We start from the raw sequence: 288,358 nt of genomic DNA on the forward strand, positions 1-288,358 counted from the left end.
GGGCCTTCCAATTGGAAACCGATCTAATGGCTTCTGCTACTTCTTCCTCAATTATTTCACCGGATGGCATTTGGGGTGTGTTCTCATTTTGAAGCCGTTCGCTCACTAGCCAGGATGGTGACTGCTCATGGTTTTCCGACTTCTCCCAGATGTCTTTCCAGAACGATGTTGCTTCCGCAGCATTGGGCAAATGATCAATTGTTTCATCTGTGTTTTGTCGGACTGCGTTTCTATAGAACATCCTTTCATCATTAGTAAAACTTCGGTTCTGTTGTTTACGTTCTCGGCATTTTTTGTACCTGGCAAGTCTTTTGGCTGTGACTGCTAGTTGTTGAGTTTTTTTATCCTTGATCCTAATAATTTCTCCAGTTGTTAGTGGAGAAAATTGCGTATTGGGACAAATCACACCAATTTGTTTCAGGACCTTCTTCGTTCTGCGTCCATTCAAAAAAGCAGTCAGTCTGCCTAGTTCAGCTCTAAGTTTTGAAATTTTCTTTTGTAAACACCTTTCCCAAAATGGTTCTTTTAGAATTCTTGGCATAGCTTCTTGGTCGTTACGATGCACCTTCTTTCCCATGGTTTTTGTAACAGCAACCGCCGATGCGTAGAGAAGAAGGTGAAGTTGGGTGATACGTACTGGGGTAGAATATAGTTATTAAGCATACCAGTAAGTCTTGAGATCTGCAAGTAATCCTTGAGTTTTGGAATCCTCCCTCTCTCTAAAGGGTTACTATTTTGGTGTTCCCACAGGGCCTCTCTAAAATGTTCTTTGAGGGTGTTCTGAATTGATGAATTGTTCAGGAAATCGTTGGTTTCTTCAGTTGAAATCAGGGTGGCGTTATCGGTTTCTCTGTTGGTATTCAAAGCAGTTGATGATTCTTGAGGTTGATGATGATTTTGATTTTCTCCATTTACAGAATGTGCCCCCGATGGAATCCCCACAGAAGTCCTGAAAGCGACCGCCAATGCATGTCCCCAATTACTGTTGAACATGTTTAACAGCTTCCTAATAGAAGGCGTCTTCCCTAAGAGCTGGAAGAAACAACGGCTGGTGCTCATCAACAAAGGCAAAGGAGACCAGGATTCCCCATCGGCATACAGACCTCTGTGCATGCTAGACACTGCGGGGAAACTCTTTGAAAAGCTTTTGAAACCACGGCTTTCAGCAGCAGTACAAGCGTCGGGCGATCTATCGGAGAGACAGTACGGTTTCCGGAGAGGCCGCTCTACTATCGGAGCAATACAAGAAGTAGTGCACGCAGCCCAAATTGCCCAACAAAGAAACCACTACTCGAAGGAGATCGTCTTGCTGGCAACGCTGGATGTTCGAAACGCCTTTAACTCGGCCAGGTGGAGCGATATACTACATGCGCTAGAATGGAGATTCCACGTTCCTGCCTATCTGCTACGGATGGTAAAGAACTATCTCAGGGATCGAGAGCTGATCTACGAGACCGCAGAAGGCCAGCGAAGGAAGGAAGTCACATCTGGGGCAGCGCAGGGGTCAATCTTAGGACCAGACCTGTGGAACATCTCCTATGATGATATCCTTCGCATGGAGATGCCTGACGATGCCTTCCTGGTTGGCTATGCTGACGACATCGCCGCGGTGATTACGGCACGAGACACCGATAGCGCGCAAAGAAAGCTGAACCAGGTCATGCGACGGACAAATTCATGGATGGAAGAGCATGGACTCAGCCTAGCCACGGAAAAAACAGAGATAGTTCTTCTGACGAAGAAGAGGATTCCTACACAAATGGACTTCCAAATTGGGGACGAAGTAATAAGAAGCAGCGCGGCAGTGAAGTACTTGGGACTGAGGCTCGACACAAAGCTAACCTACTGGCAACAAATAAAGGCAGCAATGGAAAGAGCATCAAAAACTACCACATCACTGAGCAGACTGATGGCGAACGTGGGGGGACCAACGGGCAGTAAGCGGAAGCTACTGATGGCGACAACGCATTCCATCCTTCTGTATGGCAGCGAAATATGGGCGGACGCACTTAAGCAAGAGAAGTACCGAAAGCAGATGGCAGCAGTTCAAAGATGCGGAGCTCTACGCGTGGCAAGCTCTTACCGAACGGTGTCGGAATCAGCTGTCCTTGTAATCGCTGGAGTGACCCCTATCGATCTCCTAGCGACAGAAAGGAAGTACGTCTACGACAAGAAGGCGGAAATGGGAGTGGAAGCGGCAGCAGAAGAGGCGAAACAGCTGACCATACAGAAGTGGCAAGAGCGTTGGTGTGCAGAAAGCAGAGGACGATGGACGGCGAGGCTGATCAAAAATGTGGCTGAGTGGAAAGACCGGAAACACGGTGAGGTTAATCTATGTACTTTTTCATCAATCTAGAAAATAATAACTGTTGTTCTGAATCTATGCCTCAGAAAGATTTTTTTTCAGGATTTAATTTAAAATCTGATATTCAAAGTGGACGGTCGTTGCCAAAACAAGTTATAAAAGTTTGTGAATAAAAGACAATATTTATTATAAACAGTGTTAAACATTTCAACCACGTAGACAATTTTGAAGAGTATAAGTACATTTAACAGTGTAAAATATTGCCTCTTTCCCATATACTCAGATAAGTATAAAAACATAGAATGTTAAAAATTGCTTCCTTTTATATATTAAACATATTTTGATTTTTTTTTTGTTATAGGTGCATATTTTAAAATTAAAAATCGTTATTTGATATTTTTGTGAAATAAGGAGCCACATACGTAATCTTCAACTTTGGACCGGCACACACTGGTCGATTCAGTACATCGTAGCTGGTCAAAAGTCGAAAAAAAAGTTGTTGTCAACATAAAAAATACCGTTAGGCCGAAAGTAAATATTCTTAAACAACAAAAATAATTCCGTTATTTTATTCATGGGAAGCATCTCAATGTTATCACTTTCTCACTCACTCTCTATTTTAACGTCCGCGAGTTAACAAGTGTTTACAAAGTGATAGTTTATGATAAAAGTGAGTAATTGAGTTGAACAAAAAAATGTCAGAAAATGCTAGTAGTATGTTTTTTTAAATTCAATTTGTTTTTTGTAAAAAAAAAGTCGGATTCTATTTCTATTAACTGAATGTTGTAAGTCATTTTTTTGATAGTTTTCAGATGTTTGTTTTTTACTTTTTGGACGATTAAAAAAAAGTGCCGAAGAGTGCCATCGTGATTTTTTTATATTTTGTAGTTTGAATCATTACCTTTCATTCGATGCTAAAATTAAGTGCCGTAAACCGCCGCAAACTATTTTTTTCGGTTCTTTCAGGTACCAATCCGCTCTTTTTAAGGTGACCAATTTTTTTACGGAAGGACATTGTTCAAGATTGTCTAGCTTGTAGAGAATGCTCTATGTAAAAAGATATTAAGTGTCAAAAAAAAGACCATCTTTTAACCGTTATCTCAAAAATGTGATTATGAAAATGATTGAAATTTTGCACAAATATAGTCCTGGCTTTTATTAATAGATTCCTGTTAATTTGATTAAAATATATATCAAAACGAAAAAGATATAAATAAAAAACGGTCAAAAGGGCTCGAAAACGGTCAAAAATTTGGGAAAAAGAAATATTTTTTCCCATTAAAGATATCTCGGGCAATAAAAAAGACATCAGAAAGATTTAAACAGGCATTGAAAGATGGAAACAGTTCTTATAGAAACCGTTACTAAATATGTTCAAACAATTTTCCTTATATTAAAGAATAAGGTCCGAAGTACCCAAAAAAAACGTTTTTTTGCATCTTCTAACTGTAATATTTCAAAAACGGGAGCTGATTAATTTTTTATCTTCGGATTCGAGTTCAGGACACCGAAAACCTTCAGAAAAGTATATTTTTGTTTCGGCAGTAAAACTCTTGTAAACCAGTGTAACAGCTGTACATTAAAAATGAATATAGCAGCTAAGGTGAAAAAACTGCTAACAGGAACGGGAAGAACGGGAGACCAGGGTTCATCGATTTGTAAGACGTTATCACATTAAAAATAATATTCAAAGCCAGTAAGACATACAAAAGAATTAAGTCCACCTAGTGACTCAAAATCGACCACTGTGCGGCAAAGCGAAAAAAATCAACACAAAATAAAAACCATATTAAAGGCGATTCTCAACTAATCCTGTACACTTGAAATTGTCATTGCAGACTAAAGCAAAAAATAGAATTTAGTAGGTAAGTGTTGAATTTTATTTTATTTCTCTTAATATTTAAATTTTGTTTTAACTTAATACTATCAACATTTCTCAAATTATTCTATATGATGTAGATACCTACCTAAATTCTTTATATTTTTATTTTTCCCCAACTTATTCAATTTTGTATTGTTTTTTTTTTTTTTTCAGCTCCAGAGTCTAATGCTGCCGATTACAATAAGGTAAAAGATAATTTAACCTTCTAGCTATTTCAATTTTTTATACCAAATAGTACAAATTCATTTTACCTATACAAACTTTTTTCTATCTTTCCAGATGATGCATCCATTAAAAAAGTAAAATTAATTAAAAATTAACTTTATAGTGAAATTTATAGTGATAAAATAATAAATTCATTAATTTTATGTACCTTTTTGGTTCAGTGTATAGGTTTTTTTGGGTGCTGAGCTCAAATCCGAAGTCAGAACAATTCTATCACATCATGTTTTTGAGATAATCCCGTTAGAAAATCGAAAATGCCGCTTTTTATCAATTTCGAGATTATTTCTTAGCTTTTGGTTACTTGTTTTAAATAAATTTGTAACGGTTTCTAAAAGAACTAAATCTTGTCTTTCTAAATCCGTTTAAATCTCTTAAATATCTCTTTTCTTCTTCGAGAAATTTTAAGTTGAAATCAACGTGTTTGGTATATCTCATGTTTATTTGCTTGTAATAGCAAATCTCGAAAAGTTCTTTGCCAATCGCTTTCAACGTTTCATTTACATTCCTGTAAGTTCTTGTATTGTTTTTAACAAGAAAAAAGTTATATTTTTTTCACTAATAATTATTTAATATAACTATCTGACACGGTCACGCTTTGATGTATCTCACCGCGATTCACCACCTTCGCAAATATAAAAACTTACGAGATTCTAAATGGAACGTTGTGTCAAAATTTGAAAGCGATTGGCAAAGAACTTTTCAAGCAAATAAACATGAGATATACCAAACACGTTGATTTCAACTTAAGATTTCTCAAAGAAGAAAAGAGATATTAAAAAGATTTAAACGGGCTTAGAAAGACAAGATTTAGTTCTTTTAGAAACCGTTACAAATTTATCTATAACAAATAACCAAACGCTAAGAAATAACCTCGAAAACTGACAAAAAGCGGCATTTTCGATTTTCTAACGGGATTATCTCAAAAACGTGATGTGATAGAATTTTTTTGACTTTGGATTCGAGCTCAGCACATAAAAATCCTATAGGAAAGTATATCTTAGTTTCTGTAACAAAAAAAAAGTTTAATTTTGTTGACCAGTGTAATCTACTGCGAGTTTTTTTAATCTACTGCATTTTTTTTTTCTGGATCTACTTCCCCAATTTTTTTTTGGAAGTGACAACACTGCCTTAAAACCTCAACAAATCGAAAAACAAAGATTTATTTTTTTTTAACAACACGTCCACATTTACTCCACTTTGTTGACCAAGCGTGTTGATCAACATAATGTGGACGCAGCTTTAGAATACCAAATACATTCAATATTAGTTTTGAGTGCCATTCCGGAGTGAAAACGTATTTCCTGCTGTTTTCAGTTTCATGAGAAAAATGTTAGAAAAAATTTGCGGCAAGCTATTGAATGAAAAGCATGGAAAAAGAAAGTCCTTGGATTCTAGGCGTGAATTTTAGCCTCTGCCACAAACGAATTAAATAAAAAGTACTTACTTATTTAATTTTATGTCTAGAATCCAAGGACTTTCTTTTTCCATGCTCTTCACTCTATTCCTCCTAGACAGTAGTTAAAAGCTAACCACTAATAAAAATATGTTCTTTCATTTTTGTGATAAAACTGATTATGACGATTTAAAAAAAAGGTGGCTCTTAGGTCTTAGGAAAAAAGCGTGTTTACATTTTTATAGATAATTACATGATTTACAATGTATGCCTTTTTTTGTTGATAAAACTTACCGAACATTGTATAAAAAAACCCCGTTTTTGTGATCTTTTACCCCAATTAAAATATTTTGCAGGAGACGGATCGACGATTGCTTTTTCTATTTCTTTTATGATGGTGTCTTTAACAACTGTACCAATTTTCAGCTAGCTGCGATTTTTTCACATTCGAATGTCGAAATTGACTGGACTAAAATATATTTTTTTCTATTTCAAGTGTATATTTCGACTGGACTTGATTGAATGTTCGACATTCGCATTGAATAAGTTGAACGCCAAATGGATACCCAGCTTCTTAGAAAAAAATATCTATGTACATGCATGGCATCATTTTGCAGACTGCAAGTCTGGGTCAATGTACATAATGTATACGTAAGAAAACTGGAACGTGCTTGTTCTGTGGGTTCACTTCAAGAACAAATGTGTATTACTATACATATATATGTATATGCCAAAATCCACTCATACAGCTTTATAGCCAATAAATTGCATGGCTCTGGCTCCTGCAGGACGGCAGAAACATTCATTTGGTGAATTAAAGTTCAAGGACAAATGGAAGGATACTCAAGCATGATATTTTTTCTTATTGAAAACAGAAAGAAAACTTAAACTGTTGTCTGGAACGTAGTCAAAAAATACAATGATGTTTTAGTTTTCATTCTGAATGCAAAATTAATAATATCGTCGGTGACGCGCCCAAAGTGTGTAACTCAATTTAACCAAATTTTACAGGAGAGCTTAAAATAAACTTCCAATTTTCAGTATAAGCCGTACATTTTAATCATGAATAATTTCATTTACATATAAGTAAAGTGGGAACTCCTGGTTTGAGGAGTTGTAAGCCTATTCATTTATATCTAACAAAAAAAAAAAAAAAATAATAATAAGTTAAGTACCTACCTGTACACCTTGGCGCCACCGACCCACCGTCGATATTTCGAATTTAGTTTTCCATTAAAAGTTTGATTTAAAATTTCTTTTATGAAAACTGTATAATATTTTCTCAAAATTTACATAAACAAATGCAACTCATCCTTGTAAATAAGTTTATACTGTTACAAAAAATATTTTTCACATCTACGGCCTCGGTTTATGAATGACGAACTTTTTCAAACTATGTAACAGAAAGAGAATGACATTGGACTATCAAAAAGAAAGCAGAGGAAAAAAGATTAAAAAACGTGGTGGCGAAAAGTGCGGTTAATTTAAAAGACTTGAATTAAATAAAGAATTTCATTAATTGCTAATAATTTCACATTGATGTTGGATTTGCCATGAAACCCAAACGAACGAAATAGAGCCATTATTAAAGTTTTTGCGGTTATTATTAACAGAGTTATTAACCAAAACATGAGTGAAAGTACTTAAAAGTACGCTTTTTTCATAACTAATTAAGCCTTTTGCGGGCTTATAGCTAGATTGAGATTTTAAAAAAGCTTTTTTCTTACTATTTAGACCCCCAGGAACATTCCTGCATCAAAAAATCTGGAGTGCAAGACACTTCGAGTAGTGTCGCGGTCAAACGACCCGTGATGTGTATACCATTGTCTATTTTGCTTATTTAGAAAATCTAAATTTCGAGGTTTGACCTTGGAAATCGCGACTTACGAACATGAGATTTTTCAAAACTTTTGAGGTAAGTTTTATATAGATTGCCGAGGTTAAACCCTTATTTGACTGGGCTATTTATCGCTATTATCATTTACATACTTAGGGATAATGGCACTTATTCATAATCAGCCAAAGTTGCGAAAATTTGATTGAGCATTGAGACCAAAAATTTCATTTTGGTTCCGACTCCTCTAACAAACTGGTGCAATTTCTTGAGTGGTGAATCTCGATCTTTGTAATGATGGAGTAAAAAGTGAAACTCTCCGCATCTGACAAATGGCGAATTTAAATGCTGAAACAAACATGAAACTATATCATTACCACCAATATTCGCATCAGTTTCATGCCATGCTGAGCTTATCAAAGTGGTCATTTCATATGTAACATTTGATGTAATTTATCTTCACTTATTAACAAACAAAACAATCTTATTTTAAATTTCAAGTTTTCTAAATTAATAGATCTTCCTCAAACATAAAGGATAAAGATGCAAACATATGTTCATATATCGTAAAGTGTAATGCATTCACTCTGCGAGTAGTATTTTTTCAAGGGTATGTACCTACAATTATTTACTTAAACTATTGTTACATAAATATGTATGTAAGTATAGGTAGGTATTATTCAGAAAAATCTTCGAAGTGCTAAATTTTACGAGTTGAAAGTTAAACAAAACTCTCTGATTTATTATTATCAATGTCTGTTATTAAGTTGCAAGTCACGTTTCTAACAGAACTTACCTAGTATTTTTTTTTAACTTATATTTTCTATTAAATCGTAATAGTTTTTCCTGGTGTATGAAGGTGATGTTTTTTCCTGGAATAGGTTTGTTGAAGTCAATCGCTGTTATAAGTCTGAGTCAATTCAATTGCACACCACGTTGTCTGATGTCACTTTAAATTGTGTAATGTGTATACGTAAAACCATAGTGATGATTCGAGCTTTTGGCTCAGTTCGAATTTAAATTCATTGAACGTTAATATTATATCAGGCGATTAACATCTGTGAATGGATATACCAGAGATACCCAAAGGAGATGGGAAACTTTCGTACGTTTTACCGGCTCAAAACCCATTTGTTTATTTCGTGTTGTTGTAATCTCTTTTGTATTCGTGAATAAATGTGAAAAACACACATAGTGTAGCCACGGTGTTTTTACGCACACCTAAGCAAAAATGTACGATTTTTCAGGCATACTTAGCCAAAAATGTAAAAACAGCAAATTTTGTTTTTTTTCTTAGAAAATTTTCAAATTTTTAATCAGAATTGAATACGTTATATTAAATTTTTAGCTGTTTTGAAAGAAATTTTGATAACAATATACTATAAATCATTGAAAAAAAATGTTGTTTACTTTAGTCTTTAGTGAATGGTAGATAGCGACCCCTACATTTTAACATTAAAATCGGAAAAAAATATACCATATACTATGCTTACATGGTAGAACATAATGCAGGGGTGTCCCATTAAAAATCGAAAACAAATTTTTTTTCGACCATATAGGTAAGAAGCACCCTAATATACATAATATTATTGTTATCCAATAAAATGAAATGAATTCGAAATCATTATTTCTTTCCTTACTTACCTTGTGTTAAAATATATGAAAACACTAGTGACTAGTCAAACCGTGTTTTTACTTGGGAATTGGGATATGGTCCATGTTCATTGTATCTTTAAAAGAGAACATGTTCTGTATTTTGGTTGCGTGCGATATATTTTACACTTTCTTTTTTCTCACGGATCTTTTTTTGTACTCTTTTTCCTTAATCTAGATTTTCGTGTATTTCAATTAATTTATCTACTTGTCAACAATTTAAGCAAAGGGTGACCCAAACAATTGCGACAATTATAGAGGTTTGATTTGGAGTAGAAAACGGTTGACTTGACGAAAAGGATATACTTTGTGAGTATCAATCTGGCTTTCAGGCTGGTTACCCCACAATCGATAGCATTTTTAATTTAGCCTATCACCGTGCACTTAAACCGGAATAAAAAGAAAAATACCTTCGCATTTCTTGTTGATTTTCCTGTCTTCTTTGGGGTTGTTAACTAAGATTAAAGATTTATTTATCATACAGTGCCTTCATAAGAATACAACTTTTCAGGTATGTAATAGAAATTCTCTCTCGGATTCGTTTGAAGTTAATATTGGAGTAAAACAAGGCCAATACGAAAATTAAATAATAAAACATGTTTACAAAAAGAAATCAATTATTTCATTATCGCGGGTGCAACATTTATACGCATTCGAAGCTTATTTACAAACAAATACAAAGATATTTTAATTAAACTATAACTTGAAAGGGTACATTTAAAGCTGTTCATTTTTGATTTAGCTATAAAATTTTAATTAAATAAGTAAATCGTCGCTGGGAAGGGTTCAAAGAGCTTTCGCGGTTGCAACAAAATCGGCCCTTCCTTTTTAGACCTAAGTGCAAAAACATAAAAGTTTGTTAAGTTTCAGACACTTTTGATTTTCTACTTACATATATCGAATGACGTTAAATCAATAATCTTAAAACATAAAAAATAAATAAGAAAAAGAACACAATCAAAAAATACAAAGAGGAATTTAAATTAGAAACTATCGCGGGTGCAACATCGCGGGTGCAACACGTTTACAAAGCAACCGAAAATGAATATCTTACATGTGTCACCACATGTCTAACAAGTTAGTTTAACCAGAAGCTGTCGGTAATGGAAATTTTGAGCCTGTATCAGCTGCCATGATATTAGTAGTTTTTAACGACTCTTTTGCATTATCCCTTCCCAAGCGCAAAGAAACAAATTTTTCTGTTTAATTTGGACTCATTTTTGCTTGTTTTTATTAAATATAATTATTATTATTATTATTACTTGTAATTATTACAAAAAAATAACAAATATTGAAATTTAGAAATTTTGCCGAAGATCGTCTCTAGCGGAATGGCCCCATACCAAAATTCGAACACATACAAAAATTAAATCTTAATCAATAGCCGCTATTAAAACACAAAAACTATCACAATTCACAAATAATTCGAATACTCCAATGTAAATATAAACAAAAGATTATACAAACTCCATATACAAATTTACAATACTTTCACTTTTCACTACAAATCCTATAGAAAAAAGTTGTATGGCAAAGTTGTAGGTAATAAAAAGATTTACAACTTTTGTATCAACAATTTTTTCACATAACCTCAAAATTTATGTGAAAAATTAAAAAAACCGAGTTTTTGGTTTTTTATTTTTATCTTTTTCAAAAACAAAAATTTTTCTACGAAATTCGGTGAAAACTTACCTTATTATGTCCCAAATACACTGTAATTTACTTGATTTAAAATATTAATTTGTTCACCTTATTTTGACTTAATACCAAAAAAACACCCTAATGTTCAATCGAAAATTCACGTGTCAAAATATCAGCTTTTTTCAAAAAGTCGGTGGGCATTTCGTTCGTTAAAATGTCTTTTTTCTGATGGTGTAAAAAAAATTTTACATTAGTATACTATAGAACATGTTCTAGTAAAATTCAAAAAATGAAAAAAGCTTGAATTCGAAAAAAAATTTTTATCATTGTTTACAATTTTGGCCTATTTATTCAAATTTACACTTTAATTACTCAAAAAACGTAAGATTTCATGTAACATTGATTAATCTTACGTTTTTTGAGTAATTTAAGTGTAAATTTGAATAAATAGGCCAAAATTGTAAACAATGATACCTAACAAATTTATTTCGAATTCAAGCTTTTTTCATTTTTAGAATTTTACTAGAACATGTTCTATAGTATACTAATGTAAAATTTTTTTTACACCATCAGAAAATAGACATTTTAACAAACGAAATGCCCACCGACTTTTTGAAAAAAGCTGATATTTTGACACGTGAATTTTCGATTGAAAATTAGGGTGTTTTTTTGGTATTAAGTCAAAATAAGGTGAACAAATTAATATTTTAAATTAAACAAATTACAGTGTATTTGGGACATAATAAGGTAAGTTTTCACCGAATTTCGTAGAAAAATTTTTGTTTTTGAAAAAGATAAAAATAAAAAACCAAAAACTCGGTTTTTTGAATTTTTCACATAAATTTTGAGGTTATGTGAAAAAATTGTTGATACAAAAGTTGTAAATCTTTTTATTACCTACAACTTTGCCATACAACTTTTTTCTATAGGATTTGTAGTTTTGCTGGAAATCGAGATATACCATTTTTTACCATTAAAAACTCAACCCACCCACTTCCCGAACTCGGCTCGCCCGTAATTTATTTTTCCTTTAATTTTCATCATATTCCCTTCCTTTTCCAATGGGTTTCATCCTACTATGATTTTTTTGTACTTTTTAATGTTTTTGAAGGCATCGGCACTGGTCTATATTAGAAAAGCTTAAGTCCTGGTTTTCGGGACGCCACACAGTGGAACGTCTAGTACAAAATTCCGGACATTGGGTGAAATTTTTTTTTCATTCTTGTACATATTTTTTGTTTGTTAATCATAGAAAATTGTCCCTTCTTTCATAATCCACAAGTTATTTTTATCAAAATGTTTTGGTTTCCAAGATACAGAGTCTCAAGTGGGGACTATTTCACAAGAAAAAAAAATGATGTTTTTCTTAGAAATTTTCATACTCTTATATCTGGCTCATTTTTTAAGATATCTTCTTGAAATAAATTTTGTTGATATCTAATATATATTTAAGAAAAAAATCCTAAAATTTTATTTCTAAATAATTCTAAAACACGTTTTTCTATAACCCTTTTTGAAAATTTCTCTTCAACTTTGAAAAGGCTTTTAAAAAAATGCTCACATATGCCCGCTCTCTTAGTAGTCTAGAATGAAAGCTTAATAGTTCGTGTATAATATTTTAAAAAATTTGGATCCGACCGAATCCGACCCCGTTTTTTAGAGCACCATCTTTATAAATTTAACCCTTTAGGTAGTATTTTTTTAATTATTTTTTTTATTTTTTCCTATCTGTAAAGGGGAGGGTTGGTGTTATTTGGCTAGCTTAAAGTGACATGGGGTAGTTTAAACCAAGAATTTAACTACTGAATACATAACGTAAGGCAGATTGACCAAAAAAATAAAGAAAGAGTGAGTAAAAACAATTAATTTTTAAGGTTTTTTTAAGAGTAAAGCACTGTCAGAGTGATCAACGAATGAACGAACTGTAATTTTTTATGCTTATGTATTTTCTAACAAAATCTGGATAATAAAGTAGCAATCTAACTAAAGTTTAAATTTAAAAAAAATATATATATATATATATTTCAATTTCTAAAGCCCAGTATCCTGCTGAAGCGAAACGGAAATTTGTATAAAAAAACAGCACAACGAAAAATTTTGTTATGCTTTTCGTTTCACAGCACACGAGATTGACAAACGATATTATTAGGTACCTGTACTTAAATACTTGGAAAGTTTTCAATAATGTTTTTTCAGGTAAAATTCCTTGGTCCAAAAGAATTTTGCACTTTGTGAATTTTAATTTCTTCAAAATTATTTTCAAGTTTTAATTTATTGACATTATTTAATTTTGACTTTCGTTGCTGACTTTGGAGGCTTAGAAACATTTTCGTTTCGCTTCAGCAGCGTACTAGGTTAGCTTAAAATAACGTTATGGCTTCGAAATAAAATTTGTCTTACAAAACAATTTGTTCTCTGAATTGTTTCTTATTTAAGAAAATAAAATGTATTTTTTTTTTTGGTTTTTTGAAAAATTTAAACTCCAGTTTTTTGTTAAGAAATTTGTTCTAAAAATATGTACAATTTCATTTGTTCGTTCATTTGATCATTCGTTGGTCGCTCTTATGTACATTGTACGTTTTAATTTGCAATTTAAGCTACTTGTCTTTCATATTTAGCTGTACATAGCTTTATGATTTTTGATAAATAATTTTAGTGTATAAGTAGGTATATCGTATTTTGTTTGCTTTTTTGTTGTTTTTTTTTAATGAATCCATCATTATCTTTTAAATTAATTTCATTATTAAGTTGACAATATCTATATTTTATCATATTTTTTATGTTTATGTTGGTATTTTCATAATAATACCAATTCATTTTTAAATAACACATATTTACATAAGATAATCCTTTTTAAGCTATTTTTTATTCATAATAATTTTTTTGCAAATAATCGGTATTTTAAAAGACTGTTAACAAAATATGTAAACGCTTTTTTTTACTTAACAAATAAGACAATAACGTAAAGTATTAATTTTATGTGTAGTAAAATAAGGATTTGGTAGTTTTTGTATGTTAACAGCTATTTTAAGTAAACAAAATTAAAGAACTAAACATTTTTTGTGATTTTTTATTGGATTCAATTGTGCGATTTTCAAGAAGCAATATAGCGAAAACCGTTTTAGGATCCGTTCATTAGATCAGAAGTTACAGTCCCATGACCACTTTTTCATAGTTTCGATCCACTGTGCGCCAACCCCCTGGCGAAATCCGCCATTTTGAAAAACGCGAATCTCTCTATATCTCCAAAACTATTAGTCCTAGAGAAATGGTTATCAGACAAAAGTTCTTGGAAATTTAATTATCTTTTTCTTGTGATACATTATTATTCTAAGCGGGCAATAGTTTTGAGGTTATGTTGTTTTAGTTTTTTTTTCGTTTTTTTTTTAAGTTTTTATCATTCCCGGTAATAGTTACATAATTTTTTAAACCGTAAACGTTACAGACCATCACATTTCCAATAATTTGGTATATTTTTGAAAGTCATGCGATGTATGAGTCGAAAGTTATTGATCTTAAAACTATAGTTTTAGTACGGGAAAGTTAGTAAAAAAAACAGGCATTTTGTGGAACGAAATATAGGAAGGCTGATTTTTTCAAATCTGAAAGAAGGGTATTAGAAAAGCTTAAGTCCTGGTTTTCGGGACACCAACCCCCTGGCGAAATCCGCCATTTTGAAAAACGTGAATTGGTCTATATCTACGAAACTATTGGCTTGACCGAATAAGTTACTCAACCAAAGTTGTAGGTAATATAAATATATTTTCTTGTGCAACTCACTGTTTTTCTGCGATGACAACAATTTTGAGGTTATGTCGTTTTATTTTTTGAATATTCGGTTTTTTTAATTTTTCTCAGTCTCTATGATAGTTACATAATTTTTAAGCATCATAAAAGTTTGATGTTTGACTTATAACAAAATATTTATACCACAATATTTTAAGTTTTACCATTATTTTTTATTTTGTTTAATATTAAATTAATATATAGAGGAAATTGCCCTACCCACCTTATTAATGGGAAACACACTCCCACCCATATCATATTTTTCATGTTTTTACATAACGTACACGATTAAGCCTTCTTTTTATACCTTATTCAAAAACATACTAGTATATTGTTTGAAGATATTGAGAAGGATTACTCTTTAAAGTTCGGTATCTTTGGTTTGAAAAGTCATATAATCTCCAGAAGTATACCAAATTAATGGAAATTTGATGCTCTACAACTTTTACGATGATAAAAAATTATGTAACTGAGAAAAATTGAAAAAACCGAAAAAAATAAAAAATAAAACGACATAACCTCAAAAGTGTTGTCCTCGCAGGAAAATTGTGAATGCACAAGAAAAGATATTTATATTACCTACAACTTTGGTTAAGTAACTTATTCGGTCAAGCCAATAGTTTGGTAGATATAGACCAATTCGTGTTTTTCAAAATGGCGGACTTAGTGTGACTCAGAATCAACCCCAAGAACGTAGTGGTATTTTGGTTCCTTTTTTGAGGTCTTTTGTTCGTTTTTTGTGTTTTTTAATGTTTTATTTTACCATTTTGTATTTTTTTTTTTAATTTTTTAAAGTTATTTGTATTACGTTCTGAATATTTCAAGACTATTTTTGCACATTACATAGATTTCAGGACAGCGAAGGTCCTCAGGGACCACAAAACTCGATTTTCATCGTGAGAGCCATTTATCATGAATCCATGTTTACTTTTCGCGTTGATTTAAAAAAAAGAAGACGTCCTGATCAGCAGCGTGTTACAATGACCTTTTTTCCATTTGATTTGAGGCAAATTTTTTTTTTATTTGAAAAAAAATTTTAAAAAAGCTAAAAAAAAAATTTGGAGAAAAGATACATTTTTCCTTAAATCTCCAATTTGGTACTAAGGGCTGAAACTTTGACAGTATTTTTTTTTCGTCATTTCCAACAATATTTTCGGTAATGCTTTGAACAAAAAAAAAGTTTTTTTGAATCAGTCTAATGGACACCCTAGCTTTTGACATTTTACCTTAATCGACATTTAAATGCTCTGTACCAATTTTCAGCTCTTCGAATTATTTCTGGGTTGGCCCTTTTTTATGTTTATTTTGTCTGGACTATAAGTATGTCTAATTGTTAAAAAATAATGAAAACATCATATCAAAACAAAAGCTAAACATTTGATCTTGTCAGAATGCAACAGAATTGCTTCATCATTTAAACTCTTTCGATTAATCAATCGAATCATGAGATCACCAGTACTCCATTAGGTTACACAAAGTTCAGTTGTAAAAAGATAAGAAACTAACTATATTTGTATAAGTTTAAGTTTCTGAGCTGCGGAACTTTAATCTTATTTTTACGAGTGGCCATTTTAAAAAGTTGCTTTCAAGCGAGGTTGGACCGTAGTTGTTATTTACTGTTCTTCAATACTTTTTTGTGTGCCATTTGAATACTGGAGCATGTGATTTGGCACACAAAAATAAATTTAATTTGTCTATCGCGTTGGGCAAATAAATATATAATTTTTATAGAGATGATTTCATGTTAAATGTTTCAGATACATACTTAATAGATTGTTTACGCATAAAGCTGCGTCTTATCATCAACAAACTATACCAAGACTGGAAACTTTCGTACGTCTTACCCCCCAAAACCCTTTTGTTAACATTGCTGTCTGTGAATATATGTGAAAGCACCACGTTGGTTAATGACGTTAACACACACACATTTATATATTCACGACATTCACCACACCTCGCAGCTTGCAGGCAAACGTCATTTGACCGCTCAGATTCCAGTCTTGGTACGTTAATGGTCCTTGTTATGTCGATGAACAATAATTTTTTAAATTGTTGACCATGGTATGCTACTCTTCCCCCCTTCAAGCAAGAAAACGGAGCTCAGAAAATACACTCCGACCTCAAAACGCGAAAAACGAGGTTGCACTCACACACTTGCAACTTTTTATGTATGAACACAAATTCGAATGAGAAGTCGTGGTGAACGGGGCAGAGGACCCAAAAAGTAAAGTTTAAATGCTGAGAACCCGCGAAGAGGGCCAGGCAAGGTACTGTTTAACTAAGAAACTGTTGACATTGGCGCCTGCCAGACGACTTTACATACCCAAATCGGAGCACCGAAGTTGCGTGAGCGGGACAGAGGACCCAAAAAGTAAATTTTAAATCTTGAAAACCCGCGAAGCGAGCCAGGCAGGTTACTGTTTACCTAAAAAACTGTTGGCATTGGCGCCTGCCAGATGGCTTTACATACCCTCAGCGGATAGCAACGAAGTTGCGTGAGCGGGACAGATGACCCAAAAAGTAAAGATTAAATCCTGAAAACCCGCGAAGTGGGCCAGGCAAGGTTCTGTTTACCTAAAAAACTGTTGACATTGGCGCCTGCCAGACGACTTTATATACCCTAAGCGCAGCTACGAAGTTGCGTGAGCGGGAAAGAGGACCCAAAAAGCAAACTTTAAATCCTGAGAACCCGCGAAGCTGGCCAGGCAAAGTACTTTTTAGATAATAAAAGCTATTGACCTCGGCGCCTGTCTGGCAATGTATCTACATTAGATACCTTCCTGGAGGTACACAAAGCTATCAACTTAGGGTAAGTCGAGCGAATATGCCAGTTTGGGTAATATGCCACATTTCAATATTTTACACTACAAAGTTCATATTGGCAATTCTGACAATGCAGTTCGCTCAGTATTACTTAGTTCACCTGACACACGGACGCTCAAGTTATTTCTTTATTTATTTTTGAAAATATTCGGGAAAATATAAATCCAATTGTCTTTTTATTAAACTTAGTTCCCTTAAAAACGTTATTTTTTTGGATTTTTCAATAATTAAATATATGAAAGTTACTTTAAAAAAAGTAAGATTCGATATGTTAACCTAACGTGAGAGGCGTACGTTGAGTTGCCGGGGCCCCGGGCTGGGCAAGACAAAATTTTGGGACAACTTAGATTTTTTGGGACACTTTGATATAGAAAATAAGAAAAAAAATGTGTATACGCCATACTTTTTTTTTTGGTGGCCTGATGTATTGTTTGTTGGTCGCAAAGATTATTCAAGTTAAATTTTTTGGGGCCTTAAGGTAGGTAGATGACGGATATAAGAAAGTCCAAAAAAACCAGAGAATTCCTTTCTTATATCCGTGTTTTCATATAGAAAAAAAGTGTATATAAGAAACAAAATTTCTTATATAAATAAAATGTATATAAGAAAGAAAATTTCTTATATAAATACAATTGCATATAAGAAATTAGATTTCTATTAAAGTCATACCATATTTGTTTTGTTTTTAAAGAAAATGTATTTCTTTTCTTAGATGACATTTTTAAACCACAACAAACGAACTCTAAACAATGTGTGGGTTGTTTTCTTCTCTCTTGCTCATCTTCAGTTTGACAATTTTTTCGCAGCTCTTGCGGAAGTTACACTTTACATCATTTGCATGTTCATGGAGACTTTCTTATAGACGTTTTATTTTCTATGTAGTGAATGAGATTATAATATCAGAACAAGTTTCTAAACAAATTCAGATAGGAATTATTAGAACAAGTTTCTTATATCAGTGGTTTTCTTATAAGAGGTAAATTTAACACACAATTTTATAAGAATGTGCATGGTGTTTTGAAATGTCTGTCTTATATGCTTGTTTTTCTTATATGAGACTTTCTTATATCCGTCATCTACTGTAACACTTTTTATTGATTGTCTCCATGTTCTAGCTTTGTATATATATTCCCGGTGCCGAACCTGGGACTTTTGCCGCCCCAGGCAAATTCAATTTTGGTGCCCCAAACTTAAAAAAAAAGAAAATCGTACAAATTAATATTAATATCTTTTTCTTCATGACGATACAGAATGTCTAATATGTAAATATGATTTTATTATTTTAAGTTTTGGAAAACAAGCTTCCCCTGTTAGTCCGGTCAAATTAGACTAAAATAAGGGGGTGAGGTTACATTAATTCCCAGCAAGCTGAAAATTGGTAGGATTGTTGGAAACACCATCATAAATTAAATCTAAAAAGTCCTCATCGATCCGAGGCCTGGAAAAAAATTTACGGGGGGACAAAGGTCACAAAAACTGGTTTTTCACGATTTTCAGCAAAACGGTAAGTCTTATCAAAACATTTTCAATGCAAGAACTGTAGACCAGATTATTATAAATAAAAAGTGTCATGACACTTTTTTTCCTAAGACCCACCGTTTCTTAGGTATAACGATTCAAAAAGTTGAAGTTGAGTTGTAATCGTCATAATCAGGCCTATTCTGAAAAAAAACTCCTAACTGAAAAGTTCCTGAAATTTTATTATTTTTTTAGCTTGAATTTCGTTCTTCAATGGTTAAGAATATGGGAAAGCAAAAAAAAAAATGGAAATTTTCGCCATTTTTCCGATTGGGGCCCTTCTCCCGAAACCATTTCCCTGGGAATTTTTGTTTAGAATATGTCTGAATATAAACAGGGTGTGCAATAGAGAATGGACAACCCCAAAACGGCTGATAGCTACACTCTTATGATTGTTCTAAAAACAGATAAAAAAAAGTTTTATCGCAACTAGTTCATAAAATATTGTTTTTTTTCGTTCAGTGTATTTTAAATTTTATCATCTTATGTTTTCGTTCACTACAACCACGAATGAATGAATTTTATTTATTTCTTTTTTTATCATTTTCTACCATAATTGAATGAGTAGGGGAGAGGTGCGGACAGTGAGACACTATTTTTTTAAATTGGTATATCTTAGAATATTTTCAAGATAGCTTAACGAAACTTTGAAGTCAGTTTAAGACATATTTTATCTTAATGTTGCAAAAAACCTTGTAGTTAAAGAATGAATGAGAGCATCACATTGGACTAAAATGTAGAAAAAGTCAAAACGTCTCACTGTTTGCCAGGGGTGCGATCAGTGAGACATTCTTAGGTGAAAAAAAAATTAACGAAAACGTTAAATAATTAGGTAATTGACAAGTATATAATTATTTAATTTATGTTACTTTAACCCATTTTTTTTCAAAAAAAAAATAACAAAAAGGCAAAAAAAACGAAAGAAAAAACACTACGAAATCATACTGAAGTCATGCTAAAATAATAGATTTTTTTTAAATCTTATGTCTCACTGTTTGCTTTTAAAAAACCTATGTCTCACTGTTTGCTTTTTAATAACGTCTCACTGTTTACTTTTTGTCATTTTTCGGAATAATATAAGTTTACAAAAAACGAAAAGGATTTCTAATTACATGATATTTTTTTATGAAAGAACATAATAAATATAATACATACAGTCTAATAAGAATAATTTCTTACGGTTAAACTTTATATAGGTAAAGTTAGTGGTTATTTATTAAGTATGTTATGGTGAATCTCATGGTGGTCAAAGTAAGTCATATGAGTGAAATTTGGCTTTCAGGCAGCTTTTTTTGTATTAGAAGTGCTATTTTTTGAGCGGCATTAGTATTTTGACCAGCATTCTTTTTCAATTTTGGTAAGGTAAAGTAATACCTTTTGCTTATTTTAAGCATGTATCAAGCTGTTGAACTTGTTAAGGCTCAGATTCATAAAAAAAAAAAATTGGAAACATTTCGCGAATAAATATTGAAATTAGGGCATTTATTGTTACAAGTTAAAATTCCCGTTACCTGTTAAACAAATCAATGGAGAACTGATTTGTTTGCGTCAAATTATGTCTTATCTAATAAAGAAACACAAGAGTACGAGTACTGAGTAGAAGAATCAGCCATGAATCTGTACAAAACAAAAAAATACACAAAAAAAAGACTATTTTTTTTTGCGTAGTTCACTTGGAATCCTAGATTGAACCCTTATATCATGGAGCTGGAAATCTTCCCTAGGGATTTCCCTAGGGAAGAATTCCTCCTCTGAAAGCAAAGATTCTTAGGAAAAACAATTTTGGGCCTTATTCATCAAGAAAAGCACTAGTTAACCTCTTGAAAGCATGTTGAAAACTATGAAATTCGCAAAAAAACACGTTTTCCAGGCCTCGGATCGATGAGGACTTTTTAGATTTAATTTATGATGGTGTTTTCAACAATCCTACCAATTTTTAGCTTGCTAGGAATTAATGTAACCTCGGATGTCTAAATTGACCGGAGTATGTAGCAACACTTACGGGAAACGTTAAGAGAATTTTTAACGCAGTTGTTAAATTTGGGTACAATTCAAGCAAATGGTTTGAAGATAAATAATTTAAAATTGATAGCGGTTTGAGATCAGTATGATTCGACGCGACGTTTGATTGAATACAACAATTTGACTAAAGATATCCCTAGCTTTAATACATCCTTTTGAACTTCGTCGTCAATTCTTGCTGTTAAAATTGCTTTAAGTTTCTCACAATCCTTAAAGTCAACATCCTTTAAAATATCGCAGAGAAAACCGAAGTTTTCCTTCAGATGTTGATACTGTCCACAACACTCATCGAAAGAAGATAACGTCACATCGAGTACTTGGTAGAAGATATCAACTACAAATTAAAATTTTGGATCAATTGATTGAGATTGTTTAGACTGATAACGGCGACTGCGTAAGCTCTTCGAATCGGACACAATTAAATATACATACATAATTGTATCAATACCTATAGCGTTTTTATATAATGGTTCAAATAAAGATTCCTCAAAACGGTTTGCCTGAAAGTACTGCGGCAGTTTATCTAAATGTTCTAAGCATGTTTAAAAGTCCATGGATTTTGACTGAAGCATGAACAAAATACAGTGCAGAACAGGGGTGTACACATCATTGTGGCAAGCGGGGTGGTGCCCTGGGGTCCCCGAAACGCCAGAGCACTAACTGGAGACAATGCAGAGAAGGCAACTAATTATATAAAAGTAACGAAGCAAAAAGATAAAATATTTAACATGAATCACTTTGGACACAAGAGAGCCAAATTATATTCTTCAGTGTAATGCAAAACAAATCGGTTTTTTTTAAGAAAAATTATATAATATCTTGAGACCTAATTTAATAATCTAAGCGACCAACAAATAACACATAAGGGGCTCCCAAAAATAAGTAGGGCTTATATACTCTTTTATTTGTTCTTATTTTCTCTATCAAAGGGGCCCCCAATATAAAAGGCGTCACATAATTTAGTCTTGCCCCGGGGCCCCAGCAACTCAACGTACCTACTCCAGTAGTATATTGACATTGCTTAAGATTCAAGGAGACGCATTTGTGTTACTCTTCACTGTTGTTGAATTGAATTGTAAAAATCTGTAATTCTTCTAAAATCCACAGGAGCCAAAAACTAAGTCAAATCAAAAATTTGGCAGATACGTATCAAGTTATTTTATTTTTGCTCTCTAATAAAATAATCATTATTTCAAATACCTTTCATGCTGATTTTTGGCGAATTATTTCTCAAACATCGAATTTCATGGTTTTGACTTTTAAACATCCATATCTCGAGTAGCAGATTTTTTACATTTTTTGTTTGTATGTGTAACGTATATAATTTAACAATATCTATCGATATCAGTATCCATCTTTTTTCTACCAGCTTTTTGACCTTTTTCTAAATTTACCTCAGTTTCCCCTTCTAAAATGTCAAATTTCTAAAAATCCTGAATATTAAAATTTTTAAATTTAATTTTCTCTGACATAATTTTTTTTTACACCTCTAACACTTACCGTTGTCGAAAAAACTCAAAATATGAACTTTAAAGCGTGGCAACACTATGCCTTGACAGGATGTTGCCAGGCAACCCATGTGCAAACTGTTTCTTTAGAGACTACCCTTAGGAAAATATAGCTTTCATATGGTATAACGGGGTAGATAGGTCGTCCTATGACGGGATTTTTTCCTTTAATACATTGAAATACGAAAATAAGGACTCTTTCAAAAAATCCCTCCTCGAAAACGGTAAGTTATATCAAAAATTTGACAGATACGTGTCAAGTTATTTTATTTGTTATTGTTTTAACTTATCAAATAAAATTTATTAAAAAAAAAATGTCATTCTGATTTTTGGTGAATTATTTCGCAAATATCGAGTTGGAGTGTCATGACTTTAAAAAAACTATACATATCTCGAGTTGTAGATTTCTTACATTTTTTATTTGTACTTGTGGCTTTCATATTTTTATAATATCTATCTATTCCAATTTTAATTGTATTTCTATCACGTTTTGTTTAGAAAATAGATTTTTGCCCATTTTTTTAATTCACCTTTGTTTACCCTACTCAAACTTCAAGTTTTAAAATTTTCAAATTAAATTTCCTATGACATCATATTTTTTTTATAACTCTTTGGCTTGCCATATAAGCAGGGTTGCGTATTCAAAATTACGAAAAAATAAACTCTAAGGCCTGGCAACCCTATGCCTTGACAGGATATCGCTAGGCAACCCATGTGCAATTGATTTCCTTAGACACTACCTTTCAGAAAATATAACTCTAAACTGGTATAACTACCCGACAAACAATTTTGGTTCTATAAAGCTTTACAGATGCAACTATTGCTTCTGTAAGGCATTATAGACGCGAAATGGCTAGTAGGGTATGAGGGTAGGTTGTTATATGGCGGGATCTTAGACTATTACTGGTTTAATCGCTTGAAAACTCACGATGCACAATAAGCGAATCAGTCTGCCATATTTTTTTCCAGTTTATGAATTATTACCTACAGGTACCTAAAAGAAAAATGACATAACTATGTATGTACCTATCGATTGGTAATGGCACAGACAAGAGAAATATTTCTCTTGGATTGGAAAAATATTTCTCTTATCTGTGGTAATGACAAGCAAGTCAAATATTCAAAACGCTTTCCTAAAGAGCTGTTAAAACTGACTTGTGTGGTTTTCCGTGTTGCCATATCCATAGGTATACCTTCATGCTCAGGGAAAATAACAGAGCATCATATTTTATATTCAAAATAAAAATTAAATTCAATATACCCTGCATAGTAAAACTATTTCTTAAAACTACATCTTTTCATTTGATACCAATTTCATTTGACGTCAAAAATGCCCACTCTTCTCTATAAGCATATGCATACCAATCTAATTTTTTGTAGGTACAAATATGTTTCTGTTGATTCTACAAAATATAAAAAAGAAACTTTTCTTATAGTCATTTATTTGATCCATGATTTGTTTATTAAGTAGGTTATATAATCGTAATTCAATTAACAATCATAAAAGTAATCATTAATCAGGAAAATCCGGATTCCTGATTACATTTTATAATCTGATTTTTTTCGCCAACACTAGGTACCCTACCTATGCAAAAAATATCTATCGTCAACTCTACTCCACCATCTCTCGGACTATGAAAATCAAAGAAACAAGATAACAACACACACAATGGTGTTCATACCGAGAAATAAATATTATTGGCCTATATATGTATGTATACCTACATGTTCATGTTCTATGTTCCTACAGTTCATATTTTGTCTTTGATATCAAAATGTTGCATGCCGAGAAGTATATTCACCACATACCTACTCTCCCGGTTTCCAACTTGTTCTCTAAATGTATCGAAACAGTTTTCCTATCAATCGACGTCAGCATTCAGCTAAATGAAAATAAAGTTGAGAATTTCACCACACGTCTGAAATGTTGCTATCACGCTTGCACTTTGAAAAGCAAAAGTTGTACAACTCTATGTGTTTCTTAAGTTCATTACATTTTCAGTAAACCTTAGTCCGGCATTGGCTTGGTGTCACGAGTGCTTTTTCACAATGAATATCCCTCTTCTCATAAAAAAAATAAACCATTCCATTTAGAAAAGAAAAGAAAAATTCGTTTTCTCAAATCGAAGATTCTTCTTGTTCTACCTGTTCTTTATGATAGAGAAAGGTGCTCAATCCATCTGCTTCTCAATTTATTAATGAATCTTTTGTTTCTCGTACCTATCTTTTTTGACCGCACACCGGCGAGAGGCGGTTTTTGGTAAAAATTAAGTGCAAAGGTTTTTAGGGTCTGTTCAATCTTTGAGTGCATTTTTTACATTTGTGTTGGTGAAGTATAATTAAGTGATTCAAGTGATCAAAGGTGTTAAAGAAGTTAAGCTCAATAGAAGCAACAAAAGATTTTCTTTCGAAAAGGTGAAAACTACATGTATTAATTGTTACGGTACGGATTACGTTTTTCAGAGTTACTCACCCATGTCATCTTTTATATAGAAATGTTGTTCCTATTATTTGTGTTTTGTTGAAGTTCGTGATACACCGTGGATCTTGCTCCTTTCCCTGCGCACCACTCAAATTAAAAGGGAGTCGTTTGTTTATAATTAAAACCAGAGCAAGCATTTTGGAGTAGCTTCGCTTTTGTTTGTGTTTGTATGCTCAGAAAATTGAAGTGCATTCCAATTGAATGAATTAATTAAAATCGATTTATACAACCCACAATTGAGTTTATTTTCATTCCGATATAAACTTCCTCTCGAATCATCTTTGGTATCGGGTGAAACGTCGAAACTTTCAACGTCAATATGGAGTACTTAAAACTGGCCATCATTTTTGCTACGTTCTTGATATTTGGATGTATTAACTCAGGTAAGCGTCCAGGTGATCAACAGTACATAGTTATGTCACTTAAGGAATGACTTCTTATATCTCAGAAAATCGAAAAAAAACTTAAGGAATGACTTCTTATATCTCAGAAAATCGAAAAAAAACTAAATGCAAAATTGTGATGATACGGTTTTTACCGGTTTTCAGAAGCAGATTTGTAGTACAAATAGGTATGTTGGTTTAATTAAGCGTTGTAATGTAGAGAACAGAACTGCATAGGTATTTAGTTTGAAGAAAAGTGATTTTGTTTCGATTCGAAATGTTACTTCTTTTATTTAATAAAATCCAATGAATTACTAGGGTGTTACATCATCATCGGAGGGTCGCATTGACCTTTCTTGAAATCATCATCAGAAACTGAAAAAAAAAAAATATGAAGTGAGATAGTATAATTGAGTAGGTAAGGTATCTACCTACTTTTGTACCTAAATATCATGACTCAGTTTAAAAATATTTTACAAAACGGGTGACCTTTACACAAAAATTATTAATTTATTAAACTAAAAACCAGGTATGTAGTTGTTTTTACATACATATATGCCTTTGAAAAAGGAGAAAAATACCCATTATCTACAAGAAAAAGAAAAAAATAACTATTAGATAATCATCTATAAAATTACCACTACCAGAAACAGAAATTAGATCTATCAACATAAGATAAATCTTACACACATATCTATGAAATTTTGTGAGTCATGGACCCAAATAATATGAATATCTATTGATGTAAAGCTACGAGAGCAGATGTTAATGCATACACGGAGAAAAAGATTCTGAGTTAGATTAAGCGGATTTCTGCGTTGTTTTTTTGGCAAGGAGACTTCCGTCTTAAATTGACCGAACAAATTTTCTTAACTTCTAAAAAAAAATGAACTTACCTAAATAATTTTATAATAAAATCTTCTTATTTTTATGTGAATTCTTAATAGGATTTTTTTACTTTTAAAAATTTTAATGCTGGATTTCTAAGAAAAATAAGAAGCACTTAATAAATATAATAATTTAGGTGGAGTACGCTTTCACAAAAGATTCTCTTTTTGATAAGACAGACTTAAATGTAAATTGAATATAAAAGAATATTTTGTGAAAAATCGTTAAGCGAATTAAAAAAATAACCATACGCACAAAGAGCGCCAACGAGTTGGAGCGACTTACACTCAGAAAAAATTAGATAGGTACGCACTTGTTTGTGGGATTTCTAATTTGACAACTCTGGCTCTAATTATGTACATATACAAGCACACGTTTTGTGTTGTGTATACATTAGGGCGTTCATTATTTTTGAATCAAAATCCTCTAATTTTTTCAGATTTTTATTTTGCCACTAGATGGCGCCCCAAGAGGGTTGAAGTTTTTTATCATTTAAATAGGTATGTGTTTACTTATGAGGCCATTTTTTTTAGTTCTTGTCTACATTAAACAACGTTTTCAAAAAGGTTTTTTAGGTTTTTCTATGTCCAGGGGCTTAGGCAGACCATAGCTACATGTTTTTTTTGTTGTATTTTATTTTTCATGCATTTGATGCTTGTTTTAATAAAACATGCTTGCTTTAATAAACCTAAAAAATCATGCATGTCCTGATCCTGTACTTCTTAATCTAAGGTTTAACGATTTAACGATATTTTTATTGAACAGTAATTATATATACATATATAATTTGCTTAAAGCTTGTTATCTAAAAATTTACATTGATTATATTAGTATTATGTTGGCACAAAAGGGGCCTAACGTTTTACATTGTTTTTTTTTATAAGCTAAATTTACAGTTAATTGTAATTGTGTTTGTTTTAAATATTGATTCTGCTGGCAGCTTCTTAACTCAGGTTGTTCAAGTCCGGTTGTCATTGTGAAGGTTGGATTAGGGAGGATCAGCCACGATAGTGAGCTGATCCAGGATCAGCGTAGAAGGGGATGTTCTCTTCCTCGTTGTTTGAAAGTGAAGTGAAATAAGGCCCTACGAAATAAGGCCGCATCGGCCCTTATTTCCATTTGTAATGGAAATAAGGCCCTGACAATGCTTGCGGCCTTATTTCCATTTCAACAACGAAATTAGGCCCGTCGGGCCTCATTTCGTTTATTCTACTTGGAAGTAGAAAACAAGAACATCTGAACCTCCAAACTTCATTCTTTAAAAACAATTTAAATGTTATTTGAAGTTCGGAGCGTATAAACGTCAGATGAATAAGCGGGGATGCAGCCCCCTACAACGCCTTTCCCCCTTCCTAGGGCATATTATAGGATTTGGGGTGGAGGCAAGGCTGAGTGAATTCAATATTTCTTTTAGTTTCCTAGAAACTTTAAAATTTTGAAGAAAATATGCTCACACCCACCTTGAATGGGTGCAGGGAACTTACTTAAAAATTTCATCTATTGTGCGTAGTAATACTACTTTTCCGTTGCATTCCATCATTTATGGTGGGAAATAAGTTTATCCAAATGTGTGTCAAAATATTTCTCCCTTCAACTTGAAGAACAAAAATACATTTAAGAAATTCAAAATAAATAAATTTGAGTTATATACTTACTCGTAGTAACATAAGTAGATTCAATTTAATTCCAATGTTCAAATGCGAAGCGGAAAAAATTTTTTTCCGCTTCGCATTAAAATTCGGATTAGAAAAATTTTTTTCCGCTTTTCGTTTTTTCTACTTGGAAGTAGAAAACAAGAACATCTGAACCTCCAAACTTCATTCTTTAAAAACAATTTAAATGTTATTTGAAGTTCGGAGCGTATAAACGTCAGATGAATAAGCGGGGATGCAGCCCCCTACAACGCCTTTCCCCCTTCCTAGGGCATATTATAGGATTTGGGGTGGAGGCAAGGCTGAGTGAATTCAATATTTCTTTTAGTTTCCTAGAAACTTTAAAATTTTGAAGAAAATATGCTCACACCCACCTTGAATGGGTGCAGGGAACTTACTTAAAAATTTCATCTATTGTGCGTAGTAATACTACTTTTCCGTTGCATTCCATCATTTATGGTGGGAAATAAGTTTATCCAAATGTGTGTCAAAATATTTCTCCCTTCAACTTGAAGAACAAAAATACATTTAAGAAATTCAAAATAAATAAATTTGAGTTATATACTTACTCGTAGTAACATAAGTAGATTCAATTTAATTCCAATGTTCAAATGCGAAGCGGAAAAAATTTTTTTCCGCTTCGCATTAAAATTCGGATTAGAAAAATTTTTTTCCGCTTCGCATTTGAACATTGGAATTAAATTGAATCTACTTATGTTACTACGAGTAAGTATATAACTCAATTTTATTTATTTTGAATTTCCTAAATGTATTCTTGATTTTACTTATTTCTTAAAAGTTTGTACTAGAAAAAAAGAGTGCAAAAGCTTTTTGAAGACTCGCGATTTCCCATTTTCATTTTTCAGTGCAGACTTTTGTAAAAAAAAAAAATCTAATAAGATACAGTATTAAAAAGAAAAATTATATTCCACCTCCCACTTCACCCAAAAATGAATTTCGTTCCAAAAAAAAAAAATTGTTGTTCTCACATTCAGCGAGAACTAACTTTCCAAAAAAAGTGAAATTATTTCCTAATCTTAGTGAAGTAATGTCCCCTCCCATATTCTTCTCACTTCTTATTACTTATAGGTACTATGAACACGAAGCAAGATTTCGCTTCCTCCAGAAATGCGGCCTTATTTTTATCTCGAATGGGGTCTTATTTCTAAAGTGCAACTGAAATAAGGCCCGTCGGGCCTTAAGATCTTCCTCTCCATGATTGCTAACTTGTTTAGGTGGGATTTTGCCACCGTGAACCAGATAGGAAAACAGTAGGTGATGATATTCCTGATGAGCTGCTTGTACAGGAGAAGACAAAGCTTTTGGCTGAGTCCGTTTCTTTTCCTCATAAGTGGATGATCGCATGCGAAGTTGGCTTTTTTCAAAACGGCTGCTGCTTGAGGGTTAAATGGGTTCTTCTCATCGAATTGTATTCCCAGATATTTGACGTTATTTTTTGCTGAAATTTGTGTTCCATCGGGAAGACTTATCTTGATGTTCTTGCAGTTCCTGGCTGAGCGTATTCTAGGATTTCCTGGGGTGGATGGTCGTCTAAAGCATATCAAATTAGATTTGGCTGTGTTGATTTTGAAGCCCCCACGCTTATAAAACTCGTAAAGTCGTCTTATTTGGGCTTCCACTTTCCTTGCGGCTAATATGGGTGATTTAGACTTCGCTTACGTGAGAGAGTCGTCTGCAAACAAGAGATTCTGAGCTAATTCTGGGTGTGGCTGATCGGATGTGTAAATATTGAAGAGGAATGGTCCTAGCTTCGATCCTTGAGCAACTCCGGCATTAATTGTCCTCATTGTTGATTGGCTGTTTCCTTATTGTACAAAGAACGACCTAGAATGAAGAAAGCTGTAAATAATTTTGATTAGTGAAATTGGAAATCTCAGCTGGAAGAGTTTCGAGAAAACATCCGACGGTGATTTGGTTTTCGTTAAGGGAGGCGACAACATCGTGTTGGAGTTTTAGGAGTGGATGGAGTGTAGAGTGTTTTTCCCGGAATCCGAACTGCATATCAGGCACTATGCAGTTGTCGCTGCAAAATGATTTCAGGCTCCTAAGTATAAGCTCCTCGAGTATCTTGCTCATATTGCTTAGAAGTGAAATGGGCCTATATCCAGAGACATCTTTGTTGTTTTCCTTCTTTGGTATGGCCACGACCTTAGCTTTTTTCCATTTGCTATGAAAGTAGCAATTGGCAACGCAGTTGTTTAAGATAATTGCCAAGAAAATTATCGCTGAATGTGGCATTCTTTTCAGAATAAAATTAGAGACGGTCCTGTTAACTTCTTTTGATGGCTCCTTTGTAGAATTTCCTTTATTTCATCTGGGTTGGTAAGCTCGGAGTTGTCTGTGGGGTCGCTGGCAAGATTGTTGTCGCTGAATTGCCTGGTCTCAGTGATTGTTTGGGTGCGTTGCACTGAAGTGTTGACTTCTTCCAAAAACTTAGGGTCCAGAGGCGGGTTCGGCTTGAAGTGATTTTTAAAGTAATCGGCAAAACCCTTTTGCTTTATCTTCGCTAGTTGTAACTTCGCCACTAGGTGTTGTGATGATGACTGGCATAGGAGGCTTTTTTCCGATTTTGAAAGTATCCGGACCTGGCTTGATTGCTTGGAGTCTCTTCTGAAGCTGGATATCATTGAAGTGCTGTACTGGACTGTACTTAATCTAAGGTGGATTTACATACATAAATTCTTCAAAGCGTGAGTTCAACAAGCAAAATCAAACAAAATTCCTATTCTTGCTAAATTCTTTTCAAAGAAAACCTTTTTTTTTTCATTTAGTTTGGGATTTTGTTTTGCCGGATAGGGCTGCCAGATAAATTTTTGTTAATGATAACAGGTCTCAAAAGATGGGACAAATCGGGACAGAAAAAAAAATACATGAAATCGAAAATAAGAAAATAGTAAAATACAAACTTTTCCATGCATAGGACTTAGGCTACAGCCTGAGTGGCTGAGCGTCTGAGCGGCTGAGCGTCAATCCTGAGTGACGAGGTGGCCGCGTCCTGAGCGGCAATTTCAAAACCCTACAAAAGCAAAATATTCGATGAGTATTCGGCTTACACGCGGGTCCCAGGTTCGATTCCTAGAAGTGCCTATTTTTTTTAAATTTATAATTCTAAGGGCCAATTTTTCAATAGTAAGTTAAACACTCAGTGAGTACTTATTCCCCAAATAGAGTAAAAATCAATTTTTCAAATAGAAGAATAAAACTATCTGATTCTTTCAGAGACGAATAAAAATTATTCTAAAGAATAATTTTAACAAAAATATTGTGTCAAGCTGTTTTGAAGAAAATATTGAAAAAATTGATTTCTTTGAGATTATAAATTATAAAGATGCTATTTTTTCAAAAATTTAAGGACCAATGCGTTTAAACACAAGGGAACACAACAAAACCAAAACAATTATAAATAAAAATGACGTTTAGTTTTAATATTTTTGCATTTGACATTTTTCTTTGTTATCCTGTAGAATAGAGTTTTCTTGATTGAAAAATTCAATGTTGTTATCTGATTGTTTATGAGATTAATAACTTTATTCGTCGAACAGTTAACTGACTGCTTATTAGAAGATTGAAAAATCGGCTCTAAATAAAATAAAGTTGGTATGCCATATTGTAGTAAATATAGATCAACACCTAAAACCAAAATTTCAAAAGAATCCAAAAAAAAAAAAATCAACTTCTTCTTCCTTTTTTCTCGGCGCTGTTATGATCTCGATGTCGAGGGGATCATAACTATCCCACGTATCTGCTTCACACTAGTGATCCGCCTGTGGGGTTCGCCGGGTTGACCTCAGAAATCGGCGGCAAGCCTCCCGGTTTTGTATAGTTCCATTTCTAAGGCCAACTGAATGCTGGTGTTTTTGCATTTGCTTGTACCATTAGTTTTTAGGCCTACTTTTCTTTTTATTTCGTGTTGGAACGTTGTTTGATATTGCTTTTTTGACGGGGTTCTCAGGATCTTTCCTTTGAACATGGCAATACCAACTGAAGGCTTCCTCGGATCTTCGTACTTCTAATTTTATCCAGCTTTGTTACTCCTGCTGTCATACGAAGCATCTTCATCTCAGCTGCCGTTAACTTAGTCTCATACTTTTTGTACATTGTCCAACATTGTGAACCGTATGTGAGTGCTGGACGCACAACTGCGGTGTAGAGTCTTCCTTTCAGCTTAGGGGGCATTTTTCGATCACAGAAGATAGCAGAATTTTCCCGCCACTTCATCCACCCTACGCTTACGCGATATCGTCATCACAAGTACCTTCGTTATTTATCATAGACCCCAGATATTTAAACTTTTCACACTTGGGAAGCACTACACCATTCAAATAAATGTCAGGAATAGGCCTGTGTGGATCAGAAAAAAAAATCAACATTTTTTCAAAAATCCAAAAATGCATTTCTTTCAAATTTTATGTTTGATTTATACTAAGACTATATTAATGCTTTTGTATAAAAAATTTTGATAAAATTTAAAAGTCGTTTAAGAGAAATTCAAAGTTTAAAAAACGGTTCTATGACAGGTGCCGTTAATAATGACTTTCGAAAAAATCTTTTTTTGTTAAAAGATAGATCTTGCCCAAAAACCCACACTTAATTTTTTTTATTTTTATCGTTAAAAGAGTTTTTTTAGAAAATTATACTATTCTAGTATTGGTGCATCACAGGTGTCGTTAGTTCTAAAAAAATTAATTGCATAGAATCATCTGCAAAATCCCCAAAAACTGCTACATACCAAGTTTGAAGAGAATTGATCCATCCGTTTAGGCTGTACCTTCTTAAACAGATAAAGATTCGAGTTCCAGGTTCGATTCCTGTCGGGGCCTAGTTATTTTTTTGTATTTTAACGAAAAAAATTAATATTTTTCTTCAAAAGAAACCATAATTTTCACCAGTTGCTACCACTGTTCGTGGTAATTTAGAATAAAATGTAGTTCGCCGCTCAGGATTTCCAAAAAAATAGAACAGAGCTGAGCGGCTGAGCGACGTCGCTCAGACGCTCAGGAAGGATTGACGCTCAGCCGCTCAGGATTGCCACTCAGCCGCTCAGGGTGTATGTGGCCACCCCCATAGATTTTCATACGTTCTAATTTAGTTTTGACGCTCAGGGTTGACGCCCAGCCGCTCAGCCGCTCAGGACGTGGCCGTGCCCTTACTCTTAAAGTTTTGTGGGCAAAAAATGTCTTAAAACATGTTTCTTATGAATGTCAGGACGTTTAAAATTCCTGAAAAAATTTTCAAAAACGTAAGAATAGATTATAATTGTAAATGTTCCACATCTCACTTAAATAAGTAACTATTAAATTCTCTTATTTGAGTTTAAACAGAAAATCAAAAAATCATTTTCATCCAAAATATCTTAACCCCCTGGGATGGCGGAAATAAAAAAAAACTGTTACCCACAATCAGTGATTCATTAAGGAGTCACATTTTTTTTCTCCCTAAATGTTTCGAACGAAGACTGATAAAGAAACGGAAAATCGGGATAAAATCGGGACAATTTGTAAATTGGGACGTCTGGCAGCCCAATGCTGGAAAAGAGTTAATGTTAGGTATTGTTGCAATTTTGTATTGCCTCCAATATTTTCCGAAAAAAAAATTGTTTTTTTTTTGCGATCAATATATTTCGGCACCAATATCCATCATCAGGAGTGGAATCGGCTATTGTGATTTGTGATCGGTGATAGTCACAGAAGACCAATTTGCTCTGAGAAATATGATTTCCGCAATACAAATTTGGTTCTTGTGACTAACACCGATCACAAATCACAATAACCGATTCCAGCCCAGGATTTATTAAAACAATAAAGTTATACATAATAATTACAATAGGTAAATAAAAAACTATGTTTTCTTTGATAAGAATTTAGCAAGAATAAGAATAAAATTAAAAATTGAACGACATAAATATCAATTAATTAAAAGTTCTATATCTATCAAAAATAAGTTCAATCCAAAGACATTTTTATACAACATTTAAAGTTATTTAGTGCATTGCTCTATTGCCGAACACCTCCGTGGCTCACGCCACTGCACATATATTCACCATAATATACTTATTAAATAACCGTCAACTTCCTTATTTTATCTTTAACCGTTACAGATTACTCTCATCAGATAGAAAAATGTTCATTTTGTCAAAATACTTATTCCGACCATTGTATATTATTTTAAATCATAAGAAAGCTTATTATTTCAATCATATTTCTACGATGCCTACATAAAAAGTTTGAATTTTTTAAAGCCGACCATATCGATAATTCAGTTGGTAGAGATAATTTGGACTTTAGAATTAACCCATTTACCTTTTGATTTCTTTCCCTCTGTTATTATTTTAAATGAAAAAAATATGTTTTCTTTAATAAGAATTTAGCAAGAATAAGAATAAAATTAAAAATTGAACGACATTATGTAAATATCAATTAATTTAAAGTTCTGCATCTATAAAAAATATTACTAGTAATTTAAATCCTGACGCCACTGCATAGTATCGTTATTTTTGTTCCAAAAAAAGTAATTCCAAAATCCGCACCAAAAACACAGACAGACACAGAAAGACACAGACAGACACAGACAGACACAGACAGACACAGACAGACACAGACAGACACACACAGACACAGACAAACACAGACAGACACAGACAGACACAGACAGACACAGACAGACACAGACACAGACAGACACAGACAGACACAGACACAGACAGACACAGACAGACACAGACAGACACAGACAGACACAGACAGACACAGACAGACACAGACAGACACAGACAGACACAGACAGACACAGACAGACACAGACAGACACAGACAGACACAGACAGACACAGACAGACACAGACAGACACAGACAGACACAGACAGACACAGACAGACACAGACAGACACAGACAGACACAGACAGACACAGACAGACACAGACAGACACAGACAGACACAGACAGACACAGACAGACACAGACAGACACAGACAGACACAGACAGACACAGACAGACACAGACAGACACAGATAGACACAGTCAGACACAGACAGACACAGACAGACACAGACAGACACAGACAGACACAGATAGACACAGACAGACACAGACAGACACAGACAGACACAGACAGACACAGACAGACACAGACAGACACAGACAGACACAGACAGACACAGACAGACACAGATAGACACAGATAGACACAGACAGACACAGACAGACACAGACAGACACAGACAGACACAGACAGACACAGACAGACACACACAGACACAGACAGACACAGACAGACACAGACAGACACAGACAGACACAGACAGACACAGACAGACACAGACAGACACACACAGACACAGACAAACACAGACAGACACAGACAGACACAGACAGACACAGACAGACACAGACAGACACAGACAGACACAGACAGACACAGACAGACACAGACAGACACAAACAGACACAGACAGACACAGACAGACACAAAAAGACACAGGCAGACACAGACACAGACAGACACAGACAGACACAGACAGACACAGACAGACACAGACAGACACAGACAGACACAGACAGACACAGACAGACACAGACAGACACAGACAGACACAGACAGACACAGACAGACACAGACAGACACAGACAGACACAGACAGACACAGACAGACACAGACAGACACAGACAGACACAGACAGACACAGACAGACACAGACAGACACAGACAGACACAGACAGACACAGACAGACACAGACAGACACAGACAGACACAGACAGACACAGACAGACACAGACAGACACAGACAGACACAGACAGACACAGACAGACACAGACAGACACAGACAGACACAGGCAGACACAGACAGACACAGACAGACACAGACAGACACAGACAGACACAGACAGACACAAGATAGACACAGACAGACACAGACAGACACAGACAGACACAGACAGACAGACACAGACAGACACAGACAGACACAGATAGACACAGACAGACACAGACAGACACAGACAGACACAGACAGACACAGACAGACACAGACAGACACAGACAGACACAGACAGACACAGACAGACACAGACAGACACAGACAGACACACACAGACACAGACAGACACAGACAGACACAGACAGACACAGACAGACACAGACAGACACAGACAGACACAGACAGACACAGACAGACACACACAGACACAGACAAACACAGACAGACACAGACAGACACAGACAGACACAGACAGACACAGACAGACACAGACAGACACACACAGACACAGACAAACAGACACACAAACCGACGAACAAACAGACAGACAAACAGACAGACAAACAGGCAGACAAACAGACAGACAAACAGACATACAAACACACAGACAAACAGAAAGACAAACAGACATACAAACAGACATACAAACAGACAGACAAACAATCAGACAGACAAACTGTCATCATTCATCAAGAACAAGAAAAAAATTAAGGGACGTAAAAATAACCACAAATGACCTTAATGAGATTGCTACAAGTTACTTTAGTATGTTTCGTTATTTTCGTAAGTTAGGTTAGGTAAATATAGTAATGCACAGCTTAAAAGCTTCTTCAAAAGAAACCATAATTTTCACCAGTTGCTACCACTGTTCGTGGTAATTTAGAATAAAATGTAGTTCGCCGCTCAGGATTTCCAAAAAAATAGAACAGAGCTGAGCGGCTGAGCGACGTCGCTCAGACGCTCAGGAAGGATTGACGCTCAGCCGCTCAGGATTGCCACTCAGCCGCTCAGGGTGTATGTGGCCACCCCCATAGATTTTCATACGTTCTAATTTAGTTTTGACGCTCAGGGTTGACGCCCAGCCGCTCAGCCGCTCAGGACGTGGCCGTGCCCTTACTCTTAAAGTTTTGTGGGCAAAAAATGTCTTAAAACATGTTTCTTATGAATGTCAGGACGTTTAAAATTCCTGAAAAAATTTTCAAAAACGTAAGAATAGATTATAATTGTAAATGTTCCACATCTCACTTAAATAAGTAACTATTAAATTCTCTTATTTGAGTTTAAACAGAAAATCAAAAAATCATTTTCATCCAAAATATCTTAACCCCCTGGGATGGCGGAAATAAAAAAAAACTGTTACCCACAATCAGTGATTCATTAAGGAGTCACATTTTTTTTCTCCCTAAATGTTTCGAACGAAGACTGATAAAGAAACGGAAAATCGGGATAAAATCGGGACAATTTGTAAATTGGGACGTCTGGCAGCCCAATGCTGGAAAAGAGTTAATGTTAGGTATTGTTGCAATTTTGTATTGCCTCCAATATTTTCCGAAAAAAAAATTGTTTTTTTTTTGCGATCAATATATTTCGGCACCAATATCCATCATCAGGAGTGGAATCGGCTATTGTGATTTGTGATCGGTGATAGTCACAGAAGACCAATTTGCTCTGAGAAATATGATTTCCGCAATACAAATTTGGTTCTTGTGACTAACACCGATCACAAATCACAATAACCGATTCCAGCCCAGGATTTATTAAAACAATAAAGTTATACATAATAATTACAATAGGTAAATAAAAAACTATGTTTTCTTTGATAAGAATTTAGCAAGAATAAGAATAAAATTAAAAATTGAACGACATAAATATCAATTAATTAAAAGTTCTATATCTATCAAAAATAAGTTCAATCCAAAGACATTTTTATACAACATTTAAAGTTATTTAGTGCATTGCTCTATTGCCGAACACCTCCGTGGCTCACGCCACTGCACATATATTCACCATAATATACTTATTAAATAACCGTCAACTTCCTTATTTTATCTTTAACCGTTACAGATTACTCTCATCAGATAGAAAAATGTTCATTTTGTCAAAATACTTATTCCGACCATTGTATATTATTTTAAATCATAAGAAAGCTTATTATTTCAATCATATTTCTACGATGCCTACATAAAAAGTTTGAATTTTTTAAAGCCGACCATATCGATAATTCAGTTGGTAGAGATAATTTGGACTTTAGAATTAACCCATTTACCTTTTGATTTCTTTCCCTCTGTTATTATTTTAAATGAAAAAAATATGTTTTCTTTAATAAGAATTTAGCAAGAATAAGAATAAAATTAAAAATTGAACGACATTATGTAAATATCAATTAATTTAAAGTTCTGCATCTATAAAAAATATTACTAGTAATTTAAATCCTGACGCCACTGCATAGTATCGTTATTTTTGTTCCAAAAAAAGTAATTCCAAAATCCGCACCAAAAACACAGACAGACACAGAAAGACACAGACAGACACAGACAGACACAGACAGACACAGACAGACACAGACAGACACAGACAGACACAGACAGACACAGACAGACACAGACAGACACAGGCAGACACAGACAGACACAGACAGACACAGACAGACACAGACAGACACAGACAGACACAAGATAGACACAGACAGACACAGACAGACACAGACAGACACAGACAGACACAGACAGACACAGACAGACACAGATAGACACAGACAGACACAGACAGACACAGACAGACACAGACAGACACAGACAGACACAGACAGACACAGACAGACACAGACAGACACAGACAGACACACACAGACACAGACAGACACAGACAGACACAGACAGACACAGACAGACACAGACAGACACAGACAGACACAGACAGACACAGACAGACACACACAGACACAGACAAACACAGACAGACACAGACAGACACAGACAGACACAGACAGACACACACAGACACAGACAAACAGACACACAAACCGACGAACAAACAGACAGACAAACAGACAGACAAACAGGCAGACAAACAGACATACAAACACACAGACAAACAGAAAGACAAACAGACATACAAACAGACATACAAACAGACAGACAAACAATCAGACAGACAAACTGTCATCATTCATCAAGAACAAGAAAAAAATTAAGGGACGTAAAAATAACCACAAATGACCTTAATGAGATTGCTACAAGTTACTTTAGTATGTTTCGTTATTTTCGTAAGTTAGGTTAGGTAAATATAGTAATGCACAGCTTAAAAGCTTATGCGTACATGGGTTTAAGGTTGTGCTGTTTTTTTCGTTTTTTTTTTTTTTAATTTGTTATCATTCATTTTTTACTTGCGATATAGGTACTATAGGGCAAGTTTAGGATTCGTAAAAAAAAATCGAACTAGAGATAACAATTTTACATGACATTACGATGATGGAATGCCAAAAAAGTGGGTCTGTCTGTCTGTCTGTCTGTCTGTATACAGGGTGTCCCAAAAGTCAACGTCGAAACGAAAACGGTAGATATAGTACCTAGGTGGTGACAGTTATCAGAAAAATAATTAAAAAAATCGCAGCCATATGTATATTTTGTGAGTTATGGGCATTCGAAAAAAAATCGAAAAAATGGTAATGAACTATTCGAGATTTGCTTTTAAAAGTAAATCGATACCTTCCCGTAAGAATGTATTAAGCGACATTTCTAAAATTGCTCAGCAAACGCAAAAAACTAATTTTTTTTGTGAGGAAATGTATGGATTGCACAGTTTTATTTTCTCTCTAGTTTCATTTGTATACATGATAGAACAACCAAAATGGTACCAAAACGTGGCGCTCAACTCATAGTATATTTCCACATCAAAAAGTCACTTTCGAAAAAAATGTCGCTTTATACATTCTTACGGGAAGGTATCGAAATGAACGTGAGATATACCAAACACGTTGATTTCAACTTAAGATTTCTCGAGGAAGAAAAGAGATATTAAAGATTCAAATTTTAGAAACAGTTACAAATTTAATTTAAATAAATAACCAAATTCTTAGAATAACCTCAAAAACTAGTAAAAAGCTCAGAGCACAAAAAACCTATAGAAAAGTATATATTTTGGTTTCTGTAACAAAAAAAAGTTTAATTTTGCTGACCTCTATGGTCAAAACTCAAAACTAAGAACTTTAAGTGAATCAAAAGAAAAAAATAAGACTGAATTTTGAGCAAAATACAAATGCTTCCTCAAATAATATAGTTTTCCGCGATGTGAAAAAAATTTAAAACAAATACAGAAATCAATTACTCTCACTATGTTGATGTTCCCTTACTGCAGAAAAAAGAGTAAAAATTCACTGTACTCCCCAAATAGAGTAAAGTTAGAACTATAATTGACGAACTACATATAATCGGACGAAACGGAGGGGAATAGCGCTCGCAACCGCACTCGACGGATGAAAACTTATCAAAACGTCAAAGGAAACAAAAACAAAATCGTCAATTTGATATTAGCTTCCGAGTGCTTCCACCAATATAGTTCTGGCTTAAAGGGGAATATAATTTTCCCAATATCTGTAACCACTATGGCATTATACCTACTTATTTTTGTTTACTACATGACCTCAGAAAATTTCCGCTGCTTAGTATGAACAGTTTCTCAGATACATGGCTTCAAATAACCCAAAAACAGTAACTGGCTGTAATCTATAAATATTTCATTTCTTATCTGATTTGAAACGTATATGGTACATAAAAGCACTTATTAAATTATGTTATTTATTCGTATCAAAAGATAAGAGAGTTTTCGTTAAATAATAAAAGCTTGATATAAAAAACAATTTCTAAGAACTTGTTGTGATGTTAGGCTCACGATGCATGGGCGGCGGCGCGCGTAGGCCATGACATCTTATGAAAGATAGACAAAATTTTGTAAATTTATGGCCAATTTTTCAATAGTCAGTTAAACAGTCAGTTAGTACTTATTCCCCTGGTAGAGAAAAAATCATTTTTTCAATAGGCAGATATAGCTTATTCCTAGAAATAAAACTATCTGCTTCTTTCAGAGACGAATAAAAATTATTCTGAGGAATACCTAATTTAAATAAAGATATTGGGCAGGTTCAGAAACGTTAGGGACTAAATATTTAGGTAATTTCTCGGTCTCTGATTGGTCAGCTGTCAAAAAAAATCCTTCCAATTTAGGTAATTTTGTTGGAAAGCTGACTGGAAAGTTAGGCAAGAAAATTTTACCTAAATATTTAGGAAAGTTTTATTTGTCAACATGACAGTCGATTATTTTTAATTATAGAATTAAGGTATCAGAATTAAATCTATTTGTGTGAAAAACGAGTGAAAAGTGCATTATCGGTTGTAACTAATATTAAAGTGAATTGAAATTTGGTGTCTGCCCCATGCGCTCTATAAAATTTTCAAGTAAATTTCGAAATTTGACAATAATGGCGTATCCAAACTAATTTAGTCAATTTGCTCAAATTTCCGTTCGGAAAATGACGTTGCCTAAATATATCCTGAACGTGCCCATTTTGTAAATTGCTGCTTTGAAAGAATTTTGGAAAAAAATACAGAGGAACACAAGAAAACAAAAACAATTATGAATAAAAATGACGTTTAATTTTGAATATTTTCGAATTTGACAGATTTTTTTTTCTGTTATTCTGTAGAATAAATTTTATTCTTGATTGAAAAATTCAATGTTGTTATCTGATTGTTTATGAGCCAAATAACTTTATTCGTCGAACAGTTAGCTGACTGTTTATTAGAAGACTGAAAAATTGGCTCTTAATGAAATAAAAATCATTTAAAATCAAGTTCTTATGTGTACTAAAAATTCATCAACAACAAAATCTGGAACATAATATGTATAGAAAATATAAGGTAAAATTATAAATAGCGTTCCATATCTTATCAAATAGATATACAACACAAAGTTTCACTTATAGATAAGCACAAAAAATACCTATGTTCTTTGATCTAGAAAGAGGTAGTATTTAAAGTTGCATTTTCGATTTCATAATTTTTGTTCAAACGTTTAGGTACCTACTAGTCACGTCAGGCAGGAAAAAGTCTTTACAATTGAATCGAATTCGATACAAATGAGTTTGCTCTAGTACAAAAATACAATTTGTCTAAATTCGATATATTTTAATATTTCTTAAAAATTCTTTTGCAATCTAAGACTTCAAAAAAAAAAAGCAAATCGAAAGTGTTAACAAAGGACAGATGGCAGATCTATTTGTTTAAGTTTTATTTTACTTTCACATTTTTTTGGACCAAAACAAGTGTTACAATTTGAGTGTGGTGACTTGTTTATTGAAAATATTTATAAATCTGATCAAACTTTATTTTTTTCGACATTCATCGCAAATATTGTAAATGCTGTTCGAATCAGAGACTTACCTACACATAAAGTCGAAATGCCAAAACTGACTTCACTCTGTTATAAATTCAGAAAAAAAAATGAAAACAATTTTCAAAGTATAGCATTAAGACCGAAGAGCTGCAGACTTTATGGAATATGCATTTTAGCGTAGATTTACATAATATTTCATGAAGTTTAAAGAAAACACGCAGGTTTTTGTGTTAGCACTATATCTTTTTATAGAATTGTGGTAATTATCTAATATTCAAGTTTCTGAAACTAAATTTAAGTTCAAAACTGAGCCATTATCTAAAAACCAAAGTTTCACTTTTATTTTATTTTTGGGTCCCCAAGATTTTTGCATTTTTTTTTTCAATTTTATTTTAATGTAGGTAGTCTTCTGATATGAATGTACTTTTTCCCATATTTATTTTAAACCGAAATTAAATAATCATTTTTATCAAAAACCAAAACCGAGTTCCATGGATTAAAACTGGGTTTTATGGTTTTTCTAATAGTTTCTTTCTATGGCCATAACAGAACGAAATTGATGAGGTAACAAACATACAAAAAAAAAAAAAAAAACACAGACGAATTGAATACCTCCTCTTTTTTGGAATTCGGTAATAAAAATGTATCTTTTATGCAGATAATAATGAAATGTATATGGAAAATTTAAGAGTTTTTGCAAATAAAACATTTTGATTATAATACAGTAAAATAAGGAGAAAAAAGGGGTAAATCTCGGAATGAATGTTAGTAGAAATTTTTTTTGCTCAATATCTTCCTTTTGCCATTCTATAATATATCTCAAAAGTCTAGAAAAATCTCATGTCCGCTTGTCGCGATTTCAAGGTCAAATCGCGAAATGGGGATTTTCAAAATTAGCAAAAATAGGCTATGGTATTTATACACATATGATACATGATTTCAAGGTATTTTTTAATGCTTATTCCAAAAAATCTAAAATCAAGACAATCTGACGTCTCTGGAAAAAGTTATACCTGTTTTTCATCTGTCAACTCATATTATTAAAACAGTTGCAAACTTACTCCCGAAAAACCCTTAAAAGTTATGGTAGATGAACCAAATTTTGCATGAAGATTTTAGAATCCATCATTATAAAAATCAAAACAATCCATTACAAAAAATATCTATACCTACGAAATAATGGTATTTTTTGATGGAGGGGCAAATTTTAGGATATGCACTAAAGAAGATTCTTGTTCATCTTAGGAGTAAGTGCAAATAGGCTAATTTTTTCATTTTAATCTTTGTTTGGATATTCTTTAACTACCCTCAAAAATCTAAAAAAATCTCATGTCCGCAAGTCCTAATTTTCTTGGTTTGAAAATAAGGTGCAAATTTTAAAAAAATAATAAGAAAAGTTTAAATTTGTATATGTTGTATACGAACATAAGCGGCATGATTTAAAGGTATTTTTTAACACTTATTCCATCAAAACTCACAAACAAGTCAACCTGACCATCCCTGAAAAGTAATGCACCTTATTCATGTTGATTTGACACAAATATCTGAAGTGTAGTTTTTCAATTTTTTTAAATCTGCACCTTATCTTCAAACCAAGAAAATTAGGACTTGCGGACATGAGATTTTTTAGATTTTTGAGGGTAGTTAAAGAATATCCAAACAAAGATTAAAATAAAAAAATTAGCCTATTTGCACTTATTCCTAAGATGAACAAGAATCTTCTTTAGTGCATATCCTAAAATTTGCCCCTCCATCAAAAAATACCATTATTTCGTAGGTATAGATATTTTTTGTAATGGATTGTTTTGATTTTTAATAATGATGGATTCTAAAATCTTCATGCAAAATTTGGTTCATCTACCATAACTTTTAAGGGTTTTTCGGCAGTAAGTTTGCAACAACTGTTATAATAATATGAGTTGACAGATGAAATACAGGTATAACTTTTTCCAGAGACGTCAGATTGATTTTAGATTTTTTGGAATCAGTATTAAAAAATACCTTGAAATCATGTATCATAGCCTATTTTTGCTAATTTTGAAAATCTCCATTTCGCGACCTTGAAATCGCGACAAGCGGACATGAGATTTTTCTAGACTTATGAGATATGTTATAGAATGGCAAAAGGAAGATATTGAGCAAAAAAAATTTCTACTAACATTCATTCCGAGGTTAAACCCTTATTTGACTGGATTATTAGATTTTATATTAACACCTCGTGTGAAAAATATATTTTAATACAATTGTACCCATTTTAATACAAATTATTTTTATCTTCAATACAATAAATTAAATCAGTACAATTAAAATAATATGTCATTTTCCATCCCTGAGTCACGTTTAATTCTTCAGATGATTCAGGCTTTTAGAATGATGCAATTCAGATAATAAATTATACATAGAAAGGGTTTGAACACTTTGAAGCTGTTCATCACATTGTTTCTAACCATTTTTGTGCATTTGGCATTTTTCTCGCATTTGAATGCTTTCTGTATATTTTTTTTTGCTTATGGAATGTAAAGCTAATATTCATTAATCAGGGTTGCTAGATATATTTTGATGAAACTAGTAGTCCGGATACAATATCCCGGACTTTCTCGGACAAAAAACGACCTAAAAAATGAATCTTCTCATTAAAAAAATTTTCACATATTCTATAGGTTGCAGAACCATACGCCTCGCTTCAAATGGGTTGAAAAGAGTACAATTAATAGAAACTATCCGGGAACTCCCCCACAGTCAAAAAGAGTCAGAAAAGAGGACGTATGGCAATGGCAACCCTACATAAATTACATGTGAAAAATAATTATTGATCTTTGTTAAACAACCAGTATTTCATACAAAGTTCTTGGAAATTTAATTATCTTTTTCATTGTAATATATTATTTTCGGAGCGGAAATAGTTTTAAGGTTGTGCTGTTTTTTTTCGTTTTTTTCGTAGATTTTATCATTCCATTCAGTAATTAAATGATAAATTTCCAATCATTTGGAATATTTTTGAAAGTCATGCGATCAATGAGTCGAAAGTTATTGGTCTGAAAAAAATGTGTCAAGCATTTGAAAAATTCTGAGTAAATGCTTCGGAAGTGAGAAGAAAACCTTTAAGATCATATTTTTTATTTATATAGTAACTACACAAATATATAAACTTATAACCTTATTGGTAAACAGCTTAAAGGCCTTGGAAGTGCACGAATTCAAAATTTCCTAACATGCAGTCTGGAAAAACAACAAAGAAACAAAACTCCAGAATATCATATTCAAATTGAGTTACCAATGTTTTTTTTTATACAGGGATGATTCTTGGGTATATTCTAAGAAAAAAATTGTTCTACAGTAACTCTCTATCTGATACCCTAAGCGATGATTTAAGAAAACGCTTTCTTTGGTATGCCTTTACTCATGTTATAGTACAGGTAAAATAGTACATACAATCAACAAATAAATAAAATCATTTTTAGCAAAAAAAACAAAACCGACTTCCATTTATCAAAACTGGGTTTTATGGTTTTTATGGCTAAAAGCGAGCGAAATTGAAATGGGACCACACTGCAGCCACCAGCTTTCCAATACAAATCTGGTTCACTCAGTCCAAAGTTATGCGGTAACAAACATAAAAAAAAAAAAAATACAGACGAATTGAATACCTCCTCCTTTTTGGAAGTCGGTAAAAACCTAAAATCAACAAATAAAAAAAAATTGTTACACTCATAAAACTTGGCAAAAAGTTTGCTCTTGGGATAAGAACCAAAGATAAAAAAGGCGGTGGGTGGATGGGTGTTCTTTCGCGGACAAGAGGGAGGTGGTGAAGGTCAAAAATATATTGAACAAAATTGTTTGTGGAATATCATCATATGACACATGTTTTTAAGGTATTTTTTGATGCTGAATCTAATGACATAAAAATAAAGTCAAAACGATTGCTCTAAGAAAAGTTATTGCCGTTTAAAAACAAGGGTGCTTGTTTTTTGACCTCAACAGGTAAAATATAACCGAAACCCATGTGAAAAATGCTACACTGATGAAATTCGGGCTGAAGGTTTTAGATAAAGCAGGGAAAAAGGATTCAAAAAGTTCTTAAAAATATTTTTGGTAAAAGGGTGTTTTTTTTATGGGTTGAATAATGTGAGAAAGGTTTAATAACAGCTCATTTAAATTTTATTAATTTTAAAAACTTGGTGAAAAAGTTTCGATTGTTTTAAGAACTAAGAATCTACAGAGTCTACAAAGTTATTTTGAGCAAAAGAGTGTTTTTTTTTAAAGAAATGATGAAAATAGGAACTAGTACCACAAAAACTGGGAAAAAAAAAGTTACAACAATAAAAATTAGTAAAAATGTTTCATTTATAACAGAAACCAAGAATCTAAGCAGCCTTTACAAATATTTAAGGTTAAAGGGGTGTTTTTTGGGAAATAAGGAAAATCCGCGATAAGTCCGATAAAATCAATGGTATAAAAGTAACCCCTACGAAATTTATTAAAAATGTTGTCTTCCCCATGGCAATTACGAATAAAGTAAAACTATAAATTTTTTTATGTGAAATGGTGTTTTTTAGGTGTAGAGATAATATGGGTTTATTTGAAAAAGTATGTTATACAAGAGTAATACTATTGGCACCCTATTCAAATTCAGGAATTATGTTACTTTTAAGATAAGAAACAAGAATCTAAAGTGTCTGTCTATGACAATATCTATGTTAAAACGGTGTTTTTTGAGTGAAAACAAAAATGATGGGTCACCCTAATGAAATTTGGTTTAAACCTTTTTTTTTTATAGCCTGGATAGAATCATACCTAGAGAAAAGATCCTATCAAGTTAAATTCAGGAACTGTCTTTCTGACCCCTTTATTGCTCGCTCAGGTGTACCCCAGGGAAGCCATCTGGGTCCATTTCTTTTTATACTTGCTATAAATGATGTAACTTCATGCATAAATTCAAGTGAAATTCTCATATTTGCCGATGATATGAAGATTTTTAAGACAATAAAAAACAACCATGACCGGATCCTTCTACAAGCTGACATTGACAGTTTTAGTGTTTGGTGTGGGAAAAACGGTCTCTCTCTCAACCCAGTCAAATGCCAAACAATTACTTTCTCTCGAAAACGAGTCCCGAATGCCTTCGATTATTGTATATCGCAACACAAGCTCTGTCGAGTATTTAGTTTTAAAGACTTGGGTGTCCAATTCAGTTCAAACTTAGAATTCACCGAACACATTAATCTCATAGTAAACAAAGCGAGCTCAATGCTTGGATTTGTAAAACGCTGGGCAAAGGAGTTTGACGATCCATTTGTCACACTTTCTCTATACAACTGCTACGTTCGACCCCACCTCGAGTACGCTTCCCAAGTATGGAGTCCATTTTATGAGGTTCATAAGAATCGTATAGAATCAATCCAACATAATTTCATACGCTTTGCTCTGAAGGGTCTACCTTGGACAGATCCTTACAACTTACCACCTTACGATCAGCGGATTCAACTTTTAAACATGCAAACTTTGCAACAAAGACGTGTTAATAACGATATTATATTCTTTCATCAATTAATTAATGGCCAAATTGACGCTCCTGACTTATTAGGTTGCCTTGGCTTTAACTATCCGGGAGGATCTCACCACCTACGAAGATTTGAACTCTTACATATTGACTTTCATAGAACAAACTATGGTATAAACGAGCCTCTTAACCGAATGAGCAAACTTTATAATTTAAACGATATTGACTTTAATATGAGCAAGATGAAATTAAAAACTTTATTTCGAACCAGTGCTCCACAGACGTGATTGTCAGTTAATGTTTTAGTTAGATTTTTAAATTGTATTTATGTTAGTATATCATTTTTTGCTAATATTAATTGTATATTGTGCATGTGGATAGTATTTGATTGTTTTTGTCCTACTAACTACTAACACATGCACTAATGATGAACCCTCTGATAGTAGTATACAGCTTGCTCTAAGCTGACTACATCAAAGAATCTGAAGTGAAAAAAAAAAAAAAAAAAATAAACGTTGAATTTGGGATAGAAAGCAAAAATAAAGAGTTTTTATAAAAAGTTTAGGTGAAAGGGTGTTTTTTCGAAGGGACAGCAAAATCTGTAATTGATCCCAAAAAGCCTGGATTGCATCTGGTAAATCATATTGCACAACCTCCATCAATTAATAACCGAGGTGATTTCAATAAAAAAAAAATATATAAAAACAATATAGAATAAAAACATAAAATAAAATATCTCTACGAAAATGTCGCGTCGCACATACTTGCTCTTGCAGTTCAAAGCACTTTAACGACACATAACAAAAAAAAAACAACTTTCCATAATTCCAGAATTCCATAAATAAATAAAATAAAAATAAAATTATCTGTAGATACCAAAATTTGAAGAAAATCCGTCTACCGATTTAGGCTGTGGAAATTTGTGCATACCTACAGATGGGCGCACAGACGGGCGTAATGATGATTTTTATTAAAACCTAAAAAAAATTGTTTCCACTCGAAACCAATACTTAAGCAAATAAAAATATTTAGATTAAGGGGTAACTTGTCATTGTGAAAACAACAATTAAAATAATTTTCTGTTCCCTACGGGGTGACAGCTACATTTCATTGTCAAATTGATTAATAACGACTTAATTTGATATGCGAATTATACGAGTACATATCTACGGTTAACTTCGTTACTGGATATTTTCTATTTCCGCTCCAGTCGAAATTATGTAGTAAGTGATGTGAGAAAATGATGAAAATCCATAAACTATGTATGTTACATATTTTAATACTTTTATTTTATTATTAATTACATAAAGGTACTTTTTAATCTTTAAAGGTTAGGTTAGGTTTATGGGCTGACAGTTGATTTTGTTACCGTCACACTTAGATCAATGTAGATCCCTTGTGATACCCTGAAGTATTGTAACTTCATGAAAAAGTGTTAACCTATGAATGCTATGGTTGTTCAAGCCATTTAGAGGACTTGACAAATTTCAGTAGGCTATTGCCTGAGAGTTCCGATAGTTCTTCTAATTCATTAAAGAAGTAACTTCCTAAGAATTTTTTCCTAGTGCGACAGAGTGCTGGGCAGTGACAGAGGAAGTGAACAGTGTTTTCCTGTTCGTCCTCATTACCGCAGCCTCTGCATAGGTCATCCGTACTAAGCCCCATTTTCTTTTTGTGGTATCCTAGTAGGTTATGACCCGTTAAGACGCCTATTAGGTATCTTAAGGAAGGCTTACTAAGTAGTAAGATCTTATTTGATTTTTTCTTGTCGAAGTTCGGCCATAGTTTCCTGGTGTGACCGCAGGTTTCTAGGAGGTTCCATCTGTCATTGGTTTTTTGAGAAATCTTGTTGACGATATTTCGCTTTATTTCACATTGTGGGATTCTGATGTAATGGTCTATGAGATAGGGATCAAGAACTGAGCCCTCCCTTGCAAGCTCATCCGCTTTTTCGTTGCCGAACACATCACTGTGGCCGGGAACCCAGCAGAGTCTTACATTATGCTGCATACCAAGAACCCTAAGCTCTTCGCGACAGCAAGAAACAAGCTTTGACTTGATTAAGGTGGCAGAAATCGCTTTTATTGCCGCTTGGCTATCAATGAAAAAGGTGATGTCAGCAAGTGATATCGCCATCATGGATATATGTTTAGCAGCATTTTTCACTGCCAATATCTCGGCTTGGAAGACACTGCTGTGATCGGGGAGCCTGAAGGAACTGGCAAGGTTAAGGTTTTCTGAGTAAAAACCTGCACTAACCCCAGTATTCATTTTCGAACCATCAGTAAAGATGGCGATAGTCGACTCATTTGAGAAAGGTACACTGTTTTCCCAATCTTGTCTGTTAGGGAAACTGACATTAAAAGACTTGTTGAAGTCTAAGTAAGGGGTCATGTAATCTGTACTTACGTTGTTGCCAACGTAGTTAGAAAGGATCGTAGTATGGCCGTTTTTATTAGTATTCCAAATGTTGGTTTGACTGAGGGCGCTGTTTGCTGCTAATTCTTGTACAAATTGATCTAAGGGAGTGAGATTAAGGATTGCTTCCAGACCTGCGGTTGGAGTGGACCTCATCACCCCCGTAGTGCTAATGCATGCTGCTCTTTGTACTTTGGTTAGGGTCTTCAAGTTCGTCGATTTCTCCAGAGCTTGCCACCAGGCTAAGCTGCCATAAGTCAGAATGGGTCTGACAATGGCGATATACATCCACATGATTATTTTGTGGTTTCTGCCAAGAATTCTATTACATGAGTAAAGTGCAGACGTGGCTTTCTTATATCTTTCTTGAATGTTTGGACCCCAGTTAAGTTTCTTATCCAAGATCACTCCGAGATATTTCGCTTTATCCGAAATCTTAAGTGGGGTGCCATCAATTTTTGGCACTGCAAAAGGAGGAATTTTCCTTCTGTTTGTGAAAAGTACCAGTTCTGTTTTAAGGGGGTTTACTTTAAGACCGCATTTCCTGGTCCTGTTACTGACCTTGGATAATGCGTTTTCTAATTGTTCGCTTACAGTGGTAAGGTATTTACCAGTCGCTAGAAGAGCTAGATCAGGCTATAATCTTGACACCGCTGTTATTCAGTTTGATGAGAATCTCATTCATCACCAAAATCCAAAGAAGAGGTGATAGAATACCGCCTTGTGGGGTTCCTCTAGATGCGTACATTTTTATATGTGACCCACCTAATTCACTATTTATTTGTCTGTTTTTCAACATGCACACGATCCATTTTATGACCGTGTCTTCTATTTTAAGATCAGTGAGTGCTTTTTCAATTGCACTGTTATGAACATTATTGAATGCTCCTTCTATGTCTAGAAATACTGCGAGGGTATATTCTTTAACCACAAGTGACTTTTCTATTGTTCTGACTGCACAGTGTAAAGCTGTCTCTACACTTCTACCTTTTGTGTATGCATGCTGAAATGGTGATATAGTCTACGGTCTTAAATAACTGCGGATATGTATATCGATTAACCTTTCAAGTGTCTTGAGTGTAAAAGAAGTTAGACTGATAGGTCTGAAATCTTTGGGTTCTGTGTAACTGGATTTACCAGCTTTTGGTATAAAGACATCTTTGACTTCACGCCATGTTTTAGGGACATATCCCAATTGTAGGCTATTTTGGAATATTGTGATCAGGTATGGAATAATAAATTCACTACTTTTTTGCAGCATCAAGGGGAAGACGCCATCTAGGCCTGGAGATTTATAAGGAGAGAAGGAGTTGATGGCCCAGATCAACTTTTCTTTCGTAATAATTTCTCTAGGAATTTCACATATTGAGTGCAAAGGGTTTGTAGAATCATTTTCCAATTCAGAGTTACAAACTGGGAAATGGGCTTCCACCAGGAGTTTTAGACTGTCTTGACAGGATTCTGTCCATTGATTATCAGACCCTTTTAGGGACCCTATAGAAGTATTCGTTTTGGAGAGTATTCTCCTTAGTCTCGCCGAATGGTTAGTACATTCGATAGTGCTACAGAAGTTTCTCCAAGAGCTACGTTTGGCTCGTTGAGTTTCTGTCTTGAACTTTCTCTGACTGGTTTTGTAAGATTCCCAGTCACTTTCTGCTCTAGTGCGTTTAGCACGGTTGAACAGTTTTCTTGTTTCTTTTCTTATGCTAGTGAGCTCAACAGTCCACCAGGGTGGTTTGTTGTTTTTCTTCGCTGCGGTAATGAGAGGACAGCTTTCAAGCAAGTATAATGATTTTTAAACTTACAAACCTACTATAATAGAAATTTCTAGAAAGCAAAGACGTATGCCTTCTTGGAAAATCTCGAAATAAATTGCCTGCCAAAAGCCAAAAGAATAAAATTGATTTGAATTGAAAAAAATTGTTTTTAATTGATCGGAAACAAAAATAATTGGATTTGAAGAGAAGCAAATATTGGAAATTAATTGAAAGAACTGAGATATATTACGAACTTTCAATTTTAAATTACCGACGAAAAACTCACAAAACTAACAATAACAATATTTGACAATTTTCCGAAAAGAAGCACAAAGAAAATTTGTTATTTTTCTATAAATAATATCTTTTTCAAATGACATTTTATAAATTAAAACAAAAACCAATTTCCTGTGGATCAAGTATAGGTATGTACAATAGGGTGGTCCTTATTTTACTCTTTTGTGAAAATTGAGTGCGACGCCCCCTAAATCTAGTCCAAAAAATGATTTAAAAATACCCTATTTTTTCATATTTTTATCTCCAACCCTTCCTGGTCCTATTTTGATAAGACGTTGCTACTAAAGCAGGGGCGATATTCTGTGTCTAGTGTTGGGTAAATGGCAGATGTTTGATCATTCATACGTATAATATGATATTATTATACGTATGTTACCGTATGAAAGTAAAGAGCGTGCCACTGTTTTTTTTTTTTTTGAAGAGGCTATAAATTGTCATTTTGTTTTTGTTTCCCGATTTTGAACCAATCTAGGGGGCATCCCCATTTTTTGTCCTAAGTACCACCCTAATGTACAAATCATTCTTATTTTGTGGTATTGGTGTACCTGAGAAAACTTATTTCATCAATGAATTCAATAAAATTGGGAAGACAATCAATGAATTGTATTTTACTTATGCAAACTGCTCTCAATAAGCTACTAAAATGGGCAAAAACTGTGGATTAGGGGTAAATCTTCAAAAAACGGAACTTATTGTTCTCTTTAAAAAGAAATATAAATTTCCACAGATAGACCCTCCCTCTATTAATGGTGTTCCACTTACTTTCGCTAACGAAGGCAAGTATCTAGGTCTTATTTTGGATAGCTAATTAAACTGGAAAAGCAGTATACAAGAAAGAATAAAGGGGCCAACCCATAGAATCTGTTGCGTGCGTTACGTTGAAGTTTTCAACTGATAGCCCGATTAAATACACACGTTCTTATGACAATCGACCCATCCTTGACGGACTCGACGGATGCGTTTTATGCGTCGGTTCTCATAAGAACGTGTGTATGTATATAGGTATATCTTTTGAGGAATATTACAGCTTCAACGAATTTAACCTTTCTTCACCCATGGTCGCACGCAAATAGCACTGGTCAACAAGGTTTTTGTAAGTTAAATTTTGTTGACCAGTGTAATTGAGAACTCTTTTAAGTTTACTAAATGACCGCTCACAAGAAGCTGACGTCATAGGAGCGGTAAACATGTAGTAAACTTACTTAAAGGCTAACGGAATTACATTTCTTAGTTTAAAATACCTCTTTGGTAATTTCGTCGAAATTTGAGCATTCGTTGCAAGAAAAAAGAAGAATTTGCAATTCAGATAAGTAGCATGTCACATCTTCTTTTTAAAAAATAGGATCCAATTCCACAATAGATTCGACTAATTCACCCCCAACACTCCCCTCTTGATACGCCCCTGCTTCTCGCCCAAAGTTAAGAACAAAAGCAACAACAGAAGTATATTATCTTCTCCAACTAATTGAGAAACAAGGCACTGAGCAAAAAATGAGAAGAGAAATTTTCAAACCATGGATGGGTAAGATTTTTTTTAATGGATGCTGCTGTCGTTTATGGCGAATGGCCATAATTACACGAGTAAAATTTTTCCTTTTTTTAATACCAGAATATTAAATTTTAATTAAATTGAATTAAAAACCTTAACGACAGCAGCAACCATTTTAATAAAAAAAAATCTTATTCATGGCCCACGATGCGGTCTTGAAGACGCGGCAGGTTTTACAAAATGAATCCCAAAAGTAATGATGCAGATTTGTTTGAAATGATTTCAGGGTTCCACATTTGTAAATTTCATTTTCTCTTGACCATGATCATTTGACTTTAAGGCCAATTTTCTTTGAAAATGTGTGGTAAACATAGTGTTTTATTTATAGCTTCTAAAAATAAAGATCTCTATCAATTTTCTACTGTTAGTATTAACAGAGAAATTGTCATTAACATGAGTAAAGGTGTACCAAAATAAGTGTACGAAGGGGTACAGATTTACTGACTGAAAACTCAAAATCTGGTCATACGATTTTTTTGTGACCTATACGGAGAAAAAAGACCACATAAAACTAAGCGGATCCCACCTTAAATTAAGCGGATTTCTGCATGGTTTGCTAAGATGACTTCCGTCTTAAATTAAGGTGACCAATCATCTTAATTTCTTGAATGCGCAAATAAGATGATCTCCCACTTAATTCAAACCGGAGATCATCTTATTTTTATGTGGAAACATTTTAATAAAAAAAAATGAACTGGCATCCACTGGGGATCGAATCTACAACTGTCACTAGGCGAGTGCCTTACCATCGTCCTATCTCACTGTTGAAAATAAGTATGATAAACTGCAACTTGAGCTAAAATGTGATTATAATTTAAATTTTTTTATTTTTGTCGGTTTTTTTAGATAAAATTCACATTAAAATAAGATGAAGATCACCTTATAATTAACTGAGTTTAAGTGGAATCACCTTATTTTAAGCGGATATCCTTAAATTTTAAGGTGGTGAAATTTAATGTCCGCATCATCTTATTTTATGGTGCCCTTTTTTTCTCCGACTGAGACTTTTGTTCAGGATATCCAAACCAAGTACTGTGCAAAAAATTGGAGCATTTGACTGAAACCACTTCTTCATACAAATAGTGCGGGGTCCCTTGGGTGCTTTTTTCTACAGTTTATGCCTAGACAATGTTCCGTTGCGACACTTGAACAAGAAAACTGAGAATCATTCGGGCGTAATCATAAACAGCTCTACATGATCTTAAGCACGGTCTGATATTTATGGTTATTGTTCTATTAAAAATAAAATAAAACTAGACGAGGATACCAGGAGAGCAAAAACTGGGCAGAACTACCAAAACTGAGACAAGCAAAAATGCTTCTCGGGAACTACAACCAAGAGCGTTTCAAATTATGTATCTATCAGTCTAAGTAGGAACAATCTCAGGTTAACCACTGGGCTCCTCACGGGCCACTTTAAGGTAAGAAGGCACCTACATATGTTGGGCTTAGTAAATAGTGCAACGTGTAGATTCTGTAGCGAAAAAGAAGAAACACCAGATCACATTCTGGGTAGTTGCAATGCACTAAATCACCAAAGATTTAAAAACATGGGTCGCTACCAGGTCGAAGAGGATACAAAATTTAACTCTTTGAAAATATCCAAAATACTCAATTTCCTGAAAGGAATTAGGTTAGAGAGGAGCTATAAAATGAGGTACTAACTCATATACCTTAAAAGGGGGGGTACAATGGATCTTTCCTATAGGTCGCAGTGCATCTTACATCCCAAATATCAATCAATCAATCAATCAAATACTGTTCTATTCTTTACCTATATAGTTTTGTCTTTAGTTTAAGGTTTTCAGAAAGCAATTATTGTGGTCGTTTTTAGTTGTGTTTGGACCTTTTTATTTAAAATTTTGGTCTCAATTTTTATTAACTGTGCTTACAAATAGTCTGCGCATGAAAAATTATAACATCATATTCTTCAGTATATGCATATTTCTTCAGTCTGTTCATGAGTGCATATTTGTGAATTACGTTAGATTCTAAAATTCCAATTCAGTGGATCTGCATAAGGTCGACTGACTTGGCTTGTCACTTCCGTGAACACCTATCTAATAAAGCTTTATTTGCAGCGTGTTTCTTTCCACAAGACGGTGGTGGTCATAAATATGACGACTGCTGCACCCATACAAAAGTAATGACTTTTTCTTGCATTATTATTCAAGTCAGCAAATTTTCGTTAGTTGTCGTTAGAAATATATAATCGTGAATGCATATTAAATGGATACATGCTTGTATCGCACGTTTTTGTTCTTATGAATTAGTACCTACAACTATGTACAACTGCAAAACATAACGGGTCATATTCATAGGCATTGTTTAAGTTTTGTTAAGAAAAATTGGGGTTGATCCCATTTCATTTTCATTGGTTAAAACCCAGCGTTACAGCCCTTTTAGAGTTTTTCAAATATCAATTGATAGAAAAACATTGCTAGAACCGTTAAATTGCAGACATCAAAATTAGTACTACGGTTGTCAATTCGTAGATTAAGGAATCATTTTTATTTTGGAACAACTTGGAACGATTGTTGTTGTTGTATTTTAATTTAATTAGATGTCTGTATACTAGTGTAAGACAAAATGAACAAATAATAAATGCTACATTATTGTAACAATTAAATTGTTGGTAAAACAATTTCCACAAAATAGACATTTATTCCAACAGATACCTACCAAATTAACAATTAATTCACCAATAATGAAAGCGAAAATACACTGCCAATTAATAAGGTATGTTCACAATGTAAACGGTAAAGAAGAGCTTTTTTAAAGGGAAAACACACGCTTTGAAATGCAATTTTTTAAAAGCTTATATCTTCCGATATAATAAGCCTATTTTGATCATAAAAATGGTATTGGAACCATAATTTAATAGAGTTAATTGAAGTAATTAATTTATTAAGGTAACTGTTAATAACAAATGAATAAAAAATTGTGTTTTGCGCCCCCTATAGAGACAAAAAAAACTCAATAAACTGTATTTTTTGCTTAAAATATACCGTCAAGAAAAAAAAAATGGCTAGGAGCGGAGACATTTCGTCGCCTCAATAAAATATTGTCTTATGTGCAAAATTGAGGTTATGAGATGAATGCAGTTTTGCTAATTGATTTTTCTCCTTCATTCTGTGAAATCCGTTTTTCGATATCTGTACCCGTTTCCGAGATAATCGCTATGCATTTTGTCGTATGTGTAGGTTTACAAACATTTTCAGTAGCTTTTTGTCGTAAGTGCACAGAAAACGTGCACATACGACAAAAATTATCACATACTACAACTTTTTCATACAAATCTGTGTTTTTGTAAAATATTGTTGTATGTGTTGCAAAAACAGCAATTATTTACCGAACGAAGGGTAAATAATTGCTGTTTTTGCAACACATACAACAATATTTTACTGGAATTTCAGTAAACGTTTGTCGTTTGTCCCATAAGGAAATACACTGACGAGTGTAATTTCAGTTGCAATCAAGATGTCGAGCAGGTCGGACGAGTCGACCTGCGCCAAGTTTATCCGAGGAGCTTTATGCTCTGTTTTATGCATACAAAATGCATAAAATAGTGGTTTCATGATTTTATTAATTTAGCATACATAACGAAATATTGATGAATTCTTTGATGCCGATCCTCCAATGTATCGAATCCAGTGACAATGAAAACTTGGCCTACGAAATTTGTATGAAGCTTTTATCGTGCTATCTTAAAACTTTAATAATTTTAATTCACCTTGAATAGTAATGCCCACTTTTCACGAGTCGATTTTAGCCGCACGATATGTCGGTAGACTAGGATTTTTCTATGGGGATTGTCACTTTAGTCGCCTGCGACTTACGTTCACACGGGTCGAAAAGTTTCGCCGCACGCGCAAAAATCGACTCTTGAAAAGTCCCCATAACTTAATTTTAGTAAACTGTGATTCTAAAATTGCTTTAAAAATAATGTACCTATTATTTTTTTTTCTATTTATGTGATTTTATCTTTAGGAAAGAATTTTGTTGTGAAGACAATAACCCATAGTAATATACCTACCCGAATTAAGCGAAACCTCGATTTTAACAAAAAATAAAACATACATCTCACTTCCAAATTAAAAAAGTTCTATCATTGTATAGGTGAACTGCTTCTATCTAAACCAATTGTTTAGAAGTTAGATGTAGGTATGTTATTTTACCATTGATGTTTTTGTTAAAATCGAGTTTTGCTAAACTCGGGTTATTACCAAGAGCCAATGTGATTTTAAAAAGTTAATAAATTAACGTTAGTTACTTGTTTTTCGCATTGAATTTGACATCTACATATTTGTCGTATGTCGTAAACAAGTTTCGAATAAGACTTTGCTTATTTTTGTTGTATGTGTCATCAATTTGTCGTATGTGTTTGGCTAACAAATAGTTTCTGTGAAAACGTAACATACGACATCGGAATATTGGAGAAAATTGACTATTATTTGTTTCTGGATTGGAATATTGAAATAATTGGGCAGGTTCATGAAATATTAGGGACTAGATATTTAGGTAACGTAATTTTCTATACGGAAATTTGAGTAAATTGACTAAATTTGTTTGGATACGCCATTATTGTCAAATTTACTTGAGAATTTTAAAGATCGCGTGGGGCAGACACCAAATTTCACTTTACTTTAATAAATAAATAATATTAATTATAACCGATAATGCACTTTTTAATCGTTTTTCACACAAATAAATTTAATTCTGCTATCTTTATTGTGTAATTAAAAACAATCAGCTGTCATGTTGACAAAAAAAACTTTCCTAATATTTTAGGGAAAAATTTCTTGCCTAACTTTCCAGTCAGCTTTCCAATAAAATTACCTAAATTGGAAGGATTTTTTTTGACAGTTGACCAATCAGAGGCCGAGAAATTACCTAAATATTTAGACCCTAACGTTTTTGAACCTGCCCATTCTAACATAATTCAATAGACAAATATTTTCTGTTTGTGTCATGATATTTTTAAAAAAATTCACCGTACAGCTTTCGAGAAAAAAAAATTTGAACTTTAATTGCGTTTTCCCAAAAGTAGCCGAATGTAACATACGACATTATATTATTGAGGCGACGATTTGACTTCTGCCATTCCCAAAAATACCAAAAACCTTTTTTGTGCTTCAACGGCCGCCGCGCTTTGTAATAAGCCGATGGGTAATGGCTGAAACAGATGTGCCATGCATCGCTGCATTTTGTGACTTGGTTGTTTTGTAAGGCCTTAACGTGTTCATTCAATCGGGTTTTTATGCTTCGTTTTGTTTCTCCAATATAGAATGAACCACAATTTTTAGCTGGTGGCTTAAATATGGATTTTATGCCATGTTTGAATGAACACGTTAAGGCCATACAAAACAACCAAGTCACAAAATCGACAATATGTGAGCATTTAGCTTATAATAATGATCATTTCATCAGATTTGATAAAGCTAAATCAATTACCACGGAGAGAATCTATGTTCCAAGATTTGTACGAAAAGCGATTGAAATAAAATTGCACACAAATTTCAACCGTGACCAAAGTTTCAATCTTTCTGGTGCATGGGATCCGCTGCTACATAAATTAAAACAAAACAAAAACAAAAATCAAACAATAGAACAAGCTGATGCTGTAAGTTTTGTATGCTCTCAAGCTTACATAAACACACAACAACAATTAACAGCACATCAAACAATAACAGATCAATTGCAACAACAATCAACATCTCAAATGCAATTGCCACCACAGTCAACACACCGCACTAAGGAGCATTTGACCTCAAAAACCGGTCAAAAGTCCTAATTACAAATTTTGGGGAATCCCATGTAATTAATTTTTTTTTTACCTGAATAGATAAGCTATCATAATCTGCTTTTAAAAAGTACTTAAGCCCATCCAATTTTGAGGGAGGGCAGTTGAAAGTTAGACTTTGTGAAATACAGAAGTATACTTTGTGAAAACGGCTAATTTTGTGAGTTTTTCAAGTTGTTATATATAATTAAAAGTGAATTGTTGTGGATTTTAGTTATGGATACTAAAGTACAAGGTATGTGTTTAATTTAATATTACAGTTTGTTTGAATTCTTCAACTATTTTACGTTTTATCTTGCTAAATGTGATGTACGGGAAAAAAGTGTAACTTTGGGTGTGTGTTTTTTTTAAAAAGGTGTTTTTGTTAAGCCTCGGGCAATGTTGGGCTGACATTTTTATGTGGTGGTAAACTATAGGGTTTATAGATGTTGGGGAATGAAAAACCTTTTCCTCATGTTTCCTCCAAAAAAAAACACACTTTAAAGTTTTCATTTTTTTTCATAATTTTTGCTTATATTTAAACTTTTATTTTTTTTTGTCAGCTAATTTGATTGAGATGTCTCGAGAATCGTTATATTTGTTGTGTAAGGAAAGTTCAGCCCGAAAGTTGGACGATAAGGTGATATTTATGGAACAAAAACTCCAAGACCTGATGAATTGCACCCCCAAAACGAGTTTCAAACATTACATCACGATTTAAAGAATTTTAAATATGATTTAAAGGAAAAATGGAGATCCGCAGCAGCAACTGTAACACCAAGCAGAGCCACAAAGTACAGGAAGTTGATAGATGCTGCTCAGAAACCAAGAATTAAAAAGAACACACCTGAAGAATCTTCCTCTTTGTCGCAGGTGACTTTTCAAGAAGGCAGTGGGATTTATTGCACGAGTCCAACAGGAGTGTTTTCCATGCTATACTCTTATAAGAGAAGCGAAAAAACTATGCTATCCAAAACCGGAGTCAGTACGAGTTACGGAAACGTGTGCTGAAGTTGTTCTGCAAGTTTTATTTGATCACACTGTTTCAAGACTTTGTCTCTTTCTTGAGGATGTTCTCCAAAACTGTATTGAAGAAGAATTAAAAAAACTGGAACTTATTTCAAAATGGGGTTGTGATGGCTCCCACCAATCTGCTTATCAGCAAAAGTTCACTCAAGATGACTCTAACATATTCCAAAGCTCCTTGGTTCCCTTAAGGTTGCAGTCACACATTGCGGACAGAAAAAAGGTTTTATGGCAAAATCCGACACCATCATTAACCCGTTTTCGCCGGCCAATCCACATTCGATTTCTTCACGAAACTGTTGACATTACGAATGAAGAAATAAAGTACGTTGAAGACCAAGTAACTCAACTGCGGAGGACGAAAATAATGCATCCAAAGGCAGCCGCTTTCGTGCGACATACATTAGAGTCGTTCGTGGTAAGTGTGCGCAGCTGATAAGTGTGCGCATTGCTATTTTCTCGAAACTGGTGTAAAAAATTAAATTTCTGCTAATGCAGAATTAATTAGATACCTGATCTTCGTCGAAGTCCGTAATATTTAAGCTTATGTTGTTTTTAATGTTTAGAGAAAAAGGAAAAGAAAAAAACGCTAACTTTCCCTAAAATTTTTCACAATTTTCAAACTCTGACAGTGATCTGTCTTTGACTTAAAGTGAAGGCAATTGATTTTTTTTATTGAGCTTACTATTTGAACTTTATGTTCTAATTAAAATGTTATTGTTTTTAGTATTTATTTATTAATATTTTATCAAAAACAATAAAAAACTGCATTTGGGGTAAGTGTACGCAAACATTTGGGGGCAAGTGTGCGCATGCAAATGCATGGGATTTCACTGAATATGCATAAAATTTCACAGCGGATAGAATGGATCAAAATAATGATAAAATCGTATGGGAGCGGGGGTCTTAGATCCCTCGTTTGTCTTTAAAAATTGAAAAAAGAGAACAATAGATATTCATTAAGATTACTAAGCAAAAGTATCTGCGCACACTCACCGTACACCCTGCGCACACTTACCCCTTCGAAGGGGTAAGTGTGCGCAATATGACCTGTTTTGGTTTTCTTAGAAAAACATAATTAATTTTATAAATATTAGTTATATTTTAATTGAATTTAAGAAGTCAAAACATCTAACTCTAATAATCAATTTACTTTTTTTATATACATACTATATTTTGCTTGTAATACATCTTCAAAGTCAAAAGTGCTCACACTTAGCACAAACGACTCTACTTCCTACCATGGTTGATGGGAAGGTTTGCAATGCAGCAACTGGAACAACATCTACTATGTGATGTTACATTTGTGGAAAAACGTCCAAAAGCTTCAATGATTTTGAAAACACAAATCAAGAGGATCCGCAGTCATTAAGATTCGGCTTGTCGATTCTGCATTCCAGAATTCGTTTATTTGAAACGATACTACATCTTTCATATAAACTTCCTCTAAAAAAATGGCAAGCCCGAACTACAGAAGAAAAACAATCTGTTAAAGAAGTTAAAGAAAGAATTCAAAAGGAATACAGGGAACGGACTGGACTGATAATTGATATGCCAAAAGCTGGTTTTGGAAATTCAAACTCTGGGAACACGTCTCGAAGATTTTTCGCCGATCCGGATTTAGCTGCTGAAATAACAGGCATAAACAAAGATTTCATTGTGAAACTCAAAATTATCCTTGAAGCGATGTCATCTGGTCACAAGATTAATGAAAGGAAATTTGAAGAATTTTGCAAGGATACTGCAAGAATGTATGTACAACTTTACGGTTGGCATCCAATGACGCCAACTCTTCATAAGATCCTTGTACATGGATCAACAGTAATAAAATACGCTATCCTACCTATCGGCCAGTTATCAGAAGAAGCTGCCGAAGCCCGCAATAAGCATTTTCACTCATACCGCCATGATTTTGCAAGAAAATTTTCAAGGACTCAGTGCAATCAAGATGTTTTGAATAGGCTTCTGCTCACATCCGTTCACTCCTGAGTTCTAAACACCAAAGGAAACGCAGCAAAAGCCAACCCTTTTTAACTGAAATCATAGAGCTTTTTGAGCCAGAAGAACCAGATCATGAAGAAATAGAAGAAACGATAAGACTGGACCACAATGATGAATCAGACTGACTAAAATATCATACTTTTAATTTAACTATTTTGTTATTTAAGTTTTTAAACATTTTAGTACATAAAATACTTATAAAAAAAAAAAAAAATTTTTAGTAATTCACAATTTTTTTTTAAAACCCAAAACAACAATTTTTTGAAAAATTTTGATACTTAATTATGTTAAGATATATAAGTAGATTTTGTGTAAAAAAAAAATCGTTGAAATCGGAAAAGCCGTTTAGGAGAAATCTACACACTAGCACATTCTGGTCAATCAAACTAAGCCAAATACCAGACTTTTTATTTCCCTGTTATGATATTTTTGTGTTTTTTACATTATTATAATTATAAATATTCAATTAATTTGAATTACAAAAAATCTTGGTAAGTCCGTTAAGTTAATAAAATAAGCAAGTATTTTGTATTTTTGTTGAAACTTGGCATGGAATTTAGAAATAGAGACATGATGCAGCTCTGCGCTGCATGCAGATTTTTCTCCAATGAGAGCCCATGTTATTTTATTTTGCTACAGGGAAAAAACTGCACGTCTGTTTTGACCATAATTTGAGCTTTCAACCGAACATTACTAAAACTGGAGAGAAGTTTGTCGAATCATGATCTGCCGTACGATAAGCCAGAATCCCCTATTGTAGAATGTAGATGATTGTCGCACTCAGTTTGCTATCGGCATGTTATCAACGAGCGTCCGATTAAACCTCTCAATCATTAGTCCAGTCATTTTATACATTTGGAAATGCAAAATGACCGAGAAAGCTACATTTTGGATATGTTGTAGGGGATGCTTTAAAAAGCTTAACTTGAAGTTTTCGACCAAGATTTCCTATGAGCTTTTTCCGCATTAACTTTTCTGACAATAACTCGGCTATCCTTCGAGATACGAAAATTTTACGAGGAGCTTTTTTGTAGCTTTTACCATGTTCTACAATTCATGCATACACATTTTTTGCGTATCATGAACCGTTTTCGAGATATCGATAAAAAAAGTCAAAAATTTACGATATGCGATTTGTTTTTGGACATAATCTATTTTTTGGTGATGAAAAAGCTCATAGGAAGTCTTGGTCGAAAAGCTTAACTTGAAGTTTTCGACCAAGATTTCCTATGAGCTTTTCCGCAATAACTTTTTTGACAATAACTGGGCTATCCTTCGAGATACGAAAATTTTACGGGAGCTTTTTTGTAGCTTTTACCATGTTCTACAATTCATGCAACACATTTTTTGCGTATCATGAACCGTTTTCGAGATATCGATCAAAAAAGTCAAAAATGCGATTTGTTTTTTGACATTATCTATTTTTTGCGGAAAAAGCTCATACGAAGTCTTGGTCGAAAACTTCAAGTTGAGCTTTTTTGAGCATCCCCTACAACATATCCAAAATTTAGCTTTCTCGGTCATTTTGCATTTTGCCGTTTTTTCCGACATAATGACTGGCCTACATCCCTTCTGATATAGGGCTGTAAAAGTAACGACAAAATGAGTACCCGCATGTATCCCAACTAACAAACTCTCCAGAGCTAAGCTCTCGAAATCTGAAAAAAGATCTCATAAGACTCTTTTATGTCCCATTGCAATACTGAAGAATTAATTCCTTGTTATGGAACTTAAATGGTTCCCATAACTGTTTTTTTTTTTTTTTTTTTTTTTATAATGAGCGCGCACTAAAGGGGTTTTGGATACCCTTAATATGTATGTATACACAGTACGAGCTTTAGGAAAAGAGGAAGGGATGTAAAAGGAGATACCGATGCACATTGGTTTTAAAGTTCTGAACATTAAAATGGGAGGGAAAAACTGAGGCGGGTAATGCATTCCACATTCTAGTAGTGCGACTAAAGAAAGAATCTCTGTATTTGACGGTACGTCCGAAATTTGGCTCAAGTGTAAACTGATGGGCATTCCTTGAAATACGAGTATTACGGTTGAATTGTTTAAGGGGAGGAATGCAGCTAGCTATTTCATTAGAACATTTTTTAAAAAAGTACCTATAAAATAAGGACAGGCATGATACATTCCGGCGGTGCTCAAGAGGTGGTATTGTATCAGTAATGGACCTATCACCTATCATTTTAAAAGCTCTATTTTGAATTCTATCCAAATAACTCAAGTGGGTCTTAGGAGCACCTGCCCAGATATGGGAATTATACTCGAGCTTTGGACGAATATATGCTTTATAAATTATAGCCAGATCAGAAGGGGTGAAATATTTCTTACATCTTCGGAGGAAACCTAAGCATTTCGCAGAGTTTTTGGCTACATCGAATATGTGCTTTTATTTTAAGACTTGAACACTAATGTAGCTTCGAAGTACTTAAATCTTATAGCTAAATCAATTTTTTGGTCTTGGAATAGGATTATACAAACTTAAAGTCTTAAAAGAATCTTTTTATGAAAATTTTGCTCTAAAAGTAGTTTCGTAATCTTTTTAGTCTCATAGCAACACATTTTTAAGAGTAAAAAGTCTTACAAGATCTGAGCTCTTAATACCTCCTATAACAAGAAACTATTTGGGTTTCGTATACACTGAACCAAAAAGGTACATAAAATTAATGAATTTGTACATTAAATTAATGTAAAAATTCATGGCAAATGAGCCAATGTAAAAATTCATTAAATTTAAGAATCTTTTTAAGAACAAATTCATAAGGGAATGAATATTTCTTAAAAATTAAGAATAAGTTCTTAAATTTTATGAATTCTGTTCATACACGAATTCGAAAATTTTTGAAAATGTTTAAGAAAAGTTTCTTAGATTTTAAGAAAAATTCATACAATTTAAGAATTATTTCTTATAATTTAAGAACAAAGTTTAAGAAAAGTTTCTTACATTTTAAGATTATTTCTTAAATTTTATGATTTTTTTCATTAACTCCGTAAAAATTTGAATGAAATATTGCTTAAATTTTATGAAAAAAATCATAAAAATTATGAATTTTTCTTAAAGTTTTATGATTGTTTTCATTAAATATAATATACTTTTCATTAAAATGTATGCATTTATTTATATAGATGCATATAATATACATTACCATTCCAAGTATTTAATTTGTTCCTGAAAAAAATTGTATTCCAATCAAACAAACAGCAAAAGAAAACAACCCAAAATCTAAAACAAAGAAATGAAACTGTAAAAATAAAATAAATTATTAAGTTTAAACGTTATAAAAATGTTTTATTGATCACTATCACTATACATTTCACTATAAATTTAATTTTTAACTTAATTTTACTTTTTTAATAGATGCATCATCTGGAAAGATAGAAAAAAGTTTGTATTAGTAAAATGAATATGTAGTATTTGGTTTAAAAAATCGAAAAAGCTAGAAGGTTAAATTATCTTATTTTTACCTTATTGTAATCGGCAGCATTAGACTCTGGAGCTGAAAAAAAAAACAATACAAAATTGAATAAGTTGGGGAAAGATAAAAATATAAAGAATAGGTACCTATGAGAAATGTTGATAGTATTAAGTTAAAACAAAATTTAAATATTTAGAGAAATAAAATAAAATGAAACACTTACTAAATTCAATGTTTTGCTTTAGTTTGCAATGACAATTTCAAGTGTACAGGATTTGTTGAGAATCGCCTGCCTTTAATATGGTTTTTATTTTGTGTTGATTTTTCCACTTTTGCCGGTCCAAAGTTGAAGATTACGTACTTACGTGCGTGCCACCATATTTCAGAAAAAAATCAAATTACGATTTTCACTTTTTAAATATGCACCTATACCTAACAAAAAGAAATAAAATACATTTAATAAATAAAAGAAAGCAATTTTTAACATTATATGTTTTTATACTTATCTGAGTATATGGAAAAGAGGCAACAGCAACCAACAATATTTTACACTGTTGAAATATACTTATAATCTTCAAAATTGTCTACGTGGTTAAAATGGTTAACACTTTAATAAATATTGTCTTTTATTCACAAACTTTTATAGCTTGTTTCGGCAACGACCGTCGACTTTGAATATCAGATTTTAAATTAAATCCTCAAAGAAATCTTTCTAAGGCATAGATGCAGAACAACAGTTATTATTTTGTAGATTGATGAAAAAATACATAGACTTTAAGAAAATATACTTAAAAACTCACAACGTAAGAATTTTTTCATAAATTATATGTATACTTTCATAATATTTAATGAATTAATTCTTAAATTTTGGAAAAATATGAATTTCGATCATAAAAAGTATGAACAGATTCTTAAATTTTAAGAATAAGTTCTTAATTCCAAATACAGGATAACGGTAAAATATTCGTTGTTTATCGATTAATGAAAAAATACATTCAGTTTAAGAAAAAATACATTCATTTTAAGAAAAAATACTTAAAAACACAAAATTTATGAACTTCTTACAAATGTAATTGTGAAAATAAATTTTTTCAATTTTAGAAGGGAAAAAAGTCAATTTTAAAAATTATTTTAACTCAAAATACAACTGAATGGAAAATAATAGTAAATTTCATTCATAAAAGTATGTCCAGATTCTAAGATTCAGCAAAATATTCTTTCCAATTGAAGCTTGAAGTTTATGAATTTATTCATAAACCTTCGTATTTGTTCTTAAAAAAAATTCATAAAAATATTTTCCATAGGAAAATTTTTATGAAAACTGATTCTTAAATTTTATGAATCTTTCTTAAAACTAAACTTTTTTTTTAAGAATTTGTGCTTAAATTTAATGAATTTTTCTTAAAAATGTATGAATTTTGGTTTATGAACGAGATTCATAGTTTTTAAGAATAATACTTTTTTCAGTGTAATAAAAGTCTTGCAATAGGATCCTAAAGAGATACGAAGCTTGCATTGATCAAAATGAACGACAGCAAGCAAGCATCTGTTTGTGTGAATGGTTTTGGTTCAGACAGAGAGGGTTACATAAATTGTGTTAGACAACAAAGAGAGGAGTAAGGAAGAAGACTATAAATGCTGTGTCTGCAGAATAAATCAGAAGAAAAAAAATTATGTATATTTTATTTTCTTGTGTTTTCTTATTTTTTGATCTAGAGAAGTTTATAACATGAGAGATGAGATTGTGTGTATGAATATTTTCAAATGTGACATTGTTGCTCATAAGAATTGTGTATTATGTAAATATATATATATATGTAATCGTCGTATATCAATTTCTATTTGATTTTAAATTTGATCATGAAATTCGCTTCTATGTTGATGTTTTTTTGTTTTTTGTTTATATTCCTATTTTTTTTCTTTTTTTACAAACCCACAATTTTCAATCAAGCGACTGTGGTGAAATAACCGAAATACACTAGTCTGTGTGTTTTTTCCGCTTGTGATCTCTGCTAGTTTCACTAGTTGTCAATGTTGTCCTCTCACTCGCACTTAAGGGTTAGTTGCTAGTTGATTTTATTTTTGCCGTTTATATCCCGCTTACACTTTTATTAAATCTAAGTCCTGAGTGAGCATTTGAGATCTCATAAGAAAAGTTTTGATTTCATAAATAGTTTTCAATCCTCTTAGCATTCTTATTCAGGGTGTAAAGATAATTCAATTCTCTTAAAGATTTTAATGGAAGAGTTGGAGTCCCATCACCAGCAGACATTTTTAATGTACAAACAGTAAGTTTTCAGGGTTACCATAACTGATTAAATAACTTAATTGACAAACAATGAACGTTGACTTAAAATTTATTTATTGACGTGTTAAAGTTTTCACTACGCATTGTTGTCAGTGAAATAAATATATTTATTTATAATAGACATAAAAATGTATAGGAAGAGGTAGATATGTATATAAGTAGATTATACGTAAAGCCGTATTTTGATCTCTTTTTTTGTTAAAATATAAAACTTTTACTTTGAAAAAATGTAAGTGTAAGAAGTGTATAAAAGAACTAGGTCCCTGGGCAACTATATGATTTAGTAATTCTCAAAGCTAAACATTTAATTTTGACCGTAGTTTGTATGTGTTCTCTTTGATTACGTGCCTATACGGAACTATTGTTTTTTTTTTAACATTTTTGAAAGACGAAATTAGGCAAAATGTTTCCTCCACAACCATTAACCCATCCTAAGTTCTTCATTGTTGATCGGATTTTTCTTTTTGGCAAACTATGAGCAATTTAGTTGCTGTAAACTAATTTCCGGTTAACTAAAATGCCTCATTTAGGTGGAAAATCAATATACCTATCTAACATTTTTACTAGTTAGTTTTTTCACCATCCCGGCTTCATATCTCACTCTAGTTGTATTATGTAATTTAAAAAATTGAAAAATAGCAATTAAAAACCAATAACTAATGGCCATGCCAGTACAACCCACAATAATAATTCATTGTCTCACAAATAATTTTTTCTAAACACACCTCTATCAGTTCTTTTGATTTTATGCACACATTCAAAAAGTAAGAAGTATATTTTTCTTCTTCTAAATGCTTAATGAAAAAGATATATCTTTTGAAAGTTTACAAATAATCTGTTCTCTTTCCCACACTTCCCATTGAAAGAAACGCATTCTCAAAGCAAGATTTAGCCGAGCCTTATGAGATTCTTTCGAGAGGCCTCTGATTATACATCTGTCATCTCATAAGAAGATTTAAACTCGGTTAAAGAGAAAGATAGTATTGTAAAGAAACTTGTATTATTGCTATGAGTACGTAAGAGCCTCCCATAACTAGGCCATTTAACGCTTTTAACAGTTTTATAAGAATCTAGAAGTATTCTTCAAGAATACTTGTAGATCCCTTAAAATAGTCTAGTTAAACTCTTGGAGAATCTTATGAGATGAAAAATGTTACTTGGGATACGTTACTTTTGATACTAGTACCCGCATCAATAATATCGTTACTCGTTACTTTCGTGTGTTCCGCTTTTTTCGTATATCTCGTATAGGTATTTCGTATATTTCGTGTGTTTCGCATGTTTCGCATGTTTCGTTACTTTCGCATGCTTCGTATGTTTCGTACATTTCGTATATTTCATTTATTTGATACGTTTCGTATGTTTTTTATTTTTAGTATTTTTCGTACGTTGGTAGGTATAAGGGTGTACATTTTTTTTGTTGAAAAAACCAAAAACAATTTGTATAATCTAAGCTACTTTTTAAGGCCGTGGAAACTTTTTTTTATTTTTTCCTAATTTTTCGACAAAACTTTGGTAATATTTTGTTTATATTCGTTCAGTAATCTTATCACAATTCTTTAGAGACCTTTATTTCAAAAGTACATCGCGTAGATCTCGGAATATTAACACTTCAATACAACCATGTCAAACAATTTTTCATTTTTTTTTTTCTATTGAGAGTGATTTTCAAACCTCGTTTTCTCTGCTTTTTTTTAGTTGAAAATTTTGCAGTGAAAATAAATAAATTTTTTGAAAAACCAAAAAACTTTTGTATATTCTTAAGCTACATTTCAAGATCATTAACAAAAAGGGCATAAACACATTGGTTGCGGGTATACTTAGGCAAATACCAAAACGTCTCTTTTGATATTTCTGTATAAATTATTATCGATAACACAACGATACCTTGGCACTACTGTCTTTATATAGATAAAAGTAGGGTTGCCATACGTCCGGGTTTTCCCGGACATGTACTCTTTTTTGACTGTGTCCGGGATAGTTTCTATTAATTGTCTGGGATTGTACTCTTTTCAACCCTTCACCTTCAAGTATCTCACTACTTGCATGCTACTCTTCTGAGTTCATTTAAAGCGAGGCGTATTTATTTTTGTTTATATCTGCTCAATTTTTGCATTTTCTGTTCCAATTTTAATTTGCTTTATTTATTAACTCAATTTTTTTTATTTTCTTTTCCAATAAAATTTTCACATAAAAAAAAATAATCTTTATAAATGCTAATATTTAGAAAGAGTTTTTCTGAAGGTCTTCCGAATTTTGTATCCAACTTTAAGTTTAGAGCTACAAAATCAACACTGAACAAAAAAAAAGATGATTGTAATGGTTCTGAAATCTATAGAATATTTATACCTACATTTTTGTAAGTGGGAAGATAAATTTTCCAATTTTATTATACTCTGTCCGATAAAAATTGGCAGTACAGGGAAGATAGGGCATTTGCATCTCACTCTGCTTCACGCCTTCTGGATATGTCTATCACATAAAAAAGCTCACACAGCGATGCCGTATTATCCGAAAAAAATGTTTCGAAAAGGTACCAGCGTTACCATTTTATCGGTAAAATTTCACAAAAACGAAAAAAAAAAATTAATTTTTCGTTTAACACCAAAACAACAAAAAAAAAATTCACTCATTTAAAACACAGCCCGACCCCAAACAAGGGTAAACTATTTTTCCTGTTGAAATGTTAAAATGCATGTCAAAATGTTGACGTTAACTGTTTTCCTTCATACACGATACACAAAATAAAAAACAAACAGCCACCAACACCACGACAACACATAATGCTTTTTTTCATTTTAAAAGCTTGAAAAAGCATTAATCCTGAAAGCTCTTTCAGAAAAATAATAGAAAATAGGAGTAGTTTATGAAGGAAGTTCACCAATGGTAACTCTTATGTATTGTAAATACTTTTAATAAAAAAGTTTTATCATTGAGTTTCATTCTGCCACAGATCGTGTGGCAGATCGGTCATAGGAGGGTGTACTTCGCTTAGTAAAGAAATTACAACAACAATGCCATGGCACGTGGTTTTCTTGTGTGTTTCAGGGGCATATTTTTCGTGAATTGCTTCTTGGCAGTCGTTAGGTCCCACTGATTTTGAAAAAGCTCTCCCATAAGGCCTGTACTGCCAATTTTTATCGGACAGAGTATAGTAATTTAATAATCTCCTATGATTAAACACATTGGTTTTTAACGGTATTTTATAATATTTTTTTTTTTTTTACTAAAAAACGCGCTTGCAACTTTTTTATTATTATCTCAAAAGTTTAGGTACTAATAAAATGATATTACTAGTACAATAATGATTTTGTCCTTCTGCTGTGCAGTTAGGAAATGCCAAACCTTGTCTCAAGGTTTTTCGTATTTTTGTGAAAAAAAAAATTGAAATAGGAATGGGGTCGTTACTCTTACATATGTTTCTCGGTTTCTCGTATGTTTCGTTACTTCAGTACCCAGTAACGAAACATACGAGTAACGAAACTGTTTAGAAAGTAATGTTTTGTTACTCGTTACTGAAGCAAATACCCGCATTTTAGTAACGAATACATACGGTTTGCTACAGCTCTACTTCTGAATGAAATCTTTAAGATGTAGTACCTACATGAGGGTTTCAATAGATACATTTTGCGCATAAGTAATTCATGTTTTGGAAATTATTGCTTAAGAAGTTGTAAATCCATATTAAGCTTGACGGTGGAGTCAAATAGATTTTTATTTTTATCTTTTAGATTTATAAAACTGATCCTTGAGGCACACCAGTATAAATTTTTAATTCATCACCGTGGTTCATGTCAAGTTTCATACGCTGACTTCTCTCTGAAAAATACGAAGAAAACCATCTACATAGATATGTATAACGCCTCTCAATCCAGTTTTGTACAAATTTTCTAGACTTTTATATGTAGGTATGTATGCTTTTTCAAAAGTATGCCGTGAATGACCATGTCAATACCTAAGTCATATCTCATATCTATGAACAAAAGTATTTTGTTCATTTAAAACTTTGTTTATTTTCGAGAAGGAAGATGCTTCTCGAAAACCAAATTATTCTTTACTAAAGAAATCATTTTTGTTAAGAAATGCTCTCGAGGAAAAATGGAATCCTGCCGCATAACATAACATATTTGTTTTGTGGGATTCATCAATATTCATTCTTCAACGTATTTGTTGGCAAACTCGAGAGTTTGCTTCAAGTTGAGCAATAGTGAAATAAATGGCCCCTAGTTTACTAGGTATCATTCCAATTTCCAAAATGGTGTAATTGAAGGTTTTCAGCATAGACATTAATTAATAGTTTTTGATAATATACCGAAATATGTCGGAATTAACTTTAAACGTAAACCCAAGCCGATAGTGACGCATATGTTGATAGCCAAAATTATATCTCATTTAAAAAAAAATTATGACTTAATTAAGATTTCTTAAATTATGTGTATCTAAAAAAGTCTATAAAATAACGAAATGTTTAATAAACTAATTTATAGGTAGGTACATTAAGGCAACTTGTTTGCCACAAAAAAGGAACTTATTTTAACGAAATTAATTTTTTAAGGGATCTTAGAAATTGCTTTACATTATTTTAAGGAAATAAGTAATCATTTTTATTTCAAATTTTTTATCAATAAGAAATATTTAAGTTCATTAAGTTTGTATCTTATAATTCTCTAAGTGCCAGCATTTTAGTTGTTTTCAATATCCAAGAGTTTAAGGGTGGAAACAAATTCTGTAAATAAAAATTTCGAACAACCTTTACCTATAATTAAAATGATATACATAATGGGCCTTACCAATAATCAAATTTAAAGCTCAGTTAAATATTTAACTGAGCTTTAAATATTTCTCCATACTAATAACTAATTTAATAGTCAGGTTAAGGGTTAGCGTCACGTTAATTTTATAGTTGGGAAACTGAACTATAAACGCACGGTTAAATTAAAACGCACGATTTGCACTGTCATTTGACAGAAAAAAAAAAAAAAAAACATTTGTCAAGTCAAAAAGTTGTTGAGAAAAATTAATAATATTGTCGGCAATTTATTAAATAAGCAAATGGAAAAATGTATTTGTTTATAAATACTAGCCGACCCAGCCCTCGAAATGCGAGTGCCAATTTCTTTATTTTTTTTTTATTTGCAACAATTTTGAACTCAATTATACCAAAATAGTTTTTTTATTTTTTTTAGTATTTGTTGTTGTTTTCTTGCGATTAACTACACTTTTTACACAGGAATATATAATATACCTACTTTTTGATATATTTAAATCTGATTTAGATATTGTTGAACTACGTTTTAACTACGCTCAACTACGTAAAAAAAGTATCGAAAAAGAGAATGCAAAGTGTAATCGCCTGCTTAAGGGCATTGTGTTTGCACCTTGCATTTCAATTCAATTCAACCTGTTTCATGTTCCATTCGTTCAAATTCCATCCGTCAATCATTCAACCTCCACTAACTTCACTCAAATTTGTCATTCACACTTAATTTTTTTTTTTTTCATTTAGCTTGTAGAAGTTTAATGTCGAATTCCTTTCAATTTTTAAAATCGCCTCAAAAAAATCGAATTTTTGGTGTTAAAAAGGAACCTGAAAACAGACCGAGTTCTTTTTGCGATTGTGTGTGTGTGTGACAACAATTTTTACACGTACGTCAATCTGAAATTCAAACAACATCTTCAAAATAAAACCAGAGATTCCTTCGATCAATAATTTTGTTTATTTTCTTCGGTAATATTAATTCAATTAAATCAAAATCAATATAGCCCAGGGAAATTAGTAATTTAAATCGCATTTTTCGCGGGACAAAATTTTTTTCATGGAATGTGTTCGGGTGGTTGTCCTTATCATAAAAGTCAATTTGTTGGGATAATTGGAGGTTGGGAACAGCCGCCATCTTGGAAAAGAGATTGGTATCGTTTTTATTGAATAGCTCCATTGTTATTCATTTTAACAAAAAATGACAAAGGTAAGACTTATTAACAATAAAATTATCTAAAAAATGATATACAAAACAATTCCGTGAGTTGATTAAATAAAATTTTATAGTTGGTCAAAGTGCGGGTTTGTATCGCAAGGTTGGGACAAAATGACATTTTTTCATATATCTGACGAACTTTTGATTTGTTTGGATAATTCTTCAAGAATGAATTGTAGTACTTATAATTACCTATAAAATGAGCCCACAATCGTTATTGTCACCATCGTATTGTAGAAGTAATCTAACTTCGAAACTCTCCATGTACTAGTCAAAAGTAAGAAAAAAGCTCTTTTTTTGCTAGTAGGCCGAGAAAATTTTGGGAGTAGAGGTATAACCAAAATATAAGTACGCAGTTTTGCAGCCATACGCGTGTTAATGTCGATTTCGAAGGTCTGACAACTCTAATTTTGTGCTTTATACGGTTTTTGGGGGCTTAAACAACGTAAGTTTTCCAGTTAATTTGAATGGGCTAAATTTATACTATTTGAAATTATAAATATACAAGCTGATGCTCTATTATTTTTCCTAAATCTGAACACCCCAATCTTGAGGATGTGACCAATAGAACTATATATAAGCCTTTTATACGATTATGTTTTAGAAGCTTTTTTTGTTTAGATTTTTGTTTGTTTATTTGAATTGAAAAGCCTGATATGGTTAGTTAAAAAAGCTTATACCGTGAGTTCTATTAACCCCATAGCCAAGATTGAGGTGTCCAGATTTAGGAAAAATAAAAGAGCATCAGCTTAGGTTAGGTTAGGTAGAAATGGCTGTCAGGAAAACAACTGACACACTTAGACCATTTATTGGTCTGTTGTGATACCATGATTTTGTGAGGAAATTCCTCACTAATTAAACCAGTTGGAGCTTTTAATAAAGCGGTGAAGGTTGAAGATGTCAGTATTGATTAGTTCACTGGTATCTTCTAAGAAATATTTTTCCAGGTATTTTTTACGTCTACTGGAAAGGGCAGGACATGAGCAGAGAAGATGTTGGATTGTTTCTTCTTCTTCCTCATCAAGGCAACTTCTACAGAAGTCGTTAGAGATTACGCCAAGTCTTATGGCGTGTCTACCTATGAGACAGTGTCCTGTTAAGACACCTATTACAGAGCTGATATGCAATCTGCTTAGAGACAACAAATTTTTTGAACGTTTTGGATCTAGCCTAGGCCAGATCTGCTTGGTCGTTTGGCAAGTTATAATGTTTGACCATCGTATGTTTGTTGCCTCTATAGCTTCTTGCTTCAGCATGAGTTTACACGTTGCGATTGGTATACCAATATTTGCCTTATTGGGTAAAATTGGTATTAGAGTTCCATTTCTGGCGAGTTCGTCTGCTTCACAGTTTCCCAGAATATCTCTGTGACCCGGCACCCAGAAAAGGTGAATGTTAAACTGTTCTGACATCTCCATGAGAGATGATCGACAGTCGCGGGCAGTAACGGAGTTTGTGGAAACCGAAGCTAACGATTTAAGGGCGGCCTGGCTATCAGAGAAGATGCGGATATCCGATGTAGATATCACGTTTTCTTTGAGCCAAGTCAGTACTTCTTTAATCGCCATTATTTCCGCTTGGAACACGCTGCAGTGATTAGGGAGACGGAAGGAGAGACTAACATTAAGTCTATCGGAGTAAACCCCGCCACCCACTCCGTCATTGGTTTTAGAACCATCTGTGTAGAAATGAATTGAATCATCTCTTAGAAACTCGGCATTGTCCCATTCTGATCTATTTGGGATGGTGACTTCATAATTATTGCCGAAAACCAATTGTGGGGTGGTGTAGTCGGAGTGACTGTGGATTGATCCGAATGAATTCAGAATATTTGTGTGGCCAATAGAGTTATTGGTCCATTGAGAGATGGCTTGGAGTCGAATAGCAGTGCTCGCGGCCACCTGCTTGCTGAATATATCTATGGGTGGAAGATTGAGTAATATATCAAGAGCGGCGGAAGGTGTCGAACGGAGAGCTCCGCTGATGCACATGCAGGCTGAACGTTGGACTTTGCTTAACTTGTCTCGATATGTTACTTTTTCCAGAGCAGTCCACCAAACTGCTACCCCGTAAGTGAGAATAGGTCTGATGACTGCAGTGTATAGCCAATGAGTTATTTTAGGAGATAGTCCCCATTTATTCCCTATAGCTTTTTTGCAAGAAAAGAGTGCCACTGTGGCTTTTCTTATTCTTTCTTGTATGTTGGTTTTCCAGTTTAATTTGCTATCCAAAATAAGACCCAGGTATTTGGCTTCGCTGGCAAAATTAAGTGGAACACCATTAATAGAGGGGGGGTCTAGTTGTGGAATTTTATATTTCTTTGTAAAGAGGACAAGTTCTGTTTTTTGAGGATTTACCCCCAATCCACAGTTTGTTGCCCATTTTAGTAGCTTATTTAGAGCATTTTGCATTAGTTCTATTATAGTATGGAGATGTTTTCCTGATATGGCAATGGCGACGTCGTCAGCGTATGCAATCACTTTGAATCCATCTACTTCTAGACCGACTAGTAGTTCATTAACCACTAAGTTCCACAGGAGTGGGGAGAGTACCCCTCCTTGTGGTGTACCTCTACTAACAGATCTTCTTGCTGAGAAATCTCCTAGAGTTGAGTTAATAATTCTGCTTTTCAGCATAAGGTCTATTAGCTCGCTCAGTGAGCTATCTACTTTAAGGTTCTTCAGTGCATTTGTGATTGCTATGTTGCTGACGTTGTTGAACGCGCCTTCAATATCAAGAAATGCAACTAAGGTGAACTCTTTATGATGGAGGGAATATTCAATAGTGCGCACTACAGTATGTAGTGCTGTTTCAACTGATTTTCCTTTACAATAAGCGTGTTGTGCTGTAGATATAAGATTGGGATCTATGACATTACGCAAGTGGATATCAATCATTCGTTCTAAGGTTTTAAGAAGGAATGATGAAAGGCTGATAGGTCGGAGGTCTTTCGGATTGACATGAGAGAATTTGCCTTATTGGGTATGAATACAACTTTAACTTCTCTCAATAGGGCAGGGATGTGTTTCAATTTAACACATCCATTCAGAATTATCTCTAAGATGGGAATTAGAATATCTGATGCCATTTGAAGTTCGGCCGGTATTATACCATCCGGTCCAGCGGATTTGTATGGTTTGAAGGCGTTGATGGCCCACTTTAGCTTCTCTCTTGTAATCAGACCAAGATTGTTTTTTGAATTTGTGTCTGGCCCTGATGGGTCGACTCTGTTTATAATGTTTGAGCTACTTGGAAAATGAGTATCTAGTAGCAAATTGAGTGATTCTTCACAGGAGTTGGTCCAGGCCCCGTTATTTGTTTTCAAGGCACTGGGCATTAAAGGGTTTGTTGAGAGAATTTTTCTTAATCTAGAGGCTTCTGAAGAGTCTTCTATTTTTTCACAGAAATTTCTCCAAGAAGATGTTTTACTTTTTCTTAGCTGTTTTTTGTAGACTTTCAGGGATTCTTTGTATAGGTCCCAGTCTGAAACATCTCTAGTGGATTTGGCGAGATTGAAGAGTTTTCTACAAGCTTTTCTGTGCGGTTCTAGCCCTGAGTTCCACCAGTGTGGCTTCTGCTTTCCTCTCACTTGTATGAGTGGGCAGGAGTTATTCATTGATAGGTTAAGGGCAGAAGTGAGATCATTGACTTTGTTGTCGAGATCAATTGTATTTGAGGGATAACTTAGAAGTTCAGGTTTAAGTAAGCGAGCATCAGCTTGTCTATTTATAATTTCAAATAGTATAAATTTAGCCCATTCACATCAACTGGAAAACTGGAGCATCAGCTTGTCTATTTATAATTTCAAATAGTATAAATTTAGCCCATTCACATCAACTGGAAAACTTACGTTATTTAACCCCCCAAAAATCGTATAAAGCACAAAATTAGAGTTGTCAGACCTTCGAAATCGACATTAACACGCGTATGGCTGCAAAACTGCGTACTTATATTTTGGTTATACCTCTACTCCCAAAATTTTCTCGGCCTACTAGCAAAAAAAGAGCTTTTTCCTTACTTTTGACTAGTACATGGAGAGTTTCGAAGTTAGATTACTTCTACAATACGATGGTGACAATAACGATTGTGGGCTCATTTTATAGGTAATTATAAGTACTACAATTCATTCTTGAAGAATTATCCAAACAAATCAAAAGTTCGTCAGATATATGAAAAAATGTCATTTTGTCCCAACCTTGCGATACAAACCCGCGCTTTGACCAACTATAAAATTTTATTTAATCAACTCACGGAATTGTTTTGTATATCATTTCTTAGATAATTTTATTGTTAATAAGTCTTACCTTTGTCATTTTTTGTTAAAATGAATAACAATGGAGCTATTCAATAAAAACGATACCAATCTCTTTTCCAAGATGGCGGCTGTTCCCAACCTCCAATTATCCCAACAAATTGACTTTTATGATAAGGACAACCACCCGAACACATTCCATGAAAAAAATTTTGTCCCGCGAAAAATGCGATTTCATGCCCATATTTTGACTAATTTCCCTGAGCTAATAGGAAATTGCAGATATTATAAAGATCTGAGTGAAGATGAAGTAGAAAGTTAATTATTTTGGCCGTATGCTGTCGTTTTACAAAGAGAAAATATCCTGAAGACAATCACGGGAAGAAAAGTCACAGCAATTTAACTTTTTCACAATAATTATGCCAGGAAAAAATATATTTTGATAGCAAATTGTTTTTTTTTATTTATTTTATATTTTTCCGCAATAAAAAAAACGATATTCAATTATAATTTACTCTTTATTTGAAGTTGGTGTTCTCAAATTAACAACACGAAGAAATATTTCAGCTTGACGTTTGAGAAATGTCAAATCTTCCAAGTGTGTGTGCAAATCTGTGTAAATGTCTCCAGGAAAATTTTAATGAATGCGTTCAGATCTCTATTAATGATAAAAGATTATGTTCACATTTATTAAAGGTGTGTTCAGGTGTAGATCTTCACAGTATACAGTAGTAAAAAGGTAATCCGTGGTACTGTGTGGCAGTGAAATTTTAGGCAAAACATCCCTTTGAAAGTGAGAATCGACATTTTTTAATCAAACAAATCAATTCTTTAGGCTTTACCACACCAACTGCTTCGCACGACAACGTCTTTTTTATGTTAAAGTCATAACTAAAATGACCTAAAAAGTGAAAAAGTGGGAAATTTACAAAATTAAATTTTTTTATTTCTTTCTAGCGCTATTTGTTTTTGTAAACATTTTTGGAAAAAACTACAAAAATTGTTTTTGAAACCAAAACATAGTCTTTCTGCATAATTATTTTTAATTTTGTGGTCGGAGAAATTGTCACAAAATGAGTTTGAAAATTTTCATTGGCCATTGTAGTTATACATACCTTAAAGTGACCTAAAAAGTGAAAAAGTGGGAAATTTACAAAATTATTTTTTTTTATTTCTTTCAAGCAATATTTGTTTTTGGAAAAAACCTACAAAAAATAAGCTTTTTGCATCATTATTACATAAGTAAAAAAAAAATTATTTCTTTCAAGCTCCATTTGTTTTTGGAAAAAACTACAAAAAATGTTTTTCAAACCAAAAAATAAGCTTTCTGCATCATTATTTTTAATTTTTTGGTCGAAAAAACTATCACAAAATGAGTTTGAAAATTTTTGACTTTTTGCAAAAAGTGGCCGTTGTAGTTATACCTTTAACTACATTGGCTCAAAATGTGAAAAAGTACAAAAGTGAAAATTTTCAAACGCATTTTTGTATGGTTTTCCGAGCTAGAAAATTAAGACACAAAATGCGGAAAGCATATTTTTTTGTATAAAAACAATTTGTTAACTCTTTTTTACAAAATTTTCAAACTCATTTTTTGACAGTTTTTCTTACCTTAAAATCAAAAATAATGATGCAGAAAGCTTATTTTTTTTGCTTTAATAAACAAAAACAAATAGCGCTATGAAAGAAAGAAAAAAAAAATTAATTTCCCTTTTTTCACTTTTTAGGTTATTGTAGATATGGAACAAAAAAGACGTTTTTGTTAGTTTTCCCTGAAAAACGCTTTGGCATGCGGCGATAAAATATTAGTGCCTTTTATGCAAAAATGTAAACGTCTAAAAGTGAAAACTTGATAAAATGGTAAAGGAACTGTCAAATTCTTATGTTTTTTCAAGAGAGAAAAGGACGAAGATAGATTTCATTGGTATCAAAAGTGTTTACAAAAGATTGGACCCTAGTAATAGACTCGATTTTGATAGAATTCGATTTTAACAAAAAAATTCATGGTAATAAAACAAACATCTTACTTCTAAACTTTAATAACTAAAACAATGAAAGTTAACCATAGTTAACATCAGTGGCGTATTGAGGGGGGGGGGGGCTCAGGGGGCTCAAGCCCCCCCCAAGCCTCCAAGGCAATGTTATTATTTAGCTGATTTCTTCATAATGTACATGATTAACTGAAACTTGTTCGTAAATCTTAGAGATTTAGAGGCAGCTCAGATATTTGAGCCCCCTCCAAATTCTGAAAAGGCTGTTTGTGTTTGTTGGAGTAAGGGCCTTAGCTGACGTTGAGGGTTGGGATACATTTTTTTCGGATTTTATTCCAATTCGGAATTCTTCAAATATTTTTTTTTTGTATTTTGGCGTCGAATTACATCACCGTTAAATTTTGTAAAACTTCTTATGCAAACTCTAAACACCGTATTTGATCGTCTTCAGTATATTTACTTTTTTTCAAAATAATATTTTTCTCAAAGATAATAGAAATTTTTGGTAACTTAAAATCTTCATGGTCAACATAACTAATGGTTTCTTTAAGGAAATTCCAGTTTGCGCTTCTGAAAATTAGTTTTTCAGACTTTCACGTTCTGCATTTCACTTTTTGCGCATTCACTTTCCGATAGTGAATTTAAATGTTTTGCATTTTTTCACTCATTTTGGATTTTCTGATCGAAATCAGTTCACTTTGTTTCTGTAAGTGAAATTGGTGCCTTTTTCAATGAATCTGCAATCTTTGGACAAAATTTGTTGTTAATTTATTTATATCATAATTCATCACTGCCTCTGTGTTTGCACGTCATTCGCTTTACACTTTACCTAATTAATTTTTACTTGAGTATTTACAAATTGCAATAATATCGCCCATGTTCTGCCTTTCACTTACATACATATTGGATATGTCTCGAAAAATGTGTCTACTTATTTTTTCTTTTAAATTCTGCTTTTTTTCATTATAATTGTAAATTAAATTGCATCCATGCTCAAAGCAGCAGTAATAATTTCACTTTAGAAACAAAATAAAAATGGATGATACTTCAGTTTTGACAGTTCGAAGCATTTAAGAAGTTGTCGACATCGATCGAAGATCCATTTCACGTGAAATTGAAAAGTGATTTCAATTCACTTTCGGTCGAATTGCGGAAAATAGTAATGAGTTCAGTTCAAAAACAAGACGTGATAGGAATAAATACGTAAACAGTTTTGAATTCAGCACATGACAAAGTTCAAACGATATAAAGTGTTTTTTTTTAAGATTACTCAATATCTTGCTGTTTGTGTAAAATGATTGAGATACAAGAACTTTGAAAAAAACACTACTTTGACTGTGAAAGGAAGAGACAGTAGTACGAAGCTGTCGAGAGCAGTAAAATGCAACTTTCAGTACTGCAGCACAGCGCTTTTTCTCTCGATCAAAGACGAATAAAAAAAAGATAAAAAATGTTCCTACATTTATGTACCCTATACAAAATTTTTGAAAAATTTTCCAGCCCCCTCCAAATTTTTTTCTGGATACGCCACTGGTTAACATGCGATCTTAAAACAACGCACCAATATGAACCCACCTTAATGTTTTTTGATTTTCGCTGAATGCTTTCATTCATTCATTCAGTCATGAATGACATTTCATTCCAGTCGATTGGAAATTTTTCCAACAGATATTCCAGTTGTTTTTGTTTTTTTTTTTTTTTTTATATCGAATTTTTAATTAAACAAATTTCAGTATTTGGGTTGAAAAAAAGTAAAATAAATAAAATTGATTGTGCACGTCTAGAAGTCATTCGCATTAGTTCGGTGTATAATTTATGGCCATTCGGGTTCTGTGGGCCCGGTATTTTGTACCACAAAAACCACGTTCGCCGTTTTATTATATGATTTATCTTTTTTATTCATTACTTTCAGAAAAGGCTGGAAAAGAAAACTTAAAAAGAAATAGATCTGCAAATTTTCATCGTCGTAAGTTCACGATAGATGAATTTTTTGTATGCACTTTTGGCCTCCTTGCTTGGGCTCCATTTTTTAACTTTTACAACCAAAATAAAAATATATGAAGGTATGTAGGTATTTTGTAGTTATGTTTTTGTTCATTATTACATTACATGCAAAAAATGTCACTTCAATGATGTCATTTTGACACAAATGTAATAGATCTGGTAATAGAAGCACAATTAGTTAAACGCGTGTTTATTTTGATTATTAGTATACACCCAATTTAACGCGACGGTAAAATTTAACCCGACGATACTTAAACGTGTGTTTAGCGATTCATTACACAGGTCGACAAAAATAAAAATATTTTTTGTGCTTGGGTTTAATTTGCACTTTTTGGGTTCATTCTAAACCAAAACAATAGATAACACTGGTCTGCAAGACTTAACTTTTTTTTTCTCCTTCAAATAATTTTTTGATATTATGAAAGATTAGACTTTCCTGAATCTAAATCTGGTTTCAGAAAAATTCTATCAGGTACCATTTTTGTAAAAATGATTTTTGAAAAATGTGGGTAGTTTCTAAAAAAGCAACCTTTTAGATTTATTTGAACTCGTGCAAAATTAAAACTATTTGTAGCATTGAGCTCAAATTTAGAGGACTTATTCCTCGTAATATGGCCTATCAATTGACACCAAATATGTCCTTTTACATTAATGTTTACTCATATTTTAAAATACTGATTTATAAAAAAAGCAGAAATATCGAAATCCTTTACTTTTTAGTAAATCCAACATGAACAAAAACACCTTAATTGAGGAAAATGTAAAATATCAACGCACATTATATTTCAAAAGTCAAATTTATAAAGAAAGCCATAATAAAATACATTAAACAACATTTTTACGTGTTTTGTAATTTTATATGCTATTTATCTATTTAGAAATATCTTATTTGTAATAAACCATTCGATAAACTGCCTTGTAAAGCTTCAGATTTGTTTCTCCTAGAAACAAAAGTATACTTTTCTTATAGTTTTTGATGTGCTGAGTTAGAATCCGAAGTCAAAAAAATTCTATCACGTAAGGATTTTAAGATATTCACATTAAAGTATCACAAAATCAAGTTTTTTCTTAGAAAATCTCAATAAAAACTACTATATCTCACAAACCAGAGCTGACCGAAATTTTTTGAGTTCGGATTCAAAATCAGCACACTAAAGTCCATTAGAAAAGTATATTTTTGTTCTAGGGAGAAAGATATATTACTTTTTAGAGATCAGTTATTTTTATGATAAGATATGCCAAACCTACTAAACTTACTTAAATTAAGATATCTCGGAGAAGAAAAGAGATATTGAAAAAAAATAAGTTCTTTCATAAACCGTAACAATTTTAATTGAAAAATATTACATTATGCCAAAATATTTCTTCGAAAACAGCAAAAAAATGGGTTTTTGAGATTTTCTAACGGGAATGTCTAAAAAACGTGACGTGCTAGATCAATTCTGACTTCGGATTCGGAATCAGCATACAAAAATCCTTTAGAAAAGTATAGTTTTATTTAAAGGAGGATTTCCTTGCAGACCAGTGTAATCACCCTTTCCCCTCCTAAGATTTTGTAGTGTTGGGAGCAAAAATACAATTTTCACACCCTGTGAGCCTAACTCGAGTATTATGAGCTATAGTGCAATAACCGTGCATTGTACAAAAAAACTGTTAAGGTATAAAATGTAGATAATTTAAAGCTCTACATTTTTGACAAAGCACTTTATTCGACTTAAATTATAAGAAAAAAGTTATGATGAATACAAGGGTTTTTTGCTCCGAAAAACCCTGTTTTGTTGAGTTCAAACTGTAATAATTTTGTATCTTACTTCAACTTTGGAAACCTTTATACCTTTTTTGAAAACTGCAATACCGGGACAAGTTTTAAAAATAATAAACCAGAGTCACACAATACAATTTTTTTTTGTCTTGTTGCTCTGAAATAAAAGTAAGAAATTGAGTTTTTATAAAACTCGGAACTGTTAATTAATTTGCATAAAAATGGCGTATGAAATAAAAAATATTTTGATTAATTAATTGTTTCTTATTATTAGGCAATGTTTTAGTGAAAGAATTGTAAAAAACAAAAATCAATTATGGACAGAGGAAGTAAAATACTGTTGCAAAGTAGGGATTTTTCAGAATTTCAAAAGAACTGTAAGTATTTGGGATGAACAAGTTACCAAATTCTGAGAAATCTTAAGTTAGCCTATCACCCCATTTCGTTTAATCCATTACTTTTAAGACACCCTGTATATGCAACAAAATAATAAAAAAAAATATGCAAACAAATTAATTTAACTTTTCAATAAATAAAGAATTTCAATATGAACTAGTTTGGATACAGTTATTTGTGTAAGCAGTTATTTTTGTATAATAAAAATACCACAAGAGTGAATTATTTTTTACAATTAATATTGAAAATAGAAGGTATCAAATAATGCCTCAAGCTCCCATTTGACAAAAATTCGAACAAAACGAAAATTTCGATTTAATTTTTCTTTTTTCTTCTTAAATTTCCTTTTTTTATTTTTCTATATGAAAACAGCATTAAAATGAAGAAAACAAATCAAAAATCATCCAAATCGGTTAAGGCGTTCTCGAGTTTTTGACAAAATTACGCACGACAATTTTTGTAATAAGCAGATTTACTTGAAAACTGGAAATTGCTCTGCTGAGTTCAAAAGCAAATTAAAAAAAAAAAAAATATTTTCCAAATGAGTGTCAACATATCTATCATAATTTCATAGTCACAACCCAAGCACAAATTACGTGTTGACCTGTGTTATTGGTAAGGCCCAATATTACATACAAAATTTTTTATTTTTCAAAATATTTTAAAACAAACTTTTGTAAAGTATACCAAGCGTGGAATGAATAAAATTATGCCTTTTTAATTTTTTGTTTTTTCGTCCTCGCTCCTCACTTTTAAGTTTAAGGGTCAAGAAGCTATTAAAAGATATATTTCGGAAGAAGAACTGCAACCATGGCAATTCTTGTTTTTAAGATTTAAAAGGGAGCGATTCTCGTATTGCTCGTTTTTGTACACTAGTCAGTAATAAATAATTTACATAATTCGATTCCAAAGTTATGGTCTAGTCCAATAGGTATTTTGCATACCCACATATGTATGTAGGTACATTAAGGCGGTCCTTATATTGCTTTTTGACGAAATTCCACTGTGGATGAACATCAATTAGTTCTACATAGCGAAAAAAAATGCTCTAATTTTTGCGAATTTTCATTTCAACTGCTTAGTCATCCCGGTACCATCCGGAAACCCCACATAAAATTAGAAAATTACCTAACAAAATCAAAGCAACTGACGTACTACATGAAAATTTCACGTTGAATCCCGGGAGAGGAAGCGAGTCAAATAAAAATCTAAAAAAATTAGAGAACACAGAGTATTTCCAACCGTCTGGCGGCTATTCAACTGCATGTCCCAAATAAGGACCACCCTAATGTTCATACATATGTATTTATTTACAAAATTAATGAAGGTTTGCTCAAACAATTTAAGCTATTGCATAGATTTTAACGCAGGCCTGGCATGGGGAGCTAACCAAGAAATTTCGTAACGAAAAATTATTACACCCCACACATAGATAATTCGCTATACGTGTATGGTATGGTGTGTATGTATGTATTTTATTATTTTCTTCTGATTCTTGTTCAACTTCCTTAAGTCAGACAGAGAGGGTTATAAAAATTGTGTTAGACAACAAAGAGAGGAGTAAGGAAGAAGACCATTAATGCTGTGTCTGCAGAATAAATCAGAAGCAAAAAAAATTATCTGTATTTTCTTTTCTTTTCTCTTCCCAATCTTCTGTTTCTTGTTCAACTTCTTGTGATTTGTGAACGAGTAAAGCGTTGCATTGCGCTTGCGAGTTGCGATATTAAATCAGAAGAGAAAAAGTATTCTTGTGTTTTCTTATTTTTTTTTTGTCTGGAGAAGTTTATGACATGAGATTGTATGTATGCATGTTTTCAAATGTGACCTTGTTGTTGTATATGAATTGATAGGTAGATGAAAAAACATAATCATTGGTTTTTTGTAGTGTAGGTAAATAAATTATAATTGCATAAGTCGATAAAAAATGCAATGCAATAGCTTTACCGCGGCAGTCCTCGAGTGACACAAGTCTTTTTTTTTAAGGGGCCGGTTATAGCAATATAGAAAATGAATCAGAGAAAAAAATTTTAAACTCATATTTTGAGATGTTTTAATTCGATTTGAAACACAAATGGTATACCAATCGATTATAAATGAATCAACGAATTTTTTTCGAAACGAAAATTTACAATGCAACAATTATTTTTTGTTTAAATTGCATTTATTTGTTTTCCTTATGCAAATTCATTTTTCGGGCCAGCTGATTGACATTTGAAACAAAATGAACCAAATCGTTCTCCTGAAGTGTTTCAAATTTTTCCTGTTTCACTGCAAACGTAAAATTTTTTCGCATACTGTTTCTTTTTTTCTGATGCATTTTCCTGATCGCTTTAACCGGCGCCTTAGTTTGTTTATGAAAATATGAGTACATACATATTTTGAGGTCCGTCAAGATAGCACCCACACCCCCAAATTTCCAAAATCTGAGTATGCAATAATTTGTTGCTAATTAGTTGCTCTAATCCCGAATTTGTTGCTCCACCCCTTCCCCCTCAAAATTGATGTGGAAGGTGTGGGTGCTATCTTGACGTCAAGATAGCACCCACACCAAGCCTCCAAGGCAATGTTATTATTTAGCTGATTTCTTCATAATGTACATGATTAACTGAAACTTGTTCGTAAATCTTAGAGATTTAGAGGCAGCTCAGATATTTGAGCCCCCTCCAAATTCTGAAAAGGCTGTTTGTGTTTGTTGGAGTAAGGGCCTTAGCTGACGTTGAGGGTTGGGATACATTTTTTTCGGATTTTATTCCAATTCGGAATTCTTCAAATATTTTTTTTTTGTATTTTGGCGTCGAATTACATCACCGTTAAATTTTGTAAAACTTCTTATGCAAACTCTAAACACCGTATTTGATCGTCTTCAGTATATTTACTTTTTTTCAAAATAATATTTTTCTCAAAGATAATAGAAATTTTTGGTAACTTAAAATCTTAATGGTCAACATAACTAATGGTTTCTTTAAGGAAATTCCAGTTTGCGCTTCTGAAAATTAGTTTTTCAGACTTTCACGTTCTGCATTTCACTTTTTGCGCATTCACTTTCCGATAGTGAATTTAAATGTTTTGCATTTTTTCACTCATTTTGGATTTTCTGATCGAAATCAGTTCACTTTGTTTCTGTAAGTGAAATTGGTGCCTTTTTCAATGAATCTGCAATCTTTGGACAAAATTTGTTGTTAATTTATTTATATCATAATTCATCACTGCCTCTGTGTTTGCACGTCATTCGCTTTACACTTTACCTAATTAATTTTTACTTGAGTATTTACAAATTGCAATAATATCGCCCATGTTCTGCCTTTCACTTACATACATATTGGATATGTCTCGAAAAATGTGTCTACTTATTTTTTCTTTTAAATTCTGCTTTTTTTCATTATAATTGTAAATTAAATTGCATCCATGCTCAAAGCAGCAGTAATAATTTCACTTTAGAAACAAAATAAAAATGGATGATACTTCAGTTTTGACAGTTCGAAGCATTTAAGAAGTTGTCGACATCGATCGAAGATCCATTTCACGTGAAATTGAAAAGTGATTTCAATTCACTTTCGGTCGAATTGCGGAAAATAGTAATGAGTACAGTTCAAAAACAAGACGTGATAGGAATAAATACGTAAACAGTTTTGAATTCAGCACATGACAAAGTTCAAACGATATAAAGTGTTTTTTTTTTTAAGATTACTCAATACCTTGCTGTTTGTGTAAAATGATTGAGATACAAGAACTTTGAAAAAAACACTACTTTGACTGTGAAAGGAAGAGACAGTAGTACGAAGCTGTCGAGAGCAGTAAAATGCAACTTTCAGTACTGCAGCACAGCGCTTTTTCTCTCGATCAAAGACGAATAAAAAAAGATAAAAAATGTTCCTACATTTATGTACCCTATACAAAATTTTTGAAAAATTTTCCAGCCCCCTCCAAATTTTTTTCTGGATACGCCACTGGTTAACATGCGATCTTAAAACAACGCACCAATATGAACCCACCTTAATGTTTTTTGATTTTCGCTGAATGCTTTCATTCATTCATTCAGTCATGAATGACATTTCATTCCAGTCGATTGGAAATTTTTCCAACAGATATTCCAGTTGTTTTTGTTTTTTTTTTTTTTTTTATATCGAATTTTTAATTAAACAAATTTCAGTATTTGGGTTGAAAAAAAGTAAAATAAATAAAATTGATTGTGCACGTCTAGAAGTCATTCGCATTAGTTCGGTGTATAATTTATGGCCATTCGGGTTCTGTGGGCCCGGTATTTTGTACCACAAAAACCACGTTCGCCGTTTTATTATATGATTTATCTTTTTTATTCATTACGATAGATGAATTTTTTGTATGCACTTTTGGCCTCCTTGCTTGGGCTCCATTTTTTAACTTTTACAACCAAAATAAAAATATATGAAGGTATGTAGGTATTTTGTAGTTATGTTTTTGTTCATTATTACATTACATGCAAAAAATGTCACTTCAATGATGTCATTTTGACACAAATGTAATAGATCTGGTAATAGAAGCACAATTAGTTAAACGCGTGTTTATTTTGATTATTAGTATACACCCAATTTAACGCGACGGTAAAATTTAACCCGACGATACTTAAACGTGTGTTTAGCGATTCATTACACAGGTCGACAAAAATAAAAATATTTTTTGTGCTTGGGTTTAATTTGCACTTTTTGGGTTCATTCTAAATCAAAATCAGCCTTTCCCCTCCTAAGATTTGCTTCTGTAGTGTTGGGAGCAAAAATACAATTTTCACACCCTGTGAGCCTAACTCGAGTCTTATGAGCTATAGTGCAATAACCGTGCATTGTACAAAAAAACTGTTAAGGTATAAAATGTAGATAATTTAAAGCTCTACATTTTTGACAAAGCACTTTATTCGACTTAAATTATAAGAAAAAAGTTATGATGAATACAAGGGTTTTTTGCTCCGAAAAACCCTGTTTTGTTGAGTTCAAACTGTAATAATTTTTTATCTTACTTCAACTTTGGAAACCTTTATACCTTTTTTGAAAACTGCAATACCGGGACAAGTTTTAAAAATAATAAACCAGAGTCACACAATACAATTTTTTTTGTCTTGTTGCTCTGAAATAAAAGTAAGAAATTGAGTTTTTATAAAACTGGGAACTGTTAATTAATTTGCATAAAAATGGCGTATGAAATAAAAAATATTTTGATTAATTAATTGTTTCTTATTGTTAGGCAATGTTTTAGTGAAAGAATTGTAAAAAACAAAAATCAATTATGGACAGAGGAAGTAAAATACTGTTGCAAAGTAGGGATTTTTCAGAATTTCAAAAGAACTGTAAGTATTTGGGATGAACAAGTTACCAAATTCTGAGAAATCTTAAGTTAGCCTATCACCCCATTTCGTTTAATCCATTACTTTTAAGACACCCTGTATATGCAACAAAATAATAAAAAAAAATATGCAAACAAATTAATTTAACTTTTCAATAAATAAAGAATTTCAATATGAACTAGTTTGGATACAGTTATTTGTGTAAGCAGTTATTTTTGTATAATAAAAATACCACAAGAGTGAATTATTTTTTACAATTAATATTGAAAATAGAAGGTATCAAATAATGCCTCAAGCTCCCATTTGACAAAAATTCGAACAAAACGAAAATTTCGATTTAATTTTTCTTTTTTCTTCTTAAATTTCCTTTTTTTATTTTTCTATATGAAAACAGCATTAAAATGAAGAAAACAAATCAAAAATCATCCAAATCGGTTAAGGCGTTCTCGAGTTTTTGACAAAATTACGCACGACAATTTTTGTAATAAGCAGATTTACTTGAAAACTGGAAATTGCTCTGCTGAGTTCAAAAGCAAATTAAAAAAAAAAAAAATATTTTCCAAATGAGTGTCAACATATCTATCATAATTTCATAGTCACAACCCAAGCACAAATTACGTGTTGACCTGTGTTATTGGTAAGGCCCAATATTACATACAAAATTTTTTATTTTTCAAAATATTTTAAAACAAACTTTTGTAAAGTATACCAAGCGTGGAATGAATAAAATTATGCCTTTTTAATTTTTTGTTTTTTCGTCCTCGCTCCTCACTTTTAAGTTTAAGGGTCAAGAAGCTATTAAAAGATATATTTCGGAAGAAGAACTGCAACCATGGCAATTCTTGTTTTTAAGATTTAAAAGGGAGCGATTCTCGTATTGCTCGTTTTTGTACACTAGTCAGTAATAAATAATTTACATAATTCGATTCCAAAGTTATGGTCTAGTCCAATAGGTATTTTGCATACCCACATATGTATGTAGGTACATTAAGGCGGTCCTTATATTGCTTTTTGACGAAATTCCACTGTGGATGAACATCAATTAGTTCTACATAGCGAAAAAAAATGCTCTAATTTTTGCGAATTTTCATTTCAACTGCTTAGTCATCCCGGTACCATCCGGAAACCCCACATAAAATTAGAAAATTACCTAACAAAATCAAAGCAACTGACGTACTACATGAAAATTTCACGTTGAATCCCGGGAGAGGAAGCGAGTCAAATAAAAATCTAAAAAAATTAGAGAACACAGAGTATTTCCAACCGTCTGGCGGCTATTCAACTGCATGTCCCAAATAAGGACCACCCTAATGTTCATACATATGTATTTATTTACAAAATTAATGAAGGTTTGCTCAAACAATTTAAGCTATTGCATAGATTTTAACGCAGGCCTGGCATGGGGAGCTAACCAAGAAATTTCGTAACGAAAAATTATTACACCCCACACATAGATAATTCGCTATACGTGTATGGTATGGTGTGTATGTATGTATTTTATTATTTTCTTCTGATTCTTGTTCAACTTCCTTAAGTCAGACAGAGAGGGTTATAAAAATTGTGTTAGACAACAAAGAGAGGAGTAAGGAAGAAGACCATTAATGCTGTGTCTGCAGAATAAATCAGAAGCAAAAAAAATTATCTGTATTTTCTTTTCTTTTCTCTTCCCAATCTTCTGTTTCTTGTTCAACTTCTTGTGATTTGTGAACGAGTAAAGCGTTGCATTGCGCTTGCGAGTTGCGATATTAAATCAGAAGAGAAAAAGTATTCTTGTGTTTTCTTATTTTTTTTTGTCTGGAGAAGTTTATGACATGAGATTGTATGTATGCATGTTTTCAAATGTGACCTTGTTGTTGTATATGAATTGATAGGTAGATGAAAAAACATAATCATTGGTTTTTTGTAGTGTAGGTAAATAAATTATAATTGCATAAGTCGATAAAAAATGCAATGCAATAGCTTTACCGCGGCAGTCCTCGAGTGACACAAGTCTTTTTTTTTAAGGGGCCGGTTATAGCAATATAGAAAATGAATCAGAGAAAAAAATTTTAAACTCATATTTTGAGATGTTTTAATTCGATTTGAAACACAAATGGTATACCAATCGATTATAAATGAATCAACGAATTTTTTTCGAAACGAAAATTTACAATGCAACAATTATTTTTTGTTTAAATTGCATTTATTTGTTTTCCTTATGCAAATTCATTTTTCGGGCCAGCTGATTGACATTTGAAACAAAATTAACCAAATCGTTCTCCTGAAGTGTTTCAAATTTTTCCTGTTTCACTGCAAACGTAAAATTTTTTCGCATACTGTTTCTTTTTTTCTGATGCATTTTCCTGATCGCTTTAACCGGCGCCTTAGTTTGTTTATGAAAATATGAGTACATACATATTTTGAGGTCCGTCAAGATAGCACCCACACCCCCAAATTTCCAAAATCTGAGTATGCAATAATTTGTTGCTAATTAGTTGCTCTAATCCCGAATTTGTTGCTCCACCCCTTCCCCCTCAAAATTGATGTGGAAGGTGTGGGTGCTATCTTGACGTCAAGATAGCACCCACACCTTCCACATCAATTTTGAGGGGGAAGGGGTGGACCAACAAATTCGGGATTAGAGCAACTAATTAGCAACAAATTAGCAACAAATTATTGCATACTCAGATTTTGGAAATTTGGGGGTGTGGGTGCTATCTTGACGGACCTCATATTTTGAGCTGTAAATTCTTTTTAATATTTTATATATCAAATCGATACCTACCATGCTCAAAGTTTCAGAACAAAGCGAAATATGTACCTATGTAAGTAGCATAGCCGTATTTAGGGGGGGGGGTTTGGGTGTTTAACCACCCCCGAAATTTGTTTTCAGAAAATCAAAAGATACCTATATTATAAACATATACAAGTCTAATATATGTAGCACTAAATGATTTGTTTTTGTATTTTAGTGATTTGATTACCTATATGAAAATCTCCCTTAAAATCACTACCAATTTTGCATCGTTGCAGAAGCTGTCCATGAAGTTTGTATAAAGGAAAACAAAAATTGTTTGGTCCACTACAAAGAGTTTTTATCTCTTTGACCATTTCCTTAAGCACTATGTTAACACCTTAAAATGCTCTTTTAAGAACCCCTTAAATACCACAAGTACTTATGCAGGGTTTTTGGTGCCGGGACTAAACTATGCTTTTTCAAAGGGTTTCGGTGGCCGAACTCGAATTCAAAGACGGACTTATTCGATCACATCTCGTTTTTGATATATTACCCTTAAATCGATTTTAATCTTTCAGACATCTTTTCTACTGTCCGAGATATCTTCAGTTGCTTATTACCCCACTGGTAAAAAGCGGGATTTTCGATTTTCTAACGGGAATATCTCAAAAACGCGATGTGATAGAATTTTTCTGAGTTCGGATTCGAGCTCAGCACATAAAAATCCTTTAGAAAAGTATATCTTGGTTTCTGTAACAAAAACCTTGTTGGCCATACTCAAAATAAAAAAAAAATGCGATTATACTTTTGCAATGGAAGAAAAACTTGTTTTTATTTCTAAAAATTATAAGAGAAAGTAACGGGACATTTTGTTCTTCTCAATATTCTTGTTTTTTGATCCCCTTTAATAAAAAAATAGTAGGGTGTCGCTGCAATACTCGGTTTTATATAAATAGCATTTTTATATGGTGCGATTATACTTTTGCAAAGCACTGTATTTACAACATTTCCTTATTCTTTTGTTTCAAATTATAAAATTAAACAATTTCAGTTTATTGTTAAATTTCAAAGTGAAGTATAACACTGGTCAACAAAATTAAACTTCTTTTTTGTTACAGAAACCAGGGTATACTCTTCTATAGGTTTTTTGTGTGTTGAGCTCGAAACCGAAGTCAGAAAAATTCGATCACATCACGTTTTTGAGATATTCCCGTTAGAAAATCGAAAATGCCGCTTTTTACCAGTTTTCAGGGTTATTTTTTAGCGTTTACTTATTTTTTTTTAAATTGAATTTGTAACAGTTTCTAAAAGAATTAAGTTTAGTCTCTCTAAATCCGTTTAAATCTTTTAAATATCTATTTTCTTCCTCGAGAAATCATAACTTGAAATCAAAAGTGTTTGGGGCATGTCATATTTATTTGCTTTTAATAGCAAATATCGAAAAGTTCTGTACCAATCGCTTTCAAATTTTGACACAATTCTTTTAGAAACTGTTACAAATTTAATTAAAACAAAAATAAGTAAACACTAAAAAATAACTTTGAAAACTGGTAAAAATCGGCATTTTGATTTTCTAACGGGAATATCTCCAAAACGTGATGTGATAGAATTTTTCTGACTTCGGATTCAAGCTCAGCCTATAGAAAAGTATACCCTGGTTTCTGTAACAAAAACCTTGTTGACCAGTGTAATTAGCTCATGTCAAACAACTTGGATTATTTAAAATTTTGGTTTTTAAGTATTGCTAATTTCATTTAGAATTCAATAGATAGAATGTACCTGTCAATTTTCTGCTACAAAATTTCAGTGCAAGAAAAAGTCCATTTTTCAATGTTTTATATATTAATTTGTACGAAATAATTTTTTTTATAAAGCGGTTAAAATTTGTTTCTTAAAAAAAATTTTCTTGCTCGCTAACGCTCGCAATTTATATCAACCAACTTATCACTCTTTGTACCTACAAAACTAGAGATGCCGCTGAATATTCGGCCATTTTTAAATTCGTTTACCGTAAGCAGGGCTTTTTTAAACTTTTAACTACGAATTCCTCTCCTAAAAAATACTTAAAAAGGATATTGGCAAATTTTTCGCTTCTACACAGTTCAAATGACTATTTGATTTAGAGGGACTTAGAATCGACTGCAGTTACATATAGTTGATACAAAGTATTGTGATTTCTAAAAAAATTTTTGTTTGGTCTGAGCTAACCCCCCCCCCGAAATGAAATCCTAGCTACGGCTATGGTAAGTAGGTATGAACTAAAAATTACAGAAGCCTCCAAGACCAAACAACTGTTTGCATAATTGTAAAGGCTCGTGGAAAAAATAGAAAGTTGGTCCATTGCCAGAGAATGAGGGAACCTGCAAGCCAAAACGAAATTGCTTCATGAAAAATAAATAAATTGTTTTTGAGGGAGCGTGTGGCAGAGCAGAAGCCAGCAGGCATTAAAATATACATTATGTATGTAGGTATGTACCTATATTTGTTCATTCGATTTCGAGGGATGCGGTGTTCACAATTACAAAAAGTTATACAAGTGCACATGCTTCCGACTGAATTTAATTTTCGACAAAAAAGAATGAAACTATTTTAGTGTTCTACAAAAATCTTTGCAGACCTTAGAGGCTAAATGACAGGAAAACCTCTAACTTCAGATCTATGTATGCAGATTATGAATGTAGTATGTTCCATTTACCTATAATTCTTATCTGGATATGACGCAATACAGACCTTTTTATGTTTCAACTTAACTAAAATGTAGAAAGTATCCCGGAGGCTACTTATTTTTAAATCGGGAAAATAACAATAAAACTAAATCAAATAGTAGGAGGGGCAAATAAGGCCCACCTAACAGATTTTTCTTAATATCTACTAGATTTTTGAGAATATCTGAGAAAACTAAAAAGAATGATTCTTTGTCTTTTTATCTTTTTATTATTTTTTTATAATTGAAAAGGGGAACGTAAGTTTTGCCCGGAAAATTTGAGCCCGCGGCGACGTTTGCCCGCAGAAAAATCAAAAATTCCAAAGACTTAGTGCAAAAAAAAGTTGGGTTTTTTACGATTGCCCGCGGTGATTTTTTCGGGCTAGCCAGTACTTTTTTGGAAAAGTAGTCACTACTATTTAGTACTAAAAAAAAAAAAATTTTTTTAAGGTTTTTTCTCAAAAAATCGAGTTTAGGAAAATTTTGGAAAAAAGTGGTAAAAATTTCTTTAAAAAAAATTTTTTGGCCTTAAAAAGTGCCTTTTTGGTGAAAAAAGTTAGAATCTCTTAATAATAGCGAGCCCTGATAAGAACTCGATATTTGGCCACACCTCCTCGAGACGAAGGTGAAGCAAAATTTCTCAAAATCCACTTGCTTAGGTACTTTTATTGAACCAGATATTGTCTTTATGCACCAAATGCAACTCGTCGTTCAATATTTGTACTTAAGCATCTGGGTTTTTCTTAATTTCTTCAGTTGTGTGTAGGGCTTCGTCGAAGAAGGAGCTCTTGTTCAGAGCTCTGGTCTTTAAGAGATATTATTTCTTTTTTCACTTTTTTTTGCTGTTCGTTGAAGAAGGACTAGTTGCACGGTTCTTGATTGGAAATACTCTCTTAAGAGATATGATTTCTTTTTTCACTGTGGGTTTTTTGTTATTTTAGTCGTGTTTTATTGGTACTCAGTATTTTACTGAGCAAACATTTTATGCTGTTAACAACAACAATTGATTACTTTTATTTATTTATTAATAATCGTTACTGTTTAAGGGTAAAAAATGTATAAGTTTAGAAAAAAAATGTCTTTAAACCAACGAATAAAAAACTTTTGTTTATCCTTAGCAGTCATTTCTTGTTGTTTCCCGTGCAAAATTTTACTAAGCTAAGTAGGTACTGAGTTATCAATAAAATACGGTTTTTGTCATGATTTCTCATGAACTTTTATGACTAAAGTTAAGACAAAATACGAAACTTTTTTGTTTAACAGCGCGCTTTTTTGAAGGCAAGGTACTTTTTACATAAAAAGCTGTTGACATTGGCGCCTGCCAGACGACTTTACATACCCTAAGCGGAGCAACGAAGTTGCCTGAGCGGGACAGAGGACCCAAAAAGTAAAGTTTAAATCCTGAGAACCCGCGAAGCGGGCCAGGCAAGGTACTTTTTACATAAAAAAAAACCTTTTACATAAAAAATTGTTGACATTGGCGCCTGCCAGACGACTTAACATACCCTAAGCGGAGCAACGAAGTTGCGTGAGCGGGACAGAGGACCCAAAAAGTAAAGTTTAAATCCTGAGAACCCGCGAAGCGGTCCAGGCAAGGTACTTTTTACATAAAAAAAACATTTTACATAAGAAACTGTGGACATTGACGCCTGCCAGACGACTTTACATACCCTAAGCGGAGCAACGAAGTTGCGTGAGCGGGACAGAGGACCCAAAAAGTAAAGTTTAAATCCTGAGAACCCGCGAAGCGGGCCAGGCAAGGTACTTTTTACATAAAAAACTTTTTACATAAGAAACTGTGGACATTGGCGCCTGCCAGACGACTTTACATACCCTAAGCGGAGCAACGAAGTTGCGTGAGCGGGACAGAGGACCCAAAAAGTAGAGTTTAAATCCTGAGAACCCGCGAAGCGGGCCAGGCAAGGTACTTTTTACATAAAAAAAACTTTTTACATAAGAAACTGTGGACATTGGCGCCTGCCAGACGACTTTACATACCCTAAGCGGAGCAACGAAGTTGCGTGAGCGGGACAGAGGACCCAAAAAGTAAAGTTTAAATCCTGAGAACCCGCGAAGCGGGCCAGGCAAGGTACTTTTTACATAAAAAAAACTTTTTACATAAGAAACTGTGGACATTGGCGCCTGCCAGACGACTTTACATACCCTAAGCGGAGCAACGAAGTTGCGTGAGCGGGACAGAGGACCCAAAAAGTAAAGTTTAAATCCTGAGAACCCGCGAAGCGGGCCAGGCAAGGTACTTTTTACATAAAAAAATACTTTTTACATAAGAAACTGTGGACATTGGCGCCTGCCAGACGACTTTACATACCCTAAGCGGAGCAACGAAGTTGCGTGAGCGGGACAGAGGACCCAAAAAGTAAAGTTTAAATCCTGAGAACCCGCGAAGCGGGCCAGGCAAGGTACTTTTTACATAAAAAAACTTTTTACATAAGAAACTGTGGACATTGGCGCCTGCCAGACGACTTTACATACCCTAAGCGGAGCAACGAAGTTGCGTGAGCGGGACAGAGGACCCAAAAAGTAAAGTTTAAATCCTGAGAACCCGCGAAGCGGGCCAGGCAAGGTACTTTTTACATAAAAAAATACTTTTTACATAAGAAACTGTGGACATTGGCGCCTGCCAGACGACTTTACATACCCTAAGCGGAGCAACGAAGTTGCGTGAGCGGGACAGAGGACCCGAAAAGTAAAGTTTAAATCCTGAGAACCCGCGAAGCGGGCCAGGCAAGGTACTTTTTACATAAAAATCTTTTTACATAAAAAAATTTTGGTTTCTACAAATCTATTGGATAATAATTCGAAATAAAAGTTCGTTCTTGTTGATTCTCATGAACTTGTATGACCATAGTTGTTTCTCTGAATCTGCGTGATTCTCGTTGAATTAAGTGATGCTCCTCATTAACAAAGTACCGCCTTCGCTTTTTGATTGGTTGATTTACTATTATCAAAACATTTATTTTAGTCACTCGATTCCATGAGAATCAAAAAGATTCAGATAAACAACTCGTCGTTCAATAAAAGTACTTAAGCTTGTGGTTCTTCCGAAAAATCACCAGTTTTTGGGTTCTTTTAAGGACTTAAAAATATTTTTCGGAGAGGTAAAAACTTTTTTTATTAATTTTATTTTATTTTTTAATTTTTTTAAAATTTTTTTAAAATTTTTTTTATTAATTTTAAAATTTTTTTTATTAATTTTTTTATTTTTTTTATTTATTTTTAATTTTTTTTTCTCAAAATCATTATTTTATTAAAAAAATATTTAATTTCTTTGAAAAAAATTGTCTGTTCTAAAATGAACAAAAATTTGAAAATGTTACTTGCAAAAATAAAATATCTCCATTAAAAATGAAAATTCATCCATAAAAACATCCCAAGCAGGAGGACACACCTCCTCCGGTGAAATCCTAGAAGGAACTGAAGATTCCTACGAAAATTTATTTCCTTTTATACTTTTTTCATTCAAAATCCAGCGCTGTCTTCAAAAAATCAAAAAGGACGAAAACTTCGTTCCAATTGATTCTCATGAAATCGAGTGACCAACCAACCAATCAGAAAAAAGGTCCTCAGAGGTGTCGAATTTAAAAAAAAAGGACTATTGTGCGAGCAAACGTACCTACGGGCTCAAGTTTTTCGACCTCAAATTTTTCGACCAAAAAATTGCGGCCAAACGTTATCGGGCTCAAATTTTACGGGCTCAAGTTTTACGGGCTCAAGTTTTCCGGGCAAACGTAGCCAACCCATTGAAAAGTATAAAGATTTACTAAAGTTATGACTTCTAAGTCCACAGTTTAATCTCGGCTGCTATTCATAGACGTTTTCATTGCAGTGTTTAACTTAACTCGGTTTATTGAAAAAATCTATTGCAATTATGCTTCAAATAATGACATTTGACATCATAAATGCCAGAATTGTTTTATGGGGTTTTCGTTTGGTAATTTGCCTTTGGAATTTGCCTTTTTTCTTGGTCAATCATACGACACTATAGATTGAAAACAAACACGTTTCACGTCCCCCTCGTGCCAAATATATATATATTTTATTTTGCCTTTTCTTTCGTTATTGCCTTTTTTTGCCTTTTCTCTTGTTATTGGTTTTTTTTGCCTTTTTCTATGTTTTTTATCTTTTTAGCGTCTTTAAAGTAATGCCTACACACAAAACACTCAAATACAAACAAAAAGCTAACTTACTCAATATATTACTTACTCAATATATCTATATGTATTAAGGATTCACTTAGGGCCAGTTGTACAAATATTTAATCCGTGGATCAGCAACTTTTATCTTCTGAAGTCGGTAGCAAGGCTGAAGTTTGGAACTGGTTCAAGGTTCATATATGTAGAAGTAGCCACATTCATGCTTGAACCGAAGTTGACCCGCAGCTAATCCGCCGAAATCGGTGGGTTAACTTCCTGAACCAAGGCTGATCCACGTTTGTACAACTGGCACTTATTATCCCACACAAACAAAATTCGAGTGAAAAGATCTACCTCCTATGCCTATGCGGTAGTAGGCCGACTGCGTATCGGGCGTAAAAGTAAACTACTTCCGCCTAACAGACTGACTGGCAGACTGACAGACTGACAGACTGACAGACTGACAGACTGGCAGACTGACAGACTGACAGACTGACAGACTGACAGACTGACAGACTGACAGACTGACAGACTGACAGACTGACAGACTGACAGACTGACAGACTGACAGACTGACAGACTGACAGACTGACAGACTGACAGACTGACAGACTGACAGACTGACAGACTGACAGACTGACAGACTGACAGACTGACAGACTGACAGACTGACAGACTGACAGACTGACAGACTGACAGACTGACAGACTGACAGACTGACAGACTGACAGACTGACAGACTGACAGACTGACAGACTGACAGACTGACAGACTGACAGACTGACAGACTGACAGAATGACGGACTGACAGACGGACTTCCGGGACCCACTTTTTTGGCATTCTCTATCATCGTAATGTCATGTCTGATTGTTATCTCAACTTTTTTTTTACGAATCTATAACTTGATAAACAAATAAAACCTTATTTATTAGATTTCACTAAACAGCTCTAAACGGCTGCATATTTATACAATGTTTTATGTAGCCTTAGCCATTATAGTTATGCTAGGTTTGTGTCAAAATAAGTACTAAAAATGTACTTTTAATCACGACAAACAACTCCATCTGTCGATAAAACAACTCCATCTGATTCGAAAATAAACGAAAAAACAAAAACATGAGGAAAGTTCTCGATGTCATATAAAGCAGAAAATCTCAAAAATGCTCCAACAAGATTTAGATTTGATAACAAATGCTCCAATAAAAATTACATCAATAAAAGAGAAATATACATAAAAAGATGAATAGAAAACACACATCGTCGCCCTAGTATTGGAGTGCCGTATACGCCAAATTGCATTTTTTGAACTAGGTATGCAGTCGTATGTTTTCGAATTTGCTCTTTTCAAATCTGCTATCCGTTTTTTTCTATATTTTTTCGTTGCCGAGATATTCACTATTGTTTTGACAAAAACAAGAAATTTTGGCATTTACGTCAAATTTTTCATGCAATGCAAGAAAATTTTGAGAATTTTGTTTTGACGTACGTTTTGTTTTTTTTTTGACGTACGTGTATATGAATAAAAGAAACTTCTGATTTTCATGGCGTATACGGCAAACTCATTTTGGACAAAAATTTAAATATTTTGAAAACTAAACGAATTGCAGATGTCCAATATTATGTATATAAAAGACACATTTTTATTATATATCATACTAAAATATCAACAAATACCAGCGGTTAGTTCTTTCGCAATTATCTTCCGAACATTTAAATGCGATGTAAAAATGGCTTATACGGCACTTCTATACTATACTCTGTCCGATAAAAATTGGCAGTACAGGCCTTATGAGAGAGCTTTTTCAAAATCAGTGGGACCTAACGACTGCCAAAAAAGCAATTCACGAAAAATATGCCCCTGAAACACACAAGAAAACCACAGACGCGACATGGCATTGTTGTTGTAATTTCTTTACTAAGCGAAGTACACCCTCCTATGACCGATCTGCCACACGATCTGTGGCAGAATGAAACTCAATGATAAAACTTTTTTATTAAAAGTATTTACAATACATAAGAGTTACCATTGGTAAACTTCCTTCATAAACTACTCCTATTTTCTATTATTTTTCTGAAAGAGCTTTCAGGATTAATGCTTTTTCAAGCTTTTAAAATGAAAAAAAGCATTACGTGTTGTCGTGGTGTTGGTGGCTGTTTGTTTTTTATTTTGTGTATGAAGAAAAACAGTTAATGTGAACATTTTAACATGCATTTTAACATTTCAACAGGAAAAATTGTTTACCCTTGCTTGGGGTCGGGCTGTGTTTTAAATGAGTGAATTTTTTGTTTTGTTATTTTTGTGTTAAACGAAAAGTTAATTTTTTTTCGTTTTTGTGAAATTTTACCGATAAAATGGTAACGCTGGTACCTTTTCGAAACATTTTTTTCGGATAATACGGCATCGGTGTGTGAGCCTTTTTATGTGATAGACATATCCAGAAGGCGTGAAGCAGAGTGAGATGCAAATGCCCTATCTTCCCTGTACTGCCAATTTTTATCGGACAGAGTATAGGGCGACGACATGTATGTATGTACATTAGGGTGTTCGTTATTTTTTAAACAAGTTCCTTAGTGGAAAAACTGTTTCTAAATAATAAAAAAAAATCCCCTAATTTTTGTCAGGCTTTTATTTTGTCGATTTTTTTTTATTATTTAGAAACAGTTTTTCCACTTAGGAACTTGATTCCCGAAGAAAATCTAAATAACGAACGGATCTTGTATCAGGAAATAATCTCAAAAAGACACAATTTCTTATTTTTTGTTTTATTGGTTGATTGCAAATTATTCACAATTGAAAATATAATTCAAAAAATAAATATGTACTTCAATGAAAAAAAAATATATATATACAACTGATTCCTGTGTTTTATTTTTCTGAAAATGATGTGATGTTGAAATGAAATTTGAGCAAAATATATTCTTATTCAGACTCTAAGCAACCTAAAAACGAGTTTAGCAACGTCGCATAAATTTTATAAAAAGCAATTTTCTGTTTAAAGACATTATAAAGAGTACATAATGCTTTGAAATGTCTATGATGAGTTTATAAATACGGCTGATAGTATGTACCTACATCGCAAGTAAAAAGAAGCAGTACGATCTTTTGTGAAACCAATGCAGCACCAGCTTTATAGGTATAAGGCTAGGAGCACACATGCGATTTTGATCGTCGCAAATTAGATGACAACAATTTTAATGACTGTAGACACAATTTTCAAATTTTTAATCGCGGGAAGCATGTGTGTGCACAGGCTTTGAAATCATTGTGATCCATTTTTGCGACTGAATAATCGCGCGACTAAAATCGCCTGTGTGCGCCTAGCCTAAATAAAATTTGAAAAATGAGCACATTAAATTTTTGGAAATCAAATGATTAAGAACTGTTGTAAGTATTTTTTCAATAAAAGCTGTAGAAAAAGAATTATGGCCTTTCAAAGATTTTTTTCTTGAAAATGGTAATCTGTTTTCAAGTATAACTTTTTTATTTTCAATTTCACAGGAAAAATTACCTCAATAAAAATTGTAGAGAAATAAAATATATATAAAAACAATGCTCAACATTTTTTTTCGGGCTATTAGGTAAAAAATAGTTTACACTACTTTTTTAAAGATGGCGGCAAAGTGGGGTTCTTTCAATCCTGAAAAGTAAATTGTGTATTAATATTCATCTCACAACTCACATTAACCCACCTACACATCAAAACAAAAAAAAACTTGTCCTATTCAAAGCAAGGTCAATAGCTGTGTTTTTTTGGCATTTCTATCCGTATCCGCAGTTGCCGTTTACATGCATTACACAAACAACACGCAGCTGCCGATAAGAATAGAAGCTAAACCAAGCTGCGGATAGAATTTTGACGAGGTCTATAAGCTTACTTTTCCCTTTCTCTTGGTGCGTACATATACATTTTTGTTCAGTGTTAATTTTTTGGAAATCCTACTGCGGATAGAAATGCCAAAAAAACACGCCTAATGTAACATTTCATTGGACTTTACTATTGACCCTTCCCGCACCCTTCATGTACGATATTAGGTATCACCACAAAAGAAGTGCATGCAAAAAATAACAAACCAGTTGAAAAAAAGAATCAAATTCGAAGAAGATATTGTGCCAATTCCAACATACCTAAATATGTTTATAAACGTTCACGGTTCACCGCCAAGAGCAAGTAGATTGGTTTGCAGTTTTGTAGTTGATTACACTGGTTAACAAAATTAAACTTTTTTTTTGTTGTCGAAACAAAAATATACTTTTCTGAAGGTTTTCGGTGTGCTGAACTCGAATCTGAAGCCAAAAAAAATTAATCAGCTCCCGTTTTTGAAATATTACCGTTAGAAATTGCTGTACTTCGGACCTTATTCTTTTATATAAGGAAACATATTTAGTAACGGTTTTCATAAGTACTATTTACCACCTTTTTAAATCTTTTTAAATCTTTCCGATATCTTTTTTATTGCCCGAGATATCCTAAGTTGTTTGGTATTTTTATAAATTTTATAACGTCATTATCTTCTATATGATATATGAAGATAAACCCACTTATTTCAGTTTAAGATATCTCGGCCAATATAAAAGATATTGAAAAGATTTAAACAGGTGTCGAAAGATGGAAAACAGTTCTTATAGAAACCGTTACTAAATATGCTCAAACAATTTTCTTTATACAAAAGAAGAAGACCCGAAGAATTAAAAAAAAACGTATTTTTGCATTTTCTAACGGTAATATCTGAAAAACGGGAGCTGATTAGTTGTTTCTGACTTCGGATTCGAGTTCAGCACACCAAAAACCTTCAGAAAAGTATATTTTTGTTTCGGTAACAAAACCCTTGTAAACCAGTGTTATTAATGCCAGCAGAATATGAACCAAAAGGCTATGTGATGTGCTTCGTTTGATGGAATGGAAAAGATGAAACCAGAACACTGGAAAATACATCACTAGTGTTACCGCAGATTCAATTTTTAATAAAACTATATGACCAAATTGATTTTCCTTATAAAAATATTTTGGTAAATTGTGTTGAGTATTGATGATCTGTTACTGTAGCCACAGGTTCGAAGCAGCTCTGTTTGTGTAAAGTTTATCTTAAAAACAACAAATTCACGGATTAAGGAAGAACTATCAATCTGGCCCAGTATTAATCTTCTATTTTTTTAACGAAAATTTCAGGAAACATTTGTCGTATCCAAAGAACTTCATCTTCCTTGCGATTTTAAACGAACCTTAATTAAAAAGTCCATTCTCGAAAATTGGTGGTGGTAACTCTGTTATCTGCACAGTTGTGTGTTCGCTCTTCGGAATCCTGTTTTGTAAGTTTAAGTATCTGTTCCTTTTTGCTCACATATGTATAAATTCATGACAGCTTTGTGGCATTTTTAATGTTATGAAGTGAATAGACCTCGGCCATAAAAAAAATATAGTATTGCAATAATTGGAAATCCAATTCATTCAAGGTTTTGTTTCAACTTTTGCTATGTATGTTTAATTTTTTTATTATTAGGTAAGTACTTGTTATTTGATATTACATATATTAAACAACGAACCGGTGTGTGTTTTGATGAAATGTTAGTATCACCTTTCGTTTGCTTCATGTTATGGCAAGAAACAATGTCCAAAAAAAAAAAAAAGAAAAATCGCTTAAAAATTAAAAATAAAATTGGTACCTACAGAGCATTGAAGGTGAAGTGCAATTACAACCGCGGCAATAACGCCTGCAGGTGTTATTACCCAAACGAAAAGGAAATATACCCTGGAGGCTTTATTTCCTTTAAAAAGTGGCAATAACACCTACTTCGAAAAGGCATTAAGCCCCACGGTTGTTTTTACTTGCTCTATAGGGCAAGTATTGGTTTCGTGTCGAAAAAAAAGTTGAAGTTTTAATCAAAACCAACATTACGATGATGGAGAACTCCGAAAAAGTGGGTCACTCAATTCCGTCCGTGCGTCTGTGCGGTTGTGCGTCCATCTGTACACATTTTTCACAGCCTAAACGCGTTAATGGATTTTCTTCAAATTTGGTATAGATGATTTTTATGGAATTTTGAAAGTTGGTTTTTTTTTTGTTTTTTTATAGCTCGCTTAGAAAGTGTACCTCCCATACAAATTTTTCAATTTAAACCAAATAACTCGAAAACGGATCTATTGATTTTGATTTAACTTTGCAGACGTTATATTCAAAGCTATTGCAATAAAAATGCATTTTTATTTTTTCCAAAAAAAAGTCAAATAAAAAAATTGCCCTAAATGTCGGCTCTTCCATCTCTGGAATAACACTGGTTTACAGCCAAAATAGAAACTCAATCCCACTATTTTTGTCTTACGTACTTTGACCTCAGGAATTCGGAAATCACTTTTAAAAAAATTACGATGGATACGTTTTCGAGATATAATTTTTCAAAGTTTCTTGTCGTTTTTTTTCAGCATACTTAGTATTCGGGCTATATCTTAAGTAATAAACAACTTATATGACCGGTTCCTGAAAGCTGATCAAATAAGCAACAAACACTGGAATAACTTTTTTGGGTCACTCCCAAAGTTTAAGTGCATTGTATCAAAACACTTAAAAAAAAATCGATTTCTTAAAGGAAATTTTTGCAAAAAAAAGAGTTTCTTACTGACATAAAAAATCTAAATCTTGCGAATCCTCATAGTTATGTGTAGTACACTTTCTGGCAAAGATAACAAGATAATTTTCTTCGAAATCTATGGATAAGTTATAAAGATATGATAATTTTTGTAACGATCAATATTTTCGACTTTTTTGTTATTTTTAGTGTTTTCTATAACTTGAAAAGGAAGCCGAATATAAAAATTTGTATTAAGTAATTTTCTGTAGATAATTAAACTTCCTATCGATATGTAACCTTTAAAAAAAATTTAAAATTAAAATATTGTAAAAAACTAATGAAAAACTATTCGAAAAAGAGAAAAACATGCCTTTTTTTGTGATTTTACTAAATAGTCTATTTTTATTCCTTAAGCATTTATAGATATTGAACATGTAACGGAAAAAAGAAAATACTTTATTTTTCAACATAATGGTCACAAAAGCTGAATACGGCTAAAATTGGATAAAATATGGACTTTCAAAATCTACTGTTTTTGGTCTCTTTGAGCCATTTTTCTATAACACATTTTACAATTTGTAATTGAGAGTTTTGTATCAATTCATACTCTATTTTCTAAAACACAAAGAAAAATGGCTCAAGTCAGTAAGAAACTCTTTTTTTGCAAAAATTTCCTTTAAAAAGTCGATTTTTTTAAGTGTTTTGATACAATGCACTTAAACTTTTGGAGTGACCCAAAAAAGTTATTCCAGTGTTTATTATTTATTTGATCAGAGCTTTCAGGAAAGGGTTTTTCTGTTCATATTAGTTGATTATTACTGAAGATATAACCCGAATACTAAGTATGCTGAAAAAAAAAACGACAAAAAACTTTGAAAAACCAAATCTCGAAAACCTATCCATAAATATTTTTTTAGATAAGATTTTCGAGTTTTCTGGGCTCAAATCTATACGAAAAGTATAACGGCACTTGGTGTCCAAAAAATTTTTATTTTTTTGTAAACTAGTGTAATTAGCACTTTCACTTCTAATAAGGCATTTAAAATTTGAGGAACACACTATAGGATTTGGAGTGGGTACAAGGTTGGGTTTGTAAAAATTTGTTTGGGATCCAAGATCCAAGAAACTTTTAAATTTTGAAGAAAATTTGCTTACACCTCACACCCTCCTCAAATCTTAAAGTGTGCCCAAGCAGGAGGTTGCAGGGGGGCAGCATGCCCCCCCCCCCCCCCCCATACCTTCTTCAAAGTATATGGCTCGTAGCATTGCAAGTTTTTTTGTTTTTCGATCTTATAAAGTGGGCCAGTTAAAACTGAAGAAAATAAGAAAAGGCTATAACACCCACGGGTGTAATTTCCATATTAAAAAGGAAATAAAGCCTGCAGGCGCAGGGGATATTTCCATTTCGTTTGGGTAATAACACCTGCAGGCGTTATTGCCAGCATTGAAACATCGATTAAAGTAAATGTCAAAAGTCCATGCATAAATCACATGTTATTCATGGTCAAATGTGGAAAATGTTGGTTTTTAATATATAACTTTGAAACAGGGGAAGCTATTAAAAAAATATATATATGGACGACTTGTCATTTTGTAATTCCTTAAAAAAAAAAATTACAACCATTTTTTTTCTACGAGCAATCGTTTAGAAGATATCGCGATCTTAAAATATGTCAAATGTCGAAAATAACGGTATTTTGTATATTACACTTAAACGATGAGTCTATCGAAAAGTTGTCTTTGGGAACTTGTAGATTATGTGTTCTTCAGTGGCGTAGCTACCGCTGTATCAGCTGTATGCATGTAACAGGGCCCGCGAGATATAGGGGCCCCCAAAAAATTAAGTATTAAACATTTTTTAATTATGATAACCATTTTTTGTGCATGTGCCTTTAGGATAGGTTTTTTTTTGTATCTAGATCAACGAAATGGATGTAAAAATGTTAGTATCGATTTTTGTGTTTGAAAATATAGATCCTGTTTCCAAAGTCCTTCAACGAAATGACTTAGACACTTGGGACCAGTTGTACAAATATTTAATCCGTGGTTCAGCAACTTTTATCTTCTGAAATCGGTGGTAAAGTTGCGGATTAGCACTGTTTCAAGGTTTTCAAAATCAGGAAAATAACGAAACGCTTTTTTGATGAGTTGGCAGAAATAATTAAGTAAGAATTTCAAATCCGGAATCGTGCTTTGAAGTCAACGTTTACAATTGCCGCCTAGGATATTACGATGAGTTAAATTAAACAATGATTTTAGAGCCTTCATGTTTCATGGTCTGAATAGTATGGACCTTAGGACGAGATAAACTGTTTCCGTTTTCAAATGATGTAATAAAACAAGGATCAACAAAACTGATAGAAAAGTAGAATAAATACTCTCCATTAGTTGTTTCTACGAGGAACAAGTTGCTTTAAAATTGTGCTTAAAATTATTCCATAAAAGAAGTTGCTAAATTATTGTGAGTGGATCAAAGAAAAACTAATCTCGGATATTGGAGCTAGTTAATTGCTAATTTCTTGTCCAAAAATCAATTTGTAGATCCTATGGTTAGTTTCATATTTCAATTTTAAGTTTAAAAAATGCACTTCCAGTTTGCTCGTTTTTAAATACCTGCTGTTTTTAATTTTTTTGTTGTTAATAATAGCTTGCAAGGTGCAAATCCACATTTTGTAGGTAGCTCAACTCTTTTTGAAATATATAAGGTTTTATAAATAAAAGTAAGCTTTCAAAACACGAAAAAACGCAAAATTCTAAAATTTTTTTTGCAGATTTCGAAGTAACTTAGACAGAGATGAATCGCTTACATTCCCGATTTTGTAGAAAAATAATCTTCAAAATCGAGACCCTAATGGAATGCTTAAGCCTTTTGGGTCTGGGTAACTTTAAATTTCTGCAAAACAGCCCGGAAAACTATACAAAAATGCGTTTGAAAATTTTCCCTTTTTGAGCCAATGTTGTTAAGGCTTAAGGCTGTGTCCAAGTCTAGGAGATGGAAAGAGCCCCCAAAAAAAATTTGGATACAGGGCCCCCAAAAGGGCTAGCTAAGCCACTGGTATTCTTCTATATAGAAACGTTTTTTCTTTTTTTTTCTTTAAGGTGTCATTATTTTTTTTTTTAATTTGGCTAAAACTCAAAAATGGAAAATTTTTGTGATTAGCTGGTAAAATAGCTATGAGTTATTTAAAACGTACTTTTAACTCACTACAAAAACTTAATTTTTTCACAATGTTTCAGATATGTTCAGTAACACTTTTTTGATTTTGATTTATTGAGCACGTTAAAATCCTAACGTTACAGGTAAATATAAATATAAATAAATATAAATAACAATAATAATAAAAAATGAATGTATGTATAAAAAAAAAAAAAAGATAACACAATTAAATTTTTAATTTACAAAATTAACGAAAAATCTAATTTTATGTTTTGATTTCAAATTTACGTTAACAGAGTCAATTAAGTTATAATGTTTATTGAAAATATTAATCAACTGATTAATCGGACTGTTAGACCCATAGTTCGATCTGCTAAAACTGGGACGTATTGGCAATCTAGTTCTTAACCCGACACAGGCCGCGTTAAAGCTCAAACGACCCAAAACTGAGAATGAGCAAATAGATCCATTCATTAATCCAACGATGAAGCAAAGCTGTAAAAACTCTCTATGAGCAGAAAGGGATGGGATTTTCAAGAGACTTAAGTTCTGAGGGTAGGAAGGCAATTCAATTAAATTTGACCGAGGAAGAAATCGAAGGTAAAACTTAATGAATTTCTTTTGGACACTTTCAATTCTATTTGTGTGATCACAGCCATATTCTAATACAGATCTGGCAAACGAAAAAAATAGACATTTAATTACGAAGGGATCACGGAACTCACTTCCAAAACGTTTAATAAAACCGAGTGATCTATTAGCTTTTTTGATTATTGAATCGTAGTGATTAGTAAATGATAACTTTGAATCTAGGATTATACCAAGATCAGAAAAGCTGGATTGGACGTGTAAACTAGAGGAGTTTAACATATAATCAAAAACAATGAAATCATGCTTGAGTGTGAAACGCATTGTCTTGCATTTATCAACATTTAAAAATAAACGATTGTTATTGCACCATTCCCAAAAACATAGTAGGTCATTTTGCAGAAGATTACAATCAGTCAATGAATTTATTTTCCGAAATATTTTTACATCGTCAGCGTACATTAACGAAGAAGAGTTTTTTTTAAAAAGATGGAAGGTCATTTATAAATAAAACAAATAATAGTGGTCCCAAATGACTGCCTTGAGGTACACCGGAATTAGCGACAAAATTATTTGAGTGATTATGTCTGAATATAACACTATAATGTCTATCACTGAGGTAAGAAGACAACCAATTTATAAACGAATCATTAAGTCCAATTCTTGACAGTTTATTTAGAAGAATACTATGATTAAGCTTGTCAAATGCCTTGCTAAAATCGGTAAAAATGCAATCAACTTGCAGATTTTTTTCAAAAGCGTCAAAGCAAAACGTTGTGAATTCTAACAAATTAGTGACAGTAGATTTCTTTTTAACAAATCCGTGCTGATTTTCACTAATGATAGAAGAACAATTAAAAGATAAGACATCACAAACTAACAATTCGAACAATTTAGGTATAAAAGAGAGTTTGGCTATGGGGCGGTAGTTAGTAACTAAGTGACTAGGTCCTTTTTTATGAATAGGTTTAAGGAAAGCATATTTCCATAGATCAGGAAATGTAGAGTACTTAATTGAGTGGTTAAAAAGAATAAATAGTGGGTAAGATAAATGATTTGCACATTTTTTTAACATGAATGACGGTAAACCGTCAGGGCCAGAACTTAGACTGTCGTCAAGTTTTAAAATTTGTTCACGAATTGTAGATTCAGTAATTGAAAAATTTATTAGTCCTAAGTGGGTATATTGTTCAGATGTCAGAGGGGATCGAGGGTCAGATGGGAGATTTTCCTCAAAGGACTTCTTAAAAAACTCCGCAAACATGTTGGATATAACTTTAGGATCTTGGCTAGAAAACTTATCAAACTCCATACATATTGGGTAGCCATCAGTATTTCTTTTAATATCAACAAAATTCCAGAATTTTTTAGGATTTATTTTAAAATCATTTGCAGTTTTGGTTAGGAATTCCTTGTAACGATAGTTTGAATAGTTGTTAAATTCATTTTTAAAGTCAATATAATTTAGTAGGTCGCTATCAGTTTTAGTTTGATTGAACCTTAACCACGCCTTATTTCTTTTGTTTTTCAAAGATTTCAAATGCCGATCGAACCATGGGGGATAGTTATCTTTAGTTTTAACATGACGTAAAGGGATGGTTTCTAAAAAGCAGTCAAATATTATTTTATAAAACTTAAATAACTTATTATCTAGGTTTGAACCACTAAGCAAAGTATCCCAATCAATGAGACTTAATAGTGTAATGTTTTATTCCGGGTTCACAATAAAACTTATTTAATTTCCACTTATATTTCCGTTCAAATAAGAACACACTTTATTTCAACTCAATTTACTTTTATTATTCGCCCAAACAAACACACTTTTAAATCACTTTATTTACTACTAACAATTCGCAACACTTTATTTCACTTTGTACTGTACTCTTTCACTTTCAAGATTAAACTGTGTCCGGTCGGTGTCTACGCTGCCTTTTATACCGGAATCTCGAGACTCGAGAACGTCCTCGAAGGCTCTCGTCCCTGTCTCTCGAAACTTCCTTTCCAGGAAGGCTTCCAGTCTAGTGGGATATTTTGAGATGTGTTCAGTGTGGGATATTTTGAGATGTGTTCAGTGAGATATGTTCAGTGGGATATTTTTAGATGTGTTCAGTCAGATATTTTTCTTAATTACTAAAGGTCCGTTCACATTTCTACCTTTGCAGTAGTAGGTAGTGTGTTCAGACTTTTATCTTAAAAGTAGTTCAGTAATTCATCGTTACAATAGATTAAACAATTCATCAAAGTTACATTTTCTAAAATTGAATTCAACAAGATTACAAGCATTCGAGAAGTTACAAACATTCAAGTTCAAAAATATCGATAAAGCAGGATGATGACGATCTTCGATGACAAGTTTTACATCACTATGTGTAACAGCAGCGTCCGTGTTTAAGGACTCGGAAGAGTATACAAGGTCCAGTATTTTATTGTTATTGTTTGGAACTCCATTAATTTGATTTAAACAAAGGGCAGCCATCGAATATATGAGGGAGATTTCTTTGGACGACGACAGATTAATAGGCAAAAATTCGCCGCTATCATTAGAATTAATCCAGTTTAGATCACTTAGATTGAAATCGCCAACTATGATTATTTCATCGTTAGGGTCAATGTTTTCAGTTATGCCATCCAGGCAGTCGTAAAGTTGATCATATACATCACTGTTGGAGCAAGGCGGAATATAAGTAGCCACTACGTAGAGGAAACCATTAGGCATTTTTATCTTTATGCACAATATTTCAAGCAAGGATTGTCGGAAGTCATCGACGAGAGAGCACATTAACGAACTTTGTACGGCTATAATAATTCCTCCGCCAACCACGGTTGAATCGAAGTTAGAATGACGATCACGTCGGTAAATTTAGTAGTTGCTATCAAAAAGTTCAGAATTAGCTATTGATGAACATAGCCACGTCTCTGTTAAAACTATTACATCGTGAGGGAGGTTGGTTAAGTTCGTATAGACTATATTGGTTTTGGTCCGTAAGCGTTTAACGTTTTGATAGTAAATTAATACATGCTGCTGGGTTTTAGCGTTGTCAGTTACTGTCGAAAATAGTGTGGTTGTATCTTTGAGTTCCTGTTCACAAATTCATGTACGATTACACCATTAGGCCAAAATGATGGAGAATTCAGTAAATGGAAAATCGAGTCCGGACATCTTATTTTAAATGATGCATACTTGGAATAGTTCCTTTGAAGCATTTTCTCCACTGTGATTAATTCTAGTTTACCAATTTTCTGAATTAAATACGTTTTAATATCTAAAGCATTTGTAGATGGTGCAAGTTTAGAAATAAAAATTTGTTTTTGACCTTCAACAACTTTAAGTCCATGTACAATAGGAGATTCGTATCTATTATCTTCGATTGCATGTTGCTCTACTGCAGGTCGCTCTATTGCAGGTCGCTCTATTGCAGGTCGCTCAACTGCAGGCAATACAAATGGTTGACTTGAGGAGTTTGGTAAGGAAGTTTGAACTGATGCAGAAGGAGAACTTGCAGTAATAGATTCATTAATAGCTTCAGTGGAAGAAATTGTTCTTGATTCTTGTGTTGTTATGGAGACCGGATTAGTTGGAACGTATGATTGAAATACAGATAAACTTTGTTTCTTTGTGAAAGGATTCAGTAGACCAATATCTGTGTCCTTGTCCACTTCGTCACTTTTCCGTTTTGTAGATGAGGAAGAACTTTGCTCAGAGTTAGCATTAGAATTTTTTAACTTACTTCTTGTAAGTCGGCCTTGATGTGGAGGTTGTGATGCTAGGTTTTCAATTTAGTCTGATAGGTACAGTAGTTGTTTGTGCATGTTTTCTAAACGGTTGGTGTTTTCAATGACATTTCGAGCAATATTAGTGTATGCGAAAGGATCGCACTCGTCACAGAAATAATAGAAAGATCTATTTTTGGCAAATAATTTTATAGAGCTGTGTGGAGCATCAATGCATTTCACGTGAAAAATTTTCCGACATATTCCATTGCATATACCTAATAGAATCAATTCCATAATCAGCAATTTCGTTACATAAAGAACAATTTGCCATGTTGTAAACGATTCAAAATAAGTTATAAGTCTTATTGGCTTTTTTTTTTTTGTGTTTTGAACAATTTAAAAATATTTTGGGATTTTGTATTTAAAGGTTTATGGTGATATTGTATTTAAAGGTTTGTGTATTTGCTTGCGTTATTTAATCCACAAACCGAATAATATCGATGTTAATGTGGTGAGTAAATATATTCTCGTAGTTGTAGTTCTGGCCGTAAGATGTCAGTATAATATATGAATAAAGTTGTTAAGGTGAGTAATAATATTCCCCTCGGTAGTGGTGAATAAAATATGTAAATAAAGAATAAACACCAAAAGAATATAAGGTGAAGTACCAAAATGGGTTTGCTTGGCAGAACACTACTAAAAATGACTCACCCAGAAGGTAAGACTGAAAGCAAGTTGTCTCGTATATAGGTACCTGATGTCGCTGATTGCTGTCCAGTCGATAAATATACAGGTTGATGCTGATGATATAGAGTTGGAATTTGTAGCTAAGTTTCACAGGCACTCGATTTTTGCAACATATATGGAGATGAAAGCAAAATTTTTGGATTCAATGTAGTATCAACTTAGCTTCATTAGCAGAACATATACTAAAATGTTTCAATCACTAGGATAGATGAGACAGATAGATTATTATAAAAGGCTCCGGAGAGGATTCCAGTTAAATTGCAATAAAAAAAAAAGAAGACACTCAAAAATAAAATAAATTCTTGTGTAACTTTCACTATTATAAAATTGATTTTACTATCTCTAATTATTAAAATTGCGAGGGATTGTTAAAGCAATACAATCGCGAGGAAAAAAGAGATTGGTAAAACTAAAAATGATTAATTGTTTGTAGAACTAAATAATAGAAATTTGGTAAAAATCGCGGAGCTAGTTTTAAGCACGGGCCAAGGGATTGCTACCAGTGTTGCCACTGATCGTTTTGATGACAAATTAAACATTTATAGATAAGTTCTTATACTTTTTACGCGAATCATTGTCTTTTTGGGACCAATTGCAGATTTTACTGTTTCTTCGAAAAAAAACACCCTTTCACCAAAATTTTTTTTTATGAAAACTCTTTATTCTTGCTTTCTATCCCAAAATCAATGTTTTTACCAAATTTCATTAGGGTGACCCATCATTTTTATTTTCACTCAAAAAAACACCCTTTTAACCATGATATTTTTATAGACACTTAAGATTCTTGTTTCTTATCTTAACAGTAACATAATTGCTAAATTTCAATAGGGTACCACTAATATTACTCTAGTTTTACATACTTTTTCAAATATACCCATATTTTCCTTACTTCTAAAAAACACACCCTTTCACAGAAAAATTATAGACTTACATTATTCGTAATTCCCATGGGAAAGAGAACATATTTAATGAATTTCATAAGGGTACCGTTTATACCATTGATTTTATCGGACTTATCGCGGATTTTTTCCTATTTCCACAAAAAAAAACCCTTTAACCTAAAATATTTCTATAGACTGTTCGGGGTCTTGGTTTCTGTAATAAATGAAACATTTTTACCAATTTCCATTGGTGTAACAATTTGTTTCTTATTTTTTTTGGTACTAATTCCGAATTTCATCATTTCTTAAAAAAAAACACTTTTTCACTCAAGATAATTTTGTATACTTTTTAAATTCTTAATTCTTATACCAACCAAAACATTTACACCAAGTTTTAAAAATTAATAAAATTTAAGTCAGCTGTTATGATACCTTCCTCACACACAACTTAACCCATCAAAAAAACACCCATTCACCAAAAATAATTTTAAGAACTTTATGAATGCTTTGTCCCTGCTTTATCTTAAACTTTCATCCCGAATTTTATCAGTGTAGCATGTTTTTCACATGGGTTTCGGTTACATTTTACTTGTTGAAGTCAAAAAACAAGCACCCTTGTTTTTAATCGGCAATAACTTTTCTTAGAGCAATCGTATTGACTTTATTTTTATGTCATTAGATTCAGCATCAACAAATACCTGAAAACAAGTGTCATTTGATGATATTCGACAAACAATTTTTTTCAGTATATTTTTGACCTTCACCCCCTCCCTCTTGTCCGCCAAAAAACACCCTTCCACCCAACTTTTTTTTATAGACTTTTTTTGTAGGTACATACTTGGTTCTTATCCCAAAAGCAAACTTTTTGCCAAGTCTCATGAGTATAACATTTTTTTTTTAATGCCTATTTTACCTGTACTATTAAACACATTTAAAGAGTAGGTACAGTTGGTTTTATTTGAACAATATTTTTTCAAAAACTTTTTCAACTAGGTACTAGGTCGGTTTTGATTGGAATCACTCAATGATTCACTCATTCCGAAATCCAATAAAAAAGTTTGAATCGCTTCCACCCAATTCTGAAATTTAATATCTGTAGGTATTGGTGAAAAATCAAATATTTTGTTTTTTCACTAGGAGAATAAAAAATTTGCAGCAGGCTTCTGAATGATTCCGGACGCTTCCGGACGGCCAATCGAAAACGACATAACTTTATAAGTACATTTTAGGTTTGTTCGAGGTCGCTGGGTCGCTCCGAATTCGTGGTCAAGCGTTTTTTGTAGCTCCTTTTTTAACCAGAGTTATTTCCTCTGTGTTCGATGTTCGCTCTGTACGCTACGCACCCTGAACAACTCTGGATATTTTGTCAGAGCGGAGGAATTCAGAGTTATCAAATTGAAATCAGGTGTTTGGGAAAAAAAAAATTGTTTGATGTGCGAAAAGTGATTTGTCGTTTGTGGATACAAAATATGTGTGGTAAATATGATATTTTTCACGAAACTCATGAAATAGGAAACTAAAAAGTCAAAAATGTCAAAACAGAAATGAGGTGATGAAACTAAAGCTCTGATGTGTTCGATGTAAAATAAAACCTGAGAAACTCTGATTTTTCTGACAGTTAATTGACATGACTCAGAGTGCCCTGGTGGGGGAACAATGAACAGACCTATTTTTTATTCTCACACACAAACGTAGTTTTTATGAGAAATGGAGAAGCTGTCAATTTTTGGCCTTTCTAGATTTTGGGTTTTCGGGATTTTGGTTTTTCGGGATTCTGGGTTTTCGGGATTCTGGGTTTTCAGGAATTTGGTTTTTCGGGATTTTGGGCTTTCTGGATTTTCTTTATTCATTATTACAATCTGGATATTCTCCATAAACTATTTTGTCTCGTCGGTCTATTCTTTTCCATATCCGGAAAAAAATAAAGAAACACACTCCATCTCCATATTACCAGCTATGATTTAGTGCTTTATATATGTATAGGGGCGCCTCTGCAAAAATTAAATTGGTTGGAGGAATACTAGGATTGTTTTAGTTTTTCAAACAAAATTGGGGCGCCTTGTTCTTCAAAGATGAACGAAGATTTTGGAAACCATCGTCCTTCCGGAAGCCAAACAAATTAACCCAAAATTTTGGGGGCGCCTTCATTCTCAAAAAGTTTAGGACAAAAAATACGAGCGCCACGCCGTTGAAAAAGTAAAATAGAACAAAAATTGGGACGCCTTTGTGGAAGTAAAAATAAATAAAACATCGATTGGAAAGACTTCGTTATTTATATAATTTTTGTAAAAGTTCGCCGCCCCTCCATTCTTGCGCCCCTGGGCGACGGCCCAGGCTGCCCCCCTAAAACCGGCCCTTGAAGGGGCCCCAAAATATCAAAGGAGTCCCCGGGCCCCGCCGGCAACTCAACGTACGCCTCTGGACATCACCTACATAACTTAGTTGTCATGAACGGGCGAATGATAGAGATATAAAGAGTTTACATTGAAAACATGAACGATATTTATCAGTGCTGTCATTTTTAACGGCGCCAAATTGGCGGCTACATTCTGCAATGGCTCATTCCGCTGAACATGTAGGGGTTAGGCAGAACTTCCAAGATATTACATATATGTGTACATTCATAACTCATTTTTTGGGATGCCATTCCCATAGAGCAGGGATGGCGAACCAATGTCACGCGTGCCATTGATGGCACGCCATGAAATATTTCCGGCACACCACCAATTGAGTATAATACAATTTTGCACATTTGAGCGACATTCAACGAATTTTCCAGAAGATTTTTCTTGAAATCTTGTTCCACTGTAAAAATCTTTTCTTCTTATCTTCTCGCTTGATTACAACAATAAAAAAAAAAATCTTTAGTGGAAGAAGTTGATTGGTTGAGGGTAAACTGCACATTTTGAGTAAAGATTATATTGAATTAACATGAAAAACCAGACTAAAACTAACTGAAGAGTTTTTTATCGGTAATTAGTTCATCAGTCTAAAAATTTTCGTAAAGGTTTTTACAACTATTGAAAGAGTTATCGGAAACGCTTAAGTTTATTATGTACCCTGATGTGACATCCTTTGATAAACGTAACTTGCTGCTTGAAAAAGTAGGCGCTTCTTGACAATATCTTCGTATACCCTCAAGTGAGTCCTTATTTTTCAAAAAACTTATAACATTAAAGATTCGCTTGGAAACAAGTTGTCAAATGAATTAGTCTGCATTTTGCTTAAGGTGACGAAATACAGCGAAATATATCGTTCACTGTTTTTTATTTCTTTGTTTTTTTTTTAAGTTAATCTGAAATTTCGTTATTTTATTAACATGAATTATAAACAGACTTTCAAACATTTAATTATGTTTACAAAAAAAACTGCGTAGTTTAAAATTATTTATTTTTGTTTCTGTTTGTCACTAATAAACTAGATCAAAAATGTATGGCACGCAAAAGGCGCTTCAAATAAATTATTTTCTTAAAATGGCACGGGGCTCTATAAAGGTTCGCCATCCCTGCCATAAAGGATGTTGTGTATATACAATTGTGTGTGAATAAATATACATTTTCGGGAATAGAAATTTATTTCAATGTTCATTTCGCCCCACAAATAAAGAGAGACCGAAATAAAACTTTATAAAGAGCCGGGTTGTGTTGTACAGCAGTTTTGTCAGAATATTTTAGAAGCAAGGAGCCGAATTTGAAAAATTTTGCAGCCAAAAATAGTAACTTTCAAAAACGGTCCCAAGAAAAGCCAACAATTTTCTTTTGTTATGAGATTCTTAATTTTTTTCAATTTGCATTTAACTTGAAGTTTGACTTATTGATTAAATGTATCGAAGAATATCAATCGGAAACACAACAAACTATTTCTGCCCTATCGAACAAAATGACAAGTTTAAATAAACAGCTTGATGCACTGAAGAAACAAAATGCCACATTTAATGATACGATCAGTGAACTTGATACTTCTTTCCAATCCTCCCAAGATAAAACTCTTTCCGCGGTAAAAAATATAACCATTGACAAACCAATACAATTGTTACGCGACGATCTGAATCGAACCGCGAATAGCATAGTTACCGCTAGATCCTGTCAAGCCCATCCCCCTGCCAATCATCTCTCACTGATCGAAGATGCTGTTAAATACATCGCGGGTCTTGCCGTTGAACTTACAACGACAAGGGAAAGCGTAAATGAATTAATAGCTGCTGTGAGAACTTCAATAAAATTAAATGTTCCTGCATCCGATTATTCAACGAAGCAATATCTCTCTCTCCATGGTGTCCCATCTGACGATATACCCTCCACATCATCTAATTTATCACTCCACGATGAGTTTCTTCAACTCCAACATCAAGGTTCTTCTTCTCTTACAGCGCTTGCCCCCTCTCCCATCCTTATTGCCCCCTCTCCCATCCTTATTGCCCCCTCTCCCATCCTTATTCCACCTGCCTGCAATGCAGCTCAAAATAAAGCTTTATCAGATATAATCACTAACAACAATTCCTCACCTAAACACCCTGGATGTAGTCCTGAAGATCAAGCACCAATTGAAAGTCCGGCTATCTCTTCTGTTGTTCAGCGCTTTGGCGAAACTTGGACTCTAATTGATTGGAACAAAGGGATTCAAAAAATTGAAAATTGCAACGAAAAACTCTCCACCTTATTCGTAACAACATCCTCCCGTGCAGTCAATATTATATATATCCATAAAGTATTTAATAATTTGAAAATTCCAATAGCTAACTTCGTTATATTAAATAAATCAAGTCCAATCAAACTGAAGCTGACTATCCCATCCAAATATGATTGGCTAGTCACTAACTTCGACGGAACTCCATTACTCTTAGGAAAACTTACTATTAAGAAATGGGTTGTTAAAAATAAAATCATCCAAAACAACTGGAGCTTTAAAACTAATCTTTTCCCAAATTTCTCCCACCCTTCTATACCCAAATTTTCACCTTCTCAATCAATCCCAATAAACAATAAGGATTTGCATACTCCTCGAGAACCCCACTCTGTAAAACCCTACAGCTCCAAGCAAAAAAGAGTCTCCTTCCACATCCCAGATTCACAACACGCACCCACCCCTCAAACAGCTTTATCTAAACCACTGTATCCCAATTTCATACATTCACATACTCTTAATCCTGCTCCTCTCCTCACATCATTATCTCCTCCGGCTTGTCTTCCTTCTACATCTAAAGCCTTCAAAAAATTTGCCCCCTACAGCATCTCTATCTACCAACTTACAACCTTCTTTTTCAAAAAATCTACCCCCTGCAGCTTCTCCCGCTAGCAACTTACAACCCTCTGCCACTTCATCCGTCTCAACATCTTTTCTAGATCCTCTCTTCCCCCCAGTTGCCAAACTTACAAAACATCTCATTGACCAAAATGATGATGGCCGTTATGTTCTCTCTCGCTTACTTGACCAACGAATATATTCAAATATTCGACTATATCTTGCATACCTTCACAATAAAGAAGACAATAGGCGTGTTTTTTCTATTACTCAGTAGCTATTCATTTTTGAATTTATTCGCAAAACAATAATAAAAATTACACAAGTAAGTATTTGTTTTTATTGTTATTCGAATAAAATAAAAAAATGAGTAGCTACTCAGTTGTAGAAAAAACACGCCTAATGTAATCGTTAACGGCGGTACAAGGACAAACTTAATAGTTTCCATCAACGAAAAAGGTCTCCCTACAAATCCAGTTGATCTCAAAAAAATCTTTGTACGCTTTCATGAAACATTAAATCTTACCTCTTCCGATGTTGATAACGATCTTTCTGCCTATGCGTCGTATGTCAATTCAAATAGAATATCTCACCTCCAAAGAAGTAGGGCTGACCATAGTAAATTTTTTCGTTCCTAGCTCAACTTTAACGTCTCCCCACATACAAAATCCTCAACCTATCCCTGTCACATTTTACTACCAAAATGTGAGAGGTCATCGGTCTAAAACTCAAAGTGTATTAAAGCAATCACATGCTCTCCCTTTCGATATCTACGCTCTCACCGAAACCAACCTTATACCTAGCATTAATAACCAAGAACTATTCCCTTCTTATTTTATTGTGTACCGCGATGATCTTAACCGACTTTCAACTGATCCCCCTTGCCGAGGCGTTTTACTTGCTGTTAAAAACACATTTGACTCATCCCTTATATCATTCTCTTCATCACCGAACATTGATTATTTATCAATTAAGATAAAACTCCCCCGCAAAGCACTTTATATAATTTGCTGCTACATTTCGCCTGCGCAACCCATTGAGTCATATGACATAGCTATTGACGCTGTTGATCAACTAATAACACACGCTGACTCTCAAGACGATATCCTTGTTTTCGGAGATTTTAATCTTCCCCACTTAAAATGGAAAGCGTCTGAAGATCAATCGCATTTTACTGCCTCTAACCCTTCCACTGCAAAAGAATGCCTTTTCATTGATCGACTGACTGACTCTAGCCTTTTCCAGGTTAGTAGTATTTGCAATTATATGGATAGACAACTCGACCTTATTTTCTCAACAGACCCTATCAATTCCAGTGTATCACTTTGTACACTTCCTCTTTCAATCATTGACAATTACCACCCACCTCTCTTTCTCTCTATGTTTCAGGAGTGTCCTATCCAGAACTTAAACATTTCAACTTGTTCGTTCGACTTTCATAAAGCAAAATTCCGAGAAATAAACGAATATCTTAGTAGAGTCCCTTTTAACTTTGCAAACCAATCTGTAAACGATGCCACTGCTACATTGTACGAGGAAATTTATAATGCAATTTCCCTCTTTATCCAAATTACACAACGTAAAAACTCATTTTCTTCTCCTCCTTGGTATAATCAGAGATTACGTTCTCTGCGAAATAAGAGAAATAAGTTGTGGCACACTTTTCTTCGTACTCGATCCATTGCGGATTATTCTAACTATCTCGGAACTTATCTCGCTTTTACTGAACTCTACAACTCCCTTTACACACGGTACCTTATTGAAACCCAAGCCAACCTCATTAATGACCCTAAGACATTCTATCAGTTCGTCAACTACAAGAAAAAGTCTGATGGATATCCAACATCTCTTTCACTTAACAACGAAACTTCAAGCGATGCTCAACACATCTCAAACTTGTTTGCCACATTTTTCAAACAATCTTTCACAGACGATTCTTTTAAACCAAATGAAGCTTATTTTAAATATTTGCCAAATTTTTTATTCGGGCCATTTCTCCCAGATTTCATCGAAATAAATCTCATCGAAGATAAACTGAATCAACTTGATGATGAATACTCTGAAGGACCAGATAAACTCCCTGCCATTCTTCTTAAAAAATGTTCTCATACTCTCTCTTTCCCGCTTTATCAAATATTTAAGTTATCTTTATCTCAAGGAGAATTCCCCCAGGTATGGAAATCATCCATACCTGGGGATGGATGATTTTGCACAAAAAATGTGCAAAAAATGACGTTAAGAACTACCGCCCCATTGCTAAACTTTCCCATATACCCAAAATTTTTGAATGCATCCTAAACGAACTCATAAGCTTCCGCTGTAAGTCACTTATATCCCCTAGACCACATGGGTTTCTCAAGGGTAAGTCCACTACCACTAACCTCATTGAATTCGTATCTTTTACCCTTTCAGCACTTGAGGCTGGGTTAGAGGTCGATGTTTTATCCACCGATTTCAGCAAGGCCTTTGACAAAATTTCCCACAGCCTAATACTTTTCAAACTTACTGCACTTGGTTTCGAACCTATATTTTTGAAATGGATATCTTCCTACCTCCAAAACCGTTCTTATGGAGTGCGTTTCAGAAATGCTTACTCTACCCCCTTTCTCGCTACTTCGAGGGTCCCCCAAGGAAGTCATTTAGGCCCCCTCCTCTTTATTCTTGCCATTAATGACATCGATATGATCATAGAGCACTCCCATATCTCGTGTATGCTGACGATACTAAGTTTTTTAAAACAATATCATCGGTAAATGATTCAAAACTTATTCAATCAGACCTTGACAGCTTCTCAGTTTGGTGTCTTAAAAATTGTCTCGAATTAAATGTAACCAAATGCCAATCAATGACCTTCACACGTAAGCGCATAAAATCTCCTCCCCGTTACTACCTACTCCACAATGAACACATTTCCATTGTTGAAACGATTCGAGATCTTGGTCTCATATGTGACCGAGAACTCAATTTTCTAATGCACATCGATAACATGATACACAAAGCCAACTCAGCCCTCGGTTTTGTTAAACGATGGTCCAAAGAATTCTCTAACCCTTATGTGACTCGCTCCCTTTATACAACTTACGTTAGACCCATCCTTGAATACGCCTCTCAAGTCTGGTCACCATATCACCATGTCCACACAGCCAGAATCGAAACCATTCAACGTCGCTTTCTTCGCTTCGCTCTTCGTCACCTACCGTGTGACGATCCCTTTATCCTCCCTCCCTATCAAAATCGTCTCCAACTAATCAACCTGAAAACTTTAGAAGAACGAAGAAAAATAAACGATATTCTATTTATTCACCGACTTCTCATCGGATCTGTTGACTGTCAAACTCTCTATAATTCCTTCTTTTTCAATACTAACCCCCGAAATCTGAGAAATCCTCGCCTTTTTTATTTGTCCTCCCACCGTACATCCTATGGATCCAACGAACCCCTCACTCGAATGTTGCGGAGTATAAACTCCAACCTTGACTATTTTGATTTCAACATCAGCACGTCTCTTCTTAAACACCGCCTTCTTAACTGTCCCGATCACCCTCTAAGTTAGCTATAAGTTAGTTTTTAAGTTAGATTAAGTTTTTTGTAGCTTGAATTAAGCCGAATAAATGGGGGTGCTGCCCCCACCAAAATTAAAAAAAAAAATTAAACTTTTGCAACGAAAGTCCAAGTCATTGGGTAATATGCCGATGAATTTCATAAATTTGCCGACTGCATCCGAACAAAATTTAATAGCAATGGGAATCATAATTGTATAGAAATAAAACATATATGTTAGTATTATTTTCACAAATAAGCATTTGATTTATTTTATCATTGCAAAATAAACAAGAATTATTATGTAATATGTACCAAAAACCCAGTCAAATTAGTAAATAAAATCGCATTTTTTTCGGGACAAAATTTTTCAACATGCGAGAGGGAGGTGTGGAGGTGTCTAATCCCCCCACGATTTTCCAAGCCGACAAATCAGTTGGCATATCACTTTCAATTTCCTGCTAATAAAGCCAATGTCACAACAGAATTAGCCAATCCTATTGTGAAATGAATGCATGTGTCTATTATTGCATCAATCCATAAGAAAATTTAAAATGTTTCCCTTTTTTATTAGTCCAATAAATAGTTCTAACTTCTAAGTGCGAAGGGTTGTTTGCATTGTTTCTTGTTATAAGAGGATTAATCGCATGTTTTTCGTTAGTCATTTGGAACTTTATTAAAAAATTAATTTGTCGGCTCTCGTAAGTTGTAGAGCGCTGAATTGTAGGTAATTTATAGAACAGTAATTTATTGAAGTTATACTTCTTATGGGACGATAGGTATGAAAATTTGTTTTTTGACAAGAATGTCAAAGGGATTATGACGCGATCGCCATCTCCGAGACAGGGCTGTCGTTTCACCTTTAGAGTTGGTAGTACTTTAGTATTTAAAAATGCAGTACGCCACAGTCCGGTAAAAAAAAAAACACAATCTTACCTCTTCCGATGTTGATAACGATCTTTCTGCCTATGCGTCGTATGTCAATTCAAATAGAATATCTCACCTCCAAAGAAGTAGGGCTGACCATAGTAAATTTTTTCGTTCCTAGCTCAACTTTAACGTCTCCCCACATACAAAATCCTCAACCTATCCCTGTCACATTTTACTACCAAAATGTGAGAGGTCATCGGTCTAAAACTCAAAGTGTATTAAAGCAATCACATGCTCTCCCTTTCGATATCTACGCTCTCACCGAAACCAACCTTATACCTAGCATTAATAACCAAGAACTATTCCCTTCTTATTTTATTGTGTACCGCGATGATCTTAACCGACTTTCAACTGATCCCCCTTGCCGAGGCGTTTTACTTGCTGTTAAAAACACATTTGACTCATCCCTTATATCATTCTCTTCATCACCGAACATTGATTATTTATCAATTAAGATAAAACTCCCCCGCAAAGCACTTTATATAATTTGCTGCTACATTTCGCCTGCGCAACCCATTGAGTCATATGACATAGCTATTGACGCTGTTGATCAACTAATAACACACGCTGACTCTCAAGACGATATCCTTGTTTTCGGAGATTTTAATCTTCCCCACTTAAAATGGAAAGCGTCTGAAGATCAATCGCATTTTACTGCCTCTAACCCTTCCACTGCAAAAGAATGCCTTTTCATTGATCGACTGACTGACTCTAGCCTTTTCCAGGTTAGTAGTATTTGCAATTATATGGATAGACAACTCGACCTTATTTTCTCAACAGACCCTATCAATTCCAGTGTATCACTTTGTACACTTCCTCTTTCAATCATTGACAATTACCACCCACCTCTCTTTCTCTCTATGTTTCAGGAGTGTCCTATCCAGAACTTAAACATTTCAACTTGTTCGTTCGACTTTCATAAAGCAAAATTCCGAGAAATAAACGAATATCTTAGTAGAGTCCCTTTTAACTTTGCAAACCAATCTGTAAACGATGCCACTGCTACATTGTACGAGGAAATTTATAATGCAATTTCTCTCTTTATCCAAATTACACAACGTAAAAACTCATTTTCTTCTCCTCCTTGGTATAATCAGAGATTACGTTCTCTGCGAAATAAGAGAAATAAGTTGTGGCACACTTTTCTTCGTACTCGATCCATTGCGGATTATTCTAACTATCTCGGAACTTATCTCGCTTTTACTGAACTCTACAACTCCCTTTACACACGGTACCTTATTGAAACCCAAGCCAACCTCATTAATGACCCTAAGACATTCTATCAGTTCGTCAACTACAAGAAAAAGTCTGATGGATATCCAACATCTCTTTCACTTAACAACGAAACTTCAAGCGATGCTCAACACATCTCAAACTTGTTTGCCACATTTTTCAAACAATCTTTCACAGACGATTCTTTTAAACCAAATGAAGCTTATTTTAAATATTTGCCAAATTTTTTATTCGGGCCATTTCTCCCAGATTTCATCGAAATAAATCTCATCGAAGATAAACTGAATCAACTTGATGATGAATACTCTGAAGGACCAGATAAACTCCCTGCCATTCTTCTTAAAAAATGTTCTCATACTCTCTCTTTCCCGCTTTATCAAATATTTAAGTTATCTTTATCTCAAGGAGAATTCCCCCAGGTATGGAAATCATCCATACCTGGGGATGGATGATTTTGCACAAAAAATGTGCAAAAAATGACGTTAAGAACTACCGCCCCATTGCTAAACTTTCCCATATACCCAAAATTTTTGAATGCATCCTAAACGAACTCATAAGCTTCCGCTGTAAGTCACTTATATCCCCTAGACCACATGGGTTTCTCAAGGGTAAGTCCACTACCACTAACCTCATTGAATTCGTATCTTTTACCCTTTCAGCACTTGAGGCTGGGTTAGAGGTCGATGTTTTATCCACCGATTTCAGCAAGGCCTTTGACAAAATTTCCCACAGCCTAATACTTTTCAAACTTACTGCACTTGGTTTCGAACCTATATTTTTGAAATGGATATCTTCCTACCTCCAAAACCGTTCTTATGGAGTGCGTTTCAGAAATGCTTACTCTACCCCTTTTCTCGCTACTTCGAGGGTCCCCCAAGGAAGTCATTTAGGCCCCCTCCTCTTTATTCTTGCCATTAATGACATCGATATGATCATAGAGCACTCCCATATCTCGTGTATGCTGACGATACTAAGTTTTTTAAAACAATATCATCGGTAAATGATTCAAAACTTATTCAATCAGACCTTGACAGCTTCTCAGTTTGGTGTCTTAAAAATTGTCTCGAATTAAATGTAACCAAATGCCAATCAATGACCTTCACACGTAAGCGCATAAAATCTCCTCCCCGTTACTACCTACTCCACAATGAACACATTTCCATTGTTGAAACGATTCGAGATCTTGGTCTCATATGTGACCGAGAACTCAATTTTCTAATGCACATCGATAACATGATACACAAAGCCAACTCAGCCCTCGGTTTTGTTAAACGATGGTCCAAAGAATTCTCTAACCCTTATGTGACTCGCTCCCTTTATACAACTTACGTTAGACCCATCCTTGAATACGCCTCTCAAGTCTGGTCACCATATCACCATGTCCACACAGCCAGAATCGAAACCATTCAACGTCGCTTTCTTCGCTTCGCTCTTCGTCACCTACCGTGTGACGATCCCTTTATCCTCCCTCCCTATCAAAATCGTCTCCAACTAATCAACCTGAAAACTTTAGAAGAACGAAGAAAAATAAACGATATTCTATTTATTCACCGACTTCTCATCGGATCTGTTGACTGTCAAACTCTCTATAATTCCTTCTTTTTCAATACTAACCCCCGAAATCTGAGAAATCCTCGCCTTTTTTATTTGTCCTCCCACCGTACATCCTATGGATCCAACGAACCCCTCACTCGAATGTTGCGGAGTATAAACTCCAACCTTGACTATTTTGATTTCAACATCAGCACGTCTCTTCTTAAACACCGCCTTCTTAACTGTCCCGATCACCCTCTAAGTTAGCTATAAGTTAGTTTTTAAGTTAGATTAAGTTTTTTGTAGCTTGAATTAAGCCGAATAAATGGGGGTGCTGCCCCCACCAAAATTAAAAAAAAAAATTAAACTTTTGCAACGAAAGTCCAAGTCATTGGGTAATATGCCGATGAATTTCATAAATTTGCCGACTGCATCCGAACAAAATTTAATAGCAATGGGAATCATAATTGTATAGAAATAAAACATATATGTTAGTATTATTTTCACAAATAAGCATTTGATTTATTTTATCATTGCAAAATAAACAAGAATTATTATGTAATATGTACCAAAAACCCAGTCAAATTAGTAAATAAAATCGCATTTTTTTCGGGACAAAATTTTTCAACATGCGAGAGGGAGGTGTGGAGGTGTCTAATCCCCCCACGATTTTCCAAGCCGACAAATCAGTTGGCATATCACTTTCAATTTCCTGCTAATAAAGCCAATGTCACAACAGAATTAGCCAATCCTATTGTGAAATGAATGCATGTGTCTATTATTGCATCAATCCATAAGAAAATTTAAAATGTTTCTTTTTTTTATTAGTCCAATAAATAGTTCTAACTTCTAAGTGCGAAGGGTTGTTTGCATTGTTTCTTGTTATAAGAGGATTAATCGCATGTTTTTCGTTAGTCATTTGGAACTTTATTAAAAAATTAATTTGTCGGCTCTCGTAAGTTGTAGAGCGCTGAATTGTAGGTAATTTATAGAACAGTAATTTATTGAAGTTATACTTCTTATGGGACGATAGGTATGAAAATTTGTTTTTTGACAAGAATGTCAAAGGGATTATGACGCGATCGCCATCTCCGAGACAGGGCTGTCGTTTCACCTTTAGAGTTGGTAGTACTTTAGTATTTAAAAATGCAGTACGCCACAGTCCGGTAAAAAAAAAACACACAACACGTGGAAAGTTGCATGTTTCTTGTCACAAGTTGCATGTGGCAAGTAGCCACGAGGCATGTGGCATACAGTATGCAAAATGTGGCAAATTGTAGGTATGTGTACGGTGACCATCCGTCCCGGTTTACCCGGGACTGTCCCGTATTTCTACAGCTTGTCCCGGGTTTTTATTTAAGCAACTCGGGACGTATAAGTTTCCCGTATTTTGTAATTTGTCCCCTGATTGTCCCGTATTTGCACATTTTCTGATTTTTGTATTCAATATTTTAAATAACTTGTACGGAAAACAAGAAAAAAGTGGTTGGAAATTAAAATTTTTCGGATTAAGCCTAGTACGCTGCTGAAGCAAAAAGAAAATTTTTCTAAGTCTCCAAAGTCAAAAAACTGTTGCTGCAAGAAAAATTGCCTGGACAAATAAATGGGAGTGACAAACGATTGAAAACTCTCCATATATTCTTGCACAGGTAAGAATTTCGTTACCTTAGCTGCGTATTGTGCAACGAAAAGCAAAATTTTCGTTTACGATTTCGTTGTGCTGGTTTTGTATGAACATTTTCGTTTCGCTTCTAGACTAGGCTTCAGCTTTTTTTTAATGTTCGTCAATTATTTAGTTCCAGCTTCTGTTTGTCAGGTTGCTACACCAGGTAAAAACAAATAAAGAACAACATATGGAAGAGTAAAGATCCCAGATAAGTTGAAAAACTGTTAAGGACATGTTGTGTTAAAGATCATACAATTTCAAAATCATTTGAAATAAAATTGAAATGTTAAAAAACATCTCTCCCGATTTTGATTAAAAAAACTTTGATGAAAAAAAGTTATTAACAGACATTATTATAAAACCATTTTTTTGATTTCTGATTTCGTAAACGACTTAAATGATTTCAACAAAAACGCTCCCATAAAATCGTTTAGAAAATCTTGATATCAAAACAAGGAAAAATTATGAAAACTCATTTAAAAAAATAAAATTTTTTTTTTTTAAATCAATATTTTCAAAACGATCCAACGAATTTTGTACAGTCCCGGGTTTCGCTTCCAGAAATATGGTCACCGTAGGTATGTGGCAAGTTGCGTGTGGCAAGTAGCATGTGGCAAGTTGCATGTGGCAAGTTGCCACAAAAAAAAACAAAAATTTAAATTTAAATACTCATAAATAACAGGAAAAGAAAGCAACATAGACAAAAACTAAACCTGCCATCAATCGTAGATAAAATTTAATTTTTTTTTTCTAAAAAAATTAGTCCCGGAAATAGGTATGAAGATTCTTAATTTTCAATTATAAAAATTTTGTATGCATAACTATATTCAGGGAAGTCAGATTGTCTTGAGTTAAGGTACGGAGTTAGAATCAAAAAACTTCCTAAGATCACCATAAGCTGAGATTGTTAAAAAAAGACGCTGTACTGCGGCGTACTGCATTTTCATTTAATATACTGAGTGAGAAGTATAACTTCAGTTGCGTGTACATGTGTACACACACTTTTTTTTATTTTGTTAGCTTAGCCATTACTTGCACCGTTAGCAAAATAATAAGGCAAGAGTTTGCTTAACAAAAAAAAAAAAAACGATGTCGACTTAATATTATTTGTTTTTTAATTGTTTAAAAAGAATGTGTGCCAAATCGATAGAAAATGTTGTAACCAGAGATCAGAAATAACAGTCAACCTTTATTTTCAATTAGTTTCTTTCTGCGAGTTACTACATTACTTTAAATAATTTCGGTTAAGGTTTGAGATTTATTTTAAAAAATCAAAAATAAAGGTTATCGGTTGAGATTTATTTTTTATTTCTAAAAATATCTCTCAATGGTTGAGATTTTTACCAAAAAATAAATGAAAAAGGTCAATTCAAAGGAAAATGTCGAATATGTCAATGTCAAGAATGTCTTTATTTTGCAAAAATAAATATGAAAAGGATATTTTTTCTTAGTTTATTTAACTAATAATAAAATAGACTCTCAAAGTCTATTTTATCTCTTTTCGCTTAAAATAAATGTAAAGACGAAAATGTACAACCAAAGCAATTTCGAATACGTCAGGAGACCGATGTTCTAATTGATACATTTGCAGATGAGATCTATTTTTTTTTCTCTCAGCGATAAATCTCACTGGATGACTGAAATATAAAAAAAATACAAAATAAAGGTTTCTCTCAGACCTTGACCGAAATTTTTCTTTTTTGAAAATGGCAACAAATAAGAGTTATTAAGGAACCTTTCAAAAGGTTGAGAATTGAGATTTACTTCTGATCCATGGTTGTAACGATTTAACGAATAATTAATTTCTTTATTTTGTACCGTAAGACGAGAAATTTCAAACAAACGATGTTTTTGGGCGGTATCTCATCGGCTTAAGTTACCTTCATTTATCAATCCCCCAGGCAACCCACCCTCTACGCCTTTGTTTGCTTATCAGTCTTTAAGTATTATTATTTGTTTTTCTTTCTTGAATTTGATTTTGATTTTAATGCTCATTGACGGCCACAAAATTATTAAGTTTGCATTTTACTTAAGGTCGTATTTTTCTTGTTATACATAATATATTCTTCTCCAATCACCATCAATGCAAACGGACCCTCCTGCCCATCTAGTTAACTACCCGCACAGAGAAAAATAGACCACATAAAATAGAACAAAAATCTTATGAAAAACCTTATTAAAACAATCTGGTTTTCCTTATTATTTTAAAATCTGCACTTGTAGGGTTTTGCCAAGAAAAATCAACGACGACCAGACCGAGGATCGAACTGAAGACTTTAAAGCATTAGTCGCACACCTTACCTTAACCAACCTGATGATATAAAAAATATTGATGGCGGTTTTTGTTCTAGTGCCAAGTTGAAAAAAAAATGAACTTTAAATTTTAACCCTCTACTGCATGAATTATGATCGAAGTGATATAAATTTTTTTTTACAATTTTTTAGCTTTATTAGGGGTCGAAAAAAGGTATTAAATAGAAATTTTTATTTTTTTACATATATATAAATTTTTGGAAACATAAACCATATATGGGTTAGTATGCAGCAAGGCGATTTCCAGCTGAAAATTAATAACCCATATATGGTTTAGTATGCATTCAAGGTATGTTTTGTTAAGTATGTTTTTATTACATTGGACTTTCTTCGTGACATTGTAGGTTATCAAGACTTGCATATATGTAAGTGCTCGGAGATGGCTTGTTTGATGTTAAAAAGAGCCAGAATCTGAAGCTAGATCATCATCACTTCGAAAGCCATCACGGGTTATGTATAGCATTTACTCACTTATTTTTTTTATAGAAAGTCTTCGAATTCATTTTACAAAAAAAAATAAAAATCGTACAAAAACCAGTAATGTATGTCGCCAACGCATGATAACCCATATATGGTGTTTTGGAAAAAATGCCAAAAAAAGACAAAAATTATTATAAAAACAAAAAACAAACTTCGTAAACATATAAAAGTATAATAAATACATACGAAACTTATTTCCAATTGAATGGAACTTACTTGTTTATTATGAAAAAAAAAACCGGAAAAGTACCCACTTTTATTCAGTGATTTGCACTTTACACATGCTCTTGAAACAATGGGATTATTTAAGAATCACGACTCTCTTGCTGATAATAAAAACCTATTTATTATAAAAAAATAGATTTTATTATAGTTTTTTCTTTTTGACATTTGGTGCAATATAACGGAAATAAATCGATATGAAATCGATAAACCATAATATATGGGTTGGTATGCGGTAGAGGGTTAAGAAGATTTTCTCTAGGTATAAAAATAATAAGAGATCTCCTTAAAAAAACCTTTTTGATAGTTGATTTTAATAAGATTTCCTTATAACATTTATTTTCAATAAAAGAAAAAATATGAAATTCCACTAAGGGAACTTTTGATGGATAAGATTTCCTTATAAAACATATAGGCAATAAAACAATAAGGCAATCTGTTAGTTTTTAGCTGGTCATATTTTTCCTTTGTGCGAAAGTAAAAAATGGTTTTTGATCGACCACCTCGTTTACATTCAAAATACTTAATTTTTTATATACAAGAGCAAATATGTGAAACCCAGTTGTGTATTTGATTTTTATAACAAGTATCTATCTTATAAATTTTAGTCGTGAAATCAGAATTAATTACATGCATTTATTTTCCATTTCAGCCCATTGTAATCCCTCATTTGTAGACGAAAAGAAAAACTATGATTATGCGGAAGATGATGACTACAATTATGATGAAGATGACGAGAATAAATCAGAAGGACTACCAATCGAAAGTAATGCAATAAACGGCGACCCACCATATTTCGAAATCTCAGAGCTAAATGTAAAAGCGAATTTCGGGGATAATATAGTCTTAAACTGTGATGTTCGGAATTTCCAATGTACGTTTGAGAAACTAATAAAAATTCCATTGAACTAACCTATTCCCTTCTTATTTTAGTGAAAAATGCTGTCATGTGGTATAAACAACAAAACCTTATAGTCAATGGACAAACTTCTTTGGACAAACATGTTGAAGTTTTGAAAAATAATTCCATCAGAATCCTGAACGTCCAAGATTCAGATGCAGATGATTACTACTGTACTGTGCTGCCAGAACAGGTGAAGCTGCATATTAATCTAGCCGTAGGGGGGAAGCTGGCTATATATTCTGATGGCCGTGATGTTACTGAGAAGACAGTAACAGTTCATCAAGGAGAAAGTCATACATTGGAGTGCAAAGCATTCGTTAATGAAAATGCTACAATCAAATGGGCTTTAAATGTTAGTCATAAAATTGATCTTCTTTTTTTTTTAATTTTTTGATACATATTTTTAATTCAGGGTGAAAGAGCTGAAAATCTTGACATCAAATTAGAAAACGGCAAGTTAATAATCGATTATTTCGATGCTGACCTTGCTGGTATTTACCAATGTCTTGGAGATGATGGATCTAAGGACCCTTTACATGGCTCAGTTACAATTGATGTACACTACGCCCCTAAAGTGACTACCCACCGCCATCATGTGAACACAGAACGTGGTGGCAGGGCAGAGCTTTATTGTGACTACAAAGCTGTACCAATCGCTGTTGCTGAATGGAAAAGGAACGGACAATACTTGGAATATTTTTCCGACAAATATTCAGTTAAAAGTGGCATACATAAGGGAAAGAATAGAACAATTTTGATGGTTAAGGATGTTGGACAAACTGATTTGGGTGAATATGAATGCGAAGTTAAGGTAGGGTAGAAAACAGTATAAATATGTATTTCTTCTTTAGATAAGAAGAATTAATGATTATATATATCTGTATGATTTTTTTTAGAATGCCATTGGTGCCAATGAAAATAAGATTCATTTGATATACGAACCCGAAAATCCTCAATTTGAAGACATGAAAATCGACGGACGCAAGGTTACACTTTACTGGCTAGTTAAAAGTGTTCAACCTTTATCCGAAGCTGTTATGGACTATAAAATAGATGGTGTAAGTAGTGAAATATATATTTTATTTAGGTAACTTTTAAGTACATTTAGTGCTTAGTGAGATGGCACACTAGTAAAGAACAAGCCGACTAACCCAATCATAGTAGGCTCAATCCCCAGCGGCAGCTAGTTTTTTGTTTTTGTGTGCACTGTTTGGTTCAAAATTGCGCCACTTTGATTCAATCATTTTCTAGTTAAGGCTACAAATGTAGTGATTTTCCTTTAATTCAAACTGGTTTCCATTGATTTAACTTTGTTTTTTTTTTTTGGCTCAGTGTACATTAATGCTACACTGCACCAAAAAGGTACATAAAATTAATGAATTTGTACATTAAATTAATGTAAAAATTCATGACAAATGAGCCAATGTACAGATTCATTAAATTTAAGAATCTTTTTATGAACAAATTCATAAGGGAATGAATCTTTCTTAAAAATTAAGAATAAGTTCTTAAATTTTAAGAATTCTGTTCATAAACGAATTCGAAAATTTTTGAATATGTTTAAGAAAAGTTTCTTAGATTTTAAGAAAAGTTTCTTAGATTTTAAGAAAAGTTTCTTAAATTTTAAGAAAAGTTTCTTAGATTTTTAGAAAAGTTTCTTAGATTTTAAGAAAAGTTTCTTAGATTTTAAGAAAAGTTTCTTAGATTTTAAGAAAAGTTTCTTACATTTTAAGATTATTTCTTAAATTTTATGATTTTTTTCATAAATTTCGTAAAAATTTAAATGAAAGGAGACTGGGCACTTTTGTATGGGACGTGGCCCATCGGTGTAACACATTGTGACATACATCAAATGAAAGGTCTCGATGAGTGTATTGTTTTTTAGTATGGGCACAAGTCTGTATCTCGTGCAGGGAAAGTGCAGTGATGCATTTTATGTTCAAAAATATGTGTAATAAAATTCAGAAAAGTATACATTTTGACTAGATACTAGATTAAATTGTTTCAAAAACATTACATAACTGTGTTGGAAGTTCAATTGGGCTATTCCATCACCAGTTTTCACCCATGACTAAATGCATTTTTTGGTTTTTTTTTTTAACACTTTTGTATGGGACGCGGCTCATTGGTGTAACACATTGAGACACACATTAGATGAAAGATCTCAATGAGCGTGTTATTTTTTTGTATGTACAAAAGACTATCTCGTGCAGGGAAAGTGCAGTGGTGCATTTTATGCTCAAAAATAAATGTAACACATTGAGACTTACATCAAATAAAAGGTACTGATGAGCGCATTATTCCTTTAAATGGACACAAAACTCTTTCTCGAGGAAGGTGGAGTGTTGCATTTTATGTTCAAAAATGTATTAGGTACACCTTATTTTACATGTTTGTGTTTTTAGAACAAAAAAAGGTATGGTTTGGAGTTTAAATTCACTCCAACATTTTATTAGTAATATAACTTAAAGTTTGATTTGCATTTTTGAAAAATTAGTCACTACCATCATATATTTAAATTACTTTCAAATCAACAAGGTAGTTTCGCACACGACTTCAAAGTACAGAAAATCATATACTAACTCAAACATTTTTTGGTATTGCATTTCATAAATCCATAAAAACCGATAAATGCATTTTTACTTGCGATATAGGTACTATATATCAAGTTATGCATTCGTACAAAAAAAAAAAGTTGAGATAACATTTTTCCATGACATTACGATGGTAGACAATGCCAAAAAAGTGGGTCCCGGAAGTCCGTCTGTCTGTCTGTCTGTCTGTCAGTCTGTCAGTCTGTCTGTCAGTCTGTCTGTCTGTCTGTATAAGGAGCTACAGCGTAAACGGATGGACCGATTGATGTCAAACCTGGTATGCAGCGTTATTTGGCGACTCTCCAGAGGGGTTTTTGGAATTAATTTTTTTGGACCAAAAATAACGGTACTTGTCATATACCGATTTTAGTAAAATTGAAATCTCTCGAAAACGGTTCTAACGATTTTGTTTAAAAAATTCAAATGTTAGTTTAAAGCTAAGGTCTATCTTCTAATGAAAAATTTTTTTTTTGAAAATCATTATTAACGGTACCTGCCATAGAACCGTTTTTTTCAAATCCGATTATCTCCAAAACTGCTTATTCGATTTCAACGAATTTTTTTGTGAAGAAGCATTTATATAATTTAAATATAAGCCAAAAATAAAATTTTGAGAGAAATAATTTTTGGATTTTTAAAAAAATTTTGAAAATTTTTTTTTGAAAAATCAAATTTTCGAAAACCGGACATTGAATTTTTTTGAAATTTTGTTTATAGATGTTGATTAATGATTTCTAAAAAATGGCATACCAATTTTAATTTTAAACTTTTTTTCCAAAAAATTATTTATAAAAAATTAGTTTTTTAAAAAACGGCTCTAACGATTTTGAAAATTTGTTTTCTAAAAATGCATGTTAATATATCAATCAAAACTGCATACTTGTTTTGGAGGGCAATTTAATTTCAGATTTTATTTTATTTTTTTTTAAAACGAATTTTATTTTTTTTTTTCCAAATTTTTATATAAAAAGTCTTAAAAATTTAAGCAACTTTAACTCTAAGAGCAAGTTCGTGCGACCCCAGTCGTGCATTTTATTTTTTTTGAAAATTAGAGCAGTTGATGGATTAGTCCAACAAAACAAAGTTATTATAATGTTTTTGAATCAAGTCAATCGAGCATGTAGTCAAAATGTATGCTTTTCTGAGTTTTATTACATACATTTTTAAACATAAAATGCATCACTGCACTTTCCCTGCACGAGACACAGACTTTTGGCCATATAAAAAAATAACAAACTAATCGAGACCTTTCATTTGAAGTATGTATCAATGTGTTACACAAATGAGCCACGTCCCATACAAAAGTGTTTTAAAAACCGAAAAATGCATTGCGTCATGGGTGAAAACTGGTGATGGAATAGCCCAATTGATCTCCCAACACAGTTATGTAATTTTTTTGAACCAAGTTAATCGAGTGTCTAGTCAAAATGTATACTTTTCTGAAATTTATTACATACATTTTTAGACATAAAATGCATCACTGCGCTTTCCCTGCACGAGATACAGACTTGTGCCCATACAAAAAAATAGTACACTCATCGAGACCTTTCATTTGATGTATGTCTCAATGTGTTACACCAATGGGCCAAAATGCCCACTCTCCTTTTGCTTGAATTTTATGAAAAAAATCATAAAAACTATGAATTTTCCTTAAAGTTGTATGATTGTTTTCATAAAATATAATACACTTTTCATTAAAATTTATGCAGTTATCATTTATATAAATGCATATAATACATTACCATTCCCAGCCTTTAGTTTGTTCCTAAAAAATTGTATTCCAAACAAACAAACAGCTAATGAAAACAACCCAAAATCTAAAACAAAAAAATGAAAATTGTTTTTAAAAATAAAAGAAATTATTAACGTATCACTATAAATTTCACTATAAATTAAATTTTTAATCTAATTTTACTTTTTTAATGGATGCATCATCTGGAAAGATAGAAAAAAGTTTGTATTAGTAAAATGAATATATACTTTTTGGTTTAAAAAATCGAAATAGCTAGAAGGTTAAATTATCTTATTCTTACCTTATTTTAATCGGCAGCATTAGAGTCTGGAGCTGAAAAAAAAAAACAATACAAAATTGAATAAGTTGGGGAAAGATAAAAATATAAAGAATTTAGGTTCCTATGAGAAATGTTGATAATATTAAGTTAAAACAAAATTTAAATATTAAGAGAAATAAAAAAAATACAACACTTACTAAATTCAATGTTTTGCTTTAGTTTGCAATGACAATTTCAAGTGTACAGGGTTTGTTGAGAATCGCCTTTAATATGGTTTTTATTTTGTGTTGATTTTTCCTCTTTGCCAGTCCAAAGTTGAAGATTACGTACGTGCCTCCATATTTCACAAAAATATCAAATTACGATTTTCAATTTTAAAATATGAACCTATAACACAAAAAAATAAAATATATATTTAATAAATAAAAGAAAGCAATTTTTAACATTATATGTTTTTATACTTATCTGAGTATGTGGGAAAGAGGCAACCAGGAACCAACAACATTTTACACTGTTGAAATGTACTTATACTCTTCAAAATTGTCTATGTGGTTAAAATGCTTAACACTATAATAAATATTGTCTTTTATTCACAAACTTTTATAACTTGTTTCGGCAACGACCATCCACTTCGAATATCAGATTTTAAATTAAATCCTCAAAGAAATCTTTCTAACGCATAGATTCAGAACAACAGTTATTATTTTCTAGATTGATGAAAAAGTACATAGACTTTAAGAAAATATACTTAAACACTCAAAACGTAAGAATTTGTTCATTATTTATATGTATACTTTCATAATATTTAATGAATTAATTCTTAAATTTTGGAAAAATATGAATTTCGAACATAAAAAGTATGAACAGATTCTTAAATTTTAAGAATAAGTTCTTAATACCGAATACAGGATAACGGTAAAATATTCCTTGTTTTTCGATCAATGAAAAAATACATTCATTTTAAGAAAACATACATTCATTTTAAGAAAAAATCCTTAAAAAACACAAAATTTATGAACTTCTTACAAATGTAATTTTGAAAATAGATTTTTTTCAATTTTAGGAGGGAAAAAGTCAATTTTAAAAATTATTTAAGCTCAAAATACAACTGATTGGAAAATAATAGTGAATTTCATTCATAAAAGTATGTCCAGATTCTATGATTCAGCAAAATATTCTTTCAAATTGGAGCTAGAAGTTTATGAATTTATTCATAAACTTTCGTATTCGTTCTTAAAAAAAATTCATAAAAATATTTTCCATAGGAAAATTTTTATGAAAACTGATTCTTAAAGGAGAATGGGCAAGTTTGAATTTTTTATTTTTTGATGTAATTAAGGCTTACATATATTATGCAGAAGTTTTATCCCTGTGACGTATTTCAATAACGGATAAAATGCAATTTTGCATTTAACACTTTATATATGTCTTAATGTTAAAACTCAATTGTGTATTTTAAGTGCAAAATATTATTTTCTGTCATTTTCCCTGAGTCTGAAGGCCTTTATCTTGAATATCCAACCACTAGAACCCAAACTATAAGCATTTTAAAACAACAAATTCAAGCTAATACAGTAAAATAGGGAGAAAAAAGGGGTAAATCTCGGAATGAATGTAAGTAGAAATTTTTTTTGCTCAATATCTTCCTTTTGCCATTCTATAACATATCTCAAAAGTCTAGAAAAATCTCATGTCCGCTTGTCGCGATTTCAAGGTCAAATCGCGAAATGGAGATTTTCAAAATTAGCAGAAATAGGCTATGGTACTATATACACATATGATACATGATGTCAAGGTATTTTTTAATGCTGAATCCAAAAAATCTAAAATCAAGACAATCTGACGTCTCTGGAAAAAGTTATACCTGTTTTTCATCTGTCAACTCATATTATTATAACAGTTGCAAACTTACTGCCGAAAAACCCTTAAAAGTTATGGTAGATGAACCAAATTTTGCATGAAGATTTTAGAATCCATCATTATTAAAAACCAAAACAATCCATTACAAAAAATATATATACCTACGAAATAATGGTATTTTTTGATGGAGGGGCAAATTTTAGGATATGCACTAAAGAAGATTCTTGTTCATCTTAGGAATAAGTGCTAATAGGCTGATTTTTTCATTTTAATCTTTGTTTGGATATTCTTTAACTACCCTCAAAAATCTAAAAAAATCTCATGTCCGCAAGTCCTAATTTTCTTGGTTTGAAAATAAGGTGCAGATTTTAAAAAATTAATAAGAAAAGTTTAAATTTTTATATGTATACCAACATAAGCGACATGATTTAAAGGTATTTTTTAACACTTATTCCAACAAAACTCACAAACAAGTCAACCTGACCATCCCTGAAAAGTAATGCACCTTATTCATGTTGATCTGACACAAATATCTGAAGTGTAGTTTTTCAATTTTTTAAAATCTGCACCTTACCTTCAAACCAAGAAAATTAGGACTTGCGGACATGAGATTTTTTTAGATTTTTGAGGGTAGTTAAAGAATATCCAAACAAAGATTAAAATGAAAAAATTAGCCTATTAGCACTTATTCCTAAGATGAACAAGAATCTTCTTTAGTGCATATCCTAAAATTTGCCCCTCCATCAAAAAATACCATTATTTCGTAGGTATATATATTTTTTGCAATGCATTGTTTTGATTTTTAATGATGATGGATTCTAAAATCTTCATGCAAAATTTGGTTCATCTACCATAACTTTTAAGGGTTTTTCGGCAGTAAGTTTGCAACTGTTATAATAATATGAGTTGACAGATGAAAAACAGGTATAACTTTTTCCAGAGACGTCAGATTGTCTTGATTTTAGATTTTTTGGATTCAGCATTAAAAAAATACCTTGACATCATGTATCATATGTGTATATAGTACCATAGCCAATTTCTGCTAATTTTGAAAATCTCCATTTCGCGATTTGACCTTGAAATCGCGACAAGCGGACATGAGATTTTTCTAGACTTTTGAGATATGTTATAGAATGGCAAAAGGAAGATATTGAGCAAAAAAAATTTCTACTAACATTCATTCCGAGGTTAAACCCTTATTTGACTGGATTAAGCCTATTTTTAGAGTTTTGTTGTTCATTTTTTTGTTACTTTGAATTGTTTGAAAACTTTCGAACCTGAAATGGTTGTCTTAAAAATCTTATAATGTCTTCAATTTTATTAATGTCTTCATGCTCAGGGAAAATGACAGAGCATCATATTTTATATTCCATATAAAAATATAAATCAGTTTTTCCTTGAACAATGCATTAACAATACTAATACTGCATTATCTTGCATTCTTAACGCAATACAGCGAAACGTCCATAGTAAAAGTTTTTCCTGGGCTATAATTCTTTCATTTGATACCAATTTTATTGATGGCCGCTCAACGTCCAAAATGCCCATTCTCCTTTATGAATCTTTCTTAAAACTAAACTTTTTTTTTAAGAATTTGTGCTTAAATTTAATGAATTTTTCTTAAAAATGGAATTTTGGTTTATGAACGAGATTCATAGTTTTTAAGAATAATACTTTTTTCAGTGTATAAAACATCCCTGGAAATGAGCTGATTACCACAGAAAATCCCTGGAAAAGATCTGAATAGGTAGCTGCCTCTTGTGCTGGAGCTTGGAGGAGCATTCTTTTATCTCCTAGAAAGGAAACTCATAGAAATCAAAGAAAAGAATCTTCTTCCTTCTTGGATCATCTAAGTGCCATTTTATTCACGCGATGTTGAACATAACTTGAGGATTTTAACCTTCCAAATTAGGTTTTATTCACGACATTCTGGAGAACAATGAATCAATCAAATGGAACAAAGCTGCAAAAAAGTACTGAATCGTTGACACCACCAATCCACTACGCCAAACCGTCATAGACTCTAGACTCTGTTATCAGTCAAGAAGAAATGTGTTAAGTAATTCAAAAACTTAAAGACAGGAAAGCAGCAGGAGCAGATGGAATACCAACAGAGTTCATAAAATATGAAACGGACTCGCTTACCGGCACATTAACTTCTTTTTATAACAGCATTTTGGACACTGGAGAAATACCAGATAATTTCAAAGAATCAATAACACGGTGTAACACTCAAAATATACGCGGGCGGAGACCTATCAGGTTTTGTAGAGCTAGTCGCACTGATTACGAAACGGTATTTGAAAATCCCCTAACACCCCCAAAATCTGGAGTTACGGGCAAAAAACGGTTTTTTGGACCTTCACCCATTGAACAAATTCTAGCTTCGACAATTTTTTACCCATTTTCGATTTTTTTTACAGTTTCTGATAGAAGATAAATATACCTTTTCAACAATGTATAAAACATGTAACTCGGTTAAACCACTTAGAATTTATAAGCTGTCAAAGTTCAAAAATTCCATTTTTTTTGTTATTTGCCCAACTTCGGGATCAATTTAAAGTATATGTTTTCAAAACAACATGCTATTTAAAAAATATATTCTAAAACTATATCTATTTCTCAATCAATCGAGGTATTTTTTATGAAAATCACTTCAAAATTGGCTTAGAAAAAAAAATTTTTCGATTTCAACCCAGATACTTCTTCTAGTTTTTGAGAAAATTGAAAAATAAAACGAATAAAAACAACAAATATTTTGAAAAAAGAAAAATCTGATAAAATAATTTTTCAATTTTCTCAAAAATTAGAAGACATAGAAAAATATAGTTTTCACTGTTCTTTAAGCAATCAATTGAGGCAGTTTTCTGTGTGAGTAATTTTTTTACTAAAATTCACAGTCTGGACAAAAATAGTATAAAATGAGTTTAAAAAAATTTTGTTTCGCCTATTTTTAACTTTGAAATCGATTATTTCAAAAACTATTGGTTATATTATATTGATTTAAGAATTAGAATCAAATGTACAATTTTTCCTTTCGGAAATGGTATCATTTGTTTGTTAATAATTTTTTTTATTTTGATAATTTTTTTTTAGAAAAATGCCCCTCCCACCTAAACGGGGAGAGATAGACCTCCCTCCCAAAGAAAAAATGTTTGTATTGAGCTCTTCTACAAAAACCCGTTATCAAATCCTGGCGCCCAAGTTATCCTACTACGTGCCGAAACAACATTTTTGTTCTATACCTAAAAGTTCGAATTTCTGTATCTGGGTTGAAATCGAAAAATTTTTTTTCTAGCCAATTTTGAAGTGATTTTCATAAAAAATACCTCGATTGATTGAGAAATAGATATAGTTTTAGAATATATGTTTTAAATAGCATGTTGTTTTGAAAACATATACTTTAAATTGATCCCGAAGTTGGGCAAATAACAAAAAAATGGAATTTTTGAACTTTGACAGCTTATAAATTCTAAGTGGTTTAACCGAGTTACATGTTTTATACATTGTTGAAAAAGTATATTTATCTTCTATCAGAAACTGTAAAAAAATCGAAAATGGGTACAAAATTGTCGAAGCTAGAATTTGTTCAATGGGTGAAGGTCCAAAAAACCGTTTTTGCCCGTAACTCCAGATTTTGGGGGTGTTAGGGGATTTTCAAATACCGTTTCGTAATCAGTGCGACTAGCTCTACAAAACCTGAAAGGTCTCCGCCCGCGTATATTTTGAAACCTCATTTTTGTAACACTGTGTAATCTTTCCGATCCATAAAAAAGGCAGTATATCTGATCCATGCAATTATAGAGGGATCTTTTTTCTTATCGCTTTCTTTAAGATATTTGCAACACTTGTAAATGATCGATTGAAGTGGATAGATATAAACAAGCTGCTGGGGGAATATCAAGCAGGCTTTAGGAGTGGCTATTCGACTATCGACAACATTTTTGCTAAAACGTGTTTTTCGTGGATTTCAAGACAGCTTTCGATACAGTGGATCGGTCTTCAAACTGTACAACGTTGGTATGCCAGAAAAAATTGGGAGAGTAGTTGAAAATATGTAAGACGGCAGTAAATCAGCGGTATGGAATGGTTCTGATATTTCATAGTGGTTCGAGTCGAAAATGGGAGTTAAACAAGAGTGCTCTTTAAGTCCATGTTTTTTCGCTTTGATCATAAATGATCTTGCAGATTTTTTGCCCGGTGGCATAGAAAAGGCGAAAACAAGCACTTTTATTCGCTGACGATGTGATACTGGTTGCTCTACAGTTGATGATCAAAAAACTTGAAGCGTACTGCCGATTATGGAATTTGGGAGTAAATCTTGGCAAATCAAAGGCCCGACAGAACTGCAAGGAGTGAAAAATGGTTTTTAAAAATATTCAATAATAGAGTTTTTTTGACTTTTAGTCCAAATTGCGTTTCGCCCAGGTACAACAGTTGGGCTCATCAGTTAGATGCTGTTGTATCCTTTCTAAGACGCAAAATTTTGGTCGATGATTACCGACACTTATTAAAATTACAGCATAAACTTACTGTGAATTCTAATATTTCTAGGGGAATTTGATTAAATTCGTGCACCTAAAAAATATATTGCCGATGGTCTGGCTAGCCCGTAGTCTGGCTTAAGTTATAGAAGAAAGAAAACAGAAAACTAAAATAATGAATATAATTTCATAATTTTTGTTTATGTTTTGTGGACTTTATGAATAATATTCAATAATAGAGTTTTTTTGACTTTTAGTCCAAATTGCGTTTCGCCTAGGTACAACAGTTGGGCTCATCAGTTAGATGCTGTTGTACTGTTGCCAGACTACGGGCTAGCCAGACCATCGGCAATATATTTTTTAGGTGCACGAATTTAATCAAATTCCCCTAGAAATATTAGAATTCACAGTAAGTTTATGCTGTAATTTTAATAAGTGTCGGTAATCATCGACCAAAATTTTACGTCTTAGAAAGGGTACAACAGCATCTAACTGATGAGCCCAACTGTTGTACCTGGGCGAAACGCAATTTGGACTAAAAGTAAAAAAAAACTCTATTATTGAATATTATTCATAAAGTCCACAAAACATAAACAAAAATTATGAAATTATTTTCATTATTTTAGTTTTCTGTTTTCTTTCTTCTGTTTTTAAAAATAGTGACCCAATCGAAGTTGTCCAAACCTACAAGTATTTGGGTATGACTATTTCGTATAATCTAAGTATCTAAGTACGATTATGATACACCACCTCAAGGAATAACTAGTTGCAGGCAAAACTGCAATAAGCGCAACTTGGAAGAAATGCTTTTCGAATAAAACAATCGCACACAGTGTTAAATATAAGGTATTTGTTGCAGTGGCTGAATCTGTTAACATGGGGATACGAGAGATATGAAGCAGTCGAAAAACTTCTTAGGTTTTTTATAAAAAATGTTTTCGCTTGCCTAAAACCACCCCAAACTACATGCTCACAATTGAGAAAGGATTATCACCCTTATTTATTAGAACTTTGAAGTGTCATGCAGCCTACATTGTAACAGTTCTTGAGATGCCAGATAGCAGGTTACCCAAGCTTTTAGCAAAAGATACAATCAGGAACAAAAAATGGATGATACAAAAAATTCGAAGAACTTGGGAGCTATTGTGCAACCGATTTCAGATTGCTGGGAGAAGATGGAATATGATCCAAGGACAATCTTTTGTATCTTCTTTCCAAGGGGGTCATCCCCCCCCCCCCCCCCCCCCCAAGAACTCAAAACATAAACAAGAAATTTTTATGTTATACTATAAATCTTATTGAGTAAGATGATTTTCAAAACGTTGAAGTTTCAGAATATGAACGAAAATGAAAAGTGAACTTTTTTTTTGGTTTTCAAACCAACTATTTTACCATATTTTGGAAAAAATGTGCTCAAACTGGATTATGAAGTTTTTTGCAATGAAGATGCTTATTTTTCCCAAAAAGGAACTTTTAATTAATAAGAACAACGCAGTTTAGAGCATGAACAGTTGGGAATATGGGTGGATTATGCATACAAAATAGTACCAAAATGCTTTTACTTGAAAAATTGTATGAATTATAAACTTTTTTCTGTACACATTTCGTGCATATCAAGACTAGTGTATACATATTAATTCTACTGTACAATTATTTAATATTATTTATGCATATGGGCCTATATTCGATGGAGTGAATAAAATATTAAATAAGCTTTCTGTGGCTTAGCTGTGTGGTACATTTTGTTGATAAATTTTGTTGATGTTTTGGGATTTAGCCCCATTAAAAATAAACTGGAAAAATTTTTAAGAAGAATCTCATTTCTCAATTTGTTTTATGTTTTTGAAATGTTTCTGTTTAACAAATATGTCCGATCATATTTGTGAATTTTGTTTGCTTAAAATATGTATATAATAGTACTAGATTATTTAAACAACTAGTAATTACACCGGCACCCAAAATAAAAAAAGTGTCATGTACCAGGAACCAGACCTATCTTTCTATATGTTTTTGGACACGATGAATCCGAATTTCAAGTCTGTTTGCTTCTGTCACCCTCCAGTTTTGAGTAAAATGCAAAAAAAAGAAGGTTTTTGCCTTTTTTTGAGTCTTTTTTACATTTTTCTTAAAACTGGAGGGTGAACGGGAAAAACGGACTTGAAATTCGGATTCAGCGGGTCCAAAAACATATAGAAAGATAGGTCTGGTTCCTGGTACATACAACTTTTTTTTGGTGGGCTGGCACTGTCGCGACATGTCGCTTTCATCCCCGGCACACACAAAAAAAAAGTTTCATGCACCAGGAACCACACCTATCTTTCTATATGTTTTTGAACCAGCTGAATTTGAATTTCAAGTCCGTTTTGCCCGAACACCCTTCGGTTTTGAGAAGAATGCAAAAAACTCAAAAAAAAAGTCATAAAAATTCAAACAAAATGCAGTCACAGCTCAAAACTGGAGGGTGACCGGGCCAAACGGACTTGAAATTCGGATTCAGCGTACCCAAAAACATATAGAAAGATAGGTATGGTTCCTGGTACATGACATTTTTTTTATTTTGTGTGCCGGTGTTATTTTTATTAGGGTTAAGAACTTAAGCAACTCTGTCTACGGTAAAATAAATATTTAAGCAACCTTGGTAATTAAATAATCTTTGAGAACCAATTTAAGAAAATCTAAAATATAACTGAATGTGTTTAATTTTGTAAATAACCGAAGGCCGAAGGAATCAGAGACAATTTTATTTGAAAGTTCTAAATAACGAGTGAAAAGCATCTGAAAATTTCTATCTCTTCGTCATTGAAATATTAACCTTCTGTCGGCACACGGGTGCGAATTTGGTAGTAGAAAAATAACGATTTTTCAAAAAAGTATTCTCAAGAAAGTCTATATATAATGGTGAAAATATGTTTTTTAGTTATTTTTAATGCATGATTCTCTATAAAATATTAAGACCGAAAAAAGTTCTAGCGATATGAAAAAGTATAAAAAGCAAATTCGCCCTCGTGTGCCTATCACGTAACAAAAAAGAGGTGTGCCTGCAGAGGTGTGCCTGCAGAGGTGTGCCTGCGCATAAATTTTCAAACATCATTTGAAAAAAAATTAATAATTGTAAAAGCAAAATTTAAAAAACTACCACATTCGTCAATATCGAGAAAGAAATAATTTATTTGACACTTATTTATTTATTTAATTCGTTCAATACTAACGTTACATATCTTAATATTAAATTTATAAACTAAAAAAATTAACATTAAATACAATATTACATATATGTAAATTAAAATTGTGCAAACTTTGTTTGAAATTCTTACTCTTAAAATTAACATTAAATGAAGAATTTATAAAATAGTATCTGTTGAAGACTGAAATCAGGGGTGAGATTCTGTATGGCGAAAACGAACAAACGTTTTCGTGTGTGCGAAAGGTTTGATTCATACAACTTGAAAAACAAAAGAATTTGTTCTGTACCTGTCACAAATTTTCTTTCGCTTTTTAAAACGAACGATCGTTTTCGTTTCGTTTTTTATAGAATGTACCCCCAGTTGATTTAAGGGACTATTTACACCATAATTTGTTCTGCTAAATATTGGATTTAAAATAATTTGTCTACGTAAATTAGCTTGACTGTAGCTGTTTAGACGATCCAAAGCTGATGGAGATGTTATTGACTCAATTATTATCTTTAAGATAAAACATAACTGTAAATATTGTCTATGGCACGATAATAACGGAAGATTGATTAACCTTAATCTATTAAGTGTATATCCTGGAGACCACGGGAGAAAACGTAGACAAAAATGCAGTGGAGATGTGTCCAACATATAGTCATATGTTATATAGTTCTTTTTGCGTGTAAAACACATTAGGGGTATTCACGATCTGGTGCAACAGGCCTAGTAAAAGTGTAAAATTTTATTTTTTTACAATAGATCGTGAACGCACCTCTTCTTATCTCTAGTAAATATTGAATGGAATCCATGATATGATTTATATCAGCTTCACTCTTTTTTTTTACGGAGTTGTCTTTCCACCGATGCTTCTTCTTTTTTTTCAATTTTTTTATAATTTCATTCTTTGTTGTGTTCGGGTTAATTTATTTTCACAAATTACATCAAAAGAAACAAAATAAAAAAGAGTAAGAATAAAAAAGATAAACTGCTCATCATGGGCGACACGCGACGGCGAGCTGCCATCTGTCAAAAAAATTTTACACCATTGTATTTTTATTTTGCAATAGGGTTAGGGTATAGCAAAAGTGCAAGACCATTGTAAAATTTCAATCCATATATTTTGTTGTTATATTGTTGCAAGATTTTACACTTTTGCACTTTTGCAATGATACTAGACCAGTTGCATCGGATCGTGAATACCCCTATTGTTTTACATTTGTCTAAATTTAATAAAAGACTGTTTTCATTACACCATTCTCTGAACGAATACAGATACTTTGAAGATCTAAACAATCTTTTGTTGATGCTATTTCCTTAAAAAAATTTACATCGTCAGCGTAAATAAGTATAGATGAGTTTTTTAAAATTGAAGGCAAGTCATTAATATATTATATAAATAACAATGGACCGAGATGGCTGTCTTGGGGAACACCAGTATTAATAAAGAATTGATCAGAAACTTAATTTCTGAAATTCACACTATAACTTCTATTTTCTAAAGAAGATGAAATCCATAATAAAAACGATTCGTTAAAACCCAGAGCTCTTAGCTTAAATATAAGTGTTTTGTGACAAAGCTTATCGAACGCTTTGCTAAAATCGGTGAACACACAATCAACTTGTTTATGATCCTCAAAGGCATCAATTCAAAACGTGGTAAAGTTGAACAAATGGTCACTGTTGATTTCTTTTGCATGAATCCATGCTGATTGTCGCAGAAAATGGATCTACAGTTAAAAGACAAGACTTCACAGATAATAGACTCGAACATTTTTGGTATGACAGAAAGTTTTGCAATCGGACGATAATTGATAATTTCATTCTTAGACCCTTTTTTGTGAACTGGTGTTATAAATGCACTTTTCCATAATATAGGAAATGTGGAGAATTTAATAGATACATTGAAAAGAACACAAAGAAGATAGGATATTTCAGATACACACTTTTTCAAAATACAAGATGGAACACCATCAGGGCCCGGCTGAAACAGTTCTCAAGTTCATGAATTTTTTGAATTATTGAATTTTCTTGAATGTCAAAATTGATCGAACTTACTTGTGAAAAATTTAAGTTTGGAGAAAATGAAAATGAGGGTTCTTGAGAACCAGTCAATAAAAATGCGTCTTTAAAGAAGTTAGCAGACATATTTGAAATTTCTCGCGAATCATGACTTGAATTCATATTGAAGCTCATAGAGTTAGGGTATCCGTCCGTCAACATTCCGTTTACTACTCACAAAAGACCAGAAGCTTTTAGGGTCACGTTTTAACTCATTTTGAATTTTAAATATATAATTTGTATACAATTCTTTGGAATAGTCACTAAACATAGTTTTCAGTTCAGAATATACCATAAAATCACCATAAGCTCGGGATGCACTATAATTTGCCCAGGCTTTATTTCTTTTATTTTTTAAATTCTTAAGTTCAGTATTAAACCATGGTGGAGTTTTAATACTTTCAAATGACTTTCGAATCGGAATGGTTTGATAAAAGCAATCAAATAGAATGCTATAAAATTTAAAGCACATCTCGTTAATGTTACAATTTAAAAAAGTTTGATTCCAGTCCACATTACTTAATAAGTTTTTTAATTGATCGAAATTGCATTTTTTGTAATCAAATTTTAGTTTGTTATTTGAATTAAAAGAAACATTATTAATATTAATACTTAGAGATATGTCTAACGCTGGGTGATGTCGGTCTTCTTCCAAAAGCTTAGAATGAGCGGGAATTACAACCATGTCAGTGTATATTGTATTGGAGAAAAAAACTAAGTCCAGAATTTTGTCAAAGCGATTTGTTATTCCATTGAATTGGCTGAGTCCGCATGAGGCTAAACCATCGATAATCAGAAATTCACTTGCGGATGAAAGGTTGGAAGGAGAGAATTAGTCGCAGTCAGTAGAATTTGTCCATGTCAAGTTTGGAAGATTGAAGTCACTCGCCACTTGGTTCCATTTGGTCATATATGTATGTTATCAATGCAGTTTACATAGTTTTCGTAGGTATTACTGTTGGATCGCGGAGGTATATACAAAGATATAATGAAAAGATATCCAAATTCCATTTAAATGCATATTAATTCATTGTCAGAGGAATCGTGATTATTGACTAATGTGCATATAAAGAAGTTTTTAATTGCTATGAGGATTCAACCTCCAACTGTTTGCAAATCGTTCGAGTGTCTGTCACGCCTGAAGACTTGATAATATGAATCAAAAAGCTCAGTGTCAAGAAATGTATTATTTAACCAAGTTTCAGTCAGAATAATTATATCATGTGGAAGATTATTGATATTTTTGTAAACCGTGTTGATCTTTGTCCTTAGACCATTAACGTTTTGGTAATAGATTAATACCTGTTGAAGCTGCTTTTTTGTTGCATTGTCCTGGTCTGCCGAAAAGGGTTCTGAATGGTAGGTGGCTTGGTTAATTTATTCTGAAACTCGTGTACTATAGTTCCAATTGGCCAAAACGATGACGAATTTAGTAAGTGAAGCAAAGAATCTGATACTCTTATTTTAAAAGATTCGTTTATTTACAGTGATTTCGATGTATCATTTTCTCCACGATCGTATCTGAATATGATCACAATTTACAATTTTCACAATTTTCTTAACGTCTATTACCATTTTGTTTTCTTTAATTTAACTTTATCATTAAATAACGATCTTATTCCATAAATAAAACAAAATTGTTTAATGATTAAATTTACGATTTGAAACTTAAATTATTTAAATGTATGGCGGGTGCCCTTTAAAAATCAGAGCAGTGATTTAGTGCTTGACAAACGAATAATCTCTGAATTAATCGGAACTATTCGAGACAGTTCAATATGACCAATAGAACACTCTTATAACTTCATATAAATTTTATGGAAAATAATTCAAAAATAAATACACATAGCACATTTTCATATCCATACCTACTATTTAAACTTTTGTAAATAAATTTTTTGGCATGACCAATTTTAAATCAGACAGAGTTGTAAGTAGGGGAGAGTGGGGCAGTTTTGAACACGGGGCACATTTGAACACTGCATATAAAATTTTAGTATATCAATCTTTTTTAGAAGTATTTCGATATTTGAACCCGTCAACACGATATCCATAAATGTCAACGACTTTCCATCGTTATCTCGGCTGACTTTCAGATTTATAAGTGGAAGGTGATTTTTATAGTGGTTTTGCATTATTTCAGTTTTTTAGTTGTAAGAGTTTAAAAAAAAATTGGCACGTGATTTCAAAACGCAATACAGTTTTTGTTAATGGTTAATGAATTTTAAACTAATTGACGGTGAATTTTTGAATGAATATATTAATGTTAAATATTTATTCAACATTTTATGTCGTTGACACAGTGGGGGCAGTTTTGAACAAGTATGGTGGGGCACTTTTGAACATGTTCAAAACCGCCCCGAGCAGTTTGTATCAGACATTTTAAGGACACTTGAATGTGTTTTATTTAATAAATCGTAATGTTCTTATAAAAAAAATAATGAAACTAGCATTTGTGGGCAAAATTAAAGAAAAAATGGGAATATGTACAACATAATTGAAGATTTAAAAAATGCCTGAATTCTTCAAGTTCTGCTAGACTGTTCTCGATGAGAACTCGATTATATACCGCTTAAGCGTTATAGAAATTAAAGTCAAGCTACCTACACCAATTAATGCTCCTGGTACATGAAGAACATCCGCTTTGTTAACATTTGGATTTAATGTCTAGAAATATATCTATACATTTATATTGAAAATAAATCTATTTTACTCTGAGAAGCATAAATGGTATGAATTCCATTTTTCTAAGATATTTTAAATGAATTTTTATTGGTTTTTGTTTTTCTTTTGAACTTATAAATGTGATAATCTGATAGCTATAGTTTAAATTTTAATGTTATTTTTTCTGAGTTTTTATTATTTGTTGGTTAATTGAATATGATATAATAATCAATTTGGAGTTTTTGTATATTCTTATTAAAAAACTAATAAAAAGTTAAGTATTATTTATTCATTACAAAGAAATTAATACTGATGTTCAAAACTGCCCCTTTCATGTTCAAAACTGCCCCATACATGGGGCACTTTTGAACATAAGATCTAATATTGGTTAAAAATTAAAATTAAATATAAATAATATGCTAAAATAACCAGCTATAATTTAAAATCGAAGTTCAATATCACTGCTTCATATGAATAAACTTAACAGATCAATAAATCGAATAAATATCTTTCTAGCAGTTGCGAAAGCAAAAAGTGTTCAAAACTGCCCCACTCTCCCCTACCTAATTGATAAGCAGGCTAGTTTTTACAAATTTTTGTCTAGCTTTGAGATAGTTTTAAGTTGATGAATAATAAAAATGAATTTTAAATTTAAAAAAAAAAACACTCTTTTCATAACATTCCAAAAACTACTTCCAACTGATTTTGTGTGATGTTTTCCGGTGAAGAAAATAGACATAAAAAGTAGTACAGATAAATAAATACATAAAATCAACAACTAAAAAAAAAACATTGTTACACTCATGAAACTTGGCAAAAAGTTTGCTTTTAAGATAAGAACCAAGGGGAAAAAGGTCTATAAAAAAAGTTGGGTTTTTCTTCGCGGACAAGGGGGAGGTGGTAAAGGTCAAATAAAATAGTGAACAAATATGTTTGGTGAATGTCATCATATGACACATGTTTTTAAGGTATTTTTTGATGCTGAATCTAATGAAATAAAATAAAGCCAAGATTCATTTAATTTTTGGTTTAAATGAAACGTTTATACATAAGTTCATAGACGTTTTACACGAATCATTGGCTTTTTGGGACCAGTTACACATTTTACTGTCTCGTCGAAAAAAATACCTTTTCATTTAATTTTTTTATAAAAACTCTTTATTCCTGCTTTCTATCCCAAATTCAACGTTTTTACCAAATTTCATAATAGACAGAGAGTCAGCGACTTAATGTTTGCAGGTAATTGCTTAGTGTTCAGAGTCATACCCCTAGATAGTCTTCACCGAGTTATATAAGAAACTGCTGGTCTGCCTGTCCATAGATGTGGCGAACATGTGTAAAATTTGTCATGAAGGTGCTAAAAAATTTTAAATTAAGAAATCAACCTTAAATCAAAAAAAAATTATTTTAAGACAACGACAAAGCCTACGAAAATAAACGATAGCTTTTTTCAAAGATAAGAACTCAAACTACTTGTTGATTTTTAAATAAATGTTTTTTGATCAATAGTTTTTGAGAAAAAAATTTCAAACACAAAATTTTGAAAAAAAATTTCAAAAAAAGTTCAAACAGTTTTTTTTTTTCAAAAAATCTACCCAATATTATTATTATATTGTATTATTTTTTTTTTTATTTTTATTTCTCTTATATATTTTGAGTCAAACACCGAAAACTGAAAGTCAAAATCTCTTTTACTTTTTGAGAAAACAAAAAAATTACCAAACCTTCTATTTTTTCACCAACGCCAAAATTACGGCTATTAATTATGTAAGCGGAAGGGATTATTTAAAAAAAGAAAAATACTTAAAATCAAAAAATTTTATTAAAAAACAACGGTAACACTTACAGTTATGAACCATACTTTTTTCGAAAGCTAAAATTATACACTTAATTTAAATTTTGATATGAATTTATTTAAACCAACTATTCCGAAATAAACGATTTCAAAGTCAAAATTTTAGAAAAAAAGTTTAAAAAACACTTTGATTACTATTTTAGTGAAGACTGAGGATTTCAATACGAAGTTTATCGATAAAGTAAACATCCTCAATTGATTTCTTATCAAAAACTGAAAATCATTACGTTCCTATGCCTTCTTGTTTTCCTTGAAAATTGAAAAATAGAAAAACTACTTTTTTTACCAGGCTCATTCATTTATTTTGAAAACAATTGATTTAAATAACTTAACTCAAAAATTTAAATTAAGTGTATAATTTTAGGTTTCGAAAAAAGTATGGATAATAACTGTAAGTGTTGCCGTTGTTTTTTAATAAAATTTTTTGATTTTAAGTATTTTTCTTTTTTTAAATAATCCCTTTCGCTTAAACGGGGGAAGATAGACACCCCCTCCCATATTAAAAAATGATTGTACAAAAAACCGCTATCAATTCTTGGTTGCTAAGTTATATAACTTTCCCTCGAATGTTTCTTTTTTACTTGTGAAAAACTGAATCTGCGAAAAAAAAGATAGGTTCAAATGGCCATATATCGGTTAATTTTCAATTAAAAAATTTAATAAGACCAGCATTTTAAAGAAAATTTAATCCTCTATCTTTTATTAGAGCAATGTTAATGTCTATCTCAGCCCAAATAAGAGACAAAACCAAAAAAGTAAAAAAACTAAAAAAACTAATTTTTTAAAATTTTTTTTTGTTTGTTTTGACTGTTTTGGTAAGAACATTTTTTTTATAAATTTTTTAAAAAACATTATAAGTATAGGAAATTTAATTCTCTACAAAGTTTGTTAAGTGCAATATCTCAAAATAATGCTTTGTTTACGAGATATATTGAAAAAACCAAAAAGGGGGCTTTTGCACCCCTATCTCCAGTTCCCACCCTCTCATTTAATACCACTCCGCGGTTTTATCTTTTTTATAACCCATTGAACGATTCCTGCAATAAAACCCGTGAACATCTTACTTCCTTTTTGAAAGACATAATTAATAGCCGTAATTTTGGCGTTGCTGAAAAAATAGAAGGTTTGGTAATTTTCAGTTTTCTCAAAAAGTAAAAGAGATTTTGACTTTCAGTTTTCGGTGTTTGACTCAAAATATATAATAGAAATAAAAATAGTAGATTTTTTGAAAAAAAAAAAAAAACTGTTTGAACTTTTTTTGAATTTATTTTCAAAATTTTGTGTTTGAAATTTTTTTTTCAAAAACTATTGATCAAAAAACATTTATTTAAAAATCAACAAGTAGTTTGAGTTGTTATCTTTGAAAAAAGCTATCGTTTATTTTCGTAGGATTTGCCGTTGTCTTAAAATAATTTTTTTGATTTAAGGTTGATTTCTTAATTTAAAATTTTTTTGTACCTTCATCCTTGTATATAAAAACTATAGTACTATCATGGGTTCCAACGACTGAAGCGCCGTCTGGTTCAAGAGAGCGGACCTATTCATGGAATGATTTTGGCAGGAGTGGGGACTAAGAATAATCAGATAATGAAGGAGTCGTCAAAATATTGGAATATTATTTAAGATATTGGAATATTATTTCAAATTTCAATTCCGGGGAAAGTGACTACATACTTAGCTTTGTAGATAGAGGGAGATAGAAAGATGCATAAGTAGAAATGGAAGTTGTTTATTAAAAATTGAAAAAAAAAACTAAAACGTACAACCACGGTTGCCCATAAGTAAAAATTTTTTGTTTTCAAATAAATTAAAAAATTTGGAAATAAATACATAGTAAATACTTTTTTTTTAACAAGACAAATATAAAAAGTCTTATGATAAATAGTAATCGCAAAAATAAAAAAGTTTCATAAAACACAGAGTTATAAAATTCCATCAAAATAACGATGTCCAGAAACATTTAATATTTTTGAATTTCATTTAGATTCATTTTTTTGACAGCGAAAATAACAAAACGTAAATTCTGTAGAATATTTTGTTTGAATCTTCTCTCTTTAATAAGTGAGAAGCATTTTTAACTTGTTAGAAAGTAATGAAACATTAAATTTCAAACATGGTCTCGAAAAAATTCGTCAATAATTGCAGTGAATTTGGCATGAGATGATTGTATTTAAGTGTATGTATTTCGCGTTTATAATAATCTGCTTAAATATTTTAGTTCAATTTGACTAATGGCAATCACGTTTGAAATAAAATTTAAAATTGTATTCTTCTTTGGAAATGTTTTTTTTTTTTTTTTTGTGTTCTTCTTTTTGAAATATTTTTTTCTTGTTGCCTAGGTGATTGTTGTCGAATAGAATATTTTGTTTTGAAAACTTGAATACATTTTTGTTTTTGAATTTTTGTTTGATATTTTCTTACGCAATGTTGCAACATTTAACTTAACTCTAATTTATTCATTAATGAAATAATAAAGCGAGTAATGCTATATTATTATGTACTTTAATACTTAAAAACAAAAGCTTTTGCTTTCTTATTATAGGGCGCTCTACAACTGATTATTCTAGAGAAGTAGATTTTTTTAATTAAAAATATGTACATATGTACATTGTACACATACAATGTAGTTTTGAACTTTCTTTTATTTTAAGATTTTTGTTCAATGTTTCAGGTTTCTATTAATTAATACAAACTTGACAAAAATCATAAAACTTTAAAAAAATATTTAGCATTTTGTTATGTCAAAAACTAATAACCTTCCTTTGAATTTTATGTCGATGACGCTCCCCTTTATTATTTAGTTTTTATTCACTTTATAATTCAAAATGATGCAGTTTAAAACTTGTTTTTATATTATCAATTTGAACTATAAAGAAAAAACCATCCCTACCTAAAAAATAATAAGCAATACAAGATAAGTTAAATGTTGCAACATTGCCTTAGAATATAACAAATAAAAGTCCCAAAACAAAAATCTGTTCAAATTCGCAAAAATAAATTATTTGATTCAAAAATACTCAAATTACTATCACCTAGGAAACAAGAAATAAACAAAGCGTTGTAAACAAAAAATATTTTGTTTACATTTCTCCTTCCCTATTCCCAAGCAGTCGAAATTCAAATTTCAAACATATGATTTCGGTTTTTTCTCTTTATCCTTTTGAAAAGATGAAAGTATTTTTCTCCCTCTTACACACGTATTTTATTCCTTCAGTTCATTCTACTTTCCAAAACTTGGAATAAAGCTACCGCAGCGCACCCTAGTTAAAGGAAGCGGACCTAATAAATTCACTTTCATGATAGTACTATAGTTTCTATATACAATGCCTTCATGACAAATTTTACACATGTTCGCCACATCTACGGACGGGCAGACCAGCAGTTTCTTATATAACTCGGTGAAGACTATCTAGGGGTATGACTCTGAATACTAAGCAATTACCTGCAAACTTTAGGTCACTGGCTCTTAGACTATAAGGGTCACCAATCATTTTTGTTTTCACTAAAATAAAAATACCCTTTTAACTATGAAATTCTTATAGACACTTTAGATTCTTGTTTCTTATTTTAAAAGTAACATAATTTCTGAATTTCAATATAGTACCACTAATATTACTGTAGTATTACACACTTTTTCAAATACACCCATATTTTCTCTACACCTAAAAAAAAACACCCTTTCACATGGAATAAATGTATAAACTAGTTTTATTTGTTATTCCCATTGGAAAGAGAACATATTTAATGTATTTCATAAGGGTACCTTTTATATGTACCTACCATTGATTTTATCGGACTTATCGCGGATTTTCCCTATTTTCAAAAAAAAAAACACCGTTTAACCTAACATATTTGTATAGACTGTTTAAGTTTTGTTATAAATGAAACAATTTTACAAATTTTCATTGGTGTAACAATTTTTTCCCAGTTCTTGTGGTACTAATTCCGAATTTCATCATTTCTTTAACGAAAACACTCTTTCACTAAAGATAATTTTGTACACTTTATGGATTCTTAATTCTTATACCAACCAAAAGTTTTTCACCAAGTTTTAAAAATTAATGACGTTTAAGTCAGCTGTTATGATACCTTTCTCACACATAACTCAACCCATCAAAAAAAAAAAAACACCTGTTCAAAAAAAATATTTTTGACAACTTTTTTAACCCTTTGTCCCTGGTTTATCTAAAACCTTCATCCCGAATTTCATCAGTGTAGCATGTTTTTCACGTGGGTTTCGGTTATATTTAACCTGTTGATGTCAAAAAACAAGCACCCTTGTTTTTAACCGGTATTATCTTTTCTTAGAGCAATCTTATTGACTTTATTTGTATGTCATTATATTCAGAATCAAAAATACCTTAAAAACATGTGTCATATTATGACATTCACCAAACATATTTGTTCACTATATATTTGACCTTCATTCCCTCCCTCTTGTCCGCGAAAAAACACCCTTCCCAAAAGCAAACTTTTTGCCAAGTTTCATGACTGTAACAATTTCTGACCTGGGGTTGCGAGTATATATTTTTCATATATTTTTTGGGTCGTTAAAACCGAATCCGAATTCTATTTCGCCGTATCACGTCAGGTTTTGAAATATTCTCAAAATATGTCAAAACCAAAAAAAAAGTTCTTATCTTATCTTAAGGAGCTTGCTTATATTTTTCATTGAATTTTCATACAAATTAATGTTTTGAAGTAGTGATACCCAAGTAAAAGTATGAAAGTATTGGGCCATTTAATATTTTATATAAAAGGATGTACCTGAGCATTTCATACCAATTTTTTTGGTTTCAGGGAAATATGAACTGTTGTAGTACCAATTTGTTTGTTATTTCCATTATAATTTAAAAAACTGCAGTGTTATTGTACTTTTTCTCAGAATCGGTAAAATCGGATATCCTTGCTCTGTTAATATAATTCGGCTATCTCTCGCGTAAGAAATCTGCTGTCGGCTCTTAGACTAATAAGGTTTCTTCATAAAACAGTTCAATAAGACCATCTATTAGTATATAAAGCAATAAGTTTTCAAACTCACTCGGGAAATGGAATTATTTTTCATGAAATTGTTTAATGGGGGTGAGATAAGCAAATGCCAAATTGGCAGAAAGCAGACTGGATGAAATAAGCATGGGGGGGGGGGGGTCAAACTTGCATAGGTTAAGGTAGGGTGTGTCAAAATGCTAAGCTATGGAATTATCAAATGTAATAGCTTTTAAAAGTTGCATTGCTTATTAAAATTAAATTCTGCGTTTACAATTTTCATTTTTATTAATATATTTGGCTCGCTCAAAATACAGGAAGAAATCGAAGAAATTTGGATTTTAAGAAAGGAGAATGGGCATTTTGGACGTTGAGCGGCCATCAATAAAATTGGTATCAAATGAAAGAATTATAGCCCAGGAAAAACTTTTACTATGGACGTTTCGCTGTATTGCGTTAAGAATGCAAGATAATGCAGTATTAGTATTGTTAATGCATTGTTCAAGGAAAAACTGATTTATATTTTTATATGGAATATAAAATATGATGCTCTGTCATTTTCCCTGAGCATGAAGACATTAATCTTGAAAATCCGACCAATAGAACTCATAATATAAGATTTTTAAGACAACCATTTCAGGTTCGAAAGTTTTCAAACAATTCAAAGTAACAAAAAATTGAACAACAAAACTCTAAAAATAGGCTTGAATTTGTTGTTTTAAAATGCTTATAGTTTGGGTTCTAGTGGTTGGATATTCAAGATAAAGGCCTTCAGACTCAGGGAAAATGACAGAAAATAATATTTTGCACTTAAAATACACAATTGAGTTTTAACATTGAGACATATATAAAGTGTTAAATGCAAAAATGCATTTTATCCGTTATTGAAATACGTCACAGGGATAAAACTTCTGCATAATATATGTAAGCCTTAATTACATCAAAAAATAAAAAATTCATTCCTGGCCGCGTAACGTCCACGTTTCATACAAACTTGCCCATTCTCCTTTTTGAAATATATGTTTTTTTAACTGCGCCGTTTGGATACAAAAAAAAATATATTCAATATTTGTAGGCTTTCTCGTGAAAGATAAACTTTTAAGATTATATTTGTTGAAATTGAACCCTTAGTAAGGAACCTGCGAAATAATAACCGAAAGAAAGAAAATCATTTTTTCATATAAAATCCTTTTATTTATTTATTTATTTATTTCGTCAAGCAGAGTTATAAATCTCTTATAGACTACAGAATACAAAAGGAATTATAATATATATATATTCTACCCACCACCTTTTATTTATTTATTTATTTATTTCGTCAAGCAGAGTTATAAATCTCTTATAGACTACAGAATACAAAAGGAATTATAGTCCAGTGCATTTATGATGTTCATATATGGACGACCCAGCAGTTTGTACCACCCCCAAATTTTTTTTGCTCATTCGATAGAGCATTGGCTGAATATCATTACCCTGATTTTTCGCACTCGTGAAATTCACCTTTCGGCCGCCATCTTGGATTTTAGTTTTTGTTGAATATCTCGATTTCTATTAATCTTACATAAAAGTTTTGTATGCAAGAAACGTAGGAAATTAAATTTCGCGTCTTTTATGTTAAGAACATTTTTTCGATATTCTGAATATTAAAAAAGTTACAAGCCAAAAAAGTAAAAAAAACCGAAAAAAATTACAATTTTAAAGTTTTGACCACTTTTTATCAAAACTATAAAAAAACGTTCCGAGAAAAGATTATTCACCTTAAAATTCTCTACAACTCTGCTATACAACTTTTTTTTCTATCTCTATAAATACAAAAGTTATTAATACTTTTTTGTTAAAAAATACCCCTTTTTTACGAAATGAAGAGACTTAAATAAAAAAAATTGCAGTTCCTGAATTTGCTCTTGTAACATAAAGCTATAAAATACTCACTAATCATTTAAAATTCAAGATTTGGTAAAAAAAAATTTAAGAAAAAAGTAAAGATAAAAAACACAAACAAAAAAGAGCATTTTTAACAAAAAAAAGTATTAATAACTTTTGTATTTATAGAGATAGAAAAAAAAGTTGTATATCAGAGTTGTAGAGAATTTTAAGGTGAATAATCTTTTCTCGGAACGTTTTTTCATAGTTTTGATAAAAAGTGGTCAAAACTTTAAAATTGTAATTTTTTTCGGTTTTTTTTAATTTTTTGGCTTGTAACTTTTTTAATATTCAGAATATCGAAAAAGTGTTCTTAACATAAAAGACGCGAAATTTAATTGCCTACGTTTCTTGCATACAAAACTTTTATGTAAGATTAATAGAAATCGAGATATTCAACAAAAACTAAAATCCAAGATGGCGGCCGAAAGGTGAATTTCACGAGTGCGAAAAATCAGGGTAATGATATTCAGCCAATGTTCTATCGAATGAGCAAAAAAAATTTGGGGGTGGTACAAACTGCTGGGTCAAATTATAAATGCACTGGCCTATTATAATATATATATATTCTACCCACCAGAGAAGAAAAAAGATATAATATTTTTTTTAAATACATCTCTGCTTAAAAACATATTGAAATCGGTATTGTTCCAAACTGAGTTGGCCTGTCTTAAACAACGAGTAATAGCTTCATGCAATCATTGTATATAGAAACTATAGTACTATCATGAAAGTGAATTTATTAGGTCCGCTTCCTTTAACTAGGGTGCGCTGCGGTAGCTTTATTCCAATTTTTGGAAAGTAGAATGAAGGAATAAAATACGTGTGTAAGAGGGAGAAAAATACTTTCATCTTTTCAAAAGGATAAAGAGAAAAAAACGAAATCATATGTTTGAAATTTGAATTTCGACTGCTTGGGAATAGGGAAGGAGAAATGTAAACAAAATATTTTTTGTTTACAACGCTTTGTTTATTTCTTGTTTCCTAGGTGATAGTAATTTGAGTATTTTTGAATTAAATAATTTATTTTTGCGAATTTGAATAAATTTTTGTTTTGGGACTTTTATTTGTTATATTCTAAGGCAGTGTTGCAACATTTAACTTATCTTGTATTGCTTATTATTTTCTAGGTACCTATAGTTTTTACTTTATAGGTAGTTCAAATTGATAATATAAAAACAAGTTTTAAACTGCATCATTTTGAATTATAAAGCAAATAAAGTTAAAAACTAAATAATAAAGGGGAAGGTTATTAGTTTTTGACATAACAAAATGCTAAATATTTTTTAAAGTTTTATGATTTTTCTCAAGTTTGTATTAATTAATAAAAACCTGAAACATTGAACAAAAATCTTAAAATAAAAAAAAAGTTCAAAACTACATTGTATGTGTACAATGTACATACATATTTTTAATTAGGTAAAAAAATCTACTTCTCTAGAATAATCAGTTGTAGAGCGCCCTGTATTAAGAAAGGAAAAGCTTTTATTTTTAAGTACATATTAAAGTACATAATAATATAGCATTACTCGCTTTATTATTTCATTAATGAATAAATTAGAGTTAAGTTAAATGTTGCAACATTGCGTAAGAAAATATCAAACAAAAATTCAAAAACAAAAATGTATTCAAGTTTTCAAAACAAAATATTCTATTCGACAGCAATCACCTAGGAAACAAGAAAAAAATATTTCAAAAAGAAGAATACAAACAAAAAAAAAAAAACATTTCCAAAGAAGAATACAATTTTAAATTTTATTTCAAACGTGATTGCCACATTAGTCAAATTGAACTAAAATATTTAAGCAGATTATTATAAACGCGAAATATATACACTTAAATACAATCATCTTATGCCAAATTCACTGCAAGTATTGACGAATTTTTTCGAGACCATGTTTGAAATTTAATGTTTCATTACTTTCTAACAAGTTAAAAATGCTTCTCACTTAGGTATTAAAGAGAGAAGATTCAAACAAATATTCTACAGAATTTACGTTTTGTTACTTTCGCTGTCAAAAAACTGAATCTAAATGAAATTCAAAAATATTAAATGTTTCTGGACATCATTATTTTGATGGAGGAATGTTATAATTCTGTGTTTTATGAAACTTAAATATTTTTGCGATTACTATTTATCATAAGACTTTTTATATTTGTCTTGTTTAAAAAAAAGTACCTATTTACTATGTATTTATTTTCAAATTTTTTAATTTATTTGAAAACAAAAAAATTTTACTTATGGGCAACCGTGGTTGTACGTTTTAGTTTTTTTTTCAATTTTTAATAAACAACTTCAATATCTACTTATGCATCTTTCTATCTCCCTCTATCTTAAGCTAGTCACTTTCCCCCGAATTGAAATTTGAAATAATATTCCAATATCTTAAATAATATTCCAAGATTTTGACGACTCCTTCATTATCTGATTATTCTTAGTCCCCACTCCTGCCAAAATCATTCCATGAATAGGTCCGCTCTCTCGAACCAGACGGCGCTTCAGTCGTTGGAACCCATGATAGTACTATAGTTTTTATATACCAGGATGCAATGAAAAAAACATTCATATCTATGAAAAAAATGGTATTTTTTGAGAAATTGGGAAATTTTAGAATATGCACTAAAAAACATCCTCGTAAAGCCTGGGAATTGGTTGTATTAGGCCATTTTTTTGGTTTCTATCTTTGTTTAGATATTCTTTAACATATGTCAAAAATCTAAAAAAATTTCAAGTCCTCAAGTCCCAATTTTCCTGCTTTGAAGATTAGGTGCAAATTTAAAAAAATTGAAAAACAACACTTCAGATTTTTGTGTCACATCAACATGAATAAGGTGCGTTGCTTTTCAAGAACATTCAGATTGTTTTTTTGTGAATTTTCTTGGAATAAGTGTTAAAAAATACCTTTAAATCATTTGGGTTATGTTGGTATACATATATAAATCTAAAGTTTTATTATTATTTTTTTTAATCCACACTTACACTTTTCTAGGTTAAAACCTAGAAAATTAGGATTTTCGGACATGAGATTTTTTTAGATTTTTGACATAAATTATAGAATATCCAAACAAACATAGAAACCAAAAAATTAACCTATTAGCACTAATTCCAAGATTGTACCAGGATGTTTTTTAGTGCATATCCTTAAATTTCCCAATTTCTCAAAAAATACCATTTTGTCATAGATATGAACGTTTTTTTGCATTGCTTTGTTTTTATTCTTAATGATAATGGGTATTAACACCTTCATGCAAAATATGGTTCCGCTACCATAACTTTTTCGGTAGTAAGTTAGCAACTGTTATAATAATATGGGTTGACAGATGAAAAACAGGTATAACTTTTTTGAGAGACGTCAGATTGCCTTGGTTTTAAATTTTTTGTAATCAGCATTAAAAAATACCTTGAAGACATGTATCGTATGTGCATACAATACCATTGTCCATTGTTGCTAATTTGAAAACCTCCATTCCATTTCCGGACATGAGATTTTTCTAGACTTTTGAGGTAAGTTATAGAATGCCAAAACGAAGATAGTGAGCAAAAAAAATTTCTATTACGTCGCCTCAATAAAATAATGTCGTATGTTACATTGGCTACTTTTGGGAAAACGCAATCAAAGTTCAGAATTTTTTTTCTCGAAAACTGTACGGTGAATTTTTTTAAAAATATCATGGTATATACAGAAAACATTTGCCTATTGAAATGCGTTAGAATTATTTCAATATTCCAATCCAGAAACAAATAATAGTCAATTTTGTCCAATATGCCGTTGTCGTATGTAACGTTTTCACAGAAAAAATTTGTTAGTCAAACACATACGACAAATTCATGACACATACGACAAAAAATAAACAAAGTTTAATCCTACACTTGTTTACGACATACGACATTTTCGATGCGAAAAAAAAGCACATAGAACAAGGTTTTTTCTTTTTAAACGGTTTACGTTAATTTATTATTTTAAAGTAGAGCAACTTAACTCTTAATTCTTAAAATATATTTTTTTTTGTTTAAACAAAAGAAAAAAACTTAAAATAAAATTTAATTCACAGAAAAAGTATTATTTTTATGCCATTCCATTCGCATTTTTAAGACATTTTCACGCTTATTATCCAGTCTATCTCGTTGAAGAAGCAATCTTTTTTCTTGAAACTTGGTAGGTCTTAAGGGCACATTATAAGAAGTTCTAGAAGTTTCCAGAAAAACGAATTCAAAATAGCTAAATTATTAACAGACAAAGACGGTAACGGAGAAGATTTGTACGCGTCTTCTCCTTTACCGCTTTATCTGTGAATAATTTGGCTACGTTAAATTAGTTTTTCGTGAAACTTCTAGAACATCAACTTTATCCTTTAACACCTACCAAGTTTCAAGAAAAAAGGTTGCTTCTTCAACGAGATAGACTGAAAACAAAGTCAATGTTTGTGTCTTCTCCGTGTGGAATGGCCGTTCTTAAAATACCTATACTTTTTTTTGTCCAAACAGAAAAAAACTTAAATCACATTCATAGAAAAAATAAAACATTTTTATGTTATTTTTGAACAATTTTTAGAATTAGAATGGTAGATTCCGATCGTTGGGTTGATTATTTTTAGATGTGGATGGAGTATAGACATAAGAATATCATGTGCAGCTTCATAAAAATTTCGGAGGGCCGAGTTTTCATTTTGATTTTCTAACTGGTACGTGGGATCGCCGTTATCTTCATTGTCTGCTGAAAAGTCCTTGCCACTGGATTCAGAGCACTCATTGGGCGAACCTAATGGATCGACATCGAGGAATTCATCATCCAATATTTCGTTGCTCATGCTAAATAAAATAAAATCATAAAACCACTTTTTAAGCATTTAGTATGCATTATCATATTACGCATAAAGCACCTCCGATAAACTAGGCGCAGGTGACTCGTCAGCCCTGCTCGACATCTTGATTGCGACTGAAATTACACTCTTCTGTGTATTTCCTTACGGGACATACGACAAACGTTTACCGAAATTCCAGTAAAATATTTTCGTATGTGTAGCAAAAATAGCACATACTACAATTATTTACCGAACGAAGAAAACACAGATTTTGTATGAAAAAATTGTAGTATGTGATAATTTTTGTCGTATGTGCACGTTTTCAGTGCACTTACGACAAATAGATACTGAAAATGTTTGTAAACCTACACATACGACAAAATGCATACTGATTATCTCGGAAACGAAGACAGATATCGAAAAACGGATTTCACAGAATGAAAGAGAAAAAATCAATAAGCAAAACTGCATTCAAATCTCAAAACCTCAATTTTGCACATACGACAATATTTTATTGAGGCGACGATTAGCATTCATTCCGAGGTTAAAGCCTTATTTGACTGGATTATAAAAACTTAAAACGATTTTAGCAATCATAACAATTTTCAAAACAAAAAAAAAACAAAACCAAACATTCTTTCTTCAAGAAATCGAATGGCATAGCTACTTTGTTTGGATATTAAAATCTTTTAAAAATGTCTTTTCGTAATCTGAAAAACTCGAATTAGCTGGTTTTAGCCTACCAGTGTAATCTATAAGATAATCTGTAAAGCAAACATGTTTTTCTTCCTCTATTGGCATTTATTTGTTTTTTAAATTAATTTACATTTGAGAGTGCGCGAGTGTAGGTATATGTTTCGTTGAAAAAAGTCCTGTCTTTTTCATAGAACCGTCATATTACTTGCATAAAAAACCTTTTGAAACCTTTTCTGTTCAAAGTATTTTATGCTTAGTTTTTCTTTCCAGACATACACATGGAGCTCAGAAAGCATAATCAGCACAAGTAAACATCCAGAAAATACTGGTATTTGGAAACTGAAACATGAAATTGAACTAGTTCCCGGATTCTGGCACGCACGTGTTAAAACAAAAAACACTGTTGGCTGGTCTAAGTTCTCCAATGAACATAATTTCAAAATCGATGAATCTAGTGAAGAAGGTAAGTTTTTTTCATTTAAAATCGAAAAGTTTTAACAAAACATGTTTTTTTTTAAATTCAGATAACGTTGAAAGTATAGTACCTCAAGATATTATATTGGCCGCTGGTATCGGTTCAGGAATAGTAACTAAGCCTACTGAAGAATCCAGTGCTGCTCAATTAACACTTGTACGAGCATTAATAATAGGTTTTAGTCTGATATCATTAATTAAAGAATTTGTGCCATATTTTACAAACTTTTAAAATGGAGAAAAAAATAACTATTTTCTCTATTAATATCGACTATTTACTCAAACAAAAAAGCTGCAAGGCATAAAAAATCACAAAATGAAATAAAAAATTTCTCAAACAAACGGCTCAAGACAATAGCTATTGAAAAAAATAATTTTTCCTATACATGAAATAAAAGTTATTAAGAAAACTTTTTGCACAAACAGAAATCTTAAAAAAATTAAATGCCTATGTACATGTTTAATTAATTATTTACAACAGTATGTACTTATTATTTTTTCTTATATGAAATAATAATTTTCATTTTATATTTTAAATTATAATTTATAAATTTTATTGACCAAAGCATAAGTAAATCGTATAGAAAAGTATAAAAACTGTAAAAATGTTTGAGAAGTCTAAGCTTTGCACTTGTTATATTTTAGTTTAAGAATCATAAATATTTGTTTTTTAGTATTGTATAGTATGTAATATAATATAATGAGTAATTCTTGGTTCCGACTTATCAAATCCTGCAAACATCCAAAATTAATTTTAAATCAATTAAAAATTGGCGATTTATGTAGGTAGTTTAGTTATACAGAAATCAACTAAACCACATTTTGATGAATAACGAAGAAAAATAAAAACGATTTGTGTGACATATGTGCCTATGATGATGTACATACTTACATAATATACAATACCTATACAAATGACAATTATTTTGAGATTGTGCATTTTTGCAAATCGCTTTACAGGGCGCGATTTATGAATATTTTTGTAATGAATTCTTACAATCCAATTTTATTTGTATATGTTTTATTAAAGTCCGAAGTCTTTTGAAATGAATACAAAAAATATTCCTCAAGATGACTTGGAAATAAAAAAGAAAATTGCCTCATTGACGCGATCTAATTATTTGGAGATCCCAGATCATTTGTAAGTTCTGAAATAAAGTAAGGATTCCAATATTTGTATTCTTTTGCTAAGGCTCATTTTTGCTTTCTACAATACTTTTTAAATTCTTTTTAGTTTAAACTTTATTTTGATACCAAAGAAATTACAATGTGTTTACCTTTAAAGTGCCAAAATTTTCAATGGTGTTATAACTCGTGCCTTAGTTTTGAAGCTGATAAAATGCACTTATAACTTAGGTTTAGTAACTGAGTTTTTTAATTGCAATCAATTTCAAGTAAAATCGGCACGGCTGCAGTACTGATTGATTTAAATGTTTTAAAATTTATTTCTAATGAGATTTCAATAAATTTCCATTGCTAAAATATTATTTTTTCGAATGTGACACATAAATTAAAACTTTCTAAGAGGTTGGTGATAAGAATGCTATTACAAGAAGACTCTCCTTTTGAACTGGAAACATGTTTTTTACACTGCACAGTGGGTCACCTCCCATACAAAGTGCGGTCAAAAATATAATGACCATATTTTTTTTAATGAAACACCTGTATTATCATTTTATATGATTTATTATTGCAAAAAAATGCATCAAGTCAGTTTTTTTAAAATTTTGGTTATTTTCAAGAAAAATAAAAAAAGGTAAAAAAATTTTGTTTTTGAAAATATAAAAAAAATGGTTAATGCCGGAAATGGACCTGCCTGTCAGTCGAGCACTTTACCCTTACCCTCTAGTTCAGTCTTTTATAAAAATAATAGTAATAATTACGTTGTAATTTTTTTTTCTCCGTGTATCGTCATTTAAACTCGTATTACTCGAAAAGGGGAAAAAAGGCGCTATTATTTCGAAATCTCTAATTTAATGAAAATTGAGCTAAATAAAAATGGTTAAAATTGCTTCGCTAACGAGCCCCATTACAATTAGCCTTAATGTTATTTAACAATATAATTTATGTTTTTAGAAAGTATTAAACTTCTCGTTTAATATCCATAACAATTTAGTACTGTTCACAATTTTTAACACTCGCTATCACTATCGCAAGTTGACACCTTATAACTGCAGCGATAAGAAAACTGTACATTTTTTTATATACCGACTTTGAATGGCTATTAAGAAATGAAAAAAGGGGTAACCGTCAAATTTTTTTTTGGTTTTGGTTCGATGGGAGATTGTAGAACGTTGTTTAATCATTGGATTTTAAAAAATTGACATTAACTTTTTTTATTTTTGACCTATGGCGGGACCCACTGTGCACTGCACTGATAGAAAAGAGTAACTAAAGCAAATTATTAGGGAACCCGGCCGAACAGCTCTAATTTTGACGATTTTTTTTTTCAAACGTAGGTATTAGGTAATTATAAATACTTTAAAGTCTATAGATTAAAATTTGCCGATGTTGCCGTATTGTTTTTTAAAATTAAAATTAAATTTTTTTTGAACAAAACCATTTTTTTTGCTTAAATTTCATAAAACAAATGATAGCAAAAGATTCTCTAGGTAATTTAAGGAAAAAAATATAATGGAGCAAGGGACAATCTTCCATCGTTTAAGCGATAAATGCAATTTTCTAACATTCTGACCTCAAACACAAAAAAAAATATTTTGAAAACAACGGCAACACCTTCAATATTTTAAAATACATTTTTAAAAAGCCAGAAGCTCATTCTTCTCTCTTAAATTTAAATCCACTAAATTTAATTAGGAGTTTTTGAAAAAATGGTCCTCAAACTCAGAATTTAAAAAAAAATGTTATTATACCTTTATGTAAATCCAAAACTCTAGTCTTTTACAAAATTTTTAAACAAAGCCATTTTATGGCACAATTTTTGAAAAATAATTCTTAAAATCCAAATTTTGAAGAAAAAAAATTGTAAAAAAAAAATTTCAAACTAATTTTTTTCAAAATTTTATGTAATTACTTATTTAGTTTTTAAAATTCAATGCTCTTATTTATTTTTGAACAAAAACAGAAAACTGGATTCAAAAATATCTTGTCATTTTTTCAAAATTGTATGTACCTAATTAATTACTTATTTAGTTTTTAAAATTCAATGCTCTTATTTATTTTTGAACAAAAAATGTGCCATAAAATGGCTTTGTTTAAAATTTTTGTAAAAGACTAGGGTTTTGGCTTTACAAAAAGGTATAATACGATATTGTAGGTGTAACCGTTGATTTTTAATAATTTGTTTTCCAAATTAAGTCATTTTTTTTTTTTAAATTGCCACCCCCCGCTAAACGAAGGGAATAGACCTCCCCCCTCCCATACGATTTTTTTCTTGCTCTAGAATTTCGGCACATTGCTCCTGAATCACCCTGTATATGGGCATCAGGTAATTTCATTTTCAGTTTATAATTAACGCAAATTATTCGCCACCATTTGTTTCGTTAATTTATTGTGGATGTAAAATTTAACGAAAACTATTAAAATCGAAGTGAACTAAAGACAACCTATGTATTTCCAAAACCATTATAAAACAAAGTTGTAAAAAAGCTCAACTCAACCTAAACATAAGTTTTCTTTCTAATTATAAAATTAAAAAAATATGTATGCTCTAAACTGAATTATTTGTCTTCTAAAACAAATTTTATGGATAGTATTGTGAGAACAACCTTAAATAATATGTGCCTCATAAATAGCGTTAAGTAATATCATACTTTACTAAAATAGGCTTTATGTACAAGAAGTGCAAATTATCAAGAATTGAAATATAGGTATATGAAAAAAAATATTTTTTGACACATCGAGCGTTTTAAAAATTGATACTAGTATCTTAAACAAAATATATACAACTTCATTATCCAAATTGTCTAGAATGAAAAACTAAATTTATATAAATATTTAAAACCCGTATAGTTAAAAAAAAACTACCTACAAATACAAAAGTATTCCTTGAAAAGTTAAGTTATTGCAAAGATTAGCGTAACATCAAAAATTGTTTGTATAGTTTAAGGAAATACTAAAATATAATTAAATAATAAAATTGATTTTTGTACTTATTTGACTAATATTTTGTATGTATGTATAAAAAAATGGATTTCCCTATTCGGGAGCTTAACTTTAAATGTTTCAAGTCAGTATTTATTAACTTTGTTTAAAAATAGTTTTAGTATATGTTTCTATGAATTATTAAATATGTTATTATTTCAAAATCTTGAATATTATGTCAATGAGAATTATTATTTTGTTACTTTAATTATTAGATAGTTAATGTCATACCTATACAAGTAAATGAAATGATTGAATGATACCTGAAAGTGTAGATTTGAAAATATTAAACTAATCATTTAAAAATATAGATGAATATAAATCTTTTCTTTTTTAATCATTGACCGAAGAAAGATTTTCGTTTCGTAGAAAAAGGAATTACAGGGGCGGACCGCCGGCGCTGGTCACCCTAAGTAAGTAGACACTCTGATTGTAATTCATGATTTTCTTGTTAAGATATAAAATCCGCGATGATTTAATAATATTGATTATATTATACAGTTAGTCGTCAGTTAAATTACTTTGATTGATATCACGTGCGTCGCCTCAATAAAATCATGTCGTATGTTACATTCGGCTACTTTTGGGAAAACTCAATTAAAGTTCAGTTTTTTTTTCTCGAAAACTGTACGGTCAATTTTTTTTTTAAATATCATGACATATACAAAAAATATTTGTCTATTGAAATTTGTTAGAATTATTTCAATATTCCAATCCAGAAACAAATTATAGTCAATTTTCTCCAATATGCCGATGTCGTATGTAACGTTTTCGCAGAAACTATTTGTTAGCCAAACACATATGTACGACAAATTGATGACACATACGACAAAAATAAGCAAAGTTTAATTCGACACTTATTTACGACATACGACAAATAGATGTCAAATTCAATGCGAAAAAAACATAGAAGAAGGTTTTTTCTTTCAAAACAACTAACGTTGATTTATTAACTTTTTAAAATCACATTGGCTCTTAGTAATAACCCGAGTTTAGCAAAATTCGATTTTAACAAAAATATCAATGGTAAAATAACATACATCTTACTTCTAAACTTAGAATTTGTTTAGAAGATAGAAGCAGTTCACCTATAAAGTGATAAAACTTTTTTAATTTTTTATTTTTTGTTAAAATCGAGGTTTCGCTAAATTCGGATATACCTATTACTATGGGTTATTGACTTCACAACAAAATTCTTTCTTAAAGAGAAACTAACATAAATAGAAAAAAAAAATAATAGGTATGTACATTATTTTTAAAGCAATTTTAGTATTAATGAGATCACAGTTTAATAAAATTAAGTTACTATTGAAGTTGAATTAAAATTATTACAGTTTTAAGATAGCACGATAAAAGCTTCATACAAGTTTACATTGTCACTGGATTGGAAACATTGGGGGAACCTAAAGGATCGACATAAAGGAATTCATCTTCCAATATTTAGTTACGTATGCTAAATTAATAAAATCATAAAACCACTATTTTATGCACTTTGTATGCATAAAATAGAGCATAAAGCTCCTCGGATAAACTTGGAGCAGGTCAACTCGTCCGACTTGCTCGACATCTTGATTGTTGATTGCAACTGAAATTACACTCGTCAGTGTATTTCCTTATTGGACATACGACAAACGTTTACTGAAATTCCAGTAAAATATTGTTGTATGTGTAGCAAAAACAGCACATACGACAATTATTAACCGAACGAAGAAAAACACAGATTTTGTATGAAAAAATTGTAGTATGTGATAATTTTTGTCGTATGTGCACGTTTTCTGTGCACTTACGACAAAAAGCTACTGAAAATGTTTGTAAACCTACACATACGACAAAATGCATAGCGATTATCTCGGAAACGGATACAGATATCGAAAAACGGATTTCACAGAATGAAAGAAAAAAAAATCAATTAGCAAAACTGCATTCAAATTTCAAAACCTCAATTTTGCACTTACGACAATATTTTATTGAGGCGACGATCAGTCCCTTGTGATGGGTCAAAATTAACCACGGTTATGGCCCGGAGTGGCCTTCAAATAAAAAGTAGGTGCATCAGGGTCTTGTGGAATGTTCATTAGGGAGACCCCAAGAGGCGAGGGGTATGTATATATCCCAAGGACTGGTAGGGGTGGAACTCAACATATCATTTATGAGGTAGTTATCGATGAGACTAAGTTTGGAGATTGTTTCATTCATAAGTATAAGTGCATGACTTATTATCGGAATGGTGTTGGTTTCGTTGTGAATGAATAAGTTCGAGAATCTTGTCTGTGGTTTTTTCCACAACATAGTCTGATTATTTTCCTTTTCAGTTTCGAAAGAGCTGCTACCATTGTCTCGGGGAGATGGAACACTAGATTGGGAATGCATAGCCAAGAATTGGCCTGATCAAGGTTTTGTAAAAGAGGAGTTTAGACTTGTTAGATAGAGAGTTTTGTCTGAGGAACGGCATTAGGGCATTCGAAATTTTTTGAGCCTTTGTTGGGACAAATTTCGCATGAACTTTGAATTTCAAAAGATTAGTAAATGTCACACCAAGGTATTTTATCTCGTTTTTTGGTCGAATGATCGTGCCATTGAGTCTAAGAACGAGTTTTTTACTCTCTTTAATTGCCTCAGAGGAATTGCCGCTGGCGGGCGTTACGGAAGCAAATTAATTCGGTTTTAAGTGGGTTAATTTTAATAACCCACGATTTGTAATAATTATTTATTAGAAAGATGTGTTTTTCCAGATGTCGGAGTGCCTGTGCGGGAGAAGAATGGCTAGAGTATACAATTGTGTCGTCGCGTCGGCATAAAGCAGACCCTTAGACTGAATGTTATTCTCAGAGAGTTCATGGGGGAAGTCGTGAAGGAAGAGATTGGAAAATATGCATTGTTTATGCAATTATTGATTAATATTGTCAAGAAACTTATCGCTAGGGATGTGAGTTTCTTGAGTGCGAAGTTAGAGATCCCATCCGGCCCAGTAGACTTGCTCGGTTTCAGTTGCCTGATAATACTAGTGACGTCTTCAGTGTCGGTGAAGATATGAGTTTCAATAAGACGGAGTGCAGAATGCTACATACCAAGTTTTACACCAATCGGTTTATTCGTTTAGGCTGTAGCTTCGTTTACAGACAGACAGACTGACAGACTGACAGACTGACAGACTGACAGACTGACATACTGACATACTGACAGACTGACAGACTGACAGACTGACAGACTGACAGAATTCGCGTGCGCGAATTAATAAATATTTTATTTCAATGCGACATTTTTTTGTACTTATGTATCTATATCACAATTAAAAACAGGACCCGCTCACGTTTGAGTCAGAAAGTGACCCCATTTTACGGTAGTTTTCTTCGATTCCCTTTCCCAGTGAATTTTATTTAAAGAACTGAATCAAAATAAATGTTTACATTATATGGTAAATAACACGGTGTAACACTCAAAATATACGCGGGCGGAGACCTATCACGTTTTGTAGAGCTTTTCGCACTGATTACGAAACGGTATTTAAAAAGTCCCAAACATCCCCAAAATCTGGAGTTAAGGGCAAAAAATGGGTGAAGGTCAAAAAAACCGTTTTTTGCCCCTAACTCCAGATTTTAGGGGTGTTAGGGACTTTTTAAATACCGTTTCGTAATCAGTGCGACTAGCTCTACAAAACGTGATAGGTCTCCACCCGCGTATATTTTAAAACCTAATTTTTGTAACACCGGGGATAGGGGCCCCCACGATAGTGAGTTGACCTAGGATCAGCGTAGAAGGGGATGTTCTCTTCGTCGTTGGGTGATATCAAATCCTCATCAAAAAGTTCCTAAGCTTCTAAGTACCGCTGGTTAGGATGTCTTGGCGGATTTATGACTCTTCCTATTATTGTGTTAGGGTGGTTAGAATATTTGCCGAACTTTATAATTTTGGCTTCTTCATACAGTCTCTTGTTGCTACGTGTTTCCTGCGTATCCTGTTGTAGTGCATGCCTGTACAGATCCTTAAGATCTTCGTCTCCAGGACTGCTAACTTGTTTAGATGGGATTTTGTCACCGTGAACTAGATAGGAAAACAGTAGGTGATGATAGCCCTTATGAGCTGCTTGTACAGGAGAAGCTTTGTCTTTTAACTGAGTCCGTTTCTTTTCCGCATGCGTACTTTTTGTGAAACGTACGACAACTTTTGACAGCTCTCCGACTCCAGTTAAGGCTCCGGCTCCGTTTTTGCATTGTGTTCCAGCAGTAAATGAATGCGATGAAAGGCGAAATGGGCTTTTTTCAAAACGGCTGCTGCTTGAGGGTTGAATCGGTTCTTCTCATCAAATTGTATTCCCAGATATTTGACGTTATTTTTTGCTGAAATTTTTGTTCTATCCTTCTAGGATTTCCTGGGGTGGCTGGTCGTCTAAAGCATATCAAATCAGATTTGGCTTTGTTGATTTTGATGCCCCCACGCTTATAAAACTCGTAAGGTCGCCTTATGTGGGCTTCCACTTTCCTTGCGGCTAATATGGGTTACAAAGACTTCGCGTACGTGAGAGAGTCGTCTGCAAACAGAAGATTCTGAGCTAATTCTGGTTGGGACTGATCGGATGTGTAAATATTGAAGGGGAATGGATCTAGCTTCGATCCTTGGGCAACTCCGGCATTGATTATCCTTATTGTAGATTGGCTGTTTCCTAATTGTACAAAGAACGATCTGGAATGAAGAAAGCTGTATATAATTTTGATTAGTGAAATTGGAAATCTCAGCTGGAAGAGTTTGTGAATAAGTCCTTGTATCCAGACACCACTGTCAAATGCTTTTTCTATGTCGAGAAAACATCCGACAGTGACTTGGTTTCCGTTTAGGCGAGGCGCCAACATCGTGTTGGAGTTTTAGGAGTGGATGGAGAGTAGAGTGTTTTTCCCAGAATCCGAACTGCATATCATGCAGTTGTCGCTGCAAAATGATTTCAGCCGCCTAAGTGTAAACTCGAACTCCTCGAGTAACTCGCTCATATTGCTTAGAAGTGAAATGGGCCTATATCCAGACGTCCTTGTATGGCCTATAGCCAGACTTCTTTGGTATGACCACGATTTTAATTTTTTTTTCCATTTGCTGGGAATGTAGCAGTTGACAACTTAGTTGTTTAAGATAATTGCCAAGAAAATTAGGGCTGAATGAGGCACTCGGAGATGTCTGTGGGGTCACTGGCAAGATTGTTGCCGGTGAATTGCCTGGTCTCCGTGACTGTTTGGGCGCGTTGCACTGAAGTGTTGACTTCTTCTAAAAACTCAGAATCCAAAGGCGGGTTCGGTCTAAAGTGATTTTCAAAGTAGTCGGCAAACGTTTTCACTTTATCTTCGCTAGTTGTAACTTCTCCATAGCCATTAGGTGTTGTGATGATGACTGGGATAGGAGGCTTCATTCCGATAACACTGTTGATCTTCGTGAAGGTGTTAGGACCTGTCTTGATTGCTTTTAGTCTTTTTTGGAGCAGAATATCGTTGAAGTGCTGTACTGAGTTCTTAAACAAAGTGTTTACCCAGTTGAGTTCGCTTAGTAGTTTGGTAGTTGCTGTTGTTGGTATCTATCTTTTGAAGTTCTTCGCTGTTTCTGATTTGCTAGGGCAGTACTGACAGCATTCGCCAAGTTTTTGAATGATGGTTTTGAAGATTACTGTTTTCTTCAGGTAGAATTATTGCTCCATCGATGTCTCCCTTGGAACATCCAGCTTGAAATAGTTGATGAATCCTTCTTCTGGTGGGTTTGCTGGGAAAATCTGGTGTTGTTGATTTATTGATAGGATAACTGCTTCGTGGTCTGAGTCACTAGCTAGTGTTGTGCAGACATAGTTTCTTAATTCTGGCAGAATGAATACCAGGTTTGAAGTTCCAAGAAAGAAGTCTAGCGTTGGCGATGGTATTCTTGGGAATGTGGGCTTAGGTTGAGAGATTATGACTAGGGAATGTTGATCACTATTATCATCCAGCCAGCTGACAATAGTATTCCAATCATTGTTGTTTTGGGTATACATCCATCGCTGATGTTTTGCATCGAAGTCGCCACCGATGAGGATTTGAAGGTCGTGTGTTATTTCATTCGATCTTGCTGTGCATTTGTTGTAGATGCTGATAACGGTTAGAGATTCGTCCATTGCGTGCTGGATTGTGATGGCTGTGGCCTCGAAGCATTTTAAGGCGGGGATTGTCACTTTTCGGGCACAGTAGACAAAGGAGATGGCACATTTTTCTATGGAGCTTGGGCCCAGTGTGTGCACTAACGAAATTGGTATCAAATGAAAGGTGACGATAAGCACATTACGTGGGTAAAGTATTTTCAAATTCGTAAGTGGAGTTTTGGAGATATTTGAGTTTGAAGTTTCGGATTTCAAAATCAAGATTTCAGCTATTTTTTCGAACAATTAATCGTAGAATGCGTAATAATGGATGTACAGAAATAATATTGGTATCAAATGAAAGGTACTTCTCTTGCCTATTAATCTGTGTCAAAAATCTTTTTCTATGTTAAAAAAAAAATACATATTAGGTATTTACTTCTCAAAAGGTGATTTTTTTAAGCGAGGCCTTTGGCAAATAAAAATATCAAAATATTCAATTATTGCAAAGCTTAATGTGTTACCTTTAATTCCATATATAAAACAATTCTATAAATCATACAAAAACCTTATAATATGCAAAAAACACAAAAACGCGCTGAAATATGCCTATTAAATAATAAGAATAGAAACTATAGTTCAGTCAATGGAGAAAAATCAGAAAAAAGTAATGACGTCAGCTAAGTTTGAATGCAGTATTGAAGAAGGATTTATTCCAAGTAGAAATCTCAGTTTGCATATTGTTTGGTCTTGTGGGGCATCCGCCATTTTGAAAAACCCATTAGTCTGAATATCTCGAGAACGACTGGTCGGACAGAAAACTAATAGGACCAATATTATTTCTGTACATCCATTATTTAGGGGAGGGCAGCCGGGACTAAAGCCCCGGGCCCCCACAAAATAAAAAAAAAAAAAAAACAAAGAACCTGCATCATTAGCTGCATTCCTTTGGGAACATTTATCTACTGCTTAGAACTTAAAACAACTTTGAACTACATACCTACTTTTGCTATATTGAAAAAGTAGTTCAAAGCAGCTTTAAGTACCAAGCAGTAGATTATTATTCCCAAAGGAACGCATCTATTGTCGTCATAAAAAATAAAATGTATAACTCAAAATTTTAATTTTTTTTCATAAAAATTTTTTTAATGTAAAACTATGAGAAAAAATGTAAAATTGGTTTTTCAAAGGCAAGAAACAACATCTTTAGGTAGTGAATTTTACAAACAAAAAAGAATGATGCAAAAAAAAAAATTTTGTTTTGTGGACAGTTTGAAATAAATTCAATTTTATTGGTTTGCACTTCAAAATAATGCGTTTAGCATTGCACTGTTGGGCTCATCAGTTGTATGATATGGTACACTTAAATAATACGCAAAATAACAGTCCACGAATAAAAACAAATATTGTTTACAATATTGTTATTTTCAATCAATACCGAGATTTCAAAAAAAAGCAAATATTATAAATTTCAGATTACGAAAATTATATGTATTTCCAAAAATTTCAAATCTTCTAAGAAAGCTCACCTCAATATAATACGTATCCAAAGTTCAAGTGCATAAATTTAATTTTATTTAAACTAAAAAGAGACGCATATAGCAATGAAGAGAATAGGATTTTTTATTACTATATTATTTCCGCTGATAGACTTTTTTGCAACAAGTTTCTTCCTGAGTCGATACAATTTTAATTTGAAGAGTTAAATATTACGAAATACTTTGTCAAGCATCCCAGCACAATTCCACATTTAAAGAAATTCCATGCTTACGTAAAAATATTGGTAAAATGGAATTGAAGGTACAAAAAACAGGGCTGGTACAAAACCACCTTTGAGTCACAAAATCATACCATTTTACGATATTTACAGCTTTAAATCCGGCTCTGGCTCCATAAGAAGGTGATGGTGTTGCTATCGATGTTTTCTTTGGGGTGGGAAGTGGATTTCATAAATGGATTAGCTGTTGATTGTGGAACTCAGTTTTTTCTTGAAATAGCTGCAAAATTGATGGCTGGTTTTGTAAAGGTGCAGGCTGACTTGGTGATGAACTCTTGTTGGTCCTTCTTTTGGGTGAGAGCTTGTTTTTCTCTTCCTGTTTCTTCTTAAGTGTTGGGCATCCTCTGTTATTGGCTGGGTGCCACTCGGTTTTGCAGTTGGTGCACCAAACATCTTGGGTAGAGTTGTCCTTGCGTGGGCATTCTCCTGGCAGATGGCTGTCCTTGCACTTAACGCAGACGTAATTCATTCCGCAGGGTTGGGTTTCCCGTTTTTTTAAATCCCGTTTTTCATAATCCCGCTTTTTATAATCCCGTTTCTTATAATCCCGATTTTTATAATCCCGTTTTTTATTATCCCGATTTTGCAATCAAAACTAGTTGTTTTATTTTTAAAAATCGCGCGATTTTTTAAAATAAAATAACTAGTTTTGATTGCAAAATCGGGATAGTGAAAAATTAAAACAAATTAAAAATGAGAGATTTTTCAAAACTCATTTAGCTAATTATAACCTTTAACAAAAAAAATATAATATATAAAAAAAATATGAAAAAGTAAACAATGTACCTATAGCTCAGGGAAATTAGTCAAAATATGGGCATGAAATCGCATTTTTCGCGGGACAAAATTTTTTTCATGGAATGTGTTCGGGTGGTTGTCCTTATCATAAAAGTCAATTTGTTGGGAAAATTGGAGGTTGGGAACAGCCGCCATCTTGGAAAAGAGATTGGTATCGTTTTTATTGAATAGCTCCATTGTTATTCATTTTAACAGAAAATGACAAAGGTAGGACTTATTAACAATAAAATTATCTAAACAATGATATACAAAACAATTCCATGAGTTCATTAAATAAAATTTTATAGTTGGTCAAAGTGCGGCTTTGTATCGCAAGGTTGGGACAAAATGACATTTTTTCATATATCTGACGAACTTTTGATTTGTTTGGATAATTCTTCAAGAATCAATTATAGTACTTATAATTACCTATAAAATGAGCCCACAATCGTTATTGTAACCATCGTATTGTAGAAGTAATCTAACTCCGAAACTCTCCATGTACTAGTCAAAAGTGAGAAAAAAGCTAGTTTTTTGCTAGTAGGCCGAGAAAATTTTGGGAGTAAAGGTATAACCAAAATATAAGTACGCAGTTTTGCTGCCATACTCGTGTTAATGTCGATTTCAAAGGTCTGACAACTCTAATTTTGGGCTTTATACGGTTTTTGGGGGGTTAAATAACGTAAGTTTTCCAATTTACGTGAATGGGCTAAATTTATACTATTTGAAATTATAAATATACAAGCTGATGCTCTATCATTTTTCCTAAATCTAGACACCCTTTTGTGTGCCGGGGATGAAAGCGACATTTCGCGACAGTGCTAGCACACCAAAAAAAAAGTTGTATGTACCAGGAACAAGACCCATCTTTCTATATGTTTTTGGACCTGCTGAATCCGAATTTTAAGTCCGTTTTGCCCGGTCACCCTCCAGTTTTGAGAAAAATGTAAAAAAGACCCCAAAAAAGGCAAAAAAAACTTCCTTTTTTTGAGTTTTTTGCATTTTACTCAAAACTGGAGGGTGACGGGGTCAAACGGACTTGAAATTCGGATTCAGCGTGCCCCAAAAAATATATAGAAAGATAGGTCTGGTTCCTGGTACATGTAATCCAGTCAAATAAGGGTTTAACCTCGGAATGAATGTTAGTAGACATTTTTTTTGCTCAATATCTTCCTTTTGCCATTCTATAACATATCTCAAAAGTCTAGAAAAATCTCATGTCCGCTTGTCGCGATTTCAAGGTCAAATCGCGAAATGGAGATTTTCAAAATTAGCAAAAATAGGCTATGGTATTATATACACATATGATACATGATTTCAAGGTATTTTTTAATGCTGATTCCAAAAAATCTAAAATCAAGGCAATCTGACGGCTCTGAAAAAAGTTATACCATATTATTATAACAGTTGCTAACTTACTACCGAAAAACCCTTAAAAGTAATGGTAGCGGAATCATATTTTGCATGAGGGTTTTCATATCCATTATCATTAAGAACCAAAACAATGCAATACAAAAAAACATTTATATCTATGACAAAATGGTATTTTTTGAGAAAAGGGGAAATTTTGCGATGTGCACTAAAAAACATCCTGGTACAATCTTGGAATTAGTGCTAATAGGCTAATTTTTTGTTTCTATCTTTGTTTGAATATTCTATAACTTATGTCAAAAATCTAAAAAAATCTCATGTCCGCAAGTTCTAATTTTCCAGGTTAAACTAAGTTAGGTGCAGATTTAAAAAAAATAATAAGAAAACTTTAGATTCTTATATGTATACCAACATAACCCATATCATTTCAATGTATTTTTTAACGCTGATTCCAACAAAACCCACAAACAAATCAATATGACCATCCCTGAAAAGTAATGTACCTTATTCATGTTGATCTTACACAAATATCTGAAGAGTAGTTTTTCAATTTTTTCAAATCTGCATTCTGCACCTTATCTTCAAACCATGAAAATTAGGACTTGCGGACATGAGATTTTTTTAGATTTTTGAGGGTAGCTAAAGAATATCTTAACAAAGATTAAAATGAAAAAATTAGCCTATTAGCACTTATTCCTAAGATGAACAAGAATCTTCTTTAGTGCATATCCTAAAATTTGCCCCTCCATCAAAAAATACCATTATAGGTAGGTACATATATTTTTTGTAATGGATTGTTTTGATTTTTAATAATGATGGATTCAAAAATCTCCATGCTAAATTTGGTTCATCTACCATAACTTTTGAGGGTTTTTCGGCAGTAAGTTTGCAACTGTTATAATAATATGAGTTGACAGATGAAAAACAGGTATAACTTTTTACAGAGACGTCAGATTGTCTTGATTTTAGATTTTTTGAAATCAGCATTAAAAAATACCTTGAAATCATGTATTATATGTGTATATAATACCATAGCCTATTTTTGCTAATTTTGAAAATCTCCATTTCGCGATTTGACCTTGCAATCGCGACAAGCGGACATGAGATTTTTCTAGACTTTTGAGATATGTTATAGAATGGCAAAAGGAAGATATTGAGCAAAAAAAATTTCTACTAACATTCATTCCGAGATTTACCCCTTTTTTCTCCTTATTTTACTGTATTAATGACACTTTTTTTATTTTGTGTGCCGGTGTTATTTTCAAAATGTTGAAATTTTAGAACATGAACGAAAATTAAAAGTAAAAAAAAGTTTTTGGTATTCAAACAAACTATTTTACCATATTTTGGGGATGTGGTCATATTTTTAGCGAACGCTATGCTGGATTAGGATTATTTTGATTCGTTCGATAATATTAGTTGAGCTGTGCTGTAGAGTTTTGTATGGAAACAAAATCCGGATACGACCCTATGATATTCAAAGCTTTTTAAAAGAAATTGAATCTGGTAGGTACACAAAAATAATATCTTAAGGGCAAGACACTGCTTACCAGCAAATAAAAGAAGCAGCCATTTCTTCTATTTTTTTATATGATGAAGTGAATAAAATATGTTTTAAATAGGGAAGCTTTCTGTGGCCTTGCTGTGTGGAGGTCAATTCTGTTGATAAAATTCGTCATCGGCAAAATGTTAAAGAAGGATATCATTTCTCAAATCTTTTTAGTTTTTTGCAATGTTCCAGTTCAATACATTCGTCTGATAAAATTTGGTGAATTTTGTTTGCTTACAGAATATGACAGTATTTTGTACATACTAAATTTGCTAGATCTGTTGCATTTTTTGAAACAACTATCGATTTGTTAATCATCAATGGCCAGCCAATTATAGAAGCAATGTAAGCAACATTATCTAAGGCAATTTAAATATTATTATTAAATATCACTTAGGGCTAATTTTTTGAATAGTTAGATAAACCTTAGTTAGAGCTTATTCCTAGGAATAAAAGTTTTTTTTAGAGTGACATTTATTCTTCTGATAGTCTATCTGACGATTGAAAAAGCAAGGCTTAATCTAATAAATACAACTGAATGTTTTTTATATTGTAAACCGCTGATTAATACCTGAAAACGGACGAATTCGAAAATATCGCCAAAATAATTTTTTTTGTCTTTACTATTTTAATAGAGGTATTTTAAATTCCCATTCAATTTTAAAACAAAATTATATTTTCAAATGCAATTTTTACTTGCGATATAGGTACTATAGGGCAAGTTTAGGATTCGTAAAAAAAATCGAACTCGAGATAACAATTTTACATGACATTACGATGACGGAGAATGCCAAAAAAGTGGGTCCGGCAATTCTGTCTGTCTGTCTGTCTGTCTGTCTGTCTGTCTGTCTGTCTGTCTGTCTGTCTGTGTGTCTGTCTCTATCTGGAGCTGCAGCCTAAACGAGTGAAGTGATTTTCTTCAAACTTGGTAGTTAGCAGTTTTTGGTGATTCCCTAGAGGGGAAATTGAAATTTTTTTTTATGACCAAAACTAACGGTACCTGCCATATAACGGAAATAGAAAAGTTAATTTTTTTCAAAAACGGCTCTAACGATTTTGATTAAAATTTTTGTGTGTAGTACTACACATAAGAGCCAACTTTTGAAATAAAAAAAATATTTTTTGTACCGTTATTAACGGTACCTGTCATAGAACGGTTTTTTTCGTTTCTAAATATCTCGTACAACATTATCCCGATTTGAATGAAAATTTTTATACAAAAGTGTGTAAGTAAAGATAATATTAAAATTTTAGAAAATTTTCAAAAAACGCATTTTTGGGTTTTTTAAAAATATTTCAAAATTTTTTTTTGAAAAATCAATTTTTTGAAAACGGATCAATGAAAAATTTTGAAATTTAGTTTTTATGTGTAAATAAATTATTTCTTCAAAATGGCATACCAACTTTTTTTTTAAAAAATGTTAAAAAATTTTTATATATAAAAAATTATTTTTTTAAAAAACGGCTCCTACAATTTTCGAAAATTTTTTTCTTAAAATACCTTTTTACACAAGAAATAAAATGGCATATTTTTTTTTTTTTTAAGATAATTTAAAACGGAGTTTAATTAATTATAAGAACAGATTTTATTTTTTTATACTACTTATGAAATTTCTTCAAAATATCAAATTTTAAATTTCTTGAATAAAAAGCTTTAACATTATAGTTACTTTAAGCATAAGAGCAAGTACGTGCAATTAATTTTTACAAAACTTTGCGATTCGTTTGCCTGAGGTTAGGAAGACTTTTAATTCAAAAGTTAAAACTGTTATTAAGTAAAAACGATTTTTATTTTAACTTTCTGGGCTAGCGGAAAACAATGAACAGTTGTTTTAAGGCAAATTATTCAATCGAAGTACTCGTACAGTACATTTTATTTTTAGGAGAGGATAGCCTCAATTGGTCAAAGTTAAAGCCTAGTACGCTGCTGATAAGAAACGAAAAATCCCATACAAAAATGAAACAACGAAATGGTAAACCAAAAATTTCGTTCAACTTTTCGTTCTGTAGTACGCTGTTCGGCACAACGAAATAGAAAGTCTAAACTTCTTTTTCGCACACAAACAATTGCCGGGGACATTCATTGTGTGTGGAAAAATGACATTTTGATTTTTTTTGTTTGTTTTTGTTGTTCATTTTGTCATTGCATGTCTTTCTGCGATGCGTGTTTGCTTTTTTTCACTTATGTTTGCAATTTTTGAGTATTTTTCGGTCCAGATTTCGCAAGCATTTCGTTGTCCTCGTGGAGACCGACGAAAAATTTCGTTTCACATCAGCAGCGTTCTAGGCTTTAAGGCTTAACGCTAAACTTAAACGAATCTCATACCGTTTTTGTTTGGTTATTTTTAGAACTACATTCGGAACTTTTCGATTCGAAATGCAAGACGCACAAATTTTAATGTTTAATAATTCAAAAAGCCCATTTTCAAGTTTATGCCTGATATCAAAACTTTTGAAAAAAAAAAAAAAAAAAAATTGGCATGACCCCCCCCCCAAGAAGCAAACCTGTATACGCCCCTGTTAAGAACCCTTTTAATACCACAAGTATTTATGCAAGGTTTTTTGGTGCCGAGACTAAACTTTACTTTTTAAAAGGGTTTCGCTGTGCAGAACTTGAATCCAAAGACAGACATATTCGAAATTCGATCACATCTCGTTTTTGAAATATGACCCTTAAATCTATTTAAAAATCCAGTATATAAGCGAAAATAAATGTATCCATTTATTTAGAGAGTGTAGTACCTACGTATGTTCAACATTTCGATATTTTTTTGTTTCAAATTATAAAATTAAACAATTTCCGTTTATTGTTAAATTTCAAAGTGAAGTATAATTAGCTCATGCCAAACAACTTGGATTATTTAAAATTTTTGTTTTTATGTAGGTATTCTGGTACAAAATTTCAGTGCGAGAAAAAGTCAAGTTTTTAATGATTTATAGATAAAATTGTACGAAATATGTTTTTGTAAAATAAAGCCTAAGAATGGTTAAAATTTGTTTCTTCAAACAAATTTTCTTCCTCGCTAACGCTCGCAATCAACCAACGTATCACTCTTTGTACCAATTTAAAATAGACATGTCGCTGAATATTCAGCCATTTTTAAATTCGTTTACGGTAAGCAGATCTATTTTAAACTTTTAAATACGAATTCCTCTCCTAAAAATTACATAAAAAGGATATTGGCAAGATTTTCGCTTCGACATAGTTCTAATGACCATTTGCTTTAGCGGGATTAAAAATCGACTGCAGTTACATATAGTTGATACAAAGTATTGTGATTCCAAAAAAAAAAATTATTTGGTCTGAGCTAACCCCCTCCGAAATGAAATCCTAGCTACGGCTATGCACACTACACAATCAAAATAAATTTCATTTAATTATATTTCAACTTATATTTGGATGTATTTCAACAGTTTTGATATTTAATTAAATAAAATTACTTTTACCTGTGAACTTAATTTAAGGTTTTAATCATTTTATGTTTTTTTATAAGAGAAATACGGTTCTCATAATGTGTTGTAGGTTCATATTCTGTGGGCTTTACGATGCAAAAAAAATAGTTTTACTAATTTTTTGTCTATTTCTAATGATTTCTTTTATTTATGCTTTAAGCATGTATTTTGTAAAAAACGGGATTTTAAAATGCGGGATTTCATAAGACGGGATCTAAAAAATCGGTATTTTAGTAGACGGGATTTTGAAACTTTTTTTTCGTGATTTTAAAAAGCGGGATTCCGATACGCTCCCCATTCCGCAGTTCACTCCCCACATGTCCAAAGCGCTGGCAGTTCCTACACTCTACTATATCATTGGCCTTGATGCGCTCCCAGTAAACTTTATGGTTCATGATGGTTGTAATCGGTGCCTCAATGGGTTGAACACTTTGCTCGAGTACTTCAACGGGGGTGTCACTTTTCTTCTTTTTAGAGTCCTTCTCCTTCTTCACTTGTTTTTTTTCTGGACCTCTTTTTTCTTTTCACTTCGGTGAATTCTGTCTCATTACTCCTTAGTAGCTTTCCGGTGTCACCCCAAATGGGTGATACCCGGGGCTACCCACCCCCCTCGCTGCGCTACTGAGAATCAGTAAGGTGCGCCGCCGCCGCGCTCAACATAACAAACTACAAAAATGTCTCTACCATGTGGATGGCATACTCACCTACATTTAACCCTTTTGTGTGTTTGCTTTTTGTTTATACGTGACAGTACTTAAATCTTTCTCTAGGTCACATTAATTTCACTTCAAATACAACCATTCGTTGTATCTTGTTAAAACAAGATAATAACTCTCACTTACTACTTTTAAGTCTTGGCTCAGTGTTAATTTATAAATTTTTTTACAAAGTTAATCAATTTTCGGAAGTATTTTGTATGCATCACATGCAATTCTCGATTCATTAATTTCGTTGGTGGTTGTTGCTCTTTTGTAGAAAACGCTCAAGTAACAGACTTCTGATTACGAAACGAATAACTCACCTATATAATATCGTGGGCGTTGTGTCCAAAATTAGGAATCTGCAAAATTGTAGTTTTGAGAAAAACGGCTTCAAAGTTTTGGAAACTTATGCAAACTTATTTAAACTCGTGCAACGGATATTGATAGTTTAGGCTGCTAGACAACAGATGGAGAATTTGGGTCGATGCAGTGAATAGAGGGACCGATAACAAGGTTAATGACGCTTTGAAGTGAAAATATCTAAAAATGTAGATTCGCGGGTTTAATTTTGAGCCGACGCACGTGACGATATTATATTCAACCCAACACCAGCGTTGCCCTCTCAATACAATAGCTGCGTTCATTTGGGCACATTTATCTATTGCTTAGTATTAAAGCAGCTTTGAACTATTCAGTAGAGTAATAGTAGTGCAAAGCAACTTTATATCAGAAGTACAACTAAGCAGTAGATACATAGGTACGAGTATATAGCAGCTTATTTAAGCGTTTTAGCTAACAAATGAATACTCACAATAGACTTAATTTTTAACCGATTTTGAAAAAGGAGGAAGTTGTCATTTTATCTGTATTTTTTTTGTATGGTTGTTACCTCGGAACTTAAGATTGGCTGTCCTTTCCTTTTGAATATCTGTCTACTATATGATTCAGGAGTAATGGCCAAAAAGCTAGAGCGTGTAGGTTAGGTCGATACAAGAAAAAAATCGTATGGGAGGGGGTCTATTCCCCCTCGTTTAGCGGGGAGGGGCAATTTAAAAAAAAGACTTATTTTGGAACAAAAAATTATTATACGGTTATAGGTACTTACAATAACGTGCTATACCTTTTTGTAAAGCCAAAACCCTAGTCTTTTACAAAAACAATACGTCGATTGATTGGGAAATAGATATAGTCTTAGAATATATTTTTTAAATAGCATGTTGTTTTCAAAACATATACTTTAAATTGATGCCGAAGTTGGGCAAATGACGAAAAAAATGGAATTTTTGAACTTTGACAGCTTATAAATTCTAAGTTTAACCGAGTTACATGTTTTATACATTGTTGAAAAGGTATATTTATCTTCTATCAGAAACTGTAAAAAAATCGAAAATGGGTAAAAACTTGTCGAAGATAGAATTTTTTCAATGGGTGAAGGTCCAAAAAACCGTTTTTTGCCCGTAACTCCAGATTTTGGGGGTGTTAGGGGATTTTCAAATACCGTTTCGTATTCAGTGCGACTAGCTCTACAAAACCTGATAGGTCTCCGCCCGCGTATATTTTGAAACCTCATTTTTGTAACACCGTGTTATTTTTAGACATTCAGACTTAAATAAGGATGCAATAAAGTGATACAGTATTGGATTAACCCTGGATTGACCAACTTTTTTCATTAATAACACCTGAAAACTTACCTGAGAATTTTTCTTACTATGTCTGGGGTGCTCGCCGCCCATGGATTCTCGCTGTAAGGACCTAAAGGCAATTAAATTGTTTTATTTTAATGAAAAACAATGAAATTCAAAATAAAAAAAAGGACCTTTTAAATCATATTCTTTGATTTTTAAAATTTTCAAGAGAATCATTTTTTCCTAGATAGCATTTGAATTCTTTTCCTTCGTATTTGCCTTTTCTTGTCATCGATTTATCTTTTGGATGTACATTATTATTTTTTATTAAATTTTCACTAAGAAATTGCGATTTTATTGCCTAAAAGCCTTTAAAGCTGTATTTCAATATATTTCAAAAACTAGAGCTGCTAGAAAGAAACCAATATCATTTTTGAGCTTCCTGAACCCAAATCTATAAAATTAGATATAAATCTTTCTCGAAAATTTTAAAAAGTTGAAAATTGTTGGCCAGTGTTATTTAAAGCACAGGCAAATAGTAAATGAAATCTTATTTTTTGTGGGACCAAATTTTTCGTTCATGGGATGTGTTCGGGTGTATTACTACAGGAAATAGGGAGCTGAAAATTGGTCATCTGGAAAGGATTTGAATTTGATATTTCATATAAAGAGACCCATTAAGACGAACATAAAAATATATTTTTTTTGTCTCAAAAACGTGTGGTTGGCCGCCATTTTGAGAAATGCGTTTTTGTAATTTTCTCGGCTCCTGTTTATGGTAGAATGGATTTTTTTTGTCTTGTTTTATAGAAGAACGTAAAGTTTCTCTAAAAAAAGTTATTGACGAAAACATGTTAAATTTTCGGTGATGATCGTGATTTTTACACTTTTCTTCAATTTAGGTTTATCTAAGCGAAATAGTTCTCATATTAACACTGATACAACTCTAAATTTCCTACATTTTGGTATATTAAGTTTTCTTGTACGTCCACAACTATTTCATTTAGAACCTGACGAAACTAATATTTTGGTTGGCTACAATGAAAGTTCTGGTGAAAAAAATTAAACTTTTTTTTGCAGAAGAAAAAAAAAATATACTTTTCTGAATTTTTTTGGGGTGCTGATTTTGAATCTGATGTGAGAAAAAATTTATTGGCCTTAGTTTTTGAAATATTAGTGTTATAAAACGCAAAAATACGTTATTTTTTTAGTTTTTGAGATTGAGCTATAATGTGTAGCAATTTATTTCAGAATTATTTGTAATAGTGTCTGGAAGAACTGCTTTTCTTCTTAAATCTGTTTAAATCTTTCTGATATCTCTATTATTGACCGAGATATCTTAAGTTAAAGCTTAACTATAAGATTAATTTGAGTTAGTCTTTGGCTTATAGGTAAGCTTAAACTTAAGAGATATCGGAAAGATTTAAACAGTTTTTTTTAAGAAGAAAAGCAGTTCTTACAGACACTATTACAAATAATTCTGAAATAAATTGCTACACATTATAGCTCAACCTCAAAAACTATAAAAATAACGTTTTTTTGAGTTTTATAACGCTAATATTTCAAAAAAATAAGGCCAATAATTTTTTTCTGACTTCGGATTCAAAATCAGCACCCCCAAAAAAATTCAGAAAAGTATATTTTGTTTTTTCTGCAAAAAAAAAGTTTAATTTTTTTCACCAGAACTATCATTGTAGCCAACCAAAATATTGATTTCGTCAGGTTATAACTGAAATAGTTTTCGACGTACAAAAAAACTTAATATACCAAAATAAAGAAAATTTAGAGTTGTATCAATGTTATTATGGGAACTATTTCGCTTAGATGAACCTAAACTGAAGAAAAGTGTAAAAATCACGATCACCGATTTTACATGTTTTCGTCAATAACTTTTTATAGAGAAAGTTTACATAAAAAAAATTATTTGATAAAAAAGTTTAAGAATACGTTCTTCTACAAAACAAGACAAAAAATCCATTCTACCATAAACAGGAGCCGAGAAAATCACAAAAACGCATTTTTCAAAATGGCGGCCAAACCATACGTTTTTGAGACAAAAAAAATATATTTTTATGTTCGTCTAAATGGGCCTCTTTATATGAAATATTAAATTCAAATACTTTCCAAAAATTCTCAGATGATTCCCTAATGCCTGTAGTAGGGTAACGTACCCAGTGACCGACACCCTTAAGGGATAATTTGTGTTTGAAAATTCATAACTTTCCCTACACTGCTTCAATTTTAATTATTTAAATGGTTAATTTAACTATAATAAATGGTTTTTAAGTATAATGAAAGCACAAATAATTTAGTAATTCCTTAAAAATATCAAAATTAAAAATGTAATACCTTACCGGTTTTTTAGTTACCTACACTATTTTTTCAGTAGTGGACACCCGATTTTTTTAGTAATGGACACCCATATTTAAGATGCATTTACACTATTGGTTTTATCGCCGGTGTGTAAGATGTCCGTTTTTGAATTAGAACCGAACAACAAGACGGTTTTACTCCTGACATTCTCTCGTTGTAAGGTGTTAGTTCAAGAAGGAACATCGTACACCGGCGATAAAACTGAGAGTGTAAATGCAGCTAAGCATTCAACTGCATTTAATGTACTTTGCAGATCTTCGTCTTTGTTTTGCTTCTGTTTTGGCCTTTTTAAATAATAGCCTGAAATATCGCCGCCGACGAACACTCAAGTACTTGAAAATAACGGTTTAAACCTAGCTTACAGTTCAACGCATAACAAAACTGTAGGTACAGATAGCGTTCATACGTTAACAACCGTGTGCCGTGATTCGACCCCTGTTCTCTGTTCTACTTTAGGTGGGCTATTCTGGTTCTGTAAAAAGTTTGATGAAAATAGTTTTCATCGATTCTGATTCAGTGGAAACATGGAAATTAAAGTCAAAATTCTATCACATGAAAATAATTTTCTCATCGAAATATTTTCTGTGAAAAGAACAATACGTACCTGCCATGATAACAAAAAAAAAAGGAGCTCGAGCCCACATAAAAATACAAACAACCGTTGAACTACGTACCTACATATATCAAGACACAAATTTGTATGAAAAAAGGAAATACATCCTTTTTTTTAACAAGAAATTTTAAAGTTGCCATAGAATACGTCAAAAATTATATTTTTACGATCATACGTTACCGTTTTGAAAAGTCGAATGAAAACTCCGACAGTGAAAATTTTATCATTTAATTTTTTCACAGAACCAGAATAAGGACCCAGACACGTTACATGCCTTAAAATTAAAAAGAAAGATTTAGGAACACAAAGAAGATTTGATCTCTTGAAAGGTGGAAGTTTTCTTTGTAAATTAAAAGCTAGTATGCGTGAACTTAAGGGAAATAAAAATAGGCAAACAAGGGCTAAGTTTTTAGCGTGTGCATGAACACACCTTGCATAAATCGAATGAACCGTTTTCAGATGCCTTTCACACATTTGTAAAGTAATTTTACACAATCGAAAGGAAACCCACTTTATAAACTTATTTAAAAGTGCTACGCGATGCTTTGAATCTTTGGTTTTTTTTTACACGGTGAACTGTAAACTAGGCCTTAGGAGCCAACAAAAAGTGGTTTGAAAATAATGGGAGAAAAAGAATGGTGTCCATAACTAATATCATCAAACGTGTCTAATTGCGCCAGTTATGGACACCAGTGTCGGTCACTGAATTTCGTTGAACATTATATTCTAGTAATGAACACCTCACGTAAAATTAAATTATGTTATTATTTTTGTAATAACTTAAATTAAAATAGATCTACAAAGCAATTCTCTAACAAAATATTCAATTTTAGTTTTTGTACAATATACAGATATATTGTTTAAACAATGATTTGTACTTACGTCTTTCTTAAGAATCTCTCAAGTTTCATGCACTTCACAGAGGTTCGAAACTTGCCCTTTTTATTACAACAAAACCAAACACTACCAACTATGAAGTAAAGTGTTTTCGGATGGAATATACATGCCTCGACGCGTTAAAAATAGTTTTCGTACGCTACACCCTAACAAAACCTTAAGAAAACGGAAAAACTGTGCCAGGTGTCGGTAACTGGCAAGGGTGTCGGTCACTGGGTAGTTTACCCTATATCATACGATTCAATTTTTGGGCAGCTGCCATCTTGGAAAATAGGTTGGTCTCGTTTTTATTTAATTGCTCCATTAGTATTCATTTTCATAAACAATGACAAGGCACAGACTTATTAATATTTAAATTATCTACAAAATTATTATGTAAAATGTAAACCAGTTTTGTGAGTCGATCAATTTTGAAGTGGATGCAAATTACATATACCTGGTAAAATAAAAAGAATATACATATTTGAATTCGATTTCATAAATTAAGCTTGTACCTTTTTTTGATTTATGAATTTGGTATTGCTGATTTCAGTATTTTTCGTCTTAAACTAGCAGCTCTAGTTGATGAGATAATTAGGGCTAGTTCAAATGTCAAATACAAATTTTTTTCTATACCTACGATTTGACGTTCAATATAAGACTGTAGATAAATAATTTGTGAAATTATAATCATTTGGACTGTAGTGAAAAGCTAGGGAAATGTTTAAAATGTAGCAAAAAATCAATCATTGAGATTTAATAGCGGAAATATCTCGAAAACGCGAACTGATGGAAAATTTTTGACTTCGGATTCGAGTTCAGCCAAAAACCTTCGGAAAAGTTCAACAAACTAAGTATAATAAAGTTAAGTTTTATAGTTCGGTCAAAATAGACATTCAACCCAGAATTAATTCGCATAGAGCTGAGCATTTAAATATCGATTAAAGTAACATGTCAAAAGTCCCCAAAAGTCCCATGTTTGCATAAAAAGTTATTCAAGCTTTAATGTAGAAAATGCAGGTATATGGATGACTTGTAGGTTTTGTAATTCCCTGAAAAAAATGTTATGACATTTCTTTTTTCGAGATACCGTTTAGAAAATATCGTGGTTTTAAAATGTGTCAAATGTCGAAAATATTATAAAATATTTTTTTTTTGCCTATTACTCTTAATTCATATATTTTAGTTTAATTAACTACGTTTTTTGTTTGTAAAAATAGTCGTTCAAATTTTTTTTTTTATTTTGTCAAAATTAGAAAATTTCGAACTTTTGTTCCTAGCTTCTTAAATATACTATATATTTTTAATTCATATCATAGAATATAACGTTTTCCACAAAAGATCTTAAGATATGCTTTAGTAACACTTATCGTTTTAAAGGTAGTGCACTCGAAAAAGTGGTATATACAGGGTGTCCCAAAAGTAATGGATCAAACGAAATATGCTGATAGGCCAACTTTAGGGCTCTCAGAATTTGGTCTTGTTCATCCCAAATCCTTACGGTTTTCGATTAAATGCAGTCTTTGTGAAATTTCGAAAAATCCCGACTTTGCAACAGTAGATAGATAGATAGATGTTTTTTTATTACTTAAAATTGTTAAATACAATAGCTTCGTATACAATTGAATAACATTTAAATTTGGTAATAAAAGTGTTTTGGAGGTGGCAATGCCGTCTGCCAGAACTTTGCAACAGTATTTTGCTTCCTCCGCTCATAATTAATTTTTGTTTTTTACAATTCTTTCACTAAAACATTGCCTTATAATAAGAAATAATTAATTTATCAAAACATTTTTTATTTCATACGCCATTCTGCTCCAAATTAATTAACAGTTCCATGTTTTATAAAAACTCAATTTCTTAATTTTATTTCAGAGCAACACCCTGAAAAAAATTTGTATGGTGTGACACTGGTTTATTATTTTGAAAACTTTTCGTGTTATTGCAGTTTTCAAAAATGTATAAAAGTGGCCTAAAATGGCACCCCAAGGTAAAATGGCCCCCTTGCTAGAAATCGTAGAATCGAGCATAATTACAAAGTTTTATGAACGCGATTCTTATGTTAATCTGGCAAAACCGACATATACGAAGTTTTAGCAACTTCAAGCCATTATTTAAAACTCTACAGGTCAAACTGTCTCTAACAACCTCAAAAAGTACACTCGTTATAATTTTATGAAATTTTTTTTGTATAAAAAACATTGTATTTTGGAAAAAGAAGTTAAAATACGTAGGATGAAGTATTTCTTAATAATTTCAAGTAATAAGTTGGCTTAGAACGATGTTAGATTTTTCGGTATACAACTTAAATTCAAAAAACCCAAAATGGGCAAAATGGCCTACTTAGTACTCGGGTAAAATGGCATACTTACTTTCACATTTTCATTTTTTTATAGAGAAAATGGTTGCTAAACATAAACGATCTACACAGAGGAAGCTCTGGACTGATAAAAGTCCTTGATTCCGTCCAAAATCTGGAAAAAAGCATCCAAATTCTTCTAAGTTCCAAAAACTACAGTAAGGAGATGAGAAGCCAACAGGAACAGGGTTTTGAATGACTCACAGAAAGGACCATGGGCATTTTGGGCCCAATTTCAACATTGCTCAACAGTGATGAAACACATGTCAAATGAAAGGTCTTGAGGAGTACTTCAATTTATTATATGGGGGTAAATCAAAATCGAGCGCAAAAGTGGTGTTTTTGACCATTTTATAAAATAGTACTCAAAATGAAAAAAAATATATTTAAAAAAAGTGGCAACACTTACTATAAAGTGTTTCACCTTTTTCAAAAGCTAGACATCCCACCTTTAATTCAGTATTAAAATAAAGTTATTTCTTTTAATAGTTTTCGAAAAAAATGATTTATAAATAAAAAAATGTAAAAAAAATAAGGTAAAATCAAAATATTTAGTACTAATTTTTTTCACTTTTTGTGAAATAAAGCTCTAAAATGACTTTTTATTCACTGCACTATCGATTTATCAAACACTGAAAATTAAATTGTTTTATCTCTTCTAGTTTTTAAGAAAATCGAAAATTACTAAAACTTCATTTTTTCCATACGATTTTATATGCTGAGTCCTGAGTATCAAGTTTGGATAAGTGTAATCGAAGTCTCCTATTTTGTGAAAACTTTATTTTAATACTGAATTAAAGGTGGTATGTCTAGCTTTTGAAAAAGGTGAAACACTTTATAGTAAGTGTTGCCACTTTTTTTAAATATATTTTTTTTCTTTTTGAGTACTATTTTATAAAATGGTCCAAAACACCACTTTTGCGCTCGATTTCGACTTCACCCCCATATAATAAATTAAAGTACTCCTCAAGACCTTTCATTTGACATTCGTTTCATCACTGTTGAGCAATGTAGAAATTGGGCCCAAAGTCCATACAAAAGTGCCCATGGTCCTTTTGGGAGGGATTAAGCACCACTTGTTCCAAGAAAATGGAAAAGGAGCACTTTGACTCGATTTTTCATTTAAAATCACGTATATTTGGACAGTATGCCATTTTACCCGTGTAAATTTGATCAGTGAAATTGGTAGACGTCTTGAAAATTAAAAAATTTAAATACTTTTTGGAATATTTTCAACAAAGCACAAAAATGTGGGAGTAATATATTAAACATTCTAAAGTTTGAATGTTACTTTTTTTCGAGATATGGGACATTTCCCTTAGGGGGGCCATTTTAGGCCACCTTCCCCTACAATTGAAAAGCAACAAAACAGGGCTTTTCAGAGAAAAATAACTAAGAAAAATAAACTCATTTTCTCGACTGTTGTTTGTTTATTTCCTTATGAATAAAAGCCTCGATTTTTGTTTGTTATTTTGCTCTGAAAACCTCTGTTCTTTTGCATTCAAATTGTAATATCTTTCGTTCTAATTTCAACTTTGGAAATTTTTTTACATTTTTGAAAACTGCAATAACACGAAAAGTTTTCAAAATAATAAACCAGTGTCACACCATACAAATTTTTTTCAGGGTGTTGCTCTGAAATAAAATTAAGAAATTGAGTTTTTATAAAACATGGAACTGTTAATTAATTTGGAGCAGAATGGCGTATGAAATAAAAATTGTTTTGATAAATTAATTATTTCTTATTATAAGGCAATGTTTTAGTGAAAGAATTGTAAAAAACAAAAATTAATTATGAGCGGAGGAAGCAAAATACTGTTGCAAAGTCGGGATTTTTCGAAATTTCACAAAGACTGCATTAAATCGAAAACCGTAAGGATTTGGGATGAACAAGTTACCAAATTCTGAGAGCCCTAAAGTTGGCCTATCAGCATATTTCGTTTGATCCATTACTTTTGGGACACCCTGTATAGAAAATATTGTTTTTTTGTCTATTTTCGTCAAACGGTCTGTGTTATCTAAACAAATTTTCATAGCATGTGTAGATTATGTGTTTTTTTACATAATTCAAATTAGTTTTTATTTCTCAGAGCTGTAACAAAAAATTTTTTTTTTTTAATTTGGACAAAAATCAAAAATGTTTTGACCAATTTGTATTTAATAATTTAGATTGGAAAATGTATTTTCCGTTGGCTTTTTTGGTCGTATTAATCTTTGGAATGAAACAATAAAATTACATTTACTTTCCCGACGTTTCGGCAGGGGTTACTGCCTTCTTCAGGGGAACTTTATTAAACAAAAATTACATTATTAGTTAATTTGTATAATGACAATAATTTTAAAACAATAAATTAACTCACTTTTTTGAAAAAAATTGCAATTATTTTAACATTTTAAAAAAATAAATAAATAAATAGTTTTTAAAAAACTTCTGATGAAGTTGATTCTATTTTTATTTTTGAGAGACGAGAGAACAGTAGACAGCAGAAATGTTTTGTGTGTCTTGTTTTCTGTTCATGTTGTTGTTGTTATTCAATATATGTTATGTTTCGAGGGTATAGCGTTTAGATACATGTTTTTCTGTTTGTAAAATTTTGACGTCTTCAAAATCTGGAGAATGTCCGCATTCAATACTATGGCTTGCCAGTGCTGTCTTTCCGGAACTATTTGATTTTATATCCGACTTATGGTTTGCGATTCGTTGCCGAAGAAGTTGTTTTGTGGTTCCATTGTTCCAATGTAGCACAAGTTACAGGGTTCATTTTCTTTACCTTTGCAGTTTATTTGTGTGGTTTTGTTTTTAATTTTGAGAAGAGATGGCTTAACGTTTTGTTTGACTTAAAAGCCAAGGAAACTTCGGTAATATTTTTAATCTTTTAAGTTCTCGCTTAGATTCTCGACATAAACTATACTTTTGTTTTAAAGTAACGAGGATTGGGATTTTCGGGATTGATATTGTAGCTTGGGTTTTGTATTTGTTTTTAAAAAGTAAACTACGAATTATGGTTGATGGAAAACCATTGTCACTAAGTATTTTTGATAATTTTTTTTTTTTTTTTTTTAATTTGGACAAAAATCAAAAATAACAGTTTTTTTATACTTAACTCTTCTAAAATGCAGTTTTTGAAATATATTTTAAATTTATTTTATAGCCCATGATATTTTCCATAAAAAAAATAACAAGATGTACTTTTTCAAAGCTGCCATCGTTTAGAAGATATTTCGTATACAGAGAACTATACGAAATAAAATGCACGACTGGGTCGCACGTACTTGCTCTTGTAGTTCAAAGCATCTTTATCTTAAATATCTATTGGAAATTTAAGATTTTGTGGAGAAAAAAAAAAATAAAAACAAAAAAAAAATTCGAAATATTTTTTGAAAAACTTTTTTTTTTTAATTTTTTTTTACATTTTACACTTTAATACCTATGATGTCTGTAACTTTTGAAAAAATTGACTTATGCATTGATGAAATATATGAACTTAAAAAACATGTCAATTTTTGAAAAACGGCAACGCCATATTTCCGCTCTAGGCATTTTTTGAGAAAAACTAAAAACGCAGTTTTGTTAGAACCAATAAGAGTATTCCGCACACCAAATTTGATCGAAATCGTTAGAGCCGTTTTCGAGAAATTTGCAATACCTCGAAAACGTTATATGGGAGATATGCGTTAAAATGGAGATATAAAAAAAATATAAAAAAAGGACCTAGGGAATTACGTAAAAATCATCTGTACCAAGTTTCAAGCAAATCCATCCACCCGTTTAGGCCCTAGCTCGATGTACAGATGGACGCACAGACGCACAGACGCACAGACGCACACACGCACAGACCGACGGACGGCATGACGAAAACAACTTTTTTGATCTTCTCCATCATCGTAATGTTGGTTTTGATTAAAACCTCGATTTTTTTTTCTACACGAAACCAATACTTGCCCTATAGAGCAAGTAAAAATCACGTATTTTGTATTTTAAGGGCCCAACCCATAGAATCCGTTGCGTCCGTTCCGTCGAAGTTTTCAACTGACAGCTCGATAAAATACACACGTTCTTATGGACAACGGCGTATACAAGGGGGGGGGGGGGGTCACGGGGTCATGACCCCCCCCCCCCCCCCCCCCCCCAAGAACTCAGAACTTAAAAAAGAATTTGTTATGTGATACTGAAATCTCTTGAGTAAGATTATTTTCAAAATGTTGAAGTTTTAGAACATGAACGAAAATTAAAAGTAAAAAAAATTTTTGGTATTCAAACAAACTATTTTACCATATTTTGGGGATGTGGTCATATTTTAAGACGCTATGCTGGATTAGGATTATTTTGATTCGTTCGATAATATTAGTTTAAAGCATTGAATAATTACAAATAGAAGTGGACACCCAGGGAAACTTCCGCTGTAAAGTAATTGTCGCTTGTATCGTGCATTGAATTAAAAAAGCAAATCCAACAATCCAATAGCAAAGCCAACAATCCAAAAGCAAATCCAGCAACCCAAAATCAAATCCTAAACATCTTATACATATAGATAAAAGTTTTCCCATTACAAAAAGTGGAGATAGCCTAGAGGATAAGGTGAATGTCTGATAAGTTTACCTGCCTAGGTTCGAATCTGACGTGAAATTGAGATTGTTTTTTTTTTTACATTACTAGAATAAAAATTAATTAAATTTCTCAAAAAAAATCTCCGCAAAAACAAAAAAAAAACAATTTCAAATTTTACCGGTATTCGAACCTAGGCCAGTAGGAGCAAAAGGCATCGTCCTTGTTCTCTAGACTAATATGACTTTTCAAAATACGAAAACTTATATCAATATAAGCTCTTTGAAATGTATAATAATAAATTATTAATTTTTTTATGAAGGTTTAAAAAAATTATTAGTTAAGACTCAACTCGAAAATACAAAATAGTTGAGGCGCAAACATGTAGTTGATCTATCTTCCGGTACTCTTATAGTTGCAGAGTAATCGGCGGTGTCACTTCTATTTGTAATTATTCAATGGTTTAAAGTATTATATTAGTATTATATTCAAAGCTTTTTAAAAGAAATTGAATCTGGAAGGTACACAAAAATAATATCTTAAGGGCAAGACACTGCTTACCAGCAAATAAAAGAAGCAGCCATATCTTCTATTTTTTTATATGAAGAAGTGAATAAAATATGTTTTTAATAAGGAAGCTTTCTGTGGCCTTGCTGTGTGGAGGTCAATTCTGTTGATAAAATTCGTCATCGGCAAAATGTTAAAGAAGGATATCATTTCTCAAATCTTTTTAGTTTTTTGCAATGTTCCAGTTTAATACATTCTTCTGATAAAATTTGGTGAATTTTGTTTGCTTACAGAATATAACAGTATTTTGTACATACTAAATTTGCTAGATCTGTTTCATTTTTTGAAACAACTATCGATTTGTTAAATATCAATGGCCAGCCAATTATAGAAGCAATTTAAGCAACCTTATCTAAGGCAATTTAAATATTATTATTAAATATCACTTAGGGCTAATTTTTTGAATAGTTAGATAAACCTAAGTTAGAGCTTATTCCTAGGAATAAAAGTTTTTTTTTATAGTGACATTTATTCTTTTGATAGTCTATCTGACGATTGAAAAAGCAGGGCTTAATCTAATAAATACAACTGAATGTTTTTTATATTGTAAACCGCTGATTAATACCTGAAAACGGACGAATTCGAAAATATCGCCAAAATAATTTTTTTTGTCTTTACTATTTTAATAGAGGTATTTTAAATTCCCATACAATTTTAAAACAAAATTTAAAAAAAATTATATTTTCAAATGCAATTTTTTTTACAAAACTTTGCGATTCGTTTGCCTGAGGTTAGGAAGACTTTTAATTCAAAAGTTAAAACTGTTATTAAGTAAAAACGATTTTTATTTTAACTTTCTGGGCTAGCGGAAAACAATGAACAGTTGTTTTAAGGCAAATTATTCAATCGAAGTACTCGTACAGTACATTTTATTTTTAGGAGAGGATAGCCTCAATTGGTCAAAGTTAAAGCCTAGTACGCTGCTGATACGAAACGAAAAACCCCATACAAAAATGAAATAACGAAATGGTAAACCAAAAATTTCGTTCAACTTTTCGTTCTGTAGTACGTTGTTCGGCACAACGAAATTGAAAGTCTAAACTTTTTTTCGCACACAAACAATTGCCGGGGACATTCATTGTGTGTGGAAAAATGACATTTTGAGTTTTTTTGTTTGTTTTTGTTGTTCATTTTGTCATTGCATGTCTTTCTGCGATGCGTGTTTGCTTTTTTTTCATTTATGTTTTCAATTTTTGAGTATTTTCGGTCCAGATTTCGCAAGCATTTCGTTGTCCTCGTGGAGACCTACGAAAAATTTCGTTTCACATCAGCAGCGTTCTAGGCTTTAAGGCTTAACGCTAAACTTAAACGAATCTCATACCGTTTTTGTTTGGTTATTTTTAGAACTACATTCGGAACTTTTCGATTCGAAAGCAAGACGCACAAATTTTAATGTTTAATAATTCAAAAAGCCCATTTTCAGGTATATGCCTGCTATCAAAACTTTTGAAAAAAAAAAAAAAAAAAATTGGCATGACCCCCCCCCCAAGAAGCAAACCTGTATACGCCCCTGCTTATGGAAAGCAACCCATAAGAACGGATCGGACGGAGGCTCACAGATTCGACGGAAGATGTAGCCCAACTTTCTATTGTTTCATCCGTCGTATCCTTTGACATTGTTTGTCAACAATAGATCAGTTCGATTTTCTGCTTCTGGGTGCACACCGGGGAGTTTCTGAACTAAAAACTGTGTTCTTTTTTTCTCCGATTTTATGAATTTTGAACTTTCATTGTTCATTTGTGAAGAAATTGAAATACAAATAATATTTAATGATATATATAATAATATATATCTATTAAATATCTAAATTCTGTTGTAGAGTTCAATTTTACAATGCCAAAATCATACCTAAAACTGATAATCTGTTATTAAAAATTGTTTTTAACTGAAGAGCAACTACCTACATGAAATCTAGTCTCGCATTTTATTTTATTAAAAAAAGAACAACGATAATAGTTAACAATTTCGTGCATCAGAACTTCCTTAGTGCACATTCAGCGAGAAAATATCAAACACACCTTGGAGTTTGAGTGAGCTGTCAAAAAGCAATCCGTCATGCAACGTATTCTATGGGTCACCCCTTCACGGTGTTCACATTGGCCTCAGTCAACCGACTCATTTTGACGTAAGGCCACACAGTAGTGTTCTGACACAAAAGTAGTGTGAACACTCCACATTCATTTTGACGTTTGTATTCGTTTGAATTCTATTCCAATTAGGTACTCATCTTAATTGTTTATTTCAAGAAATCAAACACGAGTTTGCAACTTTGTTTCAAAATATTTATTTATAACGGTAGTATTCGTTGACATAACACAAAGGAAAATGTTAAAAAAAAAATATTTGTTTTCTCGCTCCAACCTTAAGGCAACATTGGGAAACTTCAATGTCAAAATAGCAAATGTCAAAAAGAGTCCAAAAATTTTTAAATCTGTTTAAAATTTCTGCCTCACTTCGCCATCTCTTTCTCACCATAAAGTGCGAGCGAGAAAAAACACAAAGACCTCAAAATGAGTCGGTTGACTGAGGCCAATGTGAACACCGTCCTTTCTGTCCCATCCTTCAACTTCAACGGATTGATTGACGGAACGGACGCAACGGATTCTAGCGGTTGGGGCCTTTATTCTCAAACAGTTAAGTATATCGTAAAACCCGGAAAAAATTCGCATAGAGCTGAAAACTTGTACAGATCATTGAAACATCGATAAAAGTAAAATGTCAAAAGTCCCCAAAAATCCCATGTGTGCATAATAAGTTATTCAAGGTTTAATATCGAAAATAAAAGGCAAAACACACAATTTTTTCGTATAGTACTTTCTCTGAAAGCTAATATCTTCTAAACGATTTTGCATTTTACTTATAATGCTCTGTACCAATTTTCAGCTCTATGCGAATTATATCTGAGTTTGCCCTTTTTTATGCTTATTTTGTCTGGACTATTATACCGACATTCGCCAGCCATTCATAGTGATCGGTCGGCTTATTTTGTTTTGTTTGAGGAAACTGTCTTTATTTATCCAAAAGTGGAATCCCTACTAGGGATGTTGCGAATATTCGCATTCACAAATGCGTAACATCCGCATGAATTGGGACATACGCTTCCGCATCCGCAATAATCAATGCGGGTTTTCATGCGGATCGCGGATGCAGATTCAAGGAAGTTGTGACAAGAAAGAAGTTGGACAGAGCCGGCGAATGGTGCGTACCAATGGGATTCACACCGAATGATGGTCTGTGATTGATTTTTGTTTAGGCAAAACACAGACAAAATTCAAAAGTCTTGATTTTATAGCCCATTTTCACTAGAGTCCAAATTAGATAATTTCGCAAATTATCTCATTTTGAAATTTTCAGAATTTGGAATTCGAAATGATTTGCGAAATTATTAAATTTGGGGTGAAAACAGAGAAGGATGCAGTATTACCTCTTTTTAATTTCTCTCAGTAAAACACAAATTAAAAAAATGTCATTTATAACTGTATCATTATTTTAATCCATTAATATTAATTTTTTATATAAGATCTTAAACATCCGCATCCACATCTGCAGATGTTAACTTTCAAAACCCGCATCCGCATCTGGATCCGCGGATGTGAAAAAATCCACACCCGTAACATCCCTTATCCCTAACCATAAAAATTCTTGTGCAGAATACGGGAAACCATATCCCACATAAAATAAAATAAACTTTATTTAAAATTTTGAGAAAATTCCAGATTCCGAAAGGACCCCGCACATTTTGTGTGGGAAGTGGCCCTCGGTGAAGTTGTCTGAAATTTTAGTATGTTGTTCTCTTGAAGCCCCTGATCAAAAGTTGATATCTATTCTGCCCCCTCCCGTCAGATTTTCAACATAACCTCAAATGTCACAGCCTTAAACAAAATTTTTGTTTGATCTGGGAGTGCAACTATGTTTATTACCTATATGTTTTTCGGGTCGCTGAAACCAGATTCAAAGTCTAATTTGTCAGGTTTTCGAGATAACCTGAAAAAAGTAATGAACATCTTTTTTGAGGTTATCTCGAAAACCTGTCGCGATAGGGGGAAATAGATTTCGAATCTGATTTTAGCGGCCCGAAAAATATATAATTAACACAGTCGCACTCCCAGATCAAAAAAAAAAGAGGATGTGAAATTTTTTTAGGTTCTCTTGCTGACGTGATGGGGCAAAATATAGGAAATTACTATCCCTTATAAAAGGTGTGAGATAGTCATCAGAAAAAAACCGTTATCTTAAAAACTGTCCATTTTCGACTTTCTGCCCACATCTGTTTTTGATGAAGAGCTTCAAGAGAACAACATAACACCGAGGGCCACTTCCCATACAAAATGTGCAGGGTCCTTTGTAGGTAGGTACCTCGAACACAATTTTTTTTAATCTGTAACAGTAAACGGGATATGAAATCAAATTCAAAAATCTGACTGCAAATTATAAAATTAAAGACAATATAAGTCTAGTTGCTATGCGAATACAAAGACAATTAACTATTCAAATGAATGACACACTACTTATATTTTTGAATTCATAGCACATCTACTTAATATCCGGTAAATCCAAAGAAATTGCCAACAATACACCATAATCCAAATAGACAAACATTATTTGATAAGATGTAATAGCATAGCAACTCATCAGTTTTAATAATTACACTGTGCTTGAAAATGCAACTTTTTTTACCGACAGATGGCGCTCCTATCTACTAAAGATAATTCGAGTATGCTGAACACGATGGCGTCCTTAGTTTTTCAAAGTTGGCTCAGTTAAGAAAGATTTTGGCCTTTGAAATTGTCTGTTTTAAGCCCAAAATCATCGAAAAGCCCCATAACACTGGTCAACAAAATTTAACTTTTTTTTTGCCACAAGAACCAAAATATACTTTTCTAGTATTTTTTGGGGTGCTGAATCCGAATCTGAAGTCAGAAAAATTTGATTGGCCTCTGTTTTTGAAATATTACCGTTATAAAATGCAAAAAAGAGGTTTTTTATAACGGTTATATTTCAAGAACAAAGGCTAATAGAATTTTTCTGATTGCAGATTCGAGTTCAGCTATTCAAAAATCTTCAGAAAAGTATATTTTGGTTCTTGTGGAAAAAATTATGTGACCAGTGACCAGTGACTTAAACTTTAGATTAAATTTAGTTTCTCTTTGGCTTATTAACTGAAACTTAAGATATCTCGAGCAATAAAAGAGATATTGGAAAAATTTAAACAGTTTTTGAAAGAAGAATATCTGTTCTTATAATCACCTTTACAAATTTGTTTGTAATGAATTACCCCACATAAAAACAGAACCTCGAAAACAGCCAAAATGACGTTTTTTAGCATTTTATAACGGTAATATTTCAAAAACAAAGGCCAATCAAATTTTTCTGACTTCAGATTCGGATTCAGCACCCCAAAAAATACTAGAAAAGTATATTTTGGTTCTCGTGGCAAAAAAAAAGTTAAATTTTGTTGACCAGTGTTATGGGGCTTTTCGATGATTTTGGGCTTAAAACAGACAATTTCAAAGGCCAAAATCTTTCTTAACTGAGCCAACTTTGAAAAACTAAGGACGCCATCGTGTTCAGCATACTCGAATTATCTTTAGTAGATAGGAGCGCCATTTGTCGGTTTTTTGAACTAGCACAGTGTTATTATTAACATTTAGTCCATTAATTCTTACTGAAGGCATGGGCAATTAATAATCTTAATAACCGCTTTTTATATCCACTTAATTTGCTAATTTGGTGTACTGCCTCAAACTTTATCGACCATTAGAACAAAAAAGATTTGGTATCCGTCACCAATCAGCACGTTCATTTATTCGTGGGCATGAAAATTTTTCGGCTTCTCTGTACAGAAAGCTTGTGTATTAATAGGGAAAGAATCACTAAAAATCACTGAATGCACGTAGAAGGTAGTAGAAAGTGCCTTCAAGAATTGATAGTGTGAATTGTTAGCCCTGTTCCATTCGAGGTGGTAGTTTACTCATGAGTAGATCTGGTAACTACTACAAATAACACATGATCTTCTACTCGAGGAGATACGAAAGTGTAGTTGTTGTAGTAGATTTCTACTCACGAGTAAACTACCACCTCCAATAGAACAGGCTATATATTGCATAATATAATATTATTTACTCATTACAATACCCGTAACGTGGAGAGGAGATGGGGGAGGGGGGGGGTGGTGATTAGCATTGGATACATATTTCTATAGTTCTATCATGAAGTCGAATTTAGTATTACTTCAAGTCACCACTAGTTTGAGGTGGCGCTCAGTGTGTTTATTTCATACAAATTTTGCTTTTTCAAGCTGCCACTAGAGTTCCTAAGATCGGTTGTCTTCATGATAGTACTATGAAATATATATACAATGGTGATTAGCCCCTCAGACAGAACAATTTTTTTTTAAGAATATAAACTTGTATAAATTTTAACACTGAAGTCGATTTTAATTGCCGCTGAAAGCAAATGGTCATGACATGACCATTTTAGATACATTGTTTCTAAACGAAAAACTGACCAATTTTAAGCATTTTCAGAGCAATTCGTAGTTGAAATTATGAAAAAGGTCTGCTTTTCGTAGACGAATGTAAAAAAAATGTACTTACTCATATTATTATTATGGAAACTGTAAACACTATTGGGGCTCATTTTATTTCTTTCAGAATCAAGATACTAGTAATTAAAATTTGAGAACATCAAAATTATAGGAATATTAAAACATTGGCTGGTTAGTAAAATAAAAAGATATCTAAAGGAGATGGGGCGTTTTTGGGCCATGAGCGTACATTAATGAGACTAGTCTCGAATTGAAGCTGGAGCTTAGTATATTCAATCTATAAAGTTTTTTTTTTTAAATCGCAAGTCAGGGTCTTGAGATACAAGGGTCCAAAGTTATTTCTGATAACTCTTACCTGTACCTTTTATATGCAAATATCATGAAAACTATAAGAGGTTTATGTATGTTTTTGATGTCAAATGAAAGGTTATTTTTGTAGTTCTCTTTTTTGAACGGCTCTGGAGCAAAATGTTCTCTTTTAAGAAAGGTCGCAGATGGATACCCAACTTCTGGTTTTGAGAAAATTGAAAAATAGAAAAACTTGTTCTTAATCAGATTTTTATTTTCTTGGCTGTTTTGCTTTAGTACCTACCTATAAAAAATCAAAAAAGATCGGTGTTAACACATAGAGTTAGTAAAGAGCTTTGTTTTTCTTAAAAAAAAAAACTAGATTCCCTTTGTATGCTCACCGCAGGGGAGCCCTGATGGTGCAGAGAATAGTCCCCAAAAACTAAATCAACTGAGGGACTTGAAAAAAGTTTTCTTATTTTTCAATTTTCTCAAAAACTAGAAGGCATAAGAAGATATGGTTTTCAGTGTTTGATAAGGAATTCAATGAAACTTCATCAATCAATTTCTCCACAATCTTGACAAAAATAGTATCTGTCCAATGTATTTTTTTAAACTTATTTTTCCCAAATGTTGACTTTGAAATCGATTATTTAAAAAAAAAATTATGGAAATATCTTGATTTAAAAATTAAAATTAAGTGTATAATTCTGACTTTTGAAAAAGGTATCATTGATAACTGTAAGTGTTGCCGTTGTTTTTTATTATTTTTTTTATGATTTCAAGTAATTTTTTAGAAAATTGCCCCTCCCGCCTAAAGAGAGAGACATTGACCCCCCACCCATAAGAAAAAATATTTGCATTGAAGACCTCGTGCCTTGCTTTGGTATGAATTTTCACAAAAAAAAAACACATTTACGGGGATATCTTGAAAAAAAAATCTTATCCGATTTTGGTAAAAGCGGATTATTTTTGCTGGGATTTTCAAAGCCTCATACTAAGTTTTTGTCGTCATTTCAGGTCAACCTTAAACTTGTTCAAGATTAGTACTCTGTTTTTAATTAATATTTTACTTTTCTTTATTCTTTCGCCGTTTCTTTGTTTTGTGTAATATGTATTATATATTGTTAAAAAAGTACAAAAACAACCTGTCATTTGACATCAAAAATAAACATACATATACCGCGTATAGTTCTCATGATATTTGCATATAAAAGGGACAAGTAAAGGTTATCAGAACGAACTTTGGAGCTTTATATCTCAAGACCCTGACTTGCGATTCAAAAAAAAAAACTTCATAGATTGAATATGCTAAGCTCCAGCTTCAATTCGAGTCTAGTCACATTAATGTACACTCATGGCCCAAGTCCCATATAATTTTGCCCCATCTCCTTTCACTCATGAAGATGTTCCATTACATCAAACATTTGACATTTGCAACGCTTTCGCCAATAACTTTCGTAACTCCTTTGTTAATGCGACTGTTGTTGACTAAGTCTATTTCAAAAATTTACATTCATATTCCGAAACGAGTTGTACGAACATCTATGTACTGCAAAGTACAGTGTTAGACCTTCTTTCATCTTTAAATGATGATTGTTCTGCTGGCCCAGATGGTGTGCCACCAATAGTATTAAAAACTTTAGAATCTCCCTAGTTCAGTCTCTTACATTTTTATTCAAACTTTCCATCAAGTCAGGAAAATTTCCTTCCATTTGGAAAGTCATTCCTCACTCCTGTTTTCAAGAAGGGTGATAAGACAGATATAAAAATTATAGGCCTATTTCGAAACTATCCTGTATTCCACTGGTTTTTGGCCCATTTTTATTCATTTTAGCTATAAACGACGTAATCTCGTGCATAACTTCAAATGATATTCTCATATTTGCTGATAATATGAAGATTTTCAAAGAAATTAAGTCTGACCATTACCGTATCCTTCTACAAAGCGATATTAACAGTTTTAGTGTTAAGTGTGGTAAAAATGGCCTTTCACTTAACTCATCTAAATGCCAAACAATTAGATTCTCGAGAAAACGTGTCATTAATATTTTTGATTACTACATATTGCAACATAAGCTATGTCGAGTATTTAACTTCAAAGACTTGGGTGTCCAATCAATTTTATAGTAAATAAAGCGAGCTCAATGCTTGGTTTTGTTAAACGTTGGGCAAAGGAATTTAATGCTCCATTTGTTATTCTATCTTTGTACAATAGCTACGTTCGACCCCATCTTGAGTACGCTTCTCAAGTCGAATCAATTCAGCACAATTTTGTACGCTTCGCTCTAAAAGGTCTTCCTTGGACCGATCCTTTGAACTTGACACCATATGAACAACGCATTCAACTTCTTTAGATGCAAATTTTAGCACAGAGACGTGTTAATAATGACTTAATCTTTCTTCGTCAGCTTATTAATTCCCAAATTGACGCTCCTGATCTATTAGCTTGTATTGGTATAAATTATCCGGGTAGGCCTCACATCATCGCATCGATTTTCATAGAAAAATTAAGGTATTAATGAGTCTCTTAGTCGCATCGCATGAGTAAACTTTTTCTTTTGTTTTTGTAATGCATGTAACGCCAACTTCGGATACGAATAGCAACGCCAAATACACAGCTTTTGTGTGCGTACTTTCTGTGAAACGTACGACAAGTTGTAACAGCATTTCCGACTCCAGTTACGGCTCCGGCTCCGATTTTGCATTGTGTTGAATTTTGTCAAATAAAAATAGTGATTGAAAACGTGTGTTTATTTGAGCGTAAATAGTAGGTCTGTTTAATGAATCTGATCCGCACAGAAAAGAACAGAAAAGATCCGAAAAGGAGAGGTTTGTGTGTTTCATGAATTACCTATAAAAGAAAACCTTGCTCTAAACTGTGACAGTTTGTCATTTTGTGTCCCATGAAGTTTTCCAGCACAGTTTAGTTCGAGTTTTTCTGCTCCTACTTTTGAGGAGGAGCGAACGAGTGAGAAGTGTCAAACAGCAACTGATTTGTTTTATTCTTACATAAATATATTTAAGTGAATTAAAAATGATGGAAACCTGATTAGAATCTTCTTAATATAGGGTTGCCAGATATATTTTGACGAAACTAGTAATCGAGATGTAAAATCCCGGACTTTCCCGGACAAATAAGGACACAAAAAAGAGTACAAAACTAGGACAAAAGGAATGCATAGTTTTATAAAAAAAAGTGGAACAATCTTTTCAAAATTTAACTAAAAATCACATTTTTAACCTTTGTTCCCGTAGCATTTTTTTCTAATTTTTTTCACAAAAAAAAAATAAAAGTAAAAATTTTAGCTAATATTACAAAAGTTGGAATGTCGTTACAGTAAAAAAAAAATTTTTAATTCTATCAAAATCCAATTGCTCAAAATTTTAAACGATTTAGAGCCAATTTTTCAATCTTCTAATAAAAGGTCAGTTAACTGTTCGATGAATAAAGTTATTAGGCTCATAAACAATCAGATAAAAACATTGAATTTTTCAATCAAGAATAGGTCTGTTTAATGAAAAAAATCTAGGACAGAACGGATTGGCGCAGCACAAGTTTGTAAATACTGTCAGAACAAGAAAGAACAGAAAAGTTCAACTTCGTATTTAACAAGATTGACAGTTTTTAATTCAAAATCATTTCTTGAAATAATTTTTTACTAAAATAAATTATTTACTAGCACTTTAAGGGCCATTTTAATATAAAAATTCTCAAGTTATGTTCAACTCCGAGTGAAAAAAAATAGCCCTAAATATTCCTGAATTTCTTTTTTTGTTATTAATCGAAAACTCTTATGAAATTTACTTTTAAAATCTTAATTTCTATTAAAAAATATTATATTTTTTCACAATTGAACAAACTGCTGACATTTGACACTTTTCACTCACTTGCTCTACCCAAAAAGTAGGAAAAGAAAAACTTGAACTTTTCTGTGCTGAAAAAATTCATGAAACATAAAATGCCAGATTTTAGAACAATTGGGGCGAATTTTTTTTTGATGAAACACAAAAACTTGTACTTTTCGAATCTTTTCTGTGCCGATCAGATTCATTAAACAGACCTAATAATTTATTCTTCAGAATAAAAAAATTGTCAAATTCAAAAATATTTAAAAGTAAACGTCATTCTTATTCATGATTGTTTTTGTTTTCTTGTGTTCCACTGTATTTTTTTCAAAATTCTTTCAAAACAGCTTTGACAACTGACACAATATTTTTGTTGAGATTATTCCTTAGAATAATTTTTATTCGTCTCTGAAAGAAGCAGATAGTTTTATTCTAAGGAATAAGCTATATCTGCTTGTTGAAAAATTGATTTTTTCTCTATCCTTAGGAATAATTACTAAATGACTGTTTAACTGACTATTGAAAAATTGGTCCTTAGTTAAATGCTAATAGAATTTTTAGTAAGTTACTATTTAAGTTAAGAAATTGTCTTTTTGACTTAGCATTTTACTTAAGCGGCCTTATATTTTTCTTAATCGTTTAAAATTTTGCACCTTGAGTCTTACAATAAGGTACCTACTGTAATAAATAATAAAATTTAAATAAATTTTTGTTGGTCAGAGAATTCACTAACCAGTACCTCATACGCACATTTTTGAGTTTTTATTATATTGGAACAGAACACAAAAAAGAATTGAGCAGATAATAGAGCAAAATAAAAACGCCTCGTTTTTAATGAACTCGATTCGTTTTTTGAATATGGAATGAATTAAGAGTAGCATACAAAAAGTGAGATTTTTAAAGGCTTCAAAAGAGTACAATCCCGGACAATTGATAGAAACTATCCCGGACGTCCCCCACACAGCCAAAAAAGAGTACATGTCCGGGAAAACCCGGACGAATGGCAACCCTATCTTAATATGAAGAAAAATTCAAATGTGAACAAAAATTCCGATTAATTATAATTTATTTGAATGAAAAGTCATAGGTATCTAACAAAAAAATTTATTTTAATTTTGAGTTTCAAAATTGATAGTAAAATGTAATAAAATAGGAAGGTGTACTTTTCTGATCTTTTTTTTTCTGACAGTTTTTTAGAATTTGTGCTCTTCTGATCTATTTTGTTCTAGTTTTTCTTCATTTAACAGACCTTATGTAAATTGAATTGAAATAAAGTGTGTGTTTATTTGAACGGAAATAAAAGGTGGAAATTGATGTCGTTTTCTTTCACTCCAATGAGACTACCCTTTTAGTATTTATTTTTGCACTTTTGAACATTTTGTGTTCTTTGACGCCACAAAAGTGTAATTTTAGTACTACGCATTACCCCGGATTTACTCCACATTTTTAGTCAGATTTACACCGATTTGCACACACACTTATGAATTTGAAGTTTGACATTTTAAAATTTTGTTTGAAAAGCGAAAATGCGAAAAATGTTCCTTTAAAATTCTTTTGTTATGAACAAAAACAACCCTTATGAATATATTTCCTATTATATTAGAAGTCGTCATACGAAAACAAGAACAAAATAAAACCAAAAAAATTAGCTGTCAAAGAACCCCGCACATTTTGTATGGGAAGTGGCCCTCGGTGAAATTGTCTGAAATTTTAGTATGTTGTTCTCTTGAAGCCCTTGATCAAAAGTCGATATGGGCAGAAAGTCGAAAAATGGACAGTTTTTAAAATAACGGGTTTTTTCGATGACTATCTCAAACCTTTTAAAAGGGATAGTAACTCTCTAAATTGTATTTTGCGCTATTCTAATGTGGAATCCATAGGTTTTTAGGGTCGCTGAAACCGAATCCAAAGTCCATTTTGCCCCATCACGTCAGGTTTTCAAGATAACCTCAAAAAATGTCACAGCCCAAAAAAAAAAAATTTGTTTGAACTGGGAGTGCGACACTGCTAAATATATGTTTTTTGGGTCGCTAAAACTAGATTCGAAGTCTATTTTGCCCTATCACGTCAGGTTTTTGAGATAACATCAAAAAAGAAACGAACATCTTTTTTGAGGTTATCTCGAAAACCTGACGTGATAGGGTAAAATAAACTTCGAATTTGGTTTTAGCGACCCGAAAAACATATAATAAACATAGTCGCACTCCCAGATAAAAAAAAAAAAATTTTTTTGAGGCTGTAATATTTTTTGAGGTTATCTTGAAAATCTGACGTGATGGGGCAAAATGGACTTCGGATTCGGTTTCAGCGACCCTTTAAACCTATGGATTCCACTAAAAAATAGCGTAAAACACAATAAGAGAGTTACTATCCCTTTTAAAAGGTTTGAGATGGTCGTCGGAAAAAACCCGTTATTTTAAAAACTGTCCATTTTTTGACTTTCTGCCCATATCGACTTTTGATCAAGGGCTCCAAGAGAACAACATACTAAAATTTCAGACAATTTCACCGAGGGCCACTTCCCATACAAATTGTGCGGGGTCCTTTGCGTCTTCAAAAAAGTACTACGTGTAGAATGACTTTTTCACAAGAACTATGCCAGGCAAAAATATATTTTGATCGCACATTGTTTTTTTTTTATTTATTTCATATTTTTCCGCAATAAAAATACGATATTCAATTAAAATTTACTCTTTATTTGAAGTTGATGTTCTCAAATAAACAAACAACACGAAGAAAACTGTCAGCTTGACGTTTGAGAAATTTCAAATGTTCTGAGTGTGTGGGAAAATCCGTCTAAATCTCTCAAAAAAGAGGGATTAAAAAAAATTCGAATTCTGCTTCGTTTGAGGCGAATTTTTTTTCTATGGAACATGATTTTCAGAAAAAATTCGCTTCGAGATCGCCCAAAATTCGATTTTTCAATTGACAGGAATTCGACATTTCAAAAAAAGAGGGATTAAAAAAAATTCGAATTCTGCTTCGTTTGAGGCGAATTTTTTTTATATGGAACATGATTTTCAGAAAAAAATCGCTTCAAGATCGCTGAAAATTCGATTTTCCAGTGAAAGGAATTCGACATTAAATTCTCTTTTTTCGTATTTCAATTCGTAGTTCTTATTCGTATCCATAGAGAAAGGAATTCCTTCCTCTATGTTCGTATCGTCGCGCCGAGTCACATTGACATCACAAGTCACAACAAATTCATTGTTCATTCATCGTCGTAGTTCGTCTCTCACTGGAATATTTCCAATACTCTTTGAAATTCTACCAGTGTTGCCGAAAGTACTCCCATAGGAGTATTGTGCTACTTTCAGCACCTCCGTACTCCCGTACTCCTCCTTTCACTTTCGTACTCCTATTTTTTTTAATGACATAAAATATTTTACACTTGTAGCAAAGTGTAATGTCAGCCTAAATAAATTTAATGTACTTTAAATTTAATGCAAATTTGGCAGCACTTTTACCTTCAAAGGGAATTTTTACTAGGTGGTTATCTCTTGAACAGGTTGTGGCAAGAACGCTAGAACAGTGGCCTGCATTATTACATTATTTTTTGGAGAATTCTTTTGAATCTTCTGACAACAATCTAGATCTTGTTCACAATATTCAAGAAGAACTAAATGATACCACAAAATTGTATTTATTATTTCTATCCTATGTTCTCCAGTTGACTAAGCAGCTAAACTTAGAATTTCAATCTTAGTCCGTCCGGATTCATAAATTTTTGCCATACGTTAAAACGTTCTATAAAACTATTTTACAAAATTTTATCAAATCGGATGTGTTAAGCGATGAGTTTCTCTCTAATCCGAATTTTTCTGACATTTATTTAAAAAATATTAACTCTGTATACGTTGAGGCTAAAGCTGAACTTTTTATTAAAACAAACAAAATTGAAATAAATGTAATAATTGAGTTTAAAGGTGTTTGCCGAGAATATTATAAAACCCTGTGTGCTCAAATTTCACAGCGAATCGATTTAGATGACGAAATTCTGAAACAGGCATTGACCCTTTAAATTTAGCAGAAAGTGCAACTTCAATAATTTCTTCCATTCCCGATTTGATTAGCGAAAATGAAATTGAAAATCTCGACATGGAATTAAATTAAAAATGCTCTTAATGAAACACTTTTCCCTCTGACAAAGGATTTTGTTAATGCTTTATTAAGTCTTCCGCACAGCAGCGCAGCGGCAGAACGAGTTTTTTCCCAACTCTTTATCATCAAAGATAAAAAACGAAAAAGATTGGAAGTAAATACAATAAATGCAATTATGAGTTGCAAGGAATTGTTAAATAGAGTTGATTGCCACAAATGGAATCCTTCAAAACAACTTTTAAAAGCGTATAAAAAATAATATTTGTTTTTTTCTTATATCATTTTATACTTAGGTACCATATAATCAAAATACCTTGATTTTTGCAAAACCACTTATATTTAATGTATTTAATACATATCTTGTGATTACAATATCTAAGTTCCTAATTTTTATTCTTTTTTTTTTTTTTTTTATAAATTAAGCTATCTACCATAAGACAGATATTTTATTACTTTTGTTATTTGAATTAATAATTTATTTATTTATGTTCTGTTTTTTATGTTTAATTTAATATATTTTATTAAAAATAAAACTAAAAAAAAAATTTCAAGACAAAAAAATGGCTGTACTCCTATTTTGTTCAAAATACTCCCCTTTTTTTTCTGCTGTACTACCTTCTAATATTTCTCTCCGGCAACACTGAATTCTACTCATTGTCAATTTGTCATTACTTAATACTTAGTCTGGTCTGGTCGTGGTGTTAGTGCTCAGCAGCTCAGTATCCAGGGTTCGTACTTCAGTTTCAAAATTTCTAAGCAAATTTGAAAAAAAAGTGAAGTAGAAAATTTCGGAAGTAGATTTCAAAATAAACTTTCAGAACATTTATTTACAAAAATTTATTCTAAAAAAATTATTTTTCAACAAGATAATTTTCTTTACTTTTTTTATTATGATCTTTTCCAAAAAACCTTTCGCATTTAGTGGTTGTAACGATGCTTTGGGGTAAAACAGCATAATCTAACAAATTTTTGATCAGGAATTCTTCAAAATCAGTCAAAATTACATACTTCTATAAACTTTATTTATATCTTGAATTTGAAGAATAATTGACCTCCATTCACCTTTTGAGATTTCAGTTGAGCTTTATTTCTCAATGCCTCGACCAGATTTAAAATTGAAGTTAAATCCCTTTCTCTAAATTTATTATTTGAAAAATATTTTTCAATCAAGAAATAGAAGGTCCTGAAAAAGAGAAGTAGGGAAGTAGATTTTATTTTTTTTCCAAAATCGAAATAAATCTACTTCGATCGAAGTAAAGTCCGAACCCTGAGTATCACTCATCATTTAACGCCATCGCCATATCTCCACTCACCAGCACCACTAATTGAACTCACACTTTCATGGAGCTAGTTGCATTTCCAAATTCAATTCATTCAAGAAAATTCCATTGCGGAGATTGGTTGTTAAGATCATGAACAGCACACTATAAGTAATAAAAAAAACTTTTCGAATGTCAACACCGAACTTTAAAATAACGGCTTAAATAATTTGTCACATAGGTATAAAAATTAACTAGCGAAGTTTATTGCAGTCAAAATTGTAAACACCTTCCGTGTTGTGAGCGCAAATCAACTCACTCAATATTATTGTGAAACGATTGTAAAGGAAGTTAAATGTGCAAACAATAGCTTGTGTGTATGAAGTAAAAAAAGAAATAGTGATAGCTTTAATATTATCCATAAAAAAAGAAAATATTCAATTGAAAAATATCAAATAAACAAAATGGAGGTGCAAATAGTTTACCAAATGTTATGTGCATTATTATTCATCTGTGTATGCAGTTTAGGTAAGTTCACAAACTAGAAAACAAAGTTAAATTTAAACAAACATTAAAATTTTAAAACAAAATTTGCTCAATTCCGGTATTCTTATTGAATTTTTAATAGCGTAAGTGATATACAGATTTGAGAAACATAGGCACCATAAACGTAGGTACATACTTCCTGAAATTGTTCTAGGCACCTACCTACTTTCAAAGCGTTTTAGTTGTTTGTTATAAAATTTATCAATTGCTATCCTAAATGATTTTTGAACATAGGCACTTTTAAAAAGATAAAAACAAGTAATTATAACAAAATGATGTTTAACTAATAAAGTACCTAGAAAAATTCCTCTCAAGCAAAAACATCATAAATACAAGAATAAAACAAGCAAATCTATATGTTTTACAATATTTTCACACAGAAAGATATTTGTTAAAAAGATGATATGTAATTCTGTTGTGGATATCTCCAATAACAGTAACTAAACACAAAAGATCAAACTATTTGTATTCAGATCTATTGGCAATTTTTTTCAAATTATAGTAGAAAACATCTTTCGTTCTTTTTTCAAATGGCGTTTTTACAGCCAAAAATTGAGATTTAACCAGGAAAAACTTTGGCTTCTACTTTTGGTAACCTAAAACCGTTATAAAAATCAAACTCACAAAGTGGTTCCTAATAACTTATTTTTTGAATAATTAAAAAAGAAAAATGAAGTAGAAGCACTTGAGTACCTACCTACAAAATGTGTGTTCTTTTATAAATTTTTATAATGTAAAAGAAATAGGAACATTGAATAAAAAATTGAGCTTGAAAATGTGTTTTTGTTTTAGTGTATGAAGTAATATGCCCATGCAGCTTATGTATATCTACACATATATATTTCTGTGTACAAAATGTATTTGTTCAAAAAGAACTTGTACGGTTTTTTCAAATAAATCCCATAATTTATGATCCCTATCCGATGGTGCATTTTATTTTTATTGCAGACTATTTTAAAGTCTATGTTTGATTTATCGTGCTTATACTACATTATGTATTTATATATAGGATATCTAATGATTTTTGCTAAATTTGTTAATAATCTTGCATATTCTTTTATGTTAGTAGGTATACCTATACGCCTATACCTTCCTAATCTATTTTTATATTGCTAATTTAATATTTCAACATAAAAAGCAAAGTAGTATTTTGTATTTCCAATGAACAATTGCCTTTTTTGTGTTGAATAGTGATGTTAATATTTCTATTGGAGTTTTCATTTCTATTTTGTATTACGCGCAAGAATTTTTGAGTAGGTAACAGAAAAAAAATTACAGTCGCATGTTGTTAAGAGCGCGTCGTGTTTTTCCGATCTAGAAATGTGTAATTAAAATGCCGTGGCCGGTGAGTCACTTTTCATAATGAACAGTGCAGAAATATTTTGGAGATCATTTATGATTGAAAACATTTTGTGACCTTAAAAGCGAAAAGCACATTAAAAAAATAATTTTTGAAATCATTTTCAAAAAACTTAAAAGTAGGTCTACACTGCGAGTCACTTGACTAGAAACAGAGACTTTGCTTAAGATAAAAGCGATTGCGCATTTGAATAAGTACCTACATATATCTATTTTCTGCGCAAGCTTCTATTTTTGCCTTTACTTACTTACCTCGCCAAACCACCATCAATCGATTTTATCTTATATACAGAATTTGTTGCCTGGAAAAATAATAATAGGTATAAGAAAAATACACAAATATTAGGCTGTCTTGGGATTCGAACCCGAGACCTCTCGTGCAAATACAAAATGTTCAACTTTTTAACACCCTGATCTGCTTTACGTATGGCTGTCTCAACTTGTCGCAGTGTCGCAGCAAGGAGCCAAATTTGAGAAATCGTCGCGACGAAGGTATAACTCCTAGAGAAAAATGATGTACTAAAGAAAGAAAGCTAATCCTTAAAAAACCCTTGCAAATTTTCTGTCCGACCAGTCGGACGCCGCACAATACCAATCAATACGCAAACTAAAATTTATACTCAGGATAAACCCCTCTTTAAAACTGCATCCAAACTTAGCTGACGTCACAACTTTTTTCGGATTTTTCCCCATTGACTGAAAAAAATAGATTTACATAATTCTGTTTTTAAAACTGAAGATTCAATTCATTCCTTGTACAATGACGGGCAAGAAATCAAATAAGTAATTTACCTATAGAAACAAAAACAACGTAATGAAATTGGTTGTCTCTTATCATATTTATAGAGGATTTTTGTAAAATGCATTAAAGAAGCCAAAAATCTTCACAATCAAAACCTTAAGAGCCAAATTTTGAAACATCGGAAATCACGATTTTAAGGAGCTATTTATCGCTTCTTTGACGATAATTAAATAGCGAGATTAGAAGTTAGAACCAATAATTGTTATTGTCAGCCGATTCAAAGTAAAGATTGTTTTATATATTCGAGTTTTCAAAAAAATTATTTTTTTTAATAAAGGTTAATTGATAAAATTAATATATAGTAAATTCTGTAGAAAGACTTGCATATGTGATTGATGATTTTATTTTAATTTAAAAACATGACTATTTTTCTTTTTAGAGTTTGATACTTGAATAAAATTTAAAAACGAAAAAATTGTTCTTCCAAATATGTAAATTGAGTCTAAACATCAAATACAAAAAGAGGTAAAAATGCAATTAAATGTATTTAATTTATAATTTGCAAACAATAAATCAATTGCAATTTGTTGCACGCTGAACTGTAAACTAAAAACCGAATTTCATAGATTTCTTATTAATTTAATCTTGTAGTTTGTTCTTTATAAAAAAAAAACTTTACCATTCTAAAACACTTTTATTTAAAGAGAAAGTAGAAATCTATAACCCAATCCAATTACTATCAAACGGTATAGTTATAGAACACATCTTAGTATCGTAGAGTTTTATGACTTGTATGTTAGAGGTAGGGGCGTAGCTACCGCTGCATCAGCTGTATGCATGACATGCATGTCAAACTTAATGGTCAAGAGGGGCCAAAAAAGTGGGATCTTAATTTTATGGGCCGCAAAAAAAAAGGAAAAACTAGAATTTTTATAAAAGAAATATATTTAAACAAAAAGACAAAAAGAATGGTAACATTAATGTTTTTGTCCTAATACCATTGCGGGTGGCAATGGTGCAGTGGATGTAGTGCTTGACTGCTAGCCTAGGGGTGTGGGTTCGAGCCCGACCTTAGGCAGCTACGCTACGATGCAGATTTTCCTACACGGAGAAAAGAGACCACATAGAATTAAGCGGATCCCACTTAAATCTAACCGGATTTCTGCATGTTTTTTTGCTAAGATGACTTCCACCTTAAATTAATGTGACAAATCACATTAATTTCTTGAATGCGCAAATTAAAAAAAAAACTGGCAGCCACCATGGATCGAACCTACAACTGCTGGGTTACTATTCGAGTACCTTATCATAGTGCTATTTCACTGTTGGAAATAAGCATGATAAACTGCAACTAAAGCTTAAGTGTGACTATAATTTTACAATTTTTATTTTTGCTCAGTTTTTAACATTTACCTACATTAAAATAAGATGAAGTTCACATTAAATTTAACAAAGTTTAAGTGGAATCACCTTATTTTAAGCGGATATCACCTTATTTTAAGGTGGTGAAATTTAATGTGCGCATAATCTTATTTTAGTTGACATTTTTTTTTTCTCCGTGTATCTATGACATATTGCATACCACGAAAGTACATTAAATCCTCGTTTCTCTTCTGATGTCTCAAAAGAGCATTTGAAAAGCATTACTGGTCACTTGTTTGTTATTGGGACTTGGGAAATAGCTTTCCACACCATCTACCACTTGGAGCGGAAACCTCAAAATGATATACGTTTTTTCTTCGATTTTCCTTTCAATGTATAGGTACGAATTAAAATCAATTTTATGATTGTAAAATCATAATAATATGTGTTTATTTCTAAATCAAGTTTAACACAAACCAAAAAGTATAATAATTCCTATGTAATTTGCCTTCAAAAAGTGTAACAAATCGCAGGAAAACAATAACAAATTCTTCAAAAAATAAAGAAACTATTTTGGTCTAAATTTTTTCAAAATTTAAAAAAAAGGTCTTATCTACTAATATTTGTGAAAAAGCTAAACAAAATAAAAGGAAAATTTAATAATTTCTATATTTTTTATAGTATTTTTGTATTATATTATGCCCCGACCACTTTTTTGTTGCTTTCAGGCGATTCGCTTACACTTTTTGAAGATAAATTACACAGGTATTATTATCCTTTTTCGTATATTTTAAACTTGATTTAGATATAAACATTAGTGGAGTAACTAAAGCTCAAAAATTGGCAATATTAGGGAACCCGGCCGAACAGCTTAGATTTTGATGATCTTTTTTTTCAAACGTCGGTAATTAAAAATACTTTAAAGTCTATAGATTAAAAAATGCCGGTGTTGCCGTTTTGATTTTTTAAATTTAATTGAAGATTTTTGTGAACAAAAACAAATTTTTTTCAAAAATTTTTCTTAAATTTCATAAATTAATTGATGCCAAAAGATTGTCTAGGAAATTCAAGGAAAAAAATATATGGGAGTGAGGGACAATCTTCCATAGTTCAAGCGATAGATGCAATTTTCTTATTAATTGACTTCAAACACAAAAAAAAATATTTGAACACAACGGCAACACCTACAATATTCAAATATACATTTTTTAAAAGCTAGAAGCTTAGTCATATATGTAAAATTAAAATTAAGTTAATTGAATGAACGGCTTTTGAAGGAATGGTAATTGAACTCAGATTTTTGAAAAAAAAAAATTATTGAAAAAATTTTAACATGTCGTTTTTTAAACTTGGTCGTAATATAAAATGCATTTATTTTCAAATTTTTTTGGCCGCATTTATTATGATTTCAAATTATAAAAGGAAACGTCAATATGTATTACGGTTTATGAAAAAAATTAAAAAGTATTTCATTTTCGAAGAACTTTTTTTAATAAAAGTTTTGAAAAAAATGTAACTTATTTTTTTTTTTAAAGTTCAACATCTAAACATAAAATTATTTTTTATTCATTTAATAACCCTTACTGTTGAAAGTTAAATAGCAAAAATTAAAAGTTCCTATTTACCACAGTCTTTGAGAAAATTAATTATTTTAATGCAAAAATTCAGTTTTAATAAAAAAAACCATTGAAATTGAAGTAATTTTTCATTTTTTTTTTCAAAAGTGTGGTATATTTTACCTTTTTTGCTTCGAAATTCAACTGATAATATTTATGGCCAAACATTTTTTTTAAATAAATTTATATTTTATTAGAAAAAGTTTGGAAAAAAGTCATTTTAAATTTTTCTAATAACATTTTTTTTTTTTAATTCTGAGTTTGAGGACCATTTTTTCAAAAAGCCTTGATTAAATTTAGTAGATTTAAATTTAAGAGATAAGAATGAGCTTCTGGCTTTTTAAAAATGTATTTTAAAATATTGTAGGTGTTGCCGTTGTTTTCAAAATATTTTTTTTCGTGTTTGAGGTCAGAATGTTAGAAAATTGCATTTATCGCTTAAACGATGGAAGATTGTCCCTTACTGCCTTTTATATATTTTCCTTAAATTACCTAGAGAATCTTTTGCTATCATTTGTTTTATGAAATTTAAGCAAAAAAAATGGTTTTGTTAAAAAAAAATTAATTTTAATTTTAAAAAACAATACGGCAACACCGGCAATTTTTAATCTATAGACTTTAAAGTATTTTTAATTACCTACGTTTGAAAAAAAAAATCGTCAAAATCAGAGCTGTTCGGCCGGGTTCCCTAATAATTTGCTTTAGTTACTCTACTACATGTATTATTAAAATTTTACAATCATAACATTGATACTCGTTCATATAAAATTAATTCGTAAAATAAACTTTTTTTAGGTATTTTTTGTTTTTTTTTTTTCTTATGGAAACTACATTGAAAGGAAAATCGGAAAAAAATCTATATTACTTTGAGGTACCGTGACTCCAAGTGTCAATAAAATGAATTTTCCTTGCAATTTTTAACTTAACTCAGATAAATGTGTTTATAAATTTAGCTATCATGAAAAATAAATATGTACCTATGTGTTTTGGATAGTTTGCCACAATGTTATCTTATATTAAAAAAAAACTGGGGTGGTGATTGGTGATAGTCACATTACTTGACTATAAAATGTGTTCAAATAAAATTGTCCTTCTGTTTGTTTGGCATCACTCTGCAAGAATACACTTCTGCTGCAATACATTGCAAAAAGAAGTGTAATCTCAACAAAAACGTATTAGTGATATGATTATATTATATTGATATGATTATGATTATATTGTATTGGAATTAAGTCACGCTAAAAAAGCACTGACATAAAAGGGTTCTGGCTTATTTTCTTTTAAATAAAACATATTCTTATATTCTATAAGGCATAATGTGATATTGATACTTTTTTGCAAATGTATAAACTCATCTGCAGATCCCTTAGTTATAAAACCAATAAAGCAGCTGAATTTATATTTACGCCACCTTTATTGTTTTTTATAATATTTTTCCTATAGGTATGTAGAACCCATGTATATAAAACCATCTTCTGGGTATATGAATCACTTATTTAATGTGTACAGGTAGGTACGTAAGTTGAGTTTTTTTTTTCTCTAATACGTGTCCTATTTCATTTCTGAAAAGACACACAAAATCTTTCTTGATATCCATCGCATATAATTCAAAACAACAGATAACTACACGACGCGTTTTGAAAAGGTGAGTAAATAATAGTTTTTTAAGGAAGTTATAAACCTTTAAGGTAGGCAGGTGTAGGTATACGCACTTTTGGATTGGTACCTATTGTGATTTTTTTCTTCGAAATCATCACATCAAAAGATGTTAATCCAGACTATAGAATATTTTGAGTTCAAGGTTATGAAATTTAAATGTAAAGGCCGATTTACATTAAAAAAAATTTGAATACAAAATCAGAAAAAAGTGTAATGCTTTTAAATATACTATTGAGGAAGTGTTTGTTCTGATTATAAGTACCTAAATATCAGTTTGCTTAATGTTTAACTGTGCGGCCCGAGCGACGTCCGCCATTTGGAAGAACGTTTTACTCTCAATCTCAAAAACGAATTGTCGCACAACAAACTTGCTAGGACCACACTGAATAGGAATAGGTATATGTAATTATATTTCATTCTTCTGTATTTACATCATTTTCTTATGGGAGTTATAGTTTCAGTTTTGCAAAGAAATGCAAAAAAAAAACGGGCTTTGTCATACATACAAAATCAAGATGGACACTTCGAATATTTGTCATAACTGCATTTAAAATTAAATTTATCTTAAACAACAAAAATAACTTATATATTCTTAGCCTTTTTAGGCTAAGAATAAATAACACTGTCTTACGATTTCACCTGGTGTAGGTTTTTCCAAGTATGTATCATAACATTTATTGGTTTTCTGCTAAAAAAAATCACTTATATAACAAGTTATGCATTCGTACAGCAAAAAATGTTGAGATAACAATCAGACATGCACTTGCACATGTTATAGGGAATGTTTAAAAAGTGGGTCCTAGAAGTCGGACTGTCTGTCTGTCAGTCTCTGTATAAAGAGCTCCAGCCTAAACGGATGGACCGACCGACATAAAACTTGGTATGTAGCAGTTCTTGGAGACTCTATAGAGGGGTTCTTGGAATTAATTTTTTGGACCAAAAATAACGGTGGTATATGACAGTACTAATTTCGGTTAAATTTTTTCAAAAAGGCTCTAACGTTTTCGTTAAAAAATTTTAAATGTTAGTGTTTAGACAAGGTCTATCTTTTGATTATTCACTGTACCTACCAAATAACCTTTTTTTCACGAACATTTACTAAATTTCTTTATAAAAAGTTTTAAAAATTTTAGCAACTTGAACTCTAAGAGCAAGTTCGTGCGACCCAGTCGTGCATTTAACTTTGTTTATTATCCTACAGTTTGTTTTGTATCCTACAGTCTAGATGTTGTCTTGCCTAAAATGGTTATTTGTAAAGCAGTACATTATGCTGAATGTTCTGATGTTTGTTTTTAAAATGAAATACAATATATGCCAAAGTATCTTACATCTAAAACATCTTACACAACAACAAAAATCTTAAACAACAACACCCGCCCCAAAACCATCAGTCATCTAGTGACCATGATAAGTGTAACCTTATCGAAGCGTCCAGCCGTGTCATATTTTATATGAAAAAAGTTGTAATTATCGCGGTAAGTCCGTAAAAATATAAACCGCGAGTATGAAAGTTTAAAATTTAAAAATACATACAGTACATCTAACTTGCAATACGTACAAGATCCTTTGAAAAATAATTGTAACTTTATATTCAAAACGTATAGAGACTCTATAACACAAAATAATATGATATTTCATAAAGGTTTTAAAATGTTTAATGAACTTCCAAGTAACATACAAATTGAAACGAATTTCAAAAAAAATTCAAAATGAGTTAATTAAACACTTTCGAACAACACATAAATTTGTATGTCTTTTTGTATTTTGTGATAGTGTCAGTGTGGATGCACTTTAAGCGAAAAAGAACACATTCATAAGATTATTGAGAAAAAATTAACGCCAGAGATACCTACCTTAACTTCTTATATAATATTGAATCATAATATAGTTAAACATACCAGAAATAAAGTTAAATACATCAGAAGTAAAGTTATCTCTGCGTTATTTTCTCTGTGTATTTTTATATAATTAATATAATTAAATTTAATAAAATAAGTATAATTAAAATACCTACACCTCGAAGATTTTTTTCATTTCAGCCTTACAAGTATTGCTATTAGATTCAATAATTGCAAGTCCCCTGTTTTTATTTGAACTTCATTCATCCTAATAAAAAAAAAACACATACACACATATTTCCTCGGATGACGGTTTTCTATAATTTATCGTTGTTATTTTGTTGGTGTGATTTTCTTTGCATCTTCAATCATACTAAAAGCATCTATACTGAAACTGATGTTGATGTGCATTGAGATTGAGCCCTCTTATATCGCTAGTTACTCTTAGAACCCATTTTGTGATCGCTTATAAATATAATCAGTTAATAATAAAAACTCCCAGATTGAAGTTGTTATGTACCTAGGTACATACATATGTACACATAATATATTATACTTAATTCTAGCAGAACACATACCTACCATATATCTGAAGGAAACTGAATATGTTTGTGTCCATTAAATGCTGGTGTTCAGTGCTGTATCAGTTGTATTCAGTTTTTATGTGTAGGGCTCTCTACCTTATACGCAAATAAAAAAAAAAAAATGAGGATTCCTCTTTGTTTTTGCCATGTCAAAAATTTGTTTAAAGAATAATTGAATACCTATGTACATACATATATGTCATCTCATGTTTATCCTTATTCTATAGGGAAGTGGGGACAAGACCACCTATTGGGCCAAGACCGTTTTTGTACTACGTTGTATGAAAAAAAGTAAAATTGGCAACACTTGTAATATAAAATATGTGCCTTTAGGTACGATCGATCACGTCTGTAAGTTTTAGCAAGTTCAGCTGACAGGGCGAGGAGTTGCAGTAAATTTCATGATATTTCATCAAATTGTAATCGTTCATGTGAAAAATCAGTTGTATTTTAAACAATAAAAAAATTAAAATTTTTAACTCTTCCTGACAGGCGCCAAATAATACTGTAAGTGATGATTCTGAGGAAGATTACTTTGCATACTGTATTTGCACCTTCTACCTGCAACTGTTTTCTAGATTAGATTGGATTAAGTGCAAAATGTGTACCAAGAGGTACCACAAAGTCTGTGCTGGATTGAGAACTAATGAAAATATAGCATAATTATGTTATTATTGCAAAAAGACTGCATTTAAAATAAAAGAAACGGTCTTTTTACCAACAAAATTTGATAGGGCGGTCTTACCCCCATGTGGGGGCAAGACCGTTTTTTGTTAGATGTTTTTTCAAAACTTATTATCTTTTGTTCAATATTTTTTCTTTTAATAATGAGAGTGCCTATAGTAAACAATTTACTATAGCTGCTGAAGCGAAACGAAAAATTTTGTAGTCTCCAAAGTCAACAGCGGACATGTTAACAAAAAAATACCATAAGGTATCATAGCAAAGTAAAAATAATAGAAATATAAATAAAAAAATTCAAGAAAAAAACATCCGAAAATAAGCTTTGAAGCAAAAACAAAACAAATTTAATTTCGTTCAACATCAGCAGCGTACTAGCATTGAATAATTACAAATAGAAGTGACACCGCAGATTACTCTGCAACTATAAGAGTACCGGAAGATAGATGAACTACATGTTGGCGCCTCAACTATCATGTATTTTCGAGTTGAGTCTTAACTAATAATTTTTTTTAAACCTTCATAAAAAAATTAATAATTATTATTATACATTTCAAAGAGCTTATATTGATATAAGTTTTCGTATATTGAAAAGTCATATTAGTCTAGAGAACAAGGACGATGCCTTTTACTCCTACTGGCCTAGGTTCGAATACCGGTAAAAATTGAAAGTTGTTTTTTTATTTTTGCGGAGATTTTTTTTTGACAAATTTAATTAATTTTTATTCTAGTAATGTAAATAAAAAAACAATCTCAATTTCCCGTCAGATTTGAACCTAGGCAGGTAAACTTACCAGACATTCACCTTATCCTCTAGGCTATCTCCACTCTTTGAAATAGGTAAACTTTTATCTATACATATGTTTAATTGGTTTAGGATTTGATTGAAAAATAAAAATGAATTTAAAATTGAAATAATTTGATTTTGGGTTGCTGGATTTGCTTTTTTAATTCAACGCACGATACTAGCGCCGATAATTTTACAGCGGAAGATTTCCTGGGTGTCCACTTCTTTTTGTAATTATTCAATGGTACTAGGCTTTAGTGTATAAAGACTTTATTTTATTTAAAAGTTTTTTTTTATTTGTTTTTATGACAATCAAACACTAAAGGGGCGGTCTTGACCCCACTTCCCCTATATGTGGGCTCGTATTAGTTTAGATGTTTTCGATACATTGAAATGATCTGTTAATACATTCGAAAGGTGCCTTAGATCAACCTTAAATCCAAGTTAACTACTGTCAGTTAAATAAGATTTCTCAGTAATGCCGACTTTTCACGAGTCGATTTTAGCCGCACGACTAAAGTCGACTAGGATTTTTCTATGGGGATTGTCACTTTAGTCACCTGCGACTTACGTTCACACGAGTCGAATAACTTATGCGCACGGCAAAAATCGAATCGTGGAAACTGCATAAGGTGGCTCGATTTAAATTTATATTTTCAAATTCGGGCATTAGAAGAAAGTTGCCCTCATCATAAACTAATAAAACTACTTTTCCAAGGCCAGTGAATGCTTAAAAATGCTTTTATCACTCATAATTTAATGGGGACAAAAATTATACCTAATAAACCTTACATAATAAATAAAAAGTGTACATATAAAATTATAACTTTCTAACAACTCCCGAATTCGAAAATAAAATAAAAAAAAAACAAAAATAAAATCGAGCCACCCCACTGCCCAGGCCATGCAGCCGAATTTTTTACGTACCTAGGTACATCCACAATATTTCAATAGCGCCTTCATAAATCCGGCACTGTAAATGGGTTGGATTGAATACGATGTGAAACTATAATTGAAATATTGTGCACACCCAATTTCTTTTCTAACCCCAAATGAAAAAAAAAATATTTTATAAACCTCATAGCGGTACAAGTCCCTTTTGGCCGGAGTGGTATGTTTGTTGGAGAGTTATACACTCCACAGTGTTGCTGATATGCGTGTAATTTAATGATACAATTTAGAACCACTCCTTTTTCTTCATTAATTTATGGCGCGAGTAGTCTTAGGAAGTCGAATTTATGACTAACGAATCTATTTAACGAAAAAAACGAAAAATTTCGTATCATAGGTAAGAATCGAGCTGCAAATACGCCCCCTTTTAGTAATCACTTAACACGACTCTTCGATTTTCGATTGTGGATACGAACGGTGACTTAAGAATGCAAAAACCGATTCGATGAGACTAAATACATAAATGTAGATGGTTTTGTGAATTTCATGTAAATTAAATATTATACATTAAGGAAGGATGAATGTTTGAAACGAAATGAGTGCCTTATGTGTATGTTATGTATCTGTCAAAAAAATTCGTTTATTGTAACTAAGCTAACCACTGCGAAGTTTTTCTATTAAAAAAAACGCTTGATTCCGATGATTCACAACCATTTAAAAATAATGAATTTAAAAGGGGCAGATATTTTTGGGAATTATACATGTCTCTAAATGGAGTGGATGACTCTTAATTTATATTGTAAGTGATAAAAGTAGCTACGCAATCAAGAGAAATGTGACATAATTACAGTGCCGGATTAGCCTCAAGGCAAACTAGGCAGCTGCCTAGGGGCCCCACTTCAGCTAGGGGCCCCTCACCCTGACAACGAACAAACAAAATTTCTTGGAAAAGTATCTTCAATAAAAAACAGCATTACATTGTATTTGAAAAAATAAGAAAAAAGAACAACAAAAAAAAAGAAGAATAAAAAATCTTTTGCAAATCATAAAAACATTAGCCCCGTTCCATTGGAGGTGGTTAGTCATGAGTAGATCTAGTACCTACTATAAATAACACAATCTTCTACTAGCGGAGATAGGAATGTGTAGTTGTTGAACTAGATTTCTACTCACGAGTAAACTACCACCTTCAATATAACAGGGCTATTGTATACACCCAGAGAAAAAACGCATAGTAATTTTTAATCCGTTCTACATTGAATCAATGGTGAAAAATATATTCATTAATTTTCTAAAAAGTCGTCCAATGCTTAACTTACAGTTTGTCACATCAATTTTTATAAGTGAGATGGCACAGTGGTAAAGCACAAGCTTGTCAACCCAGGTATAGCAGGTTCGATCCCCAGCGGATGCAAGTTTTACTTTTTTTATTTTTTTAATGTGTGAACAACTTTGATTTAATGTGTGAACAACTTTGATTTAATGTGTGAACAACTTTGATTTAAAGTGTGCTACTTTGATTCAATCATTTTCCACTTTAGGCTAAAAATGTAGTGATTTTCCATTGATTCAATGTGGTTTAGATTGATTTTACGTTGTTTTTTGGCTCAGTGTATATGTATGCATGTGTTCATAATGAATTATGACTCCCATCCCATCCTGAAGGGCCCAACCCAGCGATGCCAGATTGAGGGATTTTTCCCGTTTTTTTCGGGATTTTTGATTAGGGAAAACGGAAAAATCAACCCAGAAAATGGGAATACAGTCAGCTCAAAATATATCACGTTTTAATAAAAAAGTTCTTTTTACAAAATCAAAATTCATCATATTTATATAACAAATTAAAAAAAATACTTCTTCCCATGTGCTCCAACCTTAATATTTAAACTGTAAATCTCTTCTTAAAAAAAAAATATTAATATTACTTGTGTATTCGAATATAATTCCAACGACATCGTACCACAGTTTAGTAACGAGATGGTGCCATTCAAGTTCTTCATGTTGCAATCAGATACGTCAGAAAATGTGAGATTGTGCACGCAGAGAAGTTACTCAAATTGATATTAGATTTAATCAAATCACGGAATTGGTTTGTATATCATTTTTTATATAACTTTATTGTTAATAAATCTTACCTTTGTCATTTTTTGTTTATTTGAACAACAATGTAGCTATTCAATAAAAACGATACCAATCTCTTTTCCAAGATGGCGGCTGCTCCCGACCTCCTATCATCCAAACAAATTAACTTTTATGATAAGGACAACCTGTGTTTCGCATGAAAAAAATATTGTAACGTGAAAAAATCTGATTTCATGCCCATATTTTGACTAATTTGCCTGGGCTATAATAACACAGCCACACAAAAAAATATAAAAGTTCTGGTCTGGGGTTGCGACCAGGTTTTTCATATAGTTTTGGGGTCGCTGAACCGAATCCGTAGTCCGTTTTGCCCCATCAAGTCAGGTTTTTGAGATAACCTCAAAAAATGTCACGAAAACAAAAATTTTTTTTCTCTGATCTGGATGTGCGAATATGTTAATCATATAGTTTTTGGATCGCTGAATCCAGATTCGAAGTCAATTTTGCCCTATCACGTCAGGTTTCTGAGATATCCTCAAAAAAATGTCAAGACCAAAAAAACAAAATTTCTTATCTGGAGTTGCGACTAGATTTTTCATATAGTTTTTGGGTTGCTTAAACCGAATCCGAAGTCTATTTTGCCGTATCACGTCAGGTTTTTGAAATATCCTCAAAAAATGTCTAAACTCAAAAAAAAGTTCTTATCTGACATTTTTTGAGGATATCTCAAGAACCTGACGTGATATGGCAAAATAGACTTCGGATTCGGTTTAAGCAACCCAAAAACTATATGAAAAACCTAGTCGCAACTCCAGATAAGAAATTTTGTTTTGTTGGTTTTGACATTTTTTTGAGGATATCTCAGAAACCTGACGTGATAGGGCAAAATTGACTTCGAATCTGGATTCAGCGATCCAAAAACTATATGATTAACATATTCGCACATCCAGATCAGAGAAAAAAATTTTTGTTTTCGTGAAATTTTTTGAGGTTATCTCAAAAACCTGACGTGATGGGGCAAAACGGACTTCGGATTCCGTTCAGCGACCCCAAAACTATATGAAAAACCTGGTCGCAACCCCAGACCAGAACTTTTATATTTTTTTGTGTGGCTGTGTAATTGAATCAAAATTAAAACTTTTTGGTATGATTTCTCTCTCCAGTTTTATAATGAAACCTTAATGCCGACTTATCACGAGTCGATTTTCGCCGTGCGGCGAAGCTTTTCGGCGTCAGTCGAGTCGTGTGAAGGTAAGCCGCACGCGACTAAAGTGATAATCCCCATACTAGAGTCCTAGTCGACTTTAGCCGTGAGACATAGCATGTGGCTAAAACCGACTCGTGAAAAGTCGGCATATTAATATTTTCTAATAACTTATCGTTAATCGAAGTTATCTGTGAAGCATGAAGTTGCTTTAATGTTGAAATATCGCTGCAATATTTATTATAGTTGTTAAATAATCCGTGCCTACGCGCAGGAGAAGCCTCTCAACATACACAACATCTCAAAGGAACAGGCGATCAGCGAACAAGCTGTGTGTATCTTCCTTTTCCTTAACAACCAACCTCTCATTTTCCTCAGTCAAAAATGTCAGTCGTAAAACGATCTCACAATAAACAGGACGTGCCACGTGCAGTCCAATTAAACCAACCTTTCTTGTGTTTTATTTATTATTTAATAATTACAAATATACATTCCACTAAAGTCATAATAGAATATTGTTCAATAGTTATTACAAAACTTTTAGTTTACGTTTATAAAATGACATGATAGGACACAGATTATAGCCGATTAGTCTTTAGTAAGTTACCTACACAAATTTCTAACTTAACTTAAAAAGAGCTTATGATATTGAAAAACCATCGGAAAAGGGCCCAAGAATTACTGTGCCTAGGGGCCCATGACATGGTTAATCCGGCACTGCATAATTATTTTATTTGGCTATCTGTAATTAAAAACAATTTTACTTAGTATTTTTAAATGATCTAATTTGGTATACGTATGTATTGTATACTATACAAATGTATGTTCATAAAAACTAAAAATTATAAGGGAGCTAGGGAGCTACTGTTTGGATGGAAAGGGGAAGGTTAAATATTTTGTTTTGCAATAATCTTATATATGAATAATAATAGCGTTTTCGTATGGTCGTCCAGAACTGGCCGGAATCACTCCGAATGATTCTGAAACTGTTCGTTTGGTCCTCAATGACAGTTAAAATATTGAAAAGAAGAGCAAATCGATTCCGGATCTAAAGACGCAAGACAGATTCGATTATAGAAGTATACACACACTCAAATAATTTACATTTCAACTAGCAACTTTCATTTTTAAATAATTGTGTTTGATTTATGCAGGAAAATCGTTTTTGCTTGATGAATACAGTAAAAAAAATAAGAATAAATGGTAACTACTGACCGATGTTAAAGAAATTGGAATTGGGGTCAAATAAATTATTATTCACATCGTTTGACGTTTTACTATTACAAACACAGTGACACACAAACTTCAGAATCGAAAAAAGGATAAAAATGGACAATTCTAGAATTAACGAAAACGCTTTTAGTAAACTTGGAATAAAGTTAAATGTAGGTACCTATGTGGTTACACTGGTCGGCAACGAAAATAGAGCTTAAACCAAATCCTACTTTTCTAAAGCATTTTTGTTTACAGAGTCCGAATCCCAAGTCCAAATTTCACTGGAACGTCACGTTTTTGGAATACTTGAATATTAACAGGTCAAAAGCGTGTTTTTTTGGGTACATTTGACATCGAATTTTATCTCCGTTAAATTCTTTTTTGCTAAACTACTTATCCACTTTAAACGCCACTTTTTCTCAAAGATATTGGAAAAAGAAATTTATGATACATATCTCAAAACCTTGATTGTTTTTTTTTTTCAAAGTGTTGAACATCAATTGGCATCATTCCCAACGGGCATGCCACCCTTTATAATAATGTAAACCTATTTCTTATGTTTAAGCAGTTTAGTAGCATTTTATTATACCTTATACTTATTATTTTATACCTTTTGAAATGTAACTACCTTTTTGAATTTTTCTTTCATTCGCTAATAAAATTCAACAGGTTATGGGCCCAGCAGTGCTCTGAAAAAATAATCTTTGAGAATTTTTAACTAACAAAACATAATAAAATTCAACACAAAGTAATGAAAAGTTTTATTTTAACTTAATTCCAGTTTGCGTTTTCTGATTTGGACTTACAAATAGCAATATATTACGGAAAAATATATTTTTTTGACTAAACATCAAAAAGAACTTAATTGAAAATTGGTTTTTGAGGCTTTATAGCGAAAATAGTTATGTGTGCAGCTCAAAGTGAAGTGATAGAATAAATCTGTAAACAGTTAATTAGTTAAAAGTTAATTAAAATCACCTAACAGAGTTCTTGCTCCCGACTTTTTTTTGTTTTTTGCCGACCACTGTAATTGAATGGATGAATGGCAAATTAGTGTGTGGTCTGAAAATATCGGCCTGATGAACCAGGGGACAGAGCTCCTGTCTGAATTCTGTTTGCTTGAATGAGGTTCACCACTTCAGATGATTTTGAAGAACCAAATTCGAAATCTTCAGCCAAAATTTCTATAGGTAGGCTTATATCCGAGAACGACCAGTTGTCACCAGAACGGATCAGCCACCACACCACTGACAATCTAGGCAGCAAAAATTTTAAGTGCTTAAGTTCATATTATTGGTAGAAATCATGTATTCTGAAACAACAGGGAAGTAGGTAGATATATAAAAAATATCTATAATTTTTCATTTCATGCATTAGGTTAGGTTAGGTGTATGCACAGCTAAGCTGCAGCATACACGGGGGCCTATTGGTCCATTGTGATCCCCTTTTATTTAAAAAATCGCATTGATGTTCCTAACTGTTCATCGGTTTACAAAAACTGGCTCATTTACGAACCATCCTGTACTTTCAATGAATTTTCTCATGTTAGCCATTGGCACCTGCGCTAGATCGTCCAGTTCTCCTACGAACCTATTTCCGAAGTAACGGAGTCGGTTTGTTTGGAGGTTGTTTAATTGACTCTATTTCCTCTTCATCTTGACAGCTTCTGCAGAAATCAGGATCAAATGCACCGATTCTAATAGCCATTGTACCAATGGCACAATGACCCGTTAGTACATTTATCAAGATTCTAATGTTCTTTTTACTCAGGGATAAAATATACCGAGTTCCTTTTTCGTTGATTTTAGGCCATAAACTTCTAGAGATAATACAATCGTCCCTAGTTTTCCAGGTGTTATTGATTTTTTCTTTAGTCATAAGGTCTATTTTTCTTTTGAGCACACCGATAGGGATATCTGGTCCCCTTACTAATTGGGTGCTGCTATCCTCTTTTGACGCTGACCCTAACCTAGCTAGTTCATCCACTATTTCATTCCCTTCTATATTGCTATGCCCAGGAACACAGCAGAGTTTTACTTGGTTAGTGTAGCAAATGCTGTTGATTTTCTTTCTGCAGTTTAAAACCGCTTTGGATCTTATCGTCTCACTGGCTAAAGCTTTGATAGCAGCCTGGCTGTCCACAAAGAATGTTATCTCCGAGGAGATTAGTTTTTCTTTGTGTACCAATTCTGCCGCTTTTTCTATAGCAAAGATTTCAGCTTGAAACACACTGCAATCGTCTGGGAGTTTATATGATTTTCTAATATTGAGAGGTTTACAGAACACCCCAGCTCCTGTTCCTGATTCCATTCTTTCAGGTATTAAAATGTAGAACTTTGTATTGAAATCTACTAAAGGTGGAATGTAATCTGTAGTTTCATTCAAACCCGGATCTGTGTCGTATCATTGCATGATAGACCCATGACCATAAGTGTTTTGCCTCCAGTAGCCCAATTCTTTTAATCGAAGTGCGCTTTTAGCTGCCGTGCATCTTATGAACTCGTCTAGGACCGGGATGTCTAAAATTATTTCCAACCCTTCTTGTGGCGTAGACCTTTGTGTCACACACACACGCTAATCTCTGTACTTTGTTAAGGTTCTTGAGATAGCTTGATTTTTCAACAGCTTCCCACCATACGATAGAACCATAGGTAAGTATGAGGCGAATAATCGCCGTATACATCCACATGCGCCTTTAAGCAAATTTTTAGCATTTAGAAACTATATTAATTTTTATATAATAAATATTATCCCTTTACCGCACAGTGGCTCATATATGAGCCGAACCATAAAAAGCGTTAATACTTTAGAGTGTAAAAAAATCTAGTTTTGTTTAAACAAATTATTTAAACTTTTAGCAAATCTATTTAACCAAAACACAAATTTATTTCACCTTTAAATGAAAAATGATAGTGATTATGTTTTTTTTTTAATAACGTTAGTCCGTTTGCTGACATGGGAATAAAGGCCCCAACCCATAGAATCCGTTGCGTCCGTTCCGTCAATCCATCCGTTGAAGTTGAAGGATGGGACAGAAAGGGGTGACCCATAGAATACATCGTATGACGGATTGCTTTTTGGCAGCTCACTTCAAATTCCAAGGTGTGTTCGATATTTTATCGCTGAATGTGCACTAAGGAAGTTCTGATGCAAGAAATTTTCAACTATTATTGTTGTTCTTTTTTTTAATAAAATAAAATGCACGACTAGATTTCCTCTAGGTACTTGCTCTTCAGTTAAAAACAATTTTTTATAACAAATTATGAGTTGTAGGTATGACTTTGGCATAGTAAAATTGAACTCTACAACAGAATTTGAGTATTTAATTGATATAATTTATTAGATATATCATTAAATGTTACTTTTAATACATTTTCTTCAGAAACAAACAATTAAAATTCACAATTCATAAATTCGGAGAAGAAAAGAACACAGTTCTTAGTTCTGAAATTCACTGGTGTGCACTCAGAAACAGAAAATGGAACTGATCTATTGTTGATAACCAATGTCAAAGGATACGACGGATGAAAAAGTAGAAAGTTGGGCTACTTCTTCCGTCGATTCCGTCCGTCTCCGTCCGATCCGTCGCTTATGGGTAGCTTCCCATAAGAACGTGTGTATTTTATCGAGCTGTCAGTTGCAAACTTCGACGGAACGGACGCAACGGATTCCATGGGTTGGGGCCTTAAGTATATAGAATAATGTCAAAAACATTGCTAGGGCAATAAACTATTATCAATTATTTAACTTCAATAACTGAAACCAAGTTATGGTCCATGTTAATCTTTCTTTTAACTCGTCGTGGATATAATTTTCAGAATTTGATTATAAATTAATTAAGGCAGTTTTTTTCATTGATAACAGTCTTGGTTAAAGTAGTATTTAATGTGTTTTTTTTTTTACTTTTTTTCCCAAATTTTGACTTTGAAGTTGTTTATTTCGTGAACAATTAATTGCAATTTGATTTAAAAATTAGAATCAAGTGTACAATTTTTGCTTTTGAAAAAAGTATCATTAATAACTGTAAGTGTTGCCGTTGTTTTTTAATAATTTTTTTTTTGTATTTAACGTAATATTTTAGAAAATTGCCCCTTCCGACTAAACGGGGGGAGATGGACCCCCCCTCCCATAGTACAAAATTATTGTATTAAACTCCTCTACAAAATACCTTCATCAATTCTTGTCGCCTAAGAAGTTTTGATTTTTATTCCAAATTGCCCGGATTAGAAACACAAAAATATGAATAATTTTTCAAAAGGTAGGATTTCAATTCCAACGGATTTTGCACGTATAATCATCAACAAATACAACCCAACTTGCAGTTTTTGTAGACCCACCGTGAGCGTTTGGTTGTTTGTTATAAATAAATTTATAACGGTTTCTAAAAAAACTAAATCTTGTCTTTCTAAATCTGTTTAAATCTCTTAAACACTTTTCTTCTTTGAGAAATCTTAAGTTGAAATCAACGTGTTTGGTATATCTCATGTTTATTTGCTTTTAATAGCAAATCTCGTAAAGTTCTTTGCCAATCGCTTTCAAATTTTGATTGACGGGATAAATCCTCCTTCATAGCTCGATACCAAAAGCTTTTTCTAGAAAAGGTTAAATCAGTTTGAGTTTAGTTTAAATAGATTTTCAAAAGTTTAAATAGTTTAAGTAGTTCAGCTGTCATGTTGGCAAAAAAAACTTTCCTAATTTTTTATTATTGGATTTTTTTAAATGAAAAGTCGATCGATATAGCGAACACCGCTCGATATAGTGAATGAAAATCGAACATTATATCATTCGTTATACTGGACGTCCGTTGTATCTTCTAAGTCTACTGCTTGTTCAATAATTATTATATATAATCAATTAAAACCCCAAAAACTCAATACTTTGAGCTTAAAATTTTTGCATAAGGAGTACAGCTATCGAGTTGATTTAAGTTTTATTTAGTTGAAAAATATCTACCTATATTTAATATTTGGCAAGTATAAGCCACGTTCATATAATAGCCAAGGGTCTGGAGCCAGTCAAAAACCAAGAAAAATTACCAGTTTTTCAAAAATTGTTTTTAATTCAGGGATAACACTGGCTTACAGCCAAAATGGACACTCAATCCCACTAATTTTATTCTAAGGGCTCAATTATAGCTATCAGTAAAAAAATCTGGTTTCCTATTTTGAATACTTTAAGATTCTAATTTATGCAAAGTATTGATAAAATAAATTAAAAACACATTTTCACTTAATTTTTGAAAAAGCAATGCATTTGGTGTTATATTTTAGTCACAAATTCATTTTATAAATTTTACTGATGAAATTTCATTTTACTGAACAGTAAAATTTATAAAATGGATTTGTGAATAAAATTTAACACCAAATGCATTGCTTCTTTTTGAAAAAATTAGTTAGAATAAGCACCCAACTTTTTTCATCAATATTTTCCTCAAAATAAAAGTTTAAAGTATTCAAAACAGCAAAACAAAATTTTTAGTGATGGATTTTACTGATAGCTATAACAGAGACCTAACGTACTTTGACCTCAGGGACTCGGAAATCACTTTAAAAAAAATTACGATGGATACGTTTTCGAAATATGATTTTTTAAAGTTTTTTGTCGTTTTTTTTTCAGCCTACTTAGTATTCGGGCTATATCTTGAGTAATAAACGACTAATCTGAACAGAAAAGCTGAGTAAATAAGCAACAAACACTAAAACAACTTTTCTGGGTCACTCCAGATGAATTAAAACATTTAAAAAAAAATCGATTTTGTTAAGAAAATTTTTGCAAAAAAAAAACTTTATTTACAGTTTTTTCGTATGTTTCCATACTTTGCAGTGACTGCTTTTTTTTGTTCCGTCAATTCCATTATAATCTTTGAACAACAACAACATCTTGAAGGTGCTACCACCAAGTGTTTTTATGGCTAGAGTTACAGTACTGTTTCACGGATGCCAATCCGATCATCAGACTCCTTTAATTCCATTTTGTGTGTGGTGCTTGGTCTAGTAATTTTTTCATTTGATTTGAAAAACTTCTTCCGTCTCACTTGAGTATTGAACCTAGACCAAGCGAGTTCAGAAGCCAGTACACTACGCACTGCGCTACCTCGCCCACGTGGTTAGCTTCACCCAATTGCAGGTTTTCTTAGTTTATCATTTGCATGTTGATAAACTAAGAAAACCTGCAATTGGGTGAAGCTAACCACGTGGGCGAGGTAGCGCAGTGCGTAGTGTACTGGCTTCTGAACTCGCTTGGTCTAGGTTCAATACTCAAGTGAGACGGAAGAAGTTTTTCAAATCAAATGAAAAAATTACTAGACCAAGCACCACACACAAAATGGAATTAAAGGAGTCTGATGATCGGATTGGCATCCGTGAAACAGTACTGTAACTCTAGCCATAAAAACACTTGGTGGTAGCACCTTCAAGATGTTGTTGTTGTTCAAAGATTATAAAAAACTTTATTACTAAAAGAAAAAATCAAAATCTTTCGAATCCTCATAGTTTTAAATTTTTAATGTATAGTACAGTTTTTAGCAACGATAAAAAGATAATTTTCCTCATAATCTATGGATAAATTATAAAGATATGACCATTCGCGCGATTTAATCGGTTGATTCACTACTTGAACATATTTTTTTAGGAGCTTTTAGCTTGGAGATTTTTGCTAAGGGGATTCTCTCTTTGGAGATTTTGCTGTTGGAGGTTTCAGTTTGGGGAATTTAGTTTTGTTGATTATGTTTTGGGGAAAACGTCAACAACACTAAAATATCGACTTTCAAAATCTAGTATTTTTGGTCTTTTTGAACCATTTTTCTTTATTTTTTTTTTTTTTGAATGTTTTAATACATTGCACTTAAACATATGGAGTGACCCAGAAAAGTTGTTCTTGTGTTTGTTGTTTATTTACTCAGCTTTCAGGCGCCGGCTTTTCTGTTCAGGGGGTCATTCCGTAATTTCGAAAACGATAATCGAATCGATGATAATCGTTTTACAGTTTGAGAATCTTTAAAGCTATTTTAAGTGAATTCTGATTCAATATTTCCTAAATAGTTTATATAAATAAAAGTTTTCGTTACCTTAGAAGCCGTGTTAGTCTATGTGATTTAGTAATTGCCTCTTACTAGGGTTTCCGAGGTTCGATTCCCGAAATTGGAACTGTTTTTTTTTTTTTCTCAATAATCGTCAATAATCGTCAATAAATAAACGATAGCTAAATAGGTCTAGTTTTTGGAGAATTTATTCGTTTTTGGATGCAATATTTGTTTTTTTAAAAGTGTTTATTTATTTATTCCAATCACCGATTAATTTGCAAACTCCACAGACAAAAAAAATATTAATGATTAATTTCTACAAATAACCATAACGTTAGATTAAATTATTTTAATATGTGTATCGAAACACTATTCGTTTTATAGGCGGAATGTATGTTGAACGGCGGCTGTTGTTTAAATAAATAGTTTCTAATACGAACTCTTCTTTGGATAGGCGAAAGTTTTGAAAAAATCTCTGAGAATTATTATCAAAATGGTCATGTACACTTACATATGCGTTGGAAGAGACAAAGGATTTGATTTGTCTCTAAGTTGCCTTCTTATTTGTATCGTACCTATAAGATTTTTTGAAAATCTTCACTTTAAAATAATTTACTCTAACATTATGGTTATTTGTAGAAATTAATCATTAATATTTTTTATGTTTGTGGAGTTTGCAAATTAATCGGTGATTGGAATAAATAAATAAACACTTTTAAAAAATTAAATATTGCATCCATATTGAAAATATAAGTTATGTTTATAAAACAAAAATAAATTGATCAAACAAAAACTTAATAAAATTCATTAAAAATACTTACATATAAAAAATTATCAAAAAGATTGTTTTCCTTCGAGGAATAATTCAAATTTATACAAAATTCATTAATCTACTTTGATTTAAAATTATCAAAAAGATTGTTTTCCTTCGAGGAATAATTCAAATTTATACTTTTGCAGTAGTGTCGTCTTAAAGTATTTTCTGCTTTCCAATTTCCTCTTGAAAGGATCTCATCAACAGGATGGTTCTGAAACCAACTTAATGAAGCAACTGCCGCTCGTACACTACCAGGTGTATCACTTATTCCAACCTCGCGTAGAATAGAACGTATCCAACCACCAATCAATATTCTTGATTCTGGTTTAACTGGTCCTTTAACACTTATAAATAGCTCTTCAAGATTATTAATTTGTGCTCTTCTGTCTTCAGATAGACTTACTAAACGTCTTAACCAAAATACCGGGCATATACTCTTGTTTGGATGTTCGATTAATTGCCAACTCGACTGTTTATGTGTGGCTGAGTCAGTCTTCGAACCAAATGCTGGATGCAATATGATTTCGCTTCCATTATCAATAAAACCACCAGTGGAAACTCTCAGCAATGTTAAATCATGAACTCTTCGTCCAGATGCAAGTAATAGTATAATCGCTACCCTCCTTGATGCTTCAAAAAGAGTCTCATTGTGCTGGGTTGAACTCAACTAGTCTACTACTGTCCTTGGATCCCAAACTAGCTAATGCTACTGCTTTCAAAATCTGTCTTACCAAAAAATGAGAAGAAAGATGATCGACATTTGGGCCACAATATGTCAAAATTGCTGAATTGTGGACAAGAATTGTACTTGGCGAATAATTTGCTTTTAAAAATAAATGAGCCAAATATCTAGCTACAGTCGGACCTGTCGGACAATTTGACTTAAAATTGTTTACTTTGCACCAAGCTATCCATGCTCGTATAGCTGGCAAATATGTTTTTAAAGTCGATAATCGCCGTCCTTTCTTTAACAACTCTTTTTCTTCATTTGACCATAGTTCTAATTGGCTACCCCAGCCCCAACTTTCCATACATTCAGGGTCAAATATTCGATCTGAAGCGGTGGTAGTCTGGTTGTCATATCGATCAAGACCCTCCGCAGGTTGTTGATTACTTGTGGTGGCTCCAACGCTCGAGTTTTCAGGTCGGCCATCCAAAATACTTTCGTCCATGCGGGGGCTACAATCATATACATAGGTCCCGCGTGAATGATTTAGATGAGCCTTCGGCATGAGGTTTGGTGGAGGAAATATCCAACCCAAACCGTAGTTCCAATCGCGACTGAATGCATCAAGAAACTCTGCTGCTTGATCTCTCAGATCTATGGATACATACCTTTCGACAACCTTTGTTTTTCTTGATACAAACAAATCGATTTCGGGGACCCCCCACCTTTCGAAGATTAACTCCCTTGCTGCCGGCAGAAGATGCCATTCGGGAATATATCTTCCTCTTGAGAGTCTGTCCGCTATTCCATTGTACCTTCCCGGAAGGTAGAAGACAGAAATTCTTATATCGAACTGTTCGACAAGTTGGAGAATTTGATAAGTCAAATCTAATAGGCCAGTAGACCTTGTTCCCCCCTCCTTGCGGATATTAGCCACAAGAGTACGATTGTCAGTCTGAAGCAAGACGAGTGAACTTCTTAGCTGATCCGCTCGGGTGTTTATAGCTCTGTATACAGCATACATCTCCTTTATGTTTGAGTGCCACCTTACCTGTTTTCCTGTCCATTGGCCTGACAGTCCTATATCGCCCAATTGAGCGCCTCAACCAGAGTCTGCGGCATCTGTTACTAAGAAATTTGTTATTGCCGGTTTGTGAATTGTTCTAAACTTGTCTGTGGCTCCGAGCTAACAAGTTATCTCCTCCAACGCCCTCCGCGGGATGGGGAGTGTCTGTCTTGCACGTCTCCCAAATTTTCGAAGAAATATTTGAAGACAACGACAATTTAATCTTCCTCGAGGGACAACAAAACTGGTAAAATTCAACTGACCCAAGACCTTTTGGAGTTGACGAAGGTTGCAAAACTTTTTCTGGCTTAAAATCTGAAGAGAAAGTCTGATTTTCTCTCTTATTGTTTCTGGGATACTCATGCGATTTTCCTTCAAATCCCACTGAATACCCAGAAACTCTATGCTTTACTTTGGTGTCAGGATAGATTTTTTGAAATTGACCATCCAACCAAGGACTCTTAAAAGTTCTACAGTCTCCGCAACCTGAACTGTAAGCTTGGCTAGGTCTTGCCTAGCCAAAAGGAAGTCGTCCAAATAAACTAAAATTCGAATACCTCTGCTTCCAAGAATCTCCGCAATCCAACAAGTTATGGCTGAGAATAACCTGGGGGCAGACGACAGGCCGAATGGAAGGCAAGTTAGTTGTAAGATTTCGCCTCTGTACATAATTCTTAGAAAAGGTCGATGGATCTCTGCAATTGGCACATGAAAGTATGCCTGAGACAAATCTATTTTCGCCATCCAATCGTTTGCCTGAACAAAATCTGGAACTGAGGCGTGAGAGATTATTTTGAAAGATTTTTCTTTCACATATTTGTTCAGTACCCTGAGGTCGAAAATGGGACGAACTCCCCCGCTTGATTTTTTTATTAGGAACATCTTTGATATGAAACTTTTGCTGATTTTTGGAGAGGGTTCTAAAATACCTAAGTCTTTCATCTCCTTTATTTGAAGTTATATCTCTATAGATGGCCGTGTTGAGAATCTCCCTAAAACTTCTTCTGTCGGAAACACTAGAAGGGGCCTGGAACAAAATGGGATTCTGGCTCAAGAAATATTTTTTATGATGAAAGAATTGGTTCAACCAACTTTCTTTGAAAAGTTTTAGTTGCCCCCCTGAAAACTTCTTGTGAGTTGATTTTGAAAGGGTCTTCTCTTTCTAGGAAAAGAAGAAGAAGGAGTGCTTAGCCAGGACTGGCCACCAAGAGATTGAATTAAAGCCTGAAGTGCCTGCCTGTCAAAAAGATGTTCTGAGCTTGGGTGAATATTTCGCCTGAATGTTCTTATTAGAAATCTCAGAAATTAATCTCTCAAGCCTTACCTCAATGCACTCAGCCCTCTTGCCGCAAATAACTTGCAGAGCTAATTCTGTATTCTTATAAGAATCGGAGGACGAACCAAATAAATTAGTAAATCTTTCAAAGAGAGAATTTGGGTTCAAGTCATCCGGTGTCTTGAAAGCCCAGTCAATAATTGATTGAAGTCCGGATTTCAATAATGACTTTTGTTCCAACAAGGAATTAGACAGAGCTGCCACAACTTGCTCTGTGGAAACCAAATAATCCTTTGTCTTACTGAGCATACAAAGCTCGTCATTTACCTGCAGCTCAACAAATCCTGGAGTCGCCGCCTACATTTTCATTGCCTTTGAGTACCGCACACTCTTCCAAGTTGGCAGACCAAAATGTTGCAACCTGACAAGGGAGTCGAGGTGTTCTTTCTTCGCTGGCTGGACGACTCTAGCATCACTCTCAGTCCTTAACTGTCCAAGGTTCAACGTTCTATTGGAGCAATCTGGATGACTAAAAAAATTATCCGGTGATTGCCACTGGACATCGTGGTTCAACTCCTCTTCTTGTGGCATAAACATGCCCATACATTGAGACAAATAACTCACCTGGTCTGCTAGTTCACCTAGTCGCTGACTAAAAGATGTTGACTCTTGAGATTTTGATTCTCTCTTCCTTTTATTAGGTGGTGGTGAAGCAATAGTCTCACTATCAGAGGATGAAGAACTCGACAAAGAACTTCTCCTTCAACGAGGAGGACTTTTATCTCTTTTTTTTGTAGATTTATTTGGAGATAAACTCATTTTAGATAAATTAAGTTGTTTTTTTAAACCCTGAAAATCAATATTTTGTCACTTTTTTCAATAAATTATAATTTCCGAACAAGATTTTTCTTGAATCACGACCTAACGGGACAAAGTACACAACGCTATGAAGAAATTAACACCAGTTTGGCGCTTGCAGTGTTTGACAGCTACAGAGACGCCCTCTGGGCTTAAGTCAATGTACTGAATGAGTGAGATAGATAGAACGCGAACGATTTTAGGGCACACAATAGCTTCTTCAACAGCGACGCTGTGTTTTCACCAGGCCGATAATAACTATTTCTAAGCTTTAAAATATCGTTGCAAACAAAAAGATATCTTTAATAGACGCCAAACTATAGTAGCATGAAAATGACGTTTTGCAAAAGTTAGAATGCTGGTAGCGGGGAACAACGCAACTTAAAATTAAATCATCATGGATTTGCCTCCTTACAGTCCTAGAGAACATCCCTACAAAGTTTGAGCAAAATGAGACAGCAATTCCGATTGAACGATTCCATACGAAATGGCATATTTTACTTCCCTGAATACCGAGATTTTACCAATTGTATGTACAATATAGAACCTTTAGGCTATTGATTATGTCATTTAGAAAGGAACTAAGACGTTCACGGGTTTTTATTGCAGGAATCATTCAATGGGTTATAAGAGAAGATAAAACCGCGGAGTGCTATTAAATGAGAGGGTGGAAATTGAAGATAGGGGTGCAAAAGCTCCCTTTTTGGTTTTTTCGATATATCTCGTAAACCGAGGAAAATTTTGATATATTGACTCAAAACTTTTTGTAGAGAATTAAATTATGTTAGAATAATGTTTTTTAAAAATTGAAAAAAAAAAATGTTTCCATACCAAAACAGTCGAAACAATCATACAAAAAATCAAAAAATTCGATTTTTTGATTTTTTTTTGCTTTTTTAGCTGTACATTTTTTTTGGGTTGAGATAGGCATAAACATTGTTCTAAAGAAAAAAAGAAGATTAAATTTCCTTCAAAATGCTGTGCTCACTAAATTTTTTCATTGAAAATTAAGCGAAGTATGGCCATTTGAATCTATCTTTTTTTTCGCATTTTTAGTTTTAATAAGTAAAACAGAAACATTTGAGGGGAGAGTACGATAACTTAAGAACCAAGAATTGATAATGAGATTTTGTAGAGGGGTTAAACACACTCATTGTTGACTATGGGAAGGGCTGCTATCTCCCCCCGTTTTGGCGGGAGGGGAAATTTTCTAAAAAATACCTAAAATAAAAAAATAATACCTAATTAAAAAACAACGGCAACACTTAAAGTTATGATTGATACTTTTTTCAAAAGCTAAAATTATACACTTAATATTAATTTTAAATAAAGTTATTTTAATAAGTTATGAAATCGTTTATTTCAAAAACAAAATTTGGGAAAAAAACGTTTAAAAATCACATTAAATACAATTTTCACAAAATTTGTGGTACCTATTCAATAAGAAATTGATTGACAAAATAAACTGCCTCAATTGATTTCTTATCAAATCATGAAAATCATATGTTCCTATGCCTTCTACTTCTTGATAAAATTGAAAAATAGAAAAACTGCTTTCTTTATCTGACTCACTCGTTTATTTCCAAAAAACTATTGATTGAAATAACTTCACTTTAAAATTAATATGAAGTGTGTAATTTTAGCTTTTGAAAAAAGTATCAATCATAACTGTAAGTGTTGCCGTTGTTTTTTAATATTTTTTTTATTTTAGTTTTTTTTTTTAGAAAATTTCTCCTCCCGCCAAAACGGGGGGAGATAGGCCCCCCCCCCTCCCATAGTCAACAATGATTGCATTTAACTCCTCTACAAAATCTCATTATCAATTCTTGGCTCTTAAGTTATCGTACTTTCCCCTCAAATGTTTCTGGCCATACTTCGGTTAATTTTCAATGAAAAAAATTAGTGAGCACAGCATTTTGAAGGAAATTTAATCTTCTTTTTTTCTTTAGAACAATGTTTATGCCTATCTCAACCCAAAAAAAATGTACAGCTAAAAAAGCAAAAAAAAATCAAAAAATCGAATTTTTTGATTTTTTGTATGATTGTTTCGACTGTTTTGGTATGGAAAATTTTTTTTTTTTCCAATTTTTAAAAAACATTATTCTAATAGGAAATTTAAATCTCTACAAAAAGTTTTGTGTCAATATATCAAAATTTTGCTCGGTTTACGATATATTGAAAAAAAAAAAAACAAAAAGGGGGCTTTTGCACTCCTATCTTCAATTTCCACCCTCTCATTTAATAGCACTCCGCGGTTTTATCTTCTCTTATAACCCATTGAACGATTCCTGCAATAAAAACCCGCACAGTCCTGCACAGTCGTTTGTGTAATTTGATCATTTTGGAATGTGTGTAACCTACAAATAATCATAAACCCGACGAATTTTAAATAAAATTTTTATCTTCGTGGTTTCGTTTTTCGCGTTTTGGTCCATATGCATGTTGTTATGATGGAAATAATATTGCATCCACTTTTTCTCTAAAACACTAACAACAACACCATCATACCTACTCATTCAAAAATAAATTGCATACAGTGAATCGTTAACAGAGTTCAACATTGATTTGTAGATTTTTCAGGATTTTTTGAACAATGAAACAGTCAGAGTAAAGAGAGTTATACATTATAAAAAAAACCTAAATAAATATTTAAATAAATCCACATGTATGGGTAGCTCATGCACTATGCAGTGCCATAAGCATTAAGCCTTAATAAACCATAATCCAAAACTGTAAACGAACTAATAAAAAACTTCACAATACGTATTTAGTGCTTTATATGTGTGTCTGTATCTGTATACAACTTAAAGTGCGGCGCATAACCTAATGTATACGCCTGCTTCGTGATATTTTCCAAATTCCATCGCGATGTTTATTTTATGTAGTGCTCTTGCTGTGGTTTTAAAGTTGCTGACTGCAACATTATACGTAAATTCAACGATAGCTTGCGTTTTTCTTTATGAAACACCAAAAGGTCTTTTTGGTCAGTCTTTATCCAATTTCGGGATCCGAAACTAAAACGAGGGATTTTTGACAAAGCTAGTCATATTTAAAACAATGTCATACTTTAATGTGCACTGCATATGCTGCAATATCATGAGATGGTTCGTTTTTATCGTGTCATTGAAATTTGTTTAAGTCATCTGTTGCCTCATCAACGGATGCAAGTTAGATGAAGGGCGACGTATATGCATGTATAATTTAAAGAAAAATCTACCAAATAGTAGGTACCTACTGCAGTGGTTTGTTTACTTCGGATGTTTTCCGAATAAATAATGTTGCCGGCTTGAATGCCGGTACCCGGGACATGGTAATAGACACGAATGTGTTTATAAATTTAAAAAAATAGAACTTTGCGTAGAGTTGGTCGGCCGGATTTCTTCTACCACTCGTTAGCATTATGTTTACATTTTTTTTTAACAATAAAGCAATCATTGACCAAATTCATTCGAGTGTTAACAAATGCATTGTTTTTCGCTGCTCAGAAAAGTATGTTGAAATCAAATTGTAATTGAACTGTAAAATAAATCCATTAGGATCAATTTTTCATTGATCAATTACCTAACTAAGGAGTATCTAACTTTCGCTCCAGTTAACTCAAGAATCTAAAAACGGAGGATTGATGTGAAAGCTGAAATGACCTTCAAACTTACGTTTTTTTTTATGCAGAAGTAACTCATGAAAATTTCTGAATTAACTCGGGGCTTACTTATTGCTTCTACCGCCTAAAACGATTTAATTTACTCCTTCACTCCCATATAATTTTTTCTGTAAATAGTCTAACTAATATTTTGAAATTCAAACAAAAATTTGATTTTTTTTGTTTGTAGTTAAAATAAAACAAAACGACGACACCGTCAATTTTCACCCATTCAGGTTAAAGTATTTTTCTTCGCCGACGCACATAAAGGTACCTATTTCAATAATCTAAGCGGCCAAAATTATTATTTTTTGTTTTATAACACGCAAATTACTAAAATCAGTTGTTTTTCTTAAAACAAAAATTTTCTACGAAATAATTTTTTTTTTTAATATTTTTAAATGCCTAATGCACAAAATTATTTGATTACGGGAGAAAAAATTCAGGGTTATAATTTGTATTTTTCTTTAAGTCTGAGTACCTACACAAAATGAGCGTTATTTTAAAAGTGACATTTGATATGGGGGAAGTGGGGGCCAAACCGCCTATGGGGACAAGACTGTTTTCGTACTATGTTGTATGAAAAAAAGTAAAATTGGCAACACTTGCAATATAAAATAGGTGCCCTTTGGTATTATCGACCAATTCTGTAAGTTTGAGCAATTTCGGTTAAGACCCCGAAGAGTTACGGTAAATTTTGTGATTTTTCATCAAATTGTTATCGTTCATGTGAAAAGTCAGTTGTATTTTTGACACTGAAATAATAAAAATTTTTAACTTTTCCTTTTTTTATAATAGAAAGTGAATATTAAAAAGTATTTTCTTCGAATGAAGGAGTCATAAAGATAAATTAATAAAAAAAAAATAAAACCGAGCATCAAATATGATATGACTGGGACAAGACAGCCCATGGGCGAAATTGGAAGCTTTGGTAGCTTAAACAAGTTAAAAAAAGAAGTTCTACGTTAAATCTTCCAAAAAGCTAAGCAACAGGCGCCAAACAATACTGTAATGGATGATTCTGATGAAGAGGACTTTGCAGATTGTATTTGTACATTCTATCTGCAACTGTTTTCTTCATCCAGTCCAAAGTATTGTTGGATTAAGTGCAAAATGTGTACCAAATGGTACACGGTTAAAAATTCTGGAGTATTTTTTAATACTTTTTGGGTTACATATAGGTCTACACCAGAAATGTATTAAAATTTAATACAAGACAAATATTAAAATTTTGTAGTTAATAAAAAATGTATTAAAATGTAATATAGTTGTATTAAAAAATAATACAGTTTATATTAGAATTTAATACCAAATGTATTAAATTTCAATTTATTGTATATTAAAATTTAATCTTTTCATATTAATTTCTAATAAGAATTTTATTAAAAGATAATACAAAAATATTTCAATTCAATACCAAATGTATTTAAAGTTAATAATAAGTATTCTTTTCCTAAATTCATTATGAAAATAAATATTAATCATAAATAATATAATAATGGTGATATTATTGTCTCTATTTTGCATGTTTCACAAACTGTGGCATGTAAAATCTTATGGCCGATCAAAATTCATCTGCAATGTATCTGTTTTGCTTCGAAAAAACACAAAGCGCCTTCAAATAAGTACAAATTTACAAATATTAATTATATTTTTTTTTTAGAAAAGGTACCTCAAACAATGGATTTTTTTCATTTTTAAAATGGCTGCTGCTGACCACAGTACACATAAAAAGGTAATATATTCCAAATCTTATTTCTTTTATTTACCGACGAAAAACGCACAAAAACCGAAAAACCACGCACACCATTAATTTGTTAACAATTATTCACCATTTTCCGCGAAGAAACACAAAGAAATTGATTATTTTTTAATTTATAATTTTTTCAAATGACATTTTATAAATTAACACAAAAATAAATTTTCTGTTTACCGCGATTAAAATATAAAAATTAAAGGCCGACCTGACAGATTGGTGGCCATTTTTGACAAACAAATTTAGACAACGTTCGGAATATATTACCTTATTATGTGTACTGTGGCTGCTAACGTTTGATTAAAATTTAATATTCTCTTATTACAAATTAATACTTTTTATATTACTTTTTAATAAATTTATATTATATTTTAATACAATTAAATTAAAATGTAGTATAATTATATTAAAATGTAATACAATATACTCAAATATAATACAAAAATATTAAAATCTAATACAGCGGTATTAAAATTCAATACAAGATTAGAATTTAACCCACGGAGATTATTTTCTAATAATTTTTGTATTACAAGTAGTAAAATTAATACTTAAATATTGAAATTTAATACAAAAAAGATTAAAAATAATTTTAATATTTTGGAAGTATTAAAATGTAATATGTTTTGTATTGAAAATTGCTTTAATACAAGAGCTGTATTAAAAAATACTCCAGAATTTTTAACCGTGTACCAAAAAGCTTGTGCTGAAGTGAGAACTAATAAAAATATAGCATAATTGTGTTATTATTTCAAATAGGCTGCATTTAAAACAATAGAAACGGTCTTTCTGACAACAAAATTTGATAGGGCGGTCTTACCCCCATGTGGGGGCAAGACGGTTTTTTGATGTTTTTTTCAAAACGTATTATCTTTTGTTCAGTATTTTTTTTTATAATAATGCAAAAAACATTAAACTTAATGAATAAAAACTTTATTCTATTTAAAAGATGTTTTTTATTGGTTTTTAAGACAGTCAAACACTTAGTGGGCGGTCTTGCCCCCACCTCCCCTACAGGGTAAAGAATGGATAAGCCTGAAAACTGAAACGGCTAATAGCTACACTTATGACTGTTCAAAAGCCAAATAGAAAACATTTCTTAAGCAACCAGGTTTGAAAATATTAGATTTTTTTTCGTTCAGTGTATTTAAAATTTCATCATCTTGTGTTTTCGTTCACCAAAGCCACGAATGAATGAATTTTGCACCAAAAAACGAATTTCAAATTAAAAAAAAAGGTGCAGCAATTATGAAAACTTTTAACTTCTTGTGTAGTGAGTCAATTATTGTAGAAAATTATTAAAAAAAAAATGAATTTAATTATAATGTCTACTGTTACCATATTAACTTCGATGACGTAACGGTACACTCAGTGAAAAATGTTAGTTTTATATGGGTTAACAACGCATATTTGCTTTATATAAATGTTTGTTTAGTTAAAATATGATTGATTATGTGTATAACTATATCTAGATTGTGATTGTATCAAATAATTATTTTTTCATTCTGAATAAATTCTCCAATTTGTATAAACATAAAATAAAAAATCTCTATCTTATTTGATTATCAAAACCTTGTTCTGCTACAAAAAAAATAGTTATTTTGTTACTATTTGCATATTCACTTTATAGAAATGAATAAAATTTTGCGAATACGTAACTATTTTTGAACAGAAAATAGTTACAAAAAAGTTAAAAATGACTATTATAATAGTCACATCTCACAACAAAAAGAGATTCTTTTATTTAAAAAGAACTTAATCTGTTCCTCGTTTGACATTTATTAACAAAAGTCTATATTTTCGAGGAAAACCAGTGTCAAACATTACAATTTTTTTCAGGAATAAAAGTAAGATATTTAATCTTCTTAAAACTTCGAATTGATAACTTATTTGTAGTAAAATGAGGAAGGAAATAAAAAATATTGTATTTAATTAATTGTTCGTAATTATTAACCAATGTCCGTAATCAGCATATTTCGTTTGAACCATCAATAACTATTTTAATAGTTAAAATTGACTATTAAATAGTTAATTTGGAAAATACTTGAATTTACTATTAAAATAGTCACAAATAACTATTTTTAACTATTTAAGTTTTAAAATAGTTATCCCGATTTTAATTTTTAACTATGAATATGAACATAGTTACAAAATAGTTGTACTATTTTTTTCTCTGAGTGTGGTTTCCCAAACATTTTGACAATGATGACAAATGTTTTGGATATGGATATGGTCCTCGAAATTTCGATTCCAGTTAACGTGATGTTCCTTTTTTAGTTCATATTCCACCAACACAAAATCGCCTGTTTCATATGTGGATGGCTTTGTATGCTTCTGGCCAAACCTCCGCTTCCACTTTTCTTTTGGTTCTCATTCTCAGTTCTCGTTTTTTGAAGTCGGTTTTGTATCATCATCATTTGGTGAGTTTTGGAGTTTTGTTGTGAATTAATGCACCATTAAAGGCCTAGAAGTTTCAGCGGCCCATAGACACCACACTTGTGTGCACACCGGAGCGACAAAATCAAAACTTTTTGATTTTTTTTGTGTCGGTGTCATGGTCGGTGTGCCGTCTGGTGTGCACACAAGTGTCTTGTCTATGGGCCGCTTTAGCTTTTCAATATGATTACGGTAGCCCAAAATAAGATGTGTGTTAATTTAAGCGACCCATAGACACCACACTTGTGTCGGTGTGCGGAAATGTTTGCTGTGTGTGGGCTGGATTGGACACCGATTTTCGGTGTCAGACACGGAGCGAGTAAAATCAAAAGAATTTGATTTTTTTGTGTCGGTTTCTCAATCGGTGTGATATCTATGGGGATGCGTGCACACAGTTACTATGTTGTTGCATCTAAATTGTTGTAGAGTGCGGAGCGTCGGAAGTTTTTTCAATAAAATGTCAATATTCGTGATTGCGAATTCTACTCATTTTCCCTCTTTGAGAACTTTTGTTTGCACAATTTGGAGTGGCGTGGCCACACCATTTTCAATGCACCAATGTGCACACATGTGTGGTGTCTATGGGCCACTTTAGAGTTCGAATATCGGGTTGAGTTTTGTTGACCTCACTGCTTTAACCACCAGATAATTGGTGAACGCGTCGCCACTAGGGTTATAAAAGCAAGGACAACATTTAAATTAGTATCCGCATGTATATGTATACTTTACTTTTGGTTCTATCATTTTTATAGAAATTTATTTTTTTATAGAAATTTAAGACGTATGATTGTTACTTGCGATATAGGTACTATACAGGGTGTTCCACAGTCACCGCCCCAAACGAAAACCATGGATTCCTGAGGTCATTTTAAGTCGAAAAACTTAAGAGGTAATTTTCTCGTTTTCGTCCCGTTTTCGAGTTACCACGGTTTTTATGATTCTTGTTCTCTTTTCCCTTATCTGGCTTTATCTTTGCCAAACTACGTTTGATTTGAAAAATTTTTTTTACAACCAATCAAGAATTTATTACAGTTTTAGTTTGTCTCAAAACTTTTTTCTCTGCGGACAACCGTTTTTCCACAATTTTGCATCAAACACAATTTTCTTCGTTTTTTAAGTTGTTTTTTACACTTTCATATCATTTAAGTCAAAAAACACGTTAATGAGTATTAATTTTTTGTGAAATTAATTAAAAAAAATAAACAAACTGAGTGAATTAAAAAAAAATTATTTTTAAATACAAAATTTATTTAAATGAATTAAAACTTTTTCTGAGCTTTATTTATTTGTTCTTTTCTTAACCACAATAGCTCAGAAAAAGTTTTAATTCATTTAAATTAATTTTTTATTTAAAAATTATTTTTTTTTTTAATTCACTCAGTTTGTTTATTTTTTTTTAATTACTTTCAGTAGACTTTTTTATGAAATAAAACTTATTTTTTTTATAAAAATAAACTGGGCTTTAATAAAAAGCACAAAAAATTAATACTCATTAACGTGTTTTTTTGACTTAAATGATATGAAAGTGTAAAAAACAACTTAAAAAACGAAGAAAATTGTGTTTGATGCAAAATTGTGGAGAAACGGTTGTCCGCAGAAAAAAAAGTTTTGAGACAAACTAAAACTGTAATAAATTCTTGATTGGTTGTAAAAAAAATTTTTCAAATCAAACGTAGTTTGGCAAAGATAAAGCTAGATAAGGGAAAAGAGAACAAAAATCATAAAAACCGTGGTAACTCGAAAACGGGACGAAAACGAGAAAATTACCTCTTAAGTTTTTCGACTTAAAATGACCTCAGGAATCCATGGTTTTCGTTTGGGGCGGTGACTGTGGGACACCCTGTATATCAAGTTATGCATTCGTACAAAAAAAAAAGTTGAGATAACATTTTTCCATGACATTACAATGGTAGACAATGCCAAAAAAGTGGGTCCCGGAAGTCCGTCTGTCTGTCTGTCTGCCAGTCTGTCAATAATTTTTTTTTTTTGAAAAATCAAATTTTCGAAAACGGGACATTGAATTTTTTTGAAATTTTGTTTTTAGATGTTGATTAGTGATTTCTACAAAATGGCATACCAATTTCATTTTAAATCTTTTTTTTCCAATAAATTACTTATACAAAATTAGTTTTTTAAAAAACGGCTCTAACGATTTTGAAAATTTTTTTTCTAAAAATGCATGTTAATAAATCAATCAAAACTGCATACTTGTTTTGGAGGGCAATTTAATTTCAGATTTTATTTTATTTTTTTTTTAAACGAATTTTATTTATTTTTCCAAATTTCTATATAAAAAGTCCTAAAAATGTAAGCACTTTAACCCTAAGAGCAAGTTCGTGCGACCCAGTCGTGCATTTTATTTTTAAGTGCGAATGGTAGTTTTTTTGTTGTTTTTTTTTTTAAGAGTGTGACCTTGTAAGGAAAAGATAATTGTATCATATTAATCAAGGTTGCAAAGCATTTAATGAATAAATAGTGTAGCCATAGCAAATGATACAGGTCCGTTTAATGAAGAAAAACTAGAACAAAACAGATCAGAACAGCACAAATTCATGAAAACTGTCAGAACAAAAAAGATCAGAAAAATACACCTCTCTGTTTTACAGGGTTGACTGTTGCCTCTCAGTTTTAAAACTTAAAATTAAAATAAATTTTGTTGTTATGTTGGAATATTTGTTCACATTTTCCTTTATGTTAAGAAGATTCTGAAGAAATTTCCTTTATTTTGAATTAATTTTATTATATTTTTGTCATAATAAAACTAATCATCTGCTGCTTGACACTTCTCACTCAATTGCTCTACTCAAAAGTAGGAGCAGAAAAACTTGAACTAAGCTGGGCCGGACAACTTCATGGAACACAAAATAACAGTTTGTAGAACAGTTTAAGGCAAGGTTTTCCGTCATGAAACACACAAACCTGTACTCTTTGAATCATTTCTGTTCTTTTCTGTGCGGATCAGATTCATAAACAGACATTATTATTTAAAAATAATAAATAAGTTTATCAGTTTTATTTTATCAACTGAATAGTTGTGTTCATTATTTATTGTTTGTAAATTCAGGTTATCGTGTTGTTATTTTATTTTTATTATGGTTCTTAGAGCTGATTTTTCAATCTTCTAATATACAGTCAGTTAACTGTTCGACGAATAAAGTTATTAGGCTCATAAACAATTAGATAAAAACATTGAATTTTTCAATCAAGAATAATTTATTCTACAGAATAACAAACAAAAATTGTCAAATTGAAAAACATTTAAAATTAAACGTCATTTTTATTCATGATTGTTTTTGTTTCCTTGTATTTCACTGTATTTTTTTCAAAATTCTTTCAAAACAGCTTTGACAACTGACACAATATTTTTTTGAGATTATTCCTTACAATAATTTTTATTCGTCTCTGAAAGAAGCAGATAGTTTTATTCTTAGGAATAAGCTATATCTGCCTGTTGAAAAATTGACTTTTTCTCTATCCTTAGCAATAAGTACTAACTGACTGTTTAACTGACTATTAAAAAATTGGCCCTTAATGAAATTTATTTTTATACATACATATATTATTCTTAAAGTATTGTATGGATAGTAATATTCAACACTTTTATTAATTATGCATCCTAAAAAAGTCTATCGCTGAAAACATTGAGCCGCCTATTTATCGCAAGCTCCTTGACATTTCACTCAGCCCCTAGAATTTTGATTCCCGATTTATCAAAATTTGGCCCTTAAAATTTAGAGTTTGGTGATTTTAGGATCCTAGGCTCGTATGAAAGTCAAAATGTATCAACAAAATGAAATACTTATTCTCAAAGTCTGATAAACTTAACTTATCTGAAAATCAAAAAGAAAAATATCAAAAAATTGATTTCTTTATTTGTGGATCATTTTTGAAAGGCTATTTTGGCTTCAGGATCAGCAATCGACTTTCTGAAACCTTAATTCGATTTTCGATGAACGTGTTTTAAGGCCCAACTATGATCGCATAAGCAAACGTGGCAATACATACACGCTCTATTGAATAGCCATAATAGAGTCTAGCTCTGTTTCTTTAATTTTTTCTTAGTTTCGTTGACTTAAGCAAACATAAGCAAGAGCGATCTCAGTCGCTCGGCGCATAAGTGAATCTGACATGAATGTTCAAATACACACAGAAACAAACAAAGACAGAGTGCATGTGAATTATTTCAAGATAAATGAGCGTGTATGTGTAGATTGAGAACAAAATATTATTCTGTGGTTTGTCATCTGAGATGTTGATTGGTGGTTTATGGCTCTGTTCACTTAAGTCAATTATGGCTATGTGCGATAATTTTGCAAACATAAGTAAATTTTCGTTAGATTGTTGACATTCGCTAATGTTTGCTTATGCGTGTTATGGTTGGGCCTTTATAGTTTAAGACCCAACTATAATAGGCATATGCGCGCATGGGCTCATGTCAAAATCGAACGAACTTCTTCGTCCTGTTTCTGAAAACATGAGGAGTAGCCATAATTAACATACGCGCGCATAGCCTTCTGTCAGAATTTACATTTTTGTTTTGCATAATTTTTGTAAAAAAAGCGTTGAATTACACAAAGATATTTTTAATACTGTTTTTATTCAATTCACAATTTGTTTATCACATTTTTACTAAGTGAAAATTAATATAATTTTTTCCTTCTCCCTGCACCCATGTTGGTTACATTTTATTCTGAGAAATTTACTCATGCCGTGCGCACGGTATATGCTTAACGAAAGTTAACCAAGCGCGCATATGCGCATTATGGCTATCCCATAAAGGCCCAACTATAATAGGCATATGCGCTAATGTCAAAATCGAGCGAACTGCTTCGTCCTGTTTCTGTAAACCCCATTATTGGAATAAGATACATAAAGACTCTCATTGGTAAGCTTATTAATAATATCTAAAATTTAATAAAAGATTTCTATTTCAATTTATTGAATCAGCATCACGTTGTTAAGCACACAAAACATCCCTCATCAGTTTCACTTCATCACTCGTTTAATCTGACTAGTGACCATGAAAAAACCGTAAATGCCATTTTAAATAGATTAAGGCACATACGATATAAACATAAGCAGATGTCCCACTTGTGACTTAATAGCCAACGCACCGTTTGTCCATTTGGTTTAAAGGCACATGAATACACATAGAAGCCTTGTTGTCCTATCCATCTGGATCCTTTTATTTCAAGTATTACGGAACTACCTTACTGACAGATGGCATGTCAATAAGAAAGAACAATATAGAAGCAAAATATATCCTATGTACGTTTTGTTTATCGGCGAGTGGATGTGTGCGAGAATAGTTCGGAAGTTCTGTAGACAATGAAAAACGATGGCCTAGTTTAAATTTGTTTGCAACACTCCATGCCTTTATGTACACAGGTATATAAAACCACTTTTTGCAAATACTTTTTGCAAGCAAGTCAAAAACCAAATACATAGGTACATAAGTGCATGTACATTTTCGGTATATACATATCTTACCTATCTAATTGAAAAAAATTCCAACAAAATTTTGTTTTCTTTTTAAAGAATAATGGGATATATTTAGTAGATATATAACTACATGTTTCTAATGAATATTTGCCGTAGTATTCATTTCTTTATGCGTTTTATTCAAAACAAAAGGTTTTGTTAAGCAACTCGAAGGTTTTGTTATGAATTTACATGCACTGTAGATAAATATGTATATGTATATAAGGCGTACCAGTCACCTTGGGAGATCAATAGCAAAATTTGGCCTGCTCCTCTTTTCCTTTCATCTTATAAGGTTTTCGTTTGGTAAATTTATATTTTGAGCAATAAATGGTTTTTTTTTTTCGTTGCGAAACGAATACGTTTTCAGATGGATTTTTATTTGCTATAGTATTGGTGTGTATTTCCCAGCAAACGTAAAACTACAGAAAAAACCGGTGAAATATGTACGTAAAAGAAGTACTTCTTTTCCACTGAAAAAAGATAGGAGCTAGGGAAAAAACTCAGTTATATACTTTCTGTATATAACAATACGTGAAGCATCCATCTCTTTCTTGCATGCAAGATGAAATAAATTTCCCCTCCATTAAAAGTACAGACAAATGTACTTCAAAAGTACATCAGCGAAGCACATCTGGAAGTGGTTCTGATGTACATTTCCAGTACTTTTTTACCTACAGAAAAACCACTGAAACTCCATGGCTCCTCAAATCTAGAAGTACGTAATTAAGTGGTGAAATTTGTACGTAAGAGAAGTAGTTTGTTACTAGTAAATCTAAATCTTTTGAAACTACACATGAAATTACAAATAAACTCTGAAGTTGAAGCTTTGGTTAGAGATTTAGATTTATTCAGATGAATTATATGTATATTATCAAAACATATGCACGTCTTGTGTGACACTTTACTTCAGACCACTATGAGGAATGTCGGCGTTGAATTTCTCTAAAATCTTACATCTACGTCAGGAGTTTTGGAAATTATTTATCACTTAACGAAGGAGATTCGCTGCAGTCTCTTCATCCTTGGAGGAACCTTTTGAACGGTAAACTCAGTCAGTGGCGTATTGAGGGGGGGGGGGGCTCAGGGGGCTCAAGCCCCCCCCCCCCCCCCGCCTTCAAGATCATGTTTTTATTTAGCTGATTTCATCAAAATGTACATGATTAAATGGAACTTGTTAGTAAATCTTAGAGATTTAGATGCATCACAGATGCTCCAGCCCCCTCCAAATTCTGAAACGGCTGTTTGGGTTTGTTTGAGTAAGAGCCTTAGCTGACGATGAGGGTTGTAATATTTTTTTTCAGATTTTAGTCCAATTCCGAATTCTTTAGATAATTTTCTTAGTATTTTGACGTCCAATTACTTTACCGTTAAATTTTTGCTATACTGCTTAGTGCTTATGCATTCTCAAAACGTCGTATTTGATCATATATTTACTTTTTTTTTAATAATATTTTTCTCAAAGATATTGGAAATAGAAATTTTTGATATCTCAAAATCTAAGTGGTCAACAGGTTTCTTTAAGAAAATTGCAGTTTGCGCTCCCGATTTGGATTAAAGAGCAACATATTACGAAAAAACATATATATTTCGAATTAAACATCAAAAAGAATTTCATTCAAAATTAGTTTTTAAGACTTTCACGTTCTGCATTACACTTTTTGCGTATTCACTTGCCGAAAGTGAAATAGGTGTTCTGAAATTTGTTCACTCATTTAGATTTTCTAATCGAATTCAATTCACTTTTTCTGTTCGTGAATTTGGGGGCCTTTTCCAATGAATCTGCAATTGCAGTAATTTCACTAGAAACAAAATAAAAATGGAAGATCCTTCAGTTTTGACGATTAGAAACAATTTCGAAGTTTTCAAAACCGATCGAAATGAAGAATATTGATATTTCATTTCACGTGAAATTGAAAAGTGATTTGAATTCACTTTCGTTCGAATTGCGGAACATGGCCGCATATAAACTCTTGACGTGATAGGAATAAATCTGTAAACAGTTTTGGATTCAGCACATGACAAAGTTCGAACGAAATAAAGTCTTTTTTTTTAAGGATGACTCAACTCCTTGCTGTTTAAACTGTTTGGGACACAAGAACTTTGAAAAAACACTAGGTACCTACTCTGAATTTGAAAGGAGAAGACAGTAGTGCGAATCTGTTTAGAGCAGTATAATGCTACTTTACCACTTTCAGTACCGCAGCACAGCGTTTAACTCTCGATGAAAGGTTAATAAAAAGAAATGAAATTTTTTTCGCACATTTACCCTCTAAAAAATGTTTGAAACATTTTCCAGCCCCCTCCAACATTTTTTCTGGATACGCCACTGAACTCAGTCAATAAGTTTGGAATTCATCTCCTCTAGAAAACAGAAAAATCAACAACTATATAATTTATCAATTTTAAAATCAGCATACCTTTATTTTCCAAATCAATTGGTGGTGGTTTTTGTATCATTTTTGTATGATCTCTTTTTACTTGCGATATAGGTACTATAGGGCAAGTTTAGGATTCGTAAAAAAAATCGAACTCGAGATAACAATTTTACATGACATTACGATGATGGAGAATGCCAAAAAAGTGGGTCCGGCAATTCTGTCTGTCTGTCTGTCTGTCTGTCTGTCTGTCTGTCTGTCTGTCCGTCTGTCTCTATCTGGAGCTGCAGCCTAAACGAGTGAAGTGATTTTCTTCAAACTTGGTAGTTAGCAGTTTTTGGTGATTCCCTAGAGGGGAAATCGAAATTTTTTTTTTATGACCAAAACTAACGGTACCTGCCATATAACGGAAATAGAAAAGTTAATTTTTTTCAAAAACGGCTCTAACGGTTTTGATTAAAATTTTTGTGTGTAATACTACACATAAGGGCCAACTTTTTAAATAAAAAAAATATTTTTTGTACCGTTATTAACGGTACCTGTCATAGAACGTTTTTTTTCGTTTCTGAATATCTCGTACAAAATTAACCCGATTTAAATGAACATTTTTATACAAAAGTATGTAAGTAAAGATAATATTAAAATTTTAGAAAATTTTCAAAAAACGCATTTTTGGTTTTTTAAAAAATATTTCAAAATTTTTTTTTGAAAAATCAATTTTTTGAAAACGGATCAATGAAAAATTTTGAAATTTAGTTTTTATGTGTAAATTAATTATTTCTTCAAAATGGCATACCAACTTTTTTTTTGAAAAATGTTAAAAAAAATTTATATATAAAAAATTATTTTTTTAAAAAACGGCTCCTACAATTTTCAAAATTTTTTTTCTAAAAATACTTTTTTATACGAGAAATAAAATGGCATATTTGTTTTTTTTTTTAAGATATTTTAAAACGGAGTTTTATTAATTATAAAAACAGATTTAATTTTTTTATACTACTTATGAAATTTCTTCAAAATATCGAATTTTAAATTTCTTGAATAAAAAGCTTTAACATTAAAGTTACTTTAAGCATAAAAGCAAGTACGTGCGACCCCAGTCGTGCAATTTATTTCTAAATGCACAAGGTTGAGGCTGTGCATTTTGATGGTGGAAATCAATTTTTGTGGCGTGTTTAATTATTTATTTTTATTCTCCAAATGGAGCACAGAAAAAAAATTATTTTGCTGTTGCTGTGGCTATGGTTTCACTGGTTTCACTAAAAAATATAAAATGCAGCAAAAATCAAAATAAACGCGAGCCGCCATTACAAAAGAGACAAAACTTTGTGCATTGCATACATCGCGGAGAAACAGAACTTCTAAATTGGTTTTTGTACCAAACGAAAACTCCATTAAAATAGTGTAGATAATTTCCTTTTAACAAAATTATTAATAAAAACTCTCATGTCATCGAACGGGGTTCAACACGGGGTTGCAATAATACTTTTTGGCGGGCGCACAGTGTGTCGTCCCCTTATGGTAGATCAATTTTTTTTTTGTTAAAAATTAATATTTTTGCTATTAAAATATAATTGAGAAGTGTCAACTCATATGAAAACATATTTATCTCAGAAAATAACCCAGGTTATGTATTCAAAATAAGCTCCGAAACATGAGTACCTCGGAAATCGAAAATATTTTGAGGAATTTATGGGAATCTTTGAGAGTGTATATTTCACGTTTGGTAATTGTTTGAAAAATTTTGTTAATGTTATTTTGTTTATTTGAGAATAACAAAAAAAAATTAAATTTATAAAATTATATATGAGTTATTGAAATTTCTTTGATAAATGGCAAAAAAAAAAAATTAATTTTTTAACATAGTAGTAGTATTTTTATTTTGCATAAATCAGTATAATAGGTGTTGTAACCGCACATTTTACATTACAGTGATTTGACAATTATGTCTTACATCTGAAATATTACTTAATAGTTTAAACAAAAAAATATTAGGGCAACGAAATACTTGAAGGAAAAGCAAAGAAAAACCTTCAATTTAAATTTAAAAAAAAAAGAAAAAATGACTAGAATTTGATTCAGTTGTGTTTAACAAACATTTTTAAATAGAATTGAATTCTTGGATAAAAAAGTATAATATAAATAAATATTATGTATAAATAAGTTAACAAATATATATATTTAACACAAAAGTGAATATACAAATGTATAAATAAATAAAAACAAATTAATGATTAAATAAATAAAAAGAAAATAAATAAATAAATTAATAAATTAATAAATAAATAAATAAATAAATAAATAAATAAATAAATAAATAAATAAATAAATAAATAAATAAATAAATAAATAAATAAATAAATAAGTAAATAAATAAATAAATAAATAAATAAATAAATAAATAAATAAATAAATGAGTAAATAAATAAATATGTAAATGAATAATAAATAAATAAATTAATGTAAATTGATAAATAAGTAAATATAAATAGATAAATAAATAAGTACATAAATTAATGAACAAATAAATAAGTATATAAATAAATACAAAAATAAATAAATTAACAAAAGGAGAGATCAATAAATAACAATTTATATGTACAGTGACAAAAAAAAAAACAACAAAAAATATAAATAGATAGGTAACTGAACAAATATTTATCACAGATTGATTTGGTTTATAATAGGGTTATCAGATGAAATACATCTAAACGCAAAGTTTGCTTCTAGCTTTTGAATTCGTTCAGAGATCAATTCAACATTCGTTTCTTGATGAAGCTCACAAGTGGAGTAACGGAATGGTAGATTAAGCATCATTTTTAATAGTTTATTTTGTGAAACTTGGAGTTTTTTAATGTGACATAGTGCAGCCCTTCCCCAAACGGGACTTCCATATAATTAAATTGACTGAAATATCACTTTCATTATGATGACTTTATTCTCAATTGATAGAGCAGATCTTCGATTTATAAAAGGGTAAAGCAATTTGATAGCTATATTTACTTTCCTTATAGTACAATTAATATGGTGGTTGAATGTAAGTTTGGTGTCAAGATGTATACCTAGATATTTCACAGAGTTTTCCCAAGCTATGTCTATTCCATTTATCTGAATAAATTGGTTGCTGGGGAGATAACAAGACTTTCTTGAGAAAAAGATAGCTTGAAATTTATCAGCATTTAACTTAATTTTCCATTTGTTATAATAATTGCTTAATATTTCAACAGCTTGAACTAAATTACTCTCAATGTTGAGAGCAAGTTCATCTGAAGAATATATGGCTACGTAGTCTGCAAAAATGGCAAGTTCACAGAGCGGAATGGTTGGGATGTCTGAAGTATAAAAATTATATAAAAGAGGGCCCAAAACAGAGCCTTGGGGGACACCAACATTGAACGTAAATAAAGACGAAATACCACTGTTGACATGAACACTAAAACATCGATCGGAAAGAAAACTTTGAACAATTTTACAAAGATATAATGGAACTTTAAATTTAATCATTTTCTAAATTATGCCTTTATGCCATACTGAGTCAAAAGCCTTCTCAATATCTAAAAGTATCATACCCGTCGATTTACCTTGAGTTCGTTTACTTTTGACATGCTGACAGATTCTTTTCACCTGATGAGACGTAGAGTGAAATCTCCAAAAACCAAATTGTTGATCGGGGAATATTTTTTCATCGGAAATATATTTTAGCATTTTTTCTTTAAGAATCTTCTGCATACTAAATTTTTAATGTAATTACTTGACCCGGCCACGCTCTACTGTGTATTATAGCGTATTTACCAACCTCGCCGATATAAGAATTTATCAAAATGCAAATAAAACGTTATTTCAAAATTTGAAAGCGATTGACAAAAAACTATTCTAGATTTGCTATGAAACGCAAATAAACATACGATTTTTTTGTATAGAGAAGATAAACAAAACAAGTTGACTTCAACTTAAGATTTCTCAAAGTAGAAAAAAGATATTGAAAAGATTTAAACGGGCTTTAAAAGAAAACATTTAGTTCTTTTAGAAACTGTCACAAATTTATTTAAAATAAATCACCACGTTCAAGAACATAACCTCAAAAACTGTTAAAAAACGAAATTTCAGATTTTCTAACGGGAATATTTCAAAAACGTGATATGATAGAATTTTTCTGACTTCGGATTCGAGTTCAGCACACCAAAAACCTTACGAAAAGTATATTTTTGTTTACATTGTTTACAAAAAATTAATTTTGCTCACAAGTGGCTTCTTCAATAAAGGTTAATTTCATAAATTATACTAAAAAAAAAAGTAATAGGTTGTTTAATTTGTTAATTTGTAATTTTTTTCTATTCCTGCCATAAAAACACAAAAAAAAGATATTAAAACTCCAAAAACTTAGCTGCAAGTATTTATGATAAACTTTTGTATGGGCTCGACACACTGTGGGGCGTTAGAAATAATGTTTGAATTTTGTGTCGAAATTCTTGGTGACATTTTGAAACCCTAAAGAATAAGAAGTATACACCTACAGTGTTTGGTTTTGGTTGTGCAGCATACAAATAAAAACTGTCAAAATTAGAGCCAGAACTCTCATTCTACTCTGTGTATGTGGTATGTGCATATACAGTAGAGTGGAGCGTTTTTGGACTTTTCTTTCAGATCACTGCGTGCAACTCATGGTTTATGCCTTGTGCTCTTCTGAACATATTCTGATACTTTTTTTTTATTCGACAATGGAAAAATAAAAATCGGGAAGCCTCTGAAGAGTGTTCGTATTTCACGAAAATCGATATTTTATGAGGCGTTAGAACCCATCTGAATCGACTCAATCTTTTTCATTTCACTACCAACTGCTCATAACTTATGCTGAGTGATCTCTAGAACCAGATCTGATCCCCTATTTTGAGTCGTTAATGGAAAAAACGAAATCGGGAAGGCTCCGAAAAATGCACATTTTCGCAAAAATTCAGATTTTTTAAATTGTATAAAATCCCACCCAGAACAAATTTCTTTTACAACTTGTTTGTATTTGCTATATTTGTTAGAACCTCATTGAACCTTATAAGCTATGGAGCACTCAAACTGAGAACTTTTCTGTAATAATGACGTCGTATATGGGGGATTTAAGAAAATGCTACTTTGACATCCCCTGACCCACTTCAATAGAATTTTAAATTCTAAAACTACACTTAAAAACTTCGTTGATAATTTAATTGTTATAAAAAACACTAACCTTTGTAACTGCATTTAATTTATGTCGATATCTTGTTTCAATCCTTAGATATTTGACATTTAGGTGTTTCCATAATTCTTGCCCATGCTTAATTTTTTTTTAACTTTACCTGCAGACGGTTTTCTTAAATACCATACAATCTTTTGTTTTCCACAAACTTTTGATTTTAATAATGTTAAATTCATAAAAATAAATCGTTAAACGGTGTAATTATTACGCCATTTTGAATTCGAAACAAAAATTTAGCATGGGCAAGAATTTAGTATGGGCAAGAATTATGGAAACACCTAAATGTCAAATATCTAAGGATTGAAATAAGATATCGACATAAATTAAATGCAGTTACAAAGATAAGTGTTTTATATAAAAATTAAATTACTAACGAAGTTTTTAAGGGTAGTATTAGAATTTAAAATTCTATTGAAATGGGTCAGGGGATGTCAAAGTAGCATTTTCTTAAATCCCCCATAAACGACGTCATTATTACAGAAAAGTTCTCAGTTTGAGTGCTCCATAGCTTATAAGGTTCAATGAGGTTCTAACAAATATAGCAAATACAAACAAGTTGTAAAAGAAATTTGTTCTGGGTGGGATTTGATACAATTTAAAAAATTTGAATTTTTGCGAAAATGTGCATTTTTCGGAACCTTCCCGATTTCGTTTTTTCCATTAACGACTCAAAATAGGGGATCAGATCTGGTTCTAGAGATCACTCAGCATAAGTTATGAGCAGTTGGTAGTGAAATGAAAAAGATTAAGTCAATTCAGATGGGGTCTAACGCCTCATAAAATATCGATTTTCGTGAAATACGAGCACTCTTCAGAGGCTTCCCGATTTTTATTTTTCCATTGTCGAATAAAAAAAAAGTATCAGAATATGTCCAGAAGAGCACAAGGCATAAACCATGAGTTGCACGCAGTGATCTGAAAGAAAAGTCCAAAAACGCTCCACTCTAATATACAGGGTGTCCCAAAAGTCAACGTCGAAACGAAAACGGTAGATAGGGTAGTGACATCTTTTTTATTATTAATATTATTATTAATATTTTTTTTAAAGAATTTTTAAATTGTTGTTACCTGTTGAAGAAAAGACTTTATTGTTTTTATCTTTAAAAAATAAATTAAGTTTTGCTTGTATTTAATTAGATACGAGGATTTATATTGTTTGTAGGCAGAGATCAGAAATAAATCTCAACCTTTTGAAAGGTTCCTTAATAACTCTTATTTGTTGCCATTTTCAATAAAGGTCATAAAATAACCTTTATTTTTAAAAAAGAAAAATTTCGGATAAGGTCTGAGAGAAACCTTTATTTTGTACTTTCTTATGTTTCGGTCAACCAGTGAGATTTATCGCTGAGAGAAAAAAATAAATCTCATCTGCAAATGTATCAATAAGAACATCGGTCTACTGAAATATTCGAAATTTCATTGGTTGTGCTTGTCGTCCAGCGACAACGACAGTGGAAAAGGCATTTTCGATATTACATTTTATGTATTTTAAACGAAAAGAGATATAATCTTGGGTCTAAAGAACTTTTAGAGTCTATTATTATTTGAACTTAATACATAAACTTAAAAAACATCCTTTTCATATTTATTTTTGCAAATAAGGACATTCTTGACATATTCGACATTTTCCTTTGAATTGACCATTTTTGATTTATTTTCAGCGCAAACGGTTAAAGGTTGACCTTTTCTATTTATTTTTTGGTAAAAATCTCAACCATTGAGAGATATTTTAAGAAATAAAAAATAAATCTCAACCGATAACCTTTATTTTTGATTTTTAAAAATAAATCTCAAACCTTAACCGAAACTATTTAAACTAATGTGGTAACTCTCAGAGAGAAACCAATTGAAAATAAAGGTTGACTGTTATTCCTGATGTCTGTTTGTAGATATAAACAGCCCTATCGTGAGTTTCACGTGGAATGTTTTCGACCCGGAATATTTTTGTTTGGCCGGAATTTCAAAATCTATCATCAGTTTCACCCGAAGCGAGTTTAAATTTTCCGCTTAACTAGTTTCTTGTTCGGCACCAAAATTTAAGTGAGATAACACCTCGCAATTACCTGAAATAGTTGAAAACACAGGGAAATGTCCGAACGTGAACAACTTTTCGCCCGGAACTCACAATAGGGGAAAGGTGAAATTGAATTTTTCCTTGTTCACGTGAAACTCACGATAGGGCTGATAGTGTGTGACCGACATCTTTTTCAGAATTTTTACACATCAGATATATCTTGGTGTTTGTGAATTTTATATAAGACTTTTTTCTTATCCGTGTTTTGTATATCCGAAGTTTTTATATAAGAAAAACTCGGATATAAGAAATAAATTTCAGGGATTTTCAAACTTTCTTATATCCAATCCGTGCACTGTACATCATAACTGTCACGACTCAAACAAACATTTTCTAAATTGGCTGAACTCAAAAAAATTCATTATTTTTTTTTCTACAAAGATCACGTGAATTTTCAGGGTGGTTGTGTAAAGTTTGTTAAGATTGTACTTCCTCCTGCAAAAAATGAATATATAATACAATAAATATGCTTACTGTTTCTATTCTCGTTAAATTGAAAAATGAAGATTTTTGAGTTGTGTACTACTACAAGTGCGAAGTGCGATATATCGATAACCTATCTTCTTATATGGTCGAAAAAATCTTTTTCTCGATTTTTTAATGGGACACCTTTGCATTATGTTCTACCATATAAGCATAGTATATGGTATTTTTTTCCGATTTTAATATTAAAATTAAGGGGTCGCTACCATTCACTAAAGATTTAAGTAAAAAAAAATCAATTTCAACAAATTTTTTTTTGTCACAATACAAAGTACGCTTAAGACCCGATTTTTCAATCTTCTAATAAACAGTCACTTAACTGTCTGTCGAATAAAGATTTTAGGCACATAAGCAATCAGATAAAATCATTGAATTTTTCAATTAAGAAAGATCACTCAGTTAGCTATTCTACAGAATAACACACAAAAAATGTCAAATTCAAAAATATTCAAATTTAAACTTCATTTTTATTCCACTGTATTTTTATCAAAATTTCTTTCAAATAGTTAAAGATTTAATATAAAGTACTTAGTTCTGATTACAAATTTTAAAATTTTCTGAGAAAAAAAAACAAAATTTGGTGTATTTTTCAAAACTTTGAATTGTGGTAGCGACCCCTAGAACGTGTTTAAACTGGACCAAATTTTACCCAATTCATATTTAAGGCAGGAGTTCCTGAGGTTGCAGTTTGAGTTGATGCTGCTGATGTTGGAGTTTTTTCAATGGCAGTTCAAAAACTGTTGACTTTTTTGCTGTGTGTTTTTATTTTTTGTTATTGTTTTTAGTGTAAGCTACTTTGAGACTTGCTTAGGAGGTTATCGTTTACTATTGTTTGCTATTTTAAGTTGTTATGGTTGCTACTACTAGGTACTTTTTAATAGTTGATAAACATTTTTAAAATGAAAAAAAAAATTGGTTCTTTTGATAATTACACCGACACTATTTTCCGACAAGAAATAAAACGAACACAGTGACAAAAAAAAAAAAAAACAATGTTTAATTTGTTTCATACGCCATGAAAAAAATCAGTTTTCTTTTTAGTTTGTTTTGTTTAGTAGTTATTTAGTTAATACCCAAAAACACTATTATTTATTATTTATTATTATTATTATACATATGTATACATAGGTACCTTCTTTTATCTATTCCAAAACATGTAAGATGAACTCTGTTTCTCTTTTTATTCTTAAAGGTTACACCATGCCAACGGCAGATTCAATGGATTCTCTTGATGGTGTCCAAAACGATGATGATTATCAGTATTCAGATGATGAGAGTATGCCAAGTAGTCATACGAAGTCGACAGAGGCAAGTCTTACTTTTGGTATGGTTCCCTTTTTTGCTAGGAACAATGTAACAGTTGTTACAATAGCTGGGAAAAATGCCGTCTTAGAATGCCCCGTCAAAAATTTGTCAGGTAAAATAAAAATATATCAAATATTTGGTCTTAAAATAATCTTCCCTTTTTTTTTGCAAACAGACCACAATGTTGTTGTATGGTACAAAGGTTCGAACGCCCTTACAAATGGACCATTAGTACTGAACAAAGAATACACTCTAGATACAAACTTTTCACTCAAAGTTATTAATGTCACCGAAGCCGATCAGGATGAATACTTTTGTGAGATTATACCCCAAAAAATACGTTTTCATACAACATTGATTGTAAACGAACTTCCGATTGAGACTATCGTCCCAAAAAGCTCTACTTCATCTCAAGAGTCAGTTTATTTCAAAGTATCAACGACATTGACAACGTATTCCGTGATTGGAATTTTCTTGTTCCTAAGGATATGAAAAAAATTATTTGTTTTAAAAAAATCATATTGTATAGAACTACGAGTATAAGAATACAGATTGTTAACGTATTTTAATGTTTTCTTAATTTGTATTATTTTGTGTCTCGGATAAAAATAAAGTTATTTTAATTTATTAATTTGGTATAAATCATTTATGGAACGGTTTAAATTGGCGCAAATTTAAGGGTTCATGATAATATAATGGGACAATGTTGCAATTTATTGTTTCTTGAAGTGTAAAGCATGAATATGCAAGTTGGCGTTTGGCGTATTCTCCCCCGCTTATATGTTTAGTTGAAATTTTTTGAATAAATTAGTTTTGATTCCCATTGATTACAAGACAAAAAGTGAGCAGGTTAGAAATATTCAGGTTCAACTTTGAGCTTTTTACGTAAAGGGTTTGACGGTCTGTTATTAGAGAGAGATGGGAGACACGCGTGCATGCGTACGTACGTTTCATTATTTTTAGGGGCCCCAAAAACGACCTTGTTGATAAAGAGATAGTATAGTCAAATCAATATTGTTTCAACATTGATAAAAGTGAACCTTAAAAAAAAACTTCCAGCGACTGAGAATTGATCCCACCTTCTCTGGATTACTAGTTGAATGCTGACAAACTGAAGCTTAAGCCGAAGTAAGATTTGGGTAAATTCATTCTCGAGGTAAATACATTCTCGAGAAAACGATTCATTAATATTTTTGACTACTACATCTTGCAACATAAGCTATGTCGAGTATTTAGCTTCAAAGATTTGGGTGTCCAATTTTATTCAAATTTAGGATTTACTGAACACATCAATTTCATAGTAAATAAAGCGAGCTCAATTCTTGGTTTTATTAAACGTTGGGCAAAGGAATTTGATGATCCATTTGTTACTCTATCTTTGTACAACTGCAACGTTCGATCCCATCTTGAGAACGCTTCTCAAGTATGGAGTCCTTTTTATGAAGTTCATAAAAACCGAATCGAATCTATTCAACACAATTTTGTACGCTTCGCTCTAAAAGGTCTTCCTTGGACCGATCCTTTCAACTTGCCACCTTATGAACATCGCATTCAACTTCTTCAGATGCAAACTTTAGCACAGAGACGTGTAAATAATGATTTAATCTCTCTTCATCAGCTTATTCCCATTCCCAAATTGACGCCCCTGATCAATTAGCTTGTATTGGTATAAATTATCCGGGTGGATAACCGGGTGAGACCTCCTACGACTTTCATAGAACAAACTATGGTATTAATGAGCCTCTTAGTCGCAGGAGTAAATTTTTTAACTTGAACCATTCATCCTTAGCCTTTAATTTGACGAAAATGGGTTTAAAAACATTGTTTCGAACCAGTGCTCCACAATCGTGACTGTTAATCAATGTTTTAAATAAATTATATATGTTGGATTTTGTGTACTTATAATTTTATAACTTGTAAATTTGTTCGTAATTATTTTGTTTTATATTGTGCATGTGGGAGGTTGTATTTTTTGTTTACTAACCACTAACATGCACTTATGATGAGCCTCTGATCGAAGATAATAGCTTGTTCTAAGCTTACTACATAATAATTGAACCGTAGTGTAAAAAAAATGCACTACGATGTTTCGGCAGTTACCCTTAAAGTGGTGTGTTCAATTCTCTTTTCAAAAATTGTTGAGAATATTTCATAAATAACCGAAATAATTTTTTTTTTTTTTCTTAAGAAATATGACTTTTTTTATTAGGTAATTTTTCCATATTACTTAGTTTTTCGCAAGCTGTATGTGGCAAGTTGCATGTGGCAAGCTGCATATGGCAAGTTACATGTGGGAAGTTACCTGTGTCAAGTTGCATGTGGCATATGGCAAGTTGCATGTGGCAAGTTGAATGTTGCATGTGGCAAGTTGAATGTTGCATGTGGCAAGTTGCGTTCGACAAGTTGCAGGTGGCAAGTTGCATGAGGCAAGTTGTAGTGCTCGATCACACACAATTCTCGTAAGAATAACCACACCGCATTCGTTTAATTTCCTTTAGCATTTGCCGTACGTTTTAAACCGCACGACATGAGTAAGTTTCACTGAATAAATTTAAAACAACACGGACGCAAGGAGGATGGAAGAATTAATTTAGTGTTCATTGATAAAAATGTTAAAAAAGTGTGGATTAATTAAAAATTATTTTAAAAATTATTTTGTGTAATTGAACGTGTTTTTTGCACAAACAATAGAAAACAAAAATGTAAATAGGTACTCATAAATAAAAGAAAAAAAAAACAACATTGACTAAAATTAAACCTATATTGATATAAACGCCATCAATCGTAGGTATTTTTTTTTTTTCTTAAAAAATTAGCTCCGGAAATTTGTATGAAATTTTCAATTATAAAAAATTTACTATGCATAACTATTTTCAGGAAAGTCAAATCAAAAATCATATAACAGGCGTGGCAAAATCGCATCGTCACCTCCTCGCGGTGCCCGCTGGATATCCAACTAACGACGAGCGTTGGATCCATTCGATCCACCTGAGTTATCTTTTCAGGAACTAGGAGCAAAAGAACAGACATATCGCTCTGAATGCACCAACTCACAATTAAATCCAAGAGCGTCTGACACATATTGTGCGGCACACTGGTCAGCGTCTGTACCCTGTGGGGCGGCTAAATATAAACTATGGATAGAAGTAACTGACCTATTTATGGTACGAAAACAAAGTTAAAAAAATTATGCCAATGAACAAAACGACTAGATTAAATACCCCAGGTGGCAATCCAGTTAAACTGGTAAATCCACTCTCTTTAGAGGTCGGTCCTATGGATTCTGGGGAGGACCAATTATTGCTTATAAATATTGAGAGACGGAGTTCAAAGATGCAAAGAACTCCCCCAAACAAATTTACTTCAGGGGTTACATCATCGACAACCCCAAACAATACTATTGATGTTAAACACATTAGCGAAAAAGGAACCAAGAAAAATGAAGAGATCGACATTACAGATCAACAGAGTTCCATCGAAAACAAAGAGATAGACCAATCAAAATCAAAGAACTACTTTGAAGAATGGCAAATGGAAATAGCGGCAAGAAAACAACTTGAAGTTCTAGTTCAAAGTCTTCAGCTGCAAGTGAAAAAACTCGAAGAGAAAGTTTCCTTAAGGCCCCAGTCCATAGAATCCGTTGCGTCCGTTCCGTCAATCCATCCGTTGAAGTTGAAGTTTGGGACAGAAAGGGGTGACCCATAGAATACGTCGTACGACGGATTGCTTTTTGACAGCTCACTTCAAATTCCGAGGTGTGTTCGATATTTTATCGCTGAATGTGCACTAAGGAAGTTCTGATGCAAGAAATTTTTAACTATTATTGTTGTTCTTTTTTTTTTATAAAATAAAATGCGCGACTAGATTTCATGTAGGTACTTGCTCTTCAGTTAAAAACAATTTTTAATAACAGATTATCATTTGTAGATATGACTTTGGCATAGTAAAATTGAACTCTACAACAGAATTTGAGTATTTAATTGATATAATTTATAAGATACATCATTAAATGTTACTTTTATTACAATTAATTCACTAATGAATACTGAAATTTCACAACTCATAAAATCGGAGAAGAAAAAAACGCAGTTCATTTAGTTCTGAAATTCCCCGGTGTGCACTCTCAAACAGAAAAATGAACAGATCTATTGTTGACAACCAATTTCAAACCATACGACGGATGAAAAAGTAGAAAGTTGGGCAACTTCTTCCGTCGAAACTGTCCGTCTCCGTCCGATCCGTCGCTTATGGGTCGCTTCCCATAAGAACGTGTGTATTTTATCGAGCTGTCAGTCAAAAACTTCGACGGAACGGACGCAACGGATTCTATGGGCTGGGGCCTTTACTTGACAAGAAAGATTCAGAGTCCACGCTTCAGTTAAGTCCAAAATATATTGAGCGTGAATATCAAACTGATGAAGAAGAGCTCTTGTTTGAAACTGAGAAAAAGAAAAATAAACGTATCACAAAGAAACGTAAACCAAACGGGAGTCCTGAGATTTGTTTAAGAAATCAGAAAAGCTCGAAAACCGAAAATAATAATAAATTGTTTACAGAAACTAATGAAACGAATAATGTGGTAGCTGTTGTTAAATCAAATTTTCACGCTAAAGGCAGCAAAAAAATTACACCACCACCAATTATGATCTCAGGATTTCCAATTTTTGGAGATCTTAAGAAAATAATAAAAAATTGTACTAAAAAAGCTTGTAAATACACATCGTACAACAAAGACAACTGGAAAGTCACAGTCGAAGAAGCCGACGAGTATAGATCTGTCACTGAAGAACTGAGCAAACACCAAATTCAATGGTACTCATATGAGAACAAAGCTACAAGGCCAATAAAAGTAGTAGCCAGAGGTCTTCATTCCTCGTGCTCTCCCGAGGAAATAGTGGAAGATCTGGTACAAAAAGGCTTCCAAGCCCTTGATGCAGTCAATCTATTTAAGAATGAGACAATTAAAAACTCCTCTGGAGAATCCACGTCAAGTAAAAGGTTATAACCTTTATTCATGCTAACTTTTGACAGTAAACAAAGTGTCGAGGAGATTTATAAAGTAAGATCAATCTTGGACATAGCTGTTAAAATTGAACCACTCCGAAAATCTAAAGTTGTTCCGCAGTGCAAACGTTGCCAAGCTTTTGGTCATACCCAAAAATACTGCAACCGCGAGTTTGCTTGTGTAAAGTGCGAAGGAAAACATGCAACTAAAAATTGTCCGATGAGCAAAGATCAGAAAGCAAAATGTGTGAACTGTCAGGGTAATCACCCGGCAAGCTATAGAGGCTGCCCAATTGCCAAAAAATTCCAAGAGTTCAGAAGCAAAAATACATCTTCTAGAGACAAACCCAGAAAAACAGTAAATACCAATTTAACTGTTGAAAACAATACTAAGAATGAACCGCCTAAAAAAGCTGTTCAAAGTAAAAGCGATGAAAATAAAGCCTATTCTCAGATTCTAAAAAATGTGCGGAAGAATGAAGAGACTTCCATAAAAGAAATGCTACAACTCATTTGAATATCATTTGAATATCAAACAGTTAAGCGAAAAAGTCGCTTTTAAAAAACAATGATGGACAGAACACTTAAAATCGCTACATGGAATGCAAACGGTCTTTTACAACACTTATCCGAATTAAAAATCTTTTTAGATCTAGAACATATAGATATTTGCCTGGTGTCCGAAACTCATTTCTTCAATGGGCAAAGTCTAGATAATGTAATAGAACAATATTCATGTTACCACGCTCCACATCCAGCTGACAAGGCAAGAGGTGGATCGGCGATTCTTATAAAAGAAAGCTTAAAACATTATGAAGAAACCAAACTTACTAATGAAAATATGCAAGTAACAACTATTAGTATTGGTATGAAAAAGAAAGAGTTTTAGATAGCAGCTATATACTGCCCACCAAGGCGATCCCCGACAGAAGATGACTATACAGATCTATTAAATCTTCTTGGGCATAACTTTCTTGTTGGTGGAGACTTCAATGCGAAACACACCCATTGGGGTTCAAGACTTATATCAACAAAAGGCAAAAGACTTTTCCAAGCAGGCCGTAAATACAATTGCGAATTCTATTCCTCCAGGTCACCAACTTACTGGCCTTCCGGTACTAACAAAATACCAGACCTTATTGACTTTTTCGTAGCTAAAGGAATTAAACGAAATCACATTAGTGTCGAAGGTAATTATGACTTGTCATCAGATCATACTCCAGTGATTCTATCACTAAGTGAATCGGAAGTAATAGAAAAAAGTAATCCAAAGCTTGTAAATAAGAAAAAAAAAAAAATGGAATGATTTTAGAGAAAGGCTTTTAAGTTTTATAAATTAAAGATCTCCCATGGATACAATCGAGCAAATTGACCATGAAGTGGAACAATTTATTGCTGATGTGCAACAGGCCGCTGAAGAAAGTACTCCAACATTTTCTAATAGAAGACAAAATGAAATAAAATATCCTTTAGAGATAAGAGATTTGATAATAGAGAAAAGAAGAGCTCGAAGAAAATGGCAAAATACTAGATTTCCAGATGATAAAACAACGTTTAACCGTATAAGCAACAATCTTAAAAAACAAATTTATAAATTCAAAAATGATTCACTCAGTACATTCCTAAAGAATTTAACGACTGACGCTTCAACCGATTTTTCGCTATGGAAAGCAGCCAAGCGCCTGAAAAGACCGCAGTTACAAAACTCGCCCTTGAAATCTCAAGATGGGAAATGGATCGGTAACCCAAAAGAAAAAGCTAACCTTTTCGCGGAGCATCTTGCGAATGTTTTTAAGCCATACCCAACAAACGCGGCTGAAAATAGCTTACAGTTTGTTGATAAGATAGATGAAAGTGAAATACCAATTGTAAGATTAAAAGAAATAAAAAGTATGTGTTTACATCAACTATCAAATAAAAAATCACCAGGTTACGATCTAATTACTGCCCAGGTTATGAAAGAAATGCCTTTGAAAGCCTTCATAAAACTCCAATATAAAATAAATGTATGCCTTAAGCAACGGTATGTCCCACACCATTGGAAAATTGCTGAAGTTATTGTCATACCCAAGCAAGGTAAGCCACCTACAGAAGTGACGTCTTACAGACCAATATCGCTTATACCAATTATGGCAAAAGTTTTTGAAAAACTGCTTCTGAAGAGACTTAGCAAAATTATAGAAGAAAAATCATCAGTTTGGCTTTAGAAATAAACATTCCACGATAGACCAAGTTCATAGAATAACGGATGTAATAGAAAAAGCATTAGAAGAAAAACAAGTCTGTTCAGCTATTTTCTTAGATGTTGCTCAAGCCTTTGACAAGGTTTGGCATGAGGGACTTAAGTACAAACTGCAAAGAGATCTTCCCAGACAGTACTATGAAATATTAAAATCGTACATCTCAGACCGATTATTTAGAGTAAGGTAAGATCAATAATATTCGGAACTGAAGAAAATAGAAGCCGGTGTACCACAAGGAAGTGTCCTAGGTCCTACCCTGTATTTACTATACACAAGGGATATTCCAGTTGGTAATCACACCATAATGGCTAACTTTTGCAGATGATACCGCAATTTTGGTACCCGACAAATGTGTCTCTAAGGCAGCAGTAAAACTGCAAAATGCCGCCGACACAGTCAGAGATTGGACCGAAAAATGGCGTATCAAACTCAATGAAACAAAATCTTCACATATAAACTTTACAAATAAAAAGATAAACAATATTCCAATATTCATTAATAATCAAGCTGTACCTTACGCCAATACGGCCAAATACCTTGGAATGACTTTGGATGCAAAGCTAAAGTGGAAAGAGCACATCAAAAAGAAAAGAGAAGAACTAAACTTGAAATATAGAAAAATGTACTGGTTACTTGGTATAACAACTCTGATTTATCAACCCAAAAAAAAATAACGCTGTATAATCAAGTACTAAAGCCTGTTTGGACCTATGGTATCCAATTATGGGGCTGTACAAAGAAAACAAATACCGAAATCATCCAAAAATTCCAAAACAAAGTCCTTCGTGGAATAGTTAATGCACCTTGGTACATAAGAAATAGCGATCTACATTGTGACTTACAAATAGAAACGGTTACAGAAGTTGTTAAAACATACGCTGTATCGCATAATCAGAAACTGCAAAGTCATACCAATTCTGAAATGGTGTCCGTCTTGAATACAAGAAACCATGTTCGGAGATTTAGAAGAACCAAGCCTCATGAGCTTATGGTCTAAAAAAACATGGGAAAGTATTAAAAGTTTAAACTTCCCCCAAAGTGATTTTACAAAGTTAAGAAAGAAAAATCTGATGTCGATCTTTCAAGATTGGTCCTGATAAAAAGGTGGTTTTAGTGGTTAAGAGTCCCACACTACTTGGTGTCGAATACTGCCAAGTGTCTTTTAAAGATTTCCTCCCGTCAAAAAAAAAAAAAATATATATATAACAAGTAAAGATATCGCACGTAGAACAAAATTCTGTGCCAGAAAATTTCAACGATGAAAATTGGCGATGGGTCCTAACATGTGTCTAAGATTTAAAATGTTTAGCAACATTTTAAAATTCTTTCATAAATAAATGACTGACTCACCCTGGATTTATGTATATGTATATACATATCGAGTAGATTCTATTTACACATAAATATGTGCTTATCAAAACCATTTACGTACATTAAATAAATAGTCTTTAATACCTACATACACACTAAATAAATCTTTCAATATCAATAGGTACATTACCTATCTCACTAGAGAAAATAACTACAAACCAAGAATGATCACTACCACTTGTTTGAATTTCTTATTTTTCAAGGACGATTGCCGTCGCAAAGGAAAAAAAATCCTACCTACCTACATAATATGTGTGTAGTGTACAGTGTACACCTAGAAGCAATGCGCCAGTGCCTTGTGATTATTTAAAAAGAGAAACAACGCACTTAAGAAATGTATTTAAAATTAACTCTCTCTTTCCCTCTCTTTCCCACTCTTTATAAGAACTTTTTGAAATGTTGCAAAGGATTTCTTCGTTGTTATGTTTTGGAGTGGATCCATGGACAATTTGAGGGTTGAAATTCATTTTCACACAATTTTGTTCATATATTTGTCACATATAGCTAAAACTGTTTCTACTTCAATTATTATTTTAACCCAATATCAGTTTCTGTGAATAAATTGAGAAAAAAAATTAATTCATAACTCGAAGAGAAATGTATTTTTTTTTCTTTTCCTTGTTGGTATCAACATTTAAATACTATCTCGCTCTCTCCCATTCAACGTATTCCGTCTAAAAAAATCAACCCTCTCTTTTCTACTTTATTTATGAAAGAATTTTAAAATGTTGCTAAACATTAATTCTTAGACACATGTTAGGACCCATCGCGAATTTTCATCGTTGAAATTTTCTGGCACAGAATTTTGTTCTACGTGCGACATCTTTACTTGTTATATGATTTTTGGTCAAATTGTCTTGGTTTAAGGTAAGGAGAATTAGCATCAAAAGATTTCCTAAAATCACCATAAACTGAGATTGTAAAATTACGCTGTGTTCTTTATTTTATTAAAATTGCTATAAAACAAAAATAATAAAAATTAAAAATATCAAATGAAATTCATTTACATATAGGGTAGGATGGTATAAGAGTGCGCGGTCGATAAGAGTGCGCAAAACGATTTACAACGATTTGAATGGGAATATAAGACTAAACGCACTTTTTTGGGAGAGATCTTAGTGAGTTTGATCTACTGTCAAAATTTCATGCAAAAGTGTTTGTAAACAGAGGTGCTATATATACTAGTTAAGTTTAAGTTTTTTAGCTCTTTTTTTTCTAAGTTTTCTTGATAAACAAATTAAATTTTCTGCTTAACTTCAAAGAATAACATTAAACAAAGTATTGGATATTGAAAAGTCGACAAAAAGAAAACATTTGAGGCACACGTAAGATTTGTCATAAAGTGCATTGTGAAATACATATATATTCTTCGATTACATGTCTGAACGTGTAAGAGTGCGCACCATGATGAAGTATAGGAGTGCGCAGGTTATAAGCATAGCCGTAGCTGGGATTTCATTTCGGGGGGAGTTAGCAAATCAGACAAGACAATACTTTGTATCAACTATATGTAACTGCAGTCGATTCTAAATCCCGCTAAATCAAATAGTCATTTGAACTGTGTAGAAGCGAAAAATTTGCCAATATCCTTTTTAAGTATTTTTTAGGAGAGGAATTCGTAGTTAAAAGTTTAAAAAAGCCCTGCTTACGGTAAACGAATTTAAAAATGGCCGAATATTCAGCGGCATCTCTAGTTTTGTAGGTACAAAGAGTGATAAGTTGGTTGATATAAATTGCGAGCGTTAGCGAGCAAGAAAATTTTTTTTAAGAAACAAATTTTAACCATTCTAAGGCTTTATAAACAAAAATATTTCGTACAATTTAATATATAAAACATTGAAAAATGGACTTTTTCTTGCACTGAAATTTTGTAGCAGAAAATTGACAGGTGCATTCTATCTATTGAGTTGTAGATGAAATAAGCAATACTTAAAAACCAAAATTTTAAATAATCCAAGTTGTTTGACATGAGCTAATTACACTGGTCAACAAGGTTTTTGTTACAGAAACCAGCGAATCCGAAGTCAGAAAAATTCTATCACATCGCGTTTTTGAGATATTCCCGTTAGAAAATCGAAAATCCCGCCTTTTACCAGTTTTCGAGGTTATTTCCTAGCGTTGGTAGGTACTACAGTCTCTGAATAAATCGATACATTTATTTTCGCTTACATACTGGATTTAAGGTTAACATAGAACAAAAGTGGGTAATAAGCAACTGAAGATATCTCGGACAGTAGAAAAGATGTCTGAAAGATTTAAATAGATTTAAGGGTAATATTTCAAAAACGAGATGTGATCGAATAAGTCCGTCTTTGGATTCGAGTTCGGCCACCGAAACCCTTTGAAAAAGCATAGTTTAGTCTCGGCACCAAAACCCTGCATAAGTACTTGTGGTATTTAAAGGGTTCTTAAAAGAGCATTTTAAGGTGTTAACATAGTGCTTAAGGAAATGGTCAAAGAGATAAAAACTCTTTGTAATGGACCAAACAATTTTTGTTTTCCTTCATACAAACTTCATCGATAGCTTCTGCAACGATGCAAAATTGGTAGTGATTTTAAGGGAGATTTTCATATAGGTAATCAAATCACTAAAATACAAAAACAAATCATTTAGTGCTGCACATATTACACTTTTATATGTTTATAATATAGGTATCTTTTGATTTTCTGAAAAAAAATTTCGGTGGGGGGGAGGGTAAACACCCAAACCCATCCCCCCCCCCCCCCCCCTAAATACGGCTATGGTTATAAGAGCAGTAAATGCTATCTAAGGCTTCAAAATAACTAGCATTTGTCCATATACCAGCAAGCAGCAGCTAGAAAAAGCAATTCCTACAAAAAAAAAAAACAAATACAAGTTTTACAAAAAAGAAAGCGAATGGAAGTTACTAGGAAATGTCGAAATTTTCTCGGAACCATTAATCGAAGACTAAATAGATTGTTCCTCATGCATAGTTCGATAAATACTCTGTTTATTTAAAGATAGGCAGTTTTCTTTGCGACTTTTATGCGAATTTACACCTGTGCGCAGCTACGCACTCTTACAGACTAAGCCGCGCACTCTTACACAATAGGATGTATTAGAGTGCGCAAATTACCTAATGTGGCATTTTGTTTATAACTTTTGAATTAATATATTTTTGTTATTTGTTTGTTTTTTTCGTTGCTTTGATTATAAACTAAAAAATATATATAAAAAAAGTAGTTAAATTCTTTTTGTTATTGTTTTATTTGGTGTTTTGTCTAAAGTGCGCAGTCTTATACCACCTTACCCTACTGAACTGAGTGAGAAATATAATTTCAGTCGCGTGTACATGTGTACACTAGGGCGTTCGTTATTTAGGTTTTTTTTTCAAGAGTCAAGTTCCTAAGTGGAAGAACTGTTTCTAAATAATAAAAAAAATCCCCTAATTTTTTCAGATTTTTATTTTGACGCCAGAGGTTAAAGCCCCAAGAAGGTTAAAGTTTTTTCTCATTTTAAGCCTGGTACGCTGCTCGCGCTTAATTTTAGCCGAGATAAAATTCCCATACAAGTTATCGATAATTTGTATGGGACTCATTTTAAACCAGCTAAAATTTTTCGATAATTTACATGGGAGCTAAATTTTAGCGCGAGCAGCGTACCAGGCTTTAAAAAGGTATATGTTGACTTATGAGGCCATTTTTTTAGATATTGCCTTACTTAGTGTAAAAATTTTTGATGAGTTCTTATCTATATTAAACACCCTTTCCAAATAGGTATAAACCATTTTTCTAGGACTAGGGGTTTAGTCAGGACATGCATGTCTTTTTTTGGGTTTTATTTTATTTTTCTTGCCATTCATATGCTTGTTTTAATAGAAAATGCTTGGCTTAATAAACACACATGATAGAAGTGAAACGATCTTAGGAACTCTGGTGGTAACTTGAAAAAGCTGAATTTCTATGAAATAAATAAACTAAGCGCCGTCACACAGTGGTTCCCAGATGGAAAAAACCCAAAAAAGTGAAACAATTTTCTAAAAATTTCTCTTAGCTCAAACTAGATTCTTTAAAATTATCGAAATTTCTTTTTTTTCGCAACTTTTGACGTGTTTTTTTTTTAATAAGAATAGAGATTTTTTAAGTAAAAAAATTATGTAGTGTTGTTAATGGTATATTTGTCCTTAAGTGTTCATTTACCGTTTGTCGAATTTGCTTTTGAATCAGAAAAATCAGAATATTGTTTAAATAAACCTCTAGAGCGAGTAGTTTTTACTCTTTGTCGGCCTATAAAAAAAAAAGCTCCACGATGCTCCACGTTCAATTTAGTAACAATTTAAAGCTTATGATATATACTATTTACGGTTTTAAAACAAATGACCCATTTTGACCCATTCTCCCGTAAGAGCTTCGTGAGTGTAGCAATGCGTGTCACTCAAATAGCACTTGAAATCGGCTTCTGGTATTACCGTTTCTCATTTAAGGGTTTTTTTTGATAAATAAAGTTCTTTACATTATAAGAGGTCTATGTCGTCATCACTGATAAACCAAAAAATAAAGAAAAATCGAACATTTTCAAAAAAAAAGGAAAAATATCCCAAAACGGTATGAAATTTTTTTTCAAATTGTAACTTTTTTTTTGAAAAGTTTTAATTTTCTTTGGTTTATCTAAAATTTAAACGGTATTTAATAATAAAATTTTCAAATAAACTCAAAAGAATTTGATTTTGCTCATAATCACCCATAATTATAAAATAGCGGCACATTTTCTAAAAAACCGTAAAAAGACCTATTTTGATAGCTTTTCTAAAATGATCTCAGATGTAAGAAAACATTTTTTTTAACAAAGTTAACTTAATTTATTTGTAGACAATTAAATGAAATTTTCAAATGTATCCTTTAATTCTCTGTAAAGTGATCCGTTGTTGACATATTAATAGTCAAAGTCAAAAGTATGGTTTTTGGTTTGATGACTAATATTGCAGTCTAAAAAAAATCGTAGAAGTTTGAAACAAAAAAAATCTTAAAGCCAAATATTTCTAAAAATAATAATCATTTTTTCGCAAAAAATTTGTCCACTTTTTTGGAGAAAAGTAAAAACAAAAAAAAAATTGGAAAATGTTGGTATTTGAATAATTCCAAAGATTTAGCTGTTTTACCATTAGAAATAAAATATTTAGTTTTAAAATCTTAAAACAAGAGGAATGTAGCTTTCACATGCTTTTTGTGTTGTCATGATACGATAATTTTTATACTATCTATCGAAAATCACAAACCTTCACTTTGCAGCTTAAATCGGTCAAAAACGTGGTTTTAGTGCGATGGTAATGTGTTGGTTTATTTCATCACGGAAGTTATAAAATGTGCGCATCCCTCATAATGCAAAATAACAGCATTTTACGAACTGAAAAGAAATGAGGAAGAGTGTTTTTTTTTTTTAAAGTAAACATGCCAACTCAGATTTACCATATTAATATTAGTCCTATATCATTACTTTTATCGCATCGCCACCAAAGGGCACTAAAATGTGTTATACTACACTTAAGAGCAAAAAAACGGAATCAAATAAATTATATTATACTAAAAACAAAAATTGCCATGGATAAAATATTTTTATTCAAAACCTCATGGTCTCATTTTAGAGCTTCTATTTTTAACTTTGAATTGTTGGCAAAAACATAAAAATGCATACGATAGTGTTACCGCTATCTGTCAATAAATTGCACTTCATTTTTGTTTTAATGTTAAATTTTCCAGATACTCTCTGTTTCAATTTCAGTCTTTTTTTTTCCAACGATAGTATTAGCGTTGTCTGTCAATGAATTGCACTTAATTTTTTTTAATTGCTAAATCCAGATAATTTGTGTTTTAATTTCAGTTTTTTTTTTTTCCCTTACATACTTCTTTTATGTTGGATGGATGGAATCAACGAACGGATTTTTAAGTTCTTAGCATTGACTTAAAGCTTTTGTTTCAAGCTTTTCAATGGTACCATTAACATTCATGTATGTCGATTACTTCACGACCAACTATCGTTTTTACAGGACGCAAAATTTGATTCCATTTTTTTGCTCCTAAGTGTAGTAAAACGCTTTGATTTTATGATGTGCAATAGCAAAATTGAAGCTTCCCGCTTCGAAAAAAGATGCAAACTTTCACAAAAAAATAATGGTAGAAGCAAGTTTAGAAACGTGGAAGAACAACCGTCAATTGTAATCTCTTTTGTATTCGTGAATAAATGTGAAAAACACACATAGTGTAGCCACGGTGTTTTTACGCACACCTAGCCAAAAATGTACGATTTTTCACGCATACTTAACCAAAAGCGTCCGTTTTTTCACGCATACTTAGCCAAAAATGTCCGACGGAGCTTGTAGGCAAATCAGTATGACGTCAGAAGTTTCCCATCGCCTTCTGTGTATCTCTGGTTGCAAGTGTATATAGATTGGAGAACCGTTTTGCATTGCGCAACCGAATTCACTTGTGTTTTCGTTTTCCGTTGGATTTCAGTGTATTTTATTTTTCTTGCTATTCATATGCTTGTTTTAATAGAAAATGCTTGGCTTAATAAACACAAAAAAGGCATACATGTCCGGACTAAACCCCTAGTCCTAGAAAAATGGTTTATACCTTTTTGAAAGGGGTGTTTAATTTAGATAAGAACCTCATCAACAATTTTTACACTAAGGTTATATCTAAAAGTCAACATATACCTTTTTAAAATTTGAAAAAACTTTAACCTTCTTGGGGCGCCATCTAGCGTCAAAATAAAAATCTGAAAAAATTAGGGTATTTTCTTTTTAATTATTTAGAAACAGTTTTTCCACTTAGGATCTTGATTAAAAAATAACGAACGCCGCCCTAGTGTACACAGACTCTTTATTTTTTGTTCATTTTTGTTTTTTTTAATAAGAATAAATTTATAAATCACTATATTTATAGTACATTTATCGACGAAAACCGGCCCCAAAGTCAAAAATTAACATGTGTAAGAAAAAAACGAATACCATTTAAAAATTAATATCTGAGCAATAAAAAACGATATTAAAACTTTTTAAATATAGTTTCAATGAATAGTTCATATTTGTCTTAAAATGAAGACATAAATGAAGTTTTTATCATAAGTATTAAGGGAGAAATTAACATTAACATGAGTAAAGGCATACAAAAGTAAGCGTTTTCTTAAATCATTCCCAAAGGGTATCAAATTTACAGATAGAGAACAATTTTTTTCTAAGAATATACTCAATAATCATCCACCAAAATAATGCCCTTATCTCATTCCGGGACACCCTGTATATTTGCATACTACTATCATGAAGTTAGGAACTCTGGTGGTAACTTGAAAAAGCTGAATTTCTATGAAATAAATAAACTAAGCGCCGTGCGCTTCAGTCGTTTGAACTGATGATAGTACTATACCTAGTTTATATTTACGAGGGTAAAACTTATGGAGATGTTGGAAAAAAATCAAATTTCCAAAAATAAGTTGGGATTGGAAAATTTTTTTTTTGTAAATGTAGAATAACAACAAGTTTTACAACCTTTAGCGAAATTTTCACGTCCACTTCTGAATGTGATTATTTATATCTAGGAAACGGCTTGCACAATTTGAATAAAACTGAAGAAATTTGATTATCTAGGAGAGTCCAAAAACACAAAATAGTGTCGATCCTATTCGCCCCCTGCCACGCCTAGTTTTGTATGCATGATTCAATCCAGGAACTTGTATGTATGGGAATTCGGGAAAAAAAATAAAAAAACAAGTGTTTTGCTAATATTTCTTGATCTGAAGGCTCTAAATTTGATTGCATATTTAATTTTGACTCCATTGCCCTTCACCATTTCATACCTATTTGAAATCACATTATCTTCAATGTTGGACATCAAAACTATGAAGAGGAACAGACTGAACTTGAAAAACGATTTTATCGTTAAAGTATCAAAGAGCAATCCAAGATTTCAACATTTTTTGAAAAATATACGAATAATTTGTAGCACTTTAAAATGTTCTGTTTTTATTTAGCAATATTTATTTTTTTGTATCATTTTGGGTGCGCGACCCCTTTATGAAGTCACACTTTGATAAACACTGGTGTAGTGTTACACAGAGTGTATCAATTGAAGATCGCTTTAGTGACTATCCATGATCAACGATTGATTATAAAAATAAACAAGTAAATTTGTTATCCTAGTGTTAAATAGAAGAAATCCACTAGATCTAGTGTCCAGAGATTTCATTTCAACAATAGCTGCATTCCTTTGGGAAAATGTATTACAAAATACATAATACTTTTTATTCCTGTTTAGGCCAGTCATTATATACATTTGGAAATGCAAAATGACCGAGAAAGCTAAATTTTGGATATGTTGTAGAGGATGCTTAAAAAAGCTTAACTTGAAGTTTTCGACCAAGATTTCCTATGAGCTTTTTCCGCCAATTTAAAAAAAAGGATAAATTTGGTTTTTTGACAATAACTCGGCCATCTGACGAGATGCGAAAATTTTACAAGGAGCTTTTTTGTAGCTTTTAACGAGTTCTACAATTCATGCATACACATTTTTTGTGTATCATGAACCGTTTTCGAGATATCGATTAAAAAAGTCAAAAATTTTTTTTTGGACAAAAATTACGACTTCCAGCCGGCCGCAAAGTCGTTTAGTCCGCTCCCACCGCCAAGCAAGCCGCCCGTTCGGTTGTAAAAAAACAATAATTCATGTTTTTTTAATGTTTATATCATTATATCAGTAACACATACATACAAATGTATGTATTTATTTAATAAATAATGAGAAGAAGATGGTAATGGTTTTTTTGTTACCCCAATTTTATTAACCCAAATTTTGTAAATACAGTATACCGGCTTTTTGTGTTGATTGTGCATTTTGTAATTTGCTTCAATCTCTATATTATTTAGCTCATCAAAATTGCAATTAGATCAGTGCCAATAATTTTTGAAAATAAAAAAATTATTAGCAGCATATGGGTGGTTGGAAAATTTAGGATAAATGGTATATGAAAGCGGAAAAATAAATTGCCCACAAACTAATTGGTGGAAAGGGGGCGGGTGAATGCCTTGTTCGATTTCACTAGTCAAAAAGTTTTTTTTTATAGAAATCAAAGTATATTTTTCTAATGATTTTTTGTATACTGAGCTGGAATCTTTAGTCAGAAAAATTCTATAACGTTGAGATATAACCATGCCAATACATCACAAAAATAGTGTTTTGAACGTTCAAAATTCAATATCTCAAAAACTTTGCACGTTAGAGCTATTCTAATGCTAGATTGAATTTAAGAAGGTCAAAGGCCATTAGAAAAGTATAATTTGGTTTCTATGGAAAATTATTTCTCGCCAATATTATGTCATTTCAATTTTTCTCAATATTTTCGAAATCAAAAGTATAGTTTTTCCATACAATCTTAAATAAAAGGTTTTAATCTAAGTAACTACATTCCAAGCTTTTCAAAAATCAAAAACTTTTTGGATTGACAAATAGGCTATTTTATCAAATTAAATTCGTCAAAAATCCAAAAATTAACTTTTTGCTCAAAAAACATTGAAAATACATAGAAAACATAACAAAGTAATTTTTAACCAAGATTTGTTAAAATCAAACCATTTTGGTAAAAGCTAAAAATAAAAAATATCTTTTTTTTGCATTTTTTCAATATTTTTGAGATTATATAAATAAAATGGTTTTAGTAAAAGTTATGACACTTTTATTACCCTCAACTTTTGCATTTAACTTTTTTTGATAGGAGGTCTACTTTTGACAGAAATCGTAAAAAACCAAGATTTTCGACACCAACACTTTTTCGCCCACCCACCCTTTTCCACCAATTAGTTTGTGGGCAATTTATTTTTCCGCTTTCATATACCATTTATCCTAAATTTTCCAACCACCCATATGCTGCTAATAATTTTTTTATTTTCAAAAATTATTGGCACTGATCTAATTGCAATTTTGATGAACTAAATAATATAGAGATTGAAGCAAATTACAAAATGCACAATCAACACAAAAAGCCGGTATACTGTATTTACAAAATTTGGGTTAATAAAATTGGGGTAACAAAAAAACCATTACCATCTTCTTCTCATTATTTATTAAATAAATACATACATTTGTATGTATGTGTTACTGATATAATGATATAAACATTAAAAAAAACATGAATTATTGTTTTTTTACAACCGAACGAGCGGCTTGCTTGGCGGTGGGAGCGGACTAAACGACTTTGCGGCCGGCTGGAAGTCGTAATTTTTGTCCAAAAAAAAATATAAAAATACGACATTGTAGGTCTGAATGTGTTCTACAAATTTTATGTTAATAATTTTTTCGATATTCATCACCCAAAAATAGATTATGTCAAAAAACAAATGGCATGTCCTAAATTTTTGACTTTTTTAATCGATATCTCGAAAACGGTTCATGATACACAAAAAATGTGTATGCATGAATTGTAGAACTCGTTAAAAGCTACAAAAAAGCTCCTTGTAAAATTTTCGCATCTCAGATAGCCGAGTTATTGTCAAAAAACCAAATTTATCCTTTTTTTCAAAATGGCGGAAAAAGCTCATAGGAAATCTTGGTCGAAAACTTCAAGTTAAGCTTTTTTAAGCATCCTCTACAACATATCCAAAATTTAGCTTTCTCGGTCATTTTGCATTTCTAAGCCGTTTTTTCCGACATAATGACTGGCCTAGTTGTATGATTTTCCATAGAAGTTCCTGTTGTTTTTTTTTTCTGTGTAGAAGTTCTCTTTGCTTTGCATAAACAAAGTTTTTGATCAAAGGCCGATTAAATATTTAAAACGGTTGAAAGCACCTACTTCGCTTTATTATTCAAACTATAACCACGTTGGTACTTTACTGACATATCAGAGACGTGAGTTGAATACGTTTACAAAATTTTATTTTAATTCTTTTGTGTTTAAATTTTTTATAATCATTTGGTGATGGAATTTAATAATGAGTTATTCACTTGTGCTCTGTTTGTACTGTAAGACACTTGTAGTATTAATCACGTTAAGAAAAGGCATAGATGACATAAGCAGCTCCAACAAAAACATTCTATAGAATACATGAATGAATGGATGAGTTTAGCCAGCA

The 288,358-nt window shown here is 32.2% G+C and overlaps 3 protein-coding genes across 3 annotated transcripts in view; 2 read left to right on the plus strand and 1 right to left on the minus strand.

The window, feature by feature from the left end:
• The window catches only part of LOC129909418 (uncharacterized), a 783-nt gene extending 206 nt beyond the window's left edge, over nucleotides 1–577 (minus strand). The window contains exon 1 of the mRNA XM_055986506.1: nucleotides 1–577. This exon is cut by the window's left edge and continues 206 nt beyond it. Within this exon, the coding sequence (XP_055842481.1) occupies nucleotides 1–577 (577 nt within the window).
• Nucleotides 578–24,573: 23,996 nt separating this feature from the next.
• On the plus strand, nucleotides 24,574–168,729 carry LOC129907419 (protein amalgam). The gene is made up of 7 exons (XM_055983624.1): nucleotides 24,574–25,455; nucleotides 132,960–133,181; nucleotides 133,241–133,563; nucleotides 133,624–134,022; nucleotides 134,108–134,269; nucleotides 166,590–166,782; nucleotides 166,844–168,729. Exons 1-7 carry the CDS (start codon nucleotides 25,392–25,394, stop codon nucleotides 167,023–167,025), a joined length of 1,545 nt encoding a protein of 514 aa, XP_055839599.1. The 5' UTR covers nucleotides 24,574–25,391; the 3' UTR covers nucleotides 167,026–168,729.
• A 46,977-nt stretch (nucleotides 168,730–215,706) lies between these two features.
• Nucleotides 215,707–269,293, plus strand: LOC129907425 (uncharacterized). The gene is made up of 3 exons (XM_055983636.1): nucleotides 215,707–216,139; nucleotides 268,550–268,774; nucleotides 268,838–269,293. Exons 1-3 carry the CDS (start codon nucleotides 216,076–216,078, stop codon nucleotides 269,152–269,154), a joined length of 606 nt encoding a protein of 201 aa, XP_055839611.1. The 5' UTR covers nucleotides 215,707–216,075; the 3' UTR covers nucleotides 269,155–269,293.
• Nucleotides 269,294–288,358: the final 19,065 nt, after the last annotated feature.

The sequence above is a fragment of the Episyrphus balteatus genome, chromosome 1, assembly GCF_945859705.1.
Source record: "Episyrphus balteatus chromosome 1, idEpiBalt1.1, whole genome shotgun sequence".
In the NCBI taxonomy this organism is placed as follows: domain Eukaryota; kingdom Metazoa; phylum Arthropoda; class Insecta; order Diptera; family Syrphidae; genus Episyrphus; species Episyrphus balteatus.

Coding starts and splice junctions, on each gene's coding strand:
- LOC129907419 (XM_055983624.1), top strand. CDS start 25,392: ATGGAGTACTTAAAACTGGCCATCATTTTTGCTACGTTCTTGATATTT. Junction 133,182..133,240: donor TGATGTTCGGAATTTCCAAT/GTACGTTTGAGA, acceptor TTCTTATTTTAG/TGAAAAATGCTGTCATGTGG. Junction 133,564..133,623: donor CAATCAAATGGGCTTTAAAT/GTTAGTCATAAA, acceptor TTTTTAATTCAG/GGTGAAAGAGCTGAAAATCT.
- LOC129907425 (XM_055983636.1), top strand. CDS start 216,076: ATGGAGGTGCAAATAGTTTACCAAATGTTATGTGCATTATTATTCATC. Junction 216,140..268,549: donor CATCTGTGTATGCAGTTTAG/GTAAGTTCACAA, acceptor TTATTCTTAAAG/GTTACACCATGCCAACGGCA. Junction 268,775..268,837: donor CCCCGTCAAAAATTTGTCAG/GTAAAATAAAAA, acceptor TTTTGCAAACAG/ACCACAATGTTGTTGTATGG.